Raw genomic sequence first — 288358 nt, 5'->3', positions numbered from 1 at the left:
ATGATGGGAACATAGAAAATGCAGCCATTCTGAAATAGTTCTCCATTCCAGAAGCTTGCCAACTGACAAAACCCATCTGGGAAGCCTAGGAAATAAAATGTCTCCTCCAAATAAAGTAGGGTTTCTCAACCTTGACACTATGGATATTTTGGACCAGATAATTTTTTTATGGGGCACTGTCCCATGCATCATAGAATGTTTACCAGCATCCCTGGCCTTACCCACTAGGTGCTAGTAGCACCCGTTAAGCCATAATGATCAAAAATGTCTCCAGACATTGCCAAAGGGGCCCTGGATGGGTGTGTGTGTGTGTGAAATTGATCCCTGGTTAAAACCATTGGTGTAAAACCCCACAATTTTTTGTCCCGTGTGTGAGAAGTAACACTCCCCTCCCTTGGGAAGTTATCTATTCTTATATTCTGGAATGTTCTCCTGTGTGCTTCTAGAACATTTTAGGTGTAATATAGAAAGAAAGAAAAAAAAAAAAAAGGGCATCTAACCCAGAGGAAAAAAAGGTAAGAGGTTCTGACAAAGTTTCAGCTGAAGTTGCTGCTAATAGTTTCTTCTTATCAGAGTTGGGACTGTGAGATAAGGAAGAGGCTATAAATAATAATAACCACCTGCCTTTGTAAAGCATTAGGCAACTTACAAGTGATTTCCTGTGCACTGCTGCCTTGAATTCTCTTGGCAATTTTATGAAAGAGGCTATAATTCCTCTATTTTACAGATGAGACCAGTAAGGCTCCCCAAATTTTAAATCATATGCCAAATAAGAAGCAAAACCAGAACTTGGTCCAGATTTTTGACTCCAGGTTCAGCGCCCTTCCCAGGGTGCTGAGCTGCCACGTGAGGTCAAACAGAGTTTGTTCTGTTTTGTTTTTTTGTTTGTTTGGGGTTTTCTTTTTGCAGTTGATAAGGAAAATCCTGAACCAGTTTACTGACTTGGTCTTGACAGAGAGCCTGGAAGTTCATGCTCAGGACGCTAGCGATGCAGCCGGATCGCTTCCCTCATCAGAAAGTGGTGACCGCTCAGAAATCAACAATGCTGCTTCCCGGAGCTCCGCAGGACCATCATTTTAGCCTTTAATCCACGTTCTCCCCCACGCCCGACACACACACAGAATTGCAGTTTCCAATGTGGTTTTTACTTCTCAATTTATCAGAAAAGCTTATAGCTGAAAATGGGAAGGCGGGGCGGGCGGGGGGCGGGGGGCGCCGGGGCAGGGGCGGTGCAGGGACTGAGTTCTAAAAGCCGGTGAGTGCCGATAGCAAGGATTAAATTATGTGCTCTCACCTCCTTTATGATCTTTTTCCCCCCCTTTCATTTACCTCTGTTGGATTTCTCAAGGCTGCCCTGTAAAAATAAGTTGTCAGCACTTGAGTCTGTGTGATGCTAAACTTATACCCTTAGCTATCTGGTTACCCATAATAACAGGAAAGGATATATACATATACATATGTGTGTTTTGAGTTTGCAGAAGTGTGACAGAGGTTCTGTAATGCTTGGACAGGAGCCTTATTCCTGTCTGCATGGTTTATTCCTGCTTCTCAGTGGTATTTAGGAGGTCTGTTTGGCTAAGGGTTTTATCCTCATGCAGTGGTATTTGAGTCTGACGGGCTGAGCTATCACTGCCTGTCAAATCTCCTACCTCACTCCCTCTACCCTCAGATAAATCAAGTGATGTGATAAGCAAAGGGAGCCTTAATTGAGTCCCCCGCCCACAAACGTCCTTGTAAAAAGTGGCAGGCACTTTTCTCCAACTTCGACAATAGGGTGCCTGCAGTAAGGATGGATTTAGCCTGAACGCATAGAATTTGGGAATGTTATATGAACAACTGGAGGGGATTCTTTTTTTTTCTTTTCAGTTTTTTGGAAGAGTATTTGATGACCTAAAAGAAACCCATTTAACAAAACGGAACGCAATTTGATAGTGATTCAAAGCCAGCTGGGCCAATATAACATATGGAATGACTGGGTAAGCCAAATTATAACTTTGAAAGAGATAATATTTACTGTGAAACATAGGTCACTAAGTTAGCAACATAGCACTGTGAAGAAAAACATTGACTATGACCTTGTCCTAAATAAGTAGGAATATAACATCCACTGTGTGTCAAAATTATAACTAAGTTCTCCTTATTACCCATCACATTCTCTCTCTCTGAAAACAAGCACTGTCCAAAGGGAAAAACATGTGATCTAACCTTGGCCAATGAATGTTCCATATCCTTAGCTAGAATGATTGGTTCAGGAGTGAGCACATGACTCAAGCTCGGCCAATCAGAATTCCTCCTCCAAATCAAATCTGGTGGGAAAGACCCCTAAACTCTTGAGAGCTAGAAACGAGGAGATCCGGAGCTACTAACAAAAATGTTTTCCATGTGGGAAAAGCTTATCAGCATTTCTCCACAGCCTTCCTTTGAGTCTATGAGTTTCTGTAATATCCCCCCTAATGAATTCAGTTACCTATTTTACCTAAGGTAGTCTAAAGTTGGTTTCTTTTTTTCTTTTAATACATCTTTATTGGAGTATAATTGCTTTACAATACTGTGTTAGTTTCTGTTGTACAACAAAGTGAATCAGCCATATGCATATACATATGTCCCCATATCCCCTCCCTGTTGCGTCTCCCTCCCACCCTCTTATCCTGCCCTTCTAGGTCGTCGCAAAGGACCGAGCTGATCTCCCTGTGCTATGTTGCTGCTTCCCACCAGCTATCTATTTTACATTTGGTAGTGTATACATGTCGATGGTACTCTCACTTCACCCCAGCTTCCCCCTCCCTCCCCCCACCATGTCCTCAAGTCCATTCTCTATGTCTACATCTTTATTCCTGCCCTGCCACCAGGTTCATCAGTACCATTTTTCTTTTTTTTTTTTAGATTCCATATATATGCGTTAGCATACGATATTTGTTTTTCTCTTCCTGACTTACTTCACTCTGTATGACAGACTCTAGGTACATCCACCTCACTACAAATAACTCAATTTCATTTCTTTTTATGGCTGAGTAATATTCCATTGTATATATGTACCACACCTTCTTTATCCATTCACCTGTTGATGGACATTTAGGTTGGTTCCATGTCCTGGCTATTGTAAATAGTGCTGCAATGAACATTGTGGTACATGTTTCTTTTTGAATTATGGTTTTCTCAGGGTATATGCTCAGTAGTGAGATTGCTGGGTCATATGGTAATTCTATTTTTTGATTTTTAAGGAACCTCCATACTGTTCTCCATAGTGGCTGTATCAATTTACATTCCCACCAACAGTGCAAGAGGGTTCCCTTGTCACCACACCTTTTCCAGCATTTATTGTTTCTAGCTTTTTTGATAATGGCCATTCTGACCAGTGTGAGGTGATACTTCATTGTAGTTTTGATTTGCATTTCTCTAATAATTAGTGATGTTGAGCATCTTTTCATGTGCCTCTTGGCCATCTGTATGTCTTCTTTGGTGAAATGTCTATTTAGGTCTTCTGCCCATTTTGTAATTGTGTTGTTTGTTTTCTTTGATATTGAGCTCCATGAGGTGTTTGTATATTTGGGAGATTAATCCTTTGTCTGTTGTTTCATTTGCAAATATTTTCTCCCATTCTGAGGGTTGTCTTTTTGTCTTGTTTATGGTTTCCTTTGCTGTGCAAAAGCTTTTAAGTTTAATTAGGTCCCATTTGTTTATTTTTGTTTCTATTTTCATTACTCTAGGAGGTGGGTCAAAAAAGATCTTGCTGTGGTTTATGTCAAAGAGTGTTTTTCCTATGTTTTCCTCTAAAAGTTTGATAGTGTCTGGCCTTACATTTAGGTCTTTAATCCATTCTGAGTTTATTTTTGTGTGTGGTGTTAGGGAGTGCTCTAATTTCATTCTTTTACATGTAGCTGTCCAGTTTTTCCAGCACCACTTATTGAAGAGGCTGTCTTTTCTCCATTGTATGTTCTTGCCTCCTTTGTCGTAAATTAGGTGACTATATGTGTGTGGGTTTATCTCTGGGCTTTCTATCTGGTACCACTGATCTATATTTCTGTTTCTGTCACATGCTTCCAACATGCTTATCATTTTTTGACCCTTAAAATACTACTCTTGCTACATTCAACTGTAGTCGGCCCCTTACTGAAGTGACTAATATCATTTTTTAATCTGTTGTAAAATAGGGGATGTTGAAGAGGCTTAGAAAGGATGGTGAACAGGATCACCCAGCTGAACATCAGACTGTGAAGGAGTGACATCCACTAATTTGTAAGAGAGAAAACAGAGATGCAAGATTATTTTCATATAGCTTAGAAGATAACGAATGACTTCATTCTTCATTATAAATGTCCATTCACCTATATTGACCACTGGCTTCCCAGTTATTCAATTCATCTGTCTCATTTGCAGTTTCTATCCTTAGCTCTCTCTGTTCACCTCTTATGCAGACAAGCACTTGAACAGCCCCTAGTCTCCTTCTTGGGGAAGTCTGAGAGGGGATGTGCCATGGACCAGTCCTAAAGGGTCCTCAGTCCTAAATGGTCTGTTCCCAGCAGGACCCGAGAAGAGAAGCAGAGAACCACTGTGGAAGAAGCCAGCTGGGGAAATTATGCAGTCTCCAAACCATCCCAGAGACAGGTCTGCCCCTCCAGAGATTTTGCTTGAAAGTACATTCCCAGAATGTCTGACTCCCTGGTATTCCCACACCTTCCCCAACCAGGGCTGATGGTTTTCTACTCCCCTGCTCAGCCTCTACCTGTGCAAATTACCATGGGACAACTATTGCCTGAAAAACGCCTTATCCTATTGGCCTGTTCAAATGTCAGATACTAAGGTGCTTACACCCTAGTTGACGTATTACTAAAGTGCCAACTTTACACTAGAGTAAAAAAGGAGTCCTGAAAATTGCCCAAATTTTCAATCTCACAGAACTAACCCATCCCAGGGGAGAATTTTCACGCCCACCTAAATGTTAAACACACCAGGCTTTAACAAAAAAAAGAAAAAAAGAAAAAGCTTGTGTCCAAGAAACTCACTGCATACAAATTCCTCTTTCTCTACCCACACCTCCTCTCCTGTCCAGTGTCCACCACCCTCCCTCCTCTGCATCACTCCCGCTGAAATCATTTCCATTGATTTTGCCTCTCCTAAGCCTTTTTTTTTTAGGAGTATATAAATTTGAGAGCTTAACTAAATTGAATATGTCCCATTAAATAAAGTCATCTCACTCTGTAAAAGTCAGCGCAAAGTGACTCTCTAAGTCTGGCTCTCACCCACAGGGTAAAAGTGCCTGCTATTCAGGGGGAGCTTCGTGGAGGCTCCCCCGGAAGGCGAGCTCTGGAAGGTATTTTGGCGTGCTACATGCAAACGCAGCAGCCAACAGATCTCATCATTTCTAAATGTCAGCCTTAGTATAATCCCTCTGACCCATTCCAAAGCTTATAGGTCACAGAACATTTTATCTGCCAGTGCCTTTTATACATATATATATATTTTTTTTCCTCCCAGGTTTAAAGCGTTATCCATTTTCCCTTCCATCCCCCTCTGAAGGAGACCTGGCTCTTCTATACATATGGTGAGTAAAGCATCAAGGAATTCAAGCAAGTGATAAAAATATGTCTGCAGGGAAATGAATTTCTTTTTCTGAAATCAATCATGCGCTATTCACACAGGCAGAAGAATAGCCTGAAATACCCCTTATCTCACCGCCTCACTCCACTCAGGCATCGTGCAAACACTTAGAGGCCAGAGACTTTCTCTCCCGGCCTTCTTTCTCCCACAGTGAAAGGGAAGGGAGGCCGAGATATGTGGACCACCGGGCCGAGGGGCGTGATTAGCCTGCAGTGATCGGCTGGCTGTCATCGGGATAGATAGCCGTAGCCGGATGGGTCCACTATCCTGAGCAGATAGTGTGCATAGCAATCAGCACCTTGGGAAGAAGAGACATCCTCTTCCCCACAGTTCAGAATAGAAATGGGGCTTTGTATTATTCCCACCTCCCCATATTGCCTCATTTTGATTTTGGTGCCCATGGCTTCTTGCCTCATGGAGAACAGGGGTATTTGTGTAACTGGCACTTTCAAAACCCATTTTATAATGGAGAGCAGTGATGTGGCCAAGCCAGGGTTCTTAACCACATCGTGGAAAGGCGAGCCTTGGCCATAATTCCGCAGTGTCATACTGAAGAGGGCTCTGAGGCTGCGTAGGGGCAATCCTGCTCTGCCATGTACTAGCTGAGTGACCTTGGGGAAATGCCCAAGCCCCTCCAGCCTCAGACATTAATCGGGTTGTTGTTTGGATTAAATGAAAGGTGCCTGTAAGCACTTAACCCAGCAGGTAACCCATGGTAGGAAGCGCTTTAAGTGTTAGGTGTGGAAAGGAGTTGAATCTAACAATGATTAGCGCTGCTTACAGAAAACCTATTTCCAACCACTAAAATTGTACATTTTCGATTGGGTAGTAGTTACTTGGTGCCAACCTCTAAGGACCTCATAGCACTTTAGAGGCTGAAACCTTCTTCCACGATGTCTTTGGGTGACAGTTGAAGACACAAATGGAGAAACCAGGGCAGAGTAAATTGTTGTTGACTTATGTGGTCATACTATGGATGACCAAAACTTCAGGGCTGCCCTCCTGAGATAACTTTCTATGTGAGTTTACTTGGAAAAAATATTTTTTGAGATTAATTCTACCTTTTGTTTTATGCTTATGATACCTACAGATTTCTAAGAAAAAAATATTTGCTTAAAATTAACTGTAGGGTTTCCCTGGTGGTGCAGTGGTTAAGAATCTGCCTGTCAATGTAGGGGACATGGGTTCGAGCCCTGGTCCGGGAGGATCCCACATGCCACGGAGCAACTAAGCCCGTGCGCTACAACTACTGAGCCTGCTCTCTAGAGACTGTGCACCACAACTACTGAAGCCCGCACGCCTAGGGCCTGTGCTCTGCAACAAGAGAGGCCACCGCAGTGAGAAGCCTGCTCTCTGCAACTAGAGAAATCCCGCTTGCAGCAAACAAGACACAACACAGCCAAAAGTAAAATAAATAAAATAAATAAATTTATTTAAAAAAAAAAAATTAACTGTAGTAGGAATTCCCTGGAGGTCCAGTGGTTAGGACTTGGCCCTTTCACTGCTGGGGCCTGGGTTCAAGCCCTGGTTGGGGAACTAAGATCCCTGCAAGCCGCGTGGCATGGCCAAAAAAACGCCCCCAAGAAACAAACAAAAAAAACAGTACTGTAGAAAAATAAAGTGTGGTAGGGAAAAAAACCAACAAATTCTGCTCTTAACTGGATTCACACAATCACTACTGATAGTCTCATGTTTCAGGAATTAAATGAGAGGTATTTAAAACTAAAAAGAATAAAATAGATCCTAAAGAGAATACAACTCATTTTGCCTTGTATTATGTAATCAGTTAAAATTAAGGATTTTGCCGGATTAGGAATCAAGTGCCTAGTATAAGTTTGGAACTATGCTAGGCTCTGATCCACTATCTATCATCTGAAATCCTCACATAACCCTAGAAAGTAGGTATTATGTTGCCCATGTTAGAGATAGAGAAACTCAGAGAGGTTGCGTGAAGTCACACAGCTGGTCTGTGACAAGATCAAGCTTTGAATCCAGATCTATCAGACCCTAAGTTCATTATCTGTCTATATGTATTCTATCTTTCCATCCCCTAAGGAACAGTCGTTTAAGACAGCTTAGGTAACTAAGGTAGAATTTTAATAACTCTCAGGCTTGTAGTAATGCAAAACGAAACACCGATACGTTAGATAAAGGGAACGCTTCATTCAATCACGCAGGTCAGCATAACAGCATGGGGTTGGGTGTGCCCATCTAAACCCAGAATGAAGCTCTGGGCCCAAACCTCCTACCTGCCAATCTGGATAAGACCCCAAAGCCCTGACTTGAAGGCACTGGTTTTCATCATTCGTGTCTCTCCCAGCCCCGCTCATCGGGGGTGAGATTGAGAGTAGGTGGGGACTCAGAATTTGACAGCGCTTCCATTAGTTTGCTCTTCCCAAACTCTCCCCACTCTTATACGACATCCTATTCTAATTATCTCCCTCCCTGTCTGAATGATCTTCCATTTATTTCAACAGTCTATTTTTTATTAACCCTCCGTCCATTTAATAGCTTTTTAATCCCCAGCACCTTTCGGAGTCTTTTTACTTGAACGCTCCCCTGCTTTTCTCTGCCTTTTGCTCCAACCAGCCCGGAACACTTCACAAACAGGACTTCACCAGCCAAGCACCTCTATTTGGAATCACATCCTCCCCCCACTTTTAAAGTGCACTCAGGCTGACATTGACCGGGTGGGTTTAGGGAGCCAGCAGAACAACGACCTCAACACCTTCCAAAGTTGGGACCAGTATCGCCACTGTGTACCAGTGAGGAACCTGACCCTTGAGAGGTGGCACGGCTTGTCCAAGGTCGCGTAGCTTGTAGAAGGCTGCGCTTGGGAGTAAACTAGGATCTAAACACTATGATCTAAAATCTTCAGAGTTCAAGCGTCTGGAAAAAAAATCCAGGCTCTACACCACCTCACCGGTGAGCTTTATAAGTTTGGGAAAGTTAGTTACCAAAAAGTCACTGCTCACTTATTTATTGACTGTCTCTGCCCACCAGAATAGAAATCCCCATCAAAGAGACATTCTGTCTGTTCTTTCCTTTCCAGCCAGAACAAAGCCCACCTCAGACTTGGTATTTAATAACTATTCATTGCCTGAGTGCAGACTTCTTTTCTGCCTCTTTTCTCCCAAGGTAATTATGTCAAATATATTTGGTTTACTGTCCTTCTCCTGCATTGCGCCCCACTCCAGCATCCATCCATCCATCAATCATCATCCCCATCAAGAGTTTCTGGGTCTCTCAGGATTTTAGTAACAAAAGGATTTTTTTGATGAGCTAGCCACATATCTGGTGAGGTGCATAGTTATAATAATACAGATATCAATAACATCCAACACTTAGAGGTATCGTGTAAAAGCTAAGCAGGTAATTCGCACCACAAAAATCTCCACTTTAGGGGGCTTCCCTGGTGACGCAGTGGTTGAGAATCTGCCTGCCAATGCAGGGGACACGGGTTTGAGCCCTGGTCTGGGAGGATCCCACATGCCGCTGAGCAACTGGGCCTGTGAGCCACAATTGCTGAGCCTGCGCGTCTGGAGCCTGTGCTCCGCAACGGGGGAGGCCACGATGATGAGAGGTCCGCGCACCGCGATGAAGAGTGGCCCCCACTTGCAGCAACTAGAGAAAGCCCTCGCACAGAAGCAAAGACCCAACACAGCCATAAATAAATAAATAAATAAATAAAAATTAAACTTTAAAAAAAAAATGAAGATTAAACATTAACTCAAATGGTTCTTCCACCCTTGGGCTTCTAGAATTAAAAAAAAAAAAAAAAATCTCCACTTTAGAGATGATGTAATTAAGGCTTAGAAAGCATAAGAACTTGCCTGGGGCTGCACAGTGCAGGGCCAGGAATTGTACCTGAAACTGATTGATTCTAGAGCCCTGTCTCGACCATTAGACTAAGGGCTTGACAGACTCAGGGTGAAAATGTAAATCTTTTATATGGGATACAATGGTCTTTCCAAGACCCTGCCTTGAATCCTATGTCATGCTCTAATCCATGGAATGAGATTGCAGAATTTAATACAGTTCCTCTGGCTCTGAAAGCAAAGGCATTTTGCCTCTTCACAAAGTGTATGGACAGAGAAAGTGCCTCTAAAGTAGCTGACTGCTTGTATTCAAGCTGAGCTGGAAACCTGGGGACTCAGACCATTCACAGGCAGAGTACATGAGCAGGAGGCGGTCCTCTGCTGCTGGCAGGGGCACGGTGGCAGCAGCAGTGATTCCTGAGGAGGAGTCGGAGGTCTTAGCCTTCTTTTCAATTAAATCATTCCAGGCCTGCCAGCTCTTGGTACCACTGCAGTTCCGACAGACGGTGCTTGTTTGTGGGCAGGATGCGAGAGCATTCGCACCTGGCACTCCTATCAGCTGCTCCATGTGAGGCCAGAGAATAACAACCCCCAGGCATCCTGTCACTTCAACAGGGCCTCTGGATGGGCCACTGGACAGCTGGTGCAGGCCTTGCTGTGTAGAATTCAGGGGAGAGCAGGAGAATCTCTGAAACCACTATTAATGACCCCACAGTTCCAATCTAAGGAAGAAATGTCAGCTTCTCAGATCCCATTTCAGAAGAAATAGGGTTATGATGCACTGCTTAGGATACCATTTCAGCCGCCATAACAGAGGCCAAGATAAGAGTGACTTTAACAGCGTAACCTGTTCTTCTCTCATCCAAGAGTCCATACAGAGCAGTCCAGGGCTGTGTAGGGCTCCACAGGCTCAGGGAACGAGGTACCTTACAATATGATACTTTGGCGTCTTCAGCATGCAGATTCTTTTTACTCATGGTCCAAGATGGTTGCTCCAGCTCCTTCCATCATATTCATATTCCAGCCAGCAGAAATGGAGAGGAGGAGAAGTTGAAGGGGAGAACATGTCTGTTTCTTTTAAAGCCTCAACAAAGAAGCAGCACCCAGACCTCCTGCTCCCATGTTATTGGGCAGAACTTAGTTAAGCAGCCAAGTTCGCCATGGGAGTCTAGAAAATGGAGTCTTTTAGCTAGGAAGCCATGCGGTGGGGTAAATCTCAGGAATTCTATTACTAATGAAGGGGGAAAATAGATATTGGAGGACACTAGCATTCTGTGATATGAACTTCCCTTTTTGCCAACCAAATATTTGTGCATACTCTTCCTCTCAGGCATGGAACACCCTCCCATCATTCCCAAGAGAGGCAACCTGAGGTAGTGCCCAGTTCCTGCGTAAAGCTCAAATCTAGTAACTCTGGATTTTGTACAGCTCTCTCCATTATGTCAGTTATGGATGCTCATAATTTGAACTATCTGAAAGTCACTGCCCCTATAGCAACATGGTTGAGTGGGGTCAGGACAACAGCAATGAAACTCCCATTCAGAAAAGTAATGAAGGAAGACCATAGCGGCTCCTTGTCGATAGCAGTTTTCACATCCTGCTGGGCAGTGAAACAGGTTCCTTGGATAGGCTCTCTGGCAGCTCCTGGTTTTCTCGGAGAAACACCCTTGTCCATTATTCTCCATGGTCTCATGTGAAATGGTTACCGGAGGTCGTTTCTCTCTTGAGGGCTGCACAAGTTAGCTACCTCTTTCCTGGTGGTACATATGAGAAAGTCTGGGGTTACTTTGGAGGCTGAATAATCACAGACTTTTGCAGACCTTGCAGTTTCTTTGGAAATACTATTTCCTCAAAAACTTAAAAATATATTTGCTTCCAGACACTTGTAATTGACTACAACCAAAAGTCTCATCTAGACCTACTCTTTGTGTATAAAAATGTGGTGTTTATTTATTGGCCTCTGTGCTCTGCCCGATCCCCTCTTCCCTCCTCTTTATGGTGACTTCCTAAAGGCCATCTGAAACAAAAGCCTCGGATGGGAAAACAGTGCCTATAATCAGATTCTGCAGCTGGGATGGCTCCCACTCTCTAGCCAGTAGCACTTACAGAGACACCTGAGAAAGGCTTGGGACCACTGTGTAATCTCCTGCTGTTGCTATTTCTTCATCCATTTGAGTTCATCTTTTTGGTGGCCCTTCAAATAGTGGAAGAAACATTCAACACACACCAACATCCTGAGTTTTTCCAACTGGTTTTGCTGGAGTCATGTGCTCTGTTGGCATGAGGTCGGCCTTCTGAGATGCTACAGGTTTTACCCAATGCTTTCCAATGCTATTATGGCAGCACCCCACGTCTAAACCCCAAATTCTAGATTAGTGGGAATACCAGTTCAGCTGCTCAAGCAAGAGCTAAGATAACAGTGGATTAAAGCAAACAGTTTATGTCTCTTTCTGGGGTGGTCTAACCTTACACAGTCTGGGGCTGCTATAGCGGCTCTGTGATGTCAGGAGCCCAGGTTCCTTCTATCTAGTTGCTTCCCATCCTCAGTGGGTTGTTCCCACCTTGTGGTAGAATGTGGCTGTTTCAGCTGCTGCTGCATTCCAACCACCAGAAAGCAATAAGGTCATGGACGGAACAAGACCTTTATTTGGGAGTATAACATGAAATTCACATGGCTTCCTTTTGCTCACACCCCAGTAAGCCAGGAATAAACTATGCGACCACCGCTAGCTTATGGGACTAGGAAATGAGTCTTGAGTTAAATAAGCATGTATTCTAGGGGTCCATTACTAGAAGAGTAGAAGAAAGTTGCCGGCAACCTGGACAGGCTCTTTTCAGGACTGATTGCCCCTAAAACTGGGTCAGGTTTAAGACAGCTTTTGATTCAACTATCCAGCTACGTGCCTAGAAACTGAGAAAGTGGGACAGAGCACGATGGAGCTGGTGAAGTCAGTATTTGCAATTCACGGTCTTTTTCTCCCCGTGAAAGTAGTTTGGAAATGAGTCGAACTCCACACAGAGAAAGCTCAACATCCCCAGCCAAAATACGACAAAATTTCTTGGAAACACATTGATTCTCCAACTCTAACAGATCTTGAAGGTAAAGATGTCAATCCTGGGATAGTGACAGGCTGAAGGTGGACTCGGTGTGTTAAAAAAAAAAACAGGGAAAATAAAATAATAATAACAGGGGACAGGGTAAATTCTGCTTCAATAAAAGTGAGCGTATCTTTATCAGAGTTGACAGAGGTCATGAAAAAGTGAAAGCAGGAACCCAATATATTGATGATACCGCTAGAATTTGGCCTTACAACCACGGGCTGTATTCAGTGCAGTATGTTTTTTCCTATCTCACGCAGTGAAATCCAATCTCATATAGGTTTTTATTTGTTCAAAGTGATAGATAAGCCTCCTAAAGTATGGTTTAAATCAATATTCTATTCCCCAAGCTAACTGAAACTGTGTGTTCGTTTAATGAATAGATGTACATGCAACTTTATAAACACACAGCTATAACAGAAAGAATGGGAAGAGGGTACCCAGAACAAGACTTTACTTCCCAGGATGTACTTGATTGTGTTTCTAATACTGAAATAAATAGTATATGAACACATCCCACATTGCCGAATAAAATATCTTATATCGTGTTATGGCAGGCTGGCTTTATCAACTAGCACAGAAACAGGAGTCCTGAGATTAAAAAGAAAATGATTCAAACAATAAAAATAATAGCTAACATATATATATGTATACATATATACATAGATATGCTTAGTAACTCAGTTGATTCTTTTAATAATCCTAATGGTACTATTATTTTTCCCATTTACAAATTTTTAAAAAGAAAAAGGCACAGAGATGGTAAGTAATTTGCCCGAGGTCACACAGCTGTTAGGTGGTGGAACCGGGCTTCAGATTAGTTAATCAAGAGATCTTGAACACTTTACCACCCAAAAGGGAGAATCTGGGTCCTAACAGAACTTAGTGCTTAGTTATTTGGATTGGTGATAAATTAGAACAAATCAGGATACTTCAGTATTTAGGGCTTTCATGTGTTAGGTAGTGCAAAGAATCACTGACCGTTGGTGAGTCCACTGTGTCCATCCTCCTTCACATTTCCAAGTTCCTCTGTCCTAAAACTGTTCTCTGGTAGAAAACAGTAACCTTCAAGTAAATTGCCTCAAGGCAATGCCAAACCCTAATGTTGTTCAAATAATTCTTTTCTCAAAACCCCTCAAACACAGTTATGAGTATCGTCACTTATGGCTACAGGAATTCCCTAAGACATTTTTGGCACTGTAACTGATTGACTTAAAGTGTTTTGATACGCCCTTGTGGGTGGAGGTGAGAGGAAGCGGGTATTAAATAACTTCTAGTAACAGCCATACTGTTGTTTTCTATAATTTAAACTACAGAATCATGTCCAAATCTCAAGGTCCCAGACACAAAACATGACCATAACGGACAAGAGCAGGGGTCAAGGCCAGACAGCAATTCTGCCATTACAGGGCAAAAGTTGCCATAGACAGACATAAAATGATTGGACATAGCTGCGTTCTAATAAAACTTTATTTACAAAAAAACAGGCATCAGGTGACCTTTGGCCCACAGACCAAGCATGATGAATGCATCTTGTAACTGACATGAACTCATCCTCCCAAAGGTGGAGGAAACTCATCCTCCCAAAGATGGGAAAACTTGGGATTATCCCTCCTATATTCAAAATGCTCAGACATAGTGCAAGCTATAGAGGTGGTTGTGAGAGGGTGTCCCCTATATTCACAATGTGAAAGCCATAATGCAAATCATAGAGATCATTCGTAATTGCATTTGCGCCATCCTGCCATCCCCAACACTAACGCTTGGCACACTTTACTTCATTCTTCCAGGCCAAGTCCAAGGTCACCTCATCGCCTTTGCTCACCACCCATTCCCACTCTCAGGTGGCCTTTGCTGTGCCCTATAAACCATTTATGCATATGCGATTGTAATTATCTGTTGACATATTTGGCTCCTGCCTGGACTATGTGATTCTGGGTGCTAGGAACCCTGCCTGGTACCCTTGTGTTCATAGCACCTAATCTAGCTAGAATCTAACACCCTGCTCACTGAGAACATTAAGAAGCAGCACATGGTGAATCATGAGAGTGAGCTCAAAGAAAAGCAACACAAAGAGCCATTTTACAAAGTGTACGCTGAAATTGAAAAGAAATAAGATTTTGAGTCTGAGTCATGAAGAGGATGGTGGGACAGTGACAGATGGGGAATCTGAAAGGGAACCGGTAATAAATGGGCAGGGGGGGATTTGACTTGTTGATTGCACGCATCATGGGGCAGTCAGGTCCAACTGTACTGGAGGCATTAGGATCCCAAAGACCGACGTTCAGAGGGACAGGACTGGAGATGATGGCTGAGGAGTTGTCTACAGGAAGGCAGTTAGAGAAACATGAGCCAGGGAAACGTTTCCAAGGACAAGAGCAGAACTGGACTCTTCCGTCTCCTTCCTTGTTCCCCAGGTCAGCAGCGTTCTGTTGAACACACAGGGTTAAATCTGCAGTCTTCATCAACATCAGCTCCACTAGATCAAACACCAAGCTAATTTGCTAACACTATTAAATACATAAAGCCATCAGAAGTAATTTAATGCTTATCAGCTATGCTTACCCCCTAATAAACCCTCATCTACCCCTTATTTCAGCCTAATGATCAAAATGGATTCAGAAAATGAATATGTAATGAAGATCTCTTCCATTTATTTCCATGAAAGAATTAGAGGGGGATTTAGATAGAAAAGGGGTTTGGCATTTAAGGGGACATTTAATTGCTTCATTGATTTCTGTTTCATTTTGGAGCATGTGACGCACGGCTGAGGTTTGTCAACCTTTCATTAGCCTGGGTAATTCATCATAGTTAAATATTAGATATTTAGACTACAAATGCGTTCCCGCCATTTAGCATGCCTCCAATATCCTTTAATTTACAAAGGGAATCACTGAGTGCTAGCCAAATAAAGGACCCAGTTTATTCATCAGAGGGAGCCCTGCAGAGGGAGAGATTAGCATGGAGCTAAATATCCGCCCAGAGGGCACTCACTGTCCTGTGCACTAATATCAGCAGTCATCACCCTCACCTTCTTTCTGTAAATCAATAAAAGTCTGTCTCTCATCTATAATTACCTCTCTGTCTTCCCCCACCCTGTTGAGGTGATGGCAAAGAATCCTGTAGCTGGAAGGCATGTTGGCAATCACCTTGTCCAAGCCCCCAACACCCCACACTTTTCAAATGCAAACCTTGATGACATCCCAGTGGCTGCCACTGGGATACCCCCAGTCCTTCCAGCCTCCTGGGGTGACCCTTTCACTAATATTTGGATAAAAATATTAAGGTCCTGTGTCAGTGAGCTCTCCATGCAGTGCCCTCCCATGGATTCTGCTGGGTCCCTAGAAATGCTCATTCTGAGTTTCTGTCCTCCAGAAATGGGTCTTATTTGGGCCTCTTCACCTATAGATGTCTTGTCTCTTCTTTACATCAAGTCCAATGTGGACCACAGCCTCTTTCCTGTGATTGCCAAAGAACCACTAACATAAAACGACTCACATATTCATTCACTCACTACAAATCAGGTTGCCTACTGGGTGCCAGACACTGCAGCGGGCACCAGGTACACAGGGGCGAGTGACACGGCCGTGGTCTCTGTTTTTGCAGAGTGCACAGCTGAATGGCAGAGACAGCCATGAAGCAAGGGTACACAGTGAGAATGATCATGAAATGACTAATGATGGCGAGAGCAAGAAAGGACAAAAGGGGAGCGAGCGTCACACCAGGAGCTGCTCTTAGGCTGGGCAGTTAAAGCCTCACAGAAGATCAGACAGTTAGGTTGAGATCTGGAGGCTAAGAAGGAGCCCCTTCCACTGGCAAAGTGTGTGTGTGAATGCAGAGTGGGAGGGTGTTTGGGGCTGAGAAGGAAAGAGTCTGAGAACTGAAAAGTGTCCCAAGTGGCGGGAATACAGTGAGAAAGGGAGTGCACGAGGCAAGATGTGCTCAGGAAGGGCTGTAAGCAGGGCAGGACTTGAAATAATTGTATTCATTATCTATCTATCTATCTATTTATTTATTTATTTTAATTTTAGTAATTGTTGTGGATGGGAAATTTTTTCCATTGTGGGTTTTTTTTTAATGGAAGTATAGTTGATTTACAATGTTGTGTGAGTTTCTGGTGTACAGCAAAATGATTCAGTTTTATATATATATTATACATAATAATATATATTATTATATAGATATATTCTTTCACAGATTCTTTTCCATTATAGGTTATTACAAGATGTTGAATATAGCTCCCTGTGCTATACAGTAGGACCTTGTTGTTTATGTAGAAGTGATTTTGTAACAGGGAAGAGCTAAATCGGACTCCACGTTGGGTCTTTTTCTGTGACCTTAACCTTGCTTTTCATTGCTTTTGTTATGATAATAATACATAATGGCCTGCCTCGGGGAACCCTGCCCACCTGGGAATGGCTGCAAGGAAAAGGAAACTAACACATCCCCCTACCGAGGCTGGTCATTCCAGGAGCTGTTTTGCAAGACTGATGGCCCTTTAACTTTACTTCCTCACCGCCTCTCCCTCTCTGATTCTATAAAAGAAACTGCCAACCAGACCCAGATAAGGTGGTTTTTCAGAGATACTAGTCTACCATCTTCTCGGTCTGCCAGATTTCCGAATAAAGTCGTATTCTTTGCCTCAGCACCTCGTCTCTGGTTCACTGGCCTGTAGCGCGGCGAACAGAGCGACCTTGGACTCGGTAATAATTTTAATTTTAAGATCTGCCTGGTAACCTAGAGGATCGTGGATTGAGGTGGACACGGCATGCATGTCACTGACTTTTACTTGAGGTTTGACTTATCTTAGGAGGATGAGATCACCCCACAGGACAACAAACCCCTGAAAGGAGACTCTTCCGCTTCACACTCTTCCCCAGCCTCCCCTCCACACCAGCCACCCCTGGCCAAGTCCTCCCCGGGTCAGCCTCCAGCTTGATTATCTCCTTTCTGTCTCCTCAAATCTCTCCTTTCCCTCTTCTCTATCCTCAGCCCCCTTTCTCTCAGGCTTGCCTCAGAAACTCAACATTCTTTTTTTTTTTTTTTTTTTAAATGCAGAGAGATTCAACTTCTCAGTCTAGACCCTCCCTAGGGGTGGGGATAGACTCAACTTCCAGACTCAAGGAAGCTCATCCAAGTCTAATCTCATTTCTCCTGAGATTATTTTCCCACACGCTTTGTGTATCCATTATCCATGTCATGGCGATGCTGTGTAACAAGGATACTGCTCTGCATGGGTGATGGAAGCAAACGCTAATTTCTAGTAAAATTGTGTTACACTGAAAAAAAAACCAAAACAGTGACACACAACAATAATGTCTATTGCTGACACACCGGGGGTATTCAGCTCAGCATCTCTAATGATCTTGGCTGAGCCCACTCACGCATCTGGGGGTTCTAGGATGGCGTCTGCTAGAATGATAAAGCAGCTTGGCTCCACGTGTCTCTCATCTTCCTCCTAGGATGAGCAGGGTGTATCCTTTTCGCAGCAATTGCAGAGGGTAAATGTAAGCAGAAACACACAAGCACTTTCTCACCCTCTGCTTATATCCAACACTGTAATGTCCATTGACCAAAGCATGCCACGTGGCCGAGCCCAGAATCAGAGATGAGGGAATTATAATATGACATGGCAAAGAATCTAGATGGGGGTATAAGGGACTGGGGCACTTAATGCAAGCAATCTACTATACGTTAGTTTAGGCAGAAGAGGTTATGGTCAATTAGGGGTTTTCTTCTTTCATTCCTGCATAATTGAACTCTAGGAGTTAAAGTGACTTGCCCCAGGGCACACACCTTGGTTAGGACAGCCAGAATCCAGATCTTCAGCCAATCCAGGGCCCTTTCCATTCCACTGTGCTAGTTCCCTAAAAGCCACCAACCACATAAGCCCACGTTTTCCTGTGCCCCCAGTAGGCCTGATATGAAACAGCTAAAAATTCTTGTAACCTAGCTGAGGGGGTCACGTGGCATACTTATGAGTAGAGGGAATGCACATCTAAATTTAAGTCTGTGCTACCACCTTGTCAGAGTATTTTAAATAGCTCAATAATTATAAATTGTTTACCTAATTTTGCTTCCCTGGGAGATCATGATGCAGGCTTGAAAAAGCCTAAGTTATTACACCTACCCAGAGTCCCCATAAGGATAACCCTTCTACGTTTTCTCTAAGTACACATACATCTTTCCTACTTATGCTCAACAGATCAGTGTAAGCCTGTTTTTCTGCATTTCATGCTAAAAATCCTCCCCTACTCCCCAATCTGTTTAGCCAGATGCATTGGAGACTAGGAACCTGATGGCAATTCTTTATAGATTTTACTTCTTTTGTTTCCTCCTGACTTATCTCTACTTTAAATCAGTGGCTCTCAAATGAGAGGAATATCTGCAGACATTTCTGATTGTCTCATCTTGCGGGGTTCTACTGGCGTATGGTGAGTAGAGGTTAAGGATGCGGCTAAACATACGACAGTGCACAAGGCAGCCTCCACAGCAAAGAACTATTCCGTCCAAAATGTCAGTAGTGCTGATCTGAGAAATCCTGCTTTAAATAAATAAGACATCAGTGCATGGATTGCTGACACCAACAAACTGAAAACAGAACATCTTTTTTTTAATTAAGACAATTTACCCTGAGAATAGTGCTTTACTTAAACAATAGAAATAGTAACAAACCATAAACATCGGCCCCAAATTTTATCATTCTTATGTCTAGTTCATCTCTTCCCTTTAAGTCACACAGTAGTCCCAGGAGGCAGAAGGATGCAGGGAGCATGAGGGAGGCTAGACAGACCTGACACTGAATCTCAGCTGTGCCCCAGTGACTAGCTGGATGGCAGTGGTCAAATTTACTTATGCCCCCTCTGCCGCAGTTTCCCTTTTGGAAAAATGGGAATATGGCCAACTACCTCACAGGGTTATTGTGGGGATTAATTTAGAGGATCTATATAAACTCTCTGGCCCAGAGTAAGCATTCAGTAATTGCCACTTCCCACTCATTCATATTAAAACTCCTCTTGATTTCAAATCTGGGTCTTATACCTGGTTCTTTGGGACAAGCCAGACTCTACAAAGAGCCAGCAAGTACCTAATAAGAGAAAAATTTCTGGCTCATACTTTCCATTCCCAAGGGATCAGGCTAGTTCAGATGGAGTTTCCAGGAGCCTCTGAACTGATCTCGGCCCACTTGTTACTAATAAGTTTTGGTGCTTGTGTATCCACATCACGTGCACATTAACCAGCTGAGAAGTCCAGTGGCCCTTTAGGAACAGAGGTCTCAAGCATGGTTAAGTGCAAGTCTCAAAACAAGAAGCTGGAAGCAAATATATTCTAACACAGCTACAGTTTGTGATGCATTCTGGAAAATGACCGAGAATGTAGTCCTAGGGCAGAAGCCACTGAGCTAATGTTGGTGAGTTTAGGTCAGAAGCAGGCTCACTCCTATTCTTCCCAGGGCCTCTTCAGCCTTCAGTGAAAATATAAAAGTCCTTCAAATGTAACCTCTCCAAAATTAGTCTTCTTCCGAATAGACACAGGTTGAAGAGGTGATGTGATATTGGTTAGTAGCATCTTAGGTGTGAAATTCAAAAGCCTCTTCCTTGGTTTTAGTAAGAATGTGTACTGATGTATGATTTCAGAACTATTCATAAGATTCCAATTGTTTTTGCAAACCGAAGTGTGGCAAAATGTATCACACTGTGATATACGCAAGCCCTTTGAGCCAACAAGTCTACTTCTAAGTATCTCTCTTGCTAAAATACTCATGTAGATATGCAAGGATATACCCACAAGAATATTCACTTGTAACATTATTTGCGATGAGGGAAAATTGGAGGTAACTTGAGTACCCATCAGTGGTAAATATGGCTAACCAAATGATGGCCCAACCATTCAATGGAATACTAAATTTAAAAAACAATGAGGTAGCTCTATTTGTATACATGTACTCGGGAGAATGGTTATAAAATATTGTTGCATCCAGAAAACAAACTTTAGAACAATATATACTGTATAATCCCATTTTTGTTTTTTAAAAATGTAGAGAAAAAAAATGTAGAGAGAATTGTATCTATGGAAAATTCTAGGAGGCCACAAACAAGCACTATAAAATTTAACAGTGGCCAAAATTGATAAGTAATTTAGAGAAGTAAGGAGTTTATAGAGAGAGACCTTCTTTTCTATACTTCTATATTGTTCATTTTCACAGTAATGATATATTATTGTATAATTTAAAATAACTTCCCTCTTTCTTTTCATTTTACACACATGTATACCACCACACACACACACACGCACACACGCACACAAAATGGATATAGTAGTTCATAGATATAATAGATAGACGTTTACTGGATCTTTAAATCGGCCAAAATTACGTCAGAAAAACAGAAACCATTTTAAGTATTCCAGAAATTAATGGTTTTAATACAGGAAATTTAGGCTTACCTAGCAGATGGAAGAGGTTGGGAGCAAAGGTCATGGAAGCCATGCAGGCAATCTCAGCCTGAAACACCAAAATTCTCAAGAGCTCACTGAGAAGCCTCTAGAATATTTAACATTTTCTGGAAATCTCCCACCAAGTTTTTTCAGTCTACAGCAGCACAGGGGGTTGCTCTCAAGAGCTTGCTGCAAAGTTCCCATATAATCCCATATATTTGGACTGCAACTGCCACAGAATCATAATGGCCTATCCTTATTTTATTTTATTTCTGTCTTACATATCTTGTATGAGTTCCTTTCTTTGGCAAACTCAATCCCAGAACCATACAAGGAAGGGAAATGCAGTTCTCAGCCTCTCTTCTATGGTACAGAAGAAGGAGATGGTGGTGATTCTCAGCTGACAACAGGTAGTCCAATGGCATTTTTCACAGAACTATTAAAAACCATCCAAAAATTTGTATTAAACCACAAAAGAACACAAATAGCCAAAGCAATGTTGAAAAAGAACAAACTTGGGGCATCGCACATCTTAATTTCAAACTATATTACAAAGCTTCAGTTATCAAAACAGTATGGTACTGGCATAAAAATAGACACATAGACCAATGGTACAGAATTAAAAGCCCAGAAATAAACCCAAACATATACAATTAACTAATATTTGACAAGGAAGCCAAGAACCCTCAATGGGAAAAGGATAGTCTCTTCAATAAATGGTGCTGGGAAAAGTAAATAATCACTTGCAAAGAGATGAATTTGGACCTATCTTACACCACACACAAAAAATTAACTCAAAATGGACTAAAGACTCAAATTTTAAACCTGAATCTGTAAAACTCCTAGAAGAAAACATAGGGAAAAATCTTCTTCTCATTGGTCTTGGCAATGATTTTTTGGATATGAAACGTAAAGCATAAGCAACAAACAAACAAACAAAAACAAGTAAAATTACATCAAACTAAAAAGCTTCTGCACAGCAAAAGAAATGATCAACAAAATGAAAAAGCAACCTATAGGACAGGAAAAATATATATTGGATAAAGAGTTAATATCCAAAATATATAAGTAAATAATCAATAGCAAAACAAATAATCCAATTAAAAGTGGACAAAGAACCTGAATAGGCATTTTTCCAAAGAAGATATATGAATGACGACCAACAGGTATATAAAAATATATTCAACATCACTAATCTTCAGGGAAATGCAAGTCAAAATCACAGTGAGATCACCTCACACCTGTCAGAATAGTTATCATCAAAATGACAACAAATAACAAGTGCTGGTGAGGATGTGGAGAAAGGGGAACACATGTGCACTGTTGGTAGAAACATAAGTTGGTGCAGCCACTATGAAAAACAGTATAGAGTTTCCTTAAAAAAACTAAAAGTAGAACTGCTGTATGATCCAGCAATTCTACTTCTGGATATATTTCTGAAAGAAATGAAATCACCATCTCAATGAAAGCAGATAACCAGGCACAGTCCACCCTTTTGGTCTCTCAGCAACCCATATCAGCACGTTGATCCATGTTTAACTTTTGAATAAAGGCAATAACAACAGCATGCTTGTGCCTTACGACTATTCCTTGTAAAATAAAAGATGTACTCACTCTTTCACCCAAAGGGAAGACACGTATCCTATATGTTAATTTATCCTTGTCTAGGTATTTTTTGTTCCCTTTCTAGTTTAGTCACAATCCCTTGTTGATGTCTCATAACTTAAATAACAAAATATAAGTTAATTACAATTAAACCACTTTATACTTTATTTTGAGGCAGTGAGAAAATGGAAAAATAAATAATTGTAACAAATAATAAAAAATGCAAATATATCAAAGCAAGTAAGTAGCAAGCAACTAAGAAAATATGTATAACTACCACAGTCCTTATTTCTGCAATTGGTCACATAGTCATAGTTGAGTGTTGTAACTTACTTCTTTCACTGTCCATTCTATATTCCCTTTGACCTCACTCAGTACCTCAACTAGTCGTGGTGCTTTACCTGTCAGGGTTATTCAAGACTCTATTAATGAAGGATCTGTGCCTGTATTAGGTTACTATAGTTTTCCATTAATTAAAAAAATTTAAGTAGTTTTAGGTTCACAGCAAAATTGAGAGGAAGGTACAAAGATTTCCCATATATCCCCAACCCCCATAATATGCATAGCTTCCCCCATTATCAACATGCTTCACCAGAGTGGTACATTTCTTACAATTGATGAACCTACGTTGACACATTATAATTATCCAAAATCCATAGGTTACATTACAGTTCACTCTGGGTGTTCCATTACATAGTGGCAACACTAATTTTACTTGGTAATCAGAATCACCATCTCAGCAAGTTCAGAGTAGTAATCCCTTCTTTGCCGGTTGGTTCAGTAGCATAAGTAGCCCAAGGGCCAGGTGGCAGTCTCAATTTCCAATTCAGTGGAACTTTTGTCACATATCTGGAAAAAGAGGTCCTCTTTTGGGAGCCAAGACCACCAAAGCGGCAGAGCCCAAGTTGCAAGAATGGAAGCCAAATATTTTTATTGGATCATTAGGGAGAACAGTGATAGAAGCCAGTACCAGTTCTTCCCGTTAGCTCCCAGACTCATGTATTCTGGCTATGGAAGAAAAGACATTATATATTATACACAGTGTTATAACTAAGCGTTCAGTTGGCCACTGTATTACTATATTAGGCCAACTTCTTTGGGAGGATGAAACATGTGTGAGACCAGTGAATTCCATGGGTATGAACCCATTGCCGTACTTCTTTCATTCTAAACTGATTTCCTGGTCAGAAAAGATGCTATGTAGAAGATCATCATGACAAATGAGGCATTTCAAAAATTCACACATGGTAGTGCTGGCAGAAGCATTCTAGGGAGGACAAATTGCTGCTATTTCCAAGAAATGGAGCCATATCAGTTCAGGTTTAGTCTCTGTTGTTGACAGGTTGGGCACTCATGTTGTGTTGCCACCTGATTGTTGAAAGCCTCTTCTTCCATAATTGTCCTTTGGTTGGCATTCACATGGGCACAAATATATTCACACTCTGTGCCCATTCTGAGAGGGCCATCCACATATCTCATCCCCCAGACCTCCTTGTCACCCGTGTTCCAACCTTGTTTGTTCCAAGTCCTTGACCGCCAGCCAAACCATCACCCACGGCCCAGGAATCACTATAGTTGCATATTGCTGGTCACCTCTCCTTCCAGGCAAAGTGAATAGCCAGGTGCGTGGCTCAAAGTCCTACCCGCTGGAAGGAGTTCCCTTTCATACTATTCTTTAGGGATACTCTTTACACTAAGAGTCTAAAGCACAACCATGTACTTGAATGATGCTAGCATATCATGCTGTTTGCCTATCCAACAGTCACTCCATACTTCTTTCTTCTAAAATAAACACAATATTGTTCAAATAATAGTATTTTCAAGCAGGTAGACTCAGTCCCAGTGTAAGAATCGTAACTGGTGTAAACCCATCCAGGTAAACCCATCTATATGCTAGTGATTGATTCAGAGGTGGTCACATGACCTAGTTCTGGGCAATGGGACCTGGCAGGACATCTAGGACTTTTAGAAGAGATTCTTTCCTCCTGATAACTAGAAAGACATGGGAGAAAGTGTCTCCTTTATATGTCTCTTTGGATATCACAGGGTGAAGTAGTGATTTTGGAACTATGGTTTATAGCCATGAGAAGAAAGACAAGAGGGTAGAAAAAAGCTGTCCAGGGCCCAGTTGTCATCCAGCTGCTGAATTAACCATGCCTACAACTGCCTCCCTGTTACATAAGTGGTATTTTAAGTCGATTTAGTCAGGTATTCTGCTGCAACTGAACTGATCCCAGTTTAAAAATAATGTTTTACGTGTTCTATTTACAAGTCCTGTTACCTTGTCATGAGGGATTTATATAAACGCATGGTTAGCAGCTTTGCATAATTCCAACACCTTTTTGGACAATTAGAAAGACTAGAAGGTGACCCAGTCCATATCCCCAAATACACACACACACACACACGCACACACACGCGTGCACACGCACACACACGCGCGCGCACACACACACACACACACCTTTACATCTCACCTCTAGGTGGAACATGGCAAGAATGGGTTTCGGTAGCTTTGGAACCAGGTATGAGGCAAGGCTGAGGGCCAGGATGAAAAAAACGCACTCAGCAATGTTGGCAGAAGCCATGCAGGCAGGCATTCCGGCCAGTCGGAGGTTTGCACTACGTGATTTACATGAAAAAATCAAGCCTCAGTAGGAGCCCTGGATCAGCTCCACGCAGTGGTTACGGGTTAAACAAGGATACTTGGAAAGGCAGCTGTCAGATTCAGTAGCAATTCACCCTCTCCTGAGCTTTACGGTCTGCGCATATGGAAGAGATAACAGATGATGCCTGCTACTGGGAATTTTATTTTTGCACAACTCCTATATCACATTCCCCCGAAATGAACTGATGAATACAGTTGTACAGTTTATGAATTTATCTTCCTCAAATGAAATCAATATGTTTTCTGCAAAGGACTTTGCCTCGCGTTCGCCGGTGAACATTTGTGTCCTGCTGGGCGGCGAGGACAGAGGCTCCTCAGTCGCGGGCAGTGAGCGATCTCTGCTGCCATCTTCCGATGCTGAGAGCGAGGGACGGACAGAGGCAGTAAAAGCAAAATGAAGCACACGCCCCTTTTCTCTAGTAAATTAAGATGCCCTGGGGAAAGGCTGGAACCGGAGGCAAGTCGGTCTCCTTGGAAGTAAAGAAACAATTTCTCAGTCCCTGCAGCACCTACCCCACCGCATTCCATCCTGTCTGGTCGGCCCGGGCAGAATTATCCTAGGTTCCTCTGTGATGAGTGACTCGACAGAACCCAGTTTTAGACTCTGTGCCACTGGGAAGTATTGATCTCTCCAAGTAGTTTATAACTCAACAGGAATGGAAGCTTCACTTTTTTATTGTTCATAGAAAAAAAAAAAAAAAGGCAGTTTTGGCTCAGTGTCCCCAGACGGTGAAAGGGATGAGAGCCGTTACAACCAGGACATTATTATTCATGTGTTCCCAAATGTCCCTTCAGGCTGTGCAATCTGGGGACGCATATCCCATATCACATAAAGCATTTTTCTTAAATCTTTTGTACGGCTGAACTTCCTTACCTCCAAAAGGAAATCATTCCAAAGGCTAAACGTTTTCACTTGTGAGAACAGTTCCCAGCTCTGTTCCTATATAAGGTTTCCCTTTGCTTATTTCATTTCGCCCCCTTTGCTCCGAATTGCTGACACTTCTCAGCTTTCCCAGTTAACAGTTGCTTGGAAAAACTATGCACATTTTATTATTTCAATTTCAAACCATAAGGCAGGGCTTCCATCCCATTAATCACTTTGAATTCTTCCTCTAATGCTAACATTTTCCTAGTCTTCACTTATCTTATAGAGCTGAGCTTGGAGTTTCAGGGGCTTTCGCATCAACACGACATGGAGAAGGCCAGTGGCTTTCCAGGGCTGATTTTCAGCTTTCTCTGCAGCTGTAGTCCTAATCATAGGCAGAGAGGCTAATCTCATGCTGGTCAGTTGCCACAGGGTGCTGGCCTGACCTGCTCTTTCTGTGGCGTGTCATTGGACCACTTTAATATAAAGCCTATGACTATTGTTCATTTCATCGGTCTCTTTCTCTTCTTCCCATATGGAGAGGTGTTTGGCTCTGTGTTCTTGGCCTCAGCAGAAGAATGAGGTAGGCGTACCATGGACATCCTGGCTCTGGTGTCCAAATCCTCAAGCCTCAGAGAGGCGAGTAAGTGGAGGCATAGCAAAGACGTTAAAAAGATCCGAAGGGACAAAGCTTTCCCTGAAAACAGGACACTGAGAGGAGCAATGGGGAAGGAAGGGGTGGAAGATGGAAGGATTTACACATTACTTGCTGGCACCAAAGTAGGAAGGCTGTAGGTTTCAGAACAACACTGCCTCCATGATGTCACTAAGCAGACACGAGCTCTGGTGGTGTCACCGCATGTAAACCTCTATGGAAAGATGAAAAATGAACAAAATTCCCTCCCCAATGGATGGAACTACCTAAGCCCCCAGAATTTTCACATGAAACCAGGGGGAAGTGGACCATAGGTCTCCTCTTAAGTTTCTCACGAGCTCAGTGAGATAGGAACTTGATACCGAAGTTGAGTGGTAGACAGTAAAGACCGTAGGCTGGCATATGGCTGATGACCACTCCCGCCCCAACAAATATTTGTTAAATACGTCTTGCAGAATGAATGCAAGCAGGCCTGCCCTGGTCAATTTTATGTTGCTGTGAAAATTCAATGAAATAATACATCTAAAATCATTCTGCACCTCTAAAATCGTTCACATATGTAAGGAAGCTGCATTTTCATTCCCTCCTTGATTTTTACCCTCCACTGTTAGTGGTGAAAATTGATTACCTATTAAGTGCTGAGTGAGAAGATTAGCCACTTGGCTTGCACACAGAAAGCCCTGTTCCTGTCATACCTTAAATAATCATAGACAGATATTTCTGCTGCTGGCTCCCTTCTTCTGTCCATTCTAGCCTAGGGTGCCAAATCCTTCCTTCAATATATTGGATACGAGATCCTGCAATGTCAGGTCTGATCAAGAAAATGTCAGGTTGAAGGAAAGGAAAGTGGCTCTGTCTTTCTCCACAGCTCCTGGTGACTGTGCTGTCCTATAATAGCAAATAATTCCTTTTTTTTTTTTTAAGGAGCCCTAGCAAATAATTTTTATGAAATCCAAATACATTATATTATAGCACCATGTTATGGTGGATCCTCTTAGTGGTTTCCTTGGTAACAGTAATTTGTTTCCAAACAGATAAATGGGGCAAAAATAGGTGGTAAAGAATATTAGGAGTGTGTCACTTGCCTTAATTGGATGGTTCCTGGCACAGAGATGTCAAGTGAATAACTCAATAAAAACAGAATGTTCTCTGGCTTTATACAGTAAAAATTTTAGACACAGAATAAACAAGTTGGAAGAGACTCCTGTGCATATTTGGTGTAGTCCTTTTTTTTTTTTTCCAATCAGGTGAGAATGATCTAAAATGGATGTTTCTTGTTTAAAGACATCCAGGAGTTGAAATGTTAACCCATCAATTACTGGTTCACTCTTGGAGTTTAAAGTCGGGCAAACATCATTTTAGCACATACTTTGTATAAGAAACTGATTGGTTGTTTGCTAAATTATTTAGGGCAATACTGAAATAAATAAAACACAACCTCTGAAGTCTGGCTGAGAAGAGAAGGCATGTAAGCACAGACACACAGACAGACACACTTGTGCGATCCACAACGAGGAATATACTACAATTCTGCATATAACAGTCTAATAACACATAAGGACTAACACATAAGGACTAGAGAAAAACATGAAAGGAAATTTTATTCAGGGCTTAGAGGTTAGAAGAGTGGGGAAAAATGAAGACAAGGTTCAGGGAATAAAAATGGAGTGCCCTCATCTCACTAAGATGGAAGAAGATAATATTTATTCAGCATTAGTTGGATACTACACCCTGTGATGAAGGGTATACATACATTATCTTATCAAGACCTCCGAACCAAGACACCTACCACTGAGGTCAATACTAGATGAGGACACTGAGGAACAGAAAAGTTAAGTGATTTACTCAAGATGACACACCTATAAGAAGCAGAGCCCACATTCAAACCATAGGTGTGTAATCCTAAAGTTCAAGTTCAAGTGCATGAGTCTGTTACAAGACTCTATGGAGTCTGAGTTACCAAAGTGGTCAAATTCTTTTTCCTTTTTTTTTTTAATTTAAAGTACTTTATTGTTTGTTTGTTTTTTAACATCTTTATTGGAGTATAATTGCTTTACAATGGTGTGTTACTTCTGCTTTATAACAAAGTGATAAACTCCCTACATATACATATGTTCCCATATCTCTTCCCTCTTGCATCTCCCACCCTCCCTATCCCACCCCTCTAGGTGGTCACACAGCACCGAGCTGATCTCCCTGTGCTATGCAGCTGCTTCCCACTAGCTATCTATTTTACGTTTGGTAGTGTATATATGTCCATGCCACTCTCTCACTTTGTCACAGCTTACCCTTCTCCCTCCCCATATCCTCAAGTCCATTCTCTAGTAGGTCTGTGTCTTTATTCCCATCTTTCAAATTCTTGTACTAAAGAAAATTTTTGAATGATATAAAGAATGTAAGTGTATGCCAGTGTGTAAGTGTGTGTGTAAAAGCAACTGTTAAAAATCCCAGTTGTAACAATTCTGGATGTTCAGAATTTAGAAGAAGTGAGCCACTGTTAAATATGCTGTCAATCTTTCATTTGTGCCAATTTCTTAATCCACTTTTACTGGAATTTTCACCTTCTTCACAGCATTATTTCAACATGCTGAAATGACCATCTAAGGATAAGTAATGGAAACATGTAACTTGAATTCTATTTTTATATACTGTTTTCATTCAGGCTCATGGAAATCCACTCCTGATAGCTGAGGTCATGCAAAGCAGGAGTCCCCAGCCTGTTAGGAACCGAGCCGCACAGCAGGAGGCGAGCGGTGGGCGAGGGAGCGAAGCTTCATCTGCCACCCCGCATTGCTCCCCATCGCTCCCCATCGCTTCCACCACTGGCGTTACCGCCTGAACCATCCCTGCCCCACCCCAATCCGTGGAAAAATTGTCTTCCACGAAACCAGTCCCTGGTGCCAAAAAGGTTGAGGACCGCTGATGTAAAGCCTCTGTACTTAACCTTGACCCTGTAAAGTCTAGCCCAATCTGAACTAATTCAGGAAACTAAATCTTAATTATTCTGTTAGTAACCTCTGGTTGGAAAGAGGCTCACCTGAGTGGCAGAGGGTCCAAGGGCATCCCTAGGTGGGTTGATGCAGGAAACGTGCAGATGGGGCAAGAACAGCTGGGGCTTGGGGAGCAGAGATGGCCCCCCCACACTTCTCTCCACACAGCAGGAGCAGCACCATGAAATATCGGGACTAGTGTGTAGCCCTGAAACATGAGGTCTACGGTGTAGAAAGGTCTACAATGTGAATTTTGCAGTCACCAAAGGGGACACGTAAGGAAACGTAGATGATGTCACTTTGGAAGGTAACTTCCAACACAGAAAGCTATGTTAATTACTTTCCCAAAAGTTGGCTCGTTCATTATGCAATCAAATAAACATGTATTGAGCCTCTATTTTGTGCCAGGAGCTATATTGGACTTTGAGTCAAAAATAAATAAAAGAAAATCTGTGTCCTTAAAGAGCTTAAAATGTTGCATTAGAGACAGACAATCTTGTCAGGGGTGAGGTGTTCAAGATGGGAAGCAGAGAACCAATTAGGAGAGAATGACAGACTAACCTAGCAGAGTAGAGATAGATAAAGAGGGACGTGCAGATTTTTAAAAAATATTTAAGAGATAAGAATCACCAGTACTTGGTAATTTATTAGATATGGAGGATGATTTATTCTAAAAAAAAATAGTGAAAATTGTCTCTCACAAATTTCTAGCTTGGAGAAAAACCAAGAGATAATATGAATTTCAGGTATCTATCCACCCATTTAAAATATTTATTAAATACTTCTTAAATGCCCTTAAATACTTCTTTAGCATCTTTTATTTAATTGAATCTATGTAATAGAAGAGAACAATTTTTTCTGAGATTTAGACATTAAAAAGGAACTTAAGATATAATGTGACCCAACTATTTCATATAAAGAATGGAAAAGCAGGTTCAAATATTAAGAATGAACACCTACCATCTGCCAAGCACTTTGTTAGAGGCTATTGCTTTATCACTAATCCTCAGGATAACCCTCCAGGGTGACTTGTAGCATCCCCATTTACAAACGAAGAAACTGAGGCTGAAAGAGATTAAGTGTCTTATCCGCAGACTCATAGCTATGAAGTGGCAAAGACCACATTCAAACCCAGGCCTGACTGCCAGATCCTATGTCATTCCCACCAAGCCTTGCCACCTCCAAAGAGGACAGGTTAGTAGTGTTGAGTTAACACTGCTTTTCAACTCTATGCTTTAGCCCATTGGCCCTCAATACAATATCATAGCAACATTTGTTACATTTTATTTCCAGCTTGTTAATTTCAAAGTCATGTCACCCACTGAAAACACTTCTCTCCACAATTTGTATTTCATCCTGTTCTGGCTCATGAGGGAGGGCCAATTGTGCTAACTTCTTCCCAACTCTGCATGCGGTGATGTCACACTGGTAGCTTGAAATTGGTCATGGTGAGTATTTATACCATGAAAACTGAGATAACTGATAAATCAGAGCTTTTTTCACTTTGTTTTGGTAAAGCCGGTTGTGAAACATTCACAAGCAGACATCTGTGTATAAACATTTATAGATATGAGTTTGATACACAAAAGTCTATCTGAGGGGGCTTCCCTGGTGACGCAGTGGTTGAGAATCCGCCTGCCAATGCAGGGGACACGGGTTCGAGCCCTGGTCTGGGATGATCCCACGCGCCGCGGAGCGGCTGGGCCCGTGAGCCACAACTACTGAGCCTGCGCGTCTGGAGCCTGTACTCCGCAACAAGAAAGGCCGCGATAGTGAGAGGCCTGCGCACCGCGATGAAGAGTGGCCCCCGCTTGCCTCAACTAGAGAAAGCCCTCGCACAGAAACGAAGACCCAACACAGCCATAAATAAATTAAAAAATTAAAAAAATAAATAGAGCAATACTTAAAAAAAAAAATGATTCTTAAAAAAAAAAAAAAAAAGTCTATCTGAGGGCTTTAGAATCACTTCCTTAATCTGAATAAACTCAAACTTGGCTAGTATAAGATATTTTTATCATCTTTGATGTAACCTGTTGAATTAGCAGAAAACAGTATTGTCATCTGATGCTTTGTACATAGTGAAATTAAGTTCACTGACATTCAATATTAAAATATTTTAACCTGTTCCACGGTTACTTTTTTGGTCCAGATTTCTCTTTACAATCACCTTGGCAAATTTCATGTTTCTAAATCATAGCATGTTCTGGAGCTTCTTTCTTTAGGTGGATTTATGAGGTTTAGGGGGAAGAATCTACAGCTATTTATTCACAGTGCAATTCTAGGATCTCCCCTTAACAGTGACTAAACTATCAGCTTTTAGAATTACATACACAGTTATCATGACATATGACAATTATATATGATCATGCAGTTGGCATGATTTCTCAACTACCAAGATCGAAAGACTAGAAGACTTTCTGAACAATATAGCTCTAAGGCAGTGCAAATATTCTACCCGAAAACACACAGTTCATTGCTGGTGGCTGCATCAGTAACAGAGAAATTGTCTTTCAAAGCAACTAATGCTGCGATCAGAAGAATCTTCCCATACCTCAAGATGAAGAATCAAACTATGATTTTTCCTTTCACTGGAAAAAAATGTACATTTTGATGAACTATGCAGACACACATTAGCTCAGAATGGTGGATTCGAGGAAAGCATGAATATTAATTTGCAATATTTCGAGAGGGACATGTTTATGACAATTGGATGATTCCTTACTGGTAATTGTGTCATAATAATGTTAGTAGTTTATATACAGTCTCAAAAACAAATAACCCAGGGAGCTTAGCACTGTAATATCATCAGCAGCCCTTCAAAAGCAAATCTTTTGGGACTTCCCTAGTGGCGCAGAGGTTAAGAATCCGCCTGCCAATGCAGGGAACAGGGGTTCGAGCCCTGGTCCGGGAAGATCCCACATGTCACGGAGCAACTAAGCCCATGCACCACAACTACTGAGCCGGCACTCTAGAACCCACGAGCCACAACTATTGAGCCCACGTGCCACAACTACTGAAGCCCGCATGCCTAGAGCCCGTGCTCCGCAACAAGAGAAACCACTGCAATGAGAAGCCCGCGCACCGCAACGAAGAGTAGCCCCCGCTCGCCAGAACTAGAGAAAAGCCCACGTGCAGCAACGAAGACTCAACACAGCCAAAAATAAAATTAAATAAAATAAATTAATTTAAAAAAAATTCTCTAAAAAAAAAGCAAATCTTTCTTTGAGGAAAAATACCTTAAAGAAAATTAAGCGAGAACTTCCAAAGAGTTCTGAATCTCATAGGTTCTGGTTCTCCTTGAATCAGCAGTATCCAAAGGAGGCTGGTCCTCACTGAGCACTGCCATAAACACACACAATTTTGACCAAAACCCCAGTCAAACCCTGGATTCTGAAAAGTGCTGTTCGTTTCCCTAATCATTCCAGGGATAAGGAGGAAGTCAGAATGGAAAAATCCTGTGGTTTGGGGGCAGTTTGGCAAAACCTGTAGGATATTTTAAATTGGGAATTTCAAAGCTGCACTTTCCGATCTCTGTAAGTCATTCGTGGGTATAAGTAATTTTTTTTAAATTCAGGAAAGTAGGAGTTCAGCTGTTAAAACAATAAATATTCTTTTCCAGAAAATGGCATACTGACTGTGTTACAGTACCCTGGAAAGGAGCCCACAGCCTGCCACCTTGCATTTGAAAGCACGGGCGTCGTGAATCACAGATACAGGACACGTGGACATGTGGGGGGGAGACTGGGTTTTCATCATATGTTGCCAATTTCCCAAACTGTGCTTTAAAGAAGACTTATGTGACATCTTGTGAGTAACCACTCACAGGTTGCCTTCCAATCCTTTCCATTTCCCTTGTATGTGAATCTACAAACAAGCATTTGCTATACGTTAGCACACATGATGCTTATGGGCTCAAGCTACCAGCATTTGGTTCTCTTTGACCATGGAATTCCAATCTAATTTTTCTCTACTCTGTTTTTTCCTTTGCTTTTAAGCACATAGTAGGCATCCAGATTTACTACTGATGCCAAAAATTCGGCCTCTGTGCACCAGTGCTGAATCGAATCTCAGAGACGGAGTTTTAGGTAAAGTAGAAAAGAATAGCTTTATTGCTTTGCCAGGCAAAGGGGGACACAGAGGGCTCATGCCCTCAAAATTGTGTGTCCCAATCTGGGAGGATTTGGTGAGGAGTTGTATAGCAAAGATTCAAGGGCAGAGTTGCTGATAAGGATCAGAGTGTGTGCAGGGCCTGCATTCCTTTAATCTGGCCTCAGGTGGTCTCCTGTGGCCTTCTCTCTGGAATGAAGAATGCTTCATCAAGTAGTTAACATCTTCTATTTGTTGGGGGTTTAGTTCTGCAGAAGAGCTTAAGGATATTGTTGTATGTATCCCTTGAGGTGGAACCAGGATCCTGTCCCAAGGCTGCACTATTGTTTCTTGGCTGCCCCTCCCTTGTCTCTGCATCCCCTCCCTTCCCTGATTAGCAACTGTTGGAATCTGCCCTTTGGAACTCAGGGAAGGTCCTGGAGGCTGGAGTCTGTTCCCGACAAACAAGAAACAGGGGACAGAAAGGCTTCCCTGCCCAGGAGCCCCACAGGGACCTGCTCGGTCTCAAGAGGGTGCTGAGTCTCTGGTGTGTTTGAGAAGAGGCTAGAAGGTCAGTGTGGTAGCTGGAGAGGAGTGAGCTAGGGCCAGAGTAATAAGCAAGATGACAAAGTGGTAAAATTGTGTGGAATTTTTTTGGGAGGACGTAGTTCAGGAGAGGAGCACAGGCCAGAATTGTTAGTCCATGGTAAAGACTGTGTGTTTTCTCTGAGATGGCATGCCATGAGAGGGTCTTTGTTGAGAATAGACTTGGGGGAAGGGCAACAAGGCCAAAGCAGGGGGAACAGTTAGGAAGCCATTCTGACAGCGCAGGACCAAGGGATAGAGGTGGAGGTGATGAGAGGTGGCTGGGCTCTGGATGTGTTTTGTAAGTAAAGCCAATGGGATTTTGCTAATGGATTGGATGTGGGGTGTGAGAGGAAGAGGAGCAAATATGATACAAGAAAAACAGTGGGGAGAAAAGTGGGAAAAAATGAAGTTATTTTCTGAGGTGGGGAATAATAGAGAGGTGATCTGGTGCTAGGTTTTGGACAGTTAGGTTTGAGGTGCCCATTAGACATTTGAGTAGAGAAATGAAGAAAACCCATTCATGGAGTTGCTCTAAGAATTGACTGAAGATGGTAGGTGACAAATAGAAATCAAAAGAAAGACTAATAATAGCAAAAGCGTAATAAGGGCCTTCGTGTCAAGTACTGTTCACTATGGTTCATGTGCCATCTCATTTAATCTTCACAACAATCCAACCAGGGTTATTATTGATTTTATTGATAAGGAAATTGAGGTTAAATGTGATACTTACCCAGAGCTGGGAGGGTCCACTGCCTTGATGCTAGACTCTCCTGCCTCCCTCGGATAAGGTGGGATATGCCACCTTATGTGGTAAGATGTCAAAACAGTAAACCTGTGTTCTCTACAGATTGAATCTCCACAGAAAGCTTTTTGACTTTGGTTTATTTTGTCCCTTGGGGGCATCCATACTTTCATGGACCAGGGAATCCAGTGTGGTTTCCACCCATCTGCAAATACCAAGCTGGAGCTAACCCAGTTTCTGCTAGTTCGTTGTTGCAGCAAAACTTACATATTAAAGAAGTAGAAAAGCAAGAAATAGAGAACTACAGAGAGCAAAAGAACATAAACGTGTGAGAACACAGGCCAGTGTGAAGGCACAAAGCTGCAAGTCCTCGAAAGACACTCAGGTGTCCCCCATGGGAGCCTGTTTTTAAGCTACTGGATTCAAATTAACAAATGAGCCCAGGACTCCTGATGTACAACACGGCTTGCCCTCCCATGCTTGTCAACAACGGGAGAGGGCCCAGCGGGAAGAGGGAGCAATCCGTCATTGTCAGAGTGAGAGTTCCCACCCACCCTTCATTGTTTTACGCAAGACGCACTCACACTCACACACACACAGGAGTCAGGGCAGAAGGAGGGTATAAGGCATCCAGATTTGAGATCCCCCAGGGGTAAAGCATTGCTGATTCTCTCTTAGAAACAACCACGTCTCCAAGACCCCCCGCTCCATGAGGCAGCACCCTGTTCACAGATGTTTGAGCCATTACAATGCAGCAGGACCTCCTGGTCCAGTTTGTTTTCAGCCGAAAAGTGCCTTCAGTGCAAAGATTGTAAAACCTAAAGACAGAGATGGAGAGGAATGAGAGGTCTCTTCCCCATAGTAGCAACAAGTTCAGCAAGCCTCCGAGCCACACTAGTCAGTTTCCTGCGGGATCTTGTCTAAAGAGCTACCCCCTGATTCCAGGTATTTCATGTTCGCATCTTTCCCATCCAGGAGTCTCCACTGGGTGAAGCTCTCTGGAGAAATGTACCTCTGATAATCTGACAAGGAGCTCGGCAGACACAAGTGTGACCATTCTTGGGAGTGGCTTGATGGGAGTGGCTTGATTGGATGCAGGACCCCCTAGCTGCTTCCTTACAGCTAGTACTCAGGTAGCTGGGGCTTTCGCAGGCTCACCTGGGCAATGTCCTGTGAGACCCCAGTTGCTGTCCCCTGCACCCCTAGGAAGTGTCCTTTGTTAGCCTGTCCGCAGAGTCCATGGCTTCCTCTCTGCACCAAATTCCAGCCTCTAGCCTTCACAGAGTGCAGCACGCAAGAGAGATTGAATCTGGCGTAAGACCCAGACCCACCAGGTAACCCTGGGGCGGAGTCCTTTGCCCTCCCAGACCTTCAGCTCAAAGAGAGACCACAATGAGAACCAGAAATGACATTTGAGTTTAAGCCTTTCCCAGGGAAATAAATCACTGTGGAAAGATTTACCTGGAAAACTGATTTGGCCTTTTTCTTTTTTTCACCTGAATATCCCTTCAGAGGAAGAGAAGTTCACAACACAAAAGCTGCGTTTAGAGAGCATTAACTGGAGGCCAGATTGAAAGAGCAGAACTTTACAGTTAAGGATTAAGCCAGCACAAGCTGAAATAAGAGCCCAGCTTTGGGGAGGATCTTCCCTGCCAAGGTCCTGGTCAGTTCTTAATACAACAGGCTCTGACATCACTCAAGCTGGGACTTCTAGGAGGTGGTTCTGGGTCCCCTAGGGAGGCTATGGCCCTCTCGTGGTATTAATTTTTTTAACATGAGAAATGCCTCTGCAGTGGTTTCTAACATGAAATACTTGAGAACACTTCCTTAAGAATACTTCTTCCTGGATATGACATCTTTTTCTAGTTTATTTGGAAGATGATTCCAGGAAACTGATTAGGAAGAGAGTTAGGAAGTGAGACAGAGGGAGGAGGGAAGGAGGGAGGGAAGGGAGGAAGGAAGGGAGGGAGGGAGGGAGGGAGGAAAGAAGGAAGGAAGGAAGGGAGGAGGGAAGGGAGGCAAGACGGGAGACAGGCAATAAAGAGGAAGTCTTCGAGCTGGGTCACCACCGTGGGCAGCTGGAGCTCAGTCCTGCCAGGAAATTTTGGGGGCTGGTGTAGAGCATGCACCCCAGGGTCATCCCAGTTGAAGAGCTACGAAGTGGAGTATGAAGACTCCCTGCCCATCATTGGTCCAGAGCTGCTTCTGAGGCAATAAGGCACCACCTTGCAGCTTGCCCTGCCCACTGGCTGAGCAATACCCAGAGGCCAGATGAAAGCCCTCAGCCAGAGGTTGGAGCCAGCTGCCTTCAACACCTTCAGCCCAAGGCAGGGAGTTCTAAGGGAATCAGAGGGGCCCCAAGAGTGATGGATAAATAGATATGTGTTTGTTTGTTTCTTTCTTTCTTGTAAACAAAAGTTAACCAGCAATATACATTGTTCCACAACTTGCTGTTTTTACTTTACAAGGTATCTTGGAAATTGTTTCAAATTCAGCATGTACAGACTGTCCTTCTTAACTGCTGTAGAGTAATCCACTGTAGGAATAAACCATAATTTCCTTAGCCAGTTACATATGGTTGGCCATTCTGTTTCTTTTTAGTCTTTAACTATTACAAACAATATTATATGCCTCATTTTTGCCCATACATACAAGTAAACCTGGAGACAAATTGCTATGTAAACAGCTACTTCTATGGATATAAAGAGGACAGAGGCACTCGGTCCCACCAGCAATGCAGGGGGACAGCCCACTTCCTGCTTCTCTGTCACCTCTGTGCACTATCAAACTTCGGGTTCGTGCCTTCTGTTCCTGTGACCTTCCCACAGGATGGTATACATTAGCCCACTAGTCAGGTGTGATTCTGAGCCAGCTGCCAAGCCAGGTTGAAGAAGAAACCACTCATAGGAAGAGTCTGTGAAAGGTGGTCAAGCTAAAGGAAGGAAACACAGACACACATTTACACACACACACATACACACACGCACGACCTTGGACATTAGGTGGCTACCTGACCAAACGACTCCTCTCAGACAGTTTAAAAACTGTGATTTTCCTTGGCCCTGCATTGATAGCTGCAAATGGAATGATCCTTTTTCACTCCTTGGAGACTAACTACAAGCAGCCTCATAGAAAAAGGCACCCTAGCAATGGACTGTTATCAAGTCATGTTGATTCCCTAAGGCAAACCGGGTCTTGTGCTCTTTTATAGAACATCCCCTTTCCTGGGTGGTTTATCTATTATAAACCCACAAAAACAGATATGGTTTCTGAAAAAAAGAAGGACTTTTTTCTATCTTATGGCACAGGTAAACTATCTCATCTATTTCTCATGACTTATTAGAAATAAATGTCAGCTGTGATTTTGTAAGTCCTAAGAACTGGTGTGCGAATGTGCCAACTGGTGATCTGTCCTGCTCAACCCTGGCTGACAAGGATGAATTTCCTATTCTTACGAATCACCTTAATGTACTCATTTTTGCAGCAGCGCTGGTACAGTTGTAAGGCTGTGGTGCTGTAAAAGTTGCATTCCAACTTTGAAATATTTATCATCTCTCTTCCTGTTTGTTCTGAAAACATTAGGTGCAAACATGGATGTGAGGTCGGCATCCTTCTCTTTCCTCCACTGCAGAAAATTCTGCCGATACACCACTGATAACACCAACGGATATGTAACAAAATGAAGGCACATGCATCCTCTCTGCAGCTGCTATGGAATTCCTCTAAAGAAAGGAAAGGTCTATGTGTGAAAATACACTGTGCTTGGTGAGAACGCCAAGTTTGGGGTCTGGATTATGTGACGATGTCACCAGAGGAGGCCAGAAAGCCCCCTCCCATGCCTGCTCCCTTAGAACCTTCAGTAGAAGTCTGAAATCACAGAGGGCTTGTTTTATGCATTCATGTCATGACTCTCTTTTGAGTGCCTACTATGTGTTTCAGGCACCAACATAATGGTGGGAGATGGGGTCCCAGTCAAGTTTGAGACCCTCACTGAGTAATGGGATGACACAGATGTTCAAATCTTAGACCCAGCACTTGCTGGCTTCTTGGCCGTGGCAGGTGACACCACATCTTTAAGCTTCCATTTCTTGATTGCTGTGATGAAATTAATAAAATCTCCCCTCCCCGGGCTGTTAAGAGGTTAGTTGTGCTGATGTAAGCCATGCATCTGACACCCAATAAGCCTAACTCCTCTTGCATGAGCCAAGAGAAGCTGTTTGAGGGTTCTGATCAGGGCAGTACTCATGGTAGCCAGATAACCAGGTAACATTGTCAAGAATGGATCAGCCCCAGAGAGTTATCCACATCAAGCACAGAATAATTTCCTCTCAACCTGAAAACACCGTGTGTATTGATAAGTAAAATGATAGAAGTAGGCAAACCCTGCAGTCAAATATTGTCTCTAGTGCTGTGTGCCCTTGTGCAGTTACTTAACCTCTCTGAACCTCAGTGTCTTCAGATTCTCACCTATAAAATGGAGATAATTACAGTACACATCGCATAGGTTTGTGGTGAAGATTAAATTAAATGAGGAGTCTCTCTCACACACACCCCCACGCAAAACAGTGCTTGCTGCATAATTAGAACTCAATAAATAAATGTTAGCCATCATTATGGTTGTGTCATACAGAAAGCCCCATTTCCAGTCACACATTTGACTCAAAGATATGCAATCAACACACACACAAAAGTCCAGATACATTTGCTTCCTTGATGGAAAGCTGAGTAGAAGGGAAAGAGCATGGGGCTTATTCAGAAAAAGTGAGTTGAAGCCCTGATTCTGTTGCCTCCCAACTCTGTCACCTTAGCCATCAAAGCTCTCCTTTTCTGAATTAGTTTCCTTACTGACCACTGGTTGTAAGGTTCTGCAAGATGAAGGTGTTTGTAAAGGACACAGTGTGATTGAAATGTAAGGTGGTGTAATTGATTGCACAAGGCAGAGAGAGAGTGGACTTGAAGTCAGACAGACTTGGGTTAGCTTTCCTGCTTTGCTACTCACTGACAGTGTGGCTTTGGGCTGGTCACACAACCTCTCTGGTGAACCTCTATTTCTATCTATGTCAATAAAATGCACATAATAATAGCTGCCCTGCTGATCTCAAGCGGCTAAGTCTCAAACCTGAAAAATGAATATCAGAGAGCTTTGTCATTTAAAAGTCCACATGGCTGTAATTTGAGATTGTGATTCATCACAATGAGGGCATTTCTTTGGGCAGCTTCTTAGCCCACAACCCAACAGGGAGGAGCAGAAAGGCGATGCCACTGCAGCCAGAGGAAGCAGAGGAACTATCAAGAGAACAGAAGTGATTTTTTTCAACCTGAGGTTTGACCAGAGCCCAGGACCTATAGATTTGGGGCAAGAGGGGTGAATAGGGGGTTTCCCTCTCTGTGGAAGAAAAAGATCCCAAGCTGCCACCGCCGTCTGGGATCCTGGGAGAGCACACAAGCAGGGATCCTAGGTGCTGTGCCCCGTGGCCTCCTCCACAGGCTCAGATGTTAGTATCCCAACCTGCTTGTCATGGAGGCGAGTCCAGATCTGCAGCCAGCGGGCAGCTAAAGCATGTAGACCTGTGCTCACGCCCCAGTAAGCATCCAGGACTGTTTCATCAAGCCCCACACACCTTCCCATCCTAAGTGGACTCATTCTCTTCTATGAATAATGCTGCCCTTAGGTTTTGCTTCCAATGCCATGTCTGGCCTAATGCACAAACATTAATTATGCTGTATTCCCTAATGTGTCTGTAAAGATAGTCAGCAACATCCCTATTAAGAATGCGGAGGAGCAAAAAGGGGAAATCTCTGAAATCATCTGACTTGGCTCTGAAATAAACACTTAATTCATGTTAATTGCTGTGCTTTCTTTATGCTTCTGATGTAATCCGGTGTCAACATGACCCTGTTGGGGAAAAAGTCTGTGCAAAATAAAGAAACGTCAGAAAGCGAAGTTATTCAGTCTTCAAGTGCTTTTCACCCTTTTTCTCTCTTGTAATGCTTACAAAACAAAGGTGATGGGCAGGCTAAAGGTCCATCCCATCACGCAGACTGCTCTGCTATTTGTAGCTGCAGGATGCTCAGAGCCATCCAAGAAGTCCCACTTTCAGGACTATTTTCAGTGCCAACGAGAAAGCAAAGGGCCTGAAGGCCAAATCTTGCTATCAAAATGATGGTTATTATTTGCCTCTGTTTGCTATAGCCATTATTTTTTTATCCCAGAAAAAAGCCTGCTATGGGGATATTTGATGTCTTCCAACTGTGGCCCTCCTTCCTAATGTCCATTCTCCCTTCCCTGAATGTCGTAAATCAATCGGATGTTAGAAGAGAAAATAAAATGTTACCTTGCCTGCAACCTCCAATCCCAGGGGCGCTGGAGCTTCAGCTCATACCCAGCAAAGGTGACTGACCCTGGCAGAGACCCCAGACCCTGAACAATCCTGTCCTCAGCGTCCCAGTTTCTCTCCGACTGCCCACCCCTGCCTGGCAGCATCTTTTGGGGCATGGAGCAAACGCTTCACCAAAATGAACCTGGTCTCACAGACTCTGCCCTGATTCAGAATTTGTATTGCAGTTTGTCAGGAAAAAGATTTTAGCTCTAGGATTTGGAGAGCACTTGTTAGATTAGCAAACCCCTTCACATCTAATACTCATTTCCAAAAAAGGATCAGCACCGTGGAGACTGAAATGCGGCCTCCCCTTTTCTCACAAATCCCTTGGCGATCTGGTCAAAGATGCTCTTCCCTCTCCCGAAACCTGACGGCTCAGAAGCAAAAGCGGACAGCTGCAAACCTCACATCAGGATGGGCCATGCAAATGAACGAGACCCTCCATTTAGTCCCCTGCCCTCTGTGTTCTCGACTGAGAAAATGTGAGTTAACTCAGCCTTTCTCCTTGGAGTGCATCATCTTGAGCACCTAGAAAGTCTGCTTAAATAAGAGGAGAGACATTTCCAGCCATCCTGTCACAAAATCAGGCAGGGAGCCACTTAAAACACCTGCACTGGTTGCTGGGGTCCTGTAACAACACTTACCAACTGTTACTCCTTCCAAGAAAACCAAAAGCATGTCTGTCATGTAAATACTTGAACATTTAAACAGAAACTCAATTTTAATTAAGTTGCACTTCTTTTCAATATTGAAATATCGTTTTGTATGTATTTTCTAATTATAAAAATGATACATACTTGTAAAAAAAAAAATTTAAACAGTGAGGCAATAGATAAAGGAGAAAGAGAAATTCTCCAAAATCCTTCACATCTGAAGACAACCAGAGTAAATATTTTGGTGTATATCCTTCCAGAATTAAGAAAATAGTAAATTAAATTATAGGGCATCTGTACATTGGAATCCCTTGCAGCTACTAAGAGGAAGAGATAGTTCTAGCTCCATTGACAAGGAAAGATGTGCACAGTATATTGGTAAATTAGAAAAGCAAGTCGTAGAACAATAAATGTTGTTCCAAAACTTATGCAATTGCCTGTGCCTTTAACCCACTGCACATTCTTCATACCGCCACTCATCATTTTACCTCAGTTTTCATTATTTATATTTGGGTGAATGTGCACCTGCCAGAAGGTCACTATATCGGAGAGCCAGGGTACTCATGTTATCGAGCCCAAGCTTGCCACACAGACCAATAAATCAAGAGCTGAGTTGTTGGGACAAGGAATACTGACTTTATTCAGAAAGCCAGCAGACTGAGAAGATGGTGGACTCGTGTCCCAAAGAACCCTCTTCCCCAAATTAGAATCCAGGCTTATTTTATACTAAAAGGGGAGGATGTAAAGTCCTGGTTGCGGCCAGACTCCAGAGGGGATGTGTTAATTTCTTCTTTCCTGCAGCCATTCACAGGTGGGCCTGGTCAGGAGGTTTCCTGTGAGCTAAACAAAGGTACTTTAGCTTAATGCTAAAATATTCAGCCTCTCACATGGAGAAAAAGTAAGAAAAGCAGCAACTAGGGGGAAAAAAAGAAAATATAAAGGGCTAAAATTCTGATTAGGCTCTTCCTCAAAACCTAAAAAACGTTGTGAATAAAAGAATTATGAAATAAATTATAATACATACATCCATAATTTAAATAGTATTCAGCAGTTAGATCAAATGAGTTAGGTCATTATGTAGTAACACTATAGTTCAAGACATGGAAAGATTTTCAAGATATAATAACTGAAAAAAATATAAACAGTATGACTCCATTTGCATACATTAAAAAAGAATTATATATAATTATGTATATATATATATATATATATATATATATATATATATATATAATTATGTATATATATATATATATATATATATATATATATATATATATATATACATATGAATAGATGGGTAATAGATACAGAAGAAACTTATATGTATGGACATCTCTGGAGGGGAAAGTGGGATTCAGTGGGTACATGAAAGGGCACTTCCACTTTTTTTATGAACTTGGTAATTATTTGAATATTGCAATATTATATTTTGTATCACATACATATAATCTTTAAAAATCACAGTAATGACAATGTTAAAGACAATCCAGGGGGGGCAAAATTTCCTTCCCTTCCCCTTCTGACACTCCTTTTCTGGCCCCTTGGAGAAGCTAAGTCAGGTGCATCTTCACAGCTGCTTCAGTGAGCAAAGGAACCATCCCATCACACAGATGAGATGGATGGGGAAGGGCAAACACAGACATGGGTGCTGTCTCCCCAGAGGTGAGCATGTGCATGCTTGGTTCTCTGGCTACGAGAAACCCACAGAGAGGAAGTTCCTCATTATGTTCCATTCTCCTGATCTTTTTTCTTCAGCAGGGAAATTCTGAACTGAGCAGTAACCCTTGCCGCTGTCACAACATTCTACCGTGTTCGTGGGGATCATTTCCTCCTTTCATATCCTGCCACTGTTAGCTGGGTTTTAATTAGCAGCCAGTACATAACACCAGGCAAGTGCTAGAAATATGCAGACAGTTTCCATTAGCAGCCCGCTTCCCTCTTATTATGTTAATAATGAAGATATTCCCTGTCGTACCTTGGGACGACGTATCTCATAAAAGCCAGCAGAACTGCATGTTCCAGACACTCATGCTGAATAAACAGAACACGCAGCGATGGAAGCAGCTCCCACACAATGCTTCACAGGAATACCAATTGGTGAAAACTGCCATTTAAAATCCCCTTGTGTTTGCTCTGTTAACTGAGCACACTTTACTCACCAAAGGCCCAAGACTAAGATGGTGCCTGAATAGGGCCCAGATTAGATTATCCCTCTGCACCAAAGGAGAGCAGAAGCCATGGAGTTTGCTTCTACATCCCTCGACCTACTTCAGGGTTCAGAGTATTGTTTACTTCGCAGGCCCCTCCCTAAACCCACAACCAAGCCACTGGTCTGAACTGGCATGTATTTTTATTGAGCACCATGGGCTGTAGCAGGTGCCAATCAAATCATCAGTCCCGGGCCTCACACTGGTGGTGGTGCTCCAAGACCCCTTCTCAAGTCTGAAGATCCATTTCTAGATGAAAAAGCTATCATGGACCCCTATGGGATAAAAGATCTATTTTTAGCATTTACTGATTTTAAAAATATACAATGAAAAATCAACTATGAATTCAGCAACACTTGGAGATAAATTTGCATCTGATAATCGAAACAGTATTTACATATATTTGAAAATATTTATGTACTCATTTCGACACCCTGTTATGGACTGAATATCTGTGTTCCACCCCCCAAACTCATATGTTGAAAACCGACTCCCTAATGTGATGGTATTTGGAGGTATTTAGGAGGTAATAGAGTCATGGGGGTGGAGCCCTCATGAATGGGATTAATGTTCTCATAAAAGAGACCCCATGGAGCTCCCAAATCCCTTCAGCCATCTGTAAACTGGAAAAAGATCCTCATCAGAACCCAACCATGCTAGCACTCTAACCTTGGACTTCTAGGCTCTTGAATGGTGAGAAATAAATTTCTGTTGTTCATAAGCCACCCCGTCTATGGCACGTTGTTATAGCAACCCAGATGGACTGAGATACTTTTTATGTATCCAGCCCACAGACTACAGACCCAAGGATCTCCTAGCCATTGCTCCAAGGAGTCCTCCATCCATACTCAGGAATTACTAGTGCAGAATGTGCAAAAGAGAAAGTGACCTTGTTTTTGCCCATGAAGATCCTAACATTTAAAACTACTAGACTCAAGAGTTTCAAGTTAAACCAGTAGTGGACCAAAGGGAGAGAGCCAATGGGAGCCTGGAGTAGACAATGGCAGTGGGGATGGAGAAGAAGCAGACATAATGGGGGAGAAGAGAAAGAGGTAAAACCTGCAGGGGCGGGTGGCCCCCTGAAGGTGGAGTGTGGGTTGGAGGGAGGGTTGAGTGCTGGAGCCCTTCACCTTAACCAAGACAGTACTGGGGAAGCAGGACTGGGTCCAAAGAACTCCCTGAGCAGTTCTGTTTCTGCGCTTTCCAGAGTGATCCCTCCTCACGAATGAGATGACGTCCTGAGTGCTTTCATGGCCACAAAGGAGGTCCCATTTCACTACTACCCAGAAACGAGTCGATTTCAACTCCCATCTATTTACACCCAGGAAATCACAGCAGATCACAGAATTCGGGAAAAAAATGTCTTCACGTGAAGCCTCCTGTTGAGGATACTTTGAGCCTCCAGGGACTGACCCCTTCTCTGATTTCTAGGTCAGTGTCTCATTTGTACATAAAGAGTAACAAAGTCGTTTTCTCTAAGCACTTTTCTTTATCCTTTGCTCCATTGCTTGGAAGCTGCAGAAAAGGAGACAAGGGAGCTAATTATAACCACTTTCAGGCTGTGAACTCCACTGAATGTAGCAGAAATAAATGATTATACTTTTATTTGTTAGTATAACAGCATGTGCGGGGTTCTTACCTGCTGCAGGGCGCTGGGCTGCACAAGTCACATTCATTCATTCCTCCTTGGAGAAGTCTTCTGGACCACCCCGTTTAGAGTAACCCCACTCCCCCTCATTACCCTTCATACATCCGTGAGTTTTATTATCTTCATAGTACTCCTCGCTCTATAATTATCTTATTTCCTGGTTGCTTTATGTATCACATGCATTTACCTCCTACTCTGTCACCTCCAAAATTACAGGCGGAACTTGTTTGCTTGTTAACCCCTCTATTCCCAGTGCCTAGGAACGTGCCTGGCTTCCAATGGACACCTTCTTTTTTTTCATTTAATTCATAAATGATTCCATTTAAACCTTATCACCATTTATGGAGTAAGTACTAGTACTAACTTGACTTTTCTGAATGTGGACCTAGCTCTTGTTCTATGAAAGGCAGTGTATCCAAGCCAGGCCACACAGAACTGTCTCTAAGAGTTACACCGAAAGGGCTTCGGAACAGGGACAAAAGCTCACACTGAACATCTCTCTGCCCAAGTTAAACATCCAGATCCCAGTGAACTTGGCTAAGACTTGCAAACCCAGCTGTCCAAAATGGCAGCTGGAAGAACTTGTGTGAAGAAAGTGAGAGCATTATTGGGAAGAGGGGAAAGATTTATTGATTACTCTTGATCCTTAGGACCCTTTGGTATAGCTGGTGACTCTCTCCCACAGGCCGACTGTTCAATTCTCCATCCACCCACCCCACAAAGCTGATAGGAGGTGGAAGTCAGCTGACAAAGGAAAACCACTGTGAGCCTGGCACACAGTTGAAACTCCCTAAATGGCAGTTGTTGTTGTTGTTGTTACAACTCTCATGGAGGCTTGGGTGATGGATCTCAGCAACCCAGCTTACTCAGGGTGCTTGTCTCATTTGATTTCCACAAACACAGCAAGCACAGATACCCTCATCCCAGTCAAAAACCATCAGTGTGTTAAGGCTCATTTCTTCTGACAGTGAATGGATGGTGCAGGTGAGGTGAGAGAGAGGGATCAGAAAATACATACGTGTATATATTTATTATATTTATTTGTGTACGTTAGTGTGTATATGTGTTACATATATTCACTTGATAGTGGCTTGAAGTTGATACAGATACACAAGCTGAGCTCAGGCATAAATTGCATCTGAATCGCTCACTGCCATTTACTTCACGCTGCTTTGCGATTACTACCTTGGGCATAGGATGAGAGCAGGAAATAAGGTTCCTGTTCTTAGAAGGAAAAAATGTAGTTTACCCTTTAATGGAAATGAATGGGATATCTCGTAAACGATTCCCTTTGTGCTATCTGTTTGACAAGAGCAGGACAGTATCTTAACAAGGCTTTTCTCTTTGTCCTTCACCCACCTCACGCCCAACCAAAGAAAAAGCCTTTCCAATCAGACCTGCCACCAGATTACTTAACTTTGAGGATGACAGCTAAGACCACATGTGCATTACTTCCTCCATCCAGCAGAAGGAGCTCTGATCAGACAATCCCAGCTTCCAATTTATGACCCAAATGTGTCTGCCTGGCTGAAAATGTTATTCCAAATGCACATTCCTAGGTAGCTTTGAAAGGGGGAGAAATGGGGATATGTATACAGCCTCTGAATGTTTCTAGCATAGAGCTAAACCAATGATGACTCCTTCTCTATCTTCGGAAGTTTGCATACCACACAATTCAACATCCCTTTAAAAAAAAAACAGGTGGAAGGAAGGAAGGGAGGGAAGGAGGGAGGGAGGGAGAAAGAAGGGGTGAATCTAACCAAATATGAATTGAATCATAAGCCTCAACTTCTAAACTGCAAGCATGTGCACAGAAAAGTAAAGAGAAGGAGGGGGCAGAAGTGAAGGAGGAGGACGACAAAATCCAAATTAAAAGGCAGTATGTAAGTGACAATGATAGCTTTGGGCAGTGAGATGGATTATCCAGGGGGATGTGAGTAAATTCAGCTGGACAATTTGCCATTACTCTGCAAAAGTCTCTGATATTTATCCACTGAATGTAGTCAGAATCGGAATCTTGTAATGAATCGACAGGTGTGAAATGAAGGGTAATGAATCACCCTGTGGATAAGATGGTCTTCACTTCTGATGTTATGACAAATACAGAGCTGTCCCAGAAATACTCAGCAGCCCGCTTCCGCCTGCAATTAGCATGACTTTCCTGCTCTGGTCCGTACTGCAGGGATATTGTCCTGCAGCTTCACTTTACACACCAGACAGGCAGGACCTGGTACGTAGGAGGGGCAAATAATTGGTAAGCAATCATAATCAATTGACTAATAAACCTCAGATATTGAAACTTAACACCCAACGTAAAAGGTGCTCTAACCCAAGGAAACTAGAGATATACCCATCATGATCTGCAGCTCTGCTGGCAACCATTTATATTGCTCAGGGGTCAATGGGATTGTGATGGACGGAAGATTACAAAAGTTTCACAACAGGCTGAGGTTGAGTTCATGATCTATGAGGAAGGTGCTGGCCACTGTAAAGCTAAGTCAGATGTCTGGAAACTTTAATAAGTGTTTATGAAAATCAAGAAAAGGGCTGGGGGCCCATCACTGGAGAACTCAGGCAGTAAACAGGCAGACCTCACCTTAAATCGGGAAGGCAGTCTCATTCTCCCAAGTTAAATTGAACTTGAAATCCGGAAGGCATGCTCCTTTCCAAAGGCTGCTTTTCCCTGCAAAACACTGAGTATCATTAAAAAGAGGAGAGAAATGCTCTGGGAACCCTCAGTCCTCTATGATCTGGAGTCCAGTGGGTCACTCTAGCCTTCCGGAGCTGGGATGGGGACCATAATGGTGAGAGAGTAGGAGAGGAGAATATGTTTTTTTTACTCTAGGTCAGTTAAGAAAATGCTTGTTTAGTGGAATGTGAAATTCATGAGGATAATTATCTGCTGTGTTCATAAGAGTGGCTAAAAAGCTACTGTCTGCAAACCTATTTAACTATGATGCCTTAAAAAAGGGAAGCACTTAAATGCGTTTGTGCATATTTTCATTTATAGGATTTCAGAATGTTAAGGTTTTGCATTATTCACCTGACCCATCTGTTTTAAAATATATACACAAGAATACATACCTAATCCTAAAGTCTGTCTTATTACTATATTGTTGTAGCAATATATAACTAACAATAAACATTTATTGTCTCACACAGTTTCTAAGGCTCAGGAATTCAGGAGCAGCTTAGCTGGCTTGGGGTCTCTTATGAGGTCATAAGCAAGCTGCCAGCCAGGGCCCCCCTGGCTGTCGGCAGGACGTCTCAGTTCCTTACCACGTGGACCTCCTCGTAGGACTACTTGAGTGTCCTCACAACATGGAGACTGGCTTCCCCAGGTGGTCATAACGGGAGATGACTATACTTGCTTAAATATAGTAGAAATGTGTTCTCTCATTTCTAAAAAGTCCTAAGGTAGGTGGTGCTTGATATAGCATAGTGGCTCCACTAACTCATCAGGCACCCAGGATTCCTCTTTCATTCTTCCCACCATCCTTATTATAAGAACTGAAGGTTGCCTCCTTTTTCAACATGGCTGCTAGAGATCCAGCCATCTGTCCAGAATTCAACAGGAAGCAGAAGTTAGAAAGGAAAGGAAAAAATGGACCTATACCAAATGTTTGTCTCACAGTTGTAGTTTTCAGAGGATCTACCCAATAATTTCTGTCTCCATGTCATTAGCCAGAATGGCCCCATCAAGTTATAATGGAAGCTGGGAAACGTATATCTCAGGCTAGCATATTGCCACTCCAAATAAAATCAGCTTTTATAACTAAAGAAAAAAAAAGACAATGGACATTGGATCAGCAACCAATGGTTTCCGTCATCTCTGTTTTTTTGTTTGTTTTTTTTTTTAATTAATTATTTATTTATTTATTTTTGGCTGTGTTGGGTCTTTGTTTCTGTGCGAGGGCTTTTGTCTAGTTGTGGCAAGCAGGGGTCACTCTTCATCGTGGTGCGCGAGCCTCTCACTATTGCGGCCTCTCTTGTTGCGGAGCACAGGCTCCAGACGCACAGGCTCAGTAGTTGTGGCTCATGGGTCTAGTTGCTCCGTGGCATGTGGGATCTTCCCGGACCAGGGCTCGAACCCGTGTCCCCTGCATTGGCAGGCAGATTCTCAACCACTGCGCCACCAGGGAAGCCCTGTCATCTCTGTTTTGTAGAGATCCCCAGAAAGTTGTGTTATGCCAGAATTCCCACATGGTATTTTCACAGATATGCATGTATTCCTTAAAACTAGTGATGTCAGAGAAGAGAGGAATGGAGAATATGGGTAGGTGGGGAGTAGCCACAGAAGAAGAGGTGTCTCGTCTTTAGTAAAAGCACAAATTATCCTGGAAAGTATCTCACTGTAAGGATAAGAAGGTTGACATGCACCCTAAAGAGTTCTCGTGGTTCCAAGAAAAGGACACGTGCTTTGTAACACTGGCCATCATAACTGGATTATCTCTTTCCAAGGTGATTGGGGACCCATTTGAACATTAGGCTGAAATCCAAAGCTGTTTTTCCATTCTCTCTCCTGGACATTTACAGTAACAGGCTGAATTCTCTGCCTAGTAAACTGTGAGGCACTATCCGTAGTGGGTGTTGGAAAATGATGCAGAAACAAACAGAACATTATTTATGTCAATGGAAACAGTAAATCACCCTTTCTTTGCATCCAAATGACACAACAAGTGCAAATCAAATGTTCTCATGCTTCAGAAGGAAAATAATCCACGAGTTTCTCAGAGGACGAAATTACCTACCTGCCTATACAGTGCAATAAATGTCCCTTTTAAAGGGAAATAATTTCTGAGCTCTTCAACACAAGACTTACAGTGAAAAAGACAGTGCCAATATTAAAATTTAATATACTCAATATTGTCATGTACCAATAAATCAACCAATAAAAGGCAGCAAGAGTTTTTTTTCTACTTCTAAAAAGAGTTACAGTGCTTTAATTTGAATGGATGTTGGGTTATGATTATGGGTTATGATGGTGAAAAGTATGAATTTGTGTCTCTATAGAAATCAGATGGGTTTTCCCAGAGCAGTTTATACAATATGCAGTGTACTTCTCTGTCAGTGTCAAGGAATATTTACGTCTCTTACTAATTCAATAGACTGTAAAGATGACAAGTTCAGAAGCTGAAATAATGATTAAGCTTTGAATAGTTCAATCTTTTTGCCTTCATGGTTGTCTAGTTTTACTCTTAGACAAGGGTGTGTGTGTGTGTGTATATCGATTTGCCTTTATGTTAGTCGTAGAAGAAAAGTGTAAGGCTCGGAGGAAAAACTCTTCTGTTTGGTGGCCTTTTCATCCTACTGTCTACATACAAGATTGACCTTTTCAGACCATCTCTATCCATAATGAGAGTTTAGAGTCAGACAAACTTGATTTAAATCGTGGCTCTGCCCCTTTAGCAACTGTGTGTAATCTTGGACTTGCTACTAAATCTTCTTGAATCTCAGTTTTCACCTGTAAAAATATAGGTAGGAGGCGACCTAAGTTGCAAGGTTGGTGGAAGGAATACCCTACAGGGAAGGGCTGGATTAGTGTAAGAACTGGATAAATGTTATCCCCACCCCTTCAGAATTTCACAGTCAGGATTCTGTCTCTACAGTCTGCAAGCATTCCCACCAAATGGGTCTTTGACCTGCTTTCTTAGCTCATTATTCCTGGAAGAATAAATACAACCGTATGTAAGGTGATTAACAGTGCAGAGCACCTGGGAAGGTTTCATAAATGTTAGCACTCATCATCATCATCGTTATTATGAGAGGTTGCTGGGTTCTCTCTACGGCACTGTTGGAAATCGTACAAGTAACCCTGACGCAGCAGATTTCTCATTATGGCATGAATGAGGGAGAGAGACGGGAGTGCCTAACAAAGTATGACTACTTCAACTGCTGCAATACGTTCAAAGACCCTTTTTCAATCCTTTCATTATTATAATTAGCCACAAAAAGGCCAAACTGAGACTCCAGGAAGCCCTGGCTTCCTGACCTCTGTGCTGTTCTGGGTTCTGATTTATGAGAGTTCAAGGTTGCAAAGGAACCAGCCAGGAAGGCACAAATCCATTCTGGCCTTAGTCCCACGGCAGATGAAAATGCTGCCACCTCCCCTGAAGAAGAAAGCCATGGCAGTGCCAGGCTCTTCAATAGAGCACAGCTTTGTGCCAAGAGGACCCTCTTAAAGTTGTACTGGAAGCATCTTCCTGCAATGATTTACAGAGTGGCCGGCCGCACCTTCCATCAGAGGAAGAAAGAACAGGACAGCAGCCACATTGCCATCCAAGCTGATTTGTTAGCTAAAGATCAATCATCATGGCAGACAGAAATACAGTGGAGATTATAACATACATGGTAAATGTGAGCGCCTTCCCAGGAAGGGAGATGCAAGGGAGGGGTGGGAGAGAAAAATGATGGATAGGGCTAAACAGATAAAGTTTCTTTTGCGGCGATGTTACATCACCCTTAGATAGAAAATGTGATTTATTTTCCCCAAGGCTGAGGACAGGCAAGGCAATGCTTTGGGGACCACTTTGCTGTTAAGATTGCATTCAGTGAAACATTTTTTCAGACCCTTGGGTAGTGAAAAGAAAAGCAGCCAGTGATCACCAGAACAGCCACTATTTATTGAGCACCAAGCACAGAACTAGATGCACGCATTCCCTCAACTCCTAAGAACAGGCTGAAAGTTAGTAATATCCCGATGATATACAGGAGAATAAATGGAGGGCCAGCAAGTCAGAAAGTTCATGGATGTTTTTTGAGGGTCCATTATGGACCAGGCACTGACTGCTCTATATCCTAAGGATACAGTGGTGAATATGAAAGACTTAGTTCCTCCCTGAAAGGAGCTGATGTCCTAGTAGGAAAAAATACACATAAACACTTAAACAAATAGTAAGGCTATTTCAAGTACAGATAAGCACTATGAAGGGAATGAAGTAGTTTGGTTCATTACAGAGTTAGGAGAGAGGCTGCCACTTCATCTGGAGTGCTCTGGGGAAGAGGTGGTGACACAAAGACAGGTCAGCCATGTGAACACAGTGGAGAGGGAGCTTCAAGAAGAATGAAGAGAAAGTGCAAAGGGCTAGAGATGAAAGGAGATGCAGAAAGAAAGCTAGTGGGGCACTGGGCGCTGGGAAGGGGATGGGTAAGGCTGCCCAACGTAACCCAAGTCATGCCATTAGGGAGGGTCCAAGCCAGAATGGCCACCCAAAGCTATGTCAGAAGCTCCTGGGCAGCACGATTTTGCACACTGAGATAAACACACAGCAACATCTGGAGGAGTGCCGCTCATGGGTGTGGAGTCAGCCTGTGCAGGTGTAAATTCTGACCTTACCAGGTAAAACCTGGAAGATCTAGTTTGGGGAAGTAACCTGACTTCTCTAAGGCCTCCGTTTCCTTATCTGAAACAGAAAAGGGTCACAATATTAATTCCTTCCCTAGTGAGTGATTGTGAGAATTAAGGCTAAACCATGTGAATGAGTGTGTAAGCATTGAGCAAGAGCTATTTTTCATACTCATATTTTTCTTCTAAAAGGAATGAACTTTTTTTCTAAAAGGAACTTTTTTTGTCCCAAAGTTAGATGGGTCGTGGTTAAGCTGATTTTCCTGGGGTGGGAGGGCTGGGAGACACTATGAGAGTAACCCAGTTCCTAAGAATTTTGATGCCCTAAGACTGGAATAAGACACTGGTTTGGTATTTTTCCCCAGAGGAGGAGACCTAAACCATGAGGACACAGTGCCCAGAGGTGACAGGATCTCAGATAGGGATGGCTATAGAAATGATCATAAAGTCTTAATCCTAAATTACATGGCCACAGAGCAGCAAGGAAGGTCCCCTTGGCCAGCAAGGAGGGTGTCCATAGCCAGCCAGGTAAGGAGCAACCCTGACCACCTCTTGCTTGGATTTCAATCTGTCCTAAGTAGTTCATCTGAAGGAGGAGAATTTAACAAAAAGGATGCTATGGTTCTCCCTGTGTTTTTCTATGTTTGCATTGTGACCAGTGATAGGACAGATCTTCGGCTGGTAAGTGTCCAGAACAAATCACACTTCACATACTATTTGTTACTTTGTTTTGCAAGTATAATATTTTATCTTAGGGGAAATCTTGATATACTTGGTCAGTCGTGATCTAGAAGGGAAACTGAAGCAACTCAAGGACTTCAAAACTGTAGCACATTGCCAATGAGTGGTGAGCTCCAGTCTTGGGGGTTGAGGGGAAAGAGATGCATGGTCATTGAAAAGAATCAGCTTTGGACAACAGCTGGAAGAGGGCCCTGCCATCTCTTCCTGTCTGCAGACTCCCAGAGCCATTCCAAGGTCTGGTTCTCCCCACAGCCTAGACCTATAGAGACAGTGGGCTTGACTGCGTCACAGGTTACAGAATGGAAGGTGGAAGGGTCTATGGGCTCACAGTGCAAATGTAGGTGGCCAGACCACTACCCAGGGGCACTTGGGGTGGGTCTACTGCTGACAAACCAGTTGCAAACAGCTCCTTGCTCTATGAAATTCTGGGGGTATTTGTCCCATACTACATCTTCAGTATGCGCATGTGTAGGCAGGGGAAAGACAATGCTTATTCCCATAGATCCCTAGATTCTACTGATAACCTTCGTAAATCTATAAACTGGACCCTGTGTCCTCTTAGGCTGTAACTTTCAGGTTTTCTCCCTCATTTTGTGGGACTGTCCAAAAGCAAGCCAGGATCCTTGGGCTACTCTCCCTATGCCTTCTTCATATCTCAAGTTTCAGGTAAGCACATTAATTACAGCATTCTACTCCAGATAGGAGGAGTGTGGGAGAGTCCACTGGAGATGAGAAATAAAGAATGAACATGGGTGCCTATATATGGACATTTCCATTAGGATCTTTCTTTTATATTTTAGTTATTTTTTATATGGGCACTACCTCACACGGAAAATATTCCAAAATACAAGATGGTTATACAATGAAATGTGATCAACTTCCAGTCTCTACCAACCATTTCCCAATTTATTTCCCCAACAGTAACTACTGTTACCAATTTCTCAGGTATCCTTCCAGAGATAGTCTGTCTACATAAACATAAATCAATGATCAGAGTCTTTCTATACATAGATCCATACTGCATGACTCATACTGATGTCGAAAAGCAGAACTTGAGATGTCAAAGGAAACCATATCACACGAATTTGCCACATTCAAGTGATGATGCTACAGGCACCATTTACCAAAAAGAACTTTCCCCTACACATCACAATGAACACAGAGAGATTGCTCCTCCAGGCAAAGATGAAAAGTTTCAGTATCTGTTTATTGAACACCTACTATGTGGCAGGTCCTGAGCTTGGCACTTGTGAACACACCTGGAGAGAAGAAGGGGTCCTTCCAAGCCAGCGTCTGGACACAGCAGCACAGGGGAGTGGCTTGTGTTAACATGTGAGACAAATGATGAAAACAACAGCAAATATCTGTCTACACCAATCAGGGAGTCATTCTTGGTCTGAAACAGGAAACCTGTACAAAATGCCTGCTTCCCTCCATTAAATGAGATATATTTCTTCCTGCAATCCAACTTTTTCTTCGTTATAAATAAACCATCAAGAGGAGCCCTGAAGGGGACAAGTGGTCCTCAGAGCCAGACAGGATTTCTGGGTAGCAGGTGCAGTCTGGGCAAGGGGCAGAGAAGGCAGACGGCCCTGTTATTAGGCTGCTGGTACCAAGTTGTATTTTCCCTGGCTCTTTTTCAATCTCTCAGCTCTCCACAGGTAACCAGATCTCATTGTTATTAATTATTGAAAGAATGCTTTGGAATGGATACATCACATTTATTAAAAGAAGAAAGAACCCTTGATCAACACTTTGACAAATGTGCAGTCAGATGTGTAGTTAGAGAGGAGAAAAATTCTTTCCCAAGAAGAGCTAATCAGAAGCAGGTATCATTAGGCAAAACATAAAGGTTTCATAGCAGCTGCATCAAGCCCAGGGCAGCACAATCACATTCTCACTGGCTTTCAAAGACACAGATTCCTCCATGAATCACTCTTTGCCCCTGCAAAAAAATAAAAATTTAATTCACACAGATGGACCAGATAGGACAATATGGTCTAAGGCTCCCCTTTGCTTACAGTTTTCCAATTCTGTTAAGTTGCCTCTACTCTTAGACTCTGCCAAAGAAATCTTCCAAAGGAAATCAACTTTGGACAATAAATAAAGGTTTATCGAGTGAATATGCTTTAAATCTTTGAAGAAAGCATTTTCCTGGGTTTTCTTTTTTCTTTATTTCTAATCAAAACCCACCTCCTTATTCTCCTTCCATGCCCACCAGCCCATCTTCTCAGACACAGCTGCTGGTCCAATCCTGGGGTGAATCAAAGCAGGGAAAATACCCAACTCTACTTAGACCCTTAACTACCCAATATAGAGAGAGAAACAAAGCCCTTGAGAAACCTTGAAACTAGAAGTATGACAGTAAAACACAGCATCTCCTCCTCTTTACCCACCATTCCTAAAGGCAGCTGCATCATCCTGGCTGGTTTTAGGGAGATGAAGAAGAGGCTGTTAACTTGAACATTTTACTGAGATCCAATGAAGAGCAGAGGATGGGTTTGAAGTCACTCTCATTGCTGCAGCCAATCAAGCCACCATCCCATATACAATGATCAGTCGTCCACACTGTGCTAGGCACGTGCTGTGACAAGAAGGTAAAAAGGCAGTAAAGACCAAGTCCTTGGGACTTCCCTGGTGGTCCAGTGGTTAAAGCTTCTCCTTCAAATGCAGGGGGTGCAGGTTCGATCCCTGGTTGGGAGCTATGATCCCACGTGCCTTGCGACCAAAAAACCAAAAAACATAAAACAGAAGCAATATTGTGACAAATTCAATAAAGACTTAAAAAAAAAAATGGTCCACATCCAGAAAAAAAAAACAAAGACCAAGTCCTTGCTTGAAAAAGTTTTCAGTCTAATGTCAGAACCAGCTTAGAAACAGACATGCTGCCATAGGTGGTGCCTAAAACAATCATGGGGGATGGATAAAATTCTGGGGACATATAGATTTCTGTGGACACTGCTGGGCTCTGGAAACCAGAAGGGGTATAAAACAGAGTCCCAAGCCACAAAGAATCACAGTAGTTTGTGAAAAGCAAATCTAGGCAGAACAAAATTTATCAAAGAAAAGAGAGTTTGGAAGAGGAAAAAGAAATAGGGTGGTAAAGAGAGAACACAGAATAAAACCCACATAGACCAAGCAGGGAGAGTCACATCAGAATGACCACTGATTGAACAAGCATCTAGAAGAGATTATGTGAGGGCAATAAAAAAACCCACTTGCTGTAAAAGGAAACTCTGGTCACAAGGTCTGGAGGCCCAGGATTTGTGATCCCACAGTTTGAAGATAAGCCTGACCCCTCCAGTCAAGGGAAGAGGTAGGACCTCCTGAGTAGGTGGATCCAGAGAGACCCTTCAGGCCTGCTGGAAACATGAAGACCCATCGCTGTCCTGAAGGAGGGTCCCAGCGCTGATAAAGACAAAACACAGTGCTGCTGTGTCATAACTGGAGGTTGGATACCGGGGCTGAGAGGCCTTGAGGTAACAATCACGTAAGATTCCCTTTATGGCTTCTTACAGGTCTCTCTTCCTTACCAAACATGGGCCACTCAAGGGCAGAAAGCATATCTTCATTAATCTCTGAACTGTCAGGACCTAGACCCTGTAGGTACAGGATAATAATATTAAATGCTGAATATATGAATAGGTCACTTGGTAGTTTCCACAGGATTTTCATGCACATGTGCACATTTGATGCCCCATTTCAATTCCAAGAGTTGGGTTCTAGAAATTCCATTTTAAAATGGAGAACTAGGGACAGGACAGGAATAAAGATGCAGACATAGAGAATGGACTTGAGGACACAGGGAGGGGGAAGGGTAAGCTGGGACGAAGTGAGAGAGTGGCATGGACATATATACACTACCAAACGTGAAATAGCTAGCTAGTGGGAAGCAGCCACATAGCACAGGGAGATCAGCTTTGTGCTTTGTGACCACCTAGAGGGCTGGGATAGGAAGGGTGGGAGGGAGACACAAGAGGGAAGAGATATGGGGATATATGTATATGTATAGCTGATTCACTTTGTTATACAGCAGCAACTAACACACCATTGTAAAGCAATTATACTCCAATAAAGATGTTTAAAAAAAAAAAAGAAGAAAATTAAAAAATAAAGTGGAGAACTAGAGGCTTGGAGAAACTGAATGCCTCTTCTAAGACTATACAGCTGGAAAATAACAAAGCCTGCACCACACATCTTCCCCAGCAAGCTCACCGTTCGCCTCCCACCACCATCAGTGCACCCACCCTGTGTAGATCCCACTGTGGACCGTGAGAAACCCTCATGCTCTGCCCTCTCTCATCCCTCCTTGTCTCTGCACACTCTAATCAGGAGTGCTAGAAGTTTCCATGTGCCAGAGACTGAGCTAGGTGCCGGATATACTGTGATGAATCAAAGTCCCTGCTTGCATGGAGTTTGCATTCTAGGAAGGAGACAGAGAATAAGCAAGAATGGACATACGAGATACGAGCTACAAAGAAAACCAAACTCAAGGTTGTGATGGAGTGTGATGGACAAGGCAAGCGCGACTTGGTAGGGTGGTCCAGAAAAGGCTCTCCAAGGAGAGACACCTGAGCTGAGACCTAGTAAGAGAAGGAGCCAATCCTGCAAAAACCTTGGGTGGAGTATCCCAGGCAGGGGGAAGAACATGTGCAAAGCCTCTCAAGTGGGAAGGGCTGGACACAGAGGAGGAACAGGGTGTTACCCAAGCTGAGTTAGATGCTTCCTCCATTCTCATCAGTGCCCTGTGCAAATCCCTGCAACAGGTCTTTTCATGCTGTGCAGTCCTCACTGACTTTCTTAGTTCTCCGTGGGCATCTTTAACTGGAGTCTGTCTCTTTCACCTCTTGGCTCCCGATGTCTGGCATAATTCCTGGCACATGGTTGATTTCCAACTTCCCCTGCTATCGGGTCAAGGAGGCAATCTGAATTCATTGGAACCTACTCAGAGATACTCTTGAGCCAGTCAACAACAGGTCTGAGGTTTTCAGAGATGCTCAGAAGAATCTAAACAAAGTCGGAAAGTAAGCAGCTACAGAGTTGAGCAGAAGGGGAAAAAAATTACCCGCGTCTGTAGCTACCTTCTGACAGATGTTATAACTAAGAAATTTATAGGGCTTCCCTGGTGGCGCAGTGGTTGGGAGTCTGCCTGCCAATGCAGGGGACGCGGGTTCGAGCCCTGGTCTGGGAGGATCCCACATGCCGTGGAGCGGCTAGGCCCGTGAGCCACAACTGCTGAGCCTGCGCGTCTGGAGCCTGTGCTCCGCAACAAGAGAGGCCGCGATAGTGAGAGGCCCGCGCACCGCGATGAAGAGTGGCCCCCGCTTGCCACAACTAGAGAAAGCCCTCGCACAGAAACGAAGACCCAACACAACCATAAATAAAATAAAATTAAAAAAAAAAAAAAAGAAATTTATAAGTGCGTAATTTACAGGATATCTATGACAGAGCCCAGAGTGCTGATTCAGAGAGAACATAGGTGAGTAATGAGATTTTTATGGGACACTGTGTACAGCTTTGTTTGGGATTTGTAGTCTTGGTTTCTCAGGAATCACGAATGGCTTCCCTGTCCACCCCCACCCCCTTAGGCTGAAAAATATGGATTCAGACAGGATCCCAATAATACACATTTAAATAATTATATCATCCCTGACAAGGCCTACTCTTTGGACATGATCCCATGATCTCTTTTTCCCTGGCAGTCCCAGTAAACCCAGATGGGCAGACAGTCCCTTAAGAAGCTGTGGTATTTAGGAAAATCTATTCATTTCCACAGCTTGGCCCTTTATCCGTTTCCACCTCCCATTCTTTATTTATGAGGCCACATTTGCATGAAAACAAAATCCTTGTTCATCCAAAAGGCATTGTTAGGCTTAGGTTTTCTGAAGACTCTTCTAATTATAGAGACAATCTTGGGATTGATGCTCAGAATAGAAAGATAGCTCATCAATAAATAAGTCAGTAAGTGCAGGTTCCAGGGCCAGATCCACCACTAACTCACAGAGGAAGTCACACTTCTAAATGTTTTTTCATGTATAATGAAAGGATTGAACAAGAATAGTAGTTCCCAGCATAGAGTTCTAGGATGGTCGAACTCCTCAAAATATGCTTTTTGGTTTTTAAAAGCTTTATAGAAAGCACAAACATTCCCTGAAAAGGCCACCTAAATACCTAAAACTGCACATTTCCAAATGACATTTAATAGTCTAAACATATTCCAAATAAAATTACTAATTTTTTCCCTCCAAATCCACATTTTCCTAGTCCACCACCCTCATACAATCACTCACGTAGTCGTTCAAGCCAAAAATCCAGCAATAGTTTCTGATTTCTCTCTGGCCCTTACTCTCCACATCCCATGAGTCAGGAAGCCCTATCAGATTCACTTCCAAGATATCGATACATCCCGAATCCGTCCGTTTCTCTCCATTCCCACCGTCTCTGCATCAGACTGAGTCATGATTATCTCTCACCTGGCCTTGGTCATTCGCCTCCAGACAGAACCCCTGCTTCCTCAGCAATGGATTACCCCGTTACATTCCGTTCTCCAGCCCCAGCCTTTGACTGCCCTGCCTAAAACCCCACAGTGGTTCCTTTTGCCTTTGGCATGAAATCCCACTTTCTACAGCGGCCGTCAAGCCCTCCGTCCCAACACCACCTTCTTCTAGATTCCCCCACCCACCCCATTATGGCTTTCCATGCTCACTGGCCTTCTTTCTTTTTCTAGAAAATGCCAAGCTCTTTCCCTCCTCTAGGCTGTACTTTCTGTGCCATCTTCCTGAATCTTTCCTCTAGATCTTAAAGGGCTGACCTCTTATTATTTGCGTCTCAGCTCAGAGGTCAATTTCTCTAAGTCTTTCACTCTTTCTCTCTATCTGATGTTGTTCCTTCTATCTAAAATTGATAGAGCCACTCTATTTAACATTGCCCACCATTGCCTTCTCACAGTCTTTATCTTCATTTCATTTATTCCTATCTGAAATAAAATTAGATATTTTTGATTAAATGAATCTTTTTTTTTACTTTTTATTTACGTTGACTTTATATTAGAACAATGCCTGGTCAAAAGTTCTTGCAGCCCAGTAATTAACACTGATTCTCTTGGGCTGATCGAAACTCTGATTGGCAATAACATATGACTTTCATCTTTAAGAAGGAGAAAAATATTTGATAATTAATAAGTATTATGATGACAGCTAAAATTTATTGACCGCTTACCAAGTGCCGGGCATTGTGATAAGCATTTTATGGGCAAATTTCACTTAATCGCCATATTGACTCTATTACATAAATACCTTTATTATGCTCACTTTATAGATGAAGCAACTTGAACACAGAGAGACCCAGCCAAGTGCCTATGGACATTATAAAGCAAGGTGAGAGGACAGGGCTAGAACCCATGTTGTCTGAATCCCAAGTCCAGGCACTTAATCATTATAGTATTCTCCCTCTCTTAGTAGTTGCAACTTAATCTTTTCCCCCCTAAAGTTTCCAGGCAATAAAAATAATGAATACATGTCATTATCTGCAAAAAGTTCAGAAAAATTTTAAGATTATTTAAAAGTGCCGTAGGAGTCCAGCTGGTGCCGCAGTGGGGTTCCTTAGTCTAACAGCGGGCAACTGATCTGTCAGCTCCCCAAGTTTCAGATACCAATCAACCAAGTTCACAGCTGCCATGTTGCTAATTTGTTCATTTCCAGTGAGAAAATAGCAATCAAGCAAACATGATAGTGATGTTTGAGGATCCAGCCCAATCCACACAGGGAGCAAGATTGGGAACAGAATTTATTGGTAAGGATATAACAAAGGCAGGGAGATGAGTGAAAAGATGCTAATGACCGATGTTCCTGATTCTCTGGGACAGAGGGCTTGGAGGTGGAGTCTCTCCTGCAGAACAGACCTAGACAGGCTCTGCCTCTCTTCAACTTCTTTCTCATAAGTACTTTCTTTGTCTACATCAATGCCGATAGTCTATTCATCATTATGTATTAGCCTAGAAAATATTTTATTTCTAGGATGACTTTACACTTTCTCACACTGATCTAAGGCAGTTTTATAGCTTAACTCTCAGAGAACAATCTTACCTACTTCGAATTCTTGTGAAGCATGTTGTTGTGGTCCCTATATTCTATCTACAAAAGAGTATCCATTGGTCCAAAATGGGACAGAAGGACAGTGGAGAGCTGTCAGCTGGTAGTCTAGGTCCCTTCGAATACTCAATTCCGAGCCTTAAATGGGCAAGGAAAACAATGTTCTTTCCCTTCTTTCCCCTTTCCCTTCAGAGGTTTAAATCTGACACCAGCAATAAGGCATCCTCTGCTTATAATGCTGTCTTAATTCATCATTTACAACAGCTGATTTTATAACCTTCCCTGCTTGTATCATAATGAAGTGAAAAATTGATGGGCAGTCAGGGTAAAGGTTTTACCAACTCCTATTGCTCTTCCATCAGGATTGCCTGTGAGCATGTCTGTTTGTTTTTTTTCCCACTTCTCTCCCTAACCCATCACATGAATTAAAAGTCATAAGGAACCTGGAAGAACCATCTCAAGCAAGGTTCTGATTTTCAGGAAGTCCCAGAGTCATGTCTTTGGGGCAGCCTGGGGGTAAGTGTCCTATTTTGATCAGAGAATATTTTCTTGGTATTGGCAATACATAGAGAAACAAAATTCTGGAAAAGAGGTTACCCTCTGAGAATTAAACTAGTAAAATACATGATATGATTGTGATTAGCCATCTGTGAGCATAAAGCAAAAGAGAGCTTGTAAATGTGTCACTGAAAAATTTTCAGACAACCAAACCTCCAATAAAGATGATGGGAATAAACTCAGGGAGATGAGTCTGGAAATTGACAGCAATTTAGAAAGCATAAAACTAATCAATTGCAATGCACTCTGCCCAAGAAAATCTTGGGGAGGGGGTGAGACTGCCACTCCAGAGAGCATTCAACACACACTCCCCAGGAGTATGGCCGTCCTGAGCCAAGGGGAGGGAGAGCCCCAGAAAAAACACCCTGCACTTCCTAGAGCATCAATTTTATCTGAAGATCTTGGGGAAACTATATTCAAATAAACATGAATATTTTATAGAGTAGACAACTAAAGGGAATATTTTGTGCACCTTGAAGTTTACAATTGACAAGAAGAGAATGCTTTTCTACTGCTTTCCCCAAGTCCCTTCCGTACACAGATAGGCAAGCCTTGCCTCGAATGCTTGCTTGTTAGCTTCATTGTTTAGGGCTGCCACAAATTTGCACATTCTCCAAATGTGCATATTCTCCCATTAACTCTCTCTCTCTCTCTCTCTCCTGCAAACACTGAACAGAATTGTCAGATCCAGAACAAGGACTCTCAGTTAGCCCAAGTCACCCAAGCCAAGTCCTTGCCTAAAATTTCAATACGTTCTATCAGGGTCCAGTCAGAAGAAGAAACAACACTGGTAATTTGAACAGTGAAAATTTATTTGTAATGTAAAGAATTATTAACTAGTAGCAGAGGACTGATGACTGTGGGCTAAGGAGTGGGCATGTGAGCCAACCTGCCACGCATTCATTTATGGATTGTCTGCCGCTGCTTTCTCACTAAAACATTGAGTTGAGTAATTCTGAACAGACCGTATGGCCGCAAAGCCTAATATACTTACTCTCTGTCCCTTTAAAGAAAAAGTGTGCTAAATCCTGCTCTAGAGAATATAGGAGTAGCAGATATAGGGCTAAGATAGAGCACCCAAAGAAGAACCATCTGAGAAAAAACCACCCACCATGCCGGGCTGAGATTCAGACCTCGCTCTAGAAGGTGTAGTTAGGGTCCTCTGGATGGTGGAAAATTCACTAAAGTGCTGTAGGTCAGTGCTGGCAAGTTGGAAACTGCCTGCTGGGGTATAACCAGACTCACCAGGAGGCCCCCCCATTAGGGTGTCACTGGGAATCACTAGGAATTCACAGATGGGTATCTGCAAAACTCACGGAAGGGTTTTGTCACTGGGTACCCCACATGCCACTGGCAGTCTCGCACTACAAGAGCCAGAGATAAAATTATACCAGAACCCAGAAGAGGAGCCCCCTTCCTTGCAGTGTCCCTCCAAAGTCCCCTATTGACAAAGCCTGATGTCAAGCCATCTGGTAAACAAGAAATATTTATAGGGTACAGCTTCAGCATCACAAAACAGGGCAAAAAGCATGAATTTGGAACTGAGAAGCAACAAATTAGGTACCAGTGCTAAGAAATATGTTAAAAGAACTGTAATTTCATAACTTCTGTTGAGTATTTCTAATTGTAGGTTGAAAAAATCTGAAATTTAGAAATGTGGCTTATGTTAAAAAAAGCATGTATAACTGCTCTGTCCTCTGAAACCCACTAAAATGGCAGTAAAGGAATTTTTTAAGTATAAAGCTCTAATGAATAAAGACAGTAGGAGGAAAACAAAGGAATTATTTTTAACTTCAACAAACTTTAGGAAGCCAGAAAGCTAGCCATTAGAGAAGTAGTAAATGATACAGAGTGGGGACACCTACAACCCAAGATGCCTGCGAGGGGATGCGAGGCAGTTCACCCCACGGAAACTTTGAAAGGTGTAGAATTTGGAGGCAGCAGGTATCATACATGTTCAGGGTGAGTACAAGACTGAAATCACAGTACATTTTTTGGCTCAGTCTGAGACAACCAAGTACCACAAACTGGGTGGCTTAAACAACAGAAATTCATTTTCTCACAGTTCTGGAAGCTAGAAGTCCCAGATCAAGGTGTCAGCAGAGTCTCTTTCTTCTGAGGTCTTTCTCCTTGTCTTGTAAATGGCTGTCTCCTCCCTGTGTCTTCACATAGTTTTCCCACTGTAATTGTCTGTGTTCAAATTTCCTCTTCTTACAAGGACACAAGTCATATCGGATTAGGGCCCACTCTGATGACTTCATTTTAACTTAATTGCCTCTTTAAAGATCGTCTCCAAATACAGTCACATTCTGAGGTTCTTCAACATATGAATTTGTGGGGAAGGTGGTACACAAGTCAGCCCGTAAAACACAGGAAACAGTCAGAAGTCTCTTTGTAGAGTGGTTGGTCCCCGTCTCCTCCTTCACCTCAGGAAACCAACCAACTACCTACAAGCACATGTGCACACACACAGGGGACCAGTGGCTTATTCTCAGGAGAAGCCAAATGGAGAAGGCTCAGGACATTCTTCAAAATACAGAGGGGTCAGAAGTTGAAAACAAGAGTTTAAGTGACATTTCTGCTTCTATGAATAGGCCTTACAGATGGGTGATTTCAGAAGTCTTCTTTTGAGAAACCTAAGATCCCCAAATAAATGTCTGCTAGATACTGATGTCAGATCTACAGGTGGCTGTCAATCCCAGTGTCTTAAAAATTATTTTAAAAGATGTTCAATCTACACTCTGAGTGCTTCTAATCAGTTTTTGAGTCATCACTATTAAATGTGAATGAACAACCAGACATTTATAAAAAGCATCCAACATTAGAAAAACCCTAAGCACAATAAAAGCTTTCAACATCTAGGGAAAGCCCGAAACGCAACAACTGAAAGAAGAATAAGGGGAAGGAGAAGGAAGAGGAGAAAGAGGAGGAAGAAGAGAGGGAGGAGGGGGAGGAAAATGGGGAGGAGGGGTGAGAAAGGAAAACTATTAGCTATAGTGAATAAGCTAGAAGGAATAAAATTAGAGAGATTAAAAAAAGACATTGCAGGGCTTCCCTGGTGGTGCAGTGGTTGAGAATCCGCCTGCCAATGCAGGGGACACGGGTTCGAGCCCTGGTCTGGGAAGATCCCACATGCTGCGGAGCAACTAGGCCCGTGAGCCACAGTTGCTGAGCCTGCACCTCTGGAGCCTGTGCTCCGCAACGAGAGGCCGCGATAGTGAGAGGCTCGCGCACCGCGATGAAGAGTGGCCCCCACTTGCTGCAACTAGAGAAAGCTCTCGCACAGAAACAAAGACCCAACACAGCCATAAATAAATAAATAGATAAATAAATAAAATTAAAAAAAAAAAAAAAGACATTGCAGATATAAGATGGGATGCTGTATAGGCAAGAGTAGAGGAGAGACAATTAGAAAAAATGGGGCTTCCCTGGTGGTGCAGTGGTTGAGAATCTGCCTGCTAATGCAGGGGACACGGGTTCGAGCCCTGGTCTGGGAGGATCCCACATGCCGCGGAGCAACTAGGCCCGTGAGCCACAACTACTGAGCCTGCGCGTCTGGAGCCTGTGCTCCGCAACAAGAGAGGCCACGATAGTGAGAGGCCTGCGCACCGCAATGAAGAGTGGCCCCCACTTGCCGCAACTAGAGAAAGCCCTAGAAACGAAGACCCAACATAGCAATCAATCAATCAATCAATCAATCAATAAATCAAAAAAAAAAAAAGTAAGCAGAAACCCATAGGTTTTAAAAAAAAAAAAAAAAAGAAAAAATGGAAAATTGTTAGTCCAAACAAAAAAATGTAACACTAAGATTGGTAAGTAAAAATTGACATATTTCATGAAGTAGAACAAATAAAACAAAAAGCTGAAACTAAGAGGTAAAAAGATAAGACACCTAGAGTATTGACCCAGGAAACTCAAAAACAGATTAACAAAATAGAAAAAAAATGGAGAGGAAATTATTTTCAAATTCATATCCAAGAACATTTCCCAGAACCAAAGGATACGAGAATCTCTAGATTGAAAGAACAGCCTACTGTGTCCAGCACAGTGAATGATAAAAGTCAAACACACAGGCTCTTCATTATGAAATTTCAGGACACCAGAGAGTAAAAGAAAAAAAAACTATAAATTACCTGGGGAGTGGGAGGAAAGGTCACTGACAAAGTGTATATGGAATGGACTAATATCAGACTTCTTGACAACAAATCTGGAGATTAGAAAGCAATAAAAAAATGATTTCTCAACTGTGAGGTACAATGATTTGTAACCTAGCATTATATACCCAGCCAAATTATCAACCAAGTATAGAGGTAGATTAAAAACATTTTCAGAAAAGCAAGAATTCAAACATGTAATTATCACTGTGAAAAACTTCCTATGAATTCAGGAGCATGTGCTCCAGCAAAGTGAAGGAGTAAATCAAGAGTTTCCAAGGAAAGAGTGGATCCAACACAAGAACACAAAAAAGAAAGTCCATGATGAGAGCCATGAGGCAGGCCTGGGAGGCAACTGTCCAGATAGAAACATAAGAGGGGAAGCATTTGGAGAGAGGAACTTAGTGAAAAATAATTAGTTTATAGATTTTTTTTGAACCATTTGGAAAATAATATGGATGGGTGTATAAGAAATACAATGAAGCATTAAAAAAAAAAGTATAAGCACACAAAAAATTAAGCAAAATATGAAGAAAATATTAACTCTAGGGAAAAAAACAATATATATAAGAAAGAAGATATATTTATGACATAGCTCTTGGCTATTAACATATTTTTCATAGTAATAATAATGTCAGTCTTGATCGGTGACTTGACCAAAATTCTTTACATCATTTTAATGAGAGTATAGGAAGAAAAGGTAGGTGGAAAGGGGGTGGGAGGAAAGTAAGAGAACTAAATCCTCATCTATCACAAGAGAATGTCAATACATAATGTCTAAAATTAATACATGACAAGACATGCATTTTATTTAGAAATATAGAGGTAAGTATGAGAAAACAAGAGCTAAAAGAGTTGAAAGCAATTGTCTACGGGGAGTTGAACTGTAGAGTTGGGAATGGTTAGTTGGGGACCTCTGGTTTTCATTATACACCATTTACTATTTGAATTTCAAACTAGTGCACACATTACTTTATTAAAAATTGAATTTAAGAAGCAAAGAACTGGGCTAGGAGATTGGAGTGAGAAGTGACAGGCAGCTACCTGGTAACTGAAGCACCTGTGGAACCTGATAAATATTGGAGTGAGTAGTGAACTTCCTGCAGGGCTGTGGAAAGGGTCTCATGTTATTTTAACTGTATGTTAAAGGAAAATATGAGGCCAGCAGAATGAAGGACTTAAGAATATTTGGGTTAAAAGCAAAACCCAAAATTCATGGACTTTAATAAATCCTAGGGTCATTTACGGCTTAATCTTTGCAGACTAGTAATCAGAAGTAATTCAAAAGTAACTCTATTCAAAAAAGCATGAAAGGAAATTCAATTCACAATCCAGCACAACCATTTTGAAAGCCGTTCCTCCTGTCTTCACTTCTCTTGCTCTTCACAATGACTTTGGATCTCGAAATCAAACCCTCCTCTCTCTGCAGCGTGCACCCCACCAGCCCTTGATCATGTAGATTGACTTGGTTTCACTCCCTTTTCTCCACATCTGTGGCCGGTCCCTCTCCACATTTTCTATCAATTTTATATTCACTAAGTAGGCTGGCAAGACCTTTTCTTTAGTTAGCAGAATTGGAGAAGAGAGGAAACCATAACAAGGTAGTAAATATTGTCCTTATTCCCACTCCTAGAATTTTCTGGGTTAAAATCGAAGGCAGGAAAAAAAATTCACACCACAATGCCCTTTCTTTAAGTTATTCCTACAAAGCACTACAGTGGTATGCTTTCACTCTTGGGGTGAGTTTGTGAAGCTCTGAGCAGAGAAAATGGAACGTCACACATTGTCTGTGCCCAGGCATAAGAGACCCAGACCTCAGGGCTAAATAGTCACTAGAACATATGCTCTCCTTGAGAGCAGGGATTCTCGTCTGCTTGGTTCATGCTGCTGTATTCCCAGTGCCTCGACCAGATCCTGCCCTGAACTAGGTACTCGATACGTTTTTGAAAACTTGAACCTTTGACAGCTAACATCCTAACAAGGTCATACAGTTTCAGCAAGCAATCCCCTTCTCCGTGCAGTGACCCAGCCACAGTGCAAGGTGGTGTTTCTCTTGCAAACTAAGAAACTGGAGTGCCAGGATCCGCCTCAGCCTCATAAGCTGGTGAACATGAGACCATTCCCCAGCACATTCTTGATATACTGAGAGAACCTGGTTTCTGAGCATACACTACCGGGTACCTGACCTCAAACTAGGGTGAAATCACCCAGGAAATCCACTCAAGATGGTCCATTGCAGCCTGCCAGCTGGCCAGCCTCCCCTGGTGATACCTCCAGCTTAATATATAACCTAGTGTTTACAGAACTAGAGTCCTGGGCTAGGAAACATGAGACCCAGAACTGAAAACCAAGTACAGAGCCCCTCACTCTATAGAGTGTGGGATTTTGGACCCAGGACCTGTTGGAGTGGCAGGGGAAATATCCAAGATCACACACCACAGAAAAGCAGAATTGCAGAGCTACTGGGCAATCAGCATGTGGGGGAAACCAGGGTTCCCGGGTCACTGGGAGGAAGTTCATGGCAGGAACGAGTCAGCCAGCATGGGTGATTCTAGTAAGATATGGCGACTCAACTAAATATGATCTTTGAGGACATATCAAAATGACAGAGGGAATTTTAAAATGCACTTCTGTACAAATGCAGATGACTCACCGATGTATTCTGAAACAAGCTATTTGACATGGAGTTCCCTTGACCATGCCCTGGGATGACTCAACTTGTTCCCAAGGGTAGAGAGCAATGCCACTTCTCCTGGGGAGGAAACGTAGAGGGAAATGGATTTCCCATTATAACGTGGTCTCCTTTGTTACTTTAGTGTCTACTGTCATCTAAGTCATTTCAAAAATCTGAAAAGAATTCTTATTTTCAAATTCATAATGTTGACCAAAGAGCTTACCTTTATTATGCTCATAAATCATTCATACCTCCTTCATAACAAAGAAATTATTTTTAATTTTTATGGTTTTTTTTCTCTTTCTTCACAACGGGAGAGGAAATGAGAATAATATTTTATGTTAATAGGAACAAAATGTTCAAAATGTATGCACTGTATAGAAATCTTATAAAATGTTTCAGTGGAAACATTTTTTAACCAACAAAGGAAATGAAACACAAAAATCCACATTAAAAAAATGCTGACGATTTTTACTTCAACGAGGAACCTGAGAGGAGTGGATTATGGGTGTGTGGAGGGGAGCCTTGTGAGAAAATGACAGTCCACAGGGCTCGTGCGGTGAGGGGCTGTGTCAAATACCAGTGGGTAACCCAGCCTGGCTCTCAGGTGCACTCCCTGCTGGTCAGCCCCTTCCAGAGGCCAGGCAAGTCTTCCGGGGAGGGATCGAAATCCCTGAGTTCAGTCTCCAGGGACTGAGGCAGATGCTGCAATACGGGAAATTCTTTCCCTCTGCCAGAAAGATGCCATGACTCCTTGGACCATGCAATTGCTCTAATGATAACCCAAGGATTCATTTCCATGCACTGAAAGGTTAATAGTAAAGGGAGGGGAGAAAGAAATAGCTAATAGTAAAAAGCAGGGAGCCCTGGCATCTCATCAAAACCCACAGCATCCGAGGCAGTACTGGTGGGAAACAAGATTTAGAGGGGAGAGAGTCATTTCTTTGACACTGATTGAGTGCTATGCTCCTGCCGCACACAGGCCAGTGAATGCAAAGGTGGTACTTTGCAGTGGGACTGTTGGCATGTGGTGGGACAGAAGTCTGGGGCAACCAGGCTTCCCAGCATCCAGAGAGCTTTGTGACCCACATTTTCGGATTTCAGCACCTTCCTGTGGGAACAGCCACCTTGAGTCCTACAGGCGAGCTGATGGGGAAGGACCTTAACCCTCAAGGCAGGACAAACTAAACAAGCAGTTTCCCTCGCCATGAACTCTGAGAATGGAGACATATCTCTCCTGTCCAACCAAAATGCCACTCCCCAAAATGCCACTCACTGAGTTATTAACTTCTGAAATATCCAAAATGCTTTGAATTAGTCTCATCCTTGTTAAAATACATTTTTAAACATTTACAGCTTGTGCAATAAATGAATCACAATTTTTGGAGAGCAGATTTTCATCAGTGAGAAAGGGGAAAGATGAAAGAGGAAAAAACATATTTTGAGGACCCATTATATGCCAATTACTTTGCCTGGTGCTTTTTAAATTTATCTCAGGTAAGTCTCAAAGTAGCCCTTGTAAATAAGCATGAGCTCCTAAACTGGTCATTTTATTTGTTTGTTTGCCAGCTTCCTTTATTCTCTCTGCATCTGTTTTCTGCCCAACTGAATGCATCTCTCAGGCTCCCCCGTTTCTGGTAGAGATCGGCCAATGGGAAACACTGGTATAAGATCACAAGGTTGGGGGAGAGAGAGAGAGATCAAGGTGTTTCTTGATCTTGATTCCCTCCATATTTTCAAGCTGCATTTCTGTCTGCCGCTGTTTTTCATTGTAAAAGTCCCTTAATATTTGACTCAAAATATCACTTGCATTATTTTGGTAAGCAGTAGTTTTAAGAAATGAAGAATTGGACTAGGGGAAAAAACTGGAGAGAGAGGTGACTGTTAGTTACTTGGGAACTGAAACACTCCCCTTGGAACTTTGAAACTCTCAGAGAGCCATCAGAAGGCATGTGGGGGCCGTGATACATCACACCCAAGCCCATCAACCCAGCACCACAGGTAACCCAGCTGGTGGCCCGTGTCTTCCAGCTTTCTCCTAATTAGGGCGGTTTTCCTGTCTTCTTGCTTGGGGCAGTGTTCATCTCTCCCCTTGTTTCAGAAGTGATTAACCTGATGGGACCTATACGGCCAAAAAGCCCCCTTCACTGTTTGCTTCCAGGAAAAGCAGCTAGTTCTCTGACAAATAGGAATTCTGTGTCCAACTCTGATATCTCGGCTTCATTCAGATCCCATCTCCACCGTGACCCATGCTAAACTACAAGTGATCTAACGAAATATAAATGTTTACTTGTCTCTTTATTCCTACTGCAACGGAAAAAAAAAAATAGCTAAGCCATTGCTCGGTTCACTAACAAAATTAAATACACTTTAAAAGAATGCTAAATACTGAATTTTTATTTCCCATGTAGAAATGGTACAAAGTAAATATACCACCTAAATAAGGAGAATATCAACCCTTTCCATATCCCCAGGATTTTATTACCTAAGGTGCGTTATATTGAAAGAGGATAGTTAGTATAAACTATGATTTTTCATTTATTACACTCCTTTTGTTTTGAATCTCAGGGGCTTATTGTTTGAGACATACTTGTTGATGTCTGTAAATAAAGACCTTTTTTTAACCATACAGCTCTTCTGACATTAACAGAGCAGCTATCCATCTGAAAAAATTGGCCCCTTTGAGGAAGCCATCAGAATTTGTGCAAAAATCAATACCTGTGAATGGGAGCTCTGGCTTGTAATGAAACAATGAGGAGACATTTCACGGTCCCTCACCGGCTGGGACTACCCCCGACCTTCTGGTAGGCAAGACACACCTGGGTGGAAAGTAAAAGTCTATCAACGGGAAAAGAAACAGCAACAAACTCTCAACTTTGCTTAAAGAGTGGGGCTTAAGTCAAGAAGGATCACATTTCTCATCATTCTATCTGTAGGAAGCTTAAGAATCAAGCCTGCATATGCTGTGCTTTGTAAATAAAAGAAATCTGATATATATTTTTCTTAAAGAGCAGACTTATTAAAGGTGCAGAATAAAACGCTGCCAAATGAGCTAGCGTAGGCATGATTCTCCTGAGCCAGAAATTTCTAAGAAAGCACTTACCTAAAGCTGAGAAATAATTAATGTTCCTAATGATAACCCGATGATGCCCCAGAAGTTCTGAAAGACCTTTCTGACTCAACTTGCTTCCTGTGGAGCTATACTGCTGGATCTCTGTTATAGCCTCCCAGTTCTTGATGAAGTCATGATTCTCACACAGTGCACATAATCTTACTTTCATACCAAACAGACTATTTTAATAATCTGTGCAATTAATTCTTGAGCTAGGTTTGTGAAACTTTACTTTCAAAATGTTTCAAGACATTGTAGATTAACACCACCAAGTTAAATCACCTTCTGGTCAATGGAATCTCCTTTGTGTCGATTAAATCTTCTCTGGGGCAGTATACATCATAATTGTGGTGGCTAATTTTGAGTGTCAACGTGACTGGGTGAAGAGATTCCCAGAAATTTGGTTACATATTACTTGTGGTTATGTCTGTGAGAGTGTTTTCAGTGAGATTAGCATTTTAATCAGTAGACTGAAAGTAGATTTCCCTCCCCAGTGTGGGAAAGGGAGGTATCATCCAGTCCATTGAGGGCTGGAGGAAGGGAAAATTCTCTCTCTCTCCCCCCCTGACACAGTGGGACATCAGTCTGCTCCTGCCCTTGGATTGGGACTTACATCACTGACCCTCCTGGTTGTCAGGACTTTCTGTTCAAGCAGTAATTTACGCTGTAAGCTTTTCTGGTTCTCCACCTTGCCGACGGTAGATTGTGGGACTTCTCAGCCTCCAAATCACATAAGCCAATTCCTCATAATAAATCTCTTTTTATATGAATACTGTTTCTCTTGAGAAGCCTGACTAATACAATTACTGTCATCGTCAGTACTGTTATAAGTAACATAAATAATAAAAAATAACGCTAGCTAACAGTTACCAAATACTTAACTGTGTGCCTGGCACTGTCATGTCAAGGATTATCTCAGTTAAGCCATCCTTTAAAAGGAAGAGGGATTATTTTATCCTCACTTTTCAAATTCAACATTCAATATCTATTTATCGAGCACTTATTGTATTCCAGGCACTGATTTGAGTTTACAGCTATAAACAAGTCTGACGTGGAGCCTATTTTCTCCTATGAAATATGTTAATACATAAGTAAACCAACAGACAGACAAGATGATTCAGGAAGTAAAACTTTTCATAAAGACAATAAAATGACGTAATATGAATGAGAATGACCATGGGGGCCAGGAAGTAACTAGAGAAAGCTTATTTGAAAAATGATATTTGAGCAAAAGCTTAAGGATAGAAAGTGGTTACCCGCTTGAAGGTTCTGGGAAGATGGTAGATCAGCTGTGTCTGGTGTTATGAGTGTTTCACTGGATGTGAAATCTCCCACTCCAACCGAAACTTCAGCGCTCTGTCATGCTTTACATCCAATGTATTGTTGGCCTTTATATCCCCATAGGGTTATGTTGCTCTGAGATTTGTATCCAGCAGACTAGGCATTTACATATCCTTCTCATGGCCCTCCTCTCTGGTGATGCATGAGCAATTACATCTCTAATCTCCAGTTGCTGCTTTTATTATAATTACCTTTTCTTTCCAGTATCTAGGCATTTTAGTTCTAAACCATGCATGTTATAGCTACTGTGTATTATCAGAACCAGCTGTTTGGCTCTTTTTGACTATTTTGAACAGACTGAGAATGAACAGAAGCATAAAGGTACTTCTGATGAACCAAGAAAACACACACACATAGCACACACACAATCAGAGTTAGCACTAAAACTAAACAAATCTGGCACAGCATTCATCAGTTTCATAAATACCAGGAATACCCACATGTTATTTGTTGAGCATGATATATTTTTTAAAGAGAGATGTTTTAAATTTTCCATTTTGTGCCAAGGTAAGTTTTATGCCTCTGTAATGTACAACATATGGATCTTATGACATTAGGCATTATTTGCATCCCAATAAAACAGCTCATTAATCAAATGGCCTATTATAACCTCCAGCTGCAGAAACCATAAAACACGCCCAAGAAAGAGGGTCATTTTTAACTTAGAATGTGTCCTTTTAAAATAACATTTGTCTGATCATGTTAAACAGTGGTCAAATCTACAAGAGATGTTAGTGCATTAGGAAAGAGATGGTAATAAGGACACAGCCAGTCCTGAAACACACACATAGAGAATTTCTTCTCTGACTTTGGGCCACATGTTTTGCTTTCCTCCAGTTATTTTGAATGGTGTTTTCTTATGAGGTCAAAACAAGGTCTTTTTGTAGTAACCACCATTTAGCTATGATAATGTACAGCTAAATTAGGAGCAGGTCAGTCGTTGAAGAGCTCATTAGAGAAGTAAATTGGAATTTTACACCCACATCAATGATTGCAAACCTAACGAAATATGCAAACAGGACTATAAGCCCTAGCCTACTGGTTCTTTCATATCAGTTCTTGACGTGTGTGTCAGCCAGGGTCCTAATGGCAAACAATAAAAGCCAACTCCAGCTAACTTAAGCAAAGAAGGATTTCTTTGGAAGGATATTCATGGAGAAAGAGTGCTGCTGCTTCTAACACAATCAGTGAGAAGCTAGAGGGTCAGACTTGGGAATAAATAGAGAAACAGGAATCTCCAAAGGGAAGCAAAAAACACAGCAATGGCACCATAACTAAAACAGCTTGATCAGGAAGCCTCAGCTGCCATTGCCCCTAACATGAATGATCTCTGTTTCTTCTGACTTTGCGTCACTTTCTCAAGATGCAAAGCCCCAGGAGAGCATGGCTATCGGGTAGAGTTTAGGTTATGGGCCTGCTTGGAGTGGGAAGAGAATCACCCTCTTGGTTTCTTGGGTAGGAAAGCGGTGCCTGGAATTACTCTCCCACTAAGACCTTTACCATGGTGAAAGAGAATCACTACGCTCTGAAAAAGGGAGTGATTACTAAGTTTTGTGAAACATTGAGTACCTGTTACATGCCAAGAACTGTGCTACATAATTTTCAACAGGTGATTTCTCATTTAATTATATTTATATTATATATCTCATTTAATTAAAATCCCCACAGCCCTCATGTGGGGTTTTCTACTCACTTCATAGATGGGAACAATGAGGATTAGGAGTATTAAGTGACCTGGCCAACTTGACAGTGCTTAGTAAGGTACAAGTGAATTATCCAGTCTTGGTCTCCTGACTCCTGGTCCAATGTTCTCTTTGCTGTTCCAGAGCTGCCTTATTAACTGAATTCAACTGGACCTCTAAATTTCAACTTTCTCAGCCCTGATTATTGGTCTATATGTAGACCAATTAGAAATTTGAGTGACTGAAATAGTCTAGCCAAGAGAATTAGGTTTAGAAAACCAGAGGTTTCACTGAAGGTACTCTTTTGCCTGTCTTTGTGTCATATGATGGTCCTTGTGCCATCTTTGGGATTCAGCTATGGTCCTGAGTGTGCAAAGATAAATCACCTAGACTTATCTCAAGTATGGACACACAACTCCATCAGTACGGGCATCTTTCCATTGTCCCCATAATAGAGTTATTACACCAAGAGTGTAGCACAGCAGTTGCCCAGAGGCTGACAAACCACCCTGTTTGGTTTTCCCAATCACTGAGAACATATAAGAAGATGATGCTGACAGTCATATATGCCACTTGTACCCATGAGGGCTACTACCCAGCCCCCAATACATGGGGCTACCTTCTAGGAATTCTAGGCTGAAAGACTGCGCTCTGTTTTATGAAGAGCTCAAACTGTGGAGTCAAGCTGACCTGAGCTCAAGTCCTTTCACTGCCTTTCACAAACATGTTCTTGGTTAAATTTTTCACTTTCTCTAAGACTCAATTTCATACTCTATAAATTAGAGATCATGATATATACTTTGCAACATTTTAAAAATTATCAATAAAGGTAAAGCCCTCAGCTTCAAGGCTAGCTCATATAGATGTTCAATAAATGGTTGCTCTTATAATTAATATTGTTTTGAGTGATACATGACCAGAAAATCTTTTCAACCTATTTTTCCTAGGTGGATGAAGTACAAGTTCATGAGTTTTCAGCATTATGATTCCACTACATAGCATTTTGCCCAATATAATAATTTTGAATTTGATGATATATATATCATTGCATATCTACTGTGCTATTTCTATTAGTCAGGGCTGTACCATAGAAATAGAATGAGTGATATATATAGATAGATAGATAGGTACACTTTATATATATATATATATATATATATATATATATATATATATAATGTATATATTTATATATTACCTAAATATATATTTTATATAATATATATAATTTCAAAGAATTGGTTTCCACAATGTAGATACTGGCAAGTTTTAAATATCTAGAGTAAGCCAGCAGGCTGGAAACTCTCAGACAGGATCTGATGCTGCCATCCAGAGGTAGAGTTTCTTCTTTCTCCGTTTTGCTCTGAAGGCCTTTCAACTGATTGATGAGGCTCACCCAGATTAGTAAAATAATCTCCTGATTTGAAAGTCAACTGATTGTAGATGTTAACCACATAAAAATGTCTTCACGGCAACACCTAAATCAATGCTTGATTGAATAACTGGGTATCACAGCCTAGCCAAGTGACACATAAAAGCATCAGAGCCCACCCTTTATCAACTTGGCACCTATAAATATCTCCTTAAACAATGCTTAAACTTCCATTAAAGACCAAAAAAAAGTAATATTTCTGCCTAATAGAATACACCTATCTTGTATACAATCAAAAATGCACTAACTCTTTCTCTAGAAGAGGATGCAAAGTGGGTTTTATGTACACTTCTCTTTGATATCCTATAACTTAAATACTGTGATATAAACATAACTATTATTAATACATCTTACATTAGATGATAAGGGAATGAGAGAGGAAAGAAAACAAAAATATTATATATCTGAATACACACACGCACATACATACACACAAATGAAAAATTTCATAAAAATTAGGAAGAAACATTAATAAAAATTACAGTCTTTGTTTCTGCAATTGGCCACGTGGTCATAGCTAGAACGTATAACCACTTTCTTCCACAACCCATTCCATATTCTCTTTGCCTCTGCAAACATCTCAGCTGGTCATGGTTTTTAGCTTGGTGAGGTGACCCAAACCTTCATTCCTAAAGGGTCTGGGCCATTAGCAATCTGGTTTGAATTAGTCATTGCGTTTTCCATTGACTTGAATCACAGGTCATGGTAGTACTAAGAAACAACCTAAGGGATCTCCTGTATTCTAGACATAATCTTCCTTAGCTTCACTGTGTGGTAGCAGCGCAATTTCCCCTTGGGAGTCAAGATCAATACACCCAGCCAGAACAGGACTCCCTTCTTTGCCTGTTGATTCAGAGGCATGAGGAACAAAAGTGGCTTCGTAGCAATCTTAACCTCCAGTTCAGTGAAATCACCATTGTGTCTCCTAGTTGGAAGCATTCCTCCCTTTAGAACTAAGACCTCTAGAACAACAGAGAGTAAGGTCACAGGGACATGAGCAAAAGTTTTGGTGAGGATCATTAGGGGTGATAGTAAATAGTGCCATTTCCATTTCTACCCCTTGTTTCCTGGACATGTTAATACTGGCTATTAGGAAAACGGCATCATACATTAGATGCTGATTTAGAGCATATATAGCCTGCTGGATAACACTGTTCCAGCCCTGCAAGGTATTACCGCCTCACTGGCATTGTAACTGAGTCTTCAAAAGGCCATTTTATTGTTTAATCAAGCCACCTGCTTCAGGAAGATGGGGAACATGGCAAAGCTCATGATTTCCACAAGCATAGGCCCATTGCTGCACTTCGTTTACTATGAAGTGATCAGAAACAATTCTGTGTGGAATACCATTATGGGAGATAAGGAATTCTGTAAGTCCACAGATGGCAGAAGCATTGTATGCATGAAAGACAATCCATGTCCAGAGTAAAGGTCTGTTCTAATAAGAACAAAGCACTGCCCCTTCCATGGTGGAAGTGCTCCAGTGTAATCAACCTGCCACCAATTAGCTGGTTGATCACCCTGGAAAATGGTGCCATACTGGGGACTCAGTGTTAGATCTGCTACTGGCAGATTGGGCACTCAGTAGTGACCATAGTCAGGTTGACCTTAATGAGTGGAAGTCCATGTTGCTGAGTCCCTGCCACTGTACCCGCTCTGTTCATGAGTTCATTGCACAGTGATAGGGATGGCTGAGGAAAGAGGCTGACTGGTCCCCATGGAACAGGTCATCCTATTCTATCGATTATTAATATTCTCCTCTGTAGAGATCAACCTTCAGTGAGCACTCACATAGGATACCAATATCTTCGTGTTTTTCACCCATTCAGAGAGATTCATCCACCTATCTCTTCCCCAGATATTGTCACTAATTTTCCAGCAATTTTCCTTCCAAGTCCCTGACCAAGCCAAACCATTGGTGGCAACCCATGAATCAGTATAGACTCATACCTCTGACCATTTCTCTTTCCAAGCAAAATGAGTAACCACTGAGAGGATTTCTTTTCGCCACTGTTCTTCAGGGATGCTGCAGGTGTCCACTTGTGAGCGTTGCCTGATTATCATGCAGAATTGTCTATAAATCAAAATTTTTTTCTCTTCTTTGGTCAGTTGGTTCTAGGGAACTCCCTATTAGGCCATTGGTACAGATTCGGAGAAAGAAGGTAATATAGCAAGAATAGGGACCATGGGCATTTGTGGCACTTCCTCATGTAACTTATTATGCCTTCAGGGTCTGATCTTGTACATACTACTTCCATTTGATAAGGGAATGCATTCCATCTTGGCTTGGGTAAGTCAGAAAACAGCAAATTCATGATGCACAGGTCAGGTCAAATGGAAACTTAGTGACTTATGGTTAAGCATTCAACCTCTATTAAGGCCCTGTAGTAAGCCAAAAGATCTTTCTCAAAAGGAGAGTAGTTATCTACAGAGGAAGGCAAGGCTTTGTCCCAAAATCCTAAAAGTCTACACTGACCAATCAGCATAGTATCATCAGCATAATGGATGTGACGTACAATGTGATGTCTTATAGAGGGCAAAGTTGGTCAAGGTCCATGCAGACTAAATTATGACATAGGAATGGAGAGTTGATATACTCCTGTGGTGGGACAGTGAAGGTGTATTGTTGGCCTCATCAGCTGAAATCAAACTGCTTCTGATGGTCTTTACTAATGGGTATCCAATAAAAGGCATTTTCAGCTCAAGAGCTGCATATCAGGTACCAGGAGATGTGTTCATTTGCTCAAGCAATGAAACCACATCTGGAACAGCAGCTGCAATTGGAGTGACCACGTGGTTAAATTTACGATAACCCACTGTCATTCCCCAAGATTCATCTGTCTTCTACACAGGTCAAATAGGTGATTTGAATGGAGATGTGGTGGGAATCACCACCCTTGCATCTTTGAGGGCCTTGATTAGAGGCACTAATGACTGCAGTCCCTCCAGGAATGCAATATTGTTTCTGGTTCACTACTTCCTTAGGTAGCAGCAGTTCTAATGGCCTCCACATGGAATTTCCCACCATAATGGCCCTTATTACACAGGTCAAGAAACTAATGTGTGGATTCTGTCAGTTGCTGAGTATATTCATTTCAATTATGTATTCCAGAAATGGGGGGAAAAACCCACAGGATGGGTTCAGCAACTCTCTGAATCCACTGTGTTCTGATCTGCACTAAAACTCCGTTGACCACCTGGTCTCCATAGCCCCTGTTCTGTTTGCCCACTGTGATGTTTCAGGTCTTCTGGAATTAGTGTTAGTTCAGAGCCAGTGTCCAGTCGTCCCTAAAAGGTCTGATTATTTCCTTTCCTCCTTTTCTTCTCTTTCATCCTGGTAAAAGATCATAGATCCCTTTGGGGAAGGCTGGGAAAAAGCTTGAAAGTATTAGCTTTTGGCAGTATAGCAGGGTCCTTTCTCAAGGGGTTCTGGCCTTAACTTGCTCAAGTCTGGGAATTGACTGAGGAGCCCTGACTCTCTTACTTTCCTAGGGCCGCCATAACAAAATACCACAGACTGGGTGGCTTAAACAACAGAAATTTATTTTCTCAGAGTTCTGGAGGCTGGAAGTCCAAGATCAAGACATTGGCAGGAATGGGTTTCCCTGAAGCCTCTCTAGTTGGCTGCAGATGACCACCTTCTCTTTGTCCTCCTATGGCCTTTTCTCTGTGCTCACACATCACTAGTGTCTTTTCCTCTTCTGATAAGGACACCACTTATATTGGATTAGAGCTCCATCCTTATGACCTTATTTAACCTTGATTACCTCTTTAAAGGCCCTATCTCCAAATTCATTCAAATTAGAGCTTAGGGCTTCGACCTCCAATTTCAGAGGGACACAGTTCAATCCATAGCACTCTGTTTCGGTGATTCAAGTTAGACTTCTTTTCATTCAGCCTAGAACTCCTCAACTTATACAGATCAAGTAAGAATTTAGTAGAATGTCCATCTATTCCTTTTCTAGAGACACCATGATCCACTAGCCAGCACCATAGGTCTCTGTGAGTCAGATTATTCTAATTACTGTTTTGATGGCAGCAGATTCCATTGCATTTTCTGGCCTAAAGAGAAGGGTGACCACAGAGCTCTTCAAGGACACTGGGACTGCCCTCAAAATTTATTTCTCACAGTCATCGTGAAAGGTGTGTCCTCTACATCCTCCCCGGGTGGATGAACAGGTCTTCTTATGTGATAAATCCACTCTAAAATTCCAACCTCCCTAAGCCTTTAAATACCTTCCTCTACAATACAACAAGGCAGTTCTGGCATTTCAACTTAAGTTAGAGCAGACAACTTTTTGGTCCACATTTCAGCCAATCAGACAAACAAATCTAAAGCCCTTTCTAAATCCTCAAGTTAAAAAATTGAATGCAGAATCTCTGCTCTGTGGGCACATGTCAATGAATTCAGCCTGATTCAACTTTATGTTCCTTCCAGTTTATCCCACACATTTAATACCCACTCTCACACATAAATTGGAAAAATCATGCAGTTCTTTCGGTGTGTATTGCATCTCCCCATGCATCACACACTACATATCACCCTCTGGAAATTGAGTTTAGTTATAATATTAGAAGCAAAGAGGAGTAGGGTATATGTCCTAAGGAAGATCAACAGTGCCTTGCCAGGGAACTACCTCAAGAGAGACCATTACAGATTCTTCAGACAAAACAGAGTTAACCTCCTCAGACAGAGAAGGGAGGGTGGTTTCTACTGGCAAAGAAGATTCAGCAGAACTTAGGAGTTCAATAACCTCAGGGTCATTGGGATCTGTTTGTAGATCCTCGTTCTAATTTTCAGGATCCCATTCCTTCCCAATCAATGCTCTCACTTTAACAGAAGAAACTCTATAAAGTTGGGAATTCAGTTTCTGTTTTATTATAGCCACTCACAGGATGAAACTCAGGGTTTGGCTTTCAGAAATCTCAGCCCTCCACTATAGAAGATAAAGGTTGCTTCCAGGGCAGATTTAGAAGTTTTCAGGTCATGTATATGGATCTTGAGCTAGGAATTCAGAGCTCTGAGTTCATTCTTTTATTTCTCCAGTTTCTCCAGGGTAGTTAGGAGCAAACAGCCAATCTCATTATATATCTTAGTTTGACTAAAATGTTCTAAGCTATCAAATACATGGTCACTGATAACCTTGCCTTTTATACACACTTGATAAGGAGTATCGAATGATGGTATTTTGTGTATTTCTATTGCTATATCGTGCCACGGACCTCCAATGCCCTCTTTACCACTGAAAATAAGTTATTAGTGCCTTTAAATCTAATCAGTCTAATCAGATTAGAGAACCAATTCCAGAAAACCTAGAATAATTCAGAAACCTATCCTAAAGAATCTGTGCTTCTAGAACCACTCTTGCTACCAAAATCTGTATCCGTCAGGGTTCTGAAAGAGATGGAGAGCCAGTTTAAAGAAGATAGATTAAAGAAAGTTAGAAGAAAAGGAAGGAAGGAAGGAAGGAAGGAAGGAAGGAAGGAAGGAAGGAAGGAAGGAAGGAAGGAAGGAAGAAGGAAGGAAGGAAGGAAGGAAGGAAGGAAAGAAGGGAGAGAGAGAGAGATGGAGAAAAAAATTAAGGACTGGCAAATCTGAAATCCATATGGGAGGCCAGCAGACCAGAAACCTGGGCAAGAGGTGACGCTGTCATCGACAGGAGTAATTTCTCCCTTCTCAGAGAAACCTCAGTTCTGCTCTTAGCCTTTCAAATGACTGGATGAAGCTCACCCAGATTATGAAGGATAATCTCCTTTACTTAAAGTCCACTGATTGACTGCCCACAACTACAAAATACATTCAGAGCAACACCCAGATTAGTATTTAATTGAATAACTCAGTACTCTTGCTTAACCAAGTGGAGACATAAAACTAACCATCACACTATTGTCTGCTCAGAAAAGTTGGAACATTAGAACATGTGACATTTAAAGAAAATGAAGTCCATGTGATTGTCCCTCATTCCAAGTACTGCTCTGGCATTGAACTCCGTCCAGGTAATTCTGGAAATAAATCAAAATCCAATAACTGAGATGAAACCAATGTTGATCTGTCAAAGACAACACCAGAGCAATGAGACCTGCCTCTCAATATAGTTAAGCCTTTGGGAATGGGCATTGGTTACTCAGCGGGTGAGTATTAAGGGGGCTTCCTGCCCTACAGTAGTTCTGTGGCATTAAAGCACACTGTTTCCAGGAGTCTCTTTTCAAAACTATTCCTGAGAGTGTTCATATTATGTCATTAGTAAGAATTATATTGAATATTAAACAAGACTTTTGGCAAGAATCCAAGGAAATAAAACACATGAAAATGTGGGTTCTTTTTTTTATCAAAGCAGAGAAAGGTGGGAGGTGGCCCTTGGTTGAACAGCTATTTAACTTTAAGACTACATTACATCACTTTACGTTAATTCATCTTATCCTCAAAACAACCAGGAGCAAGTGTTATTATCACCATTTTAAGTAGGAAAATTGAAGCTAATAGTTGGTGCTGAAGGTTTCTCCAACAGTCTGGCTCAGGATACACTTTCCATTACATCTAGTTACCGTCCAATCAGAATATATCCCCAAGAGATGCAGAGAGAGCCCGGGGGCAGGAGGAGGAGAGGGAGGAGCAGGGAAAGGAGAGGTCGAGAAGAGACCTGGAATCTTTTCCACCTCTGGCATTGACTGCCCTGCTGTGATTCCATCCTTCTCCAGAGAACAGGTAAGTCATCTTTGGGGATATCCAATCACGTCCAACCTAACAGCAGCCCAAATTCACAAAGCCTTCTATACCCTCCCAACAGCCAGTTCCTGCCAGTCTCAGCCCTAATATTTGCAGGGCCTGTTGCAGGAGTACAAATGAAGGGCCATGCACCATATCTCTAGACTTTTAGATGTGAGAAACCAAGCTAACAACTTTTATGTGAGACATATTCTATCTGCCTACCTTGACAAGCATGCCTTCATAATGACCTAGAAGGCCAGTTTAACTTCGCCCATCGCAGACTCGGAGTTTCATGCTAGAGCAGGGTGGCAGTGAGGGGGAAGCTGGTCTGGCCCTCAGCCCAGAGCCCACCTCACTTTTCTCCTACCCCCACCTCCCTGTTGCACCCTGAGAAGCATCACATGCACATGTGCGGACACACCATCCAGCGGCAAAGCTTTGGGCACACCTCTCCTAACAGCCTTCCCTGGACCATACCAGGGACCTAAAGATTTCTACCTGCAGAATGGCCTCACGACCTCAGGAGGATGGACTCCTGGAATAGACCCTGGAAGGGGGGCTGGGACTATTTGAGAGGGAATTCCAGGTACCAGGCTGCTTGAGAAAGATCTAGAAGGGATGAGTATAGCATAGCTCCTTGCTCTCAAGCTCTGAGACCACTGGGGAAAGACACAGATGAAAAGGACCAGAGCAGGACCCTCTAAAACATGGGAGCAGGGGCAGAGACCCCTTTTGCTTGAGTAAAGCACAGTATGAAGACTCAAGATGGCCTGCCTGACAAACTGCAGCTCCCAGCCCCTCGGCTACTACTGTACCCGCCCCCTCGCTCAGCCTGCCTCTCTCACTCACTGCCAATTCCAGACCCATTAAGACAATGTATTGTCGCAATGTTCATTTCACAATAACGTACGCAAGGCATGATTTCACAGTCAGCAAGTCTAAGTACATTCCCAAACCGCTATTGCTAGAAGAAATGGTCTGGTGGGGTTTTGCACTGTAATATTTATTGTGGCAATAACACAGAGCCTCCCACCAACACACACACACACACACACACACACATATACATGCTGCATCTGCTTGTTCCAGAATCCAAAAAAAGGGAGCAGCATATAAAAAGAATACATTTGATTAAAGTCTCTAAGAACAGGCTTTCCCTTAAAAACAAAAAAGGAAAATAACTAAAACAGCCGAATTTGGTTAGGCTTTTATTTCTCTGGATCACAAGGCATAATTTTGTTTAAATAGGATCTTGGAAGGTTTAGAAAAAACTTGTAACTTTCCTAAATATTTCTGGGCTCCTAGAATCTCAGGGGTTGATTCCTGATTCCTAACATTCTAACTAGGCATTCTAGCCTCGAACATTGTAATAGCAGAGTTTGCATATTGGGAGGGATAACTTCTGTAGCTGTATTATGGGAAGTTGCTGGCCAGTGTCCTGCAGATGTTCACAAAACTCACAGAGGAGGTTGTGGAGCCCTTGAGCCCTGTATGTGTGTCCTACTCCTGTCTGTCCCACCAGGACATTTTTATCACTTTTAATCTTTCTCATCACCTTGTCTGAATTATCTCTTTCATTTTCATCCATGATTTATTTTTATCACATGGGGTAGTCTCTTATTTTCTATTTCTTGCTAAGTTACAATGACGTTCCTATTGTAAAATCATTTTATTTTTTTTTAATTTGACCATGCTGCAAGGCTTGTGGGGTCCTAGTTCCCCAACCAGGGATGGAACCCAGGCCCTCTGGGGCGAAAGCGCGGAGTCCTAACCACTGGACCACCAGTGGGAACTCCCGTAAAATCATTTTCACTGTCACGTGAAAAGCCCACATATGGCATTTTTAAGCCATGGGCACTAGGATGTGTCCTGTACCCAGGAGACAGCCTGTCTCCATGCCTTACATCATAAAAATCACTTCCTTATTATAAGTAAACACAACAAGAATTAGAAGCTTAGAAACACCATGCAAAGAACCAATCATTCATTGGGTTAAATGAATTGATCCCTACCACTATCCATAAGTGTTTTTTGTCTTTGCAAGTCCTCCAGGAATTAAAACTAATTAATGCACAAAGTGATTCTTATACATGAATTTTTATTTCTTTGGGAAGTAAAATTATATAATGGAAAAAAATAGACCAGTTAAAATATCAATGTCAACTTAACTTCCTCTATGACATTGGGCAAAAAAAGTCTACCTGCCCAGAGAGCCTGCTCTATCAGTAAGTAGAGATAATTTCTACCTAATAGAGCCATTTTAGGAAAAAGATATATATGCCCTGGAATGAAAGAGACATTCAAAAAATATTAGTTTCTTCCCTTCCACTTGAGTATAATTAGTTAAATGTGCACTAGTAGATATGACATAGGTGCTACTGAAATCTGTAAGACCAGGGCTCAAATTCTACTATTTGCTGTCCAGCCTCGGGCGAGTTACCCTCCCTGAGCCTCAGTTTCTCCATCTGTAAAATGGTACCCACCTCAAAGGGTAAAGAGGTCATAGGTATGGGATCCTTTGGTAAGTGCCAGACACAGAGTTAAGGACTCAGTAAACTTCAGTATAGCTGAGTACATGGAGTGACACAGATCAAGTTTCACCTCCTGACCCTATCACTTACCAACTGTGTTACCTTGGGCAAATTAACCTCTCCAAGAATCATTTTCTTAAAATAATAATTCTTACCTCACCAGTTTTTATGAGGTTGATATTCAATAATATAAGAAACGCGCCACATTCAGAATGTGGACATATTAAGCGTTACTAAATGATAGCAATTATTAATGCATTTTCTAAAAATTAATTTATTTATTTATTTTTGGCTGTGTTGGGTCTTCGTTTCTGTGCGAGGGCTTTCTCTAGTTGCGGCGAGCGGGGGGCCACTCTTCATCGCGGCGCACAGGCCTCTCACTGTCGCGGCCTCTCTTGTTGCGGAGCACAGGCTCCAGACGCGCAGGCTCAGTAGTTGTGGCTCACAGGCCTAGTTGCTCTGCGGCATGTGGGATCGTCCCAGACCAGGGCTCGAACCCGTGTCCCCTGCATTGGCAGGCAGATTCTCAACCACTGCGCCACCAGGGAAGCCCTATTAATACATTTTTAAAGGAGAGATTAAAAGCTACCAGGGGAAGAAAACTATTAGATCCCTATATTGCAGACTTATATCGTTAAGTTGGAGAGAAATAGGCACGATTCAGAATCCAAAAATAGAGATAATCTGAAAAGCTGTTTCAGGAATCTTTCTTTGATGGAGTCCATAAGATAGATAGATGATAGATAGATAAATAGATAGATAGATATTCCATAATATATTTTATATATATTATATATACACATATACTATATATATATATATACACACACAGAACACTAGTGCCCTAGAATAAGTGTTGAAGTGAATTGGGTGAACCCTGCAAATTCCTCTATCAAAGCCCCCATCACCCTGTATGGAACAGTGAGCGTTCTTGAAGGCTCAACATAATACCCTTTCTCCCTGGATGTTTACCATAGAGCCTGGTGCACAAAACTACTCAGTAATTTTTAAATAAATGTTTCTGCCTCTGTAGGTCTGTTTCCCTATCAGAACATAAGTGCCTGAAATGCACAGATGGTATAGTTCATGTCTGTATTCCTTGCATCTGATACAGAACCTGGCACATAGTGGGTCCTCCACAAGCCTTGAACCATTAATTCATTCATTCATCTCAATCAATTTAACTAAATTAATGAAACTGACAGCACAGCATTATGTGTGTCACTGGAGTCCTCTGAAGCATGGGAATCCAGCCACGGTATTTCCTTGTTTACATGCCTATCAGTCAAATGCGAAACGGCTGGGCTGTACAGACGGTGGTAAAGCAGTCTTGCTCTTGCTCTCTCCTCCTACTCTTGTAACAAGCATCTCCTAATAGACGTCCCTTTCAGCAAGCTGCCGCGTGCTGTGAGTGCACCAGATAAGCCGGGGTGGTAATAACAAAGCTAATGTTTCAGAGATTAAGTCCTAGTAGCCCATGAGAATGTTGGGATGTTAGAGGCAGCAATCTCCCTTGTAAGCAAGCACTCAACAGAGGAGTGGGAGGAAAAGAAGGGGCTGCATAATGATCCAGGAGAACCTGTCTCTGTGTTTCCAGCCCAGGAAGTCAGGGACGCGCAATAGGGGGTAAGACCCATAGGGGAGAAAGCCCAGGAACTGTGAAAAGGGCAAAGCTTCACCATTCAGAATCTTGTGTTTACAAAAAACAAAAATAAAATTATAAAACTGTGACTTTTGAATCATCTTCATTTCTTTGACAAGAAATCTCGTTGTTTCACGGTCCAGTCTTCCCTTCCCCTCCTCCCCCAGGACTTTGTCCAAGTTCTAGGGGGGTTCGTGCAGAATAAGGGTGTTTGCAGGTTCTAGAAATGGCTGCCTGGACCTCATTTGTGACCTGCCCACCCCGGCATGGGACATGTCCCTGTCCCCAACTGGTCTCCTGTCCTCAGTCTACACTGCTCAGTGCAACATCAGCCCTTGTTCCTGACGTCAAGGCTTCTTTGGGTCCTGCTCTCTTTCCCTCATTTTCCCTGATCCTCTCAGAGGTAGGAGGTCTCGCTGCTCCTCCATCACCAAGGGTCAGACAGCTTCTGTGAGGCTGACACCCTTTGCCTCTGGTACCCTACTCTCGGGTGCAGGGGGACGACTCCGTTGATGCCATGCCTGCTGGGGCTGGAGGGCTGCGTGAGTGAGGTTGTCACAGCGCCACCTGCTGGACATCCGTGCAGCCACCTCTGTTCTGGGGGCTAATGCCTCCCGGACCTGTACCTGAGATTCCGACTCTGGATTACAGGCTTTCTTTCCCCTCTCAAATCCTCCGAACCCAACTGGGGTTTATGTAAACCTACCCCTTCCCTGGTAAAAAGCTCAGTCCCCAGAGTCTTTCCTCTTCCTTCCCTTCTATTCCCCCTCAGCCCAAGACTCCTGAACAGCGAAGCTGGTCCTCTCTCTTTTGTTGCTGATTTTCCTCAAGCCTGAGGTCTTTGAGACTCAGAGGCAAAAATCGGGCTCCTTTGTCATGTTGTCTGTCACGCCCTCCCTTCCAGAGGCCATGAGGGCTGCTCCGTAGGGCAGCTGCCTGCACTGTGGATCATACAAGAAAAAGCAGGGGAAGTCTGCACTCAGAGATGGGAACAGCAGCTCTGACTCACCCTGGTGAGGGCACACGGCCATCCTAAGCAACCTCCCCACAGAATCTCCAATGGTTCAAGCTTCATTTTCTCTGTCCCACGAAAACAGGGCATTCCAGAATGGGTCTAGCTGAAGAGTGGCTTGAAATCAGAGGTTAATAGAGGATGCAGATGAGTTGGTGTCATTCAGGAATCCTGACGATGAGGCTGAGGCCAGGCTGAAAGCTGCAGATAAGGCGCCAAGACATCAAGTCCCACCTGCAGGTTGGGGTGGGCGCCAGAACCCACACCAAGCAGGCGGAGGGTGGTCAGGTGGAGGCAGATTCCAAAAGTAAAAAGACTTAGGTGAGAATTTAAGCCAGAAAAATGGACAGGATCTGGAGTTCTGAGCCCTAGGCTGGGAAAGAAGACCTTCAGATTAGCACATCGATGCTGACCCCTGGAGAGGCTCCTTCTTTGTTCTGCCCTGGCTTGACGTGACCTTCCCAGGGTAGGGAGAAAGAGCTGCAGGTCTGATCTCAGGCTCGGAGGTCAGAAAGCTGTGGTTCAAATCTCAGCTCTGCCCCTGACATAAGCAGGTGTTTTAACCTCTTGCTGCATTTCTGTTTCCTTATTTCTAAAATGAGGTGAACTTTTCCCCCAGCTTCAAGTTTTTTGAAGTTGTCATACACGCACACACACACACACACACACACCTTATACAAACAGACTCAGTCACCTGCTCAGCCAGTGTTCTCCCCTCAGCGAATCAGGAGCTCAGTGGCTGCTAAGTAAAATCAAAACAACTTCCTCTGGGCTTCCCCCATGGAGACATCAGTTGGCTTCCCCAGAAGGGTGACTTTGACTCTCTTCCTCCTTCCTGACATCATCTGCAAGCCTTCAAGAAAATTAAACTCTTGATTTTGTCCCCTGACAATCACAACCCCACCTAGAATTACAGTACTAAAGCTATAGTTTTATTTAGGGAGCTTCCCTAATTATCTGGGTGGCTGCAGACTCCAGCCATACTCATGATCAATCTCGGACCTGCACTAATCGTCATAAAAGATAACGGCCTGCCATCTAAATGCACAGCACATGCCCAGTGGAGGCCCATGGTGGAGGGGAAATGGCACATGATTATTAACTCATCTCAGAGATTCAGGATGTCCTTGATTTACTCTCTCTGTTTTTTCCCCTTATGAAGACCTAACACAAAGAAGCAGCACTGAACAATGAACAGAGCCTTGGGGTGGGAAAGGCAGAAGCAGGAGATCTGGGTGCTAGGCTTGGCTTGCAACCTTGAGCATTCACATCCCCCATTTGTACATGGGCAGATTGAGCTGGATCAATGGCTCCAGTGTCCAATCAACAGAATCACTTGTAGAATAACAACAGTAAAGTGATTCCCAGACTATCTATCCACCTCAGGCCTGTTGCATCAGAATTTCTAGAGCTGGTGCCCAGGAATCTGTATTTTTCAAAGTTCTCCAGGAGATTCTTAAGATCTGTCATGTCTGAGAACCACTGGACTCTATAGATAAAACCCAGACCCTTCAGCTTCTGTAATCACCTTCCATTGCATTTACATTTTTTTGTGCTGCCATTATGAGATCTTGTTACAATGGGTAGAGTCCTTCGGTATTTATTAGCAACTAACTCAAGTTGGGAGAGCTGAATGGTCCATCTTACAGGAAAATAACTTCATGTCACATAGAAGATGTGCTGGGATGGTTCTCAGAAACTTGAGGGTTTATTTAAGTCAAAAATGTTGTCAAGAGGTATTCTATTAGCATTTTGAGCCACTTCACCTTTTAGGAAACTGTTCCACGCATTTTAGGACATAGAGCACACCTGACTTCTATTCCCTAAGTACTTATAACACCCTCATATTCACCATGACTATCAAACATATTTCTCAGATGAGGAAACTGATGCCCAGCTCGGGGGTGGTGGGGGAGGGAGGAAGTAATAATAACTCCTACCTTACAGGAATATTTTGAGAATTAAATGAACAAACGCATGTAAGGCACTTATTAGCACAATGCCTGGCACTAAGAAGTGTTCAATAAATGTTTACTATTATTATTCCAGAAACAATAAATTTTTAAAAAGATGAAAATTGATCTACGAACATAAAATAGAAATTACAAACCAGTCGAAAATTGATCCAGTCTTCCAGGCTTGGTACAAAATAAGACCATACTTGTCCATTCATACAGGAATCCTCTTCCCCTCAGCCCAGCCCCCCATCATTGTGTCCTGCCACCGTCAATCTAATACAATGTATATATATAGGAATGTGCTGCCCAAGTAACACCTTAGGGATAATGGAAAGAAATGGAATCTTCAGTAAGCTACCTCAGTACGTATTAATATCATATTTTAAACTAAATTTCCCTGACTATAATTTAGCCCCCTTCCTATTTCCTTTGCCCTCCTATACGGTGAGGAAAATTGCCTTTCACTATGTCCACTACATCAGCACGCCTATTTATAGAGTTATTTCTCCCCCAAGTCTTCTTGACACAAGGCTGAACATGTTCAGTTCTCTTACCTCCTCCTCAAGGGTCTTATTTTTAAAACATTTCATCATTTTTGTTGCTCTTCACTGAGCTTCCCTGGATCTCTCACTATGAGGGAATTTGTTTCTAATTGCATCACTCATGAAAGAGAATTCCAGGGTGGAAAAAAATGTCAAGCCAACACTGAGCGCTCACGTGGCTCTTCACACATTCAGGTGTTTGGCTCTCATTATGGGATGGCTGTGGATGCTCTTTTACAAGTTGGCCCTGAAGAACCAAGAAGAGAATATTCAATCAGTAGTAAAACACTAACACTGCAAGAGGGAATCACTGCACATGTTAGCATTAGTTCAGATATTTAATAGATCAGCGTAGGATAAAGAAAAATTTAAGAACAGTATAGGAGGACTCCATTGCTATGGTTATAATCTTTTTACTGAATTTGCACCAGTGAAAGATAGATTCTGAAGTGTAAAATCAAAATGAAAACAGCAAGAACCAATGGATCCAAGAGAAAAGCACGTTTCATAATTGAAATCAAGGTGGTAACACAATGAAGTTAATGGAAATATCTCAGGACTGAGGGTAAGGAGAATATAATACTGTGTTTAATATCCTAGAATGGGTTCATATTACCTATGTGGCCTTGGGTCAATTACTTAAACTTCCTGAGTGTCAGCTACTTTATCTGTAAAAGAAGAGGTAATAGGATTGGCCTAAATCTTTCAGGGTTGTAAGGACTGAATGACACAATGGACACAAGGCAACAGTAGCACACAGTGGGTATCAATGAATGGGTATTGTTATTATCGTTGTCATAAGTATTTCTAGCAATGGGAAAGTGTATAGCACAGTAGGAGGTATATATCAATAGTAGGTGCGTATGTGAGTTCCTCAGCTATGAACTCTCCATCTCGTTAGCCTGCATGGGCTTCATTCAACTGCTTTACCTACAAGTGAAAAAGCTAATGAGAAACAAACTAAATAAAAAGAAAGGTGTTTGAGAGGAGGCAGTCAAGATGCTCCTTTCATTATGTTTAGAGAACAACATATGTGAATCTCTCCTGTGTTCTCATTCTGTCACCTTGAAGTTCAATGACCAGGTGCTAGGAAAATTCATTCTGCACTAGAAGCAGGACATCTCTTGCTTCTAGTAGAATTCATTTTGAGTTGGGATTTTTTAGAGCTCTGTCCAGAGTGAAGTCCATGCAGGATCTTATTGTAAGATGACCTCATCTTTATCTTGTTTCCACAGACAACTCCTCCAGTGCCATTTTCTGAGGCCCCAGAGTGTAATCTATGTATTTACTGACTGCCAAGAAATTCAGCTCTTTTCCTTCCTCCAGTTGCTCACTAACTAAATTGATTGTTCTACTAAGTCAGGCAACACCTCGTTTTTTTTATTAGGACCTGGTCTCTGATCACACATCTTAAAAGTATTGAAAAAGTCGTTAGGCATTTACGTCGGAAACCACACTGCCTCATTCTACGCTGCATTCTCTATGCTCACTGGCAAGGTTAAACAGGAAGTAATAAGAAACGGATCACTCAGGGGAAAAGTCTTTCCAAACATCTGATTCATCAGGATACTCTGTTAAAACCCCTTATTTTATTTGTAATTAAAAATAGACTTTTGATTGTTTTTGTCATATTACAAAAGCAATACATGCTCCTTACAGAAAAACAAATACAGATAAGCAAAGAGAAGGAAAAATATCCACGATCTTACACAAACAGATTACCAAGTTTAACCCTAAGGGTGATGCATTATTTATGATTGCTGTATTTATCAAGACCAAAGGGGGCGCCAGAGAGTAGTACCAGAAAGGGGCCATTTTCCCACTGCAGGAGGAGGGCAGGAGAGATTCACAGTAAGGACCTTCCCCCATGGCGGATGGATGTAAAAGACTGAGCTTTCAGACTCTGCTTTGTCGGCTTTCCCTCTGCGATATGACATCCCAATGCTAAAGTCTCCTGCACCCGGTAGCCTAGCAATTGGTAGTATCTGGGAAGGATGGAGGGAGCCATGGAAGGAAAGTGGCCTTGGTGCCACCACTTCTCCTCCAAGGCACGATGGTGGTAACAGCAGCACAGCCAGCAAGGGTGCTTGTCTCAGAGTTCCAGAAGGTGACCAGCAAGGAGACACTAGCCCAGAGCAGAAAGCAGCTATTAGGAGAGAGCAGAAGTACTGCAGGCAACATGTTTAATGAGGAAAAAGATGAGAGAAAACCTCCCCATTTTCAAAAAAAACACACTGAAAAAGAAGTCACATTTTGAGGGTGTAAAGAGACTAAATCTTTAGTCTATCACCACAGAATACAGCCCAACGAGTTGGCTGGTGCCCGTGTTCCACATACCTTTTTTTTTTTTTTTTTACAAATCATTCTTTTTTTAATGTATTTATTTTACTTTTGGCTGCTTTGGGTCTTCGTTGCTGCACAGGCTTTCTCTAGTTGCGGCGAGCGGGGGCTACTCTTCATTGTGCTGCATGGGCTTCTCATTGCGGTGGCTTCTCTTGCTGCGGAGCACTGGCTCTAGGCACATGGGCTTCAGTAGTTGTGGCTCGTGGGCTCAGTAGTTGTGGCGCACGGGCTTAGTTGCTCCACAGCATGTGAGATCTTCCTGGACCAGGGCTTGAACCCGTGTCCCCTGCATTGGCAGGTGGATCCTTAACCACTGCGTCACCAGGGAAGCCCCGCATACCTTTATAAGGTAACATTCAACTACTTTCTGTGAAGTGTGAGTGAACAAGCTACAGTGCCATGGTAGATGGTTTCCAGAGGTGGCCACGCCAGTCCCTGGCATGCACACGCTGCCTCACCCATCAGGAGGTAGAGTCTGTTTCCCCTTGAATCTGAGTGGCCTCATGACTTGCCTTGAACAATAGAATGCAGTGGAAGTGACACTGTGCCAGATGGGGCTGCCAATGGCCCCTAAACAAAGACTACCAGGAACACACCTGTGGTCAAAGAAAATTGGGTTTGTTGACCAGCTGCAAGGAGGGAGAATGCACACCATGGGGAGGCAAGGAATGTCTCCATAAGAGGGTGTTAGAAAGGACTTATTATAGAGACTGGGCTTGCAGCGGACGATTTTGGAGAGTTCAGGAAGTGGGGCTTGTCTCTGGGATGGATGCTGTCAGAAAGTGGGGTAATCCTACGATTGGGGAACCTTAGTAATTTTGATCGAGAAGCTAGAAAGAATAGAATGAGGCATATGTTATAATTAGAGAAGAAGCAGCAGTCACTGGGAGTAGCCACGATGTTCTTAGTTTTGTCTGCATTTGGACATGATTATGGAGTGTTGTGAGGCTTTAGGGGTTTTGGGCTTTGGTTTTGGGGTTTTTCTTTGGCTTTTTGTCTTGCTCCATCTTAGTCACAGAATGACCTTGTCTAATGTTAATCTTCAGTGAAAATGTTTATATTTAATAGAAAAGACCATGGTCTAACAGTGAGCGCAGGGCAGCTCCCAGCAACATCAAGGTTTAGCGGAGAGCTCCCGGCCGGCTCCCAAAGGTCAAGGATTCTTTCTCTCTTTGGAAGGGACGTAAACTTTAAGGAGCCTGACAACTTCCACTTTTGCTTGAGATAAGCCAGCCACCGTGTGAGAAGTCCAATTACGGGCATACCTCGTTCTCATCTTATTGCGCTTTGTTTTACTGCACTTTGCAAATATTGCATTTTTAACACATTATAAGTTTGTGGCAACCCTGAGTCAAGCAAGTCTCCCGGCACCATTTTTCCAACAGTATCTGTAGTCACTTCATGTCTCCGTGTCACATTTTGGTAGTTCTTGCACTATTTCAAACTTTTTTGTTATTATATTTGTTATGGTGATCTATGATCCATGATCTTTAATGTTATTCTTTTTTTTTTTAATTAATTAATTTATTTATTTATTATTTTTAGCTGTGTTGGGTCTTCGTTTCTGTGCGAGGGCTTTCTCTAGTTGCGGCAAGCGGGGGCCACTCTTCATCACAGTGTGCGGGCCTCTCACTATCGCGGCCTCTCTTGTTGCGGAGCGCAGGCTCAGTAGTTGTGGCTCACGGGCCCAGTTGCTCCGCGGCATGTGGGATCCTCCCAGACCAGGGCTCGAACCCATGTCCCCTTGCATTGGCAGGCAGATTCTCAACCACTGCGCCACCAGGGAAACCCTTTAGTGTTATTCTTGCAAAAAGATTATGACTCACTGAAGTCTCAGTTGATGGTTAGCATTTTTCAACAATAAAGTATTTTTTAATTAAGCTATGTACATTGTTTGTTTAGACATAATGCTATTGCACTTACTAGACTACAGTATAGCGTGAACGTAACATTTATCTGCACTGGGAAACTAAAAAATTCGTGTGACTCGCTTTATTGCAATGTTCGCTTTTTTGAGCTGCTCTGGAACCAAACCCGCAATATCTCCAAGATATGCTTGTACATTGAGACCACCGTGCTGTAAGGAAACCCACACTAATCACATGGCAAGACCATGCTGAAGAAAACCATGAAACCCAGCTGAAAGAACTGCGGCCCTAATCATATGGCTGTAGTCAAGCCATCCCAGGCAGGGAATGTGAACTATCTTAGCTGATCTTAGAGCAGAGATAAACTGTCCCTTCTATGACCTAATGGAACTCCTGGCCCACAGAATTCTGAGAAATAAAATGGCTATTGTTTTAAACCACTATGCTTTGGACTAATTAGTGATACAGCAATATATAATTGAAATAAGTAGCAAGCAAGGTTATATTATGCTGGTAAGATAGTCCTTGCTTTACCTAACTGAAAGTAAAGAGCTGGACACTGGGAAGACCATCATTTAAAAATTTTTAAAGATTAATCTCAGGTTGATGTGAATAATAATTCCCTCATCTTTATGTATAAGAGCAAATTTCACTACACTGTATCATCTCCTTGAAGAGTGTGACCATACAATCATCATCTAACTTTGTACCTGTGAAAATGTATAGTACACCATTGTGAGAAAACCAGGCAAAAAGAAGGCATCTAACAACCTGTTGAAATCAGCCAAGCACACCCCAAACTGCAGAGGTGAGTGTAGATCCAGAGTCACCATGGGGTTTTCTGACTCAGGCCAGATCAGCCCTAGGAGGCAGTTCTGAAAATGGCTAGGGAATGTGCAAGAGGTCGGAGCCAATATTAAGGTCCATTCCAAGCAGGCCTATCATGATTGGGCCATGTCCAGAGCTGAGCTTGTCCTCCAGGACCAATCCAGAAATGCCAGGATCGGGTGGCCCTCAGCTTCAGTGTCGACTCGGCCACCCAGAGCACATCCATCACATCACAACAACAGCCCCATTTCACCCAAGCCCTTCTCAGGGCCTCCTGAGAGACTATGTTCTCCACTCATTATTTTCCACTCCAGAGCACCATGGCAGCCAGCAGAAAGTTGGGGATTTCTGGCTCAACTTCAGCTGGCATGTCAGCTAGATTCAGTGGTGGCTGAGTCCTAATTACAGCAGAAATGGAGTGAAAAACATAGGCATATTTTTCAATACCAGGCTGTGTTTGCAACAAGGGTAGTTTGGGTGGGAGAGGTTATCTTTTGCCTTGTGGACAAAATAAGTTGTACATGTAGCAAAAATGTGGAATCAGACAAATTTCTAATACTTCCTTGTTGTCATTTCTTTGCCTCCCTTCTCCCTCTCTGGGTTCTACCCTTGTTCCCCTCATGAGCATTAGCTCTTCAAGAGCTTGCTACTCTCCGTGCTTGAGTTCAGCATAGTCCAATGAAACATAGTGCAAGCCACAAATGTGAACCATCTGTGGAACTTTAAAAGTTATGGTAGCCATGTTGAAACAAAGAGAAACAGATAAAATTACTTTTAATAACTTTTATTTAACTTAATATATCCAAAATGTTGTCATTTCAACATGTAGTCAATAAGAAAACATTTAATGAAATATTTTACTTTTTTTGGTTGTTGTTATAAAAATCCAGTATGTGATTTATACCTACAGCGCATCTCAATTTCAAACTAGCCACGTTTCAAGTGTTCAGTTGCCATATGTAAATATGGCTACCATCTTGGACAGCACATCTCTATTTAATTGAAATTTACCTGTCTAGTATTCCCATTTCAATGTTTATCTGGTAATTCTGTCCAATAAACTAATCCAACTATGAGATAGACTCACCTTCAATGCAATATATTGGCATGAATAGAAGTATACAATGCCTTGATAAACATTTCCAGAATTATGGCAATCTATCAAGTGCTCAACCACTGTGTCCCTCAAATCATACAGGTGGGCTTCTATGCCTGTATATGATGTCATTATGAAGGAGAAAATAAGAAGCCTAAGAAAAATTTTTACAGGGCCCAGAACTGATCCTGATTGGGTTTCACTTTAAGGTGATTTCTTTTTCTAGAAGAATTTGCAGAGTAATAGGTAAATATCAATACATCCCTGAGGAATCTCTAAGTTATAACAATGGTATACATTCTAAAAACTTACCTTCTGAAAACCCAGAGAGTCTTTAAGAAATTTTCCTGAGTAAAGCAGCAACATCTGTAAAAAGCATAAATTGGAGAAGGGCACATCAAAAAGCATGGAGGACACCACGTGGTTGTGAGAAGAGCATGAGCTCTGAAGTCAGGCAGACTTGCATTTACCATGCAAACATGGGCAGATGCCTCCTGGGCACCAGTTTCCTTGGGAGGTGGAAAATCACATTTTCCTTGCAAAGTCACCGAGATCTGCGTATGCCTAATACCATGTGCGACCATAAGTAGACACTAAATGCTTACTTGCATGTTGTTCTAGAGTGAAGATCGATCATCTTTGCAATTTTGTTTTTACTGTAGTATAGTTGCTTTACGATGTTGTGTTAGTTCCTACTGTACAGCAAAGTGAATCAGCTATATGTATACATATACCCCCTCTTTTTTGGATTTCCTTCCCATTTAGGTCGCCACAGAGCACTGAGTTGAGTTCCCTGAGTTATAGAGTAGGTTCTCATTAGTTATCTATTTTATACATAGTATCAATAGTTCATACATGTCAACCCCAATCTCCCAGTTCATCCCACCCCCCCTTCCCCCCCTTGGTATCCATACGTCTGTTCTCTATGTCTGTCATCCTTCCAATTTAAATAGCTACTGCTTTGGTCTGTGAAAACCCCAAGACTGAGACAGTAAGCCATAGTGCATCATCTGCCCATTCAAGCCCAAATGCTGTCCTTTGGGCAGCTCCAAGGCAGGCTGGGAAAGGTCGTTTCAGAAAGGTCAGCTCCCTTGGGAGCAAACAAGTTCTCACAAGCTATGGTTATCTTCTCAGTCATAATCCTGGTTCCAGGAATCAGTATTCTCTGGTTAAAAAACACTGCAAACAAATTATTATTTTGTTACTGGCACAAGTCATAGGCTTTTGGCCATCCTGTGGAGTGACCTCTCCTTGGCCAGGTGTTCACCCTCATCCAATCAGCTGTGGCCTGGCTGGGGGTGGGGTTCTGAAGTCAGCTAGATGTGTGGGCAGGAATTCATCGCAAAGGTGAGAAGGTGGAGTGGGCAGACAATCTCCTGATTACTGTACAACATCCCGCGGATGAGGGAACTGAGTTCAGAGGGGATAAGTAGACTTGTCCAGCTCACTCCTTGAGCTCAGGGGCTGTGTCTGGCTGCCGTTACGGGGCCCTAGTACCCCCTCCACACCCCACTGCCTGGGTTATTGAAGAGTGCTGCAAATATTTGTTGAAAAAATAATCGCAAGGCCAAGGAACTCCAAAACTCAAGCTTGGTCTCCCACGCCTATTTTTCCAAATCTTGGCTGTACATTTGAATCACTGGGGGGTTTTAAAAACCGCCACCCCAGAGACGAATCAGGCTTTGGGATATATAAAAAATCTCCCCAGATGATGCTGGTACATCCAGTGTTAAGAACCGTTGCACTAGTTCAGTAGTTCTTAACCTTGACTGTACATTAGCATCTTCTGGGGGGCTCTTTAAATCCAATCGCTCAGGCCATACCCCCAGGCCTACTATGGTTCTGATATGCAGCCAAAGTCCAGAACCCTGGTCCAGAGCAGCTCTTCTCAGATTTCAATTTGCACTGAATCCCCTGGGGATCTTATTAAAACGCAGGCTCTGGGTCAATGAGTTTTGGATGGGCCTGAGAGTCAGCATTTCTAAAAAGTTCCCAGGTGGTACTAATGCGCTACTGGTCTGAGAACCACATTTTGACTCTAAGGTTCTGGGAAAGCTGCTTTAATAAAGTCAAGAATGATCTTGAGTTAGTTGCTTATCTATTGATTGTAGCAAATGTTTGCTTCCAAGCCACCTTAAAAATTCTGCAATGATCATTTTCAAGAACTTTCTTTCCCCTCATAGCTACAGGGAAGATGAATTTCGTGATTTGTTCGTGTGGAAGTTGGGGTTGCTGAGTGGTTAGGAGCACAGACAATAGGTCAGATATCCTGGCTTGGAAACCTGCCACTGTCACTTAATAGCTGTGAACTTTGGGTAATTTCCTAAACTGTTCAATGCCTCAGTTTCCTTATATGTATATTGGAGAGTTTAAAAGGTACTTATATGCTCAACCTCACCAATCACCGGTGATGATGTTACTCATCACAAATCAAAACCACAATGAGATAACACGTCACCCTTTTTAGAATGGTTATTGTCAAAATGACAAGAGACAGCAAATACTGCCAAGGATGTAGAGAAAAGGGAACCCTTGTGCACCGTCGGTGGGAATGTAAATTGGTGCAAACACAATGGAAAACAATACGGCAGTTTCTTTAAAAATTAAAAATAGAACCACCATATGATCTCGCAATCCCACTTCTGGGTATATGCCTGAAGGAAGTAAAATCACTATCTTGAAGAGATATCTGAACCCCCATGTTCACTGCAGCATTATTCATAAAGCCAAGATATGGAAACAATCTAAGTGTCCATCAGTGGATGAATGGAGATATAGATATAGATACAAGGAATATTATTCAGCCCTTAAAAAGAAGGAAATACTACCACTTACAATAACATGAGTGAAACTTGAGGGCATTATGCTAGTGAAATAAGTCAGACAGAAAAAGAAAACACTGTATGGTCTCACTTATACGTAGAATCTAAAAAAAGACAAAATCACAGGAACAGAAAGTAGACTCTCTGAGTAGAGTTGCCAGGGCCTGGAGGATGGGGTAAATGGAGAGATCTTAGTCAAAGGGTACAGACTTCCAGTTATAAGATGAATATGTGTGGGACTGCAGCATGGTGACTGTAGTTGACAATACTATACAATATACTTAAAAGCTGCTAAGAGAATAGGTAAGTTCTCAACACACACACACAGGCACACACAAACGGTAATTATGTGAGGTAACGGACATGTTGATTAATTTTACTGTGGTAATCATTTTGCAGTGTACACGTGTATCAAATCACCACCTTGTACATCTTAAACACACAGACTTATGTGTTAATTATATGGCAATAAAGCTGGGAAAAAGTATCTATGAATAAGTACTTATGGATATCAAATGAGTTAACACATGCAAAAGACATAGACCTGTGCTACACTGTAAGTGCTTAAGTAAGAGTGAGTTTATTGCTATTTTTCACTGAGCATTTGCTGATCTTTCTGGAGCTTCAAAGGTCAACAGCTCTGGAACACGACCACTTGGATTCAAATGCCACCTCCACTTAACTGTGAGGCATGGGTGATGTACTTTTCCTCTCTGCACCCCGGTTTCTTCATCTGAGAATGGAAATAATGATAGCATCTGCCTCTTAAACTGTTGCAAAAATAAATTATGTGCAATGCACTTAGACTAGGGCCAGATGAAAGGTAAACATGCAACAAATTTTGTGACTGCCCTCGTTATCGTTATTAATACCGTGTGCCAGGCACGGGGGAGACATAGGTAAATGAGGAACTTCAAGCAGAGCCCTTGTCAGAGCTAAAAGGAAACTGCAAATGTAAAACATTTGATTTAATGAGTTTTTACGGTATCCAGTCATCCTTGAAAAGAAAGTAGGAAAAAGGAAATTCTGTCAGTTAATATCTCCTGTATCTAGAGTCATTCTCTTGGTTTACGGCAGTTATTTTTCCTCTTTGCTTTAGGCCTCTCATTTGCTTAAAACTGATGGCTTGAGAAGGGAAATTCATCTGGATTCCTTCACCGAGCTGACAGTCCACTGCCACTGTTATTACAATGATTTATCGGTATTCTTTCTCTGCTGCTTTTGACAAGAAAAGAAAGGGGTTTGCTGTCTTAGGCTTTGACTTTGATAGACACATTCCCCCAAAAAAGCAGCTTATGTTTTCTGATCTCACATCCTAAGAGCTATATTCTCTGGTCCAGCTAAGCCAAAACCTCCCGAATATGCCCTACATAAAGCACAGACTCCTACCTATGTAAATAATTACCAGATATGTTACACAGAAAAAAAACTCAATCTATCAGATAGTTACCAAATAGTAATGACTACCATGCTTCAGCCTGTCTCCTAAGTACCAGCATATTTATGATAGAGATTTGGGGAACAAACCCCCAATTCCTGGGAATATCTGCTTTCTACAGAGCACACTTGGTAATGACTCTTCCCTGGGTTCAGCAGTGCTGAGAAAATAACCCTTATGGATAGGGATCAATGCCAATAAATGATTAAATAGACATTTTTCATATTATTTGTATTCGTTAACACACACACACATTCACCTGTGTAAGCTGGCAAAAATAATGACTGAAAAAGGAGCTGGGTATAAGTGTAAGCTGGAGTTTGAGATTTATCTGTATTCATTTCTTAGGGCTACCATAATGAATTACCACAAACTTGGTAACTTAAAACAACAGAAATTTATTCCCTCACACTTCTGGAGGCCAGAAGTCAGAAATCAAAGTGTGGGCAGGGCCGTGCTCCCTCTGAAGGCTCCATGGGAGGATCCGTCCTCCTTCAGCCTCCAGTGAGTCCTTGGCTTGTGGCTGCATCACTCCAGTCTCAGCCTCCCTCTTGGTATCCTCTCTGCGGGTCTCTCTTTTGTGTGTCTCTTACAAAGACACTTGTGAAAATCCAGGATGATCTCTTGAGATCCTTAATTTAATTACATCTACAAAGACCCCTTTTCCAAATAAGGTCACATTCAGAGATTCTCGGGATGCGAATGGAGATATACATTTTAGGGGCCACCATTCAACCCTCTACAATATCCAAGGAACAAAATGATCTGTAATCATAATTAATTAAAAAGTGATTAAAATATCTGTCATGTCAGGGACCCTAAAGTTACAAAATAGTGAGCAGGAAAGACGGGAGGGCAAAAGACCCGTCACCTGGACAAGGTGTAACCTCAGCACTAATGGTCGCAACTCTTGGATATTGCTTCATTTTCAGATTACAACCAAATAGGACCATTTTTTAAATTGATCCCACCACAGCAGATCGGAGCAGCTCATGGATTGTCTCCACCTCAGATTTCACGAGGAACACATTTACTTCCCTGTGCATTGCAGAGAGACCAGCAAAGCCACTGAGACACATCTCAGCATCTGTGGGGTCTCCAGGTCTTCCACTGTGATGTACAGTCCAGATTTTTAAATGCTTGCATGTCCTTCTCTCTCTCCCTCTGTGCCCTGTGTCTTCTTTCTGTGGGTTTTCTGCATAAATCAGGAAAGGGAAAGAAGCTAACAGTCCTCTAACAAAGCCATACTACTTCCATTCATTTGTGACTCCTAAGAAGCCATGAAAGAAAATACGGTAGTCTACTCCAGAAAGAGAAAATGTTTAGGAATTTAAATATGGGTTTCGGAAAATTAAAAATAACCCTTATCTTTCAAGAATAGATAGTCATTACTTTTCCCATCCTATAGATGAAGAAAGAACCTAGGACTTAGAAGGTTAGGTAACTTCCTCAAGACACAGGGAAGCTGGGAGCTGGGAAGGAAACACAGCTCATTTGGTCCCAAACCCCTTCTTTTGGGAGTCAATCTGACAACTGTTTCTGAACTCCTCTTCCAGGTGTGTGAAGGCTTTCAGGCTGACTCTGGGGTGTGCAGGAGGAAGAAGGGGAAGTGGAGTGAAGAGCCATTCTCTGAGGCATCTGAACAGAGGGAGGGACCCCCCTGGTGCAAAGAACAGGGAAGGGGCTGATGGAAGAACGCAGAGCAGCCTATGCATATGGCATCTTTACTCTAATGGGAACGGTTCCCTAGGCTTGTTGGGAAGACCCATATGGAGCCCAGAAGCAATCACATGACTCCTGGGACCCCGGATACCATGTGCTCTTAATCCCTGACCAACAAGCTGCACTGCTCTTAAAAGAGAGAGGCTTTGGCATTTCACTTCATGCCGCCCATTCACTCAGAGGGGAGGGCTGTGAGCCCAGGGGCCAGGTCAAGACACTGCTGGGCACAGACGGTGTTGCCCCATCATCCCCAGCCAGCCTGTGTCCAGGGACAGAACAGCTCCACTCTCTGTAGATGTCCATCTCCTGAATCCTCCTCTCTCAGCAGCCGAGCCCAGATCAACCAGCCAAGAGTCACTTTTGTCCAATAGGGTACTCTGTGCAGAAGCGCACCCAGCATCAAGCTAATGACACTTATGCTGCAGGGACCCCTGAGCAGCAGGGACCTCTCTCAAGGGGGCCACAGGCATTTCATATTCATAATCTTTTTTTTTTTTTTCTTTAAGAGAGTCCCCCAAATTGTAGCTGCTTCAGGCCACAAAAACCTGTATCTGCCACATCTCTTATGCTACAGTCATACCTGGTTTCATCGGGCTTTGCTTTGTTGCACTTTGTGGATACTGTGTGTTTTACACATTGAAGGTCTGTGGCGGCCCTGCATCGAGCAAGCCTATCAGCACCGTTTTCCCAACAGCGTTTGCTCACTTCCTGTCTCTGTGTCACATTTCGGTAATTCTTGCAATCTTTCAAACTTTTTTCATTACTATTATATTTGTGATGATGATCTGTGATCAGTGATCTTTGATGTCACTATTATAAGAAGATTACAATTGAAGGCTCAGATGATGATTAGTATTTGTTAGCAGTAAAGTAGTTTTTAATTAAGGTATGTGCATTGTTTTTAGACATAATGTTATTGCACACTTAATAGACTACAGTATAGTGTATACATAACTTTTATATGCACTGGGAAACCAAAAAGTTCATGTGACTCGCTTTATTGCAATATTCACTTTCTTGCGGTGGTCTGGAAACAAACCCAGAATACCTCTGAGGTGTGCCTGTATATCCAATGGCCATTATAATTTATAGAGCACATAATAGGGGCTTAATAAATATTAATCAAAATAATATAGCATCTATTATGCAGCAACACTAGTCACAGGCACAATCTTTGCCTTAGAGAAGTCCAAAGTATAGTGGAAAAGAGAGATACAACAGAATAATCACAGAAGAAATGTAACATCACGGCTCAGATAAATGCCATGCAGCTGCACAGTTTTAGGAAGGGACAAGTGGAGGACCCGACCTTAGGCAGAGAGTTTTCTGAAGAAGCAACAGTGGAGCTGAGATCAGTAGGGAGTAAGAATTAACTGGGCGGACAGCAGAGGAGTGGGGAGAGAGGACAGAAGTGCTATCAAGGGAAAGAACATGGTGTGTCCAAGGAACCGAGAGAAGGCTAAGTTTGCTGCAGCCAGAGAGCGAGCCGGATCTTGGTAGTAAATGAGTCTGGGAGGCAAACCAACCACGCAGGACCTCGTCAGCCATATGAAGGTCTTTACCTTTAGTATTATGAGAACAGCAGGAAGTGAGGAAAGGCATTTAGTTGGCGTGTTGGGGTGCCGGTGGAGAGCACGGATAAGAGGAATGACATGATCAGGGTACATCAGGTTCCAGAGAAGGCAGGAGGTGATAGAGAAGAGCTCACAGGGGAAGGAATCGGTTGAAGGCAGGAGGAGGGACATTCCTCTGTTGTAACAGGAGCGGAAGTGGAGGAGATGGAGGGAGTGGGTTTATAGGGGAAGGAGGTACCCTCTGATGCCTTTGTTTCCCTGCTGAGAAGACGGGGCATCAGGAAGAGGGGGCAGAGGTTTGTGAAGAATGTGAGATGATCTGAACCCTGCAGACACCAGGCCACGTTGCCAGCAAGGTCCTCACGCCAGCAAAGGGCTTTTATTTCCCAGACGCCCCCCACCCCGCGCCCCCGTGAGGCCCTGTGAGGCTTCACGGCTCTTTCCCACAGTACTCTTGGCTTGTGCAGAAGGATTCACACTAACAGAGGGTCTTGGCAGCAGGACTTTATTTCAAATCTCCAGGCAGGTTTTTGTTTTGTTTTGTTTTTTGTTTGTTTTTGTTTTGTCTCAGCAGTTTTGATGTTTAAGCCTCTTGGAGGCAAATGGTTTCTCACGTCCAAGAAAACCACCAGTTTTTCTTGAGGAAAACTATAAAGTTATACTCACCTGGACACAGAGATTTTAGTGGCCCAGCGGCACGCTCTCCGTGGTGGGGTAAACAGGTGTGTACAGCTGAGTCAGAAGCACACCTCGCTGGTCCCTGGCTGGTCCCTGGCTTCGGGGAGGGAGAAACGTCTCTGGGGTCTGTTTGGATTCAGATGACACTGGGGCTATGACCTGTCACTCGTTCTTTGGGGATGTTTGCATGCCTATTTGCATTTTTATTCTGATTCAGGAGGCCAGACTAATACATAAGGATGCAAATGGCAAACTGCCCAGGGCATCCGGTGATGGAAGTTGAGAAGAGGGAGAGGAGAGGGCGTGTTGCAGAGGGCGCAGCAGCCGTCAGGGAAGTTTCTAAGGAGGAGAAGGTACTTGGACGAGGCCTTGAAGGACAGAGAGGGTTGGGGACGTGTGGGGTTAGGACAGCGCATTTCCCATGAAGGGAGCAGCTTGCCTGTGATCTCTCTGCACTCTGGTCTGGCTCCGTCACTTACTGGCTCCGTCACTTACTGGCTATGTGACCTTGAAAAAGATGACTTCACCTCTCTGTGCTTCCTTTTCCTTAACTGTGACAAGGTCATATTCATACCGCCTGTGAGGCTGCACTGAGGCTGAAACGAGGTCATTCTTACAAAGGTCTTACCACAGTTCTTACACAGATATGAAGTATGCTGAAAATATTACCAGTATTTTTCTTGCTTTTATTATTATTCTGTGTTAGGACATTAAACGCCAACTACTCTCACATTCCAGAGTGAACTTTGAGAGCACCGAGCGCGACTTGCCAGGAGGGTGTAAAGGGACACTTTGCAACTCCTAGCCCCTCACCTACGCTGAGGGTAGGTCTAAAAAGGATCACGAATAGGCAGTTCCAGGGGAAGAGGAGGGTCTCTTTTCAGAGAGTTGTGTTCTAAGTTTACTCTCCCAAGGGTAACGGTGTCCCTCAACTCCAGCTGGGGAAAGGGACTGCACCAGGACCCCAGGGAGAGCTTGCTATGTGTCCCCCGCAGATGAGGACACAGGAATCTGGTGTCTGATTCACAGCTGAGAAGCACAAAGAGCACAGACTTCTCTTTTCGAGCGCTGGAGAGGAGAGGCGGCGCTGGATTGGCCTGCCTCCCAAGAGCTCACTGGGGCAAAAGGCACCAGTTTCCCTGTTGACCACACCCAGGCCACATGCTAGAAGGAGCTAGCAAGAGGGTCCAAGAGGGTTCCCGGTAATGAAAACCTCAGAGAAATAAGCTGGGAATGCCTAAGATTGAGGAAGGAGCCATAAGTGACAAACTGGAACAGAGATGCATTTGCCCATATAGAGGAAAAACTAGGTAAAGAATTGCTAATCAAGGTATATTTTAAGAGGCTGGGAGGAAAGGGTGTGGGAGGGAGGAGGCATTCTCTGGGGGAAGAAATTGGAAATCAACCCCATGAGAGGAAGGATCCACTGTTAACTGGCAAACCCAACTCAAGAAAATTAGTTTAGTGTATTAATATAGTAGCTTCCTATTGCTGTTAGACAAATCACAAACTTAGGGCTTAAAAACTACAAAATTTATTATTTTACAGTTCTGGAAGCTAGAAATCTTAAACTGTCTCAATGGGCTAAAACCAAGGTGTCAGCATTAGCAGCTGTATTCCTTTCTAGAAGCTTTCAGGCAGACTCTAGAGCTTCTTGTTTTTTCCAGCTTCTAGAGACCACCTGCATTCCTTGGCTCCTGGCTCCCTTTCATCCTCAAAGCCAGCAATGGCCAGATGAGTTTTCCCCAAGTCACATCACTTTGACACTCTCTCCTGCCCCCTTTTTCACTCACAAGGACGCTTGTGATTACTCTGAGCCCATCTGAATAATCCAGGATAATCTCCCATCTCAAGGGCAGCTGATTAGCAGCCTTAATTCCATCTATCACCTTAATTCTCTTTTTTTATTGAAGTACAGTTGATTTATAATACTGTGTTAGTTTCAGGTGTACAACATGGTGATCCAGTATCTTTGTAGATTATATTCCATTATAGGTTATTACAAGATAATGGGGGTAATTCCCTGTGCTATAAGGTATATCCTTGTTGCTTATTTATTTTATATATAGTAGTTTGCATCTGTTAGTCCCATACCCCTAATTTAAATCCCCCTCCCCTTTGGTAGCTACAAGTTTGTTAATTCTCCTTTACTATGTAACCTAACACATTCACAGGCTCCAGGGATTAGTATTTGGACTTCTCTGGGGAGCCATTATTGTGCCTACCGCAGTAAGAATCTCCTTGCCCTTTAACTCCTCTCTCTGCCTTAAACTCAACCCTGGAGGAGCCAGAGGCAGCCTGGCAAGCGGTGCAGAAGGAGGCTGTGAAACAGAAAAGGAGCCCCTGTATATCCATAGCACCAGCACACTGCCTGGAATACCATGAGTTATCAGTTAAATGAATATTCATTGAACATATGCATCAACATCCCACAGTAACTGTGGGCCAAGTATGATTCCTAATGGAAGCAGCTCTCATTAGATGCCCCCGATCAGATCTTCCATCTCCCAATCGGGAAAACACTTTTTCCAAACCTCAAACTCTCTCTTAGTCCGTTTTAAATTATAGTCATTATTTTCACCCTGAACTCCCGAATTGTGTAATTATACCTTATAACATATGGCACACCCATCTCCCTGAGAAGAGGGCCCCATCAAAATTTATAAGGCAAAGAGTTTGCATCTCTGATTTTAAATGGGCTTAACCACTCAAATTAAAATAGTTTTTCTATTCCAGAGAGAGAAGCGTGTTTAGAAATTCCAAGAACGATCAGGGCAGCGATACCCTCCAGTCAATGTCGTATTCAATCTCTGCTCCACTGGAACCAAAGGTGAGGTGGAGGCATGTGTGGGCTCCTGAAAGAGCAGAGTGAATATGTCAGCTGATCAGAGCTGACTTTTGATTTTTCACAGGAAAGGGAGAACAGGGCAACATGAAAGACTGAGAGCCAAATACAGGGAAACAATAAGGTGCCTCCTGAATGAAGAGGTAAAGCGACCTTCTCAGAGAGAACCTGAAAGTCAGCGCATAACCATGTCAGCAGTGCCACCCAAACCCATCACCCAGCTGCAGGGGCTCAGAAACATTCAACAGTAATGGAAGAGACATGGGAGTTTCCTCAGGCCTGACTGTGACTAAAGAAAGCTTTAATCTAGGCAATTCCAGCAAGAAGAATAATGCTAACTAGATGGTCTCTGTATATCTAGAAAGGAGAGTCAAGGGCAATAATGTGTCAGGGTTTAGCCAGGGCAGAGAGACAGTGCCCAGCAGATGACAGAGGTAGACCCCCTTGTAGTCCAGGGAGGTTCATAAGATCTTCCACAGGCCTGGATGAATGGTCCATCAAAAGCATCTATGCTATGCTCACCAAACAGTGTTCTGATTACCAATTTAGTTTCACGGATTTGAGGAAAGAGTTTGGAATAATCCAGGAATTAACAATTAATAGTCTCCTCTAATTTAATAAACTTGTATTTTAGTTTATATATCTGATCTTAGGACAGCCTGAGTCATTCTCTAAAAAAGTCTCTGGGCTTTCACAAATCCACCATACTGTGGCCATCCACTGAGGGCCATCTAGGGTAGCCAGTCACAGCTGTCTCTCTGAATTCTAGTCTTGATTCCCTGAACTTTGATCTATAGATCATTTAGAAATATTAATATTCTGGTAACCACACACACCTCATAGAGAACTCCTACTCATCCTTCAAGGCCCAACTTAAATGCTACACCACTGAGAAGTTTTTCTGGGCTTACCCAGTACTGCTGGGGACCAGGGGGATGGAGAAGGGAAGCAAAATATAATTGGTGGAATCTTAGAGATCCTCTGGTTTTCAAACCTTTTCAGCTGAAGAACGCTTGTTCAACAACAAGAGGATATGGAAGCCAATATGTAAAACATAAAAAATGGATCTCCTCTGGTTAAAGAAGGAATAGGAGGCTCAGTAACTGATCCCTGGGCTTCCTCAAGGTACCCCCATCACAAGGAAACCTCTCACATCACAGTTTGAAAACCACTTATCTAGTCTCTCACTTTACAAATGAAGAAATTGATACAGAAGCTGATGTCAGAAAACAGTTTATACAATTGTTTCACGTGGTTCTCCCAAACCATAGACGATAAATAACATGCCATTAATACTGTCCCTTTCCAGCCTTGGCAGGCACAGTTAATCAATCCCAGATGTGGCCTCAGAATCCTTCTCAATACAGAGTCCCAGTAAGCTGCTAACAATTTACCATTCATATTCTAAATATTAATGTATATATCCTAAATGTTAACATATATTATTTTATATCTATTATATTATCAACTGAAATCACTAATATGTAAAAATATATAAAAGGCTTAATATGACACCTAAGCTAACAGAAATTGCCTTTATACTTCACCTCTTCATTGACGTAATGGCCTTAAATTTTATATTTTGGTAGTTGACCTTCCAAATCTAGTGGTATTAAGTAAACAATTACTATCTCATTACATTTTCTTTACTAGATTAAAACATAAAAATAAAGGTGCTGGATCTAGTCCTTGTTGGTATTGGGTAATGCTAGCTCAAAAATTAAAATGCTGGGAGGACACCATTACTTTGAACCGTCTCGGGTTTGGTTGATTCAAGCTGGAAGTGAAAAAGCATGGCAAAACATTCCAAATTCTGATGCTGGCTTAGCCATTCTCATTTTCTAAATATTCACTGCTTCCTCATTACGATTTGCCTTTGTGAGGAGAGAAATGAATGTCCTTTACCAATCAGCAGAGCTGATTTTCACATATCAGCTACATTCAAGGCATACGTGAGCTTGAAGGCACAGCAGACAGCACACCAGCTGGATCTGTGAACCAGTCTCTCTCCTTAGATTCCTGTGATGGCGTTCAGGACATGCTACCCCAAAATATGGCATCTTGTTATTAAATATCTTAAGCTGAGGAATTTTTTTTTTAATGGCAGAAGCAGGAAGGGCACTCCGACCTCCCCCTTCTCCCACCCTTCTTCCCTGAAACAGGTCGTAAAACTCCCCTGTGAAAGGTGCCCTCCCTGTTCCAGGAGAAGGGAAGACTTTACCAGAAACAGGGAACTGGGGGGCCGAGAAATCTGTCTGAACACACCGTGTTAAACTAACCTTTATCTTCCTAGTTACTTCTTCACCATTTACCACCCCCAGCCCAAACTCCTTTGTCTTGTCAATTCCTCACAAATTTATTGTTTCTTTGTCTAAATGATATAAAAACTTCCTGCTCTGATCACTTCTTCAGGTCTTTACTCTCTTGTGAAGGCTTCCATGTAAATGTAAAAATTCAATAAAATGTCACACTTTTCTCCTGTTAATCTGTTTCTGTCGATTTAATTTTCAGACCCAGCCAGGAACCCTAAGGAGGTAGAGGAAAACTTTCCCTTCCCTATACCTGCCTAGGAGCTTTGCAGAGGAAAGTGTTCCCTCTTGGAAGAACTTAGGAGAAAGTCATTGCCCTCCTCACCACCTCCTTTCTCCACCTCTCCCTTGGAGGAGGGGTCATTCATCTGCTTGGGCAGGTGAGGACAGAGCACTTATACCCACCTGGTCAAGCCTTCACCTGTCTCTCTCCACCTGTCTCGCTTGCTGGGCTTGCTTGAAGGGAGGCTCTTCCTGTGTCTGGGCTGGAGAGTTGAAGGGCAGGTGGAGGAGAGAGCAGAGAGAGAATAAAAGGGAAGCCCTTCTGGGCCTCAGGTTCAATTCACAGTGATGTCCAATCCAGCCTATCAGCAATACAAATGACAGACTTTGACTTCTTGGGGACCCTCAGTTGCAGAATTTGGAGGGGAGAGGAGAGTTATCACGTAGTCTCTTCCGGAGCTCCAGCACTGCCCAAGATGGGGCTCTGTGCGCATGCGTGTTGTCAGCCATGGTTCTAGACACACATAAAAACTTCCAAACTTCTGGTAAGACAAACTTCAGGTGGTCTTTATTATCAACGAAGCTCAACCAATCAAGGAAACTTCCATTCTCCCCAAAGAAGAGGTTGTCCAATGTGATCCTCCGTCACCTCCACCAGCAGCACTCACACCTTCCCCCAATACACAGCTTTATGCAGCTTTACCAGCATCGCTTTATTCCAAGTCACAGCAGGACCACGCTAGATAATCCACCCTCACACTGTCACCGCCCTCGTGATACATCCGCTGCCTTCTCCCTGACAGAAGCTTAGATTCAGCTTCCCATGTCTCTTATAAGGCTAGACTGTGAAACTAAGACTTCTGCTCTCCCATCCGCAACACCTCCATGCTCTCTTCTGGGTGTGTCTTTGTCTAATCATTGCTAGGAGTGATCAGGCACTATCTCCGCCCCCTGAAGCTGACCACAGTCAGAAAAGACGGAACTTTCCCTTCTCTAGAATTAGGACTGGGCAAACCTTCCTGCCACTCGTCTCCATTTCTAGCAGCAAATCAGGTTTTTGGCTTTACAGCATGGGCCTTCAAAAGACTGATTTCTTGGGAGTATGACAAAGTTCTCATTAGCTACCATGTATATTGATATATACACCATGGTGAGGAGTGGGAGGAGCTTCAAATCTTCAGGTTACCTCTTAAATCAGAATATACATCCTACTGCAACTGTTTCAGGGCTAAAGTATCTATTATAATAAACTTTCTTCCAAAAATCTGCTTTTCAACTACTTTGAGCCTTAATTCATGCATTATTTTCTGGGATCTTGGAAAACTTTAGGGAAAAGTTTTCATTTCTGTTTTTCATAACTTATTAAATATAAAGAAATATATCCATAAAGTAATGCAAATTCAAATAGTACTAGATGGCTCAAAATAAAAAATAAGTCTTCCTTCCCTCTTTGCAATCAAGAGTCCCACTCCTCAGATGTAACCACTCATAAATGCTTCTTTGTGTAATGCTTATGGGCTTACCTTCACAATACTAAATCATATGCTTTATTTTTTAATCCGCTATAATATATTTTATACTTTACTTTTTAAATTTGCTAACTGTAAGCCTTATATATGGATTCCCTGAAATGGAAAATGAGGAGTTTTTAGTTCGTTAATACTGCCTTCCCTATTCATCTTCAATATTTCTGCCAGTCACTTTGTTTTTTAATTTTGTAGGTTATGTTCACAAGTCTAAATGATGCATTTTGAGTCTTTGAACCATTGACTTTACACAATATCTTGACCCATTAACTTCAGACAATATGTTAGGACGAGGAAATTAGTGCCCCTACATTTGCCTTAACGTCTCCTCGTAGCCTTCCAATTCCTGCCTCCCCATCTGCCCCCTAGTCCAACACGCCGTTAACTTTACATGCTCAATGTCAAGGTTTATAACATTTACATCAAAGTCAAAATATAACTAAGGCTTTCATGCTTTATTTATAAGTTGATTCTACATTGAAAGCCAATAACTAGCATTAGCAATATATGATTACGTATACATTATTCACTGCAGACCATAAAACACATAATTGGACCAGCAGAGAAAATACTGTAATCCTACACCACTAAACCTGTTCTGCTTAGGTATCCAAACCTCAGAGGAGTAGAGAAGGAGGACCAGCATATTCCAATTATACATATATAATAATTATATATATAAAATAACTTAACAATATACTTTCACTGTATTACTAAGATCACCCAGTCTTTTCATTCCACTGTTGGTTGAAAGGACCAGCTTTCTTCATTCAGCTCTCCAGGAATTTTACTGTTCCCTGTTTTTCCTTGTTTGTTTTTGTTTTATTTGTTTGTTTAATCTTTAAAACTTTATTATAAAAAGAACTATTGATTAAATCACAGCACCTGTTCACATACCTTTACATTCTCTTCTCTTACTTTGAACATTCATGGGTTTTGGTAAAGCTGTGTTCAATTATTTCTTATTTTATCTTTAAAAATAATTAGTATTAATTTATTTTGGCATACTTCTGAATCCTTAAGTGGTTTTTGTTTTGTTGTTTTGGTTTTTTAATGGATTAAAACATTATATAATTTTCATGTGTGCAATATTATATTTCAATTCTTATATACACTACGGCATGCTCACCACCAAAAGTTTAGTTTCCATCCCTCACCATAGGTTTGCCTCCCTTTACCCATTTCACCCTCCACCTACCCCATCCCCTTCTCCTCTGGTAACCACTACTCTGTTCTCTGTATCTGTGTGTTTGGTTTGGTTTGTTCATTAATTTTGCTTTGCTTTATTTTTTCTACATATGAGTGAAATCATGCAGTATCTGTCTTTCTCTTACTTATTTCACTTAGCATAATACCTTCAAGGTCCATCCACATATGGCAAATAACAAGATTAGCAAGATTTCATCCTTTCTTATGGCTGAGTAGTATTCCATTGTGTATATAGCACATCTTGTGGTATAGTATCACCTACTGGAAAACAAAAGAAAGGCCTCTACACCATGTGTTTTTTTTTAATATCTTTATTGGAGTATAATTGCTTTACAATGGTGTGTGACTTTCTGCTTTATAACAAAGTGAATCAGCTATACATATACATATATCCCCATATCTCCTCCCTCTTGCGTCTCCTTACACCATGTTTTAAAGTGGACTGACTTTGGGACTAATGCATATTTATCATCCTAGGATTCCTTTTTATTGTATTCCTGGGTTATATCCACTTTTTCTTGCATCCACGTCTTCCATTTCCATGGATTTTTTTATTATTATTATGAAACTTTTGATTTTAAGGTAATTGTAGACTTATATGCACTTATAAGAAAGAATACAAAGAGATCCCAGGTAACTTTTACCCCAAAGGTAACATCTTGCAAAACTACAATGCAATATCACAACCAGCATATTGACATTGAAACAATTAAGATACAAAACATTTCCATCATCACAAGGAACCCTTATGTTGCCCTTTATAGTCACATTCACTTCTCTCCCACCTTAACCCTAAACAACTGATAATCTGTTCTCCATTTCTATAATCTTGTCATTTCAATCATGCTATACAAATGGAATCATATAATATATAACCTTTTGGGATTGGCTTTTTTTCACTCACTATAATTCTCTGAAGATTCATCCAAGTCTCTCTCTCTAAAAATAGATGATAGATAGATAATAGATAGATAGATAGATAGATAGATATAAATATAATTATATACAATACAATTTGTTCCTTTTTGATGTGTTCCTGGAATAAACCCTATGTGGTCACTCTTCTTATAAACTACTGAATTTATTTGTTAAATTTTGTTAGGGATTTTTGCATATATATTCATTACAGGTATTGGTCTCTAGTTTTCCTTTTTTCTACTACCTTTGATTTTTGTGTCAGTGTAATACTAGGTTCATAAAGTGAATTGAGAAGTGTTACATCCTCTTCTATTTGTTGGAAGAGATTGTGTAGGATTCTTCTTTAAACATTTGGTAGAATTCTCCAATGAAATCATCTGTGCCTGGAGATTTCTTTTTTGGGAGTTCTTAAATTATAAATTTAACTTTCTTAATAGTTATAAATGTATTCAACTTATCTACTTAATATTAATTGAATTCTGGTAGTTTCTGTTTTTTGAGGAATTGATCCATTCCATCTAAGTTGTCAAATTTATGTGTGTAGAGTTCTTATTGTTCATAATATTCAGTTATTATCCTTTTGACATCAGTAGGGACTGAAATATTCCCTATTTCATTCCAAATATTGACAATTTGTGTCCTCTCTTTTTTTTTGTCAGTTTTGCTAGATGATTATCAATTTTGTTGATTTTTTTAAAAGAACCAGGCTTTTGTTTCATTAATTTACCTCTGCTGTTTTTCTGTTTTCAATACTATTGATGTCTGCTCCTTCTCTTTATTTTTTAAATAAATTTATTTATTTATTTATTTATTTAATTTTTGGCTGCGTTGGGTCTTTGTTGCTGCGCGCGGGCTTTGTCTGGTTGCGGTGAGCGGGGGCTACTGTTCGTTGCGGTGCGTGGTCTTCTCACTGTGGTGGTTTCTCTTTTTGCAGAGCACAGGCTCTAGGCTCACGGGTTTCAGTAGTTGCAGCACACAGACTCAGTAGCTGTAGCTCGCGGGCTCTAGAGAGCAGGCTCAGTAGTTGTGGCGCACCGGCTTAGTTGCTCCGCGGCATGTGGGATCTTCCCGGACCAGGTCTCGAACCCGTGTCCCCTGCACTGGCAGGCGAATTCTTAACCACTGAGCCACCAGGGAAGTCCCTGCTCCTTCTCTTTATTGTTTCCTTCCTTCTGCTTCCTTTGGATTTATTTTGCTCTTCTATTTCCAGTTTCCTAAAGTAGTAGTTTAGATTATTGATTTGATACATTTCATCTTTCCTAATATAGGCATTTATGTTACAAATTTCCCTCTGAGCACTGCTCTAGCTATGTTCCAAAACTTTTATGTTGTGCTTTCGTATTAACTCAGTACATGTACTTTTTATTTCTTTTGTGCCTTCTCCATTGGCCCATAGATTATATATGTTATTTAGTTTCCAAGTGTTTGGGGAGTTTCCTATTATCATTCCACTACTAGTTCTCATTTAATTACATTATGGTCAGAGAACACACTCTGAATGATTTTAATTCTGCTAAATTTGTTGAGGGTTGTTTTATGACTCAGGATATGGTCTATCTTGGAATATGGTTCATGGGCACTTGAAAATGATGTGTATTCTGCTGTTCAGTGAAGTGTTGTATTAATTTCAGTCAGATTCTGTTGATTGGTGGTGTCAAGCTCTTCTCTATCCTTGCTGATTTTCTGTCTAGTTATTTTTATCAGTTTCTGAGAGAGGGTGTTGATGTTTCCAACTACACTTGTGAATTATCTATTTCTACTTTTAGTTCTATCAGTTTTTACTTCACATATTTTGCAATTCACTTGTTCGGTGCATATGCATTGCATATTTTTAGGCCTTGGTGGTCTGACCCTTTTACAATTGTGAAATATTCCCCTTTGTCTCTGGGAATTTTGGTGCTCTGAGGTCTACTTCATCTGATATTAATATTTATCTGATACCTTTTGATTAATTTTTGCATGATATATCTTTTTCCATCTTTTACCTTCAATTTTCCTATATCATTATTTAGTTAGTTTCTTGTAGACAACATACAGTTGGCTCAATGTTTTTTAATCCACTCTGCCAATCTCTCTAATTAATGTAATTAGACTATTTACATTTAATGTAATTATTAATACATTATGGCTTAAGTCTGCCATTTTATTTTTCATTTTCTTCTCTTTCTCTGTTTTTTCAGGTCTCTGTTTTCTTTTTCCTGTTTACCTGATAGTTACTTGAACATTTTTTTTAGAATTCCATTTTGATTTTTCCAGTGTTTTTGAGTAGAACTCTGCATAACTTTTTAGTGGTTTTTCTAGGTGTAACTTTATGTATATGTAACTTAATTATCACAGTACACTGGTGTCATAATTTTACCAGTTTGAGTGAAATGTAGAATCCTTTCCACCCTTACATCCCTTTACACCTTCTGTTTATAGCAAAATTCTCTTAAACATTTCCTCTACATGCATTTAGAACCATATCAGACAGTGTTATAATTTTTGCTTTAAACATCAAACATAACTTAGAAAATATAATAGAAGGAGGAAAATCTATTATATTTACTTATATTTTTGCTTACAATGTTCTTTCTTCCTTCTTAATATTCCTTTTATTGTTTCCTTTCTCTTAAGAGATCTTAAATTCTTATAAGCATTATTTTAGGGTAGGTCTCCTGGTGAAAAAATCCTTGTTGTTTTCCTTTATCTGAGAATATATAGATTTTCCCTTCATTTCTGAAGGATATCTTTACTAGGTATAGAAATCTGGGTTGATAGTTCTTCTCTTGCAGCATTAAAAAATACTGTACCACTTCCTTCTGGCCTTTATAGTTTCTGATGAGAAATCTCTCATTCAAGTTCCTGTTCCTCCTTAGGTAATGTATCATTTCTCTCTAGTCACTTTCAAATTTTTTTTCTTTGCTTTTAGTTTTCAAGACTATGATGTGTCTTGGTGTGGATTTCTTTGTTGTTTATCCTATTCTGAGTTTTTCATCTTCTTGAATCTGTAGATTTAGGTCTTTTGCCAAATTTGAGGAGGTATCAGCCATTATTACTTTGAATGCTTTTTCAGTCCTGCCTTTTTTCTTCTTTCCTTCAGTTCTCCAATGATGCAAATGTTTACTCTTTTGTTTCCTGGTTCTTGGTATAAGTGTTTTGAAATCTGGACATTTCAGTTATGTCATGATACTCTGGATCTTATTTAAATGCTTCAGGTTAGCTGGCATCACTCTGGCATGGGAAAGGGGAAGCATCATCTTGTTATTGCCAACTGGCAGTAAAAGTCCAGATTTTCTACTCAGCCTCCAGAGATACCTAAGGAAGGGTGGTCCTCATCACTGCTGGGCAGGGTAAGAGATCCAGCTCCCCACTAGGCCTCCACTGATCCTATCCTGGTCAAGAGGGGTAAGAGTGTCTTGTCACTGCTCCCCACATAGCTTTCTTAACACAGAGAATAAGGTAAGGGGCAGCCTCATTACCATATGACGACGGTGAAAGTCCTGGCTCCCTATTTGGCCTTCTCTGACACCACATTGACGGACTCTTGGGTTGCCTCATTACAACATGACAAAAGAGGAAGTCTAGACAGTCCCTGCTGATCTTCGCTGGCATGGTTGTGGTGGGACATCAGGTTATCTCTGTGTTATTTAGCTTGGGAAAAGCAGTTACTATCTAAAATCTTCTGTCTTGCTAGGCTTCCCCTTTTTTGGTCCTTTGTCTAAAGAGAACAGGCTTTGGTTAGGTCTCTCTTTTTTTCTGTCTCTCTTGTTTATGTTACTGGGTGGGTTATCAGCTTCCTCAATCCCTGGGATATATGAGGCAAAAAAAAAATGTTTCAAGTTGTTTTGCTGGTCCTTCCAGGTTTCAGAGTTTTCTTCTGTTTGTTTTATATATAATGTTCAAGATTTTTAGTTGTACTTAGTAGGGGGAATAGAGAAAAGTGTGCCTACCCTGTCTTCTGAAAAACAGAAGTCTGAATTTCTTTTTAATTTTACTATTTTTTTCAGACAATATGTCTAGGTAGTAAAACATCTGAATCCTTGCATGTAAAAAAATATCTTTACTCTCACTAAATACATAATTTATCATGAGACTAAAAAAGACTTCTATGCTCAGGGACTTTTAGTTTTAGCTCCAATATATAAGGAGATTAGAAGTTGTCACCCATCTTTACAATGTGAAAAAAAAATGGGAAAACTGAAAATCAATGACTTGTGGACCCATCAGAGAACTGAGGTCTCAAGGAAAACCATCACCCTAAAATCTGGGGAGATGAGTGAATCCAGAGAGTCACAGCAGAGATCTGCTTACCTGGAGTAGAAGCCACTGAAGCCATAAACTGATAGAAACACTTAAATGGTAATTTTGACGAGTTGCTGGAGGCTGGATGTACTAGCATTAGAATGAGAAACTCCTAAAGGCCACCATCTTAGGGGTGCCCTCATACTTTCTTTGGTTTTACCTCTTAGAGCTCCATCATGTTCTCATGGTGAAGAGCCAAGAAATATCCCCTAGTGGCTCTTACAGGAAGAGGGGAAAAGTTACCATTGTCAATATTCTCCATAACAAAGACCAGGAGAAAAGACTTCACCAGAGTCTTACCCCTCTTGATGGAAGGACAATCTCCCACTCCAGCCGTCTTGTCTCACCTAAGCAGCGGGGGAAAGCTAAGATACCCTTGTGAAGGTCACAGCCTTGAGACACAAACCCACTATAACCAACTGAGATTTAATCATAAGATTATATGATTATAATTCCACATACCTAACCACCAAACCACAAGGGCTCCAATATAAAGAGCAGATTACAGCTGAAAGAATTGCAAGACACAGACTCTCCCTGAAGAGGAGTGCTTACAGAAGCCCAAAACCAACAGGAGAGACAAAAACTAGGATGCTAAAGGAATTTGAAGTCTCAGGCACCTGCAGCTACAGCAAACAAACACAACTCAGCTCCTCACCAAATTAGCATAAAATATCACACTAAAGGCCTATTCACCTCAGTTTCTATTATCCAACATCTTGGGCTTTCAACAAAAAATTACACGGCGTGCAAAAAGGAAAAAAAAAGTCTGAAGAGACAAAGAAAGCATCAGAACAAGATTTAGATGTGACAGAGATGTTGGAATTATCATACAGGGAATTTAAAATAACTATGATTAATATATTAAGGGCTCTAACGGAAAAAGTAGACAACTTTCAAGAAGAGATGGGTAGGGCTTCCCTGGTGACGCAGTGGTTGAGAATCTGCCTGCCAATGCAGGGGACACGGGTTCGAGCCCTGGTCTGGGAAGATCCCACATGCCGCTGAGCAACTGGGTCCGTGAGCCACAACTACTGAGCCTGTGCGTCTGGAGCTTGTGCTCCACAACAAGAGAGGCCGGACACTGAGAGGCCCGCGCACCGCGATGAAGAGTGGCCCCCACTCGCTGCAACTAGAGAAAGCCCTTGCACGGAAATGAAGACCCAACATAGCCAAAAATAAATAAATAAATAAATAAATTTTAAAAAAAAGAAGAGATGGGTAATGTAAGCAAAAGTGACTATGCATGTTCTCACGACCTCCCTGCCTAAATATTAATAGTGTCTCCTTTGTCTTTCAAACCTGTCCAGGAAAAAAAAAAAACAAAAAACCTGTCCTGGATTAGGTAACAAAACACATGGTCATCCTGCTGATATGTCAACCTAACAGACCTCAGATGTTTATCTCTAAAAACATTTAATTCAGTTTTACTTTTTGAAAGCTTCTTGAAGAATAGATACTCTACTGCTGCTGATTTGGGTTCTTTTATTTTGTTTTGTAGCAAAATTTGAAACTTTCCAGGTGTCTTGATTATCCATCATAACTATCCCAGAACGCTCCCTAATTTGTAGAAATCGAATTGTTTATTGTTTCAATTTTTCACCCAGAACTCTAACAGTCCTTAAATGGAGCCATAGATAATAGAATATCATTTTTCTAAAAGGTATAAAAACTGCTAACACAAAGTATAGAGGATACCAAGGTATAGAGGACTATTTGCTTACCCTCATTTATCTGGCAACTTCTTCCCTCCCACTGCGGCTGTGAAAGCAGCTATTTTGTACAATAAGGCCCTGCCTACTGCCTACAGTTGATTGGTCCAGAGGCAGATACTTGACCTACTCTGGGCCAATCAAAGTCAACCTGAGTCCTTCCCAGGAATGTATTCATTGGATCTCAAAGAGAGTCTATGATTCTCTGGGTAGTTAAAGCTCCATGATGTACAGCTTTGGATGTTGTCTGACCTGGTGAAGAAAGAGAAAGAGGGAAGGGAGGGAAAAAGAGAGAAAGAAAAATAAAAGAGAGAAAAGACTGAAGTCAATGACAGCAAGAAGCAAAAACTGGAGACAAAGGAAAAAGCCCTGATGACATTTGAACACCTGCTTCTAGTCATTTCTGAGCCTAGCTGCCTTCCTATCTTTCTCCTGTCCCTTGACTGTTTTTATCTTCCACAAAATACCCAGATTCCTGCCAATAAATTCCCCTTTTTCTTTAAGTAGAATGAGTTTGCTTTCTGTCACCTTTGATCAAGGAGTCCTAACTAATACAAGAGGTTAATGTATATGTCCCATTTAAGAAGACTCTTATAGCAGGAAGTTCACAGAGAAACTACACAGTTAAAAGCCTCTACTTTTCAGCTGACATGCCCTCTGACCATCTGCTGCAATTTCTCTACTTATCATTTAGGAATCTAAACACAATTTTTTATATCGTCTCCTCACTTTCTATGTATCTCTAGAATCATTCAACCACCATTATCCTTTCAACTGTTTCCATTAAGGAAAATAGCACATACTTTTAAAGAAAAGGGTGTTTGACTTCATAATCCCCCGGATTAAAAATCTCTTTCTTTCTTTCTTTCTTTCTTTTCTATGAAGACCATTTCCAGCATTTACTTTTAAAGCATCAAGTCCTGACTTAGAAGCTCTTAACTCCTTTACAGGTTTTGTTTTGGGTTGAATTGTGTTCCCCTCCCCAAATTCATATGTTTAAACTTAAACCCCCACTGCCTCCGAATGTGACTGTATTTGGAGATAGGGTCTTAAAGAGGTAATTAAGTTAAAATGAGGTCACTAGTGTGGGCCCTCATCCAATATGACTGGTGTCTTTATAAGAATAGGAAATTAGGGCAGAAGTGTACAGAGGGAAGATGATGTAAATGCAGGGAGAAAGCAGACATCTACAAGCCAAGGAGAGAGGCCTCTGAAGAAACCAACTCTGTCAACATCTTGATCTCAGTCTTTTAGCCTCCAGAATTGTCAGAAAATAAATTTCTGTTGTTTAAGCCACTCAATCCGGAGTACTTCGTTATGTCAGCCCTGGAAAATGAATACCATCTCTATTAGTGTTTTCCAGAGAAACCAAACCAATAGGAAAGATGGAAAGATGGAAGGATGGATGGATAGATAGAGAGATAGAGAGATAGGGAATTGGCTCATGTGATTATGGAGGCTGACAAGTCTTGTCTTATGATCTGCAATCAGAAGCTGGAGATCCAGGAAAGCCAATGATGTAGATACCCACAGGCTCAAGACCCAGGAGGAGTGAAAAGCAGGAGAAAAGTCAATGTCCCAGCTCAAAGGCAGTTAGACAGGATTTCTCTCTTACTTGGACGGGGTCACCCTTTTTGGTCTATTCAGACCTTCAACTCATTGGATGAGCCCATCTCTTTAGGAGGATGAACTGCTTTACTCATTCTAACCATTTAAATGTTAATCTCATTCAGAAACACCCTCAGGGACACACCTAGAATAGTGTTTGACCAAGTATCTGGGCACCCCATGGCCCAGTTAAGTTGACATATAAAACTATCACATCATCTTATAAAATGAAATCTATAACTTAACTTAACCACCTGATATCCCAAATTATTGGAAACAAATTCCACCCAAGTTCTTTACAAGTACAGTTGACCCTTGTCAACGTAGGGGTTGGTGCACCCATCTTCCAAGCAGCTGAAAATCCACTTATAATTATAGTCAGCCATCTGTATCCATGGTTCTAAATCCACAAATTCAACCAACATCGGATTGTGTAGTACTGTCGTATTTACTGAAAAAAATCCATGAACAAGTGTATCCGCGCAATTCAAACCCATGTTGTTCAAGGGTCAACTGTACACTAGATAGTCATTTAGGTAGTAAAGTCACCTGATACCACCAGGATCCATAGATTAAGCCACCAAATTACGTAAAGTTCCAAATGAAGCTGGCCGGCTGGTAACTTTAATTTCTGATTCTGATCCCATGAGGATGCATCAGAGGTAACAGACCTGTGAGGAGAGAGCTCTTGTGCAAGAGGAACTTCACTTTTTAAAACCCCCTTTACTCTTTTTCCTTTAATCTAGAGTATCTTATGAGGAATGAAAGGAGTTTTCATATTAAAATCCTCATCAGCAGCTTGGCATATGCCTCACTGCCTAAGAGGGCATTCAGCAAAGCCGTTCTCCATTCCTCTTGCCCCTGTGGTTTGTCAGCACTCTTGTCCACTTATTTTTGGCCACCATCTCCCTGCAGCATTAACATGTATTAGGGTAATAGCTAATTATCAATTGCAGCCCATGAAACGTGGTTAATTGGGAATAATATGTAGGTCTGGGTAAAGACAGACTTGGCTAGGAACATTGTGAATTATCAGAAAATTATTAGACCAGTGCTTTACAAGCTGAAAATGCCAGAAAGTTTAGCAACATGGGAACAGAAAGACCTGGCATCCTCCCCTGGATTCATTACTTTCTGCCCCTTAAGTACCCTGAACTTCTTTCATCTCCAAACATCACACTACTTATTATTTCATCCACAAAGTGCCTACTCACTGAAACTTCTTTAGGAAATAAGAAAATGATCGATTGTTAGAGATGTCCATTTTGTTCTCATATCCAACACCACAAGTCTATTCAAATACTTGAACTACCTGGGGAAATGCTAGATCATTTAAAATAATTGTCAGCCAAATATAGGTAGGGATCAATATATACAGAACTCTGAGAAAAAGAGAAAGTGGTTGAAGAGTCTGTAAGCTCACCCAAAAGATGTTGAAAAACCTGGGATGGTTTGGGCAAAACTTTCTCCTGGCCCTGTGAATATCTTGGTGCATAGGTTGACCATGCATCAGATTTGCCTGGGACTGGCCTGGCTTGCCCATGATCTCCCTTTGTAATTATTAATAGCACTTCATTTCACTCTCAAAATTGCCTTGATTTAGATGATAAAATATATGGTGGTCCTATTGATTTGACCCTGTAACAGAACCCTTAAAGAAATAGGCTCTCAAGCAAAAGGATAATCTTCCTGATGGGAATTTGAGGTTCACCTCAGAGCAGACCCACTAGATGGCTGCCCTTTCCAGCTATTCATGGGCCAGATTTAGCCAGTCTCAGCAAGACAGCGCCAAGAGAGATTTGTGACCCAGCTCAGGCTCTGACATGGAGAGACCTCTGGAGCCCTGGAACACAGCGTTCCATGCAGCTCCTCCTCCTCTGACTTCTCAGTGTGAGTGTCCCTCACAAGGTTCTGCCTTGTCGTTGCTTCTCTGTCTCCTCCACAGTGTTCACTGGCCATACTACCTGAGATGCCAATCTCTCTGCATCTCTCTGAATTATCCCCTTAATCCATAGGTCCAGCGTGGCTCCCAAGTCCCAGCCCCAGCTCCTACGCCAACAGTACTTACCCACCGGAATAGCCCAACTCACTTTTCAAGACGCCTGTGTCTGAACTCATTCTTTCCCACAATACACATTCTCCTCTGGATCACTACTTCTTTTAAATGGTATTCGTTTTTTATTTATCCTCCTTAAAGTTATTTACGCCTTTCCCTCTTCTTTTACCTGTCACACCCCCATCCAATCCTCCACAATTTCTCTTTAATGAGTTCTTACACATGTATTCTTTCTCTCTCTCATCACGACTGGCACACTGACCTAGAGCTCCATTTCCTCAGTTGATGGGACTCCCGTTATCCTGCTGTGGCCTTCTTGCCATTCTCAAATTTGTAGCACCAAAGCATTGCTTGCTCATGACACCCTCCTGCTCTAAAAGGTTTCCCATGAATCCCATTTGCTCACAAAACAAAGTTCAGGGGATTTACTCAGGGAACCAAGACCCATCACCACCTTGCCCCAGCTCTCCTTTGGCTGGAATTCCTAAAACTCCCATCTTGAAGAGAGAATTGCGATGACTTGTGTTGTGTGCTGCAGTTTACAAATCACTTTCACAGCCACGATCTTAGCAGCTCAAAGAACAACCTGTGAGGATAGGGGCTTCAAGCAGGACTCCCAAAGTCCCTCGTCCTTCTCAGCATAGCCCCCAGCAACAATGTGGGAGAAATAATTAGCTTTTCATTGACATGTTACCTGGCATCAAGTATATAAGATACTCTGTTTAGAAACCATAACCTAAAAATAAGAGAAATTGCTACCTGCTTCCTGGCCCCCATATTTCTATAGCTTCTCCAGCCTCAAAGTATATTTCAAAAAAACCCACAATGTCTTCTGGTTATTTCGTTTATGACACACATATGGACACATGAATTGCAACAAGTTTATGTAAAACTAATTAATATCTTTAAACAGTTTTAGATGTATAGAAAATTGCAAAGGTGATACAGAGTTCCCTATACCCCACAGCCAATTTCCCCTATTATTGGCATCTTATAATTTGTGATAATTAATGAAACAATATTCATAAATTACTATTAAATAAAGCCCATACTTTGTTCAGATTTCATTAGTGTTTACCTGCTTTACTTTTTCTGTGCCAGGATACAATCCAGGATACCACACTATATCCTGTCATAGTTAGGCTCTTCCCAACTATGATAGTTTCTCAGGGTTTCCTTGTTTCTGGTGACCTTGACAGTTTTGAGGAGTGCTAATCAGGATTACATAAAATGCCCTTCGATTGGAGTTTGTCTGATGTTTTTCTTATGACTACACTGGGGTCATGGGTTTTTAGGAAGAAGACCACAGAGGTAAAGTAACAGTTTTCTTGCATCCTTGCTATTAGCATGACTTATCCGTGTTGGTGCTGACCTTGATTACTTGGCTGGGATGGTGTTTGTCAAGTTTCTTCTCTGTAAAATGACTCTTTTTTCTGTACTTCCATACTGTTTTCTTTGGAAGCAAGTCACTCTGCACAGCCCACCCTTAAGGATGGAGAGTCACACTACATGAACTACAAAGAATCTACATAAATTATTTTTAATTCCTCTCTATGAGCTGTCTCTTCCTCCCATTTATTTAATTATTCAATCATTTAGTTATATCATTATGGACTCATGGATATTTATTGTATAATTTGGGTTATAATGAAATACTATTTTATTATCTTATTCATATTGTTCCAGTTTTGGCCATTGGGAGTTCTTGTGTCCCTTTGACATATGCCCCTCATTATGGTGTTTTTTGTTTGTTTGTTTGTTTGTTTTATGAGCACTTCCTTACTTTCTAGCACTACAAGATGATCCAGGCTTACCCTGTGTATTTCTTCCTCAGACCTAGGATCAGCCATTCCTCCAAAAAGCCCTGGATCCTTTTACTGAAGAATAATATTAGAAACCAAGATTTGGGCACTAGATGTGTACCAACTAAATTTGGATTAATCCAGATCCAAATGAATTTTTAAGAAAGCTTTGAACACAAGATTATTTCTTATACATTAGTGGTAATAAATAGGTAAACTAACTTCCTTATTTTATCTACAGGTATGAATCAATTTTGGCCTTTTTTATAAGGGGACTTTAATCATAGCTCCTACTGATTGGATAACACTGGTGAGGTAAATAAAATTAAAATGATAATGATTACAGCTATAGGGAAGACATTAAGCTAAATACTATATACACATTGTCTTATCCTAATTATGTCTTTGAGACTTAGGCATTATTATTATGCCATTTCATAGATGATAAAAGTGATATCTGCCTTGATTATCATTCTGAGAATGAACTGAGAAATCATTGTAAGCCCCCAACACAGAGCATGTAGCAGTTGCCCAATACATCATTATTTTCTCACTCCTTTGCCTCTAGATAAAAAGAAAATAGGCAAACCAGTAACACATTAGCTATAAAAGTTCAGCTCAGTTCTGTGAGATGAAAAATATAGGGGTTATATTAGCTCATTTGTTTTCTTTGCTGCTATATAAATGTGATCTGATTCCCAAGAGCTAAAGAAATCAACCTGCTCATAAAAGATCTCAAACAAAACGAAGTCATATTTATCTGACAGTCAACTCTGTTTACAGAGTTGTCTATTATATAACCCAAATTCTCAGATATCAACAAAATCTATACAACAATTTTGTAGATATTTACATAGTCTAAGGCACTTTTCCAAAACTTTAGTATTTGAATTAAGATGGAGAAAACATTAAATGAATCCACAACACCTCCTAAACTTATAAAGTTCTGAAATGGTACAAAGTTACAAAATACCTACATAACATGCAGAAAAGGTCTGGAAGATATGCCTCTCCATGGGAGTAATTTCACTATTGTTATAAATCTTGGGCTAAGAGGTTGAACCACATGCAAATTTGCAGGCTTTCTTAGAACAGATAGAATATTCTGAAAAGTGAAAGGCTTCTCATTCTCCATTGTTTCTTCCAACCATTTTCTCCTCTTAATGTATTAGGAAGACAAAACTTGAGAGTTGAAGGAAAAACTAAGGACATATATCTTGTAAACAGCAAGAGTGGCATCTAGAATTTAGATCTGCTCTGAAAACACTCTTTTTAGAGCCTCTGTGCTGCCTTCGCTTCAGCAAGAAGCTTTCTTCACTGTAGATCCAATTTCAAACTTTTGGAAGTGACATTCTCCACTTAACGAGCCCTCGACTTCCTCTCTCACACTCCAGATCAGATCATCAGTTTACAAGGAGGCATAAGCCCTACGTCCACCCAAAAGTCGCCCCAATGGGCACTCAACTCCGAGTCTTGGAGCTCCCCAGATTTTCTTCCTTGGACCAATCGGCCATACACCCTTTACGACAGATGTACGTCCAGTGCCCCAGATAAATTATAAGGTCCGTCAGGCGTGTTGCTGTGTTTCAATTCTCTCACCTACTAAGCCTAGCCCAGATGGTCTCATAAATATTTCTGAGTCCTTTTCATGGATTGATTATTCCTGGGGTTATTGCTATGGTCTTTGGAGGAAAAACCAGGGCAAGGATGTTTCCTACCCTAACTGTAAGCTGGCAGGGGCCTCAGAAGGTACCTGCCCTCAGCAAAGGTTTTCTCTAGGCTGGCATTTGGGAAGCTCCAGAGCTCTGAGAGTGTTCCTTTGATCAGATTCTTCTGCAAGGGAATAATGGAGCTTAAGACATTTTTTTTTAATAAAAGAGCATAAAAAGTGAATTTAAAAGCAAATGGGCCAAGGATTTTCCCTGGGAAGTCTTTCAATTTCACACCTAGCAAATTCCTATGGTATGGAACTATTAGAAATGCTTTTTTTTAGTCTCTTTATACATATTTATTATGTTCCTCTGTGGCTTTGTTATTGCTTAATTTGACACCAAGCCTCCAAAGCCACATCTTCTTTCTTCTTCAACTATTAAACAGGGGCAAAATATTTTAATCATGAAGCTCTGTATAATTTAAAGATTATCTTCTGTCTGCGTGAGTTACAGCAATAATCAAAGGGAGGCTGGGGATTTATAAAACTAAGGCACTAATTTTTTGACAGGTGTTCTGTTTGGTATGGAATTAACCTCTCTTCACATCTTATACATACATAAGAGCAAATCATTAACTGTATCCTTGGTACACACAGGCAACAAAGAGGCAGAATACACTAGATGAGAACTACCCCAGCACAGCCCTGAGCCAGGCTCAGTTCCTCATGGATGAGAGGAAAAAATGATGGAGGATTCTATCAGCCAAAAAGAACATTGGGAGTGGTTCCTGGGACCTGTACTGTCTCCCAGTGTCCAACCAGTTTAGTGCAGTGATGAAAAGCACAGCACCTGAATTCAGACAGAACCAGGTTTGAATCCTGGAACCACTACCTGCTAGTTCTGTATCCTTTGGAAAGTTACATAACCTCCCAGAATTCCAGTCTCCTCATGCATATGACAGTGACATTCATCGCATCTACCTCTGGCTTGTGTAAATGAGATAACACACGGGTAGCACTCAACAAGTACCTGGCAAATAGCAATTGCTCAATTAATGACACTTCTTCTCTGGCAACCTCATTGGTATCTTGTTATCCATTCAGTTGTTTGTTCACTCATTGAACAAATAGTTTTTGAGCCAGATACAAAGTACCAGGTAGTGACTATGTCTTGGTAAATAAGATAAGACTTGTTCCTGTATTCATGGAACTCACCATCATAAATGGTGCATATATGATATATGCATAAAACAGTATACAACATTTAAAATTATATATAACTATAAGTACATGAAGATAAAATAATGTTAAGTGAAGGAAAATAATGGGGGGAGGGAGATGTACTTAGATAGAGTACTATTTCAGTCAAGGTCCTGGCAGGAAGCAGATGGCAAACTCAAGCAGAGTAATTGAGGAAAGTTTAGAAAAAGACTATGCATAAAAAAGTGTGAGGAGAGTTGAGAGAAGCTAGCAAGGAATGGTGAAGTTCCTTGGTGGGGGAAGGAAAAGAAAAGCTAGCAGTTTACGTTTACTAACCCAAAAGGGCAAGGGGAGGAAGTTGCCTGTGGTTGTAGAAAACATCCCCCTGGCAGAAGCTTTCAGTAGAGGTACACAGCCCACCCGTGTGACTCATCAGAGACGGAGTCCAAGGAGTAAATACCCCAACCTCTCTCCACCCTCTGACCTTGTGAACCCAAGAGGAAGCCAGAGGGCATGGAAGCTTCTTAGTACCTCTCAGAACATAGAACTGGGTAGAGAATGGTAGAAAGTGCATCTGAGAAGCAATCAGAAATAGCCATCACAGGCAATCAAGAAAGGCTTCTTTGAGAAGGAGACCTATAAGTGGAGGAAAAGAGATTAGAAAGGAACCAACCAAGCCAAGTCAGGGAAGGATATTCAAGATACGTGACTGCACGTGCAAAGGCCCTGAGGAATGGAAGTTGGTGGGTCAAGGGACAGAAAGAAGGTCAGTGGAACAGGACCACAATGGGTTAAGTAAGGGGAGAAAAGAGCGTAAGGAGTTTAGAGAAGTTCTCAGGGACCATTGACCTACCTGGATCCTAGATCAAAGCAGAGAGATTTTCCTTCCCCCTGATTTTTGGCCTCACAACTAGTAGAGGCTGAATATTTAAACTTACTATAAGTTAAAACTTTAAGAAGCCTCCTGAAATTTTCTATTTCCAAATAACATTCTATCCATCTGAAATACTGATTCTTCTCCTCCAATCTATGCGCAGGGCTGACTCCAAGATCAAGCTTGAAAATAATGCTTCCTTGAAATCAGCCTGGATTAACCATATTGATGAGAAGGATAGGTATCTGAAGCAATACCAGGTTGTGCTGAAAAATAGTCCAGGGAACACTGATTAAAATATGCCCTTCCCCCTTCGGTGGCAACTAGGAAAGTGGAAGTTCACCAGAGTTAGTGACATCTTATTTCTTGCCTTACCATCTGAACTCAGGGATGTCCCATGATATTGGTAGTATGGGCAGTAGCAGAGGGGTCCTCAGATTCCAGGTACCTTCCATGGTGATACAGGCAGGCCATGAGCATGGACCAGGACTACAGTAGCTGGTGTCATTGAAGAAAGACTTAAAAAAAGTAGTCACATCAAGAGGTTGCAATAGAAGTGGTGGGAGTAGTTGGTTAAGGATGAGAACTGGACAGAAAACTTTATTAGAGCTGACTGAGCAACAGATGAGCGGTGGAACGGTAGTCGCAGATGTTGGAGTATTTCCTGATTCTTCATTCCCTCCTGTTATAGAATTAAACATCCATGATCTTTGTCCTGTAACTTAACAGCATCCCCCAATACTGTAGGCTGAGTATACTTCCCTGCCTCTTTGATATTAGGCTTAGCCATGTGACTTGCTTTCATCCATGGAATATTAGCAGGTATAATGGAGCAGAGGTTTCAAATGCACCTGCGCGACTTGGTTTGATCTCCTGTAACTCTGTGATGTCCCATGAGAAGAGCATGCCCCGAGATTCCACATGAGTAGACCTGAACCTGGCTGGAGTCCAGCCTGGCTCATCCAAATTCAGCCTAGATGAGGCAAACTTCAGCGGACCTGCAGATCAATGTTTAGCATACAGCTTTAGGCGAGAGGTTTGTTACTCAGCAGACACTGACTAACACTGGATTTCCAGCAAATGTGTGGTGGCAGAGACTGGGGTTGGTGAACAAATATGGGCAGGCTGGGGTGGTTTCTAGCATATATACATGTCAGACAACACAGACTATTACCTCAGAAACAGATTGGCTACATCCTTCTCGGGGCTTCATCTATTTTCAGTAAGTTCGTGCATGTAAGAGCACGGCACTTCAACCAAAACGACTATTCCAGAGCCAGAGGGATTCTACTGGCATCAGTCAGAAGAAATACTGGGATCATGTTTCCCTTGTTCTTTGTGGTCCAAACTGTTCATTCCAAGCCATACGATGTGCCAAGATCTTATTCCCTCCTTGGGGTCCCCACATGTCAGGTAATTGCAGGTATTTCTTTCCTCCCAAAGTGCTTAACTTCCCACCCACCCCCGCAGAGCCTCTCTTAAATAAATCAGACTGGCTGTCTCTTTGGCCATTCACATGGTTTTTGTTCCCCACTCCACCCATCTGGCTACATCTGGCTCATACTTCACCATACTCCTTCAGACATGATCTCACAAGAAAGACACCAGAAAGTCTCTACAGGATGTTTGCAATAACGCACAACTCAGAGGTGAAAATATCTCATGCTTTCCTTTGAAACAGCTGTAAAAGGCATTGGGAAAGAGCTTAAATTATCCAGATCCTCCATTTCCCTTTCCCTACTGAACCCAAAATACAAATAGCAAAAGGAATAACTCTGAGAGCGTCCAAAAGAACTCATACTAATGTGCTGCCCACTGGTTGTCTAAAAGTCCCGCTATGCACCCGACACCACTGTGCAAGGCGCTAGAAGGAGTAAGAGGAAAAAAATAAATAAATGTCCTGCCCTCGAAGAATTCATAAGTAAAAAGAAAACAAAAAGGCTTAAGCAAATGCTACTGTTTAATGATAACAACTGACAATAAACTGGTCAAGGCCCTTTTTATAGAGTATGTCATTGAACCCTTGCAAAAAGCCTGCTATGGACCAAATGTTTGCATCCCCCCCAAATTCATGTGTTGAAACTCTATTCCCCAGTGTGATGGTATTTGAAGAAGGAGCTTTTGGGAGGTAGTTAGGATTAAATGAGATCATGAAGATGGGGCCCTCATGATGGGACTAATGCCCTTATAAAAAGAGAAGACAAGAGATTCTTTCTCTCTCTCCCTCTCCCTCTCTTTCCTCCTCCCTCCCCGTGCACCCACTAAGGAAATCCATGTAAGGACATGACCAGGAAAACAGCCCTCACCTATGACTCGACCATGCTGGCATCCTGATTTCAGACTTCCAGATTCCAGAATTGTAAGAAATACATGTTTGTTTGTTGTTTAAACCACCTTGTCTATGGTATTCTGTTATAGCAGCCCGAGCTCACAAGGACAATGCCCATTTTATAGCCAGGACAATTGAGGCTTGGAATGGTCTAAGGAACTCAGCTAAGGTCACATAGCCCAGAAGCGGTTGACGTAGAACTTAGGCTGGATTCCTGACTCTGACCATAAAGACCATGTGCTTAGCCACTGCCCTTCCTACCTCTGCATGGTCACATTGCAACAAGACAAGAGCCCCAATGAAAGTGTTTACCAAGTGAGATGACCATACAGAGGAGATAGTGGCTCTCTGGGGGTGGATAGAACCATATCACAAAGATGAACAATGAGTAGAATATTGAAGAATGTATCCAATTTTACAAATACAAATAAAAGGAAAAGGCATTTGGTCAAAGGGAACAGTATTTGTAGAAGCAGGAAGGTATAAAAGATCATAGACCATTCAAGGAGATTACTGGGAAAAGGTGCTGGGGGAGTGGGGGTAGACAACAAATAGGAAAGGATGACTCAGACAGAGATAGAGAGATAGGTTGGTACCCAACTAAAAAGGACTCTGAAGCATCTTGCAAATTAAGTTCTTAGTGGTCTTCTAGGGATCATTTTTTTCTTTTATTTTTTCCCCTGATCTATCCTAGTTGGCATTTTTTTGAAAATGAATCTCATTTTGCTGTTTATTACCCATATACTGAACCTGTCTATATCTCTTGGAATAAATTCTATCCATCATTCTTATTGGGTTTATTCCAGCATCACCCCAGTTTGTATAATTTGCAGATTTCATTAACAGTCTCTTTACTTCCTCTTGGAAACCATTAATAACATTGTTGCATATGGTCAGGCTTAACACCAATCTCTTTTGCACCCCTACTAATCAACTACCTCTGGCTGGATGTCACACTATTCATCACCACGCCTTATTTACAGACCCCCTGAAAATTATCAATCCCTATGACACTGTTCATATCCAAGCCAGTGTCAATTAATTCCATAAGTAAATTTTTGTGACGTGGTATCAAATACATTACCAAAATCAGGATGAATTGTAGTAACTTTGTTCCCCTCCACTGTGAATTTTAAATAGCTTTCAGATCGGTCCTGGATGATTTATTTGTGGCTGCTTATTCACTCATGCTTCCATTACTTCTTGGATGTACTGGGCTATTTTTCTCCTTACAATTAAACTTCCTAGAGGTAATCTCAGGGATCATTCCTCTTTTGAAAAGATAGACGAACACATTTGTTGCTGGCCTGAACTCCTGTGATCTCTGCAAATATGTCAAGCGTTTAAAAGGCAATTCCTTTTTTCCTCATCTGGCAGCTTTTATGAGGTAGCTGGGTGCCTATACTAGCGCTGAGCTATTGCCCCAGTAGGGTGGTGTTAGGTGTCACTAGCTGGGGCAATGAGCATGTGTTACTGCTTATGGAGACAAACATCATGGTTTCAGGGGCTCCTTCAGGTCTACCTGTGCCTCCATTCTGGAATTTATTCATTCACTCAGCCCTGGGTGCTAATAATCTACAGCATGAAATATACCCGGGCAACGTACCTCACTGCCAGTCAGTGCTCAGCAGATGCTGTGGGCTTTGGGGACATAAATAAAATCAAAAGTAAATGATTAGGAGTATAAATCTGCTCTTTAAAAATTAGAATGTATCCATAAGCTCAATCCAAGTGATTTTTGGCACCGAGAGCATCGTGCTTTGTTGTACTTCTTCCTCATTTGTCCCTGACTTTGACTCCCACCTTCACCATCATTGACAAAGATAATTGATAGACAATAAGATCTAAGTATGAACATTAACAATTTCTATCCAAATGTCCTTTTTGTCTCAAAATAAGAAAGGAGAAAAATATGCGTGGGAAAAGCTTACAAAGGGAAAGAAAAAAAGGGACCATTGGTTGGACACTCTTGTGAGAAGGAATAGTTTGCAATGAATTACATCAAAATTCAAGTGGGCTTAGGTAGGGCTTCAACGATTTTTAAAGAATCAGTCTTAAACCACCCAGGCTACATCTCCCAAGTATTTATATGACCACTTTGCTGTTGACTCATCCTGGTAGACACAAGAGACAACGTTGCCAATTTGCACACTGTTTACTGCTGAGACCAGGCTGCAGCTGGCACTTGGTAAAAGCTGCCCTACGTGCTTTTCTGAATAAGGTTGGCCTCCCTCTAATACATGATTTAGAGCCCTGGGGCCTCGGCCCATGACTAGGAGAGGCTGAAATAAGTCAAATGTGTCTTTAAAAAAATTATGTATATGGCCACATGAGTGTGTGTGTGTGTGTGTGTGTGTGCACGTGTATTTTCTCTGCCTCTGTCCACCCGTGATACAATGTGATTGTGTTCATGGCAGCTGACCTTTTACTAGGACAGAACCATAGAAAGTCTCAACTGAGCCTCCCTCAATCTAGTACCTAAAGGGTGTGGCTTTCACTGTAAAGCAGATCTTCAAGCCTGTCTCTTGCTAGGGCACAAGCCTCTGGTCTCAGCTTGGCTGTCCTCATGGGACGTGTGTGGCCACTTCATGGAGCCTGAGCTACTGGACACTGTAGGATCACCCGGCACACTGCACACATGAACTGCTTTGATCCCACACCCCATCAAGAGATTAAATCACCTCACCCTCATATTCTTCCATATATGCATTTGTCAGCTATGTATCGAACATCTATTATATTACTAGACACTTTGGTGCCCTAAAGATGAAGATGGTTTGGTGTCTACCCTCCAGGAAGTAAGAGTGATGGTGGGAGGGATCATAGGACACATACACCCATAGAGAAAACACACAAGGCCAGATGTGGTGTAATGAGGATCGCAAACATGGGATTATAAGAATTCAGGGGAGGAAGAGGTCACAGCTGGCTTTGGGAAATCTAGAAAGGCTTCCTGAAGGAGGTGGGATTTAAAGGAACACTCAGCAAGTTGAGACGGGGAGGAAGGCTTTGCAGCTGGAGAGACGTTCATTCATGGTGAATCTGGGTCCACTCAGAGAACAGTGAGCAGGCAGATGTGATGGTCTGAACTGAGTGAGTGTAAATGGGTGACATTACAGGGAAAGGCTTTGAATGTCAGGCTGAGTCTGAGTTTAATTCAACTGGCAGAAAAGCTTTCAAGGAGGTATAATTTAACTACACATCCCCTGTCATTAGAGTTGACCTGTTGACGCATGTTTCCAAATCCTGTGTAAAACTGTGCTCTTCATGCTTTTTCTGCCTTCATTCATGAATGCATAATTTACAGTGCTCCATTATGGAAAAGGTGCCACTAGGGTACCTACACAAAGACAGATCACATAAATTCTGTCTTCAGTCTTACTCAAAGGAGACCAGTGAAGGTGGGTTCAACTGGGTTAAATTCTACATGTGCTGAATTTAAGCCAGTAGAACCCAAGCCTCTTACCAACATCCCCTTCTCCCTTGCCTCCTAGGGAGCACATTCCCCTTGCTCTTCTCCAGTCACCTTGAATACCTTTCTCTGTCTCCTTCCTTGTGTCTTATCCCTCTGCCTGCCTTAGAGTAGATTTTCTTCTATTCCAGAATCCAACCACTGCCCCTTCTCTCTTTTCACACCTCATGACCCCTTTGAAGAAGCTCATCTATTTCCATGGCTTCACCCGCCATCTGTGTGCCAATAACTGCTGTCCAGTTTTAACCTGTCCTCTGACCTCTGACACATATTTTCTAATGCCCCCTGATTATGTCTGCCAGTAAATGCTTCAAAAGCAACATGTTAAAAGCCAAGGTCTTTCTCTTCCCCTTCCAGAGTCCAGCTCTGCTCGAACCTGTTTTCTTAATGACTTCCTGCCTCAGTTAATAGCATCATTGTACACTGCAGTGTTCACGCTACAAACATGAGAAAACCTGTGAATCCTCCTTATTCCTTAACCCCACATACTACTGAGGATACTTTCAAGCATCTGTAGAATCCATACTCTCTTTTCATCCCAATCTGAGCGTGTCAACATTTGTGTCCTGAGTTATTCCAACAGTCCTATGATTGGTCACCGTATCTATGGATTTCCCTACTTTAATGATGAACTGGTGCAAGGGTGATCTCTCAAAAATGCAAACTTAACAGCAACACTAGGTGAAACCAGACTCCAAGATTTTTTTAATCCTTTTCAAGGGGACACCAAAAAGAAACTGTCATGATTCAACAGTACGATGTAGAAATCAATCAGACCTGGTCCCGATATTTAAGCACTCCCTCCTCTGGTCTGGTGGGAGGTAAGGTGAGGGAGACAGACAAGGAAATGATTGGACTACATTGTAATTAGTACTATGAGAAAAATATGTATAGGATGCTGAGCTGAAAGAACACCCAGAACATTCAGATGAGAGGGTCCAGGGAAGATTTTCAGAAGAAATAATATCCAATCTACACTCTGAAGAAGGTGTAGGCACCAACTTGGCAAGCTGGGGAGCTGGCATTCCAGCAAGAAATGGCATCCGTGGTATTAGGAGAAGTACAGATAGACCCAGTTGTGTGTGAAGCAATGTCCTAGAAGTTTGGCATGGCTGCAGGGAAGGGCTCGGGTGGAGGAAAATCAAAGGCTGGAACTACAGAGGAGAGAGCAGCCAGGTGAGGAAACATCCTGTTCATTAAGCAAAGTAGTTTGGATTTTGCCTCCTCATCACCATCACACTAACTCTGGTTGGTGATTCCAAACACTAGAAATGCCTGCAATATCTAAATACTAAAATTTGGTATTCTTTTTTAAATCATTAAAGAGAACAAAAGACAGAATAGAAACACTAATAATAAATAGGACACTAGGTTTTTAAAAATGGATTTCTAAAAGAATCAAGTAAGACAAAAAATGAAATACACAGGGATTGAAATAAAAAATACAATGGGAAAATTAAGCAACAGATTAATGAAGAGAAGGCATTGCTACAGAAACCATCAGAATGGGGAGCTTCAAGATGGCGGAAGAGTAAGACACGGAGATCAACTTCCTCCCCACAAATACATCAGAAATACATCTACACGTGGAAATGCTCCTATAGAACACCCACTGAAAGCTGGCAGAAGACCTCAGACCTCCCAAAAGGCAAGAAACTCCCCACGTACCTGGGTAGGGCAAAAGAAAAAAGAAAAAACAGAGACAAAAGAATAGGGACGGGACCTGCACCAGTGGGAGGGAGCTGTGAAGGAGGAAAGGTGTCCACGCACTAGGAAGCCCCTTCGTGGGCAGAGACTGCGGGTGGCAGAGGGGGGAGCTTTGGGGCCACGGAGGAGAGCGCAGCCACAGGGGTGAGGAGGGCAAAGCGGAGAGACTCCTGCACAGAGGCTCGGCGCCGAGCAGCACTCACCAGCCCGAGAGGCTTGTCTGCTCCCCTGCCGGGGCGGGCGGGAGCTGGGAGCTGAGGCTCGGACTTCGGGCGGATCGCAGGGAGAGGACTGGGGTTGGCGGCGTGAACACAGCCTGAAGGGGTTAGTGCGCCACGGCTAGACGGGAGGGAAAAGTCTGGAGCTGCCAAAGAGGCAAGAGACTTTCTCTTGCCTCTTTGTTTCCTGGTGCGCGAGGAGAGGTGATTCAGAGCACCGCCTAAATGAGCTCCAGAGACGGGCGTGAGCCGCGGTGATCAGCACGGACCCCAGAGACAGGCATGAGACGCTAAGGCTGCTGCTGCTGCCACCAAGAAGCCTGTGTGCGAGCACAGGTCACTCTCCACACCTCCCCTCCCGGGAGCCAGTGCAGCCCGCCACTGCCAGGCTCCTGTGATCCAGGGACAACTTCCCCGGGAGAACACACAGCGCGCCTCAGACTGCTGCAACGTCACGCCGGCCTCTGCTGCCGCAGGCTCACCCCGCCTCCTCTGTACCCCTCCCTCCCAGCGGGCTGAGTGAGCCAGAGCCCCTGAAGCAGCTGCTCCTTTAACCCCGTCCTGTCTGGGCGGGGAACAGACACCCTCAGGCGACCTACACGCAGAGGCGGGTCCAAATCCAAAGCTGAACCCCAGGAGCTGTGCAAACAGAGAAGAGAAGGGGAAATCTCTCCCAGCAGCCTCAGGAGCAGCGGATTAAATCTACACAATCAACTTGATGTACCTGCATCTGTGGAATACCTGAATAGACAACGAACCATCCCAAATTGAGGAGGTAGACTTTGGGAGCAAGATATATTATTTTTTCCCCTTTTCCTCTTTTTGTGAGTGTGTATGTGTATGCTTCTGTGTGAGATTTTGTCTGTATAGCTTTGCTTTCACCATTTGTCCTAGGGTTCTGTCTGTCTTATTTTTCTTTTTTTTTTTAGTATACTTTTTAGTGCTTGTTATCATTGGTGGATTTGTTTTTTGGTTTGGTTGCTCTCTTCTTTCTTTCTTTCTTTCTTTTTTAATTACTTTTTTTAAAATGTTTTAATAATTTTTTTTCTTTTTAATTTGAACTTTGTTATTTTATTTTATTTTACTTCATTTTATTTTATCTTCTTCTTTCTTTCTTTTTTTTCTCCTTTTATTCTGAGCTGTGTGGATGACAGGCTTTTGGTGTTCCAGCCAGGCATCAGGCCTGAGCCTCTGAGGTGGGAGAGACAAGTTCAGGACATTGGTCCACAAGAGACCTCCCAGCTCCATGTAATATCAAATGGAGAAAATCTCCCAGAGATCTCCATCTCAACACCAAGACCCAGCTCCACTCAACGACCAGCAAGCTCCAGTGCTGGACAACCTATGCCAAACAACTAGCAAAACAGGAACACAACGCCATCCATTAGCAGAGAGGCTGCCTAAAATCATAATAAGGCCACAAACACCCTAAAACACACCACCAGATGTGAACCTGCCCACCAGAAAGACAAGATCCAGCCTCATCCACCAGAACACAGGCACTAGTCCCCTCCACCAGAAAGCCTACACAACCCACTGAACCAACCTTAGCCACTGGGGACAGACACCAAAAACAACGGGAACTACGAACCTGCAGCCTGTGAAAAGGAGACCCCAAACACAGTAACTTAAGCAAAATGAGAAGACAGAGAAACACACAGCAGATGAAGGAACAAGGCAAAAACCCACCAGACCTAACAAATGAAGAGTAAATAGGCAGTCTACCTGAAAAAGAATTCAGAATAATGATAGTAAAGATGTTCCAAAATCTTGGAAATAGAATGGAGAAAATACAAGAAACGTTTAACAAGGCCCTAGGAGAATTAAAGAGCAAACACACTGAGATGAACAATACAATAAGTGAAATTTTAAATTCTCTAGAAAGAATCAATAGCAGAATAACTGAGGCAGAAGAACGGATAAGTGACCTAGAAGATAAAGTAGTGGAAATAACTACTGCAGAGCAGAATAAAGAAAAAAAATGAAAAGAACTGAGGACAGTCGCAGAGACCTCTGGGACAACATTAAATGCACCAACATTCAAATTATAGGGGCCCCAGAAGAAGAAGAGAAAAAGAAAGAGACTGAGAAAATATTTGAAGAGATTATAGTTGAAAACTTCCCCAACATGGGAAAGGAAATAGTTAATCAAGTGCAGGAAGCACAGAGAGTCCCATACAGGATAAATCCAAGAAGGAACACACCAAGACACATATTAATCAAACTATCAAAAATTAAATATAAAGAAAAAATATTAAAAGCAGCAAGGGAAAAACAACAAATAACACACAAGGGAATCCCCATAAGGTTAATAGCTGGTCTTTCAGCAGAAACTCTGCAAGCCAGAAGGGAGTGGCAGGACATATTTAAAGTGATGAAGGAGAAAAACCTACAACCAAGATTACTCTACCCAGCAAGGATCTCATTCAGATTTGACGGAGAAGTTAAAACCTTTACAGACAAGCGAAAGCTAAGAGAATTCAGCACCATCAAACCACCTTTACAACAAATGCTAAAGGAACTTCTTTAGGCAGGAAACACAAGAGAAGGAAAAGACCTACAATAACAAACCCAAAACAGTTAAGAAAATGGTAATAGGAACATATATATAGATAATTACCTTAAATGCAAATGGATTAACTGTTCCAACCAAAAGACATAGACTGGCTGAATGGATACAAAAACAAGACCCGTATATATGCTGTCTACAAGAGACCCGCCTCAGACCTAGGGACACATACAGACTGAAAGTGAGGGGATAGAAAAAGATATTCCATGCAAATGGAAATCAAAAGAAAGCTGGAGTAGCAATTCTCATATCAGACAAAATAGACTTTAAAACAAACACTATCACAAGAGACAAAGAAGGACACTACATAATGATCAAGGGATCAATCCAAGAAGAAGATATAACAATTGTAAACATTTATGCACCCAACATAGAAGCACCTCAATATATAAGGCAAATACTAACAGCCATAAAAGGGGAAATCAACAGTAACACAATCATATTAGGGGATTTTAACACCCCATTTTCACCAATGGACAGATCATCCAAAATGAAAATAAATAAGGGAACACAAGCTTTAAATGATACATTAAACAAGATGGACTTAATTGATATTTATAGGACATTCCATCCCAAAACAACAGAATACACATTCTTCTCAAGTGCTCATGGACATTCTCCAGGATAGATTATACCTTGGGTCACAAATCAAGCCTTGGTAAATTTAAGAAAATTGAAATCATATCAAGTATCTTTTCCAACCACAACACAATGAGGTTAGATATCAATTACAGGAAAAAGTCTGTAAAAAATACAAACACCTGGAGGCTAAACAATACACTACTTAATAATCAAGAGATCACTGAAGAAATCAAAGAGGAAATCAAAAAATACCTAGAAACAAATGATAATGGAAACACAACAACCCAAATCCTATGGGATGCAGCAAAAGCAGTTCTAAGAGGGAAGTTTATAGCAATACAATCCTACCTTAAGAAACAAGAAACATCTCAAATAAACAACCTAACCTTACACCTAAAGCAATTAGAGAAAGAAGAACAAAAAAACCCCAAAGTTAGCAAAAGGAAAGAAATCATAAAGATCAGATCAGAAATAAATGAAAAAGAAATGAAGGAAACGGTAGCAAATACCAATAAAACTAAAAGCTGGTTCTTTGAGAAGATAAACAAAATTGGTAAACCATTAGCCAGACTCATCAGGAAAAAAAGGGAGAAGACTCAAATCAATAGAATTAGAAATGAAAAAGGAGAAGTAACAACTGACACTGCAGATATAGAAAGGATCATGAGAGATTACTACAACCAACTATAGGCCAATAAAATGGACAACCTGGAAGAAATGGACAAATTCTTAGAAATGCACAACCTTCTGAGACTGAAACATGAAGGAATAGAAAATATGAACAGACCAATCACAAGCACTGAAATTGAAACTGTGATTAAAACTCTTCCAACAAACAAAAGCTCAGGACCAGATGGCTTCACAGGCAAATTCTATCAAACATTTAGAGAATTGCTAACACCTATCCTTCTCAAACTCTTCCAAAATACAGCAGATGGAGAAACACTCCCAAACTCATTCTACGAGGCCACCATCACCGTGATACCAAAACCAGACAAAGATGTCACAAAGAAAGAAAACTACAGGCCAATATCACTGATGAACATAGATGCAAAAATCCTCAACAAAATACTAGCAAACAGAATCCAACAGCACATTAAAAGGATCAGACACCATGATCAAGTGGGGTTTATCCCAGGAATGCAAGGATTCTTCAATATATGCAAATCAATCAATGTGACAAACCATATTAACAAATTGAAGAAGAAAAACCATATGATCATCTCAACAGATGCAGAAAAAGCTTTTGACAAAATTCAACATGCATTTATGATAAAAACTCTCCAGAAAGTAGGGATAGAGGGAACTTTCCTCAACATAATAAAGGCCATATATGACAAACCCACAGCCAACGTCGTCCTCAATGGTGAAAAACTGAAACCATTTCCACTAAGATCAGGAACAAGACAAGGTTGTCCACTCTCACCACTATTATTCAACATAGTTTTGGAAGTTTTAGCCACAGCAATCAGAGAAGAAAAAGAAATAAAAGGAATCCAAATCAAAAAAGAAGAAGTAAAGCTGTCACTGTTTGCAGATGACATGATACTATGCATAGAGAATCCTAAAGATGCTACCAGAAAACTACTAGAGTTAATCAATGAATTTGTTAAAGTAGCAGGATACAAAATTAATGCACAGAAATCTCTTGCATTCCTATACACTAATGATGAAAAATCTGAAAGCGAAATTAAGAAAACACTCCCATTTACCATTGCAACAAAAAGAATAAAATATCTAGGAATAAACCTACCTAAGGAGACTAAAGACCTGTATGCAGAAAATTATGACACTGATGAAAGAAATTAAAGAAGATACAAATAGATGGAGAGATATAACATGTTCTTGGGTTGGAAGAATCAACATTGTGAAAATGATTATACTACCCAAAGCAATCTACAGATTTAATACAATCCCTATCAAACTACCAATGGCATTTTTCACAGAACTAGAACAAAAAATTTCACAATTTGTATGGAAACACAAAAGACCCTGAATAACCAAAGCAATCCTGAGAAAGAAAAACGGAGCTGAAAGAATCATGCTCCCAGACTTCAGACTATACTACAAAGCTACAGTAATCAAGACAGTATGGTACTGGTACAAAAACAGAAATATAGATCAATGGAACAGGATAGAAAGCCCAGAGATAAACCCACACACATATGGTCAACTTATCTTTGATAAAGGATGCAAGAATATACAGTGGAGAAAAGACAGCCTCTTCAATAAGTGGTGCTGGGAAAACTGGACAGCTACATGTAAAAGAATGAAATTAGAACACTCCTTAACACCACACACAAAAATAAACTCAAAATGGATTAAAGACCTAAATGTAAGGCCAGATACTATCAAACTCTTAGAGGAAAACATAAGCAGAACACTGTATGACATAAACCACAGCAAGATCCTTTTTGACCCACCTCCTAGAGAAATGGAAATAAAAACAAAAATAAACAAGCAGGACCCAATGAAACTTAAAAGCTTTTGCACAGCAAAGGAAACCATAAACAAGATGAAAAGACAACCTTCAGAATGGGAGAAAATATTTGCAAATGAAGCAACTGACAAAGGATTAATCTCCAAAATTCACAAGCAGCTCATGCAGCTCAATATCAAAAAAACAAACAACCCAATTCAAAAATGGGCAGAAGACCTAAATAGACATTTCTCCAAAGAACATATACAGATTGCCAACAAGCACATGAAAGAATGCTCAACATCATTAATCATTAGAGAAATTCAAATCAAATCTACAATGAGATATCATCTCACAGCGGTCAGAATGGCTATCATCAAAAAATCTACAAACAATAAATGCTGGAGAGGGTGTGCAGAAAACGGAACCCTCTTGCACTGTTGGTGGGAATGTAAATTGGTGCAGCCACTATGGAGAACAGTATGGAGGTTCCTTAAAAAAATAAAAAAAGAACTACCATACAACCCAGCAATCCCACTACTGGGCATATACCCTGAGAAAACCATAATTCAAAAAGAGTCATGTACCACAATGTTCATTGCAGCTCTATTTACAATAGCCTGGACATGGAAGCCACCCAAGTGTCCATCAACAGATGAATGGATAAAGAAGATGTGACACATATATACAATGGAATATTACTCAGCCATAAAAAGGAACGAAATTGAGTTATTTGTAGTGAGGTGGATGGACCTAGAGTCTGTCATACAGAGTGAAGTAAGTCAGAAAGAGAAAAACAAATACTGTATGCTAACACATATATATGGAATCTAAAAAAAAATGGTCATGAAGAACCTAGGGGCAAGACAGGAATAAAGACACAGACCTACTAGAGAATGGACTTAAGGATACAGGGAAGGGGAAGGATAAGCTGGTACAAAGTGAGACAGTGGCATGGACATATATACATTACCAAATGTAAAATAGATAGCTAGTGGGAAGCAGCCACATAGCACAGGGAGATCAGCTCGGTGCTTTGTGACCACCTAGAGGGGTGGGATAGGGAGGGTGGGTGGGAGGGAGATGCAAGAGGGAAGAGATATGGGAACATATGTATATGTATAACTGATTCACTTTTTTATAAAGCAGAAACTAACACACCATTGTAAAGCAATTATACTCCAATAAAGATGTTTTTAAAATAAATAAATAAATAAAATAATGAAATGCAAAAACAAGAAAAAAGAAACCATCAGAATGTGCACAGGCATATAGAGATGAACAATGCCAACAAGAGATTCAATTGATAGTGAAAAGAATGAGACAGTCTAACCTATACCCAAAGCATTTGCAGAAGAAGAAAATAAAGCAGGAAAAAGGCTACATTTGAATATCCTAGAACTGAAGAAAAAATTAAGTTCCCAGATTGAAAACTGAAATTGAGTTCTAATTTTCATGAATAAAAACCATAAGAGAAAATTATTCTTTTCAAGCCGACATTGATCTAATAATTTTAAAAAATCATTTTGTACAAGTCCACAAAAAGGGATCTTGACAAATTCCAAAGACTCGACATCATACAGATCAAGTTCTTTGTCTGTTCTTTGACAATAATATTTTAAAAAAAGCAATAACAAAGAGATGGTCAAGGGATTTGGAATTTGTACCCAAAGTTTTGGACAGCCATGGAGATTTGAAACAGGAAAGTGACCTGACCAGATATTATGTTTTAGAAAGTACTCTCTACATATAGCATGGGGGATGGCTCTGAGAATGAAAGCCTGACTGGAGGTAGAGAGGGATCTAAAGGAGAATAGCTGGGACCAAGACAGGCACAGAAGGGGTGGAGAGAGGGGGATGCATAGAGGCATTTTAAGAAGCTAGAAACTGATGCCTTACTGATTGGATATGGGGTGGGGGGGGTGAAAAGGATCTACAACTTAGACTTCTAACTGGATAAATGGATCTGGGGGGGGTCTTTCATGGAGGTAGTAACCACAAAACAAGTGAGCACCACTGTTTGACCCCAGCTCAGAACACTGCAAGATATTACCTTTCACATTTCATGTAAGTGGTAACTAAAGGCATGAGTTCAGATGAGGTTACCTGGGAAAGCACGTGGAGGAAGAGCACAGGACCCAAGAGCACTCTGACAAACACCAACTCGCAAGGTCTCAGCACTCCTGAAAGAGATCGAGGAGGAATATCCAGATTCATGAGTAGAACCAAGATTTCACAAGAGGAGGGAAGAGCACGTGTAAAGGAGGACCATATAAACAGAGACTATTCTCAAGAGGAGTCACACAAACCAAGGAGAGAGTGTGTCCATTGGATTTCCAACTGTGGGGGTCTTGCTGAACTCGGCAAAATGGCAGGAGTGGACATGGGAAGGGTGTGGATTGAGGCGTGAGTGGAAGCTGAGGAACTGTAAGTGGTAACTGAGGTTACTCTTCCATGAAGCTTGACTGTTCAGGGAAGGAGGGAGACAAGGTAACAGCCGGAGTTACTTGACTCCAAAGAACACCAATCCTTTCATATGGGTGAACCTGAATATAGTAATTTGTTGGAAGGAAGTAAGGGAGGGAGAGAGGAAGGAAGGAAGGAAGGAGGGAAGGGATGGAGGGAGGGATGGAGGGAGAAAGGAGGGTCATTTCACCGAGATTTAGTTCTTGGTAGAATTTTGTTTCTGCAGATAAATTTGTATCTTTCAGAAAACTTACATTATACAACTCATCTCATTCTCATTCTTATATTGTTTGAAAAAATGTGTAGGAGTCCTCCTATTCCAGTGCAGTCAAATATTTTCAGTGTGGGTGCCTACAAGCATCTACTACTTAACCTTCATTCAGGTCTTCTAACCCTTGCTTTATCCTTCATTGTGATTCCAACAGAGCATCTTTAAAGCACTTACGAAGTGGGCAGCAGAATTCAAGCCAGGGTAAGGACGGTGGTGCTTCTCCCTCTGTCCTCACTCCAACGGAGAAACGATTCCTCAACAGGGTAAATGAATTTCGCTAAAGCCCACCTCTCCTGGGAGTAATTGAATTGTAGGGATACAATATAAGGTGGCCTGCCTGATGGTCAGTTACAGATTCTTTTAAGAGGTAAATGTAAGGGCTCCATTTTTTTTTTTACCTAAAGCCTTTTCCATCAAGAGTGATTAAATAAATTCAATAAATGATGACATCTTAAAGTTCAGGGAACAGTTTTTGTTTTGTTATGTTTTTGCTTATTTGTGTGTTATAAAAGTGACAGAAGGCTTATACAAGTGTTCACCTCATCCAATTGTGACTAATATTTATTCGTGAATACAATAGAGGTTTCGGGTAGAGGTTTTAATGGGAAAAGCAGAAAAATACAGTATTAACAACCCACTTAGAGTCATGATTTATTTCACTGATTTGGATTTTCAGCCCTTTTCTGGAAAAAAAATTGTAAATATAGTTGAAAGCATTTATCACCTGAGATACACCATTTGGAAAAGAAAACAGGAGAACGTATTTTTAAACTGTAAATTTCTACCACGTTCACCCCTCACATAAATAAGCAACCCCCCCAGCCTTTGCAAGAAATATTAAAGTTCATTTAAATTGCAAATCTGACCTTATTAAAATGGCTTTCTCAAAGAGCCATAAACAAATAGAGTGCATTAGTAGTACTGCCAAACAACAGAATACATTCTCAACCAGTTCTGTAATTAAAGTGGAAAATAGAATTTTCACGGTTCTGAATGACTCAGAGATGAAGAAGAAAACATGTTATGACAAAAACTTGAGGTGGGGAGAATGCATCCATCTGGAGGATCCCTCCAGAAAAACCTCTCAGCACAATTACTCTTTGAAAGCCAATACAAGTTCCTATGAACAGCTTGGAAACATTATATTGCTGCTAAGTTAATGTGTTTTGAATACTTTTTTCCTACAGCTACCACACTCCCTCTTAATGTTGGAAGCATAGCCATTAAGATTTATTATGTTTAGGGTAAGAATAAAAATGAACAATTAAGAATGAGCTGGTATCTTCAAATGGCTAGGAAGAGCTAATAAATTTCAGAATTAAAAGCCAAATGGGCTGGGCTGGTTACCAGGTTTATGGAAAATCCATACCTGAAGGTATATTTAAATTAGTAAATTGTCAGCAAGCAAATGGTTTCCTTTTACTTAGAAAAATAATCCGCGGTGCAGTAGGTCATAGAAATCAGATGGAGTTGAGTTGAAACTTGACTTGGTTCTAGCTGAGTTTAGCAACTGTGGAGTTATGGCTAAGTGCTTCCAGGCAGATCCAGACCAAAGTGATGAGTTGTTTTTTTTTTTTTTAATAAATAAAATAAAGGTGCAGATTGGACCACAAACATGTAAAGCTCTGCATTGACTTGAAATGAAATCACCCCCAAAAATACTCTAACTTCTTTAAAATTCATTATGTCCTATTTAGATGTGTTTTTGGTGCATTCATTGATTCATTCAGCAAACGCTTATATAATATCTACTCCATCCTAGATCCAGAGTTGGGTGCTAAGAATGCAACATGAACGAAACAGACATGATTCCTGCCCTCACGAAGTTTAGGACTAATTTCATATGATCTGTTTAAGAAGGCAGGATAAGTTTCACCTCTTTTTATAAACATTTCTATCAAAAATAGTTAAAACAAGTTTGATGCTTAAATAAGTTGTTTGTTTTATGTTGTGTCTTTAATAAGAGGTGATTAGAGCGTGTGTACATTTCAAAGGCATTTTTATTTGTGGATATTCTCGGAGATTTTAATGATTCCAAGTCCCTTTCTCAGAGAGCAGTTTAACTCAGACAATCTGACAACCACCCAAAGACCTATGTACCAGAATGAGAAAGGCTCAATTGAGACTTTCTCTGGATCTGTCCTGGTAAGGTGTCAGGCACCATGAACACATTACATTGTATCACAGGTAGACAGCAGAGAAAATACACACACACTCACACACACACTCATGTGGCTGTATATATAATATTTTAAAGACATACTTGACTCATTTCAAAGTCTCCTAGTGATGAGTTGAGGCCCCATGGCTCTAAATAATGTATTAGACGGAGGCCAACCTTATTCAGAAAAGCACTTAGGGCAGCTTTTACCAAGTGCCTGCTGCAGCCTGGTCTCTGCAGTGCCTAAAGAGTGTGTCTCTTGCTTGTCTCTTGCTTTAAAGCAAATCTTCAGGCCTATCTTTCACCAGGAACAAGCCTCTGGCCTCAACGTGGCTGTCCTCATGGGACGTGTATGGCCACTTCATGGAGCCTGAGCTACTGGACACTCTCTAAGACCACCCGGCATACTTCACACATGAACTGCTTTGATCCCAAACGCCATCAAGAGATTAAATCACCTCACCCTCATATTCTTCCATATATGCATTTGTCAGCTATGTATCGAACATCTGTTATATCACTAGACACTTTGGTGCCCCAGAGATGAAGATGGTTTGGTGTCTACCCTCCAGGAAGTAAGAGTGATGGTGGGAGGGATCATAGGACACACACACCCATAGGGAAAAACACACAAGGCCAGATGTGGTGTAATGAGGATCGCAAACACGGGATTGTGAGAATTCAGGGGAGGAAGAGGGCACCACTGGCTTTGGGAAATCTAGAAAGGCTTCCTGAGGGAGGTGGGATTTAAAGGAACACTCAGCAAGTTGAGACGAGGAGGAAGCTTTTGTAGATGGAGGGATGTTGGTGGGTGTTGAATTTGGGCCACTCGGAAAACAGTAAACAGGTAGATGTGACGGTCTGAACTGAGTGAGTGTGTAAACTCGCCTTGTGTCCACCAGGATAAGTCAGCAGGATGGTCATATAAATACTGGGGAGATGTAGCCTGGAGAGTTTAAGAATAATTACTTAGAAATCGTTGAAGCCCTACCTAATCTCTTCGCTGCATTTGCCCACAAGCCCTTGGTAAATAGACCTGCTCCCTGAAGTTTGCTATTCACCAACTTCCTATATTGTCCCAGAACTAGCATGTGAGGCCAAAATTCCAGTGTCACGTTAACATTTTACAGCACGCTGTCCTGAGTGGACATAGAAATGTCCCTTAACTTTCCTGGGCCTCAACTTCCTTATCTGAAGTGAGAAAACAACTCCAATGTCCTGTTATTGTTCAGAAGACTACATGCGCTAATGCAAGAGAAAGCTTGTGTAAATTCCCATCTGTAGACGCTGTTGCTGCATCTACCACTTTCACAAACTATCATAGTGACCACAACTACTATGGCTACCGCAGATACTACAACTAGGATTATAGAAACCATGAGGAACCTTGATAAAGCAATCTAAATTAACCCAGAGGACCTTAACCTGAGCCCATTTGCATGGGTCATTGCAAATTCCTAGAGTCAGTGCACTGGCAACTATGCAAGTCTCCTGGAAATACCAGGGAATTCTACAATCTGATGGACCCTGTCAGAACAGGGAAATGTAGGGGAGGAAATATTTTTCCTCTACTTAGCTTAGGTTCTTGGTTAGGGGTCTGTAATAAAAATAGATTCACCAGAGAAAAACAAACATGGTTATCAACATGTGTATTGCACACATAACACATGAGAATAGCCAGAGGTGAGTAACTCAAAGATGTGGCTTGGAATTCAGGCTTATATTGCATCATCAACAAAGAACAATAAATCTGTAGAGGTATGACAGGACAAAGGAAAGCTATTTTAGGCTTCTAAGTCTGGCAAACTGTGGGAAGGTAAATATAAAGGAAACTGATAGTAGATAAAGGCTAGTTAGTAAAGTTATGTAGATACCTCTGGTGCCATCTCCAGGCTGATAAGGGTTTCAAGTCGTCTCCCATGATTAACTTTTGTCCTTCCTGGTAGAGAGGGGAAGAGGGACATCTTTGAAAATGTATGTCCCGCTTTTAGGCAAATGGGGGAGGGCAGGGAGCTTTTCTTGCATCTGCTTCTTCTCAATTGCCTTCAGCTCAAAATAATCCTTATGCCAAAGTGGCATATTCTGGTTTCCTTCAAGGACAATGGCTCCCTGCAAACCACCCAGCTGTATGTACTCAGCTGCTGAGCATGGCCTCAAAGTAGGCTGAGGTTGTGTGAGATAAAATACATATTGTTCTCTGACCCCAGCTCCTGGCACAGAGCTCCTGAAACGCTTGTGATTTTCTGGGTGATAAGAGTATCTTTTGTTCTAAAGAGGCAACTCTGGGTAGACTCCTGGATGGTTTCTGGATGGGAACTGGTCACCAGAGAGAGTGAGCCATGATTAGAAGCTTGGAATTTTCAGCTCTGTCCCCATTCTCTTGGAAAGGGAGAAGGGCTGAAAAGGGAGTTAATGAATGATCATGCCTGTGTGAGAAAGCCTTCATAAAATCCCAGTAATATGGTGTTCAGAGAGCTTCCACGTTGGTGAACACGTGGAGGTGCTGGGAGAGAGGTACCCAGAGAGGGCATGGAAGCTCCACACACTTTCCCACGTACCTTGTCCTATGCACCTCTCCCATCTCGATGTTCCTCTGCATCCTTTATCATATCCTTTTATAATAAACCAGTAAACATGAGTAAACTGTTTTCCTGAGTCCTGTGACCCACTCTAGCAAAATAATTGAACCTAAGGAGGGGGTCATTGGAACCTCCTATCTGTAGTCAGTTGGTCAGAAGCACAGGTGATAACCCAGACTTGCAACTGGGGTCTGAAGTGGAGGGTGGGGTGGTCTTGAGGGACTGAGTCCTTAACTTGTGGGATCTGATGCTATCTCTGGGTAGGTGGTGTCAGAATTGAGTTGAATGGTAGGACACCCAGCTGGTGAGAGCACCCCTTGGTACATGCGTGGGGACTCCACAAACACACACATTGAAATACGGTCCAGGAAACCAAAAGAGGTTTCAACCAAGCCACCTGGTAGGTGTATCTGCTGACACTGACGTAGCTAAAGACAAATCAACAATCTTCCCCAGAATTTTCCGAATATCTGCCTTCATGCGTGTGGAGTTGAGTGTCATTGTTTGAGTGTTTGAGCCCACTCAGTTCAATAATCAAATGTGAATTGAGCACCTCCCTTGAATCATACTAGAGAGTTAGATTTTATTATAGGTGCCACAGGGACCCATTGGGAGTTAATATATAAGCATATGTACCCAGGCCAGTATGTGTTCAATTACCCATAGCTCCCACATAATAAAAGATTTGAATACAACAAAGCTACTAAAACAGAAACAGAAAACAGAAAAAGAAGCAAACCACCAGGCTAATAGAGTTACTGAACGTAAGCATTTCATTTTGCTCTATACAAGCAATTCAGAGCAAGGAATGTGCTTTAGTTCTTGTCATTTTTTTCTCTCGGTAACACCAGGAGAGAAAGTTTCAAATGACTAATGACTGAAATGGCCCCAGATTTCTCATTCAGAAAGGACCATTTTCTATGTTTGAAATGTAATGAGAAAAATATCCATCAATGCTAAATCGCTTGAGTGTGGCTATTCCCAACTAATAAATCACAAACCTTTGTCAATCTGTTGATCCCAAAGCCTGACCTGGGAGATTGCCATGTTCCTCCCTTTCTCTACTCTGTCCACACAGTCCCAGGCCTCACAGGCAATTGCCACGGTGACCCCCAGGCCCCAAGCTCCCTCCTCCATTTATAGATGGATATAAATATGACTCATGACTCATGGTGCTATTACTACATCAAATTACTACCAAATTATAACCACCATCCCAATCTAACAATATCTTTTATTATCACTCACAACTCTATCCTCTCAATGCAACCCAGTAATGTCAAGACTCAAGGAAACCAGGAGGTAATTCACTGTGAGAGGAGGCTGGGGAAGCTGTTTGAACAGAATTCCAAGTGATCTGATTATCAGTGCTAAAGGTGAGGGAAATTGCTTCTGCTGTAGTTTGCCCGAAAGCTATGGGCGAGTACGTGAAACTGGGAAGGGAGAGAGAGTTTGGGGAAGGAGGCAAGAACTCCTTCGGCATCAGTTACCTCGGTAAACAGCCTGTTGACTCCACTCAGGCTGTGAATGTGCCCTTTCTTCTACAAATTCCGGCTCAGGAAATAAAATCAGGAGACTGGAACTGAGGGACAACAAGAGGCAAACTTGATTTAAGCTTTGATTTTCCATGCAACACGGCTTGAAAATAGCAATCTCTATGACTCCTTGAGCGGATAATAAAGGACGTGATGCATTTCTCAGAAGGCTTAGAAAAAGGCTCCCCAGTACAGTATATGATTTGATTTTCTAGAAATTGTGAAGAAAACACTCTTCCCATCCATGCTGCTATTTTTCTACAACTTATGCCACTTCCTAGAAATGCCTACTAAGCAATAGCTACAGGATAAGGCTGTGGTCTTATCTGAAAGCCAGCTGGGTCGGCAGGTAATTATTACCTACTGTGGGCAGTGTAGGATCCAGGAAAGGTGGAACTTACAGAAGAAACTCAAACATTCTTCTCCCTGGAGAAGTTAGGTCAGGGTGGAGAAGCAGCACCTACATATGTGAACTCAGAGACCAAAAAAGATGAGCACAGAATCTAGTAGTCGGGATCACGCAAGGTGTATGTGTAGTACAAATAAAGGTGGTCAGGACAGAAGCAAGGCAACAGGAGAAGGCATCATGGGCCGGGCAAATCTGGGTAGGTTGGAAGAATGCACAGTGTTCTGCTGCTGGGGTTCCAGGCACTATCTGGGGGCTTCCAAACCCAGAGTTGCAATCTACCCACAGTCACAGGAAGCTAGACTCAGACTTCCGGATCCCGGACACCTGTTATCTGTCTTTTGAAGAGCCTGTCCAGGACCACAAAATTCCTACCTACTCAAAAATCTCAGGGTGAGCAAAACTGGGCACATTCCAACTAATGGGGATGGTGTATAGTGGCAAAAATTATCCAGGAGGTGGGGGAATGGGGCAGAATTTGACTAGGTGTTTTTCAAAACCTCAAAATATGCCTTCTTTGACTCAATAATTCTACTTGAAAGAATGTATGCTAAGGAAAAAATAAGCCTGTGCATAAAGATTCAGCGGTGTCTATTTTTGTATATATAATGAAAAGTTTGAAGCAGCGTAAACAACTCAGAACAGGGAATCTGTTAAGAAAATTATGCCACACTGAAATGAGGTGGCATTATTTAGCTATTAAAACTGAAACAGATAAATAGGCATCGGCATGAAAAGATGTTCATGACATATTAAGCATTCTACAAAAGTTTCTGTATAATATGATTCTAATTTTATTTTTTTTAAAGTGTGTATAACACACACACACACAGACCACGCTGTTATGTGTCCTTGTGTGTGTGTCTATAATTGCAGATGTGATACAATGTCAAGGTGGTTATCTCTGGATTGTGGGATTAGGGGTGCATTTTATTTTCAGTTATCTTTTTATTTAATGTATTATTTGTTTTATTTATTTTCTATTTATGTTGTTTCTGTTTAATTATCTGCATTTTATGATTTTATGACATGCCTGCTTTCCTTTGAATATTAAAATAAAATACTTTTTTATTTTTAAAATTGTTACAAAGCAAACTCTCAGGGGAAATTAATAGATGGAGCAAGTCTTAGAGCCACAGTAATGAGCCACAGGTGGATGTACAATTGTAATTCAACTCCAGGCAAAAGTGCAGCAGCAAAAACGAAATGCATTTTAATTCTCAGTTGGTCGGCTTGGCCATTTCATCCAAGGCACCACCCCAAAGATGGGCTGGAAAATACAGTTCACAGCCACTGGAGCTCAACAGACTGGAATGGCTTTAAGTCATTGCTTGTGAGTCAGATAAAGATGAGAACAGATGCAGCAGGGGCCAGTCAGGTAGGAAGGCGGGAGGTCAGGCTTGATTTTGTTGGACCTGAAGAGAGCTTGAAGTCCATCACTTACTCTGTGTGAGCCAACAGGGAGAGGATGATGGGAAGACCCCCTGCAACCCAGTCGGAGCCTTCTTGGTGGATGAAGCGCCCGCCCTCAGAGAAGTGACGCTATTACTACACAGCTTAATAACAGTTTTTAGAAGGAATGACAGAAAGCACATTGAAACCGCATTACCTACTGAATGGGGAAAAAAATAAATAAAGCAGAGTTTATTAACTGGTGGAGAAAATGATTACAGGGTAAATAAAAATGACTCAGGGAAAGGGAGATGAGGACGAATTAAGGAAGAAAGAAAGATATTTCAGCCAAAGAGGATCTGTGAAATGAGGTGGGGAAAGGTCAGGCTGTCTACGATGAAGCAGAGAGGAGAGGTTGCCTCTAAACACAGAGTGAAAACTCCTTAACACAATGGCGGGTGAAATGGGAAATAAGGGGAGCTTGCTCGTGCACACACTGTTGCGAGGTGCAGAAATCAGAGCCAGGCAGCAGTGACACAGGAAGGGGTGAAGGCCTTTACGAGAAGGAATCTACTTGTGGGCTGGAAAATGGCAGGAAGCAGACTGCACGGAGAAACTAAATGGCTCCTTCGAGCAGTTTCTTACATACCTGTCTGCTATGGAACTGTGGAATATAACCCACGGCCTAGTGAGGAAATAATCCCCATAGAGCCCAACTATCTGCCAACGCTGCCTGAGGGCCTAGGACTTGCTTTTCTTTTATGCATATTCCCGTCCATCTCCACTGCTATCCTAGAAGAGAGTCTCTGGAGATAAATCGTGTCTCTAAAAGTCCCATCAGAGACACTGACCCCAATCTACCAAGATCTTATGGCTTTGGACATATGAGTGTACAAATTCCTACTCCACATGGCATATCCCCAAGCCTGGCATTTTATCTCAGATTTTGTTGATGAAAGCAATAATATCCATGCCCCAGCTACAGCCCTTCCAACGTTTATGTCCTTCACTTGAGAGACACCTTACGTTCTGTACTCTTGCTGGTGCATAACCCACGAAAAGTAGCCTGGACAGTCGACAACCAGGCTTTTCACAGCCTTGAGCCCTTGAGGCGATGCTCCCTCTTTAAACTACCGGGTTGCACCTTGCTACCTCACAGACTAAACTCCTGTGGCATTTCCTCTCAGGAGACTTCTGGGTCACCCCTTCCTTACTCTAGGTAGTGTTCCATGGTGATCTGTCGTAAACTCCTGCCATTACTGGACTGACAGTTCCTTGAGACATGGATCAAGTCTTTTTCTACTTTCACGTTTGTCCACCAAGCCTAGAGGCTGGCACTTAGACGATGCCTAATAAATGCTTGATAAATGAGTGAGCAATTGAACATCTAAATGGTTTCCTCTCAAAGCCACCAGCTCCCTCCTTTTGTGCATGTTTTGGGAAGAATAATACAGATTCAGGGAGAGAATGACTGACATATTCTTGTACTGGTGGTCTCCTACCCTTCCCAACCTCCTTGCTATTTACTCATCCATAAAGTATGTATAAAGTGCTTACTGGGCTCAAGGCCTCTCTCTGGCACAGTGGATTCCAAGTGCCCTGCCCTTTAGGAGTCTATAATAGAATTTCAGAATGATTGTTCATAGTACTCATGCAGGGTTTAAATATCAGCGCCCAATTATTTGACACCTGCTACTAACTCCCAGCTGGTCAGGCCCCCTTGGCTGCCCTTCAGACCTTGCCAGCCTCGTGAGCATTTTGGCCCCCTGGTGTCCAGTGGTTAAGCCCTGTTCCATTACCTCTCTTTCTGCGGTGCTTCTTCATAAATGGATCTTCTATATAAGTTACTTCCCTCCAAGCCATGCAGCAGTATAATTCCCTTTTCCCGATGAGAAAACTAAAGCACATAGACATTACAAAACTCACTACAGGGCTCATGGTTAGTGGATATCTGAGCTGGAATCAGAACTACTCTTTCTCTCTCTCTCTCTCTCTCTCTCTCTCCCTCTCTCCCTCTCTCCTTAGATCTCTTAACCTTTTTCTTTGTGACTCCTTTTAAACATTAAAAACACTACACAAACCAGTAAGATAGCTGTCATAAAACAGAATAGCAGGTGGTAAAGGCCAAGCTAGTGGCCTAGGTAATAATAGCTCTGTGTTCTCAAGTCGGAGAAATCACTTTGGCTGAGGGAAGGGGCCAGTCTCTTTACAAACTAGTTTATGAACTCTGCACTTGGAGTCACATTGTCAGGACAGGGAAGGATGCCAATTTGCTTCAGAAGGAAACAGATCAATGCTGAGTCCCTGGGGAAGGAGTTTGATTTGTTGCATCTTCACAAAAAGAAGTGTCCCAGTGAGGAGTTGATATTTCGAGCTATTGAGAGGCTTTCTTTGGCAAAACCTACTTTGCTGAAGAGCAGACTGAAATCATTGAGTAAGAAAATATCTGAGATGACAGTGGAGTAAATGTGGCATCACCTCCTGACGTGACCACAGCTCTGCCAGCTACCAAACACATTTCACTCGGCTGCTTTATACTGACAGAGGGAATATGTGATTTGACCCGCATGTTAACACAACATTGTAAAGCAACTATATTCCAATAAAAAAATCTAGAAAACAAGAAGAAAGAAACTAAGCCAGAAAAAAAAAATTAAAAGGGGGAATAAAGGAAAAACAGAGAAAACAAAAAAAAGGAAAGAAATTTGTCAGCGCTAAAAAATAAAAATAAAGCAAGACTCCAATGGAACAGCCGCTCAGCTACGTGCATAAACGAGAGACCCTGTCGTCAACTTCTATTGTGTTAGTTTGGGTTCTCCAAGGTATAGATGCCAAAATGGGATTAGATGAGCAAGAGATTTATTGGGGAAACTGCCACTGAGGGAAAATGGGAAAGGAGTAGGTGGAGGCTGGGAGAGCTGTCAGACCACAATGCAGGTCTGACCCGTCTGAAAAAGAGACAGAATGAAAACGTTCGGGTGAAGTGTCTTGGACTGCCATGCAGTCTAAGGAAAGTTCCATCAGGCTGTCAGGGAATCCTTGAGCCAATGTTACCTATCAGAGGAGCGCTGCATCTTGCAGAAATGGAACTGCATCTGTGTCCCCACTGTGCTCAGCCATTGGCTGGAAGAGCCCAGGGAAAGCTTGTGGAAATAACAGCTAAAGGTGTCTATGGAGCCTGTGGGCCAACTGTGAGCTAGACTTTACCCAGGACATCATTTATTACCCCGTCACTGTAACAGGGAGCCATGATGTGGTAGGCAGAATTCTAAGATAACTCCCATGACATCACCCTCGCATAACCTCCTCCCCTTGAGTATACGGGATACCTGTGAATATCATGAGCTATCACTCCCGTGACTATGTTACATTATAGAGCAAAAGGAATTCTTGCAGATGTAATTAAAGTTACCAGTCAGCTGACTTTGGGTTGATCAAAAGGGAGATTATCTGGGTGAGCCAGCGTTTTCTCCAGCTGTGGCAGAGGAAAGAGTGAGAGTAATTCAGAGTCTGAAGGGGAATTCAACTTAAGGGATCCTGCCACCACTGTGATGAGGTAAGATGCCCCGTGATAAGGTTGATGACAAGAAACTTGGCCCCTAGTAGCTGAGAGCAGCTGACCTCTGACAGCCAGGAAGTGGGGACCTCAGCCCTACGTCACAAGGAACTGAATTCTACCAACAACCTGAATGCACTTAGAAGCACACTCTTCCTCAGAGCCTCAGAAGAGATTGCGGCCACCTGAGACCTTGAGTGTGGGTCCCTGAGCAGAGAATCCAGTTGAGCCATGCTGAACTTCTGAGCTAAGAAACTGTGAGATAATAAATGGCATTGTCGTAAGCCACTGTGTAAGTGAACTGTTATACAGTGAAAGAAAACTAATATACCCTTCCCCTCTCCTCCCTCAAACATACAAATTAGTTATGTATGTATAAGGGTAGTTACATAGATAGATAGATAGATAGATGGGTAGATAGATAGATAGATGATAGATAATAGATGATAGACAGACAGATAGATAGATAGATAGATAATGCTTATCAATGTTCTCAAAAGCTCGTGTCCTCACACAAGTTACTTAAGCTCTCCCACAACACAGTTTCCTTATGTGCAAAAAGTGAGGATGAACAAAAGCAAAAGACAGGTTACCTTGTTAACTAATCTCTACGTTTCTTTCCAGTTCTAAGATTATCAAGACTCTATTGTTGTAATGACGTGCATAACTTGACAGATCCCATTTTAGTTTACTAACCTTCCTTTATTAATGTTTATTCATAACAATTTTAATAAAAATAGTTACCCTTTCTTAAGCCTTTACTGTGCACCAAGTACATATATCATTTCATTTACTCCTCACCAAAATCCTATAAAGTAGAAATCCTATCATGGAGAACGTAGAAATCATCCACTTTCTTATAGGTTTGTTTGTTCACAGTATTAATCAAGCACCTACTATATGCTGAACACTGATATGCTGAACACTGAAGCCCTAGGGATACAGTGGTAAATAAAGCATTAAAAAAAAAACTTGCTGCTTTCATGGAGCTTATTCTACTGGGAAAGCTAAACAGTAAATGAGTAAACAAGTAAATGAATATGATAGTTTCAGATTTGATAAATGCTATGAGGGAAATAAAGCAAGGTAATGGGATAGTGAGTGACTGAGGTAGAGGGTGGCCTCTTTGGGCTGAGATCTGATTAATGAAAAATATCCCATAACGCAGAGTTCTGGGGGAAGAGCAGTCCAAGCAGAAGCTACCATGAGGACAAAGGCCTGAAGCAAGAAAAAGCTTCGCATAGTCACAAAAACAAGGGTCAGTGCAGAAGCTGAGGCTCAAAGCAGCTAAGTTGCCAGGTTCACCCAGCTAGTAACTTGTAGAACTGGGATTTGAATTCAGGTCTAGCCCCTGGGCCTGGGATATTACCTATAATGCTCTTCAGCGGGGGGTTGGCAAACTGTGGCCCCTGGGCCACGTCCAGCCCATCACCTGTCCTCGTATAGCTCAGGGGATACGAGTGGCTTCTACGTTTTTTAAATGGCTGAAAAAGTCAAAAGAAGAACAATATCTCATAACATATAGAAGCTCTATGAAATTCAAATTTCACGGTCCATAAATAAACTTTTGTTGGTACACACCCATGCCCACTGGTTTATGAATTGTGTTTGGCTGCATTGGCACTGCAATAGCACAGGGGAGCAGTCGTGACAGACACTGCAAGGTCCACAAATCCTAAGATATTTACTATCTGGCCCTCTACAGAAAAAGTCTGCAGACCCCTGCTCTATAGCCTCTTATCACACCATTTAAATCAGTAGGAAATATCTGCAACAGTGAACCACTATGATCCCCATTGTAAAACCTGGGAAGGAGATCCAGGAGCCAAGCTTTTCCACTGCTGGGGCTTACAGGCAGGCAAGAGCAGCTGACAATCTGTAAATAGAGGTCTTGTTTTATTGTTAGGATTATTTGTGCTACTTTGTCATCACCATATCTTCAGCCCTAAAGGGATGATTAAGAGAGGGGAGAGAATGAGGAACAAAGAGATAGAAGAAAAATACACAGGATAAAAAGGAGCATGGTCACACTTCCTAAATGGGGGGAGGTGAGACAAAGCACTTATGATCATGAGGAAGAAAGTTAGGAAATACAGCATTTAATTTTTTTAATTTTTCTTAAATTTTTTAAAGTTGATTTACAATGATGTATGTTGTGTTAATTACTGCTGTACAGCAAAGTGATTCACATATATATATGTATGTGTATATATATATATATATATACACATACATATATATATATATATACATTCTTTTTTTATATTGTTTTCCATTATGGTTTATAATAGGATATTGAATATAGTTCTCTTATCCATTCTATATATAAAAGCTTACATCTGCTCCCCCCAAGCTCCCCCTCCATCCTTCCCTGCCCACCACCCCCGCCTTGGCAACCACACGTCTGTTCTCTATGCCTGTGAGTCTGTTTCTGTTTTGTAGGTAGGTTCATTTGTGTCATATTTTAGATTCCACATATAAGTGATATCATATGGTATTTGTCTTTCTCTTTCTGACTTACTTCACTTTGTATGATAATTTCTAGTTGTATCCATGTTGCTGCAAATGGCGTTATTTTGTTCTTTTTTATGGCTGAATAGTATTCCAATGTATGTATATGTGTACCACATCTTCTTTATCCATTCACCTGTCGGTGGACATTTAGGTTGTTTCCATGTCTTGGTGATTGTAAATAGTGCTGCTATAAACATAGGGGTGCATGTATCTTTTTGAATTACAGTTTTTTCTGGGATATATGCCCAGGAGTGGGATTGCAGGATCATATGGTAAGTCTATTTTTAGTTTTCTGAGGAACCTCCATACTGTTCTCCATAGTGGCTGCACCAACTTACATTCCCACCAACAGTGTAGGAGGGCTCCCTTTCTCCACACCCTCTCCAGCATTTGTGATTTGTAGACGTTTTAATGATGGCCAATCTGACTGGTGTGAGGTGGTACCTGATTGTAGTTTTGATTTGCATTTCTCTAATAATTAGCAATGTTGAACATCTTTCCATGTGCCCATTGGCCATCTGTAGGAAATACAGCATTTTAAATGGACTCCCAGAAGACCCTCTGAGAGTGGCTTTGAAGAATCACAAGGAATCCTGGCCTCATTACTTACTGGTCAGCACAATCGTGTTAATGACCCTAACCCCCAATTATCTCAATTGCAAACCCTACTTGGGGAGGGGCCCCTGCTGTTCATTCTCAAATCACCCTCTACGTGCAGCCTGGCACCATAAGACCTGTGTGCTCACCTTGTAGACCCAGCATCTGACCTATTTTCTGCTTATGGGTAGGCACATAATAAATGTAAGCTGAATGACTAATGGAATGCTGTGACAATTTAATGAGATGCATGTGAAATTAGACCTAAATTAGATGTATGTTACAGCCCATAGCCTATGATTCAGTCTGTTCAAGAGCTGGATACATATTAGTTTCTTTTCCCCCTTCTCCTTCCTGTTTGAAGGAAGCCGAGTCAACTTGCCCCTCTCGTTGCTGGCTGTTGCAATTTCACAAGTTTGTCATGCTAAACACCAAAATGCCACCTGCTGAAGTTTCATAAACCCTAGGGAAAAAACTAGACTCAAAAGCAGTTTCCTTGATAAATTACCCTGGGCGTTTCTTTCCAAGCTGTTTGCCGATGACATAATCACTCATAAGAACTGACTCTCGTTCTCAGCTACCATTCTCAGATACAATGACTTATTTCCTAGAGAAAACTGAAGAAAGAAAAGTGTGTCCTCCTTTTCTGCAATTCCTCATGAAGAACAGACATTCTCCTTTTGTTGTTTTTGTAACTTACATGGTCTGGTCTCAGAATAGCAGGGCTGAAAGAATGAGTACAGCCACTAAAAGAGATTTCACAATAACTCCCATTCTTTATGTGAATTTCCAGACCCCTTGTAGATCACAACAAACTTCCTTTAAAACCCCCCTTTTCCTTCTCCCTTCCACTTCCTTCTCCAATGGCAGCTGCTCCCACATCTGCACAGGTGAAACTGGAGGTAGCTGAGTTTTACTTGTTTTAAAGGCCAAAAGGAGGTCCTGAAAAATTAGTGGTTTGTCTTCCCACTTACCCGCTGGGATACTTTGGGAAAGCTATGTAACTTATCCAAGCCTCAGTTCTCTCATCTACAAAATGGGCGTACCGATGCCTATATCACAAACTGTCATAATGAACAGATGAGCTAATGGGTATGTAGGCAAAGTGCTTAATACATTGCACTCACTAACTAGGGCCTTATTACTGTCTTTGAAAATTATGTTAATGATGTGATTAGAAGAAGTCTCATGCTATCTAATAATAGCTTTCACCAACTGAGAGCTTACTACAGGCAGACGTCGGAGACATCGTGGGTTTGGTTCCAGACCACCGCAATAAAGCAAATATCAAAATTAAGTGAGTCACGTGAATTTTTTGGTTTCCCAATGCATATAAAAACTATGTTTACACTATACTGTAGTCTATTAAGTGTGCAATAGCATTATCTCTAAAAAAAACAATGTACATATCTTAATTTAAAAATACTTTATTGCTAAAAAGTGCTAACCATCATCTGAGGGTGGAGGGTTTGAAATACTGCAAAGAATTACCAAACTGTGACAAAGAGTCATGAAGTGGGCAACTGCTGTTGGAAAATGGCACCAATAGACGTGCTTGACACAGGGTTGCCACAAACTTTCAACTGGTGAAAAATGCAGTATCCAGGAAGCACAGTCAAACAGGTCTGTCGGTATGTTGTAAGCACTGTTCTAGGAGTTTTTTCCATGCTTTTATGTTATCCTTGCAACAGTTACAAGAGGAAGTTCTATCATCCCCAGTTTACTGAGGAGAAAACTTGGCCAAGTTTATCCACAGGTGAGCACTGGAGTTTGAACCAGAGCTACACGTGACTGCCGGTCTGGACTGCTCGCCTTGAAAACACCACTGGGGTTTATAGTCCAGAGAGACTCACAGAGACACTAACTACCAACTGGAAAGAGAAAAAATGTTCTGACAGTAATGACATGTGTTCTTATTAAATGTTTTACAGTCTTTTGCTCTGATTTCCAGAAACGTGAGCTCCACTCCTTGGACAATTTGCCTACACTTCCATAAATTCTCAATAAATATTCATTTCACATAAACAGAAAAAAAGAATCATACAAATGATTTTGTGTATTACAATGTAATACAACTAGGCAAAATCCAAACACTAAAATAACAAAGCATAGAAAAACAAATGGAAAGAAATACTCCAACATGTTGATAATTGTCATGTTCTAAAAGTGATTCCTACCCTACTTTCTATCTTCCTGTATTTTCCAAATTGTCTATATATTCCCATGCAGCACTTTTATGAAGGAAAAAAATATTCTTTCATAAAATGAATATGACCTGTTTTATCAGTTGATTGCACAGAAACCAGCATTTCTCTTAATATCTGAACTATACAGTGGAGGCCAACTGCTCTTGTTTAAATACTTCAAAGTTCCCTTAAACACATAAAAAATTAACATCTTCTATTTAAATTCAACAATCTATTCTCTTCCACTTTTCACATGTGCTGGTTTAAACCTGACAGTTAGAAACTGCTTGAAACCGTTTCTGGAATGGAATCCCACCCAAGAAATAAAAGTTTATTTTCTCTCTGGTTTTATGCCATTGGACTGCTTTGCCCTCTCTCATCCAGTTGTTCTACAAAATTCTTGCATGTGTTTACCAGCCACTACCATTGTGCTAAATACTAAACAAACATCAAACTGATAATAGAGACAAGTAAACTATATGAAGTGTCGTTCTGTATCAGACCTAAAAGCCAGCAGCACACCACAGTCAGAAAGCTTTGAACAGTCATCTTCTAAAATGTGCCACGAGTGGGACTAGGTGCTTTCACAGATTGTTAGTATTCTGAAAAGTCTGTTGTATTAGTCAAGGCTCTCCAGAGAAACAGAACCAAGAAGAAATATAGATAGATACGAGAGAGAGCGAGATTGAGTTTAAAGAATTGGCTCACACAGTTGTGGAGATGCAAGTCCAAAATCTACAGAGAAGGCCGGCCACCTGGAAACCCAGAGAAGACTTGCAGTCCAGTTCAAAGGCCATTTGCTGGCAGAATTTCTTCTTGCTCAGGGGAGATCAGTCTTTGCTGTATTCGGGTCTCCAGCAACTGGATGAGGCACCTCCACATCATGGATGGCCATCTGCTTTACTCAAAATCTACCAATTTATTGCTAATCTCATCTAAAAAATACCTGCGTAGGAACATCCAAAATAATGTTTGACCAAATATCTGGGCACCATGGCCTAGCCAAGTTGACTCATAAAGCCAACCATCACACCTGTGATGGCAGCCATGGTTCAGAAATGAACCTCAAAGCATCTCTAATTCCCCTTACAAAACACTTCTGTAGTTGCCTTTTATTAATATTTTCAAAACCCCTGTGTCATCTGTTTATATTTCTAGGAATGAAAAGTCTTGAATATAAAATTCAAACATATGAAAAGAAAGCTGTCAACACTGAAATACAGAATAATCTCATTAATTAGATTGATTCTGCAGAAGATCCGTCAGAGAAAATAATCCTAAATTATTGGATATTTAAAGATATGCAAGCTTATTAAGTACAGCTATATATTTTAGCCCAAACAGGATTGCTACAAAGTAGCAAGTCAATTTCTTTCAGGATCTGCTTTAATAATCAGATTTAAATGATCAGTAAACAGCACATCAATTACTGATATGGAAATAGGTGCCAAATGGATTTTCAAATAATGTGTTCTCAGGGGAGGTCAACCATGTACTCTGCAGCTAGTTTTTGTTATTGATAAATGTAATTTTTCAAGCTTATGTCTGACTTGAAGTAGATTCTACATTAGTGAGGTCCAAATTATTAATGTTCTTCTAAGTAGGGGTAAAGCAGCGTTTGCCTAACAATTTCACTGGGTATCTGGGCTTTTTTTTTTTAAGACACAATCCTTTCCATTAGTGCAATTCCAGGGAAGAAGCCAGAAAATGCCCCTTGTCTTCCACCATGAGGGATGCCCCTGTAAGAAACTGGTCAGTGGAATTCTTCAGGGGAGAAATATCTCAGAAGGACATAGAAGCAAATGTCTAGTGCAGGACCTGACTAAGTGGCCGCTGGATCAGAATCTGCATCTCCTACAAGGCCAAGCTGAAGAATTATTTGCAAGTTGATTCGAGTGCAAACCGGTTTCATGATGGGCTCAAGGGAGACAGAACAAATGAGGGCAGTTTATCAAATGGGGAATGAAGAGTTATTCTAATGATAAAACTAGATTGATGGAGTCTCCTTCCAAAGAAGTTTTCTTTCTAAAATTCCAAAGCTCTTTCACAAACGTGACTTTGTTCACACGGAGTTTGTGGTCGCCCCCTTTTAATAACAGAGAGATAGTCAAATGAAAAACTCTTTGAAACCTCTTGGCACATTTTACGTACAGGACTTGTCCAGGCTCACTCCTCTGCATCTCCACACTTCATGCTTTTCCTTGATGGCCAGTCACTGCCCATTCAAGACTCCATTTTTCTTTAAAGCTTCAAATAAATAACTTAGAACACAATCACTACAGTTGGCCACACTCTTCTCGATTTCAGTTTATCCTATTCTTCATCCTTTTTGCCTTGAACCACACTGACTGATGACGATCAACCTCACATCCTCCCCATAATGTGCTGGCAAAGAGACTGGGACTCCATTTCCTATGAAAAATTGCTGGGTAAACATGGGTGTGGTTTGAGGCCCTCTGCAATTATTCTGCTTCTGGATACGGCTCAGAGCTGAACAGCTTTGAATATATTTGTTCAGAAAGGCCCCCCAAATTCATGAGCAGGCGTTTCCTGGGCATCTCCTGGGGTGATGAGCAGAAAGTGGACTGGGGTCCAGGAAAACTTTGGTTCAAACACTTGCTTTGGCACTGAGTAGGTTAAGCTATTTCGGCAAACTGAAGTCTCAGTTTCATTCCTTGTAAAATGGGGATAATTCCACATGTCTTGCAGGCTTAACTAGAGATAATATAAACATAAATGGCTGAGCGCAGTGCCTGTCACATAGTAGGTACTCCGTAAATGTTGAATCCTCGATATTAGAAAAGGAAAAATTGGGCTATAGAATTCAGGTAGTTTGAGAGAAAGGTTGCGGGAAGAGATCTACTGAAAAGAAAATAATTTATTCTTCATACTGATGCAGCATTTTTATAAGAAGTTTGACACATTCGCTTTCGGTTTTAATAAAGAGAAAAAAGACATATTTAAACTGGCTGCCTGTGAATTCAGCTCAGCTCAGCTCTGTCCCTGAAGGCCGTGCTGACTCAGAAAGGCCTGGGCACCTCAGGGGGTCTTTCTGTACAAGAAGCAGAGAGAAAGACACACATGTCCTCCTAGGCAGGGGTCAGAGTGGTCTCAGAAAGCCCTTGCTGACATCAGCTGCCAACACCAAGCTCTTCCCACTTTTCTTCATGGCACCACCTACCTGCTTACCTTCCCCGACTCCACAGGTGATTGCTCACGTCACCTGGAACATTAAAAGGCTTCCACCATAAGGGCTCAGAACATCAAAGACCATCTAAACTTGGGCCTTCCTCACTGATTGTTGGGACATGTCTGCCCACCTGCTTTCAACATCAGAGCTAAAAGAATCATCTGGCAAAGGCAACCCCCAAGAGGGAAGAGCCTTGCACATTCTCTAACGCTGAACTGTTGATTGTACAGAGGTAGATGCTGAGATTCGTTTGATGTATTTATGGCCCCTACTCTGTCTGTTGCCTTCAAAGAATGCAATGACCAAACACCACAAGGCTTCCTCAGAAACTCACCGTGGCCCCAATAAATACATACATAATATGACATTTCTTTGACATTTATTGGCTTCCCTGAGGCTCATGGTATATGAAATACAGGCCACTTGAATTTTAAACAGTATCCTACTGACCCAGTTTGGGTTATTGTTGAAAACTACTTTATCTATGGACTATCTCCCCAATACAAGTAAAATAAAAGAAATGGGTATCGAGGAACTACACACATGGATATTGGCAGCTGCTTGAAAGTTGATGGAGACAGACGCCTATTTCTTCCCCGAGAGATGGAAAAGCAGACCCGCAGAAGGTGATCCCTCTTTCAGGAGTCTGACCTCCCATCTTGTAAGAAGGAGCCCGTTCCTCTAAAGGTTTAATGGCGTCACTTCATTTGGGGTGAATTTAACAAACTGCATTAGCCAGTACGTAAACGCCCTCCCTTCATATAGGTGACAACTGTGCTAAGAAAAACTAACATTACTGCAGGGCCCAGAGTCAAGTTTTTCCACTGGAACCACCTGCACCAAGAGTTAACCTAAAATCCCCCAGGGGAAGCACTAGGCTAAAGCATTGGCATGCTTGTTTCTGACATCTTGCACCAATATGCTCCAACCCACCGAGGAAGCCATAGCTCATCTTCAAATGGCGGAGTTTTCTACTGCAACTCTTAAGAAATGCTATTTGTAATTGTAACCAGATTGTCCCCCCAAACACGCCATAGAATCTGGTAATAAAGGTAATGTTCTTCTATAAAACAACAGTTTCATAAAATGATCAGAGCCTGGCCCGGTGTCCTAAACACTTACCTACCCCCTTAAAGTGTTGGATTAAAGTGCCATGGGGACATAACTGATGTAATGTTTCAGAATCATAAATGCAGGGGGAGGGATTTTTAAAGCTGGATAATGGAGAGAATGGAATAATGCAATAAAAGCTGGCTCAAACCCTGAGCCTGTGATGCTTGATTTATTGTTTTAATATAATGCTGTAAAGGCCATGCTTGATTATACAGCAGTATTTTATTTATCTGATAGCCATGATCCTAACAATGGGTGTTTAACAACAGCTTTATACAGGGGATGGTGGCACACACCGATGAAGCTGGTTTCAGGATGTTCCCTGAGAAAGATAACAAAGCAGCAGGGAGAGGTCCCTGAGAGCCCCTCTGAGAAATAGAATTCCTCACCTCTCCAGCATGGCTCTGTGGCTTTAGAACTGCCCCCCAACCCTGCAAAGCTCAGCAAAGTGGACACAAGATGGAGACCTGGGTGAACAATCACAGCCCTGGCCCTGAACTTACAGTCTGGGCCCTCCCTGAAGCTAGCATTGGGGAGCATACACAGCAAGGGAGAGAGTGCCCCAGGAAGGTAGGGAGAAAGAAGCACCCCCATCTTCCCCATCTCCCTAAAGGCCCAGCTCTGCCCTCTTGGAATGTATGAGAGAAAATGCCAAGCCGTGGGGCCAAAGTTCCACTTCATTCTGGGGAGCTTTTCAAGTTGTCCTCAATTGAGAGAGGGAGGATCAAGCTTGGTACATTGGCTGACATCCTTCTTTCTTAAAAAATTCAAAACCCACCACCTGTGAGCTATTTCCAGCAGTTCATTGTCAGACTGTCCAGTGGTGGGGTCTTTGAATGAACTACCGTATATAACCAGTATTGTTGGAACAAGAGAGTTTCAAAGGTTGTAATCAAAACTCAGAGCTTCTCTTCAGAATGTATTCTGTGGGTGAGGTTTTTTCTTTGCAGTTGATGGAGGTCTGTCTGAACCCCGGCCCACAACTAATGAGCCCTAGATGATAAAATCCATCCAATCACTTCTCAAATACCATCTCAATTCAGAAATGGGAAGGTCCAGTTCTAGACAAGAGTCACATGTGACTTGTTTTCGAATCTTCTCCCCTCGCCAAGCCAGTGTCTATTCCACAAAGACTCTGTCCCTCTAGAGGGTCCTCTTGGGTTGTCTCCTTCTAAATGACCTTAGACCCAATATTCCCACCAGTCTGCATCTCTGGCCAACTATTCATGTACCTTTCTTTGACCTGCTTCCCTATTTCCTCCTCCCTCCTGCCCCCTCTCCCACGTCAGACCCACCCAATCTCAATGTGCCCCCAAATTGCCAGCACAGACAATCCACTCTCCAAGTAGTCCCACTGAAGCCCCCAGTTGTTGGGGGAGGAGGGGGAGGAGTTTGGCATCAGCTGTCTCCAAAGAAATCCTCTTCACAAATCCGCTCTTTCTACCCTTTACATCCTACGGGTGGGTGTGCCCACCACCGAGCCCCTGCTCCTTTGAAAATCTGCATTTAGTCTGGCATCTCACTTTGGAATTTCACGTCTATGGTATCCTGATGCCTTTATTGGAATTTCCAGTTTACTTCCTATCACATGTGTGCATTTGCTAGCACACACCCAGCATGTGCTTAATAAATAAGTACTTACTAAATGCATCTACCTATAGTAATAATGTGAACATAAATTACAGCACACTAAAAGCACAAGTGACATCAAGTCTGAAACATGATCAGGGCACGTCTCCACATGGCTAAAACCCGCAGTGGCCTCTCATCGCACTTAGGATCAAACGCCCTCCCTATCACACACCGTCCAGCTCCTGCCTGACTCCCAAGCGTCATTCCCTTCCCGTCTCCATGCATTTTTCCCCCAGCCTCACGGGGCTTCTTACGCTGTTCTTTCCCCAACACCCCAAGCTCTTCCCCATCTCAGGGCCTTCGCCCTCCTGCTTCCATGGCCGAAATCCTCCTCCCAGATCCTTGCTCTCACTCGGAATCCAGCCCAAAGAGGCCCACCCTGCCTACCCAACTGGAGTAGATTTCTCCGTCCCACCCCCTTCCCAGGCACAAACAAGCCCATTCTTATGAAACATTTCCTTCCTGGCATTTACCGCACTCTGAAACCATCTCTTAAATTTTCTGTTTGCTAATAGCGTGGACTGAATGTTAGTGCTCCCCCAAAATGTATATGTTGAAGCCCTAACCCTCAAGGTGATGGTATTTGGAGGTGGGGCCTTTGGGAGAGAATTAGACTTAGATGAGATCATGAGAGCAGGGCCCCTACGATGGGATTAGTGCCCTTATAAGAGGAGGAAGAGAGACCAGAGCTCTCTCTCTCTCTCTCTCTCTCTCTCTGCCATACGAGGACACAGTGAGAAGACAGCCATCGGTAAGCCAGGAAGAGGGCCCTCACCAGAACCCAACCTGGTGACACCCTGATCTCAGACTCCAGCCTCCAGAATGGTGGGAAATAAATGTCTGAGTTTAAGCCATTCAGTGTGGTATTTTGTTGTAGCAGCCCGAGCTAACTAAGACAGCTTGTTATCTGTCTCTTTTCCTCCCCCAAGCAATGAGTGACTCCCTTACAATTTCCATCCAAAGAAAAACATCTCCCTCTTCCCAAATGCATGATGATCTCCCAAGCCCATAAGCTATGATAAGGGCATAATAATAACTGTTAACGTGTATTGAGTACTTATGTGGGAGGCAAATGGCTGATGCGTATTAACCATTTAACAAAACCTTATAAGATTGTTACCATTATTATGCTCATTTTCTCCTGAGGAAGCTAAGGCACAGAAAGGGTTAAACCTGGTCATGGTCATACAGCTAGTATATGGTGGTGTCAGAATTTGAACACAGACCATCTGGCCCCAGAGCTTCGATTGTTACCCACCATGCGGTGTGCTGTCTTGTACTTCTCACCACCTCTGTGAGCAGGAGGGAGGTCCGCCAGAGGGGAGACGGACACAGTCATCTCCCACCACCACACCCACTCTCTGCCTTTCCAAATTCTCATCACAGCTACAGATTTAAGGTTGAATTTAAAGGCACAGAGCAAAGGCACAGAGCAGTCATAAATTTATAGATGTAAGACGCTAAGATTTTCCCACTCAAATTCTTATTCGCTTAATCATCATTTTATGATGTTTCTCTGAATTTTCTCTATCAACATCTGCTTGGCACTAACTTGAATGCTAGTCTATGAAATCAGTTAATTGCTTACTGGCAGCGTCACCCGCATGTGCGTCGCTCAGCCACAGGATGGATGTGACTCCCAGATCAAGTCAATAAGAACATCTCCCGCTCTCTTCTCTTTCCCTTTCTTCTGTCTTTCTTATTCTGAGAGAAAGCAGAGCAGAACTACAGGAGTCAGACTCCAAAACATTTATTTCTGGGCTCTATAAGAACAGTAATAGTGACCATTTACTGAGTACTTCTTGCAGAGAGGCAGTGGAGGACAGTGGTTAAAATCTGGGCTCTAGAGCCAGAAAGGCTTTGAACATTCACTTGAGATTTTGAGAAAGTTATACCCCTTCTCAGTTCCCTCATCTGAAAAATGGGGATACATCCATCATAGAATATTTTGAATATTAAATGAGTTAAAGTATATAAAGTGTTTAGAACAGAGATAGTATACAAATGCTATATAAGTATGATAGGCCTGTCAGTTTTGGGCAAGAGAGTATAAAAGAGAGGAGTGTCAGAAGAATGGCGGAACCCCAAAAAGAGTAGGAAAGGGGCTCAACTGGCTTGTGGATTAGTACAAGTTGGCCGAAACATAACCCCAAGAAAATGCAATTACAGATAAAAGGTTTGCTGAGTTGAGATGAAACATTACAGCACAGGGCAGAGAAGAAAAGAGAAATTCTTTCATTTAGGGGTGGTACAATTTTCCCAATTGTCTTTCATTTATAATCAATTTCTAAATGCCCACGTGTCCCTCCCAAATAGGCGTCCAGCCAGTACGAGAATCATACCCTACCATTCCCCGCCCCCAAGATGTCCATGCCCAAATCCCCAGAACCAATGAACATCACTTCATATGACAAAAAAGGACTTTGCAGGTGTGATTAAGTTAAGGAGTTTGAGAGGGGGAGATTATCCTTGGTCATACAGGTGGGCCCAAGGACTCACAAGTATCCTTATTAGAGGAAGATTTGAATACGGAAATAGACAATTTGATGATGGAAGCAAGAGACTGAGTGCTGGGAGAAAGGGATCACAAGCCAAAGAATGCAGGTGGCCTCCAGAAGCTATGAAAGGCAACAAAATGCATTCTCCCCTAGATTCTCCAGAAGGAACCAGCCCTGCCAACATCTTGACATTAACCCACCAATTACTTAAAGTGGTTAAGTAATTTGTCCAAAGTTGTAAAGCTAATTCCTAGCCAAACGGGACTTCAGACCCAGTTTGAGTCCAAAATAATTACATTGAATTTAACATCTAAAACTATGTAAAACTTAAATTTTCTCTCAGTGGTCTTTCTTATACTTTGGGAATCTATTATCACATGTCTGCTGGTGTGTGCTAGCAGAGGACCACACAAAAGAACTAGAAAGAATTGATATTAACAGCAAAACTCAGGATCATCAATGCCCAAGATGAAATTGCTTGTTTAAAAACCCTAGGTATTTGGACCTGTAATTATAATGTTATCATGTTTTATGGAATGTACCGTTTTGTTATATTCAATGTTTCTAAGCATTGTAAATGGGGAACAAATAAGAGGTGACTTACATGAAAAGATGCTCATCATTGCTAATTATTAGAGAAATGCAAATCAAAACTACAATAAGGTACCAGCTCACACTGGTCAGAGTGGCCATCACTAAAAAGTCGACAAATAATAAATGCTGGAGAGGGTGTGGAGAAAAGGGAACCCTCCTACACTGTTGGTGGGAATGTAAATTGGTACAGCCACTATGGAGAACAGTATGGAGGTTCCTTAAAAAACTAAAAATAGAGTTACTATGTGATCCTGCAATCCCACTCCTGGGCATATACCCAGATAAAACTCTAATTCGAAAAGATACATGCACCTCTATGTTCACAGCAGCACTACTTACAATAGCCAAGACATGGAAACAACCTAAATGTCCATCAACAAATGAAGATGTGGTGTGTGTGTGTGTGTGTGTGTGTGTGTGTATACATATATATACATACATATAAAATACGGAATATTACTCAGCCATAAAAAAGAATGAAATAATGCCAGCAGCAACATGGATGGATCTAGAGATTATCATATAAGTGAAGTAAGTCAGAAAGACAAAGACAAATACCATATGATATCATTTATATGTGGAATCTAAAATATGACACAAATGAACCTATCTATGAAGCAGAAACAGACTCACAGACATAGATAACAGACTTGTGGTTGCCAAGGGGGAGGGGGAGTGGGAGAGGGAAGAATTGGGAGTTTGGGGTTGGCAGATGCAAACTATTATATATAGGATGGATAAACAACAAGGTCCTACTGTATAGCACAGGGAACTATATTCAATATCTTGTGATAAATCATAATGGAAAAGAATATATATATATGTATTACTGAACCACTTTGCTGTTCAGCAGAAATTAACACAACACTGTAAATCAACTATACTTCAATAAAATTTTTAAAAATAATAAAACAATAATAAGGTGTGCCTTTTGAGGTTGCCATCTATGTAGAAGGCCCCAGGCCATGATAAACATTTAATTATAACAACTGTACAAATACACCAGTGATTTTTATTTTCCTCACTTTACAATTGGGGAAACTAAGGCTTGGAGAGCTTAAATAACTCGCCTAAAGTCGCCCATTTTATGAGTGGCAGAGCCTTGGGTGGAACCAAGAGCAGTCTGCTTCCAAAATCCACTCCCTCTTCTGTAACCCCACTGAGCGGGGAGAAAACTATCAAACTCTATCTGCCTTCCTCTCAAAAAACTGTCGTCCAGAAAAGCGTTCCACCCCATCCTCAGTCCCTGATGATGACTCAGTTTGAGGGTAGCATAACAACTAGCTCTGGGGAGAGATGGGGCAGAAAGGCTGGAGGCAGAGTGAGAACTGCTCAGCCCATCGTTTTGTGCTGCTCTGCAAAGAACACGATGACTTCTTGGGATGAGCTAGAAAAGCATTCATTTTGTTGAGCCCAAGTCTGTCTGCACATGACCTCAACCCCGTTCCCGTTCCCGATCTCTGAGGTCACAGAGAACAAACCTATGCCCCCTCCAGGCAATGCAGCGTTCCTGCCTCCTGCCTGTTTTTCTTTGTCTCTGAGCTAATCACATTCCTCTTTTTCAACCACCCTTGGTGAGACCAGGTTTCTATGTTAGGATCTGTCAGAACCGGAGATGACTCCCTAACTGGCTGCCGCCTTGATTTGATTCCTGCCATCTCAGCAAGACAGACGCCTCAGGACACAGAGAGAGAAACTGGTCAGAGATTTGGGGTTTGTTTTTCTTTTCCTTCAGTTACTACTCAAGACAGTGCAATGCAATATCTAGCTCTTCTAATCGCTGCTTCCAGCCCAAGGTCAAGGGAGTGATGACTTGAAGGAAGGGCAGCCATGGTCCCCTAAGCTGGCACCGCTCACTTACACACAGGGGGCGACACATAGTGGTAGCCCACACCCCGCAGCCAACCCCATGCATGACCAGGAAGCTGCTTCAATGGGGTAGGGCGAGTATGACCTTTGGTTTCCTCCCCAGGGCAGAAACATTCCTGTCTCATCCAAGGCATTCAGCGGAGGTTCGTCTCCATCTCCAGAGATGCAGGCGGACGTAACTTCCAGACACGGAGCCCCCTGTCGCAGGAACGCCATAAATGTCCCAGGGGAAAGGCCCTGAGCAAAGGGATAGTGACCATGCTGGGTTAAGCCAATTTGTTCTCATGAAAAAGGAAGAGTTCTTCCTTCCAGGTGAGCCCCTGTGGGGTCTTCAGGCCCCTGAAGGGAATCTGACCCATGATCTCCTATAACAGTTTCCATTTTCGCCATCTTGGCTCTCCTGTAGAGAATACCATTTACGATGCCCTAATTCACAAAGCAATACAATTGAAGTATTTAAGAAAATAAATGACTCATGGCGCATTCTTCTCTAAGAAAGATGGCACCACCTCCTTCAAACAAAATCCCCTAAAGCATACCTGTGCTAAAAGAAAAGCGCATAGACTTGATCTGGATTTTATCACAAAACAACCGATTTCAACACATATTGACCTAGGATGATGTTACCACCTTGCAAACCAGATGCAGGGCTCCTGCCAAGAAATCTCTGACTTTCCAACAGTACGCTTTGGGCTCCAGGGTTCTCATGGACTTTGGTTCCGTAACCATTTCCACCAGGGTCTGGGAGCCCTGAGGTCTGTGGAACAAGTAGAATCAGGAATCTGGGGTTCAGGTCCTGTCTCTGCTTGTTTTCGTTCTGAGATTTTGCACAAACCCCTCAGGCTTCTGAGCTTTGACGACCTCATCTGTGGAACGACTATCACTTCCCACAGCAATACTTGCCTCCCGGGTTATTGTGAGAAGTAATGATGGAAGCACTGTGTCACACAAACATACCTTGTGGGATATGATCAAGGGGCAGATTCAGTTCTCACCAGCTCTATGGGTTCATCTCCCAGAACTGGTTTTTTCTTGCCCCTGTATCAGATTTAGGGAAAGTCTCATGATTCTTCCAGACACCTTAAAGTAATGAAACAAGTCTTGGTTGGGTAATTCATATCTTTGGGTCTGAATGAATAAATAAAACTTTTCACTTCTTTGTTCACTCACAGCTTCTCCGTGTTCACTGTGGGCAAGAAGGTGGGCTGCCTGCCTGGGAGGAGGTAGCGTTTGCCTTCTCTTTCCCATCCTGCACATTCATCCCTTCTCCTCAAGCTTGTTAATCATGGTTTCTGACCCTTCTGGATCAGAGCTTGAGGGAGGGAGAGAAGAAAAGGAGTTTCATCTCGGGATGACCTGGCGTGAACCCCTAGCTTCCCTCCTGGGGCTCTCCCCTGAGCCTCTGAAACATGCCCTCCCTGGCCCCATAGCTGGGGGTTGCTCTGCTGTAGTTCTATTGACTTGGACAAATGCCTCTCTTCCAGCCGACATTCACGCATCCTGCTTTAGCCGCTGGAAATCCAGACCCCCCACTCCTCTCTGGTGGGAGCCACCTCACCCCTGCTGGTTTTAACATCCTGGTTAAAACCTAAGACAGCCCCACCATCCACAAGCTCAGCCCCATCTGCTCCATAGGGCCCACTTCCTTTGCCTAGAGAGAAGCGCTGGGAGTGCAGCTGACCCCAAGGCAGTCGCAATCTCTCCATCACTCCATCCTCTCAGCAACTGGCCAGTCTCTCGCCCTCTGGGATCCTGGAGATGAGTCGTGTACCAGTCTGTGGTATCCACCAAACTGCCAGAGACACATAGTACATTCTCTGGGTAGACTCCTTACAGCCCTCCTCTCTGGACCTGAGGTGAAGCATCCTTATGAGACCAACTCACCACCCCCAACAACTCCATCTTCAATTCTCTTTCTCATCTCCTACCCTCTTGCCCATCTTTCCAACCTCTTTGAGGCTGGAGGTGAGTGGTCAGGAGGAAGTCAGAACCCAAGTTTAGTTCACAGTCTTGCCCGTGGTTTTGCACCTTACTTTGGATGGTAGCCTCTATCAACAATAATAGTAACAATGGCAGCCAATACTGATCAGTCACTAAGATGTACTGGGCACTGGACCAAGTGCTTTATGAGTATTCTCTCATTGAATCCTCACTACAACCCATGAGGAAGTTGTGCTGTTTGCCTCACTTGACAGATGAGGAGACTGAAGCTCAGAGAGGACCAGGTGACTTGGCTGGGATCACAGAGTCCATAAGGGGCAACGGTTGGATTAAAAAGCTCATTCTGAGGCCAGCGCCCCAATCACTCTCCTCATTAGACACTAGAAGGCTTGTGTAACCATCAAATCAGTCATTTATTTGATAGTCTATGAGAAAGCCTTTTGTAAAACGATAAAGTATTCTTCAATTATTTATATTGTTATTGTAGTTGTAAAAAACAGTAATTTTTATTATTCCCTTCTATTGGTATGGCTTTGGGCTTCTTATATAAGACACATTAAACACTCCAAAATGATTTAAACTGAGGCTGGGAATTGGGAGGTGATAGAATAAGTGTTACAGCAGCCATTAAAATGTCTTAAACATTAAGATTCCTAAAAATGGAATATTTAACTATATTAAGATCGCCAAGTGAAACTGGCTATTTTCCCAAGCACAATCTCTAGTAATTGCCACTTGACTGAATAGTGAACCGAACAAACTGACACGTAGGCAACACAAATGATGTTCAAGCCCCCCCATACACACACCATTAGGTACATGGAGCTTCACTGATTGCTCAGAAAAGATAACGCCTATGCTTTGTTTTGGATACATACAAACATCAGAAATATTTGCACAGGTTTCCCCTCTACCTAAAAGAATTTAAAAAGAAAGTTTTCCATTCAACCATTACATGGGTGAAAAGGATAATAATGTCAGCAGCTAACAGGAAAGGAGTCGCTGCTCTTTGCCGGGCGCTGGCCTGAGCACATCAAAAGAAAGGCTTCCTTCAACCTTCTCAATAATACTCTGAAGTAAATCCAGGAGGATTCCCAAGTTACAGAGGGGGCTTAGGATAGTCACCATGGTAGGCAGAATAATTCTCCCCAGAGATGTTCACATCCTCATCCCTGGAACCTGTGAGTAAGCTACATGGCAAAAAGACGTTGCAGATGAGATTAAGTTCAGGATCTTGACATGGGGAGATGACGATAGATGATCCAGGTGGTAATCACAAGGATCCTTGAAATCACAATGGAATCACAAGGAGACTTAAAATATGGAAGAGGCAGGCAGAGGGTAAAGTCAAATTCAAAGGCAGATTTGAAGATGTTACATTGCTGGCTTTGAAGGTGGAGGAAGGGGCCATGAGCCAAGGAGTCCAGGCAGGCCCTAGAAGCTGGAAAAGGCAAGAAACGGATTCTCTGCCAGAATCTCCAGCAGGAACACAGCCCTGCTGACACCTTGATGTTAGCCCACTGGGACCCCTTTTGGACCTCTGACCTCCAGAATTCTAAGATAGAAAAACTGTATTGTTTTAAGCCACTACATGTGTGTAACTTGTTACAGCAGCAATAGGAAACTAACACAGTCACCTCACATTAGTAAACGATGGAAGCTGGATTTGAACTCTGGTGTGCCTGACTCCAGATTTCATCCTGTGCTTTCTCACTGTTGTGGTTTGAATTGTGTCCCCGCCTCCCCACCCTCAAAAAGTAATAATAATAATGTTGAAATCCTAATCCCCAGTATCTGTAAATGTTACCTTCATTAGAAATAAGGTCTTTGCAGATGATCCAGGTAAATTGAGGTCATTAGGGTGGGCACTAATCCAAAGTGATTGGTATCCTTATAAAAGGGGGAATTTGACCACAGATGTGCAGAGAGGGAAGATGATATGAAGAGACATAGGGAGAAGACAGCCATCTACAAGCCGGGGAACTCCTGAGGCTACCAGAAGCTAGGAGAGATGCCTGGAACAGTCCTCACGCCTTCAGAGGGAGCATGGCCCTGCCAACAACTTGATTTGAAATTCCGGCCTCCTGAAGTCTGAGACAATAAAACTGAACTGTTCTAAGCCACCCAGAGTGTGGTACTTTGTTTCAGAGGCCCTAGGAAAATAGCACACCCACAGTGCAGAACAACCTCAAGGCACTTGAGTCTACAGTCTAAGGGAGACACATTCTCCACAGCCAGCATTAAGGAAGCTATTAATAAGAAACTGGAAAAAATACCAACTTACTTGTGTGCATAAGTTTTTATTTTATAGGCAATTTTTACCAGTATAAACTTATCTGATCATACCACAATCATGTAAGCAAGGCAAGGATTGTGTCTCTAGCATGGCTCTACTATAGTAGTATGTATGTTTCAGACACCAGCCTTAGACTGTGCAAATCCTGCCCCAGTCACTGACTCAGGAAAGTTACTAACCTTTGATAATCCTCGGTTTCTTCATCCGTGCAATAGAAATCATCATAATAGTTCCTGCTTCATGAGGTTCTTGAGATGGTTAAATTAGAGAACACATGTAGAGTTCTTCATCCAGCCCCAAAGAAGCCCCCAGAAAACCCTTTTATATGATAGGAAAACTGAAGCTCAGAGAAGTTAAGTGATTTCCCTAAGGACATTTGGCTTCTGTCACAAAACCAGGACTAAAATCCAAGGCTTCTAAATACTAAGGCAGGGGCTTCCCTGGTGGCGCAGTGGTTAAGAATCCTTCTGCCAATGCAGGGCACACGGGTTCGAGCCCTGGTCCGGGAAGATCCCACATGCCGCAGAGCAACTAAGCCCGTGCGCCACAACTACTGAGCCTGTCCTCTAGAGCCCGTGAGCCACAACTGCTGAGCCCGAGTGCCACAATGACTGAAGCCTGCACGCTCTAGGGCCTGTGCTCTGCAACAAGAGAAGCCACCGCAATGAGAAGCCCGCGCACCGCAAGGAAGAGTAGCCCCTGCTCACCGCAACTAGAGAAAGCCCACGGGCAGCAGCGAAGATCCAATGCAGCCAAAAATAAAATAAATAAATAAATTTATAAATACCAAGGCAGAACTCTTTGCACCAAAATATCCTGTCTCTCTATTACCTTTCATTTTCATTATTCTTTGGGTTTAAATAAATCTGAACCTTTTTATCTTTTGAGCAATTCTAAATTTAGTTCTGCTTCCCATGCCCACCCCATCAGTCAAGAAAGATTACAGTTTCTATAAACCACTAAGTCTTCTTGCCCAGTTCTTTTACAAGACCCTTTATGCCAAGAACTAAGTCATCTTATTGCCCAACAGCAAAGTAGTTCTCTCAAGATAATTCCTTCTCTAGATAAAACACCGAGACGTAAAAAGATGGAAGACACCACAGCCCCTGCCACCAGCCCCCAAACTGCTGACTCCCCCAAACCTGCCATATTGTATTCCAGAGTCACCATGGTTTGGCAAGGCAACCCTGATAACTCACGAGTTCTTCTGATGTTTGTAAATAAACTCAGCACCCTGCAGATTGAAAAGCTGCCTTGGGACCTCACTTTCCCCTTATTATATTTTCTGCATTTATCCAACCATCTCAGAAAGTGGTTCTCCTTAAAATTATGAGATGCAGAATGAAAAACCCATCGGGATTTAATGACCATATTTCAGCATCTTATTGCTTAAAGGAACTTGGCTTTTTCAGCGCTTTTGCAACTGTGCAAACAGGAAGCAGATCAAAAAGGTAGAGGGAGAATTTGATTTTTTTTTTTTTAACCTCCACAAACCACCCATCAAAGTTAAACTATTGATAGGGAGAAAGGAGAAGGTAGGAAGAACCATGGGTGAGGAGGATTGGAGAATATTTAAAAAGACAATCTCTCAGTCTAATAAAATACAATTAACTGAATTTCATCAAGGCCTCTATAAAAAATACACAAAGAATCAATATTAGGCATAAAATCCAAAAGTGGGTTGTTATCTCTAAACCAGAGAAAACATTTCATTAAGCTGAAGGGTTTTATACTCCCATTGGGAAAATTGCTTTTTCCTCACACCACTCCTTTGCTGGCTACAGAAACTCAATTGAAAAGTCAATCATCGAAATCACTTAGCAAATGTCAAAAGGTACTGCCACTTTCTAAATACATTTGTTTATGGAAAATTCAACCCCTAGAAACCCTGGCACCTTTCCTCTGAACTGGCTCACACCCCTCCAGCATTTTGCTATTTTTACTTTTTTGCAGATTTCTTTTTCTGTTTGCTTGTTTTTGTTGTTGGAAACAGAAAGCCCGTTTTATAAGGTTATGGCGAACAGCTCTTCCCTCTAACACTTCAATGTTCTTTCATAGCCACTGCACCGCCGAGCCCTCCTGCTGCCCCGAGTTATAAGTAAGCATCGCTCTTAAGTCCCATTCACCACAGCAAGAAAAGCCTTTTCCAGGCTAATCACATGCAGGGTAGTCCTTCCATACATCTTCTCTGGAAAAACCTGTTGTTTAATTCACCCTCTGCCCAGTAACAATGCTGGTTTGGTTTCAGGTCCTGCCAACCCCAGCTGGACAAGGCACGCCCCCTCCTTCACGACTCACCAAAACACAAGTGGAACAGATACACAGAGACCCCAGGAGCAGAATGTGAAGATCAGGCACACACACACAGTCAAAGCTGGAACTTAAAGAATCACCTGGAGACCTCAAGTCCTAAAGTCTTGAACCAGATAGAGCATGATGTAAAAGACTGCTGTGCCTGGATACCAATGACCTGACTCCTAGTAAATAGTAGCCACAGTAAAATAGCAATTGATGGGGTACCTCCGATGGGCACTTGACATGTTTTATCCTTCTACTTCTGAATTCTTTCTTCACTGGCAGCTGGGGCAGATTGCTGCATTTTCTGGACATAGTGTTGTTAAACTCACATGTAATACATCTGAACACGCTTTATCAACTATCAAGTGCTTTAAGACAGGAAAGAATTATTTTGCCTAGCACAACTTGCTCTATTTGTCACCAGTCTGTGTGTGTATTCATTTATTCAGCTAACTAAATTCACCAGACTGTCTACATATTTCGAACATTTTGCCTTGTCCATGTGGATGTCTCCTAAAGATGACAGATGGTGACAATAGCGGACAGCTGCAGGACAGTCCTGGCCCCTAAAGAACATGTCTGGCGTCAGTGTTCTCCTAATAATCCTTAAACTTGGAAAGCCACCTCTGATGCTGTCAGGTCCAAACCCTTTTCCTCATCACCCAGCTCTTTCCAAAAGAACTTTCCATCATCAACAGGGAAAGTATCTAAATCTTAAAAGGACTTGTAAAAAAGAATTTACTTAGTACTGAAGGATGTACTTTACCTACGTGTCGTGGTATATTTCATTAGCGTGTAACCGCCATGAAAACCTTGGTCTGCATTGCCAACAGCTCACACACGGCCTGGCACTCAGTGAAAACATAATGACAACATATTGCATCCACGAAATATCAAAAATCAGACTATAGTTAATATTAAATTGTGGTAGAAAAAGAAGCAATTGACTACATCATACAACTGAGTGAAAATCAGGATTGACCAGTAATTAGCAGGATCACGGAGGTGTGGCTATTGTACACTAAAGCCATTTAATAAATTAGCATTTGAAGAACAAAGGCAAACGTTGGGATTATTCAAGTAAGGGTGGTGGCAGCCAGCAAAGGACTTTTAGTCATAGCATTAAACCTGCCTAAATCATACATGGATCTGAGTAATGATAATACGAATTATGGTAAGAAAGCCAATATGATACTTCACACAATAATAGTAAGAATTATATATTAGATATATGTAAATATATAGTTTAGTTTATAATATTTTAACAGCATATTCGTATCCATAAAACCTTTGACTTCCAACCTCTGATCAGAGTAATAAATGCCCTTTTCCATGCCAGAGAAAGCTACTGAGACTTTAACCATAGTCATGCTGTCATCTAGTGGACATCCCTTAGAACTGCGGTTCTTCCATCTCCTGGAAATTGTTAAGAAAGGATTTAAAGTGCTAAGGTTCATGTCAGACATCGCTTTTCCCTTAGGAGGCTAATTTGTGGAATTCCTTTATAGATTTCCTTGAGTGTATCTCAGAGAATTCTTACACTATCCCTTTCTCCTGTCTTGGTAGAAAGATATTTTCAAATATGTCAGTGACACTCGGTGAGTCAGAATAGAATTTCTGTTTATCTGCTTTTGTCTAAAAATGAGAAGCTTCTCACAAGAGAAAAGATGTCCCCTGGAAAGAAGCACCATCAGAGGGGCAATCGCCTGCCTTTTGTTGAGCTCCATGGCGTGTCTTTGAGGAGCTAGACCTCAAACGGAAACTCTAGCCAATCACTTCCTCTTTTTTTTTCTTTTTGTTGTTGTCCTGAGACATTTATGAACATTGTTGCGTGACAAAAGTGCTACTGTTTGGAAAGAGATGTTTTGCTTTAGCCCCTTTACATGCATGGCTGCAGGACTGAGGTCACACCAAGAAGGAGGAAGGACGTGAATGAACAATCAGAGAAGCTGGGCTCCTTCCCCAGCTGTGCACCCTGAAGGAGTCATCTCTCCGAGCCTTAGTTTCTCCTTCTGCCAAAAGGGCAGGGGCATTAGATGATGAAAGTAACTCCTCGCTCAAAAGCACATGCAGGTACATCTACCTACATAGGTGAGCTTTACTGTCCTATGAACAAAGCAAGTACTGTGCCAGGATTACAAACATATATAAATAGATAAACATGTAATATGAATAAATATATAACATACACAATGTATTAATTTATACATTGCCTGCTATACATAAAATAATATATAATGTATAAATATATATATATATATATATGTATTTGCCAAAGTGATAAGCCAAAATATGCTGTCTTTTTATTATTTTAATTAACCTATACATTTTCGTGATATCTCCTGTGCACTAGAGCAATGCAAGTCTCACACGGTGACCATCAGAATGCTTTGGTTGACTTGGTCTCCGCTTGGGAATGGCAGCTAAGGCGGCTTCCTTACCACAAACTGCTACAAAGGCCCTTCTCCGTGGATCCTGCAGGCTTTGCAGAGGTCCTCTAGGGAAGAACTGTTTTACCCGCACACCCCGGGGTGCTCTGTTCTGAAATTCATCACCCTCCAAGGCAACACTCCTGAGGATGTGACCAACCACTGCTGAGCCCCTGGTGGCCATCTTGTCTCTGTTTGCTCTGCGGTGTCCCCATTCACTCAGCAGGAAAGGCGAGCTTTTGGTTTTAATTGTAATACAGAACCGGCCCTTTACTGGTCAAAGGCTGTTCACAGGACTCCCAGAGGCACTCAGATGGGTGCCCCTTAGGGATCTGCAGCTCCCAGCTTGGGGAAGCCTCGGGAGCTGGACAGACACACACACACCCACCCAAGGTGTCAGCTTCTTGACTTGGGCTACTTACGCCACCTCTCTGTGCCTTACTTTCTGCAAATAGTACTTTACAGGATTAAAAGAGCTCACTTCGAAAGTAGCAGAAGCAGAGGCTGCCTCCAAGATGCTGACTCCCTCTCCTCCTTACTGGAAGGAACTTCTGCCCCTGTTCCCTGGGTCTTTTCCTTCTCTGCTGAAGTGAGTAGGTCCACCTAGAAGGCAACCTTAAGGTTCCCTCTGCCTCTCTCCATAACCTGCAGCCTTGTATGCCAGCCCAGTGGGGTGTTCTCCTTTGGAAACCCCAAGCCCACCCCCACTACTGCTGCATCTCCTGAAGCACTCAGGAGCCCCAGTCTTCCCTCTTGAAACACCTCAGCTACAAAGCCCTCTGCCCAGCTCTTTCAATTCTCCAAATCTAGAATCCCTTGACTCCTTCTACAAAGGATATTCATCTTAGGTGGCCGAAATAGCTCAGTTGGGAGAGCGTTAGACTGAAGATACTCATCTCTGCCATGTATATAAAAACCAGAAGCAATCAAAATGACTAAAAACAGGGACTATTAGATTAGGGTCCACAACCTCAACTGAATGTAACATGGCCACTAAAAATTACAATTATGAAGCCACATAAAAATACAGTACATTTTACAAAATTGCAAACTATAGAATAATGCTTTGAAGACTGATTATGATGATGTCAAAATGTGCCTATACATGGGCAAAGGAATCCAGAAAGAGGAAAATTGCTTTGTTGTTAGGATATAAGTATTATGGCAAATTATTTTAAATTTTTAAAATGTCCTTTCCATTGTTATAATGTGTTCTTATAACAGATAAAATTTGACCTAACAAGCACGAAGAGCAGAATTTATTTAAAATTTCCATCTTAAATGGTTAAAATAAATAGAACACTAAAAATAACAGTGTTGAATTAAATACACATACTACAAGTTTATAGTAATGATAGCTCTCATTTCCAGAGTACTTAGTATATGCCATGCGTGCATAATCTCATTTAACCTGATAACCATACCTACAGGATTAATTTACCTAGTTTCACACATGAGGAACCTGCAGCCCAAAGAAGGGAAGTGTTGTGCCCAAGATCAGAGAACAAAAGGCAGAGGTGAGGGAGGTCTGTTTGGATTCCCAAACCCAACGATGGGGGGCAGGGGGCGGTCACTTATATTGCATGATTCATTGCTAACGCAGCCGAGCACCTATGGAGTATTAACATAAAAGTTTGGCAAAGTTTTCTGCCTTGTTTAGCAGTGCAAGCATGCCCAAATACTTCATTTGGGTAATTTATATTAGTGGAAAATGCTTAAAAGCAGATTACACTTTTCACTTTGCCTAGCTCTGAAACGCAGTTAATGGGCTACAGGTAAACTATGTGACACTTATTAAAATGGACTTTTATTGCATCCTAAATAGCTGTGGTAGCTTCACTGTGAGTTTTAAACGTGCACTGCTTTTATTTTCACTCTGAAAATACAGTTTATATGATTCCTTGCTAATCCATTTCTTATCTGATTAGTATTTGATGACTCAAGTTCAGCGGCTGACACATACTAATGATTCTGTCTACAACAGTGGAATAGGGAAGGGGTGGTGTGACCCACACAAAAAGAGTGCCTGTGATGTTCTAGACTAATTAACATCTGCAAAGCCATTTAAGTCTTCGAGAAAACACTGTACTCATGTTTTGTCATTTGGCCACTCAGAACCTTGCATGAAAATATAATTCATCTTACACAACTGGTGTCCTAGACGTTCCAAGTAAAACAAGTTGCTGTTATTGAATTATACTTTTTGGCCCCCGAAAAGTATTGAAAGGGCCCTGCATCCCAAGCCACTACAGAAATCATACCCTCACTCCCAACAATTTTGTCTGCTAAAATTAGGTTAAAGTATCTTTGATAAATGAGGAGACGGAAAGTTGTCATAAAGATGATAACTACAGAGGAATATAACGGTAGAAGAACAATCAGATTATTTGCTTTGTTGAGAGTGGAGGGCAATTATGGTCAGATTATCAATCTTTTAGCCTCAGGCCTTTATATTCTACCAAAAGTTAATGGAAAATCCGTAACACATGGAGAATTCATCACTGGCGTCACCATGTCCCTGATAATCCAGACAAGATTGGCTGTAACTCCCATTTCATTTCAACCATCCACAAGATTTCTGGGGATTCATGCCTTTCCATGGCCTCTGATTTAGAGTCCTGCTTCTGCCGAATTTGCTAAATTTCTGGATTATCTCCTCATCCGATACCTGTTCTGCTCAGCACCAACCCTCCCCAGGGACATCGCAGTTTCCTGCATCTGCACAAACCACCTTTTCTCTTTTTCTGTCTCTCTCAATTTCTCTCTCTCAGGCACACACATGCTTACATACATCATACATGCATACACACAACCATGCCTGCATTCACATGCACACACATGCACGTATACACTCACACAAGCACACCACATAGAAAAAGCATATGCTTGGGTGCACAATATACTTCACCAAAGATTTCAACAAATTGGGAAGGGGGGAGAGCTACATTACTAACATGCAGCCCCTTGGTGTTGAGCATTTGTCATCTCTGTGCATAAAATCCCTTCGAGCTCCTTACCAACAGGGGTACCATGATGGTTAACTGTATGTGTCACCCTGACAAGGTCACAAGATGCCCAGATATCAAGTTAAACATTATTTTGGGGTGTGTCTGTGAGAGGGTTTCTCAAAGAGATTAGCATTTGAATTGATGGACTAAGGCAGATGGTCCTCCTCAGGTGTGGGTGGGCATCATCCAATCTGTTGAGGGCCTGCATAGAACAAAAAAGTGGAGAAAGGTTGAATTCACTCAGCCTGACTGTTTGAGCTGGGACATTGGTTTTCTGTCTTTGGTGCTCCTGGTTCTCAGGCCTTCAGACTTTGACTGGAAACTCCATCTCGCAAAGAGCAGATCATAGGATTTCTCAGCCTCCATAATTATGGGAGCCAATTCCTTACAATAAATCTCTTTCTAGATTTACATATACATGTACATGTACATATACATATACATCCATACCCTGTTGGTTTTGTTTCTCTGGAGAACACTGACTAATAGAATAGAAGCACCTCATACTTCTTTGCCCTCTGGCCCCCTCTCCAGCTTCACCCTCCCTTCTCCTTCTCCCCAAGTCCTGATATCTATACACAACACTTCTGAAATTCCTTGGGTTGTCTTGACTCCTAAAAACCCTCAGTGCTTCCACCTTTATTCCCAGATGACTTCTCAAGATACTTTCCTAAAATAGCTCCCTTCCTGGGAATATTTCCAGTAGCAGATGTTAAAATAATACATTCTTTCCCTACATGCTTCTCTCTTCCTTACTTTTTTCATGCCTATTTTCTCCCTGACCTACTTTGTCCTGGTAGCCAGGACAATAAACAAAAGCCATATTCTGGATTTGATAAAGCCCAGTAACACAAAGAATCATTAATTAAGTTTAAAACCATTCTATCTTTATGGGTATCCCACTAATCTAAAGGACTTTACTGGCCTAGGTTGTGTTAAACACAAAGAGTTTACCTGTATATTCCTTGGCTTGGGATCCAAACCATCCAGAATCCCCATCGATTCCATGGTACTCAGTTCTATTCAGGGACAGCTGGTCAACCCTCAACCACAAGATTTGAAGCCTAGAAGGCAGATGTTCAGTAACCCAAGAAGAAAGAAAAATTAAGAAAATAATCCCATTTACAACTGCATCAAAAAGAATAAAATACCTAGAAATAAATCTAACCAAGGAGGTAAAAGACTTGTACTCTGAAAACTATAAGACATTGATAAAAGAAATTGAAGATGATGCAAACAAATAAAAACATATATCATGTTCATGGATTGCAAGAATTAATATTGTTAAAATGACCATAATACCCAAAGCAATCTACAGCTTCATGAAATCCCTATCAAAATATCAAGGGCATTTTTCACAAAACTAGAACAAATAATTCTAAAATTTCATGTAAACACAAAATAACCCAAATAGCCAAAGCAAGCTTTAGAAAGAACAAAGTTGGAGGTGTCACACTCCCTGACTTCAAACTATCAAACTATACTACAAAGCTGAAATAATCAAAAAAATATGGAACTTGGGGGGACCTTCAAGATGGTGGAGGAGTAAGATGTGGAGATCACCTTCCTCCCCACAAATACATCAAAAATACATCTACATGTGGAACAACTCCTACAGAACACCTTCTGAACGCTGGCAGAAGATCTCAGACTTCCCAAAAGGCAAGAAAATCCCCACGTACCTGGGTAGGGCAAAAGAAAAAAGAAAAAACAGAGACAAAAGAATAGGGACAGGACCTGCACCTCTGGGAGGGAGCTGTGAAGGAGGAAAAGTTTCCACACACTAGGAAGCCCCTTCACTGGTGGAGATGGGGGGGTGGGCAGGGGGGAATCTTCGGAGCCATGGAGGAGAGTGCAGCAACAGGGGTGCAGAGGGCAAATTGGAGAGATTCCCGCACAGAGGATCAGTGCCGCAGCACTCACCAGCCCGAGAGGCTTGTCTGCTCACCTGCCAGGACGGGCAGGGGCTGGGAGCTGAGACTCAGGCTTCGGAGGTCAGATCCCAGGGAAAGGACTAGGGTTGGCTGCATGAACACAGCCTGAAGGGGGTTAGTGCACCACAGCTAGCCAGGAGGGAGTCCAGGAAAAAGTCTGGACCTGCCTAAGAGGCAAAAGACCATTGTTTCGTGGTGCACGAGGAGAGGGGATTCCTCCCCTGTGTGCCCACAGAAGTCAGAGCACTGCCTAAACGAGCTCCAGAGACAGGCACAAGCCGTGGTTATTAGCTCAGACACCACAGATGGGCATAAAACGCTAACACTCCTGCTGCAGCCACCAAGAATCCTGTGTCCAAGCACAAGTCACTATCCACGCCCCCCCAGGAGCCTGTGCAGCACACCATTGCCAGGGTCCCATGATCCAGAGACAACTTCCCCAGGAGAACACACGGTGCAACTCAGGCTGTTGCAATGTCATGCCAGCCTCTGCCACCACAGGCTTGCCCTGCATTCCAGTTATAACTACTGTACCCCATCCTCCCCCCAGGCCTGAATGAGCAAGAGCCCCCTAATCAGCTGCTGCTTTAACCCCATCCTGTCTGGGTGGGAATAGATGCCTGAGTGTGACCTACATGCAGAGGCAGGTCCAAATCCAAAGCTGAACCCCAGGATCTCTGCAAACAAAGAAGAGAAAGGGAAATTTCTCCGTGCAGCCTCAGGAGCAGCAGATTAAATCCTCACAATCAACTTGATGTACCTGCATCTGTGGAATACCTGAATAGACAATGAATCATCCCAAAATTGAGGCAGTGGACTTTGAGAGCAACTGTAGACTTGGGGTTTGCTGTCTGTGACTGATTTCTTTCTGATTTTTATGTTTACCTTAGCATAGTTTTTAGCGCTTGTTATCACTGGTGGATTTTGTTATTGGCTTTGTTGCTCTAAATTTTTATTTTATTTTTTCATTTTAATAATTTTTTTCTTTCCTTTTTTCTCCCTTTTCTTCTGAGCCATGTGGCTGACACGGTCTTGGTGCTCTGGCCTGCTGTCAGGCCTGAGCCTCTGAGGTGGGAGAGCTGAGCTCAGGACATTGGACCACCAGAGACCTCCTGGCCCCATGTAATATCAATCGGTGAGAGCTTTCCCAGAGATCTCCATCTGAACGCTAAGACCCAGCTCCACCCAACAGCCAGCAAGCTCCAGTGCTGGACGCCCCATGCCAAACAACTAGCAAGACAAGAACACAACCCCACCCATTAGCAGAGAAGCTGCCTAAAATCATACTAAGTTCACAGACACCCGAAAACACACCACCAGAAGTAGGCCTGCCCACCAGAAAGACAAGATCCAGCCAAACCCACCAGAACACAGGCACCAGCCCCCTCCACCAGGAAGCCTACACAAGCCACTGAACCAACCTCACCCATTGGAGGCAGACATCAAAAACAATGGGGAATATGAACCTGCAGCCTGGGAAAAGGAGACAACAAACACAGAAGTTAAAAAAATGAGAAGACAGAGAAATATGCAACACATAAAGGAGCAAGGTAAAAACCCACCAGATGAAACAAATAAAGAGGAAATAGGCAGTCTACCTGAAAAAGAATTCAGAGTAATGATAGTAGAGATGATCCAAAATCTTGGAAATAGAATGGAGAAAATACAAGAAGCGCTTAACAAGGACCTAGAAGAACTAAAGAGCAAACAAACAGTGATGAACAATACAATAAATGAAATTAAAAACTCCCTAGAAGGAATCAATAGCAGAATAACTGAGGCAGAAGAACGGAAAACTGACCTGGAAGAAAAAATTGTGGAAATAACTACCCGCAGAGCAGAATAAAGACAAAAGAATGAAAAGAATTGAGGACAGTCTGAGAGACATCTGGGACAATGTTAAATGCACCAACATTCGAATTATAGAGGTCCCAGAAGAAGAAGAGAAAAAGAAAGGGTCTGAGAAAATATTTGAAGAGATTATAGTCAAAAACTGCCTTAACATGGGAAAGGAAAGAGTCAATCAAGTCCAGGAAGCACAGAGAGTACCATACAGGATAAACCCAAAGAGAAACACACTGAGACATATATTAATCAAACTATCAAAAATTAAATACAAAGAAAAAACATTAAAAGCAGCAAGGAAATAACAACATAACATACAAGGGAATCCCCATAAGGTTAACAGCTGATCTTTCAGCTGAAACTCTGCAAGCCAGAAGGGAGTGGTAGGACATATTTAAAGTGATGAAAGGGAAAAACCTACAACCAAGATTACTCTACCCAGTAAGGGTCTCATTCAGATTTGAAAGAGAAATTAAAAGCTTTACAGACAATCAAAATTTAAGAGAATTCAGCACCACCAAACCAGCTTTACAACAAATGCTAAAGGAACTTCTCTAGGCAGGAAACACAAGGAAAGAAAAGACCTACAAAAACAAACCCAAAACAATTAAGAAAATAGTAATAGGAACATACATATCGATAATTACCTTAAATGTAAATGGATTAAGTGTTCCAACCAAAAGACATAGAATGGCTGAATGCATACAAAAAAAAGATCCATATATATGCTGTCTACAGGAGACCCACTTCAGACCTAGGGACACATACAGACTGAAAGTTAGGGGATGGAAAAAGATATTCCATGCAAATGGAAATCAAAAGAAAGCTGGAGTAGCAATTCTCATATAAGAAAAAATGACTTTAAAATAAAGACTATAACAAGAGACAAAGAAGGACACTACATAATGATCAAGGGGTCAATCCAAGAAGAAGATAAAACAATTGTAAATATTTATGCACCCAACATAGGAGCACCTCAGTACATAAGACAAATGCTAACACCCATAAAAGGGGAAATCAACAGTAACACAATCATAGTAGGGGAACTTAACACACCACTTTCACCAATAGACAGATCGTCCAAAATGAAAATAAATAAACACAAGCTTTAAATGACATATTAAACAAGATGGATTTAATTGATATTTATAGGATATTCCATCCAGAAACAACAGAATACACTTTCTTCTCAAGTGCTCATGGAACATTCTCCAGGATACATCATATCTTGGGTCACAAATCAAGCCTTGGTAAATTTAAGAAAACTGAAATCATATCAAGTATCTTTTCTGATCACAATGCTATGAGACTAGATATCAATTACAGGAAAAGATCTGTAAAAAAATACAAACACATGGAGGCTAAACAATACACTACTAAATAAACAAGAGATCACTGAAGAAGTCAAAGAGGAAATCAAAAAATACTAGAAACAAATGACAATGACAACCCAAAACCTATGAGATGCAGGAAAAGCAGTTCTAAGAGGAAAGTTTATAGCAATACAACCCTACTGCAAGAAACAAGAAAAATCTCAAATAAAGAACCTAACCTTACACCTAAAGCAATTAGAGAAAGAAAAACAACAACAAAAAAAACCCCAAAGTTAGCAGAAGGAAAGAAATCATAAAGATCAGATCAGAAATAAATGAAAAAGAAATGAAGGAAACAACAGCCAAGATCAATAAAACTAAAAGCTGTTTCTTTTTTTTTTTTTTTTAATGGAAACATGCAGTATCTGTCTTTCTCCTTTTTTAAAATTTATTTATTTATTTTTGGCTGCATTCAGTCTTCGTTGCTATGCACGGCCTTTCTCTAGTTGCGGCAAGCGAGGGCTACTCTTCATTGCACTGCGCAGGCTTCTCACTGTGGTGGCTTCTCCTGTTGTGGAGCACAGGCTCTAGGAGCACGAGCTTCAGTAGTTGTGGCTTGCACGGTCTAGAGCACATGCCCAGTAGTTGTTGCGCACAGGTTTAGTTGCTCCACAGTATGTGGGATCTTCCCAGACCAGGGCTCAAACCCGTGTCCCCTGCATTGACAGGTGGATTCATAACCACTGCGCCACGAGGGAAGCCCTAGAAGTTGGTTATTTGAGAAGATAAACCAAAATGATAAACCATTAGCCAGACTCACTAAGAAAAAATGGGAGAAGACTCAAATCAATAGAATTAGAAATGAAAAAGGAGGAGTAACAAATGACACTGCAGAAATACAAAGGATCATGAGAGATAACTACAAGCAACTGTATGCCAATAAAATGAACAACCTGGAAGAAATGGACAAATTCTTAGAAATGCACAACTTTCTGAGATTGAACCAGGAAGAAATAGAAAATATAAACAGACCAATCATAAGCACTGAAATTGAAACTGTGATTAAAAATCTTCCAACAAACAAAAGCCCAGGAACGGATGGCTTCACAGGCAATTTCTATCAAACATTTAGAGAAGAGCTAACACCTATCCTTCTCAACCTTTTCCAAAATATAGCAGAGGGAGGAACACTCCCAAACTCATTATGTGAGGCCACCATCACCCTGATACCAAAACCAGACAAAATGTCACAAAAAAAGAGAAAACTACAGGCCAATATCACTGATGAACATAGATGCAAAAATCCTCAACAGAATACTAGCAAACAGAATCCAACAACACATTATAAGGATCAGACACCATGATCAAGTGAGGTTTATCCCAGGAATGCAAGGATTCTTCAATATATGCAAATCAATCAATATGATACACCATATTAACAAATTGAAGAATAAAAATGATATGATCATCTCAATAGATGCAGAAAAAGCTTTTGACAAAATTCAACACCAATTTATGATAAAAACCCTCCAGAAAGTAGGCATAGAGGGAACTTACATCTACACAATAAAGGCCACATATGACAAACCTACAGCTAACATCATCCTCAATGGTGAAAAATTGAAACCATTTCCACTAAGATCAGGAACAAGACAAGGTTGTCCACTCTCACCACTATTATTCAACATTGTTTTGCAAATTTTAGCCACAGCAATCTGAGAAGAAAAAGAAATAAAAGGAATCCAAATCAGAAAAGAAGAAGTAATGCTGTCACTGTTTGCAGATGACATGATACTATACATAGAGAATCCTAAAGATGCTACCAGAAAACTACTAGAGCTAATCAATGAATTTGGTAAAGTAGCAGGATACAAAATTAATGCACAGAAACCTCTTGCATTCCTATACACTAATGATGAAAATATCTGAGAGTAAAATTAAGGAAATACTCTCATTTACCATTGCAACAAAAAGAATAAAATACCTAGGAATAAACCTACTTATGGAGATAAAAGACCTGTATGCAGAAAACTGTAAGACACTGATGAAAGAAATCAAGGATGATACAAACAGATGGAGAGATATATCATGTTCTTGGATTGGAAGAATCAACACTGTGAAAATGACTATACTACCCAAAGCCATCTACAGATTCAATGCAATCCCTATCAAACTATCAATGGCATTTTTCACAGAACTAGAACAAAAAATTTCACAATTTGTATGGAAACACAAAAGACCCCAAATAGCCAAAGCAATCTTGAGAAAGAAAAACAGAGGTGGAGTAATCAGGCTCCTGGACTTCTGACTATAGTACAAAGCTACAGTAATCAAGACAGAATGGTACTGGCACAAAAACAGAAATATAGATCAATGGAACAGGGTAGAAAGCCCAGAGATAAACCCACACACATATGGTCACCTTATCTTTGACAATGGAGGCGAGAATGTACAATGGAGAAAAGACAGCCTCTTCAATAAGTGGTGCTGGGAAAACTGCACAGCTACATGTAAAAGAATGAAATTAGAAGACTCCCTAGCACCATACACAAAAATAAACTCAAAATGGATTAAAGACTTTTAAGGCCAGATACTATAAAAGTCTTACAGGAAAAAATAGGCAGAACACTCTATGACATACATCACAGCAAGATCCTTTTTGACCCACCTCCTAGAGAAATGGAAATAAAAACAAAAATAAACAAATGGGACCTAATGAAACTTCAAAGCTTTTGCACAGCAATCGAAACCATAAACAAGATGAAAGGAAAACCCTCAGAATGGGAGAAAATATTTGCAAATGAAGCAACTGACAAAGGATTAATCTCCAAGATTTACAAGCAGCTCATGCAGCTCAATAACAAAAAAACAAACAACCCAATCCAAAAATGGGCAGAAGACCTAAATAGACATTTCTCCAAAGAACATATACAGATTGCCAACAAACACATGAAAGAATGCTCAACATCATGAATCATTAGAGAAATGCAAATCAAAACTACAATGAGATATCACCTCACACCGGTCAGAATGGCCATCAACAAAAAATCTACAAACAGTAAATGATGGAGAGGGTGTGGATAAAAGGGAACCCTCTTGCACTGTTGGTGGGAATGTAAATTGATACAGCCACTATGGAGAACAGTATGGAAGTTCCTTAAAAAACTAAAAAGAGAACTACCATACGACCCAGCAATCCCACTACTGGGCATATACCGCAAGAAAACCATAATTCAAAAAAAGTCATGTACCACAATGTTCACTGCAGCTCTATTTACAATAGCCAGGACGTGGAAGCAACCTGTGTCCGTCGACAGATAAATGGATAAAGAAGATGTGGCACATATATACAATGGAATATTACTCAGCCATAAAAAGAAACGAAATTGAGTTATTTGTAGTGAGGTGGATGGACCTAGAGTCTGTGTCATACAGAGTGAAGTAAGTCAGAAAGAGAAAAACAAATACCGTATGCTAACACATATATATAGAATCTAAATAAAATTTTAAAATGGTCATGAAGAACCTAGGGGCAGGATGGGGATAAAGACGCAGACTTACCAGAGAATGGACTTGAGGACACAGGGAGGAGGAAGTGTAAGCTGCAACAAAGTGAGAGAGTAGCATTGACATATATACACTACCAAATGTAAAACCTATAGCTAGTGGGAAGCAGCCGCATAGCACAGGGAGATCAGCTCAGTGCTTTGTGACCAGCTAAAGGGGTGGTATAGGGAGGGTGGGAGGGAGACGCACGAGGGAGGAAATATGGGGATATATGTATACATATAGCTGATTCACTTTGTCATACAGCAGCAACTAACACAACATTTTAAAGCAATTATACTCCAACTAAGATTTAAAAAAAAAAAAGAGGTACAAACCGCTTATAATAAATGTCACAGGGATGTAATATACAGTATAAGAGATGAGTTCAATAATGTTGTAATAAGTTTGTATGGTGACAGATGGTTACCAGACTTATCATGGTGATCATTTCATAATGTATGCAAATGTCAAATCACTATGTAGTACACCTGAAGCTAACATATATTATATGTCACTATATTTCAATTTTTAAAAAAGACTTCAGGTATTAGAAATATCTGGTAAAGAATATAAATTATATTTGATGTTTCTCTAAAAGTAGGAATTGAAACATAAATAAGAATAATCTAACAAAATGACCAGCATAAAATTTTTTAAATAAATTAAGAATATGCTCGTACTATTAAAAATATTACCTTGTGATGATGGATGTTCATACATTAGGTTTAAAAATAATCTTCTCTCCAGAAAGCAGTTTAGTTTTATTAATTTGGGGGGGAAAAAAAGCATCCCTGTAATAGTTTATTTAATGATTTAAAAGATAAAATTCCAATTTTCATTTGTTTCTTTAACTTGCCAGCCAAAGAAACACATAGCTGTTACATTCGCTTCTTCATAAGTATGCCAAAAGTAAGTGTATTGGATATAAATTGAATAGCCCGAAATACTGAATTTAACGGAAGAGATTGTTTTAAACAGGAAGACACGTGATTATCTTCCGTGAGCTAGCTTATGCTTTTTTCCTTTCCTGTTCTATTGTCAGAAACGTTGTCCCCAAACACATGTGAATTCTACATCTCTGACCAAAGACCTAAACTCTTCTTTGTTTACACAGAAATAATTCCCTAGGTTAATGCCTGCAAATTACATTTACTAAATTAAAAAAAAAATCCAAGAAGACTGGTGGGGGGCGTGGAGTGCCAAGTGCATGATTCCGTGTCAGAACAGAAGCCTGCCCCAGACTCTTCTTAGGGGGAACCAGAGGGGTTCATGACAGCAGGAGGGATTTCAGGATAATTCAGGAGGAGTGGGCACGGAGGGGACAGCTGGAGTGTCGCTTTCAAACCTCAGTCCCTCATGCCAGACACCTGAATAGAACAGAGTAGGAAAAAATAGAACAAAAGCATGAGCAGATGTGAGCCCAGAATGCCAGGTGTCATCTTTGTTGTGATGGAAAAAGGAGAGAGGAAGGAGGGGACCAACTCCCTGGATCCACGACCTTAAACATGGGGCCAGTTCTCGGTCACAGATACTCAAGATGATACACAAAAAGCCTGCTGCCTCCAGTTTCAGGGTTTCTCCCTCGGTATTTCTCCTCTCGCCGGCCTCCTCGCGCCCCCGGGCCCTTCTCTCTCACCTCTCTCCACCCTCCCTCTCACCCCACATTTGCTCTGTGCACACAATCACAGGCTCAGAAAAGACCATTCCTGTTGCTCCTGCCTCCGTGGGAAACTGAGGATGCTTCCCACAGCCCTCAGGGGAGCTGCGTTTTCACCCTGTAAGGGGAAAGCTGCTCTCTTGGCCAGGAGAGTTCATCCTGCCCCAGGGCATAGGGAAAGGGGGTGGAGGGTATATGATGTGCCTGTATTTTTGTTAGAAAATGTTCCTCTTTGTTCCAGAAATCATTCTCTGGCTCTGCTGGTTTCCTTTTTTCAGTACAAAAGGAGTCAGCTTAGCCAAGGATTATGAGCAATTTGGGAGGTATGATTTCCCTGCCAAGTTGCAAAGAAAATGCAACTGGTGAGGCAATAAAAGGATCAGGGAAGAGTGATGGCCCGGGAGTTCGCTGAAAGCAACAGCCAGAACCACAGGGGGACATGAAATGCAGAGTCCAAGAGGCAATGCAAAGAGCTCTCCAGCTGAGCTCCAGCATCTAATCACAGGAAGCCCCGGGTGCAGGGCTTAAGAAGCAAATGTTCTCAGCCTGCATCCCAGTAGCCCCACCAGCAGCATCGGGCATGCCATTCATGCCCCCCGCCCTGAGCCGGCTCTCCCTTGCCTCTCTTCTATCACACTGCCTCCCACCCTCCCCACGCCTCAGCCTCCTTTGCTGCTTTCTCCTCTCCCTGCTCTCCTCTTCCTGACCTCCAAACTCAGAACATCCCAGGGCTCAATCCTTGGACCTCTCTTCCACACAATTCTCACTCTTTAGCTGATCTCATCCACGCTGCAAGGACCATCCACATGCTGATGACTCTCCCCTTAATCCCCGACTCATCTATCCACCTGCCTGCTCAGCAGCTTTATTTGGGTGTCTGACAGGCATCTCAAACTTAACATGTCCCAAACAGAACTCCTGGTCTTCTGACCAAAGCCCATACCTCCTCCCCTCTTATTCATCTCAGTAGATGGAAAAACCATTCTTCCAACTGCTCAGACTAAAATCTTAGAGTCATCCTTGAACTTCCCTCTTTTATTTAGACCATCAGCAAAGCCTATTGGTCAACTTCTAAGTCAATCTAGAATGCAACCGCTTGTTACCACCTCATCACTCCCATCCCGGTACCAACCTCCACCCTTCTGCATCTGGACCATCACAATAACCTTCCTACTGGTCTCCAAGTTTCCACCCTTTCTGCAATGTGCTCCACTGGACCTGGGAGTCAGAGCAGACCTTTTCCCTGTTTAAATCTTCCAAGGATTTCCAATCTCACTCAGCATAACTTCCTGCACAATCTGTCCTCTGCTGTCCACCATGTCTTGTTTTTATTCTTAGCACTTTGTCATACCCGCCATGTTAAATATCTGTTTTATTGTCTAGAACAGGAATCAACAAACTACAACACCCAGGCCAACCATCTGTTTCATAAATAAAGTTCTGTTGGAGACAGTCATGTCCACTCATTTATATTTTATCTATGGACGCTTTAGTACAGAAACAGCAGAGTTGAGAGTTGTACCCAGAGACCCATGGCCTGCAAAGCCTAAAATATTTATGGTCTGACCATTTACACAGACCATAAATATATTGACAGACAGCCCCTCACACAACTCCCAGAATTCCCCTGGGGAGGGGACGCCTATGGCTTAGACAGTGCAGAACATTACAGTGTGGGTACTTGAAAAGGAAAACATGACCTTATTTTGGATCACACTTTTGAGACCAGGACATTTAGCTTATAATAAAATTAGCAATTTAAAGGTTATTATTTTAATGATCACCATCAAGTATTCATGTATTTATTCATTCAATATATATTGATTGTGTGCCTGCCATATGCCCATTATTGGGCGGGTAACAGAGATAGAATAATGAGCCCAACAGACATGGCTGTGTTTTTGGAAGCTTGTGGTCTAGTGGAGAAGGCAGACAACAAACAGAAATTAAACAAATGTTTATGTGCTTGTAAATTCTACGAAGGAGAAGCACAGGGAGGGAAACACAATGAAAGAAAGAGAGGGAGGTAGGAAGGAAGGGAGGGAGGAAGGGAGGAAGGAAGGGAGGGAAGGAGGGAGGAAGAAAGGAAGGAAGGGAGGGAGGGAGGAAGGAAGGGAGGGAAGGAGGGAGGAAGAAAGGAAGGAAGGGAGGGAGGGAGGAAGGAAGGGAGGGAAGGAGGGAGGAAGAAAGGGAGGGAGGGAGGGAGGAAGGAAGGGAGGGAAGGAGGGAGGAAGAAAGGAAGGGAGGGAGGGAGGAAGGAAGGAAGGGAGGGAGGGAGGAAGAAAGGGAGGGAGAGAGGGAGAGGGGGAGGAAGAAAGGAAGGAAGGATGGGAGGAAGGGAGAGAGGGAGAAAGAAAGGAAGGAAGGGAGGGAGGGAGGAAGGAAGGAAGGAAAGGAGGGAGGGAGGGAGGAAGGATGGAAGGGAGGAAGGAAGGAAGGAAAGGAGGGAGGGAGGAAGAAAGGAAGGGAGGAAGGGAGGAAGGAAAGGAGGGAGGGAGGAAGAAAGGAAGGGAGGAAGGGAGGAAGCGAAGGAGAAAGGAAGGAAGAAAGGAAGGAAGGAAGGAAAGGAGGGAGGGAGGAAGGAAGGGAGGAAGGAAGGAAGGAGGGAGGGAGGAAGAAAGGAAGGGAGGAAGGGAGGAAGCGAAGGAGAAAGGAAGGAAGAAAGGAAGGAAGGAAAGGAGGGAGGGAGGAAGGAAGGGAGGAAGGAAGGAAGGAGGGAGGGAGGGAGGAAGGATGGAAGGGAGGAAGGAAGGAAGGAAGGAAAGAAAGAGAGACGAGAGATGGAGAGGAAGGGAGGAAGGGAGTAAGAAGTGCAGAAACAAGAAAGAATGGATTCTGCAACTTCTCCACACTCCTAATTTCATCCGACCCACTGTGATTGTCTGGTCTAAGGAACGTGCCTTATTCATAGCTAATTGGCTGGGTAACTCCATCTTACATTCCTAATCAATCTCCTTCCTTTGATCCGGAAAAGGACCCCACTCTTTGCAGGCCCCCAAGGCCCATTCCACACAATCATGACACCACACCCCTACAGTAAGGAGAGATCTTCTCTTCCCAACCTCATTCACCAGAGCGGGTGACTTCCAGGGGACTTGCTAAAAACGGGAAGGTGATCCAGCCTCCCCGCAGCCTCCGTGACCGTGACAGTACCGTTCCACGGGTTCATTAGCTGTTTCATAAATATATCCGAAGAAGCCGATTCTCTGGTGGTCCCATTCAGTGGTGATACGAACATGGAATGGACTTATTTTCTCCAGTAACTTCCCTGCCCCCCAAAAATCTGCTCTGCAAATATCTCCCTGCTGGAGAAGGGGATTGTAATAATATCTCAGCCCATTCCATCACTTTTTGGTCACTTTCAATTATTAGAACAATATAGTTCCAGTTCCTGAAGACTCAATCTTCATTTTAACTCTTCAGACTCATACTTGATTCAAAGCCCTCTCTGCAAGGCAGCCTAGACCCTCTGCCCTGTGGGTCCCCCCCACTCTCTCTGTCTCTTTTCTGTTTCCTACTGCTATGGTGTTGGAACAGGAGGACAGAGAGCTGCCTGGGGCCGAGGACCAGCCCCTCTCAGTTGGTGGCCCCTGTTTCTCTGTCAAAGCCTGACTAGACATCAGTCGTCTCCAGGGGATGGGGCTTCAAAACGGACTCTCAGGAGCACATTTGTGGATTCTTGTGAGGGAGAGTAGTCCTCAGGGCCTCTCCCCCCAGGAAGTCCTGCTGGGTCTGTCCTTATCCCAGCTCCCTCAGCACCCCCAGAGGAGGCACCCCAGAGGAGGCTGCAGGGACCCATCTCCAGTAGGTACTCTCTCTCAGGGAGATCTGAGAAGGGCAGCCAGCCACCCCTTCTGGGGCATGTCCTAGAACAAAGGATGTCCCTGCCAGGCCCACAGAGGTTGTGCAGGCAGCTTCAGCGGAGCTGTCTCTGGGAAGTCCACCTGCACAGCCCAGCAGCCTGGGAGCCCAGGCGGAGGAGACCACTAGTTCCCACACTAGTGGGAGACGGGATGGTTTAGGCTCCTTCTTTGGATTTGGGAGCCTCCTACCACTTATTTTGGGACAGAGAGCAAAAGGAATAGTCTCTCTTCACCAATAATGCTCACACACACATACACACATCAAGAGGCTGCCTCTCCCTTGCCCCCAGCCCCTCTCCACAATGAGAGGGTTAGGGCGACAGGATAAGGCCACTTCTCCAGCTGGTGTTCTCTTGGAAAGCCCTGCAGAGAGGGGCTGGGTCCACCTGCTAGCAGTTCTCTGAATATGGAACATGGGGTCCTTAGCATCATTGGGTGTCAGCCGTGGGGCTTTGTGGGCAATTCTAGGGAGAGATGATTGCACTCCACGGCCAACACCAGGCTGTTACACTATTTTAACAGCTCAAGACCAAATGGGTGAGAGCATCAGAATTCAAACATATCACACTGAAAAGATGGGAAAAGCCCAAGGGAGGACCCCCTGGTTCCCTGGTTGGAGCCCTCAAAGCTCAGTGACATCTCAGCTGGTGACAACTCATCTGTCAGCAGCTCAACCACACGCTCACTAACAACCAACAGAACAGGAATGTCACCTTAGGTGGCACCAGCAGGGGCACCAGACATGGGGGCTTGTCTCCCTGTTCTCAGTGCCAGCCACACCGAACATTCGACAGTTATCGAGTCCCAGAGTCGGATGGGCACTTGGGAATCAAAGATGGACGGCACCCCACCACCACCACCTTGAGTGACTGTGAGCCTTAGGGGGGAAATGGATCCAACAACAAACCCCCTCGCCATAGGGGAAGGCGCCACAGCAGAGGCTGGCAGCTCCCGAGAGAACCAAGAAACCTTCTCAGAGGCATAGCATATGTCCTGATTTTTGAAGCATAGCTAGATCAAGAGGGAAATGTCAGGAGGAGATGAGCCGAGGAGACAATACATCAGCTTTTCAAACAAGACTATAAGGGGGTGTCTGCTTCGCCTTCACATGCCCAAGACCTGAGGACCCTGGAAATCCCCTCCACAGACAATAAATGGATACCATTATCCAAAATGGTCCATGCCAGCCACCTTTCTGTATTTGAAAAGCTTTGGAGTGGGACAAGAATTACACTGTCTGGGAGTTGATTCTGACCTAGAATTAGAAACAATTGGTGGCAGTTCTAGAAAGGCAGATTTGGGGCTCAAAACAACTAATTTCTAATGATTGTAACTTTCCTACAATGAAGACATCTCCAGGCAAGTAGGGACACCTATCATTAGAGGGGTCAGGCAGAAGCTAAACCATCACAGGTCAGAGCTGCGAAGCGGGGGTTCTCCTCTCATCCAGCCTCCGAAGCACCTTCCAAGTAACTCGAAGATTTGCTGATTCTGTTCTGAAGAGAGTACCACTCGTTTGGATGCCTCATTTCCAACACGTGTATTGAACAGTAATCTCTAGAGTCCACAGATCATCAGAACAGGAAAAATCTGCCAAAGAGCACTGTTTATGAAAAGAGCTTATATGTCAAATTATTCATTATTTGTCTGCACCTATGGCCAAAGGACTGGAATTCTTGCTTTGAGGCTTCAGTGATGGAGGAAAGAAGGTTGCTGTCAAAAATAGTAAAAATATAACTTCTTATTTTTATGTCACTAATGATAAAGAGAGGCGCTTTCTTCCCGCAAAACTACTTTTTTTAACTTTCCATTGTGGTTGCCATGGTGATTTGAGCTGGTGCCTGACTCCTGCTATGAGACCCTGGCTCCCTGCTGTGGTCCAGCGTGTTCATGGCTGACACTCCCAGTTTCTCTTCAGGGACCTTGGGGTTCTGTTTGAAACGCTACATGGTACATTATAAACACACATACATACACATACACAAATACAAGACAGTGCAAACTAAGTAAAATCACCAGAAATCCCATTCAAAGAGGACTTCTGTTAATGTTGTGAACATACTCTGGAAAATTCTCTTGTTGCCTCTATTATTTAATGTGTGTGGGCTCACGTGTACACTGCTTTTTACATAAAATGGATCATAATGTACTTGATCTTTTGAAACCTTAATTTATCACTTGAAATGTCATGCGATGGTCATTGATCTTGAGCAACAAACATAATAACATCTAATATTCACTGAGAGCTCAAAAGGAGACATTGTATTAACTCATTTAATTCTCATAAAACCCCAGCCAAGAAGGTTATCTATTATGTCTACTTTGCTGTTATTATCTCTATTTTCCAAATGGCAAAACTGAGTACATTCCAAGATCTCAAAGCTAGTAAGTGGTAGAATCGGGGTTCAAACCCAGGCTCTCTAGTTCCAAAGCCTGTGCACTTAATTGCCACATGACACTGTCCCTGAGAATGCCCCTCTTTTTCAAAGGCTATTTTGTGGCGTAAATGCACTGCCATTTATTTCCTCAGTCCCCATTTGATGGGCATTTAGTTTGCAATATTTTGCAACTGAAAGCAACACTCTGATAGCAGTACTCTGATGCTTGGATATGCCTCCTGTTACCTTCATGAGATGATTTCCTTCTTTGGCAGAGACTCCTCAAAGCAGGATTGCTAAATCAGGGGATTGACCTGCCTTTTACAAAGGTTTTCTGACCTTACAGTGGAATGAGGGTGCCTCTTCCGCCCACATCCTGGCCGATACCAATTTTGTCATTGGTAATTTCAGTTGCAGTTTTTGACTGTAATAAGGTTGACAGCTTTTCATTTCTATTGACCTCCTGGTTTTCTTCTTTTGAGTTACATGTCTTTTGCTTTGCCTGTTGTTTTAAATTAGCACCCTTATCTTTTCCTGGTTAACTTCTCACAGGTCTCACTGTGTACGTGCCAGGGGGCATCAATATGGGCAGTAGATTGGCTCCTTCAGCACCTACCCTAACCTCCTCCTGTTCCAGGAGAGCTGAAAACCACACTTTCCAGACCCCCTTGCAGCTAAGATTGCAAATGTGCTATCGTTCTACCCCTGGGACATGCTGGCAGGAAACTTGAGAAATTGAGTCGGCACACCAGGCACATGTGGCATTCACGTTTGTTGCTCTGGGGTCACTGGGCTCCATGGGGCTTTTGAGTCAACAGTGCTGGCTAAAGCTTCCTGATCTTTGGCTCACAACGGTGACCCTGGGATCCAGTGACCATGGCAGGAGACAGCAGCTTCCTCTGCAGCTTCCTGGGTGAACCAGAGCAGCAGTTGCCCTGGCAGGCCAGCTCTGAGATCTCCTCTGTCTGCCCTCCCAACAATTCAGGAACCGCTTAATTCCTTGTGTTAAATCCCTTCCTGCTTAACGAGCCAGAGTGGGTTCTGTAATCTGCAACTGAACCACTAAATGTTAAACCATGCTAAACATGTCTTAAAATATTTTTCCAAGTTTGCCATTTAACTTACAATACTGTTTCTGCTGTTCCCTTGCCATTTAAACAATATTTTGTTTGTAGTCATATTTTAAAACTCTTTATCTTCATTTATGGCATCACTGGAAAAAGTTTTTCCATGGCAAGTTGATAAATGCTATATTTTCTTTCAGTACAATTATTACTTACTATTTGCAATTTGTATGTGTGTATTGGAGGAGAGAGGGGCACAAGAACTATGACAACTGCTGTAATCAAATAATCCCGGTGATTTTTAAATGTCATCTATAGACACTTGAATGCAGACTTCATTCTATCACAAGAGTTGGCAAATTTTTTCTGCAAAGAAACAGACAGTAAATATTTTTTGGACTGCTCAAATGGTCTCTGTTGCAACTACTCAGCTCTGCCTTTTTTTTTTTAATTTTTATTTATTTATTTATTTTTGGCTGCATTGGGTCTTCGTTTCTGTGCGAGGGCTTTCTCTAGCTGCGGCAAGCAGGGGCCACTCTTCATCGCGGTCAGCTCTGCCTTTGTACCATGAAGGTTGCCATAGATTATATGTAAACGGATGGGCGTGGCTGTATTTGGCCTGCTAGTCTTAGATTACTGACCCCTGTTCTACATCCCCTATTTGTTTATTCCTGGGCCATTATCATGCTCACTGCATGACTACAACTTTAAGTTCTTTCTCATTATACTTCTTTACAAATCTTTTCTGGCTATTCTTGAATATCTATTTCTCTAGAGGAACTTTAGAATTGTTTTTTCAAGTGAAGAAAATCTTACTGGAATTACAATCAGAGAATTGCTTAATTTATTAATAAATTTAAAGGGAATGTCATCCTTACAAAATTATCTTCCAATCTCCATTTATTCAAGTCTCCTATTATCAAGAATTTTGTTCCTAAAGGGGCAACGTAGGCACAAAGTCCAGTCCTAGTTCTATCACTTTCTGGCAGTGTGACTTTGGGCAAGTTACTTCTCTGTGCTTTTATTTTCTCATCAGTAAAATGTGAATAGTAGCATTTCTCTTGCAAGGTGTTGGGAGAATTCAATGATTTGCCTGGAACATAGAAAGCGTTGTTCACCTGGTGCTCTAAACTTGTTGTCACATCTGTTAAATCATAGTGGTTATTGCTGTGGGCATCCCATCTCTTTCTAACTTTAAAAACTGGTTCTAGTGTTTCACCATCAAGCATAATGAAAACCTATTGAAATTTCCCTAATATGATCTATTACTATTTTACTGTTTTGTTTATCCAGAATATATATTGACTTTTATCAATTGCCTTTGCCACATCTATTGAAATCACCATAATTTTCCCTCTTCTTTATCCATCAAAATAGACAATTACTTTAGCAGATTTCCCCTATTGATCCATCTTTGATTTGTTAAAATGAACCTCTCTAGGCCATGGTGCTAACCTTTTATGCATTGCTATGCTTTAGTTGCTTATGCTTTATTTGGGAATTTTATATCAATGTTCTTAGGAAAGATTAAATTGCTTAACTAACTTTTGTGTTTTTTTAAACATCTTTATTGGAGTATAATTGCTTTACAATGGTGTGTTAGTTTCTGCTTTATAAAAAAGTGAATCAGCTACACATATACATATATCCCTTAACTAACTGTTTTTAAGAGATACCCTCACCCATTATTTTATACCAATGGTGTGCTTGCTTCAGAAAGATAATTCAGAAGCTTTACTTCTTTTTCTCTGTTCTAGAACCCTTTTACACAGCCTTGGAACCATCTGGTCCTCAATATTTTAAAATTATCCAAGCGGACACTGTTTGTGTCTGATGTTTTACAGCAAATGGCTCAATTTCTTCCATGATAATTGATCGCTTTCTTTTTTCTTTTCAATTCATCTTGAGTCAGTTTTATTAAGGTCATTTCTTACAAAAGCATTCATTTAGCCTATTTTTTCCACTTGTTAGAAGATAATCTGTGCTCAGATTTACTGGTTACAGAAAAGCCATAAAAATTTTCTAGTTCACATTTGTTTAGCTTTAATTATTTCTTTCCTTAGGTTTATTCATTAAGTTTTAATTAAAAAGAAAAATAGTCCACTGTTATATATACCTCACTCTGTGATTTCATAGAAGCCTTCTGTGCCCTGTCCTCCGCACCCCAATCAAATGCACAGTCTTTAACAGTCCTTACCAATGCCGTCCAATGTGAGCAGAAGCCCCCAGGCTACATGAGCCAGGACACAGGAAGGGGAGAAAGGCAAAGAAAAACAATGGTCACTGGGGCAGGAGCCCACAAGAGTGACTCTCAACGCCGACTACACATCAGAATCACCTGGGATGCTTTTAAAATAAATGCCAGTGCCTGGACCTCTCTCCAAAGTAGTTAAACCAGACCCTTAGGGGTGGAAGCTGGGCATCCGTATTTTAGGTCTCCTCAGATGATTCTATGTGCACCCATGGTCGAGAACAACCAGGCTCTAGAAATATGGAGGGAGGGAAAAAATAAAACCTTTAAAGGAATGTGGCATCATGGTCTCCAACCCACATCCACTCAAAGACTTGAGCCCTAGATCAAGTCAGTCCCGTGGATCAGCTTTAGGGGTTCTGTTCCAGACACAGTGGCTTAGGTCTCGCTGTAGGAGTCTGAGAAACAGGATCTCATCGTCACCACCTAACACAGACTTCTAGCATTAGTAATGCCTCAGGGGGAAAATAAAAACTCCCATACACAAAAATCGAAAACTTCTGTCCCAGCAAGGTGGAAGAGCAGTGCCTGAGGCATAGAAACCAGAGTCAGTTCTTGGGGCTCACTGCTCTCCTCTGCATCTGCGCAAAGGCACCATTTCCTCTGAAAGGTTTAGCATCATGGGAATAAACCCTGGAAATAAGATTTCAATGTCTCTCATCTATGATCTAGAAGTGATATGCCACAGGATGGCATTTTCAAACGGAACGTACGGTTCAGAAGAAAGTCCCTTGACTCTCAAACAAGATAAGGTAGAAACTTTATTGCACAATTATTCTCCATTCAACCTCATTCTTTTCCTCCCCAAATACCCAACCATCTCTAGCTAACCCAGCAGGTCAGTCTTTTCCTATTTTATTCTTCCATTATTTTTTAAGGCTCAGTAACTTATCTTTAGTGCTGGATAACATGTCAGCTAGTCAGGCTTTTAAAATTCCCCATATTTAAGCTAACAGTAGTTTTATACATTTCATATGATAATCAATGGCAACCCCGAAACCTCCAGCCTCCCTAGTATTTCAGGATGGAGTCAGACAGAGTAATCCAGGTCCTAACACTCACTATGTTTGTATCCTTGGGCACGTTTTCAAATTTTAGTTTTAAATATTACCTACCTCATGGGATAGTTATGAAGATGGAATGAGATAACTCATGAAAAATGCTTCACACAGTGCCTGCCGCCTCGTAAACACTACGTCCACTCATCCAACAGCTATTTATTTGTTGTGTTCTGTAGTACGCATCACGGACTGGGCTAGGCACAACGGATAGAGTGATGAGGAAAATCAAACTTGATCCCTGCTTCCATGGAGCTTACAAACTAATTCTCAATAGATGCCGACTTTTATTATTTCAAGATGCTAAGAGTGGGAATGATCCTTTCGCTGCTAAAAATAAATGGTGTGAGCGGTACAGCAAGAATTTGCAGCTTTTTACTTGGGCTTGCTTATTCCCAGATGGCAGGTATTTGTAGAGTTAAGTTTCATGGAAAGAAACAAATGCAGCCCTGAAGGGCTGGATAGCTTTCTGACTTGGATTAAACTTGAAATTACAGGGTTTGGCGGGGGATGGGTATAGGTATAGGCTGAGACAACCAACTTCCTGCTTCCAAGAAGTCTTCGCATTGCATTATAACTTTTAAGTCACTTCGCGTCTCTGTGCTTTAGTTTCTTCCTCCGCCAAATGAAGATAATGTGCCAGACTCTAAGATCCCTGCCAGCTCCAACATTTTCCAGTAATTTTAAGTGTGTGTATGTGGCTTTTGTTTTTCCCTAAAAACAATGATGATTCAGGTCTGCCAGATTTAATATAGCAGTACTGAAAATCACTAGGCAAAATGCTTTTCCACAGATTGAGATCTTAAATAACACTAACAAAGATAAGCACCAGGTGGCAGAGGCTGGTAGCTGTTGGCCCCAATATTCACTTGCCCTTTCTCCTGGGCAACTGAACCCAAATTTATTTGGAGTGTCAACGTGCACAGCTAAAAGACCTTAATTCCCAGCCTCTCTGGTGACTCTGGCTAGAATGTTACTAAATTCCAGTCAATGACATGTCCATTGGTCTTTCCAGTACATCTTCTCAAATGGGAAGGGCCAGGCCCTTTTTCCCCTCAGGAAGAGCAGTCAACAAGAAGCATATATGGGAAGAAAAATGCTACTGAAACATGCAAAAGAGTAATTTTCAAAAGTCAATTATTTTTAGCAAGCTTTTTACTTAAACATCACCATAAGCCAACAAGCCATATGCACTCTCTTTAGAGGATTAGGTAAATGGTTCTTACACCCCTTATACTGCTAGGGGAGGGAAATGTCATCACAGAGTAATTGTAGGCTTTTCATTCGACTTTCATTCACAAATGTTTATGATCATTGAAGGTTTCCCATGCACTCTTCTATCCTCTATAAAAAATAGCCAAAAACCCTTGTGTCTTAAGTTACATTTTTATTAGAAAATGTAATGCAGTACTCCAAATGGAAGATTTTATCTACTTCCATTTAAGAATGCCAAAATGCACTTCTGTGATAAAGGCATCTGTATTAGAGCTCTCCAGAGAAACAGGACCACCATGATGTATACATCTAGAGAGAGAGATCTATTTTAAGGAATTGGCTCGCACAACTGGGAAGGCTTGGCAAGTCCAAAATCTGCCGAGTAGGCCAGCAGGCTGGAGACCCAGGGAAGAGCTGCAGTTTGAGTCCAAAAGCCATCCACTGGCAGATTTCCCTCTTCTTCAAGGGAGTTCAGTCTTTTTTTAAATTAAGGCCTTCAGCTGACTGCAATGAGGCTCATGCACGTTATGGAGGGTAATCTGCTTCACTAAAAGTCTACTCATCTAAATGTTCGTCTCATCTAAAAAATACCTTCACAGAAACATCTAGAATACTTGACCAAATATCTGGGTATCATGGCTTAGCCAAGTTGACACATAAAATTAAACATTCTAGCATCTTAGGTAATTTTCTTTGCAAACCTTAATTATTTGCAAAGGTAATCACAGTTTATGTAAATCTGTCACAGAGGGTATGCAGGAAGAGACTTTGGGAGGCTCTGTGGCCTGGACTGGCCGGGGGAGGCTATACCTGAGAAACTGATCTTCAACTTACCCAGTCTTACAGGAAATTCTCAGATGATCCTGGGGTTGTTACCAGTTACACAGAAGGAGTAGCCAGGCACACCTCTAGTCTCCAGAGCAATTGGAAAGAGACAAGAGGGTAGAGATACCCTGAATCCCATTTGTAAACAATCTGACCATATTCCCACCCCTGTTAGACAGTATCACAAGCAGCTGAGAAATCTTATGAGCCTTCAGGGCCAGAAAGTGTGCAACCCCACCTGGGAGGATGCCATAGTGTCCCCCACACTGAAGAGCCATACACAGGTAAGTTTAGTATCATTTACATACTTTAAGGGAAGTTGTATCCTCTGCCTATGTCTAGTAGGGTCTTGCAATTGATTGGCTGACAGCCTGTTTGTTATCAAACAGAGCAGTAAATCCACTGCAGCAATATCATAAATGCCAAAGTCCACACTGATTCCCAAAGCACATGGTACCACCTTGCATATCAATCTTTAACACGGGCTTAAAAACACTCCCCACATTGTGTTCAATACCTACCACACAATTCATAAACATTAATCAGTGCAATCTGTTAAACAGATGCAGAAAGTAATAAACTGTCTTTCCAGTATAATCTTCAAATCGCTGAATTTCATGCTTCCCTCCCTCAGTGAATGTGAAAATTATAAATTTCCTATTGGAATAAACTCACTTCAAGCTTCTCGCCCAACAATCCCCACAATTCCTCAAAGTGTTTACATTTTTTTCCAGTTGAGTAACAATTATCAAGTATATGGAGCATCAAGTTCAATTTTTTTGGAGAAGGAAGGAAAGAGGGAGGAAGAGAGAAGGAAGGAACAATAAGGTGGAAAAGGAGGGAGAAGGAGGAGGAGAAGGAAGAGGAAGGAGAAGAAGGAGGAAGAGAGAAAGAAGGAAAAAGAAGGTGGAAAAGGAGGGAGAAGGAGGAGGAGAAGGAGAAGGAAGGAGAAGAGGGAGGAGGAGGGGGCTGAGGAAGAAGGATGAGGAGGAGGAGGGGGAGGAGAAGGAGGATGATGATGACGTGATGAGGAGGAGGAGGAAGAGGAGGAGGAGAAAAAGAAGGAGAAGGAGGAAGAGGAGAACGTGTTTTAAAACAGTTTCAAACTATCCATGGGCTAGAATAAAGCAAAAAGGCTATTTTCAGAATAATAAAATCAAATTATAATACTTCTGACATACAGAGAAAACAAGTATTTCTTTCAAGTGAAAGAAAAATATCAAGATAAGAGAAAAATCAAGTGTTAGAAAGAATCCACCTATGAGCAAAACTGGGGCTTCTAAATCATGCCTCTTGATTACCGCTTGACTCTAGCCTAACTTACCACAATGTTTGGACGCCATGATAGTTTGAAATATTACTAATAGTCCTGTGAGAATGATAAACTAGTCTTTTTTAAGCAGGTCACATATCTCGAAGAATGGCATCTGCCACAAAGCTTATCTATATTACTTTAGAATGAAGTGAAATACCATTTGCAAAATGATTTCACTCGAGGAAGCCATTTTGCTGGAGTGAAAACGTACAAGGCATTGTATGGTCATCTGCACTATAGGAAACAATGCATAGCAAACCGTACTGATTTGGAAAAAAAATTACCTCTTCAGGTAAGCAAGATTTGAATTAAATAAACGCAGATTTACAAGCCACAGAATTACAGAGCAACAGCTTGAAGGAGTCTCAGCAAGCAGCCTCGCTTCTCTGCTTATAGAAACAGCAGCTTCAGCCCAGAAGGCTTAAGAGATTCAATCAGCCAATGAGTAAGAGAGCAGGCGTTGAACCCAGACCTTAGGACTCACGTTCAATACCGTTATCGTGGCGCTCCTCCAAGTGTGACTTTTAGGTGTCTGCTGTGATCTGAATGTTTATGTCTCTCCCAAATTCATATGTTGAAATCCTAATGCCCAATATGATGGTATTGGGATGTGGGGCATTTGGGAGGTGATTAGGTCATGAGGGTAAGGGATTATTACTTTCATAAAAGGGCTCCAGAGAGCTCCCTAGCCGCTTCCACTGCATGAGGACTCAGTGAAGAGCCGCTATGAGCCAGAAGGGGAGCCCTCACCAGAAGGGGAGCATGCTGGTGCCTGGATCTTGGACTTTGCAGCCTCCAGAGCTGTAAGAAATAAATGTTTGTTGTTTATAAGCCACCCAGTGTGTGGTGTTTTGTTCTAGCAGCCAAATAGCTAAGACAGTATGTGAAGTAACTTTAGCCATTTACAAAGTGTTTTCATCTAGAGGCTTGGTTTGTCTGCTTTAATAAATACAATTCATGGTTCCCAGTACCCATATATAAACACAGTGTATCAAATCAAACCTGACCAGAAATCAAGTCCTTGCTAAGCACCTATTAATACTGTGCACCAATACAGGGAATGCAGAAGCATGAGACATTCCTCACCCAAAGAGTTAAAAGCTACTTGAGAAGATCAAGCTGCCACCTGAAACAGCGTCAAAGTTATAATGACATGTGGTTCATATTATTAGTGTTAAAAGATTTTGGAAAAGACCATGAAGGCTAAATATTAAATTAAACGAATGGAGAGTTCCATTTTCAGCCATGAAAGAATAGTAACTAGAAATGGACCAGTCCTTCTGCTGTAACCGACTGTTTCAGAAAGTAGACAACACACCCCAGGACTGTGATCCCTGAAGAAGGGAAATAAATGAGGCAAGCCCTGTGATCCCCTATTTCTACGTGGAGGAATTTATCAGATTCTAGTACACAGAGGGGAAATACAGAGTATGGGGGCGGGGTCTTACAGAGCTGTGGAGATAAGGTTCAGAGTTGAAGGAGGCTGAGACACCTGAAACTTGCAGTGCAGAGCACCTGAGAGAAGGAAGCTACGCAGAATGAGGTCCAGAAATCTGCAGAGGGGTCCATTTGCATCTTTGGCTCTAGGCTAAGCTATGTATTCATAGTGTGAATCTCCATGGGCCAGGCAAAGCATCACCAGGGAGAGAATAGTTACAAAGGACCTAGTAGCTGAACAACCATTAAAATTCTCACAGAGCTGGGAGATCCTCAAGATCTGAACTATAGTGGAGCTGTATAGTGGTGAACTCATTCAACTCCCAGAGAATTCCACGCTTTAAGAACAGGGCTACTCCAGACCTGGAGGAAAGGCTACTCTGGATCTGCCCTGACAAAGCTCTAAAAGCTCCAAAAGAATCAAACTGTCAGAGCTGAAAGGAGAAATAGAAAACACAATTGTATTCAGAGACTTTAACACTCCCCTCTCAATAATTTATAGAACAAGTGGACAGAAAATCAATAAGGACATAGACTTCTTAAACAATACTATCAACCAACATGACTTAATATTTTAAAACATTAGAGTTATACACTGCAGAATCTGTATTCTTTTTCAAGGGAACATCAACTAAGATAAATTGGGTCATAAAACAAGTTGATATATATTTTAAATAATTGAAATCAAACAGAATATTCTCTGACCAAAGCATATTCTCTAACATAATGAAGTTAAATATCAATAATAAAAAAGAAATCTAAAACATCCTCAAATAATTGGAAATTAACCACCATGCTTCTAATTAATTAACACAAAGGTCAAAAAACACAAGGGAAATTAGAAAACATTTTGAACTGAATGAAAATAAAAACATAACATATCAAGATATGGGAGATCCAGTTACATTAGTGGTTAGAGAAAATTTTAGTATTAAATGCCTATATCTAAGAAAAAGAAGATCCAAAATCAAAAATCTAAGCTGACATCTTAAGACGCTAGAAAAAGAGAAAAAGAGAAATTAAACCCAAAGTAAGTTAAAGAAAATAAATGACAAAGGTACAAGCAGCAATCAATAAAATAGAAAATAAAGAAACCTAAGGAAAAAAGTCTAAGAAACCAAAATCTGGTTCTTTGAAAGATAAATAAAATTTACAAAACTCTAACTACACTAATAAATATAAAAAGAGAAAATGCACAAAGTGGCCATATCAGGAAAGTCTTACAGACAATAAAAAGGAAATACTGTAAACCAGTTTATGCCAATAGACAATTTGTATAAAATGGACAAATTCCTTGAAAAACATAAATTGCCAAAACTGACATAAGAAATTTAAAAATTGGAGAACCCTGTTTCTGTTAGAGATTCTCAGCCCCAACTCCTCTTCTTTGACCTGCTTTGTGACACTGGAGCTGGGGCGTGTAAACACTTCTCTTTTGCCAGAGAGCAAGGAGGGTACCGCAGGGACATTCAGAGGAAAAGAGCTTTCATCCTGGAGACCATGTGCTTTCTTCTTCCTGCTCCTGTGATGTGGGGCTAATAGCAGCCCTGGGGACACCCTGTGATGCACCCCTTCCAGTGAGGGCTGGGACAGCCAGTACTTACCCTCCAGTGATTTTCACCAACACTCCAAGAGTTTTCCCAGAAAGTTTCACCAGCACCACAAAAGGTAACTTTCTAGAGAGTTTCAGCAGCATCCCGGGAGGCAGTTTCCCAATGAGTCTCAAATACAGCCTGGAAGGCAGTTTCCTGCTTGCCAGACCCAGTGCTCACCATCCCAGCAAACTCCTATGCCATCCACAGTGCCACAGCCGTACCGCCTCCAATGAGATCTGAATCCCGGCCTTGCAAGGAAGCCCTCTTCCAAATGTGCTCCTGCCTTGAGCACTTTGCCCCAGTCAAGGAAGTGGCTGGTCTCTACGTCTGCCATTTCTGTATTCTTTTGGGGTCTCTTTACCCCTTAGTAGTTAATCCTGTTACTAGTTAGTAACTCTTTACGTTAAGTTTTTCCTAGTGTAGCTTCTGCCTCCTGACTGGACCCTGACCGATACAACTGATGGATTCCATCTAAGATTTAAGAAACTCACAAACTCTTTCAAAAAATAAAGAAGAGGAGGGAACACTTCCCAACTGATTTTATAAAGCATCATCCTGTTACCAAAACCAGACAAAGACATTATACGAAAAAAACAAAAAACTAGACCAATATTCCACATACACATAGACACAAAAACCCTTAACCAAATACCCAGAAATCAAATTCACTACTATATAAACAGGGTAATAAACCCCAGTTGGTCATGCTATATCTCAGGAATGCAAAGTTGTTTTAATACGTAAAGATCAAACATGTGACATGCCACCATAATAAAATAAAGGAGAAAAATCAAATAACTATGTTATTAGGTATAGGAAAAGCAATTAATAAATTAAATCTCTATTCATAATAAAATTCTCAGCACACTGTAAATAGAAGGTAACTTTCCTTAGATAAAGGGAATCTACAAAAAAGAAACTCTACAGCTAACATCACACTCAATGACAAAAGACACTTTTCTCCTAAGATCAGGAATAAGGCGAGGACATCTGGTCTTACCACTTCTTCCCTGCCTTGTACTGGAAGTCCTAACCAGTGCAATAAGACAAGAACATCAGAAATAAAGCAGACATACTGGAAATGATAGGGACAGAGTAAAGGGACAAACTAGGTAATTAAATAGTTAATCCCATTAGGGTATTGTAAGTAAAAAAAAAAAAAAAGTATGGGAGGCCCCTGTAAGTTAATGATCACTCAAGAAAGCAGGTTTACTTAACCACAAAACCAAGCAGGCCTGCCTAGCAGCAAAACCATGCAACAAAAGCACGAGACCTGCCCCAAAACAATAAAACAATGGTGGCATGAGACCCACATCTTGCCCAGTGAGCTCAGTAAGTTAATGATCCCTAGGACATGCTCTCTGCACACATAAAAAACAGTAATCTATGGAAAGGTGCTCATTGTACAGAGGCCTGAAATAATTTTTACAGTCCTGGCTTGACCATGTAAGGACAAAAAAACTCCCCTGCCCAACCTGGAGGAGAAGCTGATGGTGAAAGCATGACGTCTACTCAAGAATGAAGAAGAAAGTGGTCTTTTCCCCTCCCCAATTTTCCTTTGATTATAAAGCTGTAGCCCACCAAGTTCTCGGGCACAGCACCCTCTTGCCCGCCCACTTGTAAGCCTCAAAAGCGTCCTGTTCTAATAAACCACTTCTTATCTATCACTTTGCCTCTCACTGAATTCTTTCTGCACTGAGACATAAAGGACTGGGCTCCTCAGAGCCCCCCGAAACAACACCTATATGTTTCAGAAAGGAAGAAGTAAAACTATCTGTATTCACAGATGATATTATTGTATATGTAGAAAATTCTAAGGATTTTTTTTAAATGCTACTAAAATAAGTGAATTTAGAAATGCAGTAGGACTGCAGGTTGACAAAAGAAAATCAACTGTATTTCGATGTATGCAAAACAAAGAACTGAAAAATAAAATGAGAAAACACCATTTACAATAGCATCAAAAAATAAAAGATTTAAGGATAAATCTAATAAAATATGTATAAGACCTGTACACTGAAAACTACAGAAATTGCTGAGAGATATTATAGAAAGCCTAAAAACATGGAGATGGAACATGCTCACGGATTGAAGGGTCAATATTATTAAGATATCCATTCTCCCCATCTGTACTTTCAGTGTGGTCCCTATCAAAATTCCAAAAAGGCCTTTGCAGAAATGAGTCTAAAATTTATGGAAGTGTAAAGGACCTAAATTATCCAAAACAATTCTGAAGAACAAAGTTGGGGGATTTAAACTGAGTTCAAAATTTACTATAAAGCTACAGTAATGAAGACAATGTGGTATTTGCCTAAGGATAGACACACAGATCAGTAGAACAGAATAGAGAGTTTATTATTGGTTGTACACATATATGGTCAATTGATTTTTGGCCAAGAAAGGTCTTTTCAACAAATGATGCTGGAAAAACTGAATATCCATATAGGAAAAAACTGAACCTCAATCCTCACCTCTCATCATGTACAAAAATAATGCAAAGTGGATCACAGACCTGAATGTAAAAGCTAAATATATTACACTTCTAGAAGACAAAAGAGAAAATCCTTGTGAACTTGGGGCATACAAAGATTTCTTAGGACACCAAAAAATCACCTACCATGAAAGGAAAACATGATAAATTGGACTTCCAAATTAAAATTTTGTACTCTTCAAAAGATACAGACTTGGAGAAAACTGACAAAATACATATCTGATTTAAAAGAAAAATTGCACCTGGAATGTATAAAGAGCTCTTACAACTCAGTAATAACACAGAGAACCACATTTTTTAAATGAGCAAAAGATTTGAACAAAAAAAAAAGAAAAAGATTTGAACAAACATTTCACAAAAAAAATATATGAATGAGAAATAAGTCCTTGAAAAGATGCCCAGCAGCTAATGCACCTACTACAAACTCACAAGAAAGGGTTAAAATTAAAAAGAATAACCATAGGAAGCACTGTCAAGAATGCAGAGCAACGGAAACTCTCAAACATTTCTAATGGGAGTGTAAAATCATACAATTATTTTGGAAAACAGTTTGATAGTTTCCTATAAAGTTAAACATACACTTTCCAAAAAGATCAAGCAATTTCACTCCTTGGTATTTACCCAGAAAAAGTGAAAACATATGTCCACACAAAGACTTGTACACAAATGTTCACAACAGCTTTATCTGTAATACCAAAAATTGGGGGGACAAACTGTGGTATACCCCTTCAATGGAATACTCTTTGAAATTAGAAGCAAACCTTTGATATACACAGCACATAAACAAATCTCAAACACTTTATGCTGAGTAAAAGAAACCATTCAAAAAAGGGTACAAAGTGTATGATGCCACTTTTATAATGTTTTGGAACAAAGAAAACTTATCAACAATAATAGAAATCAGATTGATGGTTGCCTGGGATCGGGGTGGGGATGAGGGGAAATGACTGCACAGGTATACAAGAGAACTTTCTGGAGTGATGGAAATGTTCAATATCTTGGTTGTATCCACTTATCAAGACTCATTGAACTGTAAACTTAAAATGGGAACATTTTATTGTATGTAAGTTATACCTCAATAAAGTTAATTTTAAAAAATATGTAGGGACCTAAACTGGAAATCACTGAGACTTGGTTTTAATTTTAAAATTTTCTCTGTAATCTGATTTACTCTAATATTTACCTTCTTGTCTCCAATAGTAATACAAAACTTCATGTCAGTTTAGCCTACATTAAATCACTACAAATTCCAAAATTGTAGAATTAGTTCAATAGTTTTAAACTTTCGTTATAAAAATTTCCAGAATTTACTTTATCCACATGAATAATTGATTTGCTTCTAGGAGGTACACTAATGATTAGATATAAATTATACTGCATGAGAAATATGCTCACCTATACTTAAATATATTTGTACTTTAACAAAAGAAACGCTTCTAACCACACAAAATATTAGAGGATGATCCAATTCTATAAACTAGATAGGTGTTCCTTTTCTTCCAGGCACGAGGAGATAAAAGTATTCATTAGTTATTTTAGTTTGTCACCAGTGCCACAAGAGAAGACAGACCATGAAAGGCACAATGAAATGAAACACAAAATTGCTACAATTTTACCTTTGGACCCACTCACAGCATTGGCTATATAGGGTTTTCTTCCTCCTTCCAGTCACCTGGGAAAATGATCACAGAGAGTTATAAGGGTCACGAGACTAAAAGTCAGACCCAAGAGAATTAAAAAATGCAGGTAACCCAATTAATCTGCTAATATTTATTACTGTAGAAATAGCTTTAGAGGTAGTTTATTAATGGGGCATTTTTCAAAACATCCCACTCCTTATATCTATAATTCAAAAGCATCATCTTAAAAAGGAAAAGAAAAAATACTTTTTAGAGTGTAAGCATAACATGTTGAAGTGGTTTTCAAAAAGCAGAATTTCCAAATTTCACAATTTGTATGGAAACACAAAGATCCCGAATAGCCAAAGCAGTCTTGAGAAAGAAAAACGGAGATGGAAGAATCAGGCGCCCCGACTTCAGACTATACTACAAAGCTACAGTAATCAAGACAGTATGGTACTAGCACAAAAACAGAAATACAGATCAATGGAACAGGATAGAAAGCCCAGAGATAAACCCACACACATATGGTCACCTTATCTTTCATAAAGGAGGCAAGAATATACAATGGAGAAAAGACAGCCTCTTCATAAGTGGTGCTGGGAAAACTGGACAGCTACATGTAAATGAAAGAAATTAGAACACTCCCTAACACCATACACAAAAAAAAACTCAAAATGGATTAAAGACCTCAATGTAAGGCCAAGACACTATCAAACTCTTAGAGGAAAACATAGGCAGAACACTCTATGACATACATCACAGCAAGATCCTTTTTGACCCACCTCCTAGAGAAATGGAAATAAAAACAAAAATAAACAAATGGGACCTAATGAAACTTCAAAGCTTTTGCACAGCAACCGAAACCATAAACAAGATGAAAAGACAACCCTCAGAATGGGAGAAAATATTTGCAAATGAAGCAACTGACAAAGGATTAATCTCCAAAATTTACAAGCAGCTCATGCAGCTCAATATCAAAAAAACAAACAACTCAATTCAAAAATGGGCAGAAGACCTAAACAGACATTTCTCCAAAGAAGATATACAGATTGCCAACAAACACATGAAAGAATGCTCAACATGATGAATCATTAGAGAAATGCAAATCAAAACTACATTGAGATATCATCTCACACCGGTCAGAATGGCCATCATCAAAAAATCTACAAACAATAAATGCTGGAGAGGGTGTGGAGAAAAGGGAACCCTCTTGCACTGTTGGTGGGAATGTAAATTGGTGCAGCCACTATGGAGAACAGTATGGAGGTTCCTTAAAAAACTAAAAATAGAACTACCATACCACCCAGCAATCCCACTACTGGGCATATACCCTGTGAAAACCATAATTCAAAAAGAGTCATGTACCACAATGTTCACTGCAGCTCTATTTACAATAGCCAGGACATGGAAGCCACCTAAGTGTCCATCGACAGATGAATGGATAAAGAAGATGTGGCACGTATATACAATGGAATATTACTCAGCCATAAAAAGGAACAAAATTGAGTTATTTGTAGTGAGGTGGATGGACCTAGAGCCTGTCATACAGAGTGAAGTAAGTCAGAAAGAGAAAAACAAATACTGTATGCTAACACATATATATGGAATCTAAAAAAAAAAAAAAAATGGTCATGAAGAACCTAGGGGCAAGACGGGAATAAAGACGCAGACCTACTAGAGAATGGACTTGAGGATACGGGGAGGGAGAAGGGTAAGCTGGGACAAAGTGAGAGAGTGGCATGGACATATATACATTACCAAACGTAAAATAGATAGCTAGTGGGAAGCAGCTGCATAGCATAGGGAGATCAGCTCGGTGCTTTGTGACTACCTAGAGGGGTGGGATAGGGAGGGTGGGAAGGAGGGAGATGCAAGAGGGAAGAGATATGGGGATATATGTATATGTATAACTGATTCACTTTGTTATAAAGCAGAAACTAACACACCATTGTAAAGCAATTATACTCCAATAAAGATGTTAAAAAAAATTTTTTTTTAAATAAAATAAAGGTAATACGAACAACAACAACAACAAAAAAAGCAGTATTTCCAGTGTTCTTCAGCTTCCTGTTACGGCAGCATTACCCACAACGAGGACACCAGCTCACTAGATACACAGTCAGCATGAATAGATACATCACAGTGATGATCAAGTCCTTCCCATCTGCATGATCATGTGCAAATAAGATGATGAGAGCTACCTCAGCATTAACACAAGGCTTCGAGGTCTGAACACCCAAACCACTCTGCAGGATGGGACCAACGTACCTAGTGTCCTATCTACGGAACGTATCAGGTCATATTAAAGATTCATCTGTTTCCCCTTGGAATTCTAAAAAAAAAAAATCTTCAAGATGATCAAGCAAAAATATATTTTCCTCATTTACTCTTCATTATTTGTAGCTTCCAAAAGGCTCCTATATTGATCCATTAAAACCAGAAATGGCTCTGAACAAAAACCAAAAAAAGAAAATCCAGAGAGTGTTCTATGGCACTCTGTATTAGTGTATGGCTTCCACACGAAAGTTGTCAAACTGTGCAAATTCAAAGGAGTGAGTTCCAATCGCGGCCCAGCCATTCTTCGGGAAGTTCACAGAGACGTTCTTCCAGAGAGGCTTGCCATTCAGCGTGCCAGAAGAGAAGCCACCCTGGAGTGGGGAGAAACACATCCCTTAAAGACACGTGAAACTGATCCTCTTAAGTCTGCTTCTTAATGGATGGCCCACCTACTTAGTGCAACAAATATCCTTCTCACTTAAGATTTACCACAGCAAAATGATTCCACAAGTTTGAGCAAAAGTTTGAAATACAGAAAAAATTTTCTCAAAGGAAATTCTTATCTATTTATATAAACAGTTTCCAAGGTACAAGAATACCTCAATATTTCCTTGTACTCCACCAAAATGCTGTAAAACCTGCAGAAATGTAACACTTTTCATAACATTACGATAAAATTTTAGATAAAAGCTCACTAAAATAAAAAAACATTTGTCATTTACACGTAGTGGCATGTACATGCATTGTATTGACAGCTTACAGCCACCAGCTCTTCAGACAGGACTGCTGGGGTCAAAATGTTTTATTTATTTATTTATTTATTTTAAAGGCTTTTCTTATTTATTTATTTATTTATTTATTCATTCATTCATTCATTTGGCTGTACCAGGTGTTAGTTGCAGCTCGCCTGCTCCTTAGTTGCAGCTCGCCAGCTCCTTAGTTGTGGCATGCGAACTCTTAGTTGCAGCATGCATGTGGGATCTAGTTCCCTGACCAGGGATCGAAGCCAGGCCCCCTGCGCTGGGAGCACAGAGTCTTAATCATTGTGCCACCAGGGAAGTCCCTCAAAATGTTTATTTAAGGTCTTCATTAAGGAGCCTCAGCCCAGCTGGGAGAGGAGTAATTAACCTTCGTTTCATTGTTTTATCCTCATGTACAGAATACCACTTCAAAGTTGTATCAAGAGCCTACCCTTAAGTTAGAAAAACAGTAACCATCAGTTAAACTGATGACTGGGGAGAGGCGGGGGGTTGAGTGGATGGAAGAAGAGAAACATCCACAGGAATAACTTACTAGTCACTGACAGAGAAAGATAAAAATAATGTCCTCCTCAGACAGCTGCCATTCCTACTTAGCTAAGTGCCTGGCACAGAGCTCTTACTATCATTATTATAGCATGCTTATGAGCATATATCCACAGCACACTCATTCCAGCTACATTTAAAACTAGCTAATTTCAAAGGGTGAAGAGCGAAAGACCCAAAGCACTAGGCCAAGAATCAAAATAAAATCTGCTCTTAAGTCATAAAATTATAATGGAAGGGGCCTTCATTTACTTCTTTTATTTTATGGATGGAGACACAGTGACTTAATGAGACTAAAAATCAAAGTCACAGATTTTCCAGCAACGCTAGGACTTGAATTTGAATTGCCCAACTCCACATTCAGAGCCACATACATTTCTGTTACTACACACCTGCACAGCTACCTTCAGCTCCAGAAGTGCTTATTGAACATCTTCTGCCACTTAGGGGATAGTGAATATTAACACTGAGCCAAGGAGCTTATGTACACAAATTATATTAAGCACTAAAGCTCATCCTCCCCCTGCCCCTCGCCCCCCAGGTGTCAGCCAGCCTAGCCTCTGGCAGCTCGTCACATAAGGCCAGTCACAGCAGTGCCCTGTGCGCAGACCGCTTTTCCCACCACTCAGCTCTCGGCTCAAACATCACCCACTTCAAGAGGCCTTCCCTGACCTCTCTATCTAGAGAATCTGGCAGGGAAGCTACTTTATCTCATTATCTCATTTTTCCTTCATAATTTTGTTTATTTGTTTATTTAGAGCAGGAGTGAGCCAACCATGGCCCACAGGCCAGCCACCTATTTTTATAAATTAAATATTATTGGAACACAGCCACCCCATTCATCTACCTATAGTCTACGGCTCCCTTCTCACTACAAAAGCAGAGCTGAACAACTGCAACATAGACCATAGGGCTCACAAGGCCTAAAATATTGACTCTTTGGCTCTTTAAAGAAAAAAAAAGTTTAATAATCCCTGTCCTAGAAGAATACAGGCTCTGAGAGAGCTGGAACCTTGTCTGTCTTGTTCACTGCTGTATCCCCAGTACTTAGAACAGTGCATGTAACAGATGCTTAATAAAAATGTGTCGAATGAAGAATAAAAAACATCTAACTAGAACAACCTACAGAGCTTACCTCCGTTTTACAGATAAGGAAACAGAGGCTCAAAAACTTGAAATAACTTGCTGGAAGTCTCAGCATATATCAGTAAGGAAATATGAATGCTGACCTGTCTGGTTCCTAACACACCTACCTACTCCTAAGAATATTAACTTGACTCATTAAAGTGCTCACCACATATTGGGTACTGTACCAAACTTTCATGTATATATACTTATATATGATACCATTCAATCTGCATAAGGGTGTGTCTTCATGAGATCATGATGGTAAAACAGAAGCGGAGCAACATAAAATATCTGCAAGTGACTATTAATAGACTTCAAAGTTTATCGTTCTAACCCCCACGCAACAGCACTAAGATAAAGCATCTGATGTGTGCTGAGAAGAATTCAAAAATGGCCAATTTCAAAATCATAAAATCCTCATATTAGCAGTAATTTGGAAAATGAACATCATAAAAGATGTTGTTTTGTTTTGTTTTTCATTTATGCAACAAATATTGATATGCCAAATGTTGCTTAAATCACTGGGAATTTAGGATGAACAAGAAAAACAAGGTCCCTGCTCTTATACAGCTTACATTCTAGTAGAAGGAGACACACAAACACACACAATACCTAAGAGCTAAGCGATAAGTGGCATGTGAAGAATTAAAACAGGTTGATGTGATGATGGGTGCCTCAGAGACCGCTCTGGATTATGTGCACAGAGTTGAGACGCAAGGGAGAAGCAGAATGCCCAGAGTTGGTGGAACAAGAAATAATGGGGTAGGGGGTGGAGCAGGTGTAAGTCACCAATATCCCCGTCCATCCCAGTAGCAAGAGCGGAGCTAATTTCTGAAAGTAGTAAATCACTTTATATAAAAGACATACCAGAAGAAAATAGCTGAAATAGTTCAAAGTGGCTGTGTCAGAGGAGCAGAACACAGAATGGGGTGAGGCGGCAGGGACAGCAGTGAGGAAGGAGGCAGGTGTTCTCGATAAGCCCTTTTTTTTAAACATGTATGCAAAATATCTAATAAAATTAAGGAAATTTACCTTTTTAAATCCTATTCAAAATTTCAAAAAATTCATAAAATTACTAAAAATAAGCCTAACAAGTAAGGTGGAAGAACTACAAAAATAAAACTGAAGGACATAGTGGGAGATCTTAATAAATGGTAAGATGCAGCATGTTCTTGCTACCATGTTCTTGAATGGGGAAACACACTATTCTCTTTTTTTAGAAAAAAAGTCTTTACTGAATTTGTTACAATATTGCTTCTATCTTATGTTTTGGCCTTTTGGCCACAAGGCATGTGGGATCCCAGCTCCCCAGACAGGGATCGAACCCATACCCCCAACATTGGAAGGCGAAGTTTTAACCACTGGACCGCCAGGGAAGTCCCTGGAAACACATTATTCTAAAAGAACATATTATTTTTGCCCAAATTGATGTATAAATTCAGTGTAATGCTAGCAGCATTTTTCATGGAATTGAAAAGATGTTTTAAAAATTCAAATAGAAGAGTAAATATGCTATTGAAATAGCAAAGGTAATTTTTAAAAAGAAATAATGAGGAACTTGCCTCACCGGATAACCACTCATTCATTCTACAAGGGCTCTTGCTCTGGCTGTGTGTGCACCAGGCACTTTTCTAGGTGCCAGAGAGCCAGCAGTGAATAAAACAGACGCCTGTCATTAAAGGAGCCTGGTTTTAGTGAACAGAGCAGGACAAACACACAGCGATCAACAGAACATGTAAGATGTCAGGAGGTTAACAAGAGCTTCAGAGAAAAATTAAGGAAGGGAAGAGGGGCAGAGAGTGAGACGGGGTGCTATCTTATATAAGGTGGTCAGGAAGGAACTCTGAAGGAAGTAAGGGAGTAAACCATGTAATCAAAGATTTTAGAAAGTAAACACAATTTAAGGTGTGATATTGGATAATAACAAACAAAGCAATTAAACAGAAAAAAAGCTCAGAAATAAGCCTATGTACACATGATGATTTGTTATGTGGAAAACATGGCTTTTAAATCATGGGCAAAAGGACAGTCTATGTAATAAATATGATGGCTATCCACTTGTTTTTAAAAAATTATGTTGGGCTCTTCTCCTTATGATCCACAAATACATTCCAGATGGATTAAAGACTTAAACATTTAAAAAAATCCTAAACTTTGTTTGGTTTTGGGGAAAAAATGTTCCTGACCTTGAGAAAGGGGGAGGCCTTCTTAAATAAAACATAAAAGCAATGCAAAAAAGTGAAATATATGACAGTAGCAAAATTTAAAACTTCTATTCACGAAACATACCATAAGCAAATTGAAATACATGTGACAGAATAGAAGAAAATATTTGTGACATATATAACAGACAACGAGTTACTACCCAGAATATATAATAAATTCATACAAATCCATCAGAAAAAGACAACATAATAGGAAAATGAGGAAAGAATGTGAATGGGTAACTTCAGAGAAGAAAAAACACAAATAACCAATAAACATAGTAAGATGTGCAAACTCCCTAATTATCAAGGAAATAAAAATCATGTCTATTAAGTTGAAAAAATCTTTAAAATCAGTAATATCAAATATTATTATAACTGCTATAAAAATTGATATAGTTTGGGGCAGGATCTGTTAAAATTTAAAATCCAATTCCAAGACCTAATATCTGCCTAAACAAATAACAGCACATGTGTACCCCCAAGAGGCACATAAAAGATGCCTCCCCTCTATCTGCAGGTAAGCCAGTCCTTACTGCCTCAGTTCACTGCAAAAGGGAAGAACTAGGAACAAGGTTATGCCCATCAAGTGTGGTTATAGTTATATAAACCGTGTTACACCCAAACTGGATTTTCACTACATATTGTTACTGCCAGAAAAATTAGTACTGTCACTTTTGGTGGTTGACTAAGAGAAGAGAACAAGTTCAAAAAGTTATTTGAATTCCATTTTTTATCTCTATTGTAACCTAAACAAAATTATGACAGGACTGTCTTGGCAGAGAGCAGTATATTATACAGAAGAATTTCTCTACACAGCATCCCTTGGAAGCATGTCAATCAATAACTCATGATCAACCAATAATTTTGACAAATATTTTTAGATTTCCATGATACTACAGTCAATCTGGTATCATCTCTGACAAAGAGTCATGGAAACTAACTTCTAAAAAAGTGTGCTTATAGCTGAAAACCAAATTATTCTTAACCATCAAAAAATAAATGTATGTGACTTTGCTTATACCTATTAGCTCCAATAATAGTCTTGGTTTAAGAAAACTTGAAAAAAAAATAGTTCAATTATTGACTCTGCCAATTACTCCTGAGTTTAAAAAACAAAAACAAAATTAAAAACAAAAAAATACTGGGGGTGATAAAGTCAGCTGCTGATGGTTCTCGGGTGGGTTTACCCAGACACACGCTATCATCCCAGGGACTGGTGGTTTGCTGGTATCACGGCAGAGTCTCTGCCTATTTTCCACTATTTACCATACTTGCCCCCTTTGATAACCGAAAACGTTAGAAAAGCACAAGAAAAGAATATTTTTACCTCAGGCATTCTGATCAGCAATACTTACATTAATAGTTAAAGTGAGTGTATACCATTTTTTTGCTGTAACGTCAGCATGTCCTGAAGTATATATGATCCATCCAGCTGTAACACAAAGAGATTATCCCAGTTGATGTATTTTTAAAATCTAAGTCACAGAATCCCAAAACTCAGTGGGGGTTCTTAGGTGCATTTGTATGTAGTAAAGTCAGCCTTAATAAAGATCGACATTTCCATACCTACAATTGACTTAAAACAAAACACCCTTCATTCAGGCATCCATCCAGCATGCAGAGAGATCCTACTCTGAGCCATATGTGAGCTCACAAGAGAACGAGCAAAATAAACTTACAAACCAAGCATCGTGCAATGACGCATTAGCGTGTATAGTTCAGGTCTGCATGTACACCTGGTTGGATTGAACGTGGAGGATAAGGAGGAAGAGTCAAAACCTACCATAAGATTTCCAGCTAGTGTACCTGGCTACATGGTAATAGCGTTCGCTGAGAATTAGAGAGAAAATAATAAGCTAATTTTTGAATGTATTACATTTGAATGCCTGAGAGAAAACCAGGATGAGATGTCCAATGGGCAGTTTAAGACACAGAGCAGTGGGGACTGAAGTCAGAGATTTAAATCCCTAGTTCCAGTTCTGTCACTACCTCATTTTGAGACCTTGAGTAAAGCAATTAACCTCTCTGGCACTCTCTTTTGGATTGGAAAATGCAAGGTACCTTCCAGATCAGTCATGCTATGATTATGCAATTCCTATTCTAATGTCCTCATTACCCACGCCTTCTTTAATTTTTATTTTATTATTGGAGCCCTTTTCACCTTAGGAAGAGGCAAAGGGGAAGAAACTATAGGAGAGAAGATTTTTTATTAATGCAGGACAAAAGTCAAGAGACTATGAATCAAGAAGAGTCACCACCAATAAGGTCTAGTTTCAACAGAGCAGTGTGTACCCAAACCAAAGTGAAGTGGATGGAATTCAACTTGAACGGATTCTAAGCACCTATTCTGGATAAAATACTATTCTACATAAGACAAGGACTGTTAAGATGAATGAGAAAAGTCCAGCTGTTTTCAAGTTACTGACTAAATTAGGAAATAGGAATTCTCCATCTTAAGCAAATCAATCCTTCCTTTTGTATTTCCGTAAGCACACGAGCAACATTCTTATAGTCCTGCTTTTATTTATAGTGTTTCCTGAGTATTCTCTCCCTACTACTACCGCCACACCCCAATCTCTGGTAATCCTACTCTGACAGCCTAGCTCAACTCTACAATACCCGAAAAGCTTTGCACAATTTTCTCTTTCACTGAGCTGCCTCTGTCTGTACTAATTAACACTGTAATTTTGAATCGTTTGGCGTTTGCTTACACATGTTGAATCTCTTCTCAATATGATGTTTGAACACAATGAGGTATAAAGCTCCTTCATTACTCCCATAAGTAACAAACAGATATAGCAACATATCACATAGTAACCATGTGCTATAGAAGAAGCCACTTACCGAGATCATCTGTAACTCTGTAGGTTCCATTTGCAAATATCCAGAAGAAAACTCCCCTGGCACTTCTAATCAAAATACCACCTTTATTCACTCTTCCAGCAATGAACACACCTCCCTTCTCAGGGGTCTCTATGTACACATCACACTTTACAGTCAAATTGGACCTGCAGAATCAAAGTGTTAGTGCTTTTAATTATGTCATTTCAAATGTAGCACAAATGGTTCATTTCACAGTCACATGCTTCCAAACTTCTAATCAAGGTATGTGATTTGCTAAGTCCACACTTATAGCAGGGATGGGCTTCATTGATGATGGTTTTTTTAAGTTTTACAGGACTGAAGTCAAGTCATTTCATTGCCTCTTTTAATGACTTACTCTTGGAAAATAATATTTACTGTTTTCAAGATTCTTAAGAATAGATTTCTTAGCTTTCTATAATAAAAGAACTTCTCATTCTAAGAATATAAGAAGAAGCCATTTTTTCTAGGAATACGTAAAAGATAAATTTCCACATAATTCTGAACAAAAAGGTTTATGACATTTCCATCAGCAAAGAGAAGCAGTGGAGACTATGAGGAGCCTCTGGGAGAACAAAAGCTGCTTTGAGGCTAATTTTTACGTTTAACCCTAACAAGACACAGCCAACTCTATGTTGACTCTACAGTAGGGCTTTTCAGGCTTGAGCAGTATTGCAATCACCCTGGAGGGCTTATTCAGTTCAGTCTGGGGCCCCACCCCTCAGGGTCCGATTCAGTAGATCTAGGGTGGGCCCCTCGATGTGCAAGTCTAACAAACTGCCAGGCGATGCTGATGCTTCTGGCCCAGGAATCTCACTCGGGGGACCGTTTTCCCCTGCAGAGTACCTAGGTCTGTGCAGAGGCAGTAAAACCCCGGATTTGATATCACTGACAGGAGATCAAAGGACGAGAAAGGTTCAGCCAACCAGGAACTACCAGAGCTTTAACAATGAGATCTCCTCCGGGCTTCCTTTTACAAATGCTACTGGATTCCTTCTGCAATGATACAACCACCCCAATCCAATACGACCTCTGAAAATAATTCCCCTCCCACTCAAATTCTAAGTGCAAATGGAAAAGAATTAGAAAGCTTGCACACAGTCAAGTAATAAAGCAAGCAATTTATCTAAAATAAAACTAAGAATGCCAAGAAATATATTTTGGAAATGGGGAAAAACTGGATCCAGAATTATGTGACTTGTTACATTTCTCAGAGTTTCCTGTCAGTGAATTTTGCACAGTGAAATTATACTTTGTAAAGGAAAACATAAAAAAGAAGCACCTACAGCAGGTACACAACAATCAGGAAAATCTACATTTAATCATTTAATCAAAGCTGGGCTACTTCACGGGAAAATCAAATGCTAAGTAACTAAAGCCCAGTCTCTCTTGTATGTCCTCCCACAGCAGAGGGAGTTTTTCTCTCTGTAGATTATCACCAGCATGAAACCACCAAGGATCAGCCTTGTTCCTTACATCCCCTACCTCCCTGCTGGCTCATCAGAAGTTTGAAAGTGCTACAGATCCTGTCAGCACCAAAAACTTATTCTATTTAGAGTCAGAGTGAGAGAAGATCAAATGCTTTCCTTTTTTACATCACAGTCCAGAATAAGTGATTCTTGCATCACAACTTACAGGCAATTTTACAGATAATGAATAAAACAGAATAAAAGTTTGGTTTAGTCTTCCACAGCCATAATCTCTTGGAAGTGCTGAGAGAACAAAAACCAGCCAACATAATGAAGCAAATTTGATCAAAAGGATGCAGAATTCAGGTCTGTGCAGCGAAAGATAATTTTGTGATTGTCCTCAGATCCCAACCAAAGCTTACTAACAAGATGGAAATCTTTAACAGCTTTGGTAAAGTCTACCATTTATAGTCAAATTACTGTGCTGATACTTAACTAAATCTAAATATGAGAGAAGGTCTGTCGTAAACATAGTTCTAAGAACTGATGGCACCGTGCTCACATAGAGCCGATTTACTAGAATAGCACTATGGATAAACTCCACTAACTTACTGACTTTCCCTTTCCTACTCTCAGGAAGAAGACAATGATGAAAACAAGGTTGTGAGGTATAGTCCAAGAGCATGGGCTACAGCACCAAACAGACCTGGCCTCTTGCCCTGGTTCTGGAATTTAAAAGTATGGGATCTTGAACAAATCTTACCCCGAAGCCTCAGTTTCCCAGTCTATAAGTTAAAGAGGATGCTACCTTTGCCAAAAGGTAGCTACGGGAAGCTCATACCAGTGTTTAGTGTTATCCAGTTTTCATTCCCTCCTTTCCCTGCAATAAATGGGCATCACAGCCAGAGAACAGAAATGAACATGGGATGTGTGTACATCTCTAAACAGATCTGGCTCCCTTGAATCCAGGATAGGATAATGGGAAATAACACAAAATTATTTTGTGTTATTTTTAAATAAATTTTAAAAGATCTTGGAAGTCAGGCATAGAAGTGCAGATCTGGTTCGGTAGCAGGAAAGAGTCACTGCATATTCTTGAGCAGTGAAAGAACATGATGAAAGTAGGGCTTAAGAAAGACGAAAACAGTCCTTTCTTGACATGCATAATTGCCATTTCATGGTTCTTTTTCTTTCAGAATATGTCACTCTTTCCTTCTCTCCCCACTTTCCCCCATCCTCCTCTTCTCCACCTCCTTACGCACTGCAATAGTAAAGATTGAGTATTGCTATTTAAATACTGCAAAACCCTCAAAGTTATGAAGAGTTTTGTCTAATCTGTAGATGGTGCTCTACATCATCTCTCTAAAACTACAATGAAAGAGTCTCTCAGTTTTTCTGGAGTCCCAGCCAGAAACAATAGATTTGGGGTTCAGAGAGAGCCCTATGTAGTGTTCATGGCTGTGGGGGATATGGGCTGTCACAGAAACTTAAAGGTTTTCTATGGTGGCTGGCTTCCAGACCGGTGATCAAAATAACAGGGTCCATCCCTTAGACATTTAAACGCAGCCACCTGTCTTACTGTAAGACCGTTAGTAACAAATGAGGAAATCACAAACCCCACTGACATGACCAGAATGTCCAGATAAAGTGTCTGGTACAGAGATGTTGGGATAAACAGTATTTCTGTTGTATAAAAAGATAAGCCATTGAAGTTATTCTAAATTAGGCAAGAATTCTTTACTCTACCCCCAATAACTCTCCAAGGAGCTGTAAGGGTTCTAGAAACTCTGGATAGGAGTTTCTTAAGACTTACTATCTGAGCTTGGGATTAGAATTGGGATTTATAACAGGGAGTAAGGCAATACAGAAAGGACAGAGACTTTCTGCAGCATTCTACAGATAAACAATTCAAAGCTCTTTTCCAAATTATCTTCCCTTTCCTGCCCAATTTCCAAGCTACAGATATGGCTACTTGGTGACTTGACATTAATAGTTACTATCACTAAGCCTGAAATGCTTGTGTTTTATGTTTCACAGTAGCATTATACTAGTTAAAAGAAAAAAGAGAAAAGAAACACCTAAAACAGTTATAATTAGTCAGTACACTGGAATTCCATAACTGACTTCTCAGTTTTGCTTTGGCCATTATATTTTGAGTGAAGAATAAATACATCTTCTCTCTTTATCAAATGCCTAAATAAAAGAGTGGAATTCTGTAGGCAACTAAAAGCTGATTTGCTTTTTACTGTTGCCATCTACTGTCACCTGGTAAACAGATTTTCCACAAAAGCTAAAACAATGTAATTCAAGTATGAATCCAGCAGGTGGCAACTCCATTTCAACAAATCAACTCTCCGACAAAAACAAAAACTTAAAAACAACATGCAAATCACAAAGTCTGCTTATAAATAAATTTTAAATTATAACTGGGTCCAAAAGTCCTCAATTTTTATATCAAAATCAATCTGATCCTGCAACAATTACTATTAAATTGGGCAAATCTGAGGGAAGGACACTTAGGCAACAAAACAATTGGCTGGTTTATGGCCACCGCAATATTCAACAATTACAACACACCTATTAGGTTCTTGGACAGGAGAACTGTTGAAAAGTCCTGGCTTCAGAATGTACCTGACAACCTTACAAGGTTACTTCAGCCAGATCTACATAAGGATGTCAATTTTACATACCATTTGTAATCTCCTATAATACTGATGGTGTTGAATGCATCAGCAGCCCAAGTAATGGGCCTTTGATTGAGAACCTGGCGCAGCGTGAAGCGATGCTCTCCAGGGTCTTCAATATTCATAAAGTATTCAAATACACCAGTCTGATCAGCAAAATTCGGAGCTTCACTAAAAAATGGGTAATCTGTTCAGAACACAATAAATTCTTTGTTTAGTATCAAATCTTACAGAATCTCTCCTCTCTGATATTTTCTCGTACATTTTGATATACTTTTGAAAAGTTTTAAATAAGTAAATGATACTTATAAACAGTCAAAGTTTAGGGTTTAGGTTACTAAAGAGCTATTGACTTTTATACCATCTTTATTAAATATCAATGGGATCAGTTTGACCTACAGACTTCACATACTTAATCCATGCAACTGCTTAAGAGGAAAGATCATGAGTTCTGGAATAAGTAGACCTGGGTTCGGATTCTAGCTCAGTGGGTTCCCCAGGCAAATTGCTTAATGGCCCTGACAAGTTTTCAGCTTCTCAAAGGTACGAAAGCAGTATGCATTCAGTAGAAACTGTACCTCAACTTCTGAACTTTGATCAGGATGCCCTCCTGTGACGCCGGGGAGTGGCAGCGAGCTGCAGTGAGCCACACCCCCGTCAGCCATGCAATCACGAGGGTGAACAACAAACACACTCAGAACCATTCTGTACCCAGACAGACACTTTGCTTTTCACTTTCAGTACAGTCTTCAATAAACAACATGACATATGCCACACCTTACCAGGCTTCGTGTTAGATGATTTTGCCCAACTGTAGGCTCACGTAAGTGTTCTGAGCACAGGTAAGGTAGGCTAGACCGAGTTCTGAGGTTTGGTATTTTTGACTTATGATATTTTCAACTTACGATGGGTTTATCAGGACCTAACCCCACCGTAAGTTGAGTAAGGCCTGTATAACTTTCATTCCAACCATAACCTCTACATTTTTTCTGGCACTGAAAATTACAGGACCCTCAAGTTGCGATTTATTTTGAAGTAACACAAAAATTAGCTCCCGTTTACCACGTAGAGATTTAGAGCTAAATTAATGTAGTTCTCACAACCACTCCATCAGGCACCGGTTTGACAGGTAGAAATCTACTCACTACTGCTGAAAGTGGAAACCAAGTTAAGTTTTAGCACAAAAACGTACCGACATTGAAGTCATCCTTATAGACGCGGGGAAAGGGCTGGGACCTCGGAGGCAGCGGGTGACTGCCTTTGCTGCCGGTGCTGAGCGTGGTAAGCGTGAGCAGCCCGTCCTCCTGCAGGTCCAGCGTGAAGCGGCCGCCGCTGTCTAGGAGCTGAGAAAGAAGCGATGCTGCGTTCAAGCCAAGGGCTTTGGCTCATCTCATTCGGGTCAAACAGCTTTTTAAAAAATAAGCTTAAGATAGGCCAAACTCATTTCTTTTAGAATTTCCTAACTACTTGTGAAGGACACACTCAATATCAAGGCCTTTGGAATCTTTTTTCTTAAGTTATTTATAAGACTTTATACAATTAAACATTCTAGAAAGGATATAAGAATTTCTTTTCACAGAAGGAAGGAGGACTAGATGATCCCCAAATCCATTTCCATTACTCTGTCTTTTCCATTAGACTGTACTATCCTTAAAGCCTGTGTATAATTCAATACATGTAACTAAGAGATGTGCTTATTTATTTTTTAGGACTTTGCTAAGGTAGAAAAATCCATAAAATCTTATTGTTGACTCAGCTGTTAAACACAGAAAACGTTTACTATATAAAAAAAGTCCTACTCATTACATGTTCAATATGTATTTCAATTAACAAATTACATTTATGTCACATTTTTGACCTTGGCATATAAAGCCATAATCCCTTCATCTATAAAATGAGGGGAAAAAAAAAAAAATGAGGGGAAGAAAACATAGTTCATTGGGTTATCGTGAGGATTAAATGAGAAAATGTTTATAAAGTTCTAAGCTCAGTGAGTGACCTACGAGAAACCTTCCCTACATCATAGGTGTCCTATGGTAAAAGCAGGCCTCTGAAGACACTGAAGTCCTTTGCATAACTGACACAGGCACTAAACATTATGTCCACTTTACGAAATCTGAGTAGCTCTTTATTTCTACTTTATATTAGAGGTGTATATCATACCTTTGCTTTAATAAATTGTTGGTCAGATCTATGAAATATCTAATACCATATTCTGGCTTAGGAAGAACTCCAAATGATATTATTTTTCCTATGGGGAAAATCAGTTTTATTATGCTATTTCTAGCAATGTGTTGTGCAAAAATTAGAGACTATTCCTTTTTTCAAATTTAATATACAATGGGCATTCAATTATTGATACTGACTAGTTGAGTCACAGAACTTTAATAATTACCATAAAAAGTAGCAGATTTGTGTCAGTTAGGTGAAGTGATGTGCTTGCATGGGCCAATTCATTCTTTGAAACATTTACTCATGAAAAACCACCATTTGCTAAGCTCTACACTAGGCACCTGGGACAAAAAGGTATTCAAGGCTGGGACCCAATCCTCGAGGCATCCAGTGTAGTGGGGAAAGTGTTTACTAGGTAAGTACATATCCCTAGGTGCCTATGACCTAAGACTGGTGGGGAAGGCTTCAGAGGAAGCAACACTTGGGCTAAGTCTTGAAGGATGACAAAGATATGAACAGAAGGCATTCTAGGACGAAGAAAAAGCATGTGCAAAGTCACAGAAGTAATTAACTTGGCATGCCATGCTCTGAAAAATGCAAGATGTTTAGTCTGTGAGGAAAGGTCAGTTTACTAGGACATGCATCTAGAAAGGAAAGCAGTCTTTTACCTCATGAGATGATAACGTGGGTCACATGCCACACTAAGGAATGTGAACTTATAGGAAAAATCACTAAGGCATTTGAGCAGGGACTGACAAAAATCAGATCTGCATTTAGACGCATCATTCTGGTAGTAGTGTGATAGGTGGCGGGGAGATTGAAAAAACAAGAGATAGTTTCTGAAATCCGAGATAGACATAATGAGGAACTGAAACAAGCAGTAGCCGTGGGAATGGAAAATAAGGAATGGGTAGGAGAAATATGTGGGTGATATTGTCTATACTTGATCACTGATGGTATACAAAGGGTGAGTGGGAATGACAGTCTCAAACGAGACTCAAATTTCTGACTTGAGCAACCAAGTGATGGTTGGTACCATTCACCAAGACAAACTAAATACCAAGAACAAACACATCTACTAAACCATACTGCCTCGAAGAGGACTTCTATTTTAAAAAATGGGGGGCAAACTTTACCTCTATTATGCTTCAGCCATAAAATCAGTTATGAAATTAAAAATTAATTCATTAATCAAATTTCTGTTCCCTTTACTGTTGCAATGCTCACACTATAGGAATTTATTTAAAACTACCCATAGAGAATCCAGTTGTTTGAAAAGAAATCTCTCTGATGGTTTTCCAAGTTTGGTATACCACACCTGCAGCTCTGGTATTTCACTCTAAGGAGAAAACACAAAGAAAGCATAGTTGAGTGATTCGTCATCTCCTCTGAGGATTTCTAAAATTTGTACCAGCAAGAATGAACCAATGACAACGTGCATTCTATTTCTATTTACCGAAAGATCCACCTCAAATCTTAAATAGTAAACATTTTGAAAGTAGGAAGACATTATTCAAGCAAATACTTTATTTCCTAAAAACACTGCAGATTTTTGGCAAATGTTCAAAAAGATTTTAGTGTCTTTGCTTCAAAAATACTCATTATTATACCTATGTAAAAAGCTTTTTAAGAATTTTCTGGCATGAAAAAACAATTCTTACACGATTAGTAGAAAGAGCACTGTATTTCTGTATTCAAATCTAACAATAGGTAGAAATAACAAGAATCTTGACTCTTTTTTTTGTACAGAGTACTGTAAAGATCAGTGTTTGAAAGTTCCTTCAACTACACAAATGATGCTCTACCAAAAAGGACAACTTTCTTGCAAGTGACCTTTGTTAGGATTCTTCAAAACCACAAAGAGCATTACCTCCTAGTGGCTTCTGTATGTTTGACTCAAACTAGTCAGCAGACATAAGACACCAAGGCATTTACCCACTCGTATGCAAATTCTTAATCACCTGTAATGTAAGACTTCACTTAAGAACTGCTAGCCCGTGATAAAATATATAAATTCTCAAATCAAAATCAAAATAAAAGTTCCACTTATTTACTTACAAAAGAACCCTTAAGAATGAAGGTAGCAAATTGTTGTGAAACATTGAAATAGGGAAGAAGTGGCCGTATACACATGGAATGCTTATGACTCTGAGTAGAAAAAAAAAAGAATCATGTAAGTTATCCGAATGATATACAAGCCATTTTGGGGGGAAAAAAACAAACAAACATTTAATGCCTATAGATTAGCAGAAATGACACATAATAGGTGACAAATAACAGTTTATTTCAAACTTTTAAAGACTTTTTTCTTAAAAACCTTTATTGAATGCCTATTGTGTATGCCTAGTCAAAGTAAAACTCAATGGCATTTTGACTGAATCAAACTTTGAATTCCAGTCATTTGATGGCACACAGATTAATTTTTATTTCTGTTTTCCAAAAAAGAAGTACTGTACGTCCAAAAAAGAAGTAAATCTTGGGACATTTTCACTGAAAAGGCATCTCACCTATATATAACCTTCAAATACACAACTGAGGTCAGCTAAATACATATAACAAATCTCACTGCCAGCATCATTTTTTTCAAAATAATCACTACAATGGGCTGGGATCAAAAGAAGTCTGAGACATCATCCCTACTTTAGGGGATTCAACAATCACAGAGGACTTACAATATAAGGTTCTGGGACAGGCTTTGTGGGAAAATTTTAAATTACAATTATAGTTAGAGATTTCAATACCTTTCCTCAATAACTGATATACCACTAGACAGAAGATCAACAAAGACACAGGTGATTTGAACAACACTACCAAGTAACTTGCCTGGACTGACATCTATAGATCACTTCATCCAGCAATTGCAGAATGCATATTCCTTTCAAGTGCACAGGGAACATTTACCGAAGTACACCATAATCTTAGCCATAAAAGAAGTCTCCATAAATTCAAAAAGATTCAAGTCACAGAAAGTCTGTTCTCTGACCACAGTAAAACTAAATCAGAAATGAGTAACAAAAATCTCTGGAAAAATTCCAAAATATTTAAAAACTAAATAACAAATTTCTAAATAATTCATGTCTCAAAGAAAAAAATTAAAATAAAAGGTGAAATTGGAAAGAATTTTGAGCTGTATGAAAAGCAAAACACAACACATCAGGATTTGTGGGATGCTACTAAAAGAGTAGTTAGAAAAAAATGTATAGCACTGAACACCTAGATTAGAAATGAAGAAAGGATTTGAGACTTCAGCTTAAGATACTAGGAAAAGAAGAGCAAATTAAAACCAAAGTAAGCATGGGGTATGTATGGGATTAAGAGATACGAACTACTATGTATAAAATAGATAAGCAGCAAGGATATACTGTACAGCACAGGAAAATATAGACATTATTTTTTAATAATTTTAAAGGGAGAATAATCTATAAAAATACTGAATCACTATGCTGTGCATCTGAAGCTAATATAATATTGTAAATTGACTACATTTTAATAAAAAAATTTAATTAAATTTTTAAAAAAACAAAGTAAGCAGAGGAAAGAAAATAATAGAGATGAAAGGATAAATCAAACAAAAACCGGAAAAACAAGAGAGAATAATTGAGAAACCAAAAGCTGACTCTTTGAGAAGATTAATAGAATTGAATAAACTTCTAGCCAGACTAATTAGGAAATCAGGATAAAAAGAAAACACAAATTGCAATTATGAACATTAAGAAAGGTGACATCAATACAGAGTATATAGATATTAAAAGAATAGTGGGGAATAATATCAATAACTTTGTGCCCAGAAATTTAACAACTTAAACAGACAAATTTCTTTGAAGACACAAAAACCCAGTGCTCACTGAAGAAGACATGGACAAACTGAATAGCCCAATATCTGTAAAGGAAGTTGCAACTGTAGCTAAAAAGTTTCCCACAGAGAAAATTGTGGTCCCAGATGGCTTTACTGGGAAATTCAAGTCGACCTGGGAGCTCTGCTCAAACAGGAAGTAAGAGCTAAGGCAGAGTTGTAAACTGCCTGCCTGAGTATTGAGGTATGCCCCAACTATGCACACAGAGCCCATCAGCAAAGGCTGGAACACTTGCTAGTTCCAAACATAAGGAAATCTGTACAATCATGATCTGACCACTAAGATAATTGAGCAGAGGCTTCAGTGGCCACAAATGATAAAGCTTACAAACTACAGAATTTGTTCAGGAAAGTCACAAAACAAATAAACAGCAACAACCACGACAAAGAGCAACAACCACAAATGCTAGATAGGAGGAAGAATCTGATCTCCAGAGTCTCCATGTTATTTTATGTAATGTGTCTAGTTTTCAACAAATCATTATGAGATTTGCAGAGAACCAGGAAAGAATGGCCCATACACAGGCATAAAAGCAGTTGACAGAAACTATGTCTGAGAAACCCCAGTCATTGCTTATTAGATATTAGACTTCCTAGACAAAGACATTATATCAGGTATTTAAATATGTTCAAAGAACTGAATGAATAATTAATAAAGAAGAGATCTGCTTCCAGAATGGCAATGGGAGGAGCTCCATGAACCTGCTCCCAGTGAACCTGGTGAAAATTATTTAAATAATAATTACAATAAAGTCTCTGGAAATGGTCCTAAGGCCATGCAACAAATATAGAAACATTTATTCAATAAAATCTACTAAAACTCGTGGTATTTAAACCATGATCCACTCCCTCCCTGTCCCTCTCAGCCTAGAGTGACAGAAACTCCATGCCAAGTAGGTACAGCCAAGAACACGGGGCTCCCTCACTCCCAGCTCCCAGGTGAAGACAACAATATCTTCGTGAGAGAAGCAGAATATCAGCACTTCTCTCCCCCCTTCCCCTCAGCTACCTGATGCTGAGGACAAGTAGCCATGAGTGTGGCCAAGAGGCTGAGGGTTCCCTTCCTCTGCCCAGGTTCCATTCACAGACTCACCTTAAACAAGGCACACTGAGAATATGGGGGTTCCAAACCCCCACCCAGCACCATACTCCTAAATCAGAGGTGTCACTAAGAGAGAAACGCACCCTTGTCCCCATCCCCAACTCCAAGCTTCAGCTCAGAGATTTTGTCCAGGGAGAGAGACAGGTCATAAAACAAAGAGTTCAGAAAGTCTCCCCAAAGAAATTGATTGTACTTAATGCAGAGCATGGGGAAGTTCAAGAGTAAGGGTGCTCTTAAATTATTTATTTAGTGGAATAAACGTCACTAAATTACTCCAGCCAATCACTAAGCAAACAAGCAAGCAAACAACAAACCCCAGGAAAGGAGGGAACCAGTACCCAGAGTTACCACAATATATTATATAAAAGGTCTGGCTTTCAACATAAAATTAGGAGACATTCAAAGAAAGAGAAAAGTGTGACCCATACACAAAAACTAGGCAACAGAAACCACCTATGAGAGCAACCAGATGTTGGATTTAACAGTTGAAGACTTCAAAGTAACCAATATAAATACATTGAAAGAACTAAAGGAAACAAGGCTTAGAGAAGTAAAGGAAGATATAATCACAATGTCTCATCAAGTAGACAATATCAATTACGTGACAAAAAAATTTTAAAAGAACCAAATGGAAATTCTGAAATTGAAAAATATAATAACTGAAATGAAAAATTCACTAGAGGGGTCAACAGTAGATTTGAAATAGCAGATGAATTAGAGGATTTGAAAACAAGTGATAGAAATTGTGCAACCTGAGGAACTGAGGGGAAAAAAAAAACAAAAGATAAAGAATAATGAACAGAACCTCAGAGAAATGTGGGATACCATTAAATACACCAAAATATATACAATGGGACAGTAGAAAACAGTGGAGAGAGAAAGGAGCAGAAAAAATATTCAAAGAAAAGTAGCTGAAAACTTTCCAAATTTGATGAAAAACATTAATCTACAGATCCAAGAGGCTCAACAAACTCCAAGAGGAATAAATACAAAGAGATGCACATACAGACACCCAGTAAAAATGCTGAAAGTCAAAGAAAAGAAGAAAATCTTGAAAGGAACAAGATCATTTACAAGGGAACCTCAATAAGATTGATAATTGGTTTATCACCAGAAACAGTGGAAGACAGCACATTCAAGGAAAAACTGTCAGCCTAGCATTTTATATTAAGCAAAAATACCTTTCAAAAAATGAATATCTCACTGGAATGCAGTTAATATAAATCTGAAGTAGACTCTAATAAGTCAAGATTTCTACACTAAATCCTGGAACAACCACTTAAGAAAATAACTCACTAAAATATAGTAAAAAAATAAAATAAAATAATTTAAATATTACATCATAAAATATTGACTTATTGCAAAAGAAAACAGTAACAGAAGAATAGATGAACCAAAATAATGAGATGTATAGCAACTAAAAAGTAAGCTGAAAGATGTAAATCCAACTATATCAATATTAACATTAAATGTAAATGGATTAAGCAATTGAATCAAAAGGTCAGACTAAATTTTTCAAAAAGCAAGATCCAACTATATGCTGTCAAAAAGAAAGACAACTTAGATTCAAAGAAACAAACAGAGGAGGTTGGATCAAGATGGTGGAGTAGGAGGATGCGGAGCTCACCTCACCCCACAAATGTGTCAAAACTACATCTACCTGTGGAACAATTCTCAAAGAAGACTAACTAGGAACTGGAGGAAGAACTTCTCTACAACCAAAGCTGCAAGAAGGATTTCCACGTAACTGGGTAGAATGGAAAAAAAGGCATAAGGTTGGGTCCTGACCCCTGGGAGGGATCTGAAAGGAAGAGAAGGTTTGCTCTCAACCTGGAGAGTGAGCAGGTCAAGCCACAGACTGGCTGTCCCAGTCCTGGGATCCTATACAGAGGAGAAAAGCTCCCGTTTTTTTTGTTTTTAAAAAGGTGTTCAGTTGTGTTTTATGCTATATTTTCCAATACTAACAAAGTGAATTAATCCAATAAAAACAACAAAGAATTACCATAGTTTCAATGATGATGGTGAGGTTACCTAAGCCATCCGTCAGAGCTACATAGCTTCCTCCTTTTTCTAAATGGCCAACTGTCTTCAGGTAATACCAACCTGGTTGAGTAAACTGAGTGGTATGAGCTATAGACAAGCAGAGAAAGACCCAAATAAGATTAAAATTGTGATAATAGGATTTCGTCAAAAAATAAAAAGCTGTTTACTGATTTGAGTCTGAAAGAAAACAGAACATGCAACCCCAAAATGTGCCACTTTAGCATGTGGATTATTTTGAGCTGATGGCAATCAAGACCTAGCAGACAAAAGAAAAACTTTTCTCTCTCCTTTAACTGCCTGAAAGAATTTAGATAGGGGACCTGGCACAGAAAGACAGCTACTACCAGAGACAACTTTGTATCTGAAAGATTCACCTGCATGGCAGGGCAAACATCTGCTCTTCTCTTCCTGTGAACTGTCTTCCTCCCCTTTGAAGCTCCAGGTCCCTATCCCATTCCTTAGCTCAGGATGGCATTTTAAACCTCAATTGCATGACTGCAAATTTAAGTCTCATATTTTTATGTACAAAATTAAATGTGTTTTTTTTCCTGGTGATCTGCCTTATAACCATTTAATTATTAGATTAGCCAAAGAACCTAGAAGGGTAGAAGGAAAACTTTTCCACCCCAAGTCTGATAGAGTCTAACAGCTATTTTCTATTTTGGAGAAGAATACTTGCCAGTCTCATGTTTCAACTTCTAGTTAAATGGTACAATTATGGGAATATTCTTAGAATGACTGGTGAAAATAAATGAACCACACTTTGTCAGTTCAAGACTACTGAGTAAACCTTTTTTTTCCAAGAGTAAAAAATAAAGTTATCCCCTCCCAATTTTTGATGATCTCTATTTAACCCATCCTAATATAACTACAAAGAATATGGTTTTTAAAAAGTTAACAAAATATTCCAAAAACTAAGCTTTATGGTTTCAAACAAGTTTATTTCCACAATATGTATTTATTGGGCATCTCCAAGGTTGGTCCTGAAAATGTACTGAGCAATATTCCTTGACCATTTTGGGAGGTAACACAATTAATCGGTGACAAAATTAGAAAAGTACATTAGTTCATGTAGATAATGTGGGACCAACTATTTCAACATTTAAGGGGTTAACCAACCAGGATATACAAATCCAACTTAACATTTCCATATTTTTGAAAGAACAACCTGAGTTTAGAATAATGTCATGGTTACATAATGTCATGACTACAAATCTCTGAGAAAAATATATCAACTAAAAAAAAGCCTGGTCTTAGAATAATTGAGAATGGAATACAGAAAGTAGCCTAGTTACCCAAATGATTCTTACAAAACACTAGGACAAATCTTGCTTGAAACAGAGACACACTTAAAACTAACACACATGCACACACACAGTGTTCATATAATCCCCTCTAAGCGTTTCCTGCTTTGTCTCTTAGAGAGGAAGTTAGGGATTGAGAGGTGGAATCTTAACCATACCTGCTATCCAGATAGGAGCTTCTACTACATAGTGCCCGCTCCAGGGCTCCTGAGCCGTCATCAGTCCACAACGCCCGTACGGCAACTGTTCATAGTAACTAGCCACCAAATTCCAAGCAATTGTGCTAAAAGATTTGTTTGATAAAAAGGAAACACCAAAGCAGCTTGTAATAAAAACGTAAATATCTACAAGCCTATAGTAAAAAAGACCTTATCAGAGTTTACACAAATATATGTAAATGACAAAAAATTACCACCCAAAACAAGAAAATATAAGTTGCCTAAAGTTCACCCACATTTTGAAAAACCAAGTGTTGGATGCATCTAAATATTTTTAATGGTGAATCATATAATAAAAAATACAAATGTATATGAGGTGTATAATTTTACTGACGAATGGTGTAACCAGAAGATGAATCATGACCTACCAGTACCAGACATGTCACAAATGTAGGTCAAATACAAATAAAGGCTTTATCCATACTTGGCTTTCCTTTTGACGGTCAGCATTCTAAGTGCCCCAATTTCAAGACATAATTTTATGAACTTCACTCTGAGCTGTTGCAAAGTTTTACAAATGAGAACTCTTAGAGTCAGACTGCCAGGGTTCAAATGATGGTGTAGGCAGATAGGGTAAGGGTTCCCCAGAGGAAGAGAACCAGACATAACTTTCTTGACATAAGAGAAGCCATTTTAGGCCGAAGCCATTTTGTGATCTAAGCCAGGCCACAATGCTTGCCCTTACAGAACAGGTCTCAGTAGTAAGTGATTTTAAGGGAATAAAAGAACATAAGAACAAACAGCTATTATCAGGCCAGGGAGATAACTTAACCATATCTGAGACAATATATCAGACTCCAAATAAGCTCTATTATTTGCAGCGTCTTGCTTCTTTTTTTTTTTTTTTTTGAGTTGACACAGCTTAGGTACAGATACAGGTATAGATGAAGAAAGTAAGGCAAATGTTTCCAATCATTGAATTTAGGTTGTGAGACTATGGAAGTCCACTGTACTTTTTTCTACTTATTGTGTTTTGAAATTTTTCAAAATAAAAACCTTTAAAAGTTTCTAATAACTTACGCAGTCATGTAGCCATTGATGTAATTCTGATTCAATATGCGACCCCAGCAGCCTGCACCCACATCACTATTTAAAGTGCTAAAATCTTCAGAAGACCAAAGCTTCTTCCCAGTCAACCTAGCATCCTTTACTGTACGGGTCCCAGGGTAATGAGCTCTAGAAAAGAAAGGGTGGGAGGAAATGTAAAAAGGTCAGAACATGGCACTTACAACTATTTATTGAGTGAATAAAAATACATATCTTCTCCAAGATTTCTATTTTAAAATAATGGGCAGCTTCCAGGTGGCTGTCAGACTGTAAGCATCCTCTTCCCACCCTCAGAACACCCTTAGAATGAGATAAACCTATAACACACAGAATGGGAAGGAAGATAGCAATGGATGAGAAATTTCTTTCTGGAAACCATAACATGGAGGGAAGCATGTTGACAGGTGGAGGCAGCAGAAGAGGCCTAGAACACTCCAAAGATGAATGAGGTGGAGACAGGATTTAGACTTCCCAGGGGAAATAGAGAGCTTGGACAGTAGGAAGGAAACCAAAAATAAGACTAATGAGTCTATTATGTAATGTAGCATCTCCTCCCCTGCTCCCACCCCTCATAGACAGAGAGGCATTTATTGTTTATTCCCAGGTAAAAAGAAAAACACTAAAACAAACAAAAATGCACAGAGAATTCTTCTTTGAATAAAAAGAATAAACTATCTTGGGAAAACTAGAAGTTATTATCCCAGAGCAGTGTGGTTCTCAACTTGAATGCTTTTTGCCTGGTGAAGAAGGCAGGGCAGGGCAGGATTTGCTATTGGCATCTAGTGAGCAGAGGCCAGAGATACTGCTAAACATCCTGTAACACCCGTGACAGGTCCCAACAACAAAGAATTATCCAGTGAAAAATATCAGTAGTGCAGAGGTTGAGAAACCCTGCCCCAGACTAATGAACCCCTCCCTTGTTCTAGCATTTGAGAGGAGTCAGCCTAAATATAAATGTATATTTATTGTTCCAAGCGTAAAATACTGCCATAATGATGATTGTGGAAGTGACTGATTATTGAATTTAAAAACAATTAAGAAATTTCAAATGGAAAATAGAAAATAGACCAACAGTTAGTATAAGAATTAGAGAGCACATGAACCAAATAACTTTAGGGACAGGAGTTATATTTTCTAGGCCAACAACTATTTACAAATAAGTTAACAATAATACAAGCAGAATAACGCAGATTGGATTATACCATAATTCTAATCTTTGTCGTTTGGTGTACTAGTATTCATAACATTAAAAGAATGATTGTGAAAACCTATTTTAGTTTTTACTTATTTAATTCCATTTAGATCATGAATCTTTTAAGAAAAAAATATCCTACTTGGGAATTAATTATACTAGTAAAGACAAATTAAGACACAACATTAATTTGGCATTCCAGGATTTCATAAGGAAGAAATGGATAAATAATAAAGAATATAAAGAATTAGGGAAAAAATGAGATTCCACCAAGATTTTGTTGAGTCACTGAACCCAGATGAAAACAGGCATCTATTCAGTATTGTAAACATATACAACAGAGACCCCAAGAGCAAGCCAGCACCTAACAGGGTTAAGAAATTATTGTTTTGGTACTACAATTCCCAACTTGGAAAATCTGACTACTATTCTTTGAAATTATATAATTTTAATAAACTTTTACATTTTAGATTTATTCTATATCCCAGAACTTCATTCTATGGTCATGATATTTGGTTTTGACATCTCAACCAAATACTAATTTTAAGACTCATCTAGTTATCACTCAGCCAAATGTATATTTGGTGTGTCTCTGGTAAAAAATACTTATATAAAAAAAACAGGCTGGAAAATAATATATTATGTTATTAATGATCTCTAGATATTAAGATTATGAGTAAGGTCTAACTCTATCTTTATGGTTTTCTACATTTTCCAAATTTTCTACAATGAGCATGCACTATTTTTAAAATCTGAAAAAGTATCTCTTTTAAAGTTACAGAAATAGGTATTATATCCCTCATTCAGAAAACAATGAAACTGTTACATTTTAAACCTGATTGATTTATCAAATGATCTGAGAAAAGAGGGGCAGAACTGATACTAAAATCCAGGTCTCTCCCAATGTCCAGATCCATAGTTCAACAAAATTTAAAATTCTTTAAGAATATAATTTTTTAAATGCATATAACTAGGCAAAAATATCTCTAACATTTCATGGCATGATTTTTCAAACTTTAAATGACAAGATTAAGATCAATGAAAGTAAACCAAAGTTTATCCTAACAGAAAAATATATGTGTATTAAAAGAAAAATAGAACTTATGAATGAGGTGGATCATGGTAGCCTACTTTCTGAAACTCCCCCAGCACTCCTCCTGAAACCAAACAGACCAACCTGATGACGGAAAGTAAAAACCCACAGACAATATCCGCATCAAAACTAGGTGACAGGGAATCCCCGCAAGCCTTGCAGCATCAGGCCTGGCCAGGATCAACAGACAGAATATGGAAACAGTGGAAGTGAAAGGGGACTAACAGGTACTCACCCACCCCCAGGAGCAGACTCTATCCTGAATGGAAGAATTGAGGACAACTGGCTCAATTCTCAAAAGTGAAAATGTCTTCACAGGCTTGAAATTGGGGCCAAGTGCCAAAAACAGTAAATTCGCTAAGAGATTAAACACAATACTGTGACAGTTTAAACCAGATTTGTCCAATAGAAATGCAATGTGAAGTGTACAGATAATTTTACATCTTCCAGTAGCTACATTTTTTAAAAAGCAGAAGAGAAATTTTAATTATATACTGTTTAACCCAATATATCCAAAATATTATCATTCAACATAAAATCAATATAAAAATTATTAATAACTTACTTTTTTATATTACATCTCTAAAGTCCAATGCATACTTTACACTTATAACATACCTAAATTCAGACTAGCCATATTTCAAGTGCTCCATAAACACATGTGGCTAGTGGTTACCATATTGGACAATACAAGCTTAAACCCTTAACTATTTCAGAAATAGGTAGCAAACAGTCCTTTCTGCAATGGTAGAGTTTCACCTTAAGAATAAGCTGCTTAAATTAGAATCCAAATTGAATAAGACAGGAACACCTTAGGATGAGGGAGAGACAACATTTAGGCAGTAGGGAGAATGGGGCCCAGAGGAAGCAGACCCCAGAAAGTACTGTAACTGCAAAACAAAAATCTGCAAACATAGCGCAGGTCAAGCACAACATGAATGGGGCAGGGAGGCATACTCTTTCTATGGAGGTGGGAGCCACAGAATAAACATCTCCTAAACAAAATTCCATTGTACCACAATAGCCAAAAATTGGAAACAATCCAAATGACCTTTAACAAAGAATAGATGGATAAATTGTGTTATATTCCTACAACTGAATTTGAAACAGCAATTAAAATCAACATGAGTTAATCTTATAAATATAGTGTTGACCAAAATAATAGATACTCTAAGATGCCATTTAAATAGTTTTTAAACAGGAAAAATTAGTCTATGATAATAGAGGTTAGATTAGTAGTTGCCTTTGGTGCAAAATGAGAGGCTACTGATTAGAAAGATTTCCAAGAGGAGAGCTTCATAGATACTGATAATTTTCTATTTCTTGACCTAGGTGGTAGTTGTATAGGTATGTTCACTTTACAATAATTCATTAAGCTATACTCTTATGATCTTCTGTATGTATGTATGTATATGTGTTTGTATGTTATACTTAATAATTTGTAAGGAAATGAAATTATTAGACAACAGAGGTATATAAAACTAAAGTGAGAGAATTACAGAATAATTATTTTAAAAAGAAAAAGCATTTTAGAAATGAAGACTAAAGTAGAAGGAACACAGATTAGACACTGTCTAATAAATAAAGAGATAAAAAAGATTTGAGAGAAATATAGAATAAAGACAAAAGAGATCCAATATGTGTAACTGGGCTTTCTACAAAGAAAACCAAAGTAATGGAGCAGGATGATTATTTAAACTAAGATTTAAGTACAACTTACTGAAAAAAGAAAATACTGAAATATAGATATTCAAAGGGTGCACACTACTTACTGGGAAATGGTAAACAGTATAAAAGTAGTAGACTCTGAAGTTATGGAGAAATATTCTTTGGACATACCAGAATTATGCCAAGTCATTTATAAGAAAAAATAAGTCTGGCATCAGAATTCTCAACAGCAACATTTTATGTAAGCAACCAATGGAGCAAATTTTATGATACTCAAGAATTAAGAAAATATGAGTCAAGGATTTTATACCCAGCCAAACTGTCCTTTGAGTCTAAAGGCCACAGATATATAGTAATAAACATGTAAAAGCTCAAGAAATATTGTTTCCATTAGCACTTTCTGAGAAATATAGCTCCTGACACTCAAGAGACTAAAGGAGATACTTCAGCAAAAGACTTACAGGTGAGCATTGAATATGCTTAACAGTAGAGCTCGAATAAAAGAAAGGGTAATTAAATAGTACATAAACATTACATTTTCTAATAATGTATAACTAATATAGTTGACACGAAATAAAAGGAGGAAAGAAAGTGAAATGTAAACTAAGTTTGCCAGTTAGCTGGGAGTAAAAGATTACAACTTGCAGCTGACAAATCAAGATCATACAAGCTTATGTTCATGTAAAAGCACAAAGATTAAGAAACTCTGGTAATTAAAATTCCATTGTAGGAGAGAGGGGGAGAAAGAAGTGGTTATAAAATAATTTTAATATTAATTATAGTAAATGAATAGATAATATCTAAATAGAGAACCAAGATTATTAATATAGAGCAGATCTCAACTTCAGCACTACTGATATTTTGGCTGGATAATTCTTTGTTGTGGGGGAGTTATCCTGTGCATTGGAGGATGCTGAGAAGCAACCCTGGCCCCCACCCATCAGATGCCAGTAGCACCTACGCCAGTGACAGTCAAAAACATTTTCAGTTATTGCCAAATGTTCTGTAGGAGGCAAAATTATCCCCAGTTGAGAACTACTGGTATAAAGGTATCAGTATAAATGTAATCAATAGAATCAAAACTTGTTAAATAACAAAAAAGACACTTCATTTAAAAAGAGCAAAGAAAATAAATCACATAGCAAAAGAATGTGTGTGGGGGTGTATTATATATATATAAATATATATATATATATATGGTACAAATCATTAAATAACAAACACAGTAGAAAAGAAAACAAAACCTTCAGTTATATCAATAAATATAAATGAGTTAAACTCACTAAAATATGAAGATTTTTAGAACAAAATCTAAACCTATGCTATATGCAGCATCACACCTAAAACAAAATTACCTTGAAAGGTAAAGAATAAAAGTATGGGCAAAGATCTATCAGGCAAATACAAATGAAAAAAAAAAGGCAGAGTTCTCTATCTTCGTTACATGCAAAGCAAAATTCAACCAAGAAGCATAATATGAGACAAAGAATGACTTTTTCTAATAATAATAGTTACAAACCATAATAAAGATAAAACATTACTAATACCTATGTACCAAATAACACAGCAACAACTTTCAAACGGCAGAAATTGCATGAGATTGAAAGGAAAAATAGAAACTCACTAATAAGAGGAAACTAACACTCTTAGTAAACTTGGATAGTTTAAGTGAGCAGAATAATTAGAATACAGAATAGTGAAACAATGCAATCAGTAAGGTGGATAATACACACTCAGTTCTCATATCCTGATAGAAAATATATCCTAATATAATAAGATAAAAAGAAGACCTTGGGAAATTTTATGAAAAAATTAAATAATACATTCAGCATCAAATGACCACAATGCAATAAATTAGAAAATAATGATAAAAAACCAGACTCTATGAGATAGACCTAAAGCAGTGCTCAGAGGAGAATTCATTGCATAAGATACCAACATCCATAAAGAAAAAATGAAATAAACATCCAACTTCTTCATGAAGATACACTGAAACCCATACTTTCATTTATTTTTTCCTAGCCAAATATATTCAAGATCAACACAACTTTTTTCCCTCAAGATTTGAGCTATTTATGCAAGTTTTAACAATAAAGGCAAAAATTACATTCTAATTTCAATGTATAAAATATTAAAATACATTTTACTTTTCTTGCCAAAAAATAAATAAATAAATAAGCCTAAGTCTAATCTAATCACGCCTCTACCAATTTCTAACAAGAAACAGGATAGATGAGCATTTTAAACTTAACTACAAAGATGAAATCAGTAAAATCCAGACTGTGAGAAGCTTTACAGGACAAACAATCCAGTTTCTTCAACAAATAAAAGGAAAAAAAAAGAGATGGAGCAAGAACCAAAAAATTAGAAGAGACTTAGATATCAACTAATCATAATGTATGACTCTAAATTGGATCCAGATTCAATCAAATAAAACTATAAAATAATAATAACAGATATTTGATAATATCAAGAAACTATCACATATTTAGATGTGATAATGGTATTATTTATGGTGAAACGAAAGAGTTTTTATCTTGAGAGATAAATGGTAAAATTTTTATGGAAGAAATAATATAATGTTTGGGATTTGCTTCAAAATAATGTGAGGAGGAAGAAAAGAGGAATGGATAGGCATGTGAATGGAGAATTGTTCATGGGTTCATAGTTATGGAGGTTGAATGATGGGAACATGAATATCCACCATATTATTCTGTCTACTTTTGTGCACACTGAAAATTCTTCGTTAAAAAAAAAAAGCACACATAGTTCAAGTACAGCCTTCACACTGAATAAAGAACAAACTCCACATATATATGTATTCTATTTTTCAAATGTTTATATACATTATCATGATAGACAAAATTCAAATACACTTAAAAAAAAAAATACTGCTGGAACCCAGTGAGGTCGAGGCCCCAAAGGCTGAAAGGCAGAACTGGACTAAGGAGCAGGGTCAAAGCCATACTGCTAAGGATATGTGACAAAAGTCACGGTCAGTGATAATACCATACCATTTACCTAAGTGTTCATGAACACCCAAGCACAGGAAGTCTGAGGGTTAGGAACTAATTTCACAACACTGTCTTTATAATTTCTAAAATGTAAACACTACTCTGCCCCTTAATCTAAACAAAGCCATGTTTTATTACTCCAAACATTAAAACAATATTTTAAGTTACCAGTACATTATTCCATTGTCATAGAAAGATTCCCGAAGTATAAACACTTCAAAGCAAAAAGGAATGAAATATCATTCATACATGCTTTGGTTAAATAAATACAAGAAAGCTACCTTCTGAAAATATAATCAAATAGGGAGAAGCAGGCAAAAACAAAGGCACAGTCAATATCCACAGCAAGCAATCAGAAACTGTTAGTTTTCAAAGTAAAACATTCCTTACCCTATAACATCAATCACCTTCAAGAGCTCAGAGTCAAGCAGCATAGAAGCAGAAATGGGCTCCCAGAGATTATCACTTGCTATGATTTTCACTTGCTGGAGACCTTGATAGTTTAGCATTCTTCTTAACACCTTTCAGAGAGATAAGCAGAACACAGGAAAGGTTAAAAATGAGTTTTCAGCGGCTGAATTACAACGAAGAAAGCTAAAATGTCTTCAAACTCAGCATCCTGGATGATAGTGTCAATATTATTTCTCAATAGAAATGTGCCTCATGTTGGGGGGGAAAAAGTATTATCACTAAGATAATCTATTTCATGGGAATGTAAGGAGAAAAAAAAAAAAACTGAAGAGGTAAAAATGTTTTAGAGGGATTTTTCCCTCTGAATTTAAAATTATGTTTAGCCATAGAAAATTTGGGTGCAAGGGTGTAATTTTTTTTAAAAAATCAGAGCATTACTACCCATAAAAAAACCACTATTACCCTGGTATGCATTCTTTCATGAATTCTCTTATGCAGACACAATAAATTGGGATCAAATTAAATATACCATTTGGTAAATAAAATGCTTTAACTTAGTTTATTTTGAGTATTTTCCAATGTCTTTAAATATTCTGCCATTACTGAAAATACTACAGTTCTTAGTATTTTGTACCATACCAGAAGTAGAAATAAGAAATATTCTGCTGTTACCCTCAAGTCTTTAATAGGTATACACAGGACAGGCAATAAAATCTGCCTGTAGGACTATCCACCCACCAGATTAAAAGTAACAAGCTAAACTGTAACAGGAAATAAATGAACAAAGCACAGAGTACCTACTCTGGTATTCAGTTCTGTACCTGGGCCCCATGAGGACTCTAAAAAAAGCAAAAGATGGGGTCCTCACTGTTAGGTGGCAAACACTCACCAGGACACTAAAACTAACAGAATGTCCTAGAAAATCAGAGAGCAGTATATACTGAAATGTATGGATTGCCAATATATAAAACAGGAGAAAAGAAGACATTATTTCACCTAGGAGAAGGAGGTCCAGATTTCAAAACAGAAGTAGTTTGTTTTTTTTTTTTAATAGATCTTTATTGGAGTATAATTGCTTCACAATACCATGTTAGTTTCAAAACAGAAGTAGTTCTTGATGAATGGATGTGAATAAACCCACTGCTATACTCCCAAGCACTCTGAACTGTCAGGTTCATAGTAGCAGGTGCTCAATAAACACTGGTTGAATTAATTAAGATAAGAAAGAACAAAGAATTTCACAAGCTCTCTTTTCACTTTCTAACTTTTCTGAACTAAAGAAATTTCCAATTAACGTGCTCTTTTAGGAGGCAAATAATGAATCGATTCCACTCTGGAAGAAATCTGAACAGATCCTTAATAGTAAATAAAGACCAACTCTCAAGATTCAGTAGGATTGAGACTCCCAAGCTCTCTATTAGGAGACCAATCTTGAGTTTCATCACCCTGAAATTCTTTCTTATTCTTACAGAGAAGAAGGAGAACAAATTAGTCACATTTGCATTTATCGCAATATTATATCTAGTTTTTCTAGTGCTATTCCTAGACCATCACCTCTAAGATTGTTTACTTTTAAGTAAGCATATATTCAAATAATACTCCAAAATATACAAGTCTATAAGCTGTGTTTTATAATAGATTGCCAAAATCAGTATGAATAGCAGCATTCTTTGAGCAAAGTTTTATCTAATGTATTCCAAATGTTTTTGCTGTGGAACCCATCCCTTTCTGCCCCCTAAAAAGCCTAGCTAGAAACCCTACCTATAAGATAAATGAAAAGGAAGCTGTTCTGATTGGACAGAATGAGGGTCCAGAGACTCACACATCCATTTCCATCCACCACCCTCAGATCCTAGACAGGATTTTCCAGACACAATTTAAAAACATCACTGAGAACCAGAGTAAATCATAAATAGAATGTAAATAGCAAAAATAAAAGAAATAATAGCCTTGCCACCTTTACATACATTGCTTGTTTGTACTGTATTTATTTCTACTCTTAAAAACAAATCCTCATTATTTCCAGGGGCCATCTTATTATACTATACGGAATATATATTCATTAAGCTTATCGAACCTGAACACCTACATTCATCTGCCATTATTGAACCCTTTCAATAGGCATTTTAACAAACAGGACACAGATTCCAATAAAATCTTGCTACAAAAATGGCAAATGCAAACTAAAAGTTATTTCCTGAGACATGTTACTGCAGGTAAACTAAAGTTTCAGGGAAAAGGAAATGAAGTCTGAACTGTTTGAAACACTGATGATGAGTCTTAGAACAGGAATTACAGTCTTTCAAATCAGGTAAGCTGAATTAGAATGCAATGGAATCAGCAACAGACTCTTAATAGTAAAAAAATAAATAAATAAAATAAAATAACCACCTTAGTTGCAGACCATTAGGAAACTTTCCAAAAGGAAACTAAATTCTAATGCTTCTCAGGTTTCCATCAAATGAAATGAACACAATTAAAGAGACATGTATAATCCCAAGGAGAAAAAAAAAAACTACGAAATGTCAAATTTGGGAAGAGGAAAGTCCATGACTGCAGCAACACGGTCCACCTGACGATAGGGTTACACAGGACACAGCCACTAACTTGGCTTCTGCTCTGTCCTCCTGCTGCTCTCATCAGACCTGTACTCACAGCAGTCATAACTTTCCATGAACAACTCTCGTGCTTCAATCTTACACTAGTTCCACTGTCCCACCTCCACACCACCACACTCTCACCACTTCACTGGTAATGCCTACAGCATGGAGTTAACTTTGAGTTACCTGGCTCTGGCTGCATTCAGTCCTCTAAATCTATGCCTTCTCCTCCCCACAACTAGTGATTAAATTGTGCCGTTACTGCAGTGAACATAATGGCCTACCGATGGCTCAGTGCCCCCACTTGTCTAATCCATCTTTCTCCACTTGCTCTTCCCCCAAATCCCTTTACCTCCCAGTCTTCACTTCTTCTCAAAGGCATGGCCCTGCCTCAGCAACTTGGGGAGTTCCTATCCATCCCACCTTGAAGATTCCAACTAGTCTTCCAACAGACTTCCCAAATCCACTCATGCAGAGGTGTTACCTCCTCTCTGTACCTTCTGACAACCCTGTGCATTACTGTGCCAAAGAAATTATAGCTGATATCTTAGTTGTTCATATGGGACTCTACAGTCCCCAGATGTTAACTCTTTTGGGGCAGAAACAGTACTTTTTATCCTTGTATTCCAAGCATGTACACAATGCCTGACAAACTAGGTGTTGAGTAAATGCTTCCTGGCAGACTGAATGAATAAATAAATGAATGAAATTTAGTGGATATTACCTGCTTAAAAACATAAGACACTCAATTTAAAGAAAAAAATTTTTTAAACTGAAAGAAAATATAACCACAAAATTATATTTCTTGGAGAAAAGACACATAAAACAAGACAAATATAACCATAAAGTAAACTAAGAATATCTCCACCTGAAAAGTTAAACTGCCATTTGTTTGCCAATGACAGAAGGGGTTATTATTCTCAGATTTTTCCTTTTCTGAAAAATAGAAATAATAGTAGTTACCTCATAAAGGAGGTAGTAAGAATTAAATAGAGATAAATATTTAGGGAAAGTGGCTCAAAAAGTAACACACCTTGCAAATGTTAGTTGCTATCTATTTGCTAATCACAAATAGAAACATCCAACGCACTCCAATATAATAGGCATTCCAAAGAAAACAGGAATGAGATTATAAACTATAAATTTTGATATATGACAGTGAAAGAAAAATCTACATTTCTTGAAGTCCTAAAAATCTAAAATGATACAATTTTTTTTATAACGATTATCATAATTCCACAAATAATGAATATTTAAGTAGGAAAACTCAACACAACTCTACAGACAAAGGCAATTTGGGGCGTAGAGGGAATTACATATGCTTTAATCAGGAATATAAATATTATTAGTATTTTGCTTGAATTTTATGTTATAACTAGCAAAACAAATAACTGTGCTATAAAAAATACGGTGTTCCTACTACTAATTTCCATGGAACCATAAAGGAATTTTTCACTAATAACTTAAAGATAAAAAGATTTTAAAGTTGTACAGACCTTGATATAATTGATGTCAAATGCCCTCTCATTCCAAATCTGCAAAACAGAAAGTCAAAATGTCAGAATTGAAAGTTTTTGTGTCAGAAAGCAAATATTATCATTAATATTAACCTTTCCCCATTAATATTATCTCTCATCATCTTTCTTATCATCTGAAAATCCATTTTTCTTACTTAAGGGAATGTCCGGTTATTAAATTGATAGATATTTATAAGACAACATAATTTTTAATTAAAATATTATTTTTTAAAACCTTAAAATATTTGGTGGGTATTTTTCAAAAAGTCACCTAATTCCAGAGATTTCTAAAAATGGAATATCCATTCAATCATTCAACAAAGATGACAAGGCAATGTAAGCCAAGGACTATAGCAGGCACTGGAGACCTAACAGACACGGGATTGTTACAATAATTCTTATAAGATCCCTACACACACACCCAAAAGCCAAGTATTAATAAGGACAATGTACAGGAGTAATTTTTTTAGCGCACACAGAGAATCACAACGATGTGCTACATAACAAAAGCAAACTCTTAATGAAGACAGATAAAAGGAACATGCAGAAATCTCTCAGGCTTAGAATCATGTAGCAGGAGGTTTTAGAGTTGAAAGAGAACTTCCACGACTTTCAGTTTGCCGCTGAGAGATGGGCCTAGCCTCCAGGTACTCTTTTCAGCCTCCACTGATACTGGAAAGTGTTCTTATCAAAGAAGCTTCCTCACCATAGCTTGTGATTATCAAGAGTCTAAAAGAGATGTGAATAACCCATTATTTACCAGAAACATTTTCTAAGTGTGACTTCACCATAATAGAATGCTGCTTGACCCAAACCTACATTTAGTTTCACTATGGGTTAAACATACCCTGACATTTAAGAAAGTTCTCAAACAATTTTGTTGTAATCTGGGGAAGGATAACAAAAACAAGTATATTCTTGCTTCTGGCTTCCTAGAGCCCTTGGCTCATCCTCATGTCCTATAACATGTCCTGTGATACTGTAGTTTATCTGTTCCAGTGTCTGCCTCTCTCACTGACCTCCTCAAGAGCTTATTAATCTTGGTATCCCAAAAACATAATAGTCACAATGCCTGCAACACAGTAGAAGCTCAATAACTGCTTGCTAATTGCACGAAAATTTTTAAAATCAGTTTTGACAGACAGCATATTAACAAGCAAAAGTGTACAGAGACCCACTTTGAGTGTGTGTGAGGCTCTATGGGGTACAGTGCAGGGTGACGTATCCCTCCAGCCTGCCAACAGACCAGCTAGTAACACAAGATATCATGTCTTACATTTTTAAATCATTAAAAGGTGTTAAATAACAGGTTAGGAAAAGGGTAGGCAGATTTCTGCCAACTTGCCAAATCTGGCCCACCATTTGTACTTTTTGCAGCCTGAAAGCTAAAAATGGATTTTAACAGTTTTAAGTGGTTACATTTTAAATGGTTATATAATTACCTACATAATATCCTTAATATTGCCTTTTGATCCACAAAGCCTAAAATATTTACTCTCTGACCCTTTAAGAAGAAGTCGGCCACCCTCTGGTTTAGGACCACGATAGACTCATGGAGCAAAATGAGATTAATCATTCATTAAACTATATAGTAAACACAATATTGTTGTAAGAACTAGAGAAACTAGGGAAAGCTTGGAAGAAGGAGAATTTGAGCTGGGGTAGTACCAATAACAAAAACAAAGAACTAGTTCCGGGAGGCATATACTAAGTACAGTTTTCGAAAGTGGGAAGAATTTGGATGGGCAGAGAGAAAGAATAACTGGTGACATGTAGTTAATTTGTTAATAGACACCAATAGAACAAATTAGTCTCATGACACAAAGTAGTCAACAAAGTGCCACAAATTACTTTAAAAAATTGTGAATAAATGTCCAAAGGTTAATCATGTTCTAAAAAATATATTACTAACTCCGATATAATCAATGTCCAGATCATGATAATGCTTGGCGCCCACAATCCAGGTCACGACATAGTAGGCAGTCAGCTGAAGATTTACATAAGGCCAGTTGAAACCCTTCCCCAGCCATCCAGGGAACGACCACGGCAGCCCTGCAGAGAGGAAGAGGCAAAGTTGGAGTAGGTATAACAGTGCTGGCACTATTAAAAACAAAGCAAAATAAATCAAAAAGAACGAACACAGGCTAACCAAAAAGCCAATAAAGATCTGACTAAAGGAAAGATTACACGCCATGCACAAATTCTCAAAATCCCTTCCAGTTTATGAACACAGTAATTCCTTACTGATCCCGAGAGTCAGGTTCCATAATTCCAAATGCTCTTTCAAGAAAAAGAAATAAAAACAAACAAAAACAAACACCTCTCTCAATGATACTCACCAATATAAAGAAATGTAACCTACAATTTAACTTAACTTCCCCACCTCCTGCTAAAAAGATATGCAATGTTCAATTTTTGTTCTCTAAGGTCAAATCAAAGAGTTTTGAAAGGCTTATGCTTAACTATTTCTGTGAGGTAAGTACAATACAAATTCCTTATTCACTAGTACATCTTCTTACAACTTGAAGCTATTTAAAGACTAATTAGTCAGGTAATGAGATTTAACAAAACTAGTTTGTCCTATGTCAATACAAATGCCATTGACTCAATAGGGAAATATACCTTTGTTACACGATACAGAACAAATAATCCACATTCTTCCAATACCCCAGTTATTATTAATCAAAAAAAAAAAATGAGAAGAGTAGAGAAGCACTAATTACGATTCTAAATCCTAATTCTCTTACTAATATATTAATATTAAAATAAGGTCAACATTAAGTTCCTTAACTGTTAATATATATTACCAATCTAGTTCACCACTGAAAAAAATTAAAATCAAAGTGACAAAACGCTTATTTTTCTAAACTCTAGAAGAATGCCTAAGTGTATCTACATAATAAATGTGACATTAAAATAATGGAATGTTTTAAAACAATGAAATGCCAAATACATTCTGAAGGGCCACCATGTGAAGTCTTTGTTAGGACACGGCTCAGCATGCCAGATTTTCTGCATTTAAATGAGAACTGACCTTGAAAACAGCACAGTGGGCAAGTATGTGCTGAAGTCAATGATGCTTTTTTACTGCTCAAAACATTTCTGGAATCTCTTACAAAAGTCCATTTAGAAAGAACACACTGACCTCCTCATTTTTTTTAACTTAGAAAAACTTATGCTTGTCCTTTAACTGGATGGTTGAAAATGATTTTTAAAATAACTTGAAATTAAGTCCTATAAAATGGATCTCATTAACTCGTGTAATTTAGCCTGAATGTGTAAGCCTGTTTAAAAAAATCAAATTCATTTCAAATGATAAAAGTAAGTCACCACTGTGTATGTGTGAAATCTTCTATAGGTCTGTGCACTGCTACAGGAGAACAGTGCAAGGAGTACAGTCCCATTTAAGAAACCATCCTGCCACCGGAATCGAAGCTCCACGAGGACAGGAATTGGGGGGCTGGATTGTTCTAGGCACCCCCAAAGCCTAGAACAGTGACCACCACATCCTTGAGGTTCAAAACAAACAAACCTACAAACCAAAAAACACTTTTGTATGTACCTCATCTAGAAATGGGGTCTACTACCGCAGGTAGCACACAATTTTTGCAAATAGTTGGGATGTACTGCGGCATACAGTATACAATTGTATAAATAGTATTGCCCTTTTACAAATTTTGATGAGAAATTTTGTTCAGGAAATTAGTATAGCACCACAAAAAAAAGAAAAAGACAAAAAATCAAAAACAACAGAATAAGGTTCTAAACCTGATTCTGACATTTACTAATTTTCTGACCTTAAGTCAGTGGTATAAGCTCTCTAAGCCTCCACTGCTTCTGTAAAATGAGAAGAGTAATGTCTTACTCCGGAGGTATGATAAATATCAGACACAATACATATGAGCAAAGAAAGAATCATGCCTGGCACATGCTTTGCTGCTGGTAGCATACTGGTAGTATTAACAACATTATTAATACTACAGTATTAATAGATACTCCACATACATGATTCAGAATTTAAAAATTAAAGGAAAACAGACTACAAAAGTACATCAAACTTCACTTCTTACCCATGAGTGTGATATTAGGGTTCCGTTTCTTAGCTTCCTTCATTAACCACCACTCATATCCTCGGAAATAATTCTCATCTAATTCATAGTGCATGTGGGAGGGCTCGGTGCCATCTGAATGGGAGAGAGCAAAACAGAAAGGAAACTATCTGTTAATGGTGCTTTGTAGGCCACTGTCCCCTACACACATACACACATTTCAGAGAAGTAGTATCCCAGATCCAATCCTGATGTAGGGCACATAAGAATAATCTTATATAACTTAAGGATGGATGATCAAAGCATATTATTTCATTTTTTCATTACCATAATCATCATAAAGGTCTTAAATAATAAAACCATAACTTTCTATTGTAAGCAGTGTTAAGAGAAGTGTTATCAACTCATATAATTGAAAATTCCTAGGACTATATTCTGCTGGGATTTGGTCTCTCTGGGGTTTTCAAATCCATATGCCCAACTTTAAGTTCAGATCACCTCAGCTTCCAGCTTCTCAATCCTAGATGTGAATCCTGGGCTCCAAAGCCCCAATTTCCATACCCCATGCCTTGAGCCTGTAACATGCCTTGTTAAATCAAGACAACGGAATTTTGAGAAAAAAAGGAACAAGTACACTTTCCCACTGTAAGAAAATTCTATACTAACCTCTACAAGGTGTCAAGGTAGGTAAGTGACATCAGTCCTCACATGTTACCACATTTCACAAACATCTGCCCTTGTTAAGAAGGGCCTCAGAAGGAGAGGGGCCCTAGCTCTTTTCTTCTTAAAGGTAAACATCAGAATTCACAAGAACTACCTGCTTCTGTATCTCTACCTCTAATTTAGCTTCAGCAAATGAAGATGGCCAGTCATTATCAATTCTGCAAAATAGGGTTTGACAATAAAATGCATGTCTTCTTATAATAGGTTGGGGATAGTTTTGTTATGGGATTTTCTTTTGTTTTTCATTTGCATTGTTTCTTTCAGCATGAATTAAATACCAATTCCACTACACAGATATATCTATTTAACAAAAGTCACTTCCAAGTCACTAACAGGTACACGGGTATATAGACAATACTCTAAGGTTCACTATAATGGAATCTAACTGATAAAAAATAAGTTATATATAATCACTGAGAGAATTTTCTTCTTCCTGAAAACCAGAGACCTATAAATTTTTTAATTGACTACATGTACTACACAAAGCCAAAATTATGACAATGAAGATTGAAAATTTAGTGGTTAAAAATGATTTTATTTTTAAAAGACAAAAAAGCTGTATCTCTGAAATATCTCTGAAATTACTTATATTTTTGCCACATATTTTATTTAAAGCTAATAACATCTTACATATTTTATACATTAAAATCTTTCTTTTTTTAACTTCTCAGTAAAATTCCAAACTCTCCCTATGCTCTGTCTAGTAAATATTAGTTTATAAAAAACTGTAGATTTGTTTACTACTTAGTACTTCAACTAAATAAGCAATCTAAAGTCCACAAGCTGCTTTGTATGGAAAAAATGCATATTTTGATATAATATTTTTAAAATAATTAGAATGAAGAAGGAACAATAAAGAACAATCTAAGCAGTAATCAACATCAAAAATGTTGGCATTCTTTATATTCTGAAACCATAGTCCATAAGTTTAAGTATAGGTTTAAATATTGGGGGAAAACAATGCCATTCCACAAATACTCCTACCTGTTGTCTGTCCATCACCACCTATTTCAACTTTTAGAATATGCAAAGAGGCACCGAAGTTTGGCTGTGGAAAGAAGTAACAATATTAACACTGTGATTCATTGTATGAAGGACAAAACACTTTAAGACAATTACTAATCACTGCCTTTGGTTTTGCAGATGAGAAAACCAAAGCAAAACTTCAAATAAACAGCAACTTATTCCAAAATTAATTTGCCTAGTTTTTTAAAAACTAGAATTGTGACGGTACTAAAGACTATTGGTGAAATTCACCACAGTTTCTAAGATATCACAGATACCATTACATAATTATTTTCTCATTACCTTAAAGAGATAATCCAGTATTTGAGAACGATAGGGCTCTGGGTAATTTACTAGAAGTCGGGAGGTTGCCTAAAAAATAAAAGAAGTTTTCAAAAGTATGAATAAAACAAATCGAATAATGAACACCTTTTCAGAGCGCTTATGCATGCCATCTAGCATGCCCATATTTAGCCAGCTCTTGGGCAGCGCTGAGCTGTGCAAAGTCATTTCCCAGGTTATCTGTTTGCCTGTCTTGGTTTTGCCCATCATTGGGCAAATACGGCTGTTGTCTGTCCCATAGCTAAGACACAGGTTCCAAGCAACAACCAGATTTCTCTTCTACTGAGATGAGGGTTGGCTGGGAGGTAAGCTTGCTAAGTCTATTGATGAATCTCATTATTATAAATTTATCTTGAGGACCTTGACTCACAGAGTGGTTTTTAGAAGAAATGAAACAGTTTCTCTGTCTTAAGGCTGTTTGTCAACTACAATATCTGGGGGCCAGAATGGGAAAGATGAATCTCAGGTAATTTTTCCCCTCAACACCTTGCAAGAAAATATTACAAGCAGCACTGCTTAAAGGAACCTCCACTCTCCTCATTCTTATTAGAGATTTATAGGTGTTACCTCTTGCTATTAAGAATGACCACACAGTGATTCCCCAGGCCAGGCTGTACTAAGGAAACCTCACACAAGACTTTCCATCAGAATGGAAAGAGAGAGGTGGAAGATGCAGGAAATAACACTTGATCACACCTAAACCATGGCTGATGACTGCTTGAACAAAGAAACCACAAAATCAGTAACCCAGCAATTATGTATACTTTGGGGAGCAACAGGAGCTAGGGCAATAAAGAGATAGGTTTTAACATGAAACAACCAGCACCGTGCCAGGTGCATGCCAAGGGCAAGACTTGACTTCCATGGGGCTTGATGTTCTATTTGAGTCTCATATATGCTACCGCTGACATTCTGGTGGTGTCTCAGACCCAGGACCTTCCCAGCCCCTGCCACTGACACACAGGCCCATGGAGCTACTCTCTAGCCACCTCAAGCTCAACACATCCCCAACCAAACATAGCACTTTTTCCTAAATCTGTTTCCTTCTCATGTATTTGCTATCTTAGTAAAGAACAACACCTGTCTGAGCCATAAATTTAGGGTCACCTTTTCATCAAACTTTCCATCTATCTTCAGTCACCAAGACCTCCTTAATATCTCTCAAATCCATCCCCTCATCTTCAACTCCACTACTTTCATCTAGGCTCTCCTCAATTATTAGAACAGCCTAAATGGTTTCAGGGTCTCCCATCTGCCTCCCCATATTTTATCCTCCATACTACTTGCCAGATTAATCTTCCCTAAACAAAAACCTAACCATGAAACTACTCTGTTTAAACCTGCCAAGACTTCCCTCCCCCAAGAGCTTTCAGGATAAAGTTCAGATTGTTCAGTTTTATACCCAAATCCCTTAATTATCTGGATTCTAACTCTGACACTTTACCCCTTATCACCCTCACACCATCTATCTAGGTCTAACAAACTAATTTTTCTCTTTCTTCTGTCTGGAGTGCATTCTACACCCTCATTTGGCCAAATCCAATTCATCCTTCAGCTTTCAGGTCAAACGCCACCTCTTCAAGGAAGAATACCTTCTGCTCCTCCCCATAAGTTTGACCTAAGTCAGGGGTCCCCAACTCCCGGGCCACAGACCGGTACAGTCGGTGGCCTATTAGGAACGGGGCTGCACAGCAGGAGGTGAGTGGTGGGCGAGCGAGCAAAGCTTCATCTATATTTACAGACGCTCCCCATCGCTCGCATTACCACCTGAGCTCCACCTCCTGTCAGCATTATGGTGAGTTGTATAATTATTTCATTATATATTACAATGTAATAATAATAGAAATAAAATGCACAATAAATGTAATGCACTTGAATCATCCCGAAACCATCCCCCCTCCCCGGGTCCATGGAAAAATTGTCTTCCACGAAACCGGTCCCTGGTGCCAAAAGGGTCGGGGACCGCTGACACAGATTGGACTGTGGACTCCCTCGGCACAAGGTCCACGTGGCTACCATAACTCTTCTGTCCCTGCACCCTCATCACTGCTTTACTTTTCTGTTTCACCTCTAAGTTCCTTGAGGACAAGGACTGTGTCTTATTCAAGTTCATACCCCAATTTATTCTATTATTCAATAACCATTTATTTAATATCTTTTATGTTATCATTTGTTGCACTGCACAGGCAACATAATATAGGCTTTGCGTCCATGAAGCTGGTATCCTGATTACATCATTTACAAGCAATGTGACCAAGGGCAATTTATCATAAAGTGGATTATCTTATTCATTCAGCTGTCCTAAGACTAAAATAAGGTATATGTAAAGGACTTAGCGCAGTAGCTGGCACATAGTAAGCTCTCAAGAATTGACAGGCACTGTATACACAAATTGTTTTTAAAAATAGAGTCACTTTCTCAAAGAGCTTACGGCCTAGCAGAGGCTCAAATATTAAAGTGAATGACTGCTGTATATGCACACTAACCTACCCTTGACCCCAGGTAAACAATGCTGCCTGCTCTGCATTATGCTAACGATATATATTGTTGTTAGAACAATGTGTTTCACTGTTTGGTGGTTATTTTGCTCTCTGTGCTCTTGTATCCCTAACACAGAAAGTGCCAACTTTGAGTAACCACACCACATCATTACTCTATTGCAAGCCTATAGTCACACCCAATGCAAAAGCATTAGTCAATGGCAACAGTCAGTTAGGAGCAGTACAGCCAAACGTTGAAATGTACCGTGAAGCAATAACAAATTACCAAATTACTAATCACGCTCGCTGAATAAGGCCTGGAGCTCTTTACAAGCAGCCCAGGAAGCCTTAGCACAGTAGCTGGAACATAGTAAGCTCTCAACAAATGGCAGGCATTGTATAACCAAACTGGAACACGTTTTTCATTTAAAATCCTTGGAATAACTTCCTCCCCACTAATCTATAAAACAGAATGATATTAACCAAAATTAGTCATGTGACAGATGCCATCCTGTGCTTTGACATCTATCCTCACAATGTTCCTACCAGGTAGGTATCACCGTGTCCCCAGAAAAAAACCTGAGATACAGGGAGGTTACATAACCTGCCCAAGGCTGTACAGTGAGTGGCATGGCCCAGAACAGATCCCTAGCAATCTGCTCTTAAGTCCACATGCACCATACTGCCTTCCCTATCAAATATGAAGATTCCAAACACTTACTGCCACAAACTGTGCTAGGTACCAGGGACTTCAGAAAGAAGTTTAAAGTGGTGTACAAATATAGTGTTGCAACCATTTTCATTCAGTCGGTATTTACCGAACTTCTAAGATGAGTGATGCATTACACATAAGGACACTATTAGAATAGATAACAGTCTCCTATTCTGAGTTACGAAACAATTCTTCTCATTTTAATAATTTTAAACTGAGTTAATAAACATAAAATAACAAAACATTTCCATTTTCAGCAAGTTAAACAATGGATTTAATATCAAAGTAAAGATATTAGGACATTATGAGTCCTCATTTTATGAAATACTGGCTATTCCAGGTTTAAACCACAAAAATAAAAAGGAGAACGGTAGTAGTAAAGAATAAATACATTAGCCCATTAGTCTACTGTTTACCTTGAAATATGCACCAGCACCTATGAGTGAGGTTGCAACATTAGGAAATAAAAGTGTAAAAATCAGCTGGGTTAGGGAAAAGATTTTTTTTCCCACAGTAGAAGGTCAGATCTGTGATCAGACTACAGACCAAGTTATCCACTGGCTTTTCCTTCTTGTAATGCAAATGCATAACTTAAGCTCTGATCGCCGAGACATCCACTTTTCAAAAATAATTATGTTTTATGGTATGTCTACTTAAAAATAGTCACCCAAATCTCATTGGTAACTTGAAACCTTAGAGTTTTGCTAAGTTAAATGATGGAAATTCATTAAATATATAGAAAATTTCCGAATAATATAAAATGCTAAAACATTAATTACTGAACATAGGTTTATCTACTTTTGGTTTCTTATCACAGAGAAACAAAAGATATTTAGATCTGTTAGTAAACATGTCTTGTGCTACAATGAAAAACTGTACAAAAAAAGAAGCATATGCTTCTAGAAATTATAAAATGTATTCATAAATTTGCCAACCTACAGAATACTGGTATAACAGTTCACAATTGTTTACTTCCTAGTTTTCAGTAGAAATTAAGGTTTATAAGAGTCAAGCATTCTAACTAATATATGTAATTAAAATACTAGAAATAATAAGGGAAACAATTCTATCAAGGAAAGTAGGATGTATTTTGACTAAGAAAAGGTATGAGGTAGGGACATGTATTTTTGTTAGGGAAATGAAAGTAATTTTGTCCTTAAGTAGACAAAATGAATGGATATAGAAGCTGGGGAAAGAGAGAGACAGAGAGAAGAAGAGAGGGAATTTTACCTGTGTAGTCAAGCTAGCTAAAAATGAAATAAATTTATTAGAAGGATTTTTTTAAATAAACTTTAATAGTGTACTCATGTAAAACTAAAACTTAATTATCTTTCATCTGCTAAAAAGACAAATTTTTATTAGACTATTGGTCTGCTCTTGATAAACCTGTGAAAGGTTTTTCTTTACCTTTTAAGTAAACTGCCTAGGAAATAAAGATTCTGTGTTTTATCAAAATAATATTCTATGCTTCACATTATCTTTACTGAATCTTTAATTACTTAAAAAAAAAAAAAAACCTGAGTCTTCTCTATTAAAAGAGCTAAGGTTGTGTGTTTGGGGCGGGGGGGGGGGTGTTAAACTGGGATTAAAATAAGTAACTTTATGTATTTGCCTGTGAAGTTCTTGTCATTTTGGTTAAATGGATAACTAAGTATTATTTCTCAGTGACCAACAATCCTATTTAATCAAGTGTTTTAACACCTTTTGATATTTTGACAAACTTCCTAAAATCAAATTCTAAATGAAGTCTTTTTGACCTCAAAATAACTTTGAGATTTTCCAGATGGGCCCTGGAACATCTCAAAAGATGTGGTCTTTCTCCTTATAAAAAGACAGACATTAAACTAATTAGGCTTATTTGGTATGTTAAATTGCATGGGAAGCACTGTCAAAGACATAATGCTAAACCTTCTTTAGGTTATATTTGTATTGATATATGTTACTAATATATGTGTTCCAGAAATTACACGAAATTCCTAGATACCTGCTATATCCTGGTATGATGTTATCACTAGTAATTCTACTTATTATCTTAAAATGTTGTATGTCACAGAAATAACCTAATTTCCTTGTCATTTGCATTATAATAAACTTTATCAGATCTTCAACATGGTTGTGTTTAAGTCTTTTTGTCATTTACAGACAGTTACTGTTTTACTCTGATGCTTTTGCAAAAGTGTTCTTCGAAAAGCGCTTCATCTTCAAGAAGACTTGTGGAAAGGATTCTAACTTAAAGTATGGGATTCTGATAATTTTCAGATCATATTGCTCAACTGGGTAAGAATTTACAGAACTCTAAGGTAAAAAACGATTCATAAAACTGCTAACTAAAGATCAAGATCAATCAGAATTAATTACAAGGAACTGAATGAACTGATGAGGATAATTATAATTTTTATGACTTTTTATCTGAAACATTGTTAGTTCTTGAATGGTTTTTTTTTCCCCCAGACTTAAGGAAACCTTTTTTTCTAAGCTGTCTATGACCTCAGCAGTTTGGTAAAGTGTACCCTTGTAAACAAAGATAAAACAAATTTCTCCCTACCTGATCCTTTCAGAATTTAGAAACTCTTAGTGAGTATTCTCATTTTCATAGCAATATATTTATTTGCATAAGTTCCTAAGAATCTGTCCTCCTTGTAACAGGACACAATTGGAAACATTGATTATATTACCAAGGTTTTAACTGGAATGTCATATTTGAGAGACATGCACATAGACTCAGATATAACCAGACAGATTTAAGGAACTAAGGTTGACTTATGGAGCCAATAAAGCTCCTTGGAAAAATCAGCCTGGCAACTTGCTTACAGAAGCCTTACCAGGTGAGTAAGGAAGGTCGCTTCCTGGCAGATGTAGGAACCTCAGGATATTCAGCAGACCTTGAGAAGAAAGGAATTCACCCAAATCTATCAGTACCGCAGGGAAAGTCTGATGGTAAGCTTATAGCTTGGCTTCCTACCTTGAGAGAGACTTCTAAGTGTCCAATCTGTGATTCCTTGTGTGAAGGTCCAGCAGAGTATACTTGAAAGAGCCTATATGGTCTATCACTATTCTTGTTGCACTTAATAAATAATAAACTAATTAATTATTAAATAATCAGGCCAGACTTATTTTGCAAGTAAATTAGCCTTATTTGGGTTATCTCTGATAAAAGGTGGGGGGAAGGGGAAACTATAGGACACCCTGTGGATATCAGATTTTAGTCCTGTTAATTGCCTTTGAGGTTTGTTTTCTACCTGTAAACTGGACTGAATACTGAATTCTTCTCACTTCCTCTAATGTCTGGCTACAACTCTCCAGATATTGTTTCCAATTTTTTCCCACCTTTCTGACTTGGAATTATTGAGAACTAAAATTGCCCTTTTCCTGAAGCCATGCAAGCTAAAGTGGGACAACTAGATATAAACTCCAGAGAAATCACTACAACAGTTCATGTATGAACAATCTTTGTGCCTCTTGCTGTATGGACCACTTGGAAAGAACCCCCACCACCACCACCAGAGATATTCAAACTACAAACCAGGAAAATCTATGACTGCCACCATCTGTCCCCACCCCGTCTGAAGATGCTTCAAGTCCTACATCTAGAAATCTCAACTGGCTACCCTCAGGACTCAGACTAGGTTTATAATCTGCTCCAACCACTAACCATTGTTTTTCTTTTGTTTCCGTAGAAATGCCTCTTATGAAATAACCTGAATCAAATATTTGCACCATAGAGGCCTAACTTTATAAATGCACCTGCATTGCTGCCTCCTCAAATGAGACACAATCCTTTAATTGAACTGACCTATTCTAAGAGAGTGGTTGGGTGCGATATGGAGCAATCCACCAACTCAGCACAGACTGAAACCTACTTACACCAGATGTCCCAAGATGTTAATCATAACATTTTCTAATCTTTGAACGGATCCCTAGGGCCCCAAGATCACTGACCTCGTTTCAAGGTGTAACCCTTTAAGCTTGGGTCAATGGCTACCAGCTGGATTTCAGGACTATCGTTTGTACAATATAATTATTATAGGAGTGCTACTAAAATCCTTTCTAGGTTACAACATGCCCTATCCCTGACTTTTAGTAAATCAGCTACTCAGGCAGTTAATGTCTTCACCACTGACTCTGATGCCTAGGCACCAAGGGTGGATTGTAGTGTAATCCCCAACAGTTGGTTTTTCCTTTTTTGTAATGGAAGGGCAGGACTTAAGCTTTGACTGCAAGGCATCCACTCCAGAATTATCCACTTCAGAGATACCTATCTCAAATAAACACACTGCCAGCCACAGAACTAGATAAAGAGCCAGGCTGGGGTTGGCGGGAGCAGGTGGGGGGGATTCTTTGTTTTAGAGATCTTGGTTGATTTCAATAACTGACCATCATTAGGGTCACTTATTTTTTCTCTTCCTGCACTAAATTTCTACTCTTAAGTTTTGAACTCACCAATAAAAAGTAAGCCCACAAAACCCTAGGCCTCACCCTTGGCCCTAATGAAAGCAGAACCCCAGGCCCACACCCCCCTCTCTACCTACAACCTCCCTGTGTGGCCGAGGTATGCCAAGTGCTTTCCAGGACCTGTGAGTAATAAACTTTTTATTTTCAAAGTTTTCTGATGGTTATCACTGAGGGCATCTTGCAATCACAGTAAAAAGCACACAGAGGAGCTTCAAGATGGCAGAAGAGTAAGACATGGAGATCACCTTCCTGCCCACAAATACATCAGAAATACATCTACATGTGGAGCAACTCCTACAGAACACCTACCGAATGCTGGCAGAAGACCTCAGACCTCCCAAAAGGCAAGAAACTCCCCACGTACCTGGGTAGGGCAAAAGAAAAAAGAAAAAACAGACACAAAAGAATAGGGATGGGACCTGCACCAGTGGGAGGGAGCTGCGTGAACACAGCCTGAAGGGGGCTAGTGGGCCACAGCTAGCCAGGAGGGAGTACGGGAAAAGGTCTGGAACTGCTGAAAAGGCAAGAGACTTTTTCTTGCCTCTTTGTTTCCTGGTGCACGAGGAGAGGGGATTGTGAGCGCTGCTTAAAGGAGCTCCAGAGACGGGGGCAAGCCGCGGCTATCATCGCGGACCCCAGAGACGGGCATGAGATGCTAAGGCTGCTGCTGCAGCCACCAAGAAGCCTGTGTGCAAGCACAGGTCACTATCCACACCACCCCTCCCGGGAGCCTGTGCAGCCCACCACTGCCAGGGTCCCGTGATCCAGGGACAACTTCCCTGGGAGAGCACACGGCACACCTCTGGCTGATGCAACATCATGGTGGCCTCTGCTGCCGCAGGCTCACCCCGCATCCGTACCCCTCCCTACCCCCGGTCTGAGTGAGCCAGAGCCCCCGAAGCAGCTGCTTCTTTAACCCCGACCTCTCTGAGCGAAGAACAGATGCCCTCAGGCGACCTACACACAGAGGCGGGGCCAAATCCAAAGCTAAACCCCGGGAGCTGTGCGAACAAAGAAGACAAAGGGAAATCTCTCCCAGCAGCCTCAGGAGCAGCGGATTAAATCTCAACAATCAATTTGATGTACCCTGCATCTGTGGAATACCTGAATAGACAACGAATCACCCCAAATTGAGGAGGTGGATTTTGGGAGTAACGATATATTTTTTTTTCCCCTTTTTCTCTTTTTGTGAGTGTGTATGCATATGATTCTGTGTGTGAATTTGTCTGTATAGCTTTGTTTTTACCATTTGTCCTAGGGTTCTGTCCTTTTTTTTTTCTTTTCTCTTTTTAATAAACTATTCAGCACTTGCTATCATTGGTGGATTTGCTTTTTGGTTTGGTTGTTCTCCTCTTTCTTTCTTTTTTTTTAAAATACTTAAAAAAAATTTTAATAATTATTTTTTGGTTTTTATGTTAATAACTTTTTTATTTTATCTTATTTTATTTTATCTTTTTCTTTCTTTCTTTTTTTCTCCCTTTTATTCTGAGCCATGTGGATGACAGGCTCTTGGTGCTCCAGTCAGGTGTCAGGGCTGTGCCTCTGAGGTGGGAGAGACAAGTTCAGGACACTGGTCCACAAGAGACCTCCCAGCTCCACGTAATATCAGATGGTGAAAATCTCCCAGAGCTCTCCATCTCAACGCCAAGACCCAGCTCCACTCAATGACCAGCAAGCTACAGTGCTGGACACCCTATGCCAAACAACTAGCAAGACAGGAACACAACCCCATCCATTAGCAGAGAGGCTGCTAAAATCATAATAAGGTCACAGACAGCCCAAAACACACCACCAGACATGGGCCTGCCCACCAGAAAGACAAGATCCACCCTCATCCACCGGAACACAGGCACTAGTCCCCTCCACCAAGAAGCCTACACAACCCACTGAACCAACCTTAGGCACTGGAGGCACACACCAAAAACAACGGGAACTATGAACCTGCAGCCTGTGAAAAGTAGACCCTAAACACAGTAAGTTAAGCAAAATGAGAAGACAAGGAAACACACAGCAGATGAAGAAGCAAGGTAAAAACCCACCAGATGTAATAAATGAAGAGGAAATAGGCACTCTACCTGAAAAAGAATTCAGAATAATGATAGTAAAGATGATCCAAAATCTTGAAAATAGAATGGAGAAAATACAAGAAACGTTTAAAAAGGACCTAGAAGAACTAAAGAGCAAACAAACAATGAGGAACAACACAATAAATGAAATTAAAAACTCTCTAGAAGGAATCAATAGCAGAATAACAGGCAGAAGGACGGATAAGTGACCTGGAAGATAAAATAGAGGAAATAACTATCGCAGAGCAGAATAAAGAAAAAAGAATGAAAAGAATTGAGGACAGTCTCAGAGACCTCTGAGACAATATTAAAAGCACCAACATTCGAATTATAGGGGTTGCAGAAGAAGAGAAAAAGAAAGGGACTGAGAAAATATTTGAAGAGATTATAGTCGAAAACTTCCCTAATATGGGTAAGGAAATACTTAATCAAATGCAGGAAGCACAGAGAGTCCCATACAGGATAAATCCAAGGAGAAACACGCCAAGATACATATTAATCAAACTATCAAAAATTAAATACAAAGAAAAAATATTAAAAGCACCAAGGGAAAAACAACAAATAACATACAAGGGAATCCCATAAGGTTAACAGCTGATCTTTCAGCAGAAACTCTGCAAGCCAGAAGGGAGTGGCAGGACATATTTAAAGTGATGAAAGGGAAAAATCTACAACCAAGATTACTCTATCCAGCAAGGATCTCATTCAGATTTGACGGAGAAATTAAAACCTCTACAGACAAGCAAAAACTAACAGAATTCAGCACCACCAAATCAGCTTTACAACAAATGCTAAAGGAACTTCTCTAGGCAAGAAACACAAGAGAAGGAAAACACCTACAATAACAAACGCAAAACATTTAAGAAAATGGGAATAGGAACATACATATCGATAATTATCTAAAATGTAAATGGATTAAATGCTCCAACCAAAAGACATAGACTGGCTGAATGGATACAAAAACAAGACCCGTATATATGCTGTCTACAAGAGACCCACTTCAGACCTAGGGACACATACAGACTGAAAGTGAGGGGATGGAAAAAGATATTCCATGCAAATGGAAATCAAAAGAAAGATGGAGTAGCAATTCTCATATCAGACAAAATAGACTTTAAAACAAAGAGTATTACAAGAGACAAAGAAGGACACTACATAACGATCACGGGATCAATGCATGAAGAAGATATAACAACTGTAAATATTTATGCACCCAACACAGGAGCACCTCAGTATATAAGGCAAATACTAACAGCCATAAAAGGGGATACCGACAGTAACACAATCATAGTAGGGGACTTTAACACCCCACTTTCACCAATGGACAGATCATCCAAAATGAAAATAAATAAGGGAACAAAAGCTTTAAATGATACATTAAACAACATGGACTTAATTGATATTTATGGGACATTCCACCCAAAAACAACATAATACACTTTCTTCTCAAGTGCTCATGGAACATTCTCCAGGATAGATCATATCTTGGGTCACAAGTCAAGCTTTGGTAAATTTAAGAAAACTGAAGTCGTATCAAGTATCTTTTCTGCCCACAATGCTATGAGACTAGATATCAATTACAGGAAAAAATATGTAAAAAATACAAACACATGGAGGCTAAACAATACACTACTTAATAACCAAAGGATCACTGAAGAAATCAAAGAGGAAATCAAAAAATACCTAGAAACAAATGACAATGAAAACACGACGACCCAAAACTTTGGGATGCAGCAAAAGCAGTTTTAAGAGGGAAGTTTATAGCAATACAATCCTACCTTAAGAAACAAGAAACATCTCAAATAAACCACCTAACATTACACTTAACACAATTTAAAAAAGAAGAAAAAAACTCCAAAGTTAGCAGAAGGAAAGAAATCATAAAGATCAGATCAAAAATAAATGAAAAAGAAATGAAGGAAACGATAGCAAAGATCAATAAAACTAAAAGCTGGTTCTTTGAGAAGATAAACAAAATTCATAAACCATTAGCCAGAATCATCAAGAAAAAAAGGGAAAAGACTCAAATCAACAGAATTAGAAATGAAAACGGGGAAGTAACAACTGACACTGAAGAAATACAAAGGAACATGAGAGATTACTACAAGCAACTATATGCCAATAAAATGGAGAACCTGAAAGAAATGGACAAACTCTTAGAAATGCACAACCTTCCAAGACTGAACCATGAAGAAACAGAAAATATGAACAGACCAATCACAAGCACTGAAATTGAAACTGTGATTAAAAATCTTCCAACAAACAAAAGCCCAGGAGCAGATGGCTTCACAGGAGAATTCTATCAAACATTTAGAGAAGAGCTAACAGCTATCCTTCTCAAACTCTTCCAAAATATACCAGAGGGAGGGAACACTCCCAAACTCATTCTATGACACCACCATCACCCTGACACCAAAACCAGACAAAGATGTCACAAAAAAAGAAAACTACAGACCAGTATCACTGATAAACATAGATGCAAAAATCCTCAACAAAATACTAGCAAACAGAATCCAACAGCACATTAAAAGGATCATACGCCATGATCAAGAGGGGTTTATCCCAGGAATGCAAGGATTCTTCAATATATGCAAAATCAATCGATGTGATACACCATATTAATAAACTGAAGGATAAAAACTATATGATTATCTCAATAGATGCACAGAAAGCTTTTGACAAAATTCAACACCAATTTATGATAAAAACCCTCCAGAAAGTAGGCATAGAGGGAACTTACACCAACATAATAAAGGCCATATATGACAAAGCCACAGCCAACTTCATCCTCAATGGTGAAAAACTGAAACCATTTCCACTTAGATCAGGAACAAGACAAGGCTGCCCACCTCACCACTATTATTCAACATAGTTTTGGAAGTTTTAGCCACAGCAATCAGAGAAGAAAAAGAAATAAAAGGAATCCAAATTGGAAAAGAAGAAGTAAAACTGTCACTGTTTGCAGATGACATGACACTATACACAGAGAATCCTAAACATGCTACCAGAAAAGTACCAGAGCTAATCAATGAATTTGGTAAAGTAGCAGGATACAAAATTAATGCACAGAAATCTCTTGCATTCCTATACACTAATGATGAAAAATCTGAAAGTGAAATTAAGAAAACACTTCCATTTACCACTGCAACAAAAAGAATAAAATACCTAGGAATAAACCTACCTAAGGAGACAAAAGACCTGTATGCAGAAAATTATAAGACACTGATGAAAGAAATTAACGATGATACAAACAGATGGAGAGATATACCATGTTCTTGGATTGGAAGAATCAACATTATGAAAATGACTATACTACCCAAAACAATCTACAGATTCAATGCAATCCCTATCAAACTACCACTGGCATTTTTCACAGAACTAGAACAAAAAATTTCACAATTTGTATGGAAACACAAAAGACCCCGAAGAGCCAAAGCAATTTTGAGAAAGAAAAACGGAGCTGGAGGAATCAGGCTCCTAGACTTCAGACTATACTACAAAGCTACAGTAATCAAGACAGTATGGTACTGGCACAAAAACAGAAATATAGATCAATGGAACAGGACAGAAAGCCCAGAGATAAACCCATGCACATATGGTCACCTTATCTTTCATAAAAGAGGCAAGAATATACAATGGAGAAAAGACAGCCTCTTCAATAAGTGGTGTTGTGAAAACTGGACTGCTACATGTAAAAGAATGAAGTTAGAACACTCCCTAACACCGTACACAAAAATAAACTCAAAATGGATTAAAGACCTAAATGTAAGGCCAGACACTATCAAACTCTTAGAGGAAAACACAGGCAGAACACTCTGACATAAATCACAGCAAGATCCTTTTTGACCCACCTCCTAGAGAAATGGAAATAAAAACAAAAATAAACAAATGGGACCTAATGAAAGTTAAAAAATCTTTTGCACAGCAAAGGAAACCATAAACAAGACAAAAAGACAACCCTCAGAATGGGAGAAAATATTAGCAAACGAAGCAACTGACAAAGGATTAATCTCCAAAATTTACAAGCAGCTCATGCAGCTCAATATCAAAAAACAACCCAATCCAAAAATGGGCAGAAGACCTAAACAGATATTTCTCCAAAGAAGATATACAGATTGCCCACAAATACATGAAAGGATGCTCAACATCATTAATCATTAGAGAAATGCAAATCAAAACTACAATGTAATATCATCTCACACTGGTCAGAATGGCCATCATCAAAAAATCTACAAACAATAAATGCTGGAGAGGGTGTGGAGAAAAGGGAAGCTTCATACACTGTTGTTGGGAATGTAAATTGATACAGCCACTATGGAGAACAGTATGGAGGTTCCTTAAAAAACTACAAATAGAACTACCGTACGACCCAGCAATCCCACTACTGGGCATATACCCTGAGAAAACCATAATTCAAAAAGAGTCATGTACCACAATGTTCATTGCAGCTCTATTTACAATAGCCAGGACATGGAAGTGACCTAAGTGTCCATCGACAGATGAATGGATAAAGAAGGTGTGGCATATATATACAATGGAATATTACTCAGCCATAAAAAGGAACGAAATTGAGTTATTTGTAGTGAGGTGGATGGACCTAGAGTCTGTCATACAGAGTGAAGTAAGTCAGAAAGAGAAAAACAAATACCACATGCTAACACATATATATGGAATCAAAAAAAAAAAAAAATGGTCATGAAGAACCTAGGGGCAAGACAGGAATAAAGACGCAGACTTACCAGAGAATGGACTTGAGGACACGGGGAGGGGGAAGGGTAAGCTGGGACAAAGTGAGAGAGTGGTAGTGTATATATGGACATATACACACTACCAAATGTAAAATAGATAGCTAGTGGGAAGTAGCTGCATAGCACAGGGAGATCAGCTCGGTGCTTTGTGACCAGCTAGAAGGATGGATAGGGAGGGAGGGTGGGAGGGAGACGCAAGAGGGAAGAGGTATGGGGATATATGTATACGTATAACTGATTCACTTCGTTATAAAGCAGAAACTAACACTCCATTGTAAAGCAGTTATTCTCCAATAAAAACGTTAAAAAAAAAAGAAGCACAAGGGCCAGTCCCTCCACAGCACTCGTTATCAATAGGCTGAGACCAGCCCAGAACATCCACCCAGCAAGCAAGCATTCAAGCTGGTTCTGAATTGCATCTAAGGATACAAGCACCAATCTGACTCAACCCAAGAAACAACCCATTCAACCCATTCAAGAGTTCTGCCTTACCATTTTCAAATAAAATCAGTTCTAGCTATGATCTGGGATATAAAAAAGAAAATCCCTCTCACCCAAAGATCTGCCACCATAAATCCCATGGACCCAAAAGCTATAAACACAAGGGGATAAAACAAAGACAAGACAATGGTTACAAAGAGCATGAGACAGGACTAAGTAAATTGTTAGGAGCCAAGAACAATCATGCTACTGTGGCAAGCTCCCAGGCCTAAGAGCCACCCATCAGCATGACTAGGGAACTAAGGAAATTACCAGCTGTGCCCACACAGATTTTGCATTAAGCTGGAATGGCCCTCATGTCTCCCTTAACATAAGTATTTGAGAATGCCCAGATAATACGAACTTATCCCAAGTGACACAGCCTAGAAAAGATTAAAGAGACATGCCAATTAAATGCAATTAGTATCCTGGATGGGATCCTGAAACCGAAAAAGAGCATTAGGTAACAACTAAGGAAATATGAAAGGAAGTACAGACTTTCATTAACGTAATCAATATTGGTTGGGACAAATGTCCCGTACTAATGTGGGATGCTGGTAACAGGAGAAAACTGGCTGCAGGGTATATGAGAACTCTGTATTGTCTTGGCAACTTTTCTGTAAATCTAGAACTATCTTTAAACTAAAATTTTATTTAAAAAACAAGAAACCGCTTGCTCCAGAGATCCTTGAATAAGGAAAATAGTTCTCTCAACATTTAGTATGAGAAGCCACTGGCGCATTTGTTAAAAAGCAGATTCTCAGGCCCCACTCCAGAACTGTAAAGTCAGAATGGGAGCTGGGGGGGAGGCCAGAGTCTGCATTTAAACAAACGGACCAGGTGATTCTTATGCATCTTAACGGTGGTGAGTCACTATCTTGACCGGTGACCCATCATCGTTTCCCTCTCCTCACACACATAAATAGCCACCAATGAGGCATTGCCCCTTCCAGAGGGCAACTCACCCCCTTAGGCCTTTGCCATCCGAGAGGAAAACAATCCTCCAACAGTAAACAATCCTCAACTATCAGTTGGTACTGGTGTAGCCTGCCATTAGAAAAAGAAAAAAAAATCCCAGACAGTTTCTAGCCTCTCACCTTCCTAAAGAGGCCTTGAGATACCTGCTGTGCCTCCAAACAAAAACTTATCCGGTACTTGACCCTTTGAAAGGGCCCAACCTCATCCTGCAGTACTGGTCCAGGACTCCCCGACGCCCCTCCCTAAAAAAGAAGAGGCACAGCCAAAGCATCCCACTGGGGCATCCTCTTCAGCAGACGGATGCTCCTCGGCTCCCTGGCCGTCTCTGGAGCGACCCTCCCAGAGTGCCCTCTCCAAGGCGAAGAGACCCCCACACACACAGGCCCCGCTGCCCAGGGAAAGGAAGGGTTTGAGGCCCAGCCTTGTCACTATCTAGACCTGCCACTTACTCGGTGGACGCCCGGATCTGTTAAATCTAACTGGCTCTACAGGTTCACTTTAAACCAGCGAACGCAGGTTCCAGCCCCGCGGCCAGCGGGTCTGGACAGCCAGGCGAGGGCGGCCCGCCGGGAGCCGGGCCGCGAAGGGAGAGCGTCGAAACGCGGGGCTACGCCGCGGGGGCTTGTGGGGCGAGACGGAGCGGTCCCCTGACGCCACCCGCGCGTCCCACCTCCCCGCTGCTCACCCCGCCGCCGCTGACCGCTCCGATGCCGTCGAACTCCCGGCCCAGCCCGTCGGAGTCGTCGAGCACGTACGCGCCGCCGGGCGCCAGCAGCGCGCACAGCAGCAGGGGCACCGCGGCTTGGCCCGCCGAACCCGCGGCGGCCGTCATGGCTTTCACTCGGCGTTGCCGGGAAGCCTGGGATAGGCGCTCAGCCATTGTGTCGGTCACATGACTCCGGGGCCCACGGAGGCGGGTCCGGTTACCGCCATGATGGAGAAGGGCAGAAGGCCGCTGGCGCCGCCGCCGCCATGTTGAGTGTGGGCCGCACCTCGCTGACGCAGCCGCAGTAGTGTTGAGGGAGGGCGGAGCGAGCCTTTCCTAGTCGGCCCAAGTTCAGGGGTCCGAGTTCAGCCTTCACGTGTATCCGTTCGCTGCCTCTCCTTCGGCTTCACCCACTGGAGCACTTTATCGAAGGGGAGGTGGATGTCCAAGGCCAAGGGAGCAGGGCAGTGCATGGCCTACTATGGACCTCCCCGAACATCTCCGGGCGCTTCTGCCACCTGCCAGTACGTGGCAGAACGAGAAAGAGGAGCGGGCTTGCAGTCTCTATCCTAGTCCGCGTGCAGCTGTCACCTTGGTGGAGTCACTTAGCTTTCTGAGCCTGAGATTCCTCTTACGTAAGATGAAGCAAGAGCAGCCGCATGGGGACATATGATTAAATGAAATACGAGTAAAGCAACAGACAGGCAGTAAATCTTAGCTGAATGCGTTACACACTTAGCAAGCCTTAGCTGACATGGTTCTAAATCCTGGTAACAACTTCATCCTGGTAACAACTTCATCCTGGTTGCTTTATAAGGTACTTGCCGCTGCCAGTTGAAATGGTTCCAGGCAGATAACCCTAAATTGGCAGGGAAGTTGTGAATTGTCCTGGGATTCCTGCCACATCCGGCATTGGTCTGAGATTTCTGATTTCCTTGGTATTGAAGCAAATTGAAGAGACTACTGAGAGGCTTCAGAGAAAGCATCTCTGATCCCCAGATCTGATTGTTTTGCCCCTTAACTGCAAACGTAAATTTAAGTGTCAAGACTACGATTATACCAGGAGGAAAAATTTATCTGGGCAGTCCCGTAAACACTCGTCAGGCCCTTACGATATCTCTAGGTTCTTAATGGACAGTATGCTTACTCTTTCCATCTTCCTAAATTACTATAGGTCTATTATGATTTTCCAAGGACAGTCCCAGCTTGTGTCTATTGTCCTAACATAATTATTAATAGTATCCCTTTCACCCTCAAAAATGTTCTGGCTTGTATGATAAATTATATAGTTCCCTGTATATTGGCCACTTGTTTTCTTCCATTTCTTCTTTTCCCCATACAGCACTTATCTGAACTACCTTCCTTACAATCACCATTCTATGATTCAAGTCAGTAACTAGTCAAGTTCCATAGATTTACCTTCTCTGAACTCACTCTGATCCATCTGTTCTAATAAAATTTTAAACATGAGCGGAGCACCAGTGGATGCAAGACATGGCTGATAAATCAAGTAAATGCTAAGCTTCCTACCGACCCTGAGGTTTTATATCTGGGATATGCATGTAACATCTGCATAATCATGTAACTAGAAGAAAATAGAGGAAAAAATACCATACAAGCGAAACTGGGAAGTTGAAACCAGAACCCAGCATATGTCATTCTGTAGCACACTGTTGCACCTTGTATTTGGAAGGCACACCACAAATATTTGTGCAATGTGTGATATTTGTAAAAGAGGAAACAGAATATTTAACAGTAAGTATGTACCACTAGTTCCTACTAGTTCATAACCAAAGTAATTCCTTACCAGGGAACATGTCTCTTGTTGCAAATTTCTAATCTATGCTAAGGAAACCATTAGACAAGAAAGTTTCTAATAAAAAAGCAGTAAATACAAGCTGAGAAAGAGACATCCTTGAACTGCTGGGCACAGCACTCAGATGTGCTCAAGACGTGAGATAAAGGGAAACGGCCGTTATCAGACAAGTGATTGTGTGTTCGGCTTCCCTTGCTTCTGTGGTTTCAGGGTCCCTGAAATACACCAGACAGTAGGAAAGAAGCATCTCACAGTTCTCAAAAGTCAGATGAGTTTAAAAAGTAAGGACAGGGCTTCCCTGGTGGCGCAGTGGTTGAGAGCCTGCCTGCCAATGCAGAGGACACGGGTTCGAGCCCTGGTCTGGGAAGATCCCACATACCGTGGAGCAACTAGGCCCGTGAGCCACAATTACTGAGCCTGCGCGTCTGGAGCCTGTGCCCCGCAACAAGAGAGGCCGCGATAGTGAGAGGCCCGCGCACCGCGATGAAGAGTGGCCCCCACTTGCCGCAACTAGAGAAAGCCCTCGCACAGAAACGAAGACCTAACACAGCCATAAATAAAATAAATAAATAATTTAAAAAAAAAATAAATAAATAAAAATAAATAAATAAAAAGTAAGGACAGTTTTTCTCTTAAATAAGCAATGTTTCTGAGTATCATAGCTGTACTTCAGCCACGGCAAATTTCTCAGTTTTCTAAAGTGAAAAATGTGATCAAAATCAGATGGTCTTGAGAAAATTGAGCGATCTTGCCTTTTAATGAAACGTTATTGATAAAGTCTGTTGTCTCACTTTAAGAAATGGCTTTACTTTTAGAAGTCTGAATTAGGCTGCCACAAGTTCAAGGCCAGAGGCCAAGTCTTCTTCTTCTTTGTACTTCTTAAGTGCAGTGTCCAACCCATGGTGGGTACTCAATATATATATATATATTAGTTAAGTTGAACTTAAAGAAACAGACATCACTGTGGTGATGGTGCCTTAAATCACTGGAAAAGGATGGGCTTTTTAAAACATGATATTGGGACAACTGGATAACTATTTGGGAAAAGATCAAATTTTACATCTATACCTCACACCACACATAAGTATAACCGCCAAATGGATAAAACTCTAAATGTAAATAAATGAAACTTTACAAGTTCTATTAGAAAACATGAGTAAATTCCTGTATAACCAGGGGTCTGGATAGGACTCAGTATCTTGACACAACAAAATAAAAGTTTGATTTTTAGAAAATGACTGAATAATCATATAAGGGGGTAAGAAAAAAGAATTATTTATAAAAGAAGTTGGAAACATTTCTTAAAGTAAGAGTCCTCTGGGGCCAAAAGTATGAAGTATTTTCTTATCATGAACTATCCTGTAACATCTGTCATTTATCTGATCTTTTCAACTTGTACGTAAGTTGCTTGATTGCAGTTGTTAATTACATCACCCCCTATGCAATGACTTCTCTCTGTAACCTCAGGGCTTTATATATAAAGACAGTAAAGATGGTTCAAAGGACAGAACCCACATAATGGAATAAATTATATATTGCTTCCTAAACATCTTCTTAAGTATAACTACAGATAAAAATTGCTATAGTAAGGAGAAGTGTGGTATAGTAGTTAAACCATCAGCCCTGGAGCCCCAGACTACACAGCTTCAAATCTCTCCTACCACCCACTAGCTGTGTGATTTTGGCCAAGTTACTTTACTAATTTGGGCTTCAGTTTAACCATCCATAAATAGAGGTGATGATAGAGAAGTTGATATGAAGGTTAGCAGAATTAATATTTATGTAACATTTAGAAGAATGACCACCATATTTATATATATATATATATATATATATATATATATATATATATCACACTGCATGCTATAAAAGCATTTATTATATAAATAATAACATACATAGAATACAGATTAACTATAGTGTAACTCTTGAGTTTATTGCTCTCCACAAAACTAAGACAGTCCTGAGGAAAAGGATTCTTCCTGTCTTTGTACTGGTCTGAATTTTTTTTCTGTTTTTGTTGTCTACACTCATCCAAATCCATGTCCCGTGTGGCTGATTTTCCCCTCATGTGAGTCTTGGTGGCAGGCAGATTCCACCTCTTTCAGGAGTTAAGGCGCCACATCCTCTCTCTTCTCACCCCCAGCAGCATGGGCTCTAGAGCCCCAGTGACCCAGCTCCCTCAGTCAGTTCCCCAAACCTGTGACTTTGATCTTGGAAGAGTGATTAGATGTATGGACAGCTGAGAAAGCACCCTGGAGTAGTGTCAGAGTGCAGAGGAGGTGGTGGCATAGAGGCTCCATCAGATGGGCCTCAAGTGCCAGGAGCAGTAGGGTGAGAAGTGCCATCCTAACCTATTGCTCAGGCAGGATGACCTGGGCTGTCTTTCTAGTCCTTTGGCTCTAGCCCATTTCCCAAGACGGGTTCTGCAGCCTCAGCAGCAATTCTGTGCCGTATCTTGATATCTTTCTAAGTCTTTCATTTTTGCTCAGGTTAGCCAAAGATGGTGCTGTTGTCTGCAGCTAAGAACCTGACTGATACACCAGGTAATAATCAAGACCAGATGTGATCATCGCAAAGAATTCTCAGCCTCTGGGTCTGCATTTACCCCGCTTTAAACACTGCCTTCACCACCTGTAGTTCTTTTGTTGGTAATTGTTTTTTGGGGTTTTTTGTTGTTGTTGTTTTTGGTTTTTGGTTTTTTGTTTTTCTTTTGGCCGTACTGCACGGCATGTGGGATCTTAGTTCCCCCACCAGGGATTGAACCGACACCCACTGCAGTGGAAGCGCGGAGTCCTAACCACTGGACCGGCAGGGAAGTCCTTGTTGGTAATTGTTAATGCGTGGATTAGTTCCAATAAAGGAACTCCAGGAAGTTTTGCTGTCCTCCTGTTTCACCTGTGATATGTCTATTCTTCTTTGGATTGTCAATACCGCTTTCTGCACTCCTACCAGGGGAAGAATTCTAGAGTCCACCTAATTTCAAGTCTTAGGCATGAAGAAAATAAGAGTACAAGAGGTTCCCATGGCTCAAAAGATTTTTTTTAAACATCTAGTACAATTCTGTCCAACAAATGTAAGGCAAAGCACATACATAATTGGAAATTTTCTAGTAGCCACATTAAAGTTAAAAAAAAAGGTGAGATTAATTTTTTATGATACATTTTATTTAACCCCAGATAGCCAAAATATTATTGATAAATATGTAATCAATATGAAAATATATTAATAAAAGATTTTGTGGGGTTTTTTTCATATGAAGGTTTCAAAAATCTAGAGTGTGTTTTACGCAGATAGCACACCTCAATTCGGATTAGCCCCATGTCAAGTGCACAATAATCACATGTGGCCAGTGGCACTGGGGTTGGACTGAGCAGATCTCATGTATGCCAGGCCCTGGGTTAGGCACACTCAGTAAACTTTTGCCTCTGGCTGCTAAAGATGAGATTGAAGAATATCCACTCTTTGCTGGGGCTGCCATAACAAAATACAACAAAACAGTGGTTTAAACAACAGAAATTTATTTTCTCAGAGTTCTGAAATTCAGCATCAAGGTGTTGGGAACTTGGGCTTTTTCTGAGGTCTCTCTCCTTGACATGCAGGTGGCCACCATCCCTCTGCGTCCTCACACGGTCTCCCCTCTGTGCATGTGCATCCCTGGTGTCTCTTTGTGTATCCAAATTTCCTCTTCTTATAAGGATACCAGTCAGATTGGATTAGGGCCCATGCTAACAATTTCATTTTAACTTAACCACATCTATAAAGGCCCTATCTCCAAATACAGTCACATTCTGAGGTACTGGGGTTAGAGCTTCAACATACGAATTTGAGGTGGACAAAATTCAGCTTGTAACAATATCTAACAGTGGTTCAGTTATAACAAACTGGTAAATGTCCGTAAAATGCTTTCCTGAGTTCCGAGAGCCATTCTGGCAAATTATTGAACCTGAGGAGGGGGTTGTGGGAACCCCCAGATTACAGCCAGTTGGTCCGAAGTACTGGAGACTGAGGTCTTGTGACCGGCATCTGAAGTGGAAACAGTCCTGTGGGATGGAGCTCTTACCTTGTGGAATCTGGTGCTTACTCCAGGTAATTAGTGTCAGAATTGAACTAAATTGGAGGACGTCTAGCTGGTGTCTGGAGTACTGGAGAACTGGCTGTTGGTGGAAGGAAAACCCACACACACTGGGTGTCAGAGGTGTCCTGCAGGGAGAAACAGAACAGTAGTGGCCAGTCGTCCCAGGCACCAGCCTGCAGCAAACATAACCCCACCATGCGCATCCATGCCTACTTGTAAGAATTACTTGCCAGTATTTGTTCTACATTCACTGCTGTGATCTTCCTCCCTAGATTTCCGACTCCTGTCTCCATACTCTGACTGTCATTATTGTTTTGGGCTCTCTCCCTCCAGTCATAGGCTACTTCAGCAGCCCAGGCTTCTTGCTTTGCTTAATTGATTTTGACACCAACAGTTTGGATGAAAGACCTCCCCCTCCTGCATTCTGACCCCAAGGAAGCCTCAGATGCTGTTTGGTTTCCATCCCCCACTCACTGCACTTCTCCCCAACCTCAGGAGAGGATAATTTGGACAACAACCTGCTTTCCCACCCCATCTCAGACTTTGATTACTGGCTAAATTGTTTCCCTCTAAAATTCATATGTTGAAGCCCTAACCCCCATTGTGACTGGATTTGGAGATAGAAACTATAAGGAGGTGATTAAAGTTAAATGAGATCATAAGGATGGGGCCCTGATACAATAAGATTAGGGTCCTTATAAGAAGAGACATCAGAGTGCGCTCTTGCGGGCTCTCTCTCCCCCCTCCCCCTGCCCTCGCATCCTCTCTCTCTCTCACTTCATCCCTTTTACCCCACCACCTCTACCATGTGAGAACACAGTAAGAAGACAGCTGTCTGCAAGACAGAAAAAGATCCCCTACCAGAAACTGAATGGCAGATACCTTGATTTTGGACTTCCAGCCTCCGGAAGTATGAGAAAATCAAGGCTTCTACTGTTGAAACCTCCCAGTCTATGGTATTTTGTCATGACAGCCTGAGATGACTTATACACCTACTGTCTGTACTGCTTGCATGTCTAAACCATAGGATTAAAATTTCTTTTTTTTTTTCAGACAGTAGTCTTTTAATCAGCAATAAGTAACCATGATTATTAGGAAATTTTGTTTAAAATGAGTTAAGTATATGCCATAAACCCAGAGAGTTAACAGAGTATTTTGGTTATAAAAAGGGAAAATTTCTTGAATACTGACACTTGCCTGAATTAATCCCAAGTTCATAATTTATGTCTACATCAGACTACTGGCACCCAGTCTCCATGTCCCAACATTCACATCAACTCAACAATATATATACTGAATTTGTTATCTGTTCCTGTGTCACAAAGTATCCAAAGTTCAGTAGCTGAAAGCAACAAATATTTAGTATTTCTCAGTTTCTGTGGGTCGGGAATTCAGGATCACCTTCACTGAGTGGGTCTAGCTCAGGATCCCTAGGGAGGTTACGGTAGGGACGTTAGCAGGAGCTGTAATTATCTGGAGGCTTGAAGATGTACTTCCAAGATGGTTACTCAGTACTGTTGGCTCACTCAGATCCCCACCACGTGGACCTTTTCTCACGACAGGGCAGCTGGCGTCCCTCAAGACCAAGTGAGCAGAGGGAAAGAGAGCAGGAGGAGGAATTCACAGGATTATTCTGACCTAGTCTCCAAAATAGTGCACCATCATTTCTGCCTTATTTGCTAGGAATGAGTCATTTAGTCTAGCCCACACTCCAGGGGAGGGAAATAGGGCTCCACCTCTTGAAAGGAGGAGTGCCAAGGAATTTGTGAACATATTTTAAAATCACAACACTTACCCATGATGCATGTCAGCAAACCACTCATATGATGTAGTATTAAATATTGCAGTAACTAATATTTTGAGGGCTTATTCATAGAAATGAGTATGGTAAAATGACATAAGGGATTTACTCAATGACTGCACATTTGCAAAGATACTTTAGCATCCTCTAAAAAAGCACCAAGGAAAATAAAGACTCTAGCATTATTTTCTGTAAAATGACAGGTATTCCTATCACTCTTGGATTTTTACTATAATCTCTGCTCTGCTCTGCTCATTCTATGGATTCTGGTATGACCCACAGCTTTGGGTAACAGAACCTGCCTTCCCCAGTCCAGATGCCGTAGAACCCACAACACTTAAGCTGGCTTCAGATCCTCCCTCCTGTCTGTCCCTAGCCCCTCTGCCCCAGTTGACTCAATTTTTTGCCAATCATTTCTGCTTCTCTGCCCTATCCTTTGGATTGAACCTCCTTAAATATTAGTGCATGTCTTGGTTAAACCTAAATTCATGAAATATTTTTTGGATCCTAAATCTTAAATGATTAGCTGGTTATCTCTACCATAAGCAAACTCAACAGATAATTCCACAAGGACTTACACTTATTATCCTGACTTTAAAAATTAAGCTAATCAGCAGTCTGCACATCCGCAGTACATCAGAGGAAACTATTTGGAGTTAATCTTCTTAAATTTGGTTATTTCAATAAATGAGTATAACAAAGGCATTAAAAGGCATTTATGTAATTTACAGACATCATGAAATACATATTAGATCTTCTGAAAAGGTATTTAAGATATTAAAGACTCTAGTCCTTAGTTTGATAACATATCTCCATTTTAACTGTTACGATACTTACGTTCTGACTTAAGCTTTAAGTTAAAATCATTTACAAGTCTGAAATGAGAGGCTGTATTAGCTCAACTTTTTTGAAAAGGACAGAGCCAAGTGAACTAGTGGTGCAATGATGCAGAATGGAATTTAAATACTGATGAAGGGATAATAGGGCTGTAGGGGAACAAAATCTGCCACCCCAAAATGTGTCTCTTTGGTATGAGGATTGATTTAGACTGCCTATTTTTAAGAAACAGAAGACTTGGGAAGTTTTTCTTGCTACCTCCCCCCTTAACTGTCTAAGAGAATTTGGATAAAGGGCCTGTTCCCAGATTAGAGCTATCACCAGAGATATCTGCAAATATGGACTAAGTGTGATGGGGGAAACTCAGCAGAGCCTAGAGGTCAGAGTCCTCTCTGTGCCCCATTGTCTCTGCACGACCCAGCAAACATTTGTTTACCAAACATTTGCTTTTCCATCTCCACATGCATTGCCTTCCTCCCCTTTGCAGTCCTGAACAACTACCCCCAACATCCTCTTTTGTCTTTAACTGAAGATAATACTTAAGGTGAGGATTTCAGCCATTTTAGTGAGTTACTCAGTTTTCCTGGGCCTCTCCCATGCATACATGCTATTAAATTTTTGTTTTAATTTTCTCCTGTTAATCTGTCTCATGTCAATTTCATTCTTGGACCAGCCAGAGGAACATAGAAGGGTAGAGAAAACTTTCTTCCTTTCTGACAGGGTTAAAGTACCAAAACCAAGCAAGAATTTGAACATAAAGTGTTTCCATACTCTTCCCTTTTTAGAGGTTCTGTTCTCCCTGCCTCTCCACCACCTCCCACCCCAGTCTCTTACCCAGGCAACCATCCTGTACACCAGTTGTTCTCAAACTTTGGGGCATCTGAGCCCACGTGGCACAACTACTGAAGCCCGCACGCCTAGAGCCTGTGCTCCACAACAAGAGAAACCACCGCAATGAGAAGCCTGCGCACCGCAACAAAGAGTAGCCCCTGCTCGCCTCAACTAGAGAAAGCCCTCACGCAGCAGCGAAGACCCAACGCAGCCATAAATAAATAAATAAATAAATAAATAAATAAATTTATTGTAAAAAATAACTTTGTTCCTTAAAAAAAAATTTTTTTTTGGAGCATCAAAACTACTTGGAGTGCTTTTTATAACGCACATCACTGAACTCCAGCCCCAGAGCTTCTGATTCCCTGGGCCTGGGGTGAGACTGAGAACTTTAATTCTCAAATGTTCAGAGGTGACATTGACGCTGCTAATTCAAGAAGCATACTTGGAGAACCATTGAGGTAAATGGATCTCAGGGAGCTTTGCCATGATGTAGAAGCCAAGTAAGGTTTTATCTGACAACTTAATATTCCCCCCCCACAACACAAGGAATATATTTACATCTTTAGAAAGGAAGCTTGCTGGTAAAAGTTTCAAGACCCCCCCCAAAATAAAAGTCACCTAATCGTTACATTTTAGGCCCCTTGACAAGTAATGAGAAAAATATTTTTGCTCAGTAGTCCTATTCAAAGGCTTAATAAATATTTGTTGAATTACACCTTTTAGGTCAAACACATGAAGTGGATTCCAATCTCAGGCCATAATCAGAGATGCAAGAAATAAAATATTCTTTATCTTTCTGTAACTCAACTAAAATTCCATTTCAATACCCCATTCTACCAAACTGGTGGGCACTTAATCACACTTGTCAATTCAGGATCCTACCTCTTCTTCCTCTGGATTCTGCCTGTGTGTACTTTGCTAGGGCTGCCATTACAAAACACCACAGACTGGGTGGTGTAACCAACAGAAATTTATTTTCTCACAGTTCTAGAGGCTGGAAGTCCAAAATCAAGGTGTCAGTGGGGTTGGTTTCTTCTGAGGTCTCTCTCCTTGGCGTGCAGATGTCTACCTACTCTCTCTGTCCTCACCTGGTCTTTCCTCTGTGCATGCGCATCCCTGGTGTCTCTTTGTGTGTCCGAATCTCCTCTTCTTATAAGGACACCACCGATCAGATTGCATCAGGACCCATGCTAACAGTTTTATTTTAACTTAATCATCTTTTTAAAGAGCCTAACTCCAAGTACAGTCACATTATGAGGTACTAGGGATTAAGACCTCAACATATGGATTTTGGCAGAGAGGTAGGGGGATGCAAGTCAGCCCATAACACCATCTAGGATCCAGGGAGTTTGTATGTAGCTAAGGCTGGAGAGGTTTAGCTCAACCCCCAATTCTCAAGGCTGCCCTCTGTGCATGCTGGCCTCTCGTGAGATGTCCTCATTCCCTGCTGCTCCTCAGTAGTTAGCCCATGCAGGACTCACCTGGGTTGTCCCCCATCAACGGGGACAAGGCTTCTTCTGTGACACACTGGGCCATTGGAAGCACCATGAGGTGGGCTGAGGCCTTGCATCACTTCTGTGCGCCCCTCATGTGCCCTGACCAGCGCTGTGCTGGGCACAGGGGAATGTGGTAAGGCTGTCTCAGGCCTCTCACACATGTAATCCTGAGACAGCCTCCTATCTGGACTTCACCCTGGACATGAGAGACGGGATCCCCCTCCTCCCCACATCATGCAGTTCATCAGAGTGACTGTCACCC

General features: G+C 40.9%; 1 protein-coding gene across 9 annotated transcripts; it reads right to left on the bottom strand.

Annotated features, from left to right (window-relative positions):
- Positions 1 to 95425: 95425 nt before the first annotated feature.
- GALC (galactosylceramidase) lies at positions 95426 to 279333 on the bottom strand. Of its 9 annotated transcripts, none has more exons than XM_082451295.1 (21): positions 277214 to 279332; positions 260574 to 260642; positions 260250 to 260313; positions 258564 to 258677; positions 256406 to 256545; positions 254473 to 254511; positions 250356 to 250486; positions 242972 to 243127; positions 241892 to 242016; positions 240389 to 240516; positions 235490 to 235579; positions 234684 to 234770; positions 232452 to 232602; positions 231266 to 231446; positions 227149 to 227312; positions 225660 to 225736; positions 219657 to 220036; positions 217383 to 217438; positions 186931 to 187040; positions 105922 to 111572; positions 95426 to 103154 (listed from the first exon to the last, which is right to left on the bottom strand). In XM_082451295.1, the coding sequence occupies exons 1-17, from the start codon at positions 277406 to 277408 to the stop codon at positions 219890 to 219892; spliced, it is 2058 nt and encodes a 685-aa protein (XP_082307421.1). In that variant the 5' UTR covers positions 277409 to 279332; the 3' UTR covers positions 95426 to 103154; positions 105922 to 111572; positions 186931 to 187040; positions 217383 to 217438; positions 219657 to 219889. The 9 variants fall into 9 exon arrangements, with proteins under 9 accessions (XP_082307421.1, XP_082307419.1, XP_082307418.1 ...); XM_082451293.1 differs by having other exon boundaries at positions 95426 to 106030; positions 111493 to 111572; XM_082451292.1 differs by having other exon boundaries at positions 95426 to 111572.
- Between the last annotated feature and the right edge of the window lie 9025 nt (positions 279334 to 288358).

Source organism: Balaenoptera physalus, assembly GCF_965194825.1.
Source record: "Balaenoptera physalus genome assembly, chromosome: 2".
In the NCBI taxonomy this organism is placed as follows: domain Eukaryota; kingdom Metazoa; phylum Chordata; class Mammalia; order Artiodactyla; family Balaenopteridae; genus Balaenoptera; species Balaenoptera physalus.
Note: the sequence above shows the minus strand (reverse complement) of the source record. Positions and strands in the feature narration are given on the sequence as shown.

Bases quoted from the DNA above. Each gene is read 5' to 3' on its own strand.
- GALC (XM_082451292.1), bottom strand. From the start codon at position 277,408: ATGGCTGAGCGCCTATCCCAGGCTTCCCGGCAACGCCGAGTGAAAGCC. The intron at 258,678-260,249 runs GTAGGAGTATTT...TCTCCCATTCAG, and splicing joins TGGTGATGGACAGACAACAG to ATGGCACCGAGCCCTCCCAC. The intron at 242,017-242,971 runs GTAAGTTATTAG...CAAATCTTTTAG, and splicing joins ATCAATGGCTACATGACTGC to CACAATTGCTTGGAATTTGG.